The 288358-nt window shown below is 41.3% G+C and overlaps 6 protein-coding genes and 1 long non-coding RNA gene across 12 annotated transcripts; 4 read left to right on the top strand and 3 right to left on the bottom strand.

The window, feature by feature from the left end:
• Positions 1-23968: 23968 nt before the first annotated feature.
• LOC125322244 lies at positions 23969-28014 on the bottom strand. The gene is made up of 2 exons (XR_007201899.1): positions 27544-28014; positions 23969-26745 (listed from the first exon to the last, which is right to left on the bottom strand). It is a non-coding gene; the product is annotated as an uncharacterized LOC125322244 (long non-coding RNA).
• An 8685-nt stretch (positions 28015-36699) lies between these two features.
• On the top strand, positions 36700-81199 carry RNASEH2B (ribonuclease H2 subunit B). 3 transcript variants are annotated; one of them, XM_048295225.1, is made up of 11 exons: positions 36700-36803; positions 49001-49072; positions 51991-52098; positions 54378-54454; positions 57006-57123; positions 63550-63614; positions 64819-64924; positions 67963-68041; positions 68779-68821; positions 73834-73914; positions 75863-76612. In XM_048295225.1, exons 1-11 carry the CDS (start codon positions 36722-36724, stop codon positions 75968-75970), a joined length of 939 nt encoding a protein of 312 aa, XP_048151182.1. In that variant the 5' UTR covers positions 36700-36721; the 3' UTR covers positions 75971-76612. The 3 variants fall into 3 exon arrangements, with proteins under 3 accessions (XP_048151182.1, XP_048151181.1, XP_048151183.1); XM_048295224.1 differs by having other exon boundaries at positions 57003-57123; XM_048295226.1 differs by lacking the exons at positions 73834-73914; positions 75863-76612 and adding an exon at positions 79209-81199 and having other exon boundaries at positions 57003-57123.
• A 3221-nt stretch (positions 81200-84420) lies between these two features.
• LOC125321157 (inositol 1,4,5-trisphosphate receptor-interacting protein-like 1) lies at positions 84421-86510 on the top strand. The gene has a single exon (XM_048293551.1). It carries the CDS (start codon positions 84421-84423, stop codon positions 86419-86421), a length of 2001 nt encoding a protein of 666 aa, XP_048149508.1. The 3' UTR covers positions 86422-86510.
• Positions 86511-128677: 42167 nt separating this feature from the next.
• C2H13orf42 (chromosome 2 C13orf42 homolog) lies at positions 128678-133108 on the bottom strand. The gene is made up of 3 exons (XM_048328358.1): positions 132695-133108; positions 129827-129974; positions 128678-129043 (listed from the first exon to the last, which is right to left on the bottom strand). The coding sequence occupies exons 1-3, from the start codon at positions 133106-133108 to the stop codon at positions 128802-128804; spliced, it is 804 nt and encodes a 267-aa protein (XP_048184315.1). The 3' UTR covers positions 128678-128801.
• Positions 133109-160326: 27218 nt separating this feature from the next.
• On the top strand, positions 160327-199860 carry FAM124A (family with sequence similarity 124 member A). The gene is made up of 4 exons (XM_048295635.1): positions 160327-160475; positions 171206-171237; positions 186433-187172; positions 197176-199860. Exons 1-4 carry the CDS (start codon positions 160417-160419, stop codon positions 197971-197973), a joined length of 1629 nt encoding a protein of 542 aa, XP_048151592.1. The 5' UTR covers positions 160327-160416; the 3' UTR covers positions 197974-199860.
• A 7819-nt stretch (positions 199861-207679) lies between these two features.
• SERPINE3 (serpin family E member 3) lies at positions 207680-240632 on the top strand. Of its 3 annotated transcripts, XM_048295222.1 has the most exons (9): positions 221965-222120; positions 222953-223247; positions 227489-227716; positions 228117-228314; positions 232732-232930; positions 233976-234076; positions 236143-236229; positions 237834-237917; positions 239950-240632. In XM_048295222.1, exons 1-9 carry the CDS (start codon positions 221995-221997, stop codon positions 239988-239990), a joined length of 1359 nt encoding a protein of 452 aa, XP_048151179.1. In that variant the 5' UTR covers positions 221965-221994; the 3' UTR covers positions 239991-240632. The 3 variants fall into 3 exon arrangements, 2 of the variants coding, with proteins under 2 accessions (XP_048151179.1, XP_048151178.1); XM_048295221.1 differs by lacking the exon at positions 239950-240632 and having other exon boundaries at positions 237834-237997; XR_007201703.1 differs by lacking the exons at positions 221965-222120; positions 222953-223247; positions 227489-227716; ... (4 more) ...; positions 237834-237917; positions 239950-240632 and adding exons at positions 207680-207984; positions 212302-213838; positions 214399-215573.
• Positions 240633-241529: 897 nt separating this feature from the next.
• On the bottom strand, positions 241530-282397 carry INTS6 (integrator complex subunit 6). 2 transcript variants are annotated; one of them, XM_048295213.1, is made up of 19 exons: positions 282319-282397; positions 281837-281997; positions 281516-281593; positions 280647-280796; positions 265221-265310; positions 257286-257469; positions 256193-256318; positions 255209-255363; positions 252311-252463; positions 252039-252171; positions 251449-251543; positions 250946-251056; positions 249147-249362; positions 248911-249037; positions 247530-247672; positions 246649-246883; positions 245566-245937; positions 245025-245118; positions 241530-242113 (listed from the first exon to the last, which is right to left on the bottom strand). In XM_048295213.1, exons 2-19 carry the CDS (start codon positions 281945-281947, stop codon positions 242020-242022), a joined length of 2667 nt encoding a protein of 888 aa, XP_048151170.1. In that variant the 5' UTR covers positions 281948-281997; positions 282319-282397; the 3' UTR covers positions 241530-242019. The 2 variants fall into 2 exon arrangements, with proteins under 2 accessions (XP_048151170.1, XP_048151171.1); XM_048295214.1 differs by lacking the exons at positions 249147-249362; positions 282319-282397 and having other exon boundaries at positions 281837-282267.
• Positions 282398-288358: the final 5961 nt, after the last annotated feature.

The raw sequence follows: 288358 nt of genomic DNA, 5'->3' as shown, positions 1-288358 counted from the left end.
ACTACCACCCCCACTGACCTATTTTATATTATTCCAGTATGAATTCTCAGCATAGCTCAACTTCTGGAGGAATAAAATGTCCATTTTAGAAAGTGACTCCTGTGGCATAATTTGGGTACGTGAAACTCTAAGCTGAAACTTTTTCCCAAAGGCTCTGCATGGGGTCAGTGGGGAGCAATAGGAATGGTTTATCTGACCCAGCTTAGATGGCTGCTATAGGATGGACTGAATCTGGAGTGCCTCTTTCTCTCTGATGGTCTTAAAGGGAGACATGGTTTGAGCAGCTCAGTCTTTGGGAAACATCCATGGGACAGATAAGCCCCACTTCAAGCCTGTAGTTGTCTCTCACTGTCTGTTTTCTAAAAACATTGCATTTTGAAGATATCTCCTGAGACATATACCTCTGAGAATGGTGGAGTTTTTAATAATTTCTTGCAAAGTTTCTGTTCCTGTGGAAAAAATAAATCCCCCAAGCCCCTCATGTAGTTAGTTCTGCAGTTTGTAACTGCAAAGCCTTTTTCTAACACAGCAGGTACAGATTCATGCAGAGTGCAGCACTATTATATTAATAAAATGGAATCACCTAAGCGTATTTCCTCTGAGCTTCCAGAAAGATCTTGGAAGCATTTCCTCACTTGAAAAAGTTCAAACTGTGCATTTCTCAGTATTAAAAAAAAATAGCCACACAAACGAGTATTGATGCCTACAGCTTGCAAATAACTTTATGGAGGGTGAGGCAATTTTTTCCAGCATCACTCTTTATATTAATTACTTTAAAAAATGAACATTCAAAACTATTAGGTCCAGGAACAACTTCATAATATCAGTGGCTGCAAAATGAAAAACGTGCATGTTGGCACATTTGTTCAATCTGGTGGCAAACAGGGACTATGCTGCTGTTTTATGTGAATTTTAATGAAAGCAATTTATTTCATTTCCGCCGACCCGAAGCCATTATTTATGAATCAGTCATCAGATCTCCTGCATAAAGAAGAATGAGTTCGTTTGGTCTGAGAACCAATCTCTGATTTGTGGCAGGAAATCAGGAACCAGAAAACCAGCTTATTAACTACCATTAGAAATGTCATCTAGCAACTGCCATGCATTCCATATTCCTCACCCAAAATGGGCAAATCCCCTGGGTGAAAGCCCTGGGCTTATGCTGTGCTGAGCAGCTGGCAAAGCTGCCTGGCAGCACCAGCCCCCACTGATCCTCTCCGGAGGAGCAGGGCATCTCCAGATCTTCAGTTCACCTGTGGCCAAAGCCAGCAATTGATGACATGCTGTTGTTTGGCCTTCAGTGAACTTGTGGTTTCTGTTTTGTTCCCTAGGGATGGGTCTCTCTATAGCAGGAAAACAAAGCCTGTGTCTGGCACCACTGTGGGCAGACCTAGCAGAGGCAATGCACTGCCCCCCGTCTGCCTGCAAGGAGCCTGACAGAGCTGCCTCTGCCATCTCTTGAGCCTTGGTGGTGTGACTCACTTTCAGTACAAACTAAGGGCTGATTTCACAGCAACTGCACTGTTTCACCAGGATGGAAGATCCAGGGCACAGGAGCTACAGGTGGATATGTGAGCCTTCTGATGCTGCTCCTTTTGTCTAGGAGTGCCGAGCCTTCTGCCCTGACCTTCCTCTGCGCTTGGCAGAGCAGAGGCACCATAGCGTAGGGGCAGGAGAAACTTGCACAGTCAGAAGTTTTTTTATTATCCCTCCCTGCCAATCTGGCACCTTTTAAGGACACTGTTTTCTTTTCCCCCTTAAAGAAAACACCATGACTGTTTTGCAATTGGGATGGCTATTTTAACTTAGCATGATTTATATTCCATTCCCTTCTGGCTGCCGTTGAGATTGGACCAGTCCTATCCACTACACATTTCTGATTTAGTACCGCCCTCACAACCCCTTGGTAACTTCAGCACAAGAGACAGGATGTTATCAAAAAGCTGGAGTAATGCATAGCTGCACCTGAGCACAGCCAGGGCAAGCCGCACGCTGCTATTTTGGGAAGCTTTTATGCCTTGTATTTTTCCTTTTCAAAAGCACTCATATTGCTGCTTAAAATACAGAATCTATTTTTAAAAGAGTCTGTTCTGTTCACCTTGGCAGTGTGTAATTACAGGAGAGAGACAGCGTGGACATTAATACAGGGCGCCTTTGTGGAGGCAGAAGGCACGAGGAGTTTGATTGTGGGTGCACTGCCAGTAATCAGCTGGGTAGGCAGCGGGGTGAAGGGGTCACCTGGGTCCCAGGATGGGGGGAAGAGGCCCCTTGCCCTTCCCCATCTCCCATCTTCCCTTTGGCTAAGCCATCTCTACAGTCGTACTGCAAATTCGGTAACAACACGCTTGCTGTCGATAGCAAAGGGTTTGCTCCGAATTCTTGCGAGGGTGTCACTTTTCATCAGAAATGACCACCTGCCTTTTAAGGGTTGAGAACTAGCACTGTCTCATGTGCACCGGAGTGCAGCACACAGTGATGTTCCCAGGACCTACAGAGGATGAGCTATTTTCAGTGTGTTCTTCCCATTCCTTGATTCTATATTTTCTTCAAGCCTATGTCTGTCTGTTTTGGGACTATTTTATAGAGTGATTTTTTTGAACCAGTTCAGCTGATAAATCAAATAATTAAGGGAAAACAAGGAACAACCTCAAAGCAAAGGGCTTACAGGAAAATCAGGGTTCCCAAGAAGGAACTGAAAGAGATGGAACTGTAGCAATAAATGAGAAATATCAAATACTGACTACTATGAGTAGTACTACTATGAGTAGTACTATGAGCATGAGTGAGTGTCTCTGAGACAAAAACCTGGAGCTTTCCTTCAAAAACAATGAGTGGAGGAACATGTTATCGAGGGCTGCCATTTTGAAGGGACTTTGGCCAATTCATCAGCTTAGAGCTTACCTTTAAGGGCTTGTTCACTGGAATTTACAAACAGGTTTTAATATAAATGGATCCTTTGGAATCCAATTTACCTCAAATTCAAATCTGCAGCAGTGAAACTACTTGCAATTAAAGGTGTTAGTTACCTGTGACACAGCGTTTGAGGAAACCTGTTGTAGAATACCCTCACTGAAGAAGGATTGGGATGGAAAGTCTCAGAGCTCAACGGTTCATGATGATGGGTTTTCAGCAAAAATAGGACCTAACTTAGCTTCAAGTAGAATATGAAAATCAGAACCCAAAGTAAACTGTATTCCCAGTGGTATCTAAATACATGCTTTCATACAAGTAGGTATTAAAGCTTTTCTGGGAAAGAAGAGAAAGAAAATAAAACCTTCATTGAGATGGCTGTATTTCATCAAGCTAGCAAAACCCAAATGTCATTAGCCTTGTTTATTTTAAATTATGAGCACCAAAGAAGTTTTACTAGAAAATTGGTATTGCAGGATTCCAATCCGTTACTATTCTCTCATTTTTAAGAATAATGTCTAACTATTTAATTTGATTTTTTAACACACTCCTTTTAGTTTCCAGTATCATCCCTTCCACCTCAGCATGTATTTATTTCTAGTGGGATCTTGGGTGGCTCTTCCTGGAGACTGAAAATATTTAGATCTAAATGTTTAAAGGTTGCTTCTTATTCTTGGTGACTTGAGCTTATGAGTGAGTCGTATCTTGATTTGAGATAGCTTGGATTTAATTTTTAACAAATTATGAACAATCACAAAGCTGTACTCAGTACACATGAAAACAGCATCCTGCAATATGTCAAGTTCATCACCCAGATACTGAGAAAAAAAAAAAGCAAAACTTCATTCACAAGTATTTATCCACCAGATGAGACTTTAAAGTAGTAACGTCTTTGCTGCTTCAGTTTGCCCCAGTTTCCCACGTTGTACTGGTCTGTACTGGGAAGGCTGGCATAGAAGCAAAAGAGCAGATTTTAGTTTTAGCTCACCTGGCCCAGCAATTGTTGTCTTCTACTGATGGTGTTTCTGTGGCATGCACCTTTGGTACTAAAAATTGGATAAGAACTGCCATCTTGTTCTACATGGTATACCCAAGACATAATAAGGTAAAAACCTTTTGGAGTGCCAAAGTAAACTGACTGGGGAGAAGACATTGGAGAGATATTGGACTCTAACAACTAAACCTATGAATTGCAAGCCCATACCTAGGCTTTTTCTTAGACTGCTTCCTGGGCTAATATGCATAACAGTTGTATTTACTGGAAAATTGAGGATTTTTCCAAGTATATGTTCATTTGGCCTCTGACGCTGGATATATAGTGTGTCAGTTTTGAACAACTGTGAACTCTGGTCTGTGAGGTCAGTCATATTCTACTTGCAGGTTACATCTCTGCATCATGTGTTGCTTTTTGGCTCCTTGAGGACTGGAGCTCAGAAGAACATGAATAGACATCTTAAACTTCACAGTTTAAGACTTCATGTGTATTTCTAGAAATTCAGACATATGAAACTGGCTTCTGAGAAAGCTCTAAATAATCTTTCCAGGCTACTGAGCATGTCAGTAAGCCTTCATTCTGCCAAAAAACCTTTTTTATCCCCTGAACTCCTGTGATACAGCTGCACTAAACTGTCAAGTAGCTTTCTGTTTTGCAGGCTTTAGACTTGCATTACTTAACTGAAAATTACTGTAATTGAAACTCTTCCAGTTCACGTGGCAAGACCCAGTGTATGCAATTATGGGTGCAGTCCACTGCCATTTTGTCAGAAACCCGAGATCAGTGTACTTCTTGTGTCTCTCTTACTTAGGGTTGGGTGGAGAGGAAGAGGATGATGCTGTAGACAAGGCAACAGGAGATGTTCTACATGTGGAAGATGAGAAGTTGCTGCTACTAGTAGGGACATCTTGCTGCACAGAGCCCTCTCTTGAAGTGTCTCACATCTCTCCAGCCTTGGCTGGGCCAGCTCACCTGACCTGGGCTCACCAGGGTTGAGAGGTAGGTCTCTACTCTCTTCTCCTTCCTTGGGGCTTTTCCCCAGAGCTTTCCTCTCTCCTTCCAGCCCCTGAGCTCCACCATGCTTGGACACCTCCCCCTCCTCTTCTGGTCTGTGCCGAGCTGGGCCAGACCTGCTGCTGCTGGAGGTTTGGGTGCTGTGGGGGTGGTGGGGGAGTTGAAGGGCTGCAGCAGCCCACAGGATGAGGAGAGTGCCTGCCTGGTGCCTGATAGACAAAGCAGAGCACCTGAACCAGCCATCAGCATTCCCACCTCTCTTCCTACTCCAGAACTGGGTGAGGCTTTTTAAACCCAGTTTGGCCCTTTCTCTCCTTCTTCCCTCTTATCTCTGGCCCTGTGGTGGGTAGCCACCTGCCCCACCTGCTTCTCCAGCACCCCCTGGAAGGCTGAAAGCTGTGGGTCCCTGGGAGGAACAGGCAGGTGAGTCCAAAGCTTGGGGTTGCCAAGCCTCCTGCACAAGGTGGTGTAAATCCTCCCGTGGTCCCTGCTGGGAGTGGGCTTGCCATGGCTGGCCCAGTCAAGGCGGTGAGGTGCATGTGGAGTGAGCCCTCCAGAGCCTGCATTATAAAGCTCAGTGCAGAAGGATTTTACAGTGTATTTGAATGTGTAATTTAAAACAAGAGCAAGGACCAGGAGCAAACCCCTTCGTTCCAGACCCCTCCCAGTTTTGGGGATGGATCTTGTTGATACTGCTGCATCCCATGCCAGGTGCCTCCCAGTGACACCCACATGGAGAGGCAGAGATCCCTGGAAATGCCCAGATGGTCTGGCCATCAGGGTTTCCATCCAAAAGGCTGCTGATAAGTCAAAACTTCTCAGACTACCCTCACTTTTATTACTATTATTATTATTATTCACAACCCCATCAAATGCATCCAAGCCTGTCAAGCTGAGAGTACCCCGTTTGGAGCATGGAAAAAAAAAACCCCAAGTCTGAAGTAGGAAAACAGTGGGTTGGAAACGGGAAGGCTGAATGAGCCCCACCTGAAATAACTCAAAAAAACGTATTTTTGGCTTTAGCAAGTCAGCCAGAAGGATCCTATATGTTTTTGTATATAGTTCCCAGAGGACTTAAAACTGTAAGATTTGATGCTAAACCTATTTCTGTGCTGTGAAACCAGGGACAGCTGTACAAATATTTGCTGTTTTTAATTAAACCTAACATTGCTACTTCCTTCATTTAAGTTAGGTCAAAGGACTGGCAATTTTATGCTTTGATAGATGAAGAAAAACAGTTGTGGGTGTTGTGTTTTAGAAATATGTTATAAAATAAGAAGTCTGAGGGAAAAGGCCTCTGAGCTATAATAGCTCTACCCTTGTGCTTTCTTCTCAGACACGTTTTCCTTGTCAAATATTTTGCCTTATCCATATAGCAACTGTTTCTGCTGTAGTTCTGCCCATTATTTTTCCTCAAAAATACTTTTATTTAAGCTTTCCATACGCTTCCTACTTAAATTTTGGGTTACCTTCTCTCAGCTAAATTTTTTATAAATTTAGATAAATCTGCTTTGTTAGGGGGAAATGAAGAGGGGCTAGCCAGGTCCCAATCTCTTTAGACCCCTCCACTACATTGCTTCACTCGCTCAGCAGAATTGCTCACAATAATTCCCACTGGAGAAGTGCTGGTCTTTTTCCTGCTCATTAGAGAAGGGCTTTATTGTCACTGTTTCTTCCAAAATCAGGGCTAGATTACAAGCGATCAGTTCAGAGACCATTTTTTGGTTACACAGGTAAGACAAAAGAGCACTGAGCTGCAACTAGCAGGAGGAAGTTCTCATTTCAGCTCCATGGTCTGTTGCTTGTCCTGGGGCAAGTCCCTCAGTCTTCTGCTGTGGCAAATGAGAATAATGATGTTGATTCCCATGGTGGCCTGTTTTAGGACCTGCACAGTGAAAATTTCAGGTATTGGAGTTAATCAGGCTTTTGGAGGAGGGCAAAGCTGACTTAGAATTAAGCAGTTGTCTTGTTGTCAAAAATTCTGCATTCATGAACATGCACTATATGCTGGAGAACAGCCATTTTCTTTTTTTTTTTTTTGGTTTAAAAATCAGGAAAAATGCACAGAAAGTCAGAATAATGCATTTAAACACTTAAGCATATATTGGAAAGTTTTATTTTATTTCAGTGCTAGTTTTTTAGATTGCTTTTAAGTCAAGGTATAGACAAAAGACACCAAGAAGGAGTAAGATAAATGTTTTTCTTGTGTTGATCCATATTTTTTGTTTTGTATTGCTTTAGATTTTCATTTACAAAAATTTTTGATATTTCAACTTTTTATTCTAGTGAAAAATCTCAGATTTTTTTTGGGGGGGTGAATGAAAAAGCACCATTTCTTCCTCTCTGCTACACATAATGAAAGGAAATGAGAGATTTTCCTTTCTGCCTAGTTTTTTATTTCTGCTTTAAAATCATGTTTGATTGTACTAAATGAATTCAGTATGATAAGATTTAAGGGTCTTCAGTATGTTCTCAGTAAAGCTTGTTGTTATTATTATCAATGTTAGCATTTTATTACTACTGCCAGCAGTTTTACTGTTGCTGTTGTTGTGGTGCTGAGCATTAGTGTTGATGTTAGAAGAAAATAGTTGTTTTCCTAAAGAGGTAAACCTCATCTATCAGTTGATAAAGATCTGTCAGCAGATAGATATCTGTTCCTTCCTACTGAGGACTTTCAGTCCTTTCCCATGTCAGGCACTCAAACCAAACTGCAAATGTGCTAGATAGTAGAGAATGGGTACAGGAGTGGGGAGAAAAACATGCAGATTTGCAGTTCATCAGCTTGATCACTTTCTAAGTGCTAGAAGTATGGTCTTCCTAGGTGGTCTGAAGTTTTGGGCTGGATGAACATTTTTATAATACTTTTTTTAATACAGAAACTTAAAAATGTTCAAACCATCTAACAAACCCGTATCAGGAATTTTCTTAAAGAAATACTATACAAGGCCAATTGCAAAAATGAGAAGTGGAAGTGTGTCTTTATTTCCAGCATCTGCCTCCCTATTTGCTCTTTGTTTATCTATGTGCCATGTGGAGTCCTGCAGATACTCAGCCATTGGTCAAGTAGAGAGTAAACCATGACGAGATACATCATGACTTAATGCTAAAGAAATCATATGTTGTGACAACTACCTTTGTTGCCACTAGCACCTCTCACCTCACAACGAAAACCTTGGCAGAACAGGTTAGTTAACTGGTTTTAGCATGGTTCCAGTGGGTATCCACAAGCCCAGAGGTTCTCTTCCTGGCACTGCTGCTGTCCCATCTGCATTGCCAAGCATGCCTGAAGGGGCAGAAATGGATGTAGGAGCTTTTGCCTCCTACTCCAGGACATAAAGGGAAGAGCCAGGTTTGTCCCGTGTACTTGTGCTGTAACTGAAAGTATTTCTATACTCAATGAGTTTTTCTCAATGACTTAACCATCCTTTCAGAAAAATAAGATGAATAGCTGCTTATTTTAATCTGGCAGCACTTTGAGCAAATACAGCATTTTTTCTGTCTCATGTCGCTCAAGGCTGAAAACCCAAAGAGCAAGAAAAGTCCTCTTCCCCCCTCGCCCTTCCAAAATGAAAGTCAAGATTTTGTGGGATTCAGCACAATCCATGGGATTTATGTTGCACCTGTTGAATTCTCATAAGAAATATCAATTAAAATACTGTGACTTTGGAAGGAACATAGGAAATCTGCAGGGAGACTCAAACTCTGTGTCTTTCCTGCACCTGCAGCAGTCTGCCCTCCCTGCTCTGTGCCTCTTGGACAAGGAGGGGCTGCCGGGCTGGTGCTGTGTGCCACTCCTTTTCCATTGGCGCATGGGGAGGAGCACATTTCCCCCACCTGCACCGTGCTCACTGTTTCTTGTTTGAGTTGGCACACGCTGAAGGTATCGGGACTATGAGGCCTTGCAGACATAATGCTGGAGCGTTTGGTGGTATGGATTTGGGATGCTCTCCCTGCCCTTGAGTGTCTGGACTGCGAGGAGGGAAGGGGAGGCTGAGATTTTGTAGCAGTTGGCTCCAAAGCCCAGTCCAACCTGATACTAATTTCAAAGAAGCTCAAGTGGCTGTGAGTCAGTAAGCCTTTGTCCTCAGCTGGTGATAGTAGTATTTATCAGAAATTTGGGTTCTGCACTGCTCTTGGTTGCTGCTTTTGATCTTTGCACATTACAGTGCTGGTGGCATGGCCCCTGGGGAGCAGGACCTTAGGGAGTACTTATGCTCAGGACAGACTATGTTTCCAGGAAATGTGCTACATGTCTTCCCAGAATTCTGCTGTTCTAATTTGAACTTGATTAGGTTGTCCTAATTCTTTCCCTTTCCCTTTCCCTTTCCCTTTCCCTTTCCCTTTCCCTTTCCCTTTCCCTTTCCCTTTCCCTTTCCCTTTCCCTTTCCCTTTCCCTTTCCCTTTCCCTTTCCCTTTCCCTTTCCCTTCCCTGTTATTATACAAAAGAGGGTGGAAACTGCTGCCCAGCATGGAGGTGCTGGGGATTGCTTTGCTGCTGTGCAACTGCCCATGGAGATAAGCCTCTAGGTATTTGTCCAGAGAAGTACCTGCCCAGTGGATATTAACAGAGCTTAGGCATAAGCCAGGTGCTGAACAATTACAGATGTTCCAGAGAATTTCAGAGACCCAGTAAAATGCTTATGGAAAAACAAGTGGAGGTTTTCAGGAACATGGTTTTGAGCACAGACATAATTTCTGCCATTTACTTGTCCATTGCTTTGGCTGGATGTTGACAGCTGTGATGGTTTAGATCTGAGTAACTCAAGCCCACATTCCAACTCCCAGAGTAACAGGGGATACCCTCAGTGTTTTCCCTGAATGAGGCTCATCCCTAGCATTTTGGTAGCACTCATCTTGCGGCTGTCCCCAAAACAGGCAACTCATCTCCCAGAATTGTGGCAATGGGGGTCCACATTTGTGGTCTCTCCCAGGGAAAAAGAAAAACAGTGTCTGCATTGGGATGCTTGTTGATGAACGAGAAGAGGCAAGTAAGCTGTGAAGTGTTTCCACAGTCTCTGACCTTTCTCAACTAGAGGCATTTTTTTGTGCCTGTGACAATTTCTTCTGTTTAGTAACCCATAGTAGATCCCTTTCCAAGTGTTTGTCCACTGTCCCTTTCAACCTGTGCAGACACAATGTCTTTTGCCAACAAAGTCATGCCCACTGGCTACTTGAGGAATCACTTCCTTATGTTTGTTTTTAACCTGGCGCCCTTATAGCAGATCTGTCTTGTACTGAAAGGGACAAGTCAATAGTCAATCCTTCTCCTCGGCAGACAGCATTTTGCAGACCTCTTTTTCCTAATGTTCCTTTCCAGCTTCTTCCCATTCTCCTGCTACAGGTTAGTGTCCCCACAGAGGGCCAGCTGGGATTGTCCCTTCTCCTGAAAGCATGGAGTCAGCCCAGTACACTCACAAAACTATGAACAACTGAATTAGCATGGGTGGCTTAGCACTGGTGTGGTGCAGACAGCCCACATGGCTGGCTCTGCTGGCTCAGCTCTGGGGTCTGGACTCTGCAGCCAAGGGCCAGGCACAGCAGCTGGGTGCTGCAGCCTCTTCCACCACTGTGGCTCTTCCTGTGGGGAACACTTGACCAGACTTAGGTGTATGTTTCTAGGATACAAACACAAAAATATTTTCAGTCTCATATGTGTCATTCTGGGGAGACATTTTGCCCTCAGAGCTGACCTTTTTATATAACATCAACTAAATACACATTGCACCTAAGTGGAGATACTCTGTTAGAAACAAATGTGCTTATAAGCATTTGGAAGTGTAAAGGTGATATTTGTAAAGTGACCAGAACACCCACTATGTGCTGCATAAGCCAGTGAAAATAACAGCTGCTGAGTTTTATCAGCTTTAGAGCACCACAGGAGCAGCTCACAGAGTGGTTCATCTGTGATGTGTCAGTGCTGAGCACAGCTGACTAATGCACTGCTGTAGCTAAATACAGTGTAATCATACAGACACTATAAGTACATGATAAAATGAGTAGCAGTTTTATGGCTTTTCAGATGCTTTCTCCTAATATCCACATCTGTACTGTATTTGGGAGGGTAAAAGTAATGAAAATTCCTGCAAGTGAAAATAACTTTCGAGTATACCTAGGGGTGTTGTCTTCCCTCCAGCCCAGTGGTAAACATGTTGATGTTGGAGTAAAGAAAGGATTGTTATTGTTCCTGGATGAGTGAAGTACAACTTTATCATTCTGCATTAACTGTTTCATATGCTGCATACATTTTTTAAAATTACTAACTGAAGGTTCATAAGTCACAGAAACTTTTTTTTTTTTAAATTTTGAAACCATTAAGAGCTCCACATAAAATCTAGGGTGTAAAATCTGACAGGAATTGAAGAAAATGCAATTACCTGAAGTGACTGTTTTGTTCTCAGAACAGTTTCCACCATAGAAGGTTATTATTTTTTAAAATTTTCTGTGTCTCTGAAAGAGCTGTAATTTTCCTTATGTGCAACATCAGGTTTATTAATGGAAGCTGCAATTCAATGGTCACTGAAAGTCAGTATAAAGGAGCATTGATGCTGAAAGACACAGCCTTACCTTCTCCCAATCTGACCTCGCATTCCTGCTTGTGCATCACCTCCTCTGCCGTAGTTGTGCAAAGAACTGGAGTGAGAAGCTGATCTAGGTTTAAACCTACCCAGCAAAAACACTTCAGATGGATTCCCTCCCCAGAAAAGCTAATTTTGCAGATATGGAGGCTGCTGTGCTAGCATAGGGAGGAACGCTGTGAGGCATGAACAAGTGATGGAATATCAGAGATTTCTTTCCTTAGCAATACTTTTGCCAATTTACAGTGTTCATCAGACTGTCACCACAACTAACCTAAGAGTAGAAATACTAATATTAGCCAGTAATAGTGGGAGTAGGTATTTATTTCTTAAAAACCACACATAAATATAGTTCTGTGTCTTTAGAAGAGGGGCCATGAGAATGGTTCACATTTTTCTGGAAGTCTAAATACACATTATTTGGCATGGAAGGGAGTTGCTACAGGCTCAGTCTCACCTGTGTTAGCCACAGTTCACTTTGCAGATGTGCTGAAGGATGTTTCACATGTTAAGAGCAAGTGACTCATAATTGGACCTTCTGGGAAACATTATGGGTCACCTAAATTCAGCAAAGAGTCCAGAGGGAGGAAACTGAGCTTAAAAGACCTGAGAGACTTGAGCTTGTGCTGAACACAGGATATCAGATGGTGGAGGAGGAACTGACTCTGACCAGAGGGGCCTGGAAAGGAGACTGGCTTAGTAGGGACAGACCTGTAAGTCTCCTAGTGAGGATATGAGCTGGGTAAAAAGGCGGGAGGGAGTCTCTGAAAAATTTGGAATTTTGCAATAATGAAGCTGGCTTTCAAAGGGGAAATGTTCTTGGGAAAACAGGAAGAGAAAGAGGTTGAAGCAGAGCCAAAAATTAGGCTGGGTGAACAGCAGAAATCATAAATCTGTGCACAGTTTTTTCCTGCTCTCGAAAAATCCCAGTCATGAAAGAAAACTAAACTTCCATGCTTGACATCTGCACAACAACATGTGACCAGTTTCTATGGGTGAATGCTCAGCTGAGCAGCTGAACAAGAGGCTGCCTCTTGGTTAAGAGTTAGTGACTGCAAACAGAGAGCTGTTTATGTTCACAGGAAAAGAATGGCATACAAATATCCTACTGTTAAAGAAACAAGGTCAGGTCAGGTGAATAAAATGGATAAGACATTGTTTATATAACAAAAAGGGCTGAATCAGGACTTCAGAGTGGGGTGTGGATGAAGTTACATAAACAAAAACATTAATAAATCTACTGTCAGTATCGTACACTTGCCACTTATGCATATGGGCTGGGTAAGGGGCCAACTGAGTACACATTCATCAGTAGATTCCTGATTTTAGCTGGATAAAACTTTAGTGTACCACTCTAAATGGAGTCATGTATATTTTCCCTTTTTCAATGGAAAAAGAGGCAGTCTCACATGGGGACATATTGCGTTGTCAAACTGTCACAGAACTCCCTATAAAGGATGTTTATAGATGGGTGGCTCAGAGTAGGTACCTTTTTCCTTGGTGGCTGAGTTTAAGTAGATGAATCCCAACCACAGAAAGTACTTTTCCTCAGAGTCATTGTGGAGTTTTCAAATGTAAAACTAATGCCTGAGAAGCTGAATGTAGCTTGCAGTCACTAATGCAGTACATTTCCATCTCCCCAAAATTATTTATTTCTGTGTCTACCCATCTTCCACATTTATGATGGCAGCCCCCACTAGATTTGACCAAAGAGGTATTGTTTTGCCATTGATGCTTCCACGATACATGAGTTCATCCGAGTCTCCTGTTTGGAACAAGCATGCAAGGGGCCAATCCATTGAGCACAATTTATTCCAGATCTTTGCAGAAATATACAATGCTCTTGAGCCTGTACAGATGTGTAGCCAATAGGGAGCTGTTTGGCTACAGAAGTTTTTTATATATTTTTCAACTAAATCAGAAATCCGAATGCAAAAGTCAGCACTCGGATGTCTACATGGATTTGTGACTCTCCTGCCTGAGTTCTAAGGTTATAAACCAACTGAGGGATTAAATTCATATGCACATTTTTTTTTATCTGTCAGACCTAAGATGAATAATACTGCTCATTTACAGAATTAGAGAACATTTAAATGGGAAAGGTTTCTCTAAGCCATTGAGATTAAATCAAGGATCTTTTGACAGGGGTTTTAGGCTGGTTTTGATAGCACTCAGTGTCACTATTTTTCACAGGAAGACATCTCTTCTGCTAACTCTGATGGTTTCCCATGTGTATTTTTCAGAGCCTTGTCCACTCCAGCCTAAAAATACCCAGAAATGGGACTTATGCTGGCAATCCTGAGGTGTGTACTAACATAAACCAAAGTTATTTCATGAAACTGTAATACAGTTCATTTTATTCAATCCTTTCAGGAAGTCATATGTGAAAGAAATGGAAGACAGTAGAAAAGCGAAGCCATTGGCAGTGAGTGCACAAATGCTCAGTTGCTTCAACCCACAGAAATGGGTTCAAGGGTTATTATAGCTCAGGATGTACACATCAGGTTCCTGAATTCTGTCAAGCCCATCCCTCTGACTTTAGTGCTGTCCTCATCATCAACCCACCAACAGCTGGTCAGGTGAGTATGTGAGGATTGTGTCACACCTGCTGCCAAGCCCTCATGCCAGAAAGGGGGGTCTGGACTCACCACAGGCAGTCCAGAAGCAAGAAGGTGGATGCAAGCCTGAACTTCTGCCCTTGGGGAATATGGTCCAGTGGGACCCTGGTGGATAACTACCTGCCTCTATTTGCAATCACAGTTTCAGCTGAGTTAAATGCTGAATTGCTGTGTCCCTCCACCCCTGCTCCTGCTGCTGGAGAACCTCTATGAGCTGGGAGGGCAGCACAGGGCACTCAGTGGGTAGGATAAACTCTCTTCATGCCTGTGTACAAGCAGCACAACTTAAATCCAGCAGTGATGTGGAGCATCTGGCCCAGTGTAACTTACAGGCAGACTGTCCTTGCCTGCAGATATTAATTGCAGGCAGCAGACACAGCTATGCAATGCCACTTCCGAGTATTTGTGGGGTGCTAAGGAACAGAGAACCAGGAATGAGTTCCAGTACTGGATCCTTTATTTACCCACTCTATTAAATACTGGTTTATTTTCTCCCTGGCTTTATTTTGGACCCCAAATAGCTCTGTCCAAGATAGTGCCCAATCACAGGTTTTAGTCAAGCCTGTGCAAGCTTTGCTTCTCTCCATCTTATACCACTCCTTAATGCTATTCCAGCAGACTTTTCATTGTCAAACTCCCCCATATACTTTTATGTCACAGTCCAGGGCATGAAATGTCAGCCTCACAGTCTTGCTGTAAAAACATCACTGGTGGCCTTGCAGGCTTGGCCTACACTTTTTTGGCAAAGTTCAGCTGAAAAGGTTGCACAGAATAATGCTGACACCTGAGGGTAAGATCTACAACATGAAGCCTGCAGGAAATCCTGAGCCAAGGTGGCATGGCTTGGGAGAAGGCTTGCCCCATGCAGTGTAGACTAAAGCCAGTTGCTGCCTGCTAAATGGACACTCTTAATCTAGTTAGACCTTTTGACAGGGTCCAGATTAATAGAAACTGGAGATTATATCTGTTCCAACTTTCAGATTATGCCCTGACTTCCCTTTAGCTTAAGGTGCTTTTCAAATGAACCCTAGTTTTTCTTGGAGTAGTGGTGGATGTTGCTGCCAGGAACATATCACAGACCCTACAGCTGGGGCCATGCTGGTAACTACATATAGGGTATGGAGGTCAACCAGCCCATGCTGCTGAAGCTTCAGAAAAGACAGTCCCTAAACTCCCATGCCTCACCATTGCCTAATGAGGGAAGAAGGAAGGCTGTACCTTTTACAAACAGCTGGAAGAAGCCATTATGAAGTGGTGAGGCAAAAATAGGGTCAGTCTGGAAGAAAAATTTTATACGTGCAGTTAGCTTTTCAGTATAGGAAGAAGTGATGACAGCCCGTTCACTTCCATCCAAATCCCTCTATCATCTAGTCTTGGAGAGGACCAGGGTCTCTACATGGGGCACACTATATTTTTAATCCAATTATATTATGGCTCAGTCCCTTTCCTAAAGCTGAAGCACTAATACAATTAGACAGCAACTGAGTTTAACAGCCATAGCCATAAACTTGATGGTTTGCATAATTTAGTTGAGAGTTTCCTTAGAGATTTGCTTAAAATACTGAACTTTGGGTTTTGTTTTTGTTTTTCTTCCAAAGGTAAAAATGGAGGCTGTTACAAAGGCTATAAATACAAAACTGATTTCTCTAGAAAGAGGGCCCTGTGCAGTGCATGTTGTTATTTTGCAAACATTGTCATGAGCTGCTATTAAGTTCAGTATGGCTTTGCATCTCAGGTAAGAGCCTGCAATTTGCAGGATTGGGCTTAGATCCATGGAAGTGCATGCCAGCCCTTCCACAAATACAGCATTACCTGTTTTCACATTGTATTTTTCAATCAGATGTGTGACAATCAAATGTGCAATTTCTATAGACAAATTCAAGAAAGTGAATAGAAAAGAAAAAAGGAAAAAAAAAACCCCAAAACACAACTGTCAAACTGATGGCAGGAGTCAGAGATGGGCTTTACAAGGGAAGGTGAGGATGATACGGCTGTGCTGTTAACATTATCACCAGCCAGAGGAGCAGCATAACATGGGAGCCTTTGTGTAGCTCCACTGCAGGCCGCCTCTCAGATCAGAGCTATATCTGACCCTGAAAGTCCCTCATAAAATAGTCCTTGCAACAGGAAAAAACCCTCCTCAATTACTGACAACTTCTTGGTGTTTGCTGTAGATGATTTGCTTTTTAATGTAATTATAAATTAACATCCCACTACTATAATATGAAAATTAACCCAGATTTAATTTTATTTTTGCTGCTCTGTTAATTTAATGCAATATGGTTTGGACAGGTAAGCATTTAAAAATCGTAATTCAATTAAATTGCCACTGCTAAGGTATGTCCCTGACCAAAGAGCACTGAGTTCCTCAGAGTGGAAATTTAGACAAAACACAATGTCTCCTTTTTGTTCTATGATTCTACTAAGGCAATGTGCCTAAATGGAATCAGATTCTATTAGATGTAACAGGATTGTAAAACACATATGCATGTTTTGGTCCTGTTCATATAGGCAAGATGCTATAGTTTTTTTGAATAGTTGGAGGAAGTGGTTAATTTTCCTGTGTAGATCTTCATTCATGCACTTTTGAAATTGTAATACACTATTGGACATTTTACAATGAATCCTTTGTATCTTCACTCACCTGAATGCCCCATGGTCATGCTGAAAGTTAATTGGAAGATGTAAAAAGTCCAGGGGTATAATTTTCTATTTTCCATTACAGGCCAAAAAGGGGGGGCAGGGGGAGGGGAAAAAAAAAAAGGAAACTTTTGGTTCTGGCAGACTTCATTTGAACCATTTCTGATTTTACTTACCTATAGATGCATACCATATGGTGGGTTATTTAGAGTTTAGAGTTTATATTATGGATGGTTATAGTTACTTAATGTAAGAACATTTGTAAAAGAAACACATGCACTGGATACAATACATATTCTATCTCTTCACAAGTAGAAAAAACTTGCAGAAATCTTCTCCCTGACCCCTCCCAAAGATGTGGGACTCTGTCCAGGTATCTGTCTGCTTTTGCTCTGAATTTTCCACCCAGACTGTGTGAAATATATGTAAAGCTAATTCTGTAGGTCATACTCATGGCAGAGCTAGAACCAGTTAAACAGGGCTCCCAAACCAGACCTAGCAGTTTGCTCAGCAGGTGAGTGGGGACCAGACAGAGTGACCAGATGGATGTCAGATTTCTGCGACTTCATCTTTGGCTTCCACAGAACATGCATCAGTGAACGAGTTTCAGTTTTGGGCCTGAAAAAGGGTGGCAAGGAAGAAATGGTCTGGGTCAGCTGCAGCCTCTGAGGAGAGTGGGTGCTGTAAAGGGTCCGAAGACATCCCCAAAGGGTTGACAGATGAGGCACGGGGCTATGGCAGACCAGCCACCTGCACCTGTCTAGGGCAGCAGCTGGAAAGCAGGAGAGGTACAGCAACACATCTCAGTCACCGCTGTATGGTTACATTTAAGCAACAATGTGCACTCTTTAATGTTTTGTTACAGTGCCTTGTACTTATATTTTTTCAAGTGATTTTGAATAACTTTTAAGTGACTAAATAAATAACCTCAAATGAAATATTTAATTAGACTTTTCCAAACAAAACCTGTCTTTTTTTTTTTTTTTTTTTTTTTTTTAACAAAAGCTGTGCCTTCCAGTATAGGTTTTTGTAGAGTACTGTTTCTTGTCTGGAAGGTCAGCCCAAGTAAAAAATTCCCAACAAGCTCTATGTTGAAAAAGTGGTGGGGTTTTTTCAGCCTCTGAGATCCTGAAAAGTACAGTCTGGGGCAACTGTGACTTTTCACAGTATTTCATACTGGCTCATTTGTCTCACTGTTTATGTAGATAGGGGTTGCTAAGAAGCCTTTTCTGGACCTTCCCATCTCAGATGTCTGGGACACTTTTTACTCCTTCATTTTGAAATCAGAGTGAAAGGATCTTTTCTCCTCTCTTTTCACTTCTTTTCATCATGCCAAAAGCTATCTTGAATTATGCAGCTTTTGTAAAACTCCTTTAAATGTGTTTATATAAGAACAAACCGTAAAAATTGAAGTGAAAGGACCAAATCCTGTGCTGCACTTACTCTCCATTGATGAGGTACTCAGGGAAAGCCTGAATGGCAGCATGTGAATAAGGGCAGAAGAGAGATTAAATTATGCTCTAGAGGAGGGTGAGGCACCATAGAACCTACTTCCCTATGGATCCCATATGCAATGGTGGACGGTTTATTCAGGACACTGACACAAAATAAAGATTGAGCTTCTTACCCACTTTGCATGGCAAACTCATGAGGTAGCTGACAGCTGCTTCTGTAGCAACCATACTTAGGCAATTTGTACACTGCCAAAGAAAACACAGCTCGTCTTCTCATTATAACTGGTTTCCTCATGGCTGGTGCACTGGTACTGCCCAGTATGGCATGCATGCTGGGCCATGGCTCGGGAAGGCACTGTATGAGAGAATGGCCCCAATGCAGGAAGAACGTGGACCTGTTGGAAAGGGTGACAGGAGGGTGGCAAAGATGATCAGAGGGTTGGAGCACCTCTCTTACAAGGTCAGGCTGAGAAAGGTGGGAATATTCAGTCTGGAGAAATCTCTGGGGAGACCTTATACCTGCCTTCCAGTACTTAAAAGGGGGCTCAGGAGACCTGAAAAAGGACTTTTTACAAGGGCATGTAGTGCTAGGACAAGGGAGAATGGCCTTAAACTGAAACAGGGTAGGTTTAGATTAGATATTAGGAAGGAAGTCTTTACTATGAGGGTGGTGAGGCACTGGCACAGGTTGCCCAGAGAAGTTGTGGATGCTCCATCCCTGGAAGTGTTCAAGGTCAGGCTGGATTGAGCTTTGAGCAACCTGGTCTAGTGGAAGGTGTACTTGCCCATGGCAGGGGAGCTGGAACTAGGTGATCATTTCCAACTGAACCATCCTATGACTATATGATTCTTTATCCTCCTTGGAGAGAGGCTTGCAGGCTTGCAAATGCACTCCACAGCTATGTCTTGAAGGCTACCAGAGTCCTTTTCTTTAACACTCTTTGGCACTGTCATTGCCAACCAAATTTTAGTGGTTTTTTAAAACTAAAGAGCAATTACTAGAATTGACTTATTACAAACACTGCTTTCTGACCAGTCACTGAGCCCCCTCCTCTTTTACCAGTGTATGGGTAAAGAGTTTCTAGGTGTTGAAAACATGTAAACCCCAGCGACTTAGGCTCTCTCCAGAGAAGACAGATAGTCTAATTGTTCCAAAATTAAAACTTACACTTTAAATTGCCAGGGGCAGATCCACAATTTATGGAAGCAGATGTGCATACATAGGCATCTAGGGAAATTCATGCCAGAGGAGGAACTGGGTCTAGAATTTGATCCGTTTTAAAGAGACCCTTAACAAAACAGATCTCAGTTAATGCTTCTGGGCATGAAAAAACATATACATTTAATTTTAAAAATTCATTTAATTTATTATCATATCAGGTAACATTTTGTGGGGGTGGCTTTTAGTCACATTCATTCTGTTTATTCCAAAGAAACTGGGAGGTCATCTTTGTAAGAGACCTCTACTGGAAAGCATAAATATGCCACAGCAGAAGTCATGATGCCAAAATAGCCCATCCTCTGATTCTCCCCTATGAAATGACAGCTTAGTCATAGCATTTACAGGACTCCCAGAGTGTCCAGGTATTTTGAAGCAAGACGCATCTCTGTCTCTTATTCGAATTTACTGCACAAAAGTAAGTCGCAATAGCAAAATCTGCCCCTTCCCACTCCACGTGGCAGCTGTCCTGTTGGGGAGACCAAAGAACTAGCTGGCTCTAAGAGCCTCCCTCGTAGCAACCATGAAGTGTACCTGGAAGACACAGCACTCCCCAGCCACACCCGACTGGTCTTAATCACTGCCACCCCAAAGCCACAGTATGGGGACTGTAAGGGACTTCAGCCTTCTGCTGGGGAAGAGACTGGAACAGAAAAGGGTTTCATGACTTTCTTGCCCTCCCACGGATCTGTTCATCCCACCATGTCACCACAATACCTTACCAGCACAGGACTGATCCTCTCTGGAACCTCCCCCCTCCTGTGCAGTGATAAGAAGCTTCCCTGCTCTTTACTGTCTTATAAATAGAGGATAATGCTTGGCTTTATGAATGTGACTTTGCCTGATTTTTGAGATACTGACACAATGCATATTTGCAAAGACTGTTCCTTCCTCTGGCCATCTGAGTACAGTGTTAGAGAGAATATTTATGTTTGGATATGTGAGATCAAAGACTTAGGCAAACAAAGGCTTCAACAGAAAAATAACAAATAGAAGACACTTGTAAGACCTGAACACAGTTGAAAGCAGAATGAATATGAGGATAAATACAGGTTCCTGTGCAGCTGTATGCTCGAAGGAAGAGATCAGCCATAGACACAATACTCAGGCACAAAGGCAGAGTGCTACAAAGCATTTACAATATTGTGTTTGCCAGGGAGTGTCTGAAATAGGATCTGAACCAAGTACTGGGAAAATCTATGCATAGCTGATCTCAGCCAGCACCAGAAAAGGCAATGAACATTCCTACTGAGGTCTGGAAGGACCTAGAACAAGCCCCAGAGATTGTGTTTTCCCAACCTGTCAGAGCAGAGTTAGCAGCTATGTTTTGCCAGTCTGCTGGCCAGCACAGCCTTTCCCCTCTGGTACCAGGGGACTGTTACTTTTCAACCTGATTTTGGCTGACAGGCAAGAGATTTCAAAGGACCACTTTTCTGCAAGACAAAAGGGCACGTGGAGTTACTGAGAGATGATGTCAGTGGATTTGCAGCTAATATTTGCATGCTGTTTTTCCCCCATGGTAGCTTACTTCTGTCCCAGCACAGTCTAGTAGCAAAGCAAAGCTGCATTACAATTAAATCACTTAGGGGAGAAATCTCCCCCAGACCCCTGCACAGGTTACAGTGGCCCTCACCTACATCTCAACACAGACTCTATTGTTTCATTCTTTCTGAAAAAAATAACCTAGAAGTTTGATTCTTACATTTTGTTTCCTGCCAAACCTTCCCATTCATTTGCCCAGGAAAAAAAAAACCAACCAACTAACCAACCAACAACAACAAACCCCAAAAAAACTTCTTTCTTTTAGCTCTAAATAAATATTTTGGAAGTACAAGCACTCTAAATCTGTTCTCTGAAATCTCTACTGACATACCTGGTATGGTCTAGAGGACAGCATAATTTGAAGATTAATAAATTCTAATTCTAATAAATTAGAAAGACATGTAGATAAATGCCTGATTTCATGCACTTTTAAGCTCATAAAGAACAGAGATAGACAATACTACCAGAACTGATGTTGCAAATGGCGGTAACTGTGTCCACAGAGCAAAATGTGGAAATAAAGGGACAAGGCACACACACATGCTGAGAAATGATTGCCGAAACTAATGTTGAACACAGCAAATTAGTCATCTTGAAGTAAGACACACAGAAAAATTAAGACAAGCAGAAAACAGAGGAACTGACATATTTCAGGAATTGTGTATTTTTCCCATGCAGGTCACATACCTAGGAGCTGTGTGCTTTACAGGAATTTGTCCATTTAGTGCCTCGATGCTGATGGTTCTTACCTACACAGTGCCCGAATGTGTGGTGGTTCTGGTTTGCAGTTCATAAAAGCAGTTATTCTGACAGCAACATTTTATTTCTGACCCATTGTGTTTCCATTTTCCCACTGAAAACCCCTAAAAATACATCATGTCATTTTTTGAGGGTGAAACTGTAATAGCTCATTCTTTTTATGCATGTTCACTATCTTTTCTTATTGTTTCTCTCCGGGATCTTCTGTTAAATGAAAAATAATATAATACAATCGAACAGATACTATTAAATACTTATTACTAAATACTCAAATTTTAAAAATTACAATGATTATACAGTCAAGTGTTAGCTAGACAGCATAGAAACCCTGTAGAATATGTGAAAGAAGTGAGGCTGGTTTACTGCATACACTTATACAGCATGGCCTCCTCAATATTTCATTTGGAAATTTAGGGACATGGGATATGTACCTCCACAATAAAGATGGGTGATGAACATATTGTTCTTCAAAACAGGGCTCAAAACTTTTCTTCCAGAAGCCTCCTACTTCTCAACTGCAGGTAGGACCTGGATCCTACAGGTGTCTATATGCAGGTATTTATCTGGGAGCATGTTGTGTAAGCTCCTGTTGCAGTCAGCTGAAATCTATTTGCTACTGTCAATGGAGTTCCTAAATATAGGTGTCTAGTTGAGATTCCATAAAGAGGCATCTATACAGGCTGGCAGACGTGACAGAGAGTTCAGATCGGACTTAGAGCAAACCAGAACGCTGCAGCAGCAGCAGCAGGATGCTGCAAAGATATCCTTTACTATCTGACTCTTGACTGTGTTTCACCAACTCAGTGAAGCCCAGTGACTCCTGGTTTTGGCTTTATTGTGATCATAATAATTGCACTTTTCAACATATCGTGTCTTTATTGAGTGACCTGGGCCTGATCCTGACATGCGGGATAATTCTGAAGAAGCTGTACCTGACACTTTCAAAGGGCAATGATACCCTATGATGCACAGCAATGAAAAAAAAAAAACCCCACAGTTCTTTCAGACTAAGGGCTACTCTAGCACTGGTGGTAATCCCGCTTCCAGAGGGAGGTTACATTGGATAACCAGGAAATCTCTAGGCATCTCTTCCAACTGACATTTCTATGATGCTATGGGCCCGGCTTACTCAGTCCTACACAACAGAGCATCTTCATAATCTCTTCAAGAGATCTGTTCCATTCTTGATTGGAACCTGAAGTCAGTATTTACATTTTTCATAACTTTTTTTTGAGTCTGAATTGGTTCAACAACTACTACCCTGGCCATGGGCTCTGTCTCTACATTTGTAAAGGTCCAGCATACCCTCTGTGCCACACAAATAACAATGCTTCTAGAGACTGCAGCTGTCCTTCTTCAACTGCATCTAATTATATGGAGGCCTTACATTGAGAAATATATCACCAGCTTAAGGAAAAGCTAAATATTACCTTAAAGCTGATCATGTATTTAAGTGGTTTTCAGAACACAGGCAATCAAAAAAATAGCAGGTATTGATTTTAACCAGACCAAGACTATTGTTCCGTGAGCAGGAAATTCTTCCTGATTGTGACAATTCATTGTATTTATATAATCTTCTGACAAATTTAAGCTGTTAGGAAGTGTGAAGGTGTGCTGCTACAAATGGAAGGAGATAAGGCTGAGCTTGAGCACGAGGTGCAGTTGTCCCCACTTCTTCACTGTTAGCTCCTTTTCTGCCTTAGCTCAAAATAGTTCCCCCCAAAGACAACATGAGGGAGAGAGGAGTTGTAAGCAGGCTAAATGAGGGCACTGATGGTTTCTCTCTTTTATTTTGTAGTAGAAAAAGCACTGGTGAGACGAGCCTAGAGCAGCTTGGGCTAAGAGATTTCACAGATTCACACAGAAACTGCAGGCAGCAGTGGAAAGGGGGAAGGAAGGGTGGATAACACCGGTGCAGTAGGTGTGTTAGTCAGAAAGCATCTCAAGGCTGTCCAGCTTTGGGGGGCTCTGTTGCACAGTGTTTTGGTGAGTACTTGTACAATTGGAACAGCTGCATCAGCAGTAATGCAACAAAAAGGCCCAGAAGAGGACATTTATGTGTCATTTATCCTTTTCACCTAAGAAATTATTTCAGAACAGAATTAAATAACTGGATGTAATTGAACAGACATCCAGCTTAATACTTTTGTTTGTAACATTTGATAACTATATTTTTTTTTTTTTTTGGAGAACATGGTGTTGGATTCTCAGTTGACTCATTCATTGTGCAAGTATCCACTAGATTTCCAAACACTGAGATTTATTTCTTTTCATTAAAAGTCCACATTATTGTTTATATGGTCAAGAACATAAGTAATGTTGGAAAAAATAAGTATTAAAGTCTAAGAAAAAATATTCAAATCAATAATAACAGAAGAAAAGAAAAATATGTAGTACATATTAAAAATGAAAACAATTGTTATAAATATAATGGCCTTAAATGTTTGCTTTTATGTGACAGATGTTTTTAACAAAATGTCTATGTTGGCAGTTTCGAGCACACTTATGATTTTAATTTGTGTAATATTCCCTTTTAGTATTGATGTCTATTTACAACATCTGTGAAGGGTCTGTAACCTGAATGTGACAGGGAAAAACTAACAGACTGCTATTGGAATCTTTCCACTGGGTCCATGTAACAGACTATTAACAAAAACCTTAAATAGCTATTCTAATCATCAACAGCAATCTTACACAAATTATATCAGACCCAAAGGACCCGATTAACTTTAAAATGCCTTACAGACCTGAAGCATAAATTTTGCTCCTCCTACCTTCTTCTGTACAGTCAAAATCAGATCATATCACAGGCACTGGTTTTAGCTAGGCACACACAAAATCAGTATGCAAGGCAGGCTGCAGACATGCAGGCAGGGTTCCACTTTCATGACAAGGAAAGCACATTTCTGAGTATTAAAATTAAATGTAACCTTTTTTTTTTTTTTCCTGTTGCTGTTCTATAAATCTCCAACTGGAATTCCCATTCTGTAACAACTCTTTCAAACAGCTGGAACTTGGACAACATCCTGGCATTGGGAGGCATTAATATGTCATTGAAGTGATACCACTGATAGAGGCAGATACAGGATTTCTGCTGGAGAAAAGCCAAGTCTTACCAAGATGGTTTCACATAATAGGAAAGTGTAAATGAGAGAACATGGGTTGGGGTTTTTTGCTATTAATTTCTTAATATTTGCACCAAAATTTGAAACGCTAACTGTTATTGTTATGTCCCAGAGGTCTTTTCCACAGAGTTCTTGCTTGTTCACGCCTTCTGAGTCAGGAGCCAAGATTCCCCCACCTTTTGCCACTTAGGCCCTCTCTTTCCCTCCCCTCCCACACATACCCTTTGTTTGACCCCATCTATACTACAATAACTATTTAATTAACAACAGTTGTTAAATTTGTTTATGGCCTGACCTTGTAACACAGTTTGGCTGGCCAGTTAAGATGGAGCCAAACTGTTTTATACCTCAGTTACAAAAAAAACCTAGGTAGAGACCTAAGCTAAAGAGCTTTTTTAAAATAAAAACTGAAAACCAAAATGCAACAAAAGAAGGTCATTCCATTTGAATCCCCCGTTGGCCTCATCCACCGTGGCTGTCCAAGCTGCATTATAACCAAGACCTTGACAACAGAGCCCAACAGCCATTGATTGCTAAAGTTTTCTATTTTTCATGCAGTAGAGGAGAAGGGAGAACTCTGAAAGTTTTTATTTAAGGCAAAGCTTTTCATTTAAGGTAAAAAGCTTTCTTCATCTCTAACCCTGTTTTGCTTGGCATTTGAAAGTTGGGTTTAGTTTCTGTCAAGACAGCCCCAGGGTCTCAGACAAATCTGGGTCTCTGCTGAGTACAGCTGCTTCTGTCTGAGCCACTGACATGGTCCCATGGGTAGGAAATGTCTGGTGTTCCCTGCAGTTACTCCTTCTTTCTCTCTCACTAGACGTATTTCACTTCTCTGTTTCTTTCTCTTTTTATCCTCCTTTGCCAAAATCCTCCTTATTTCTTGTGGGTTTATTTACAATTGCTCTTTCCTTTTTCTGCTTTTTGTCCCTCAGAATTTCCACATTAAACCACTTAGGACTTGAGCATAGAAGTCTTAGTTTACAAAAAAAAAAAAAAAAAAAAAAAAAAAAAGTGTTAGCTTTGGTTTACCACTCTACTCCTAAGTTAAATGTGGAAGTCCTGTGAGGCAGAACTAAGATATCCTCCCCAAGGACTGATACTGTCCTAGATGTGTTTTATGTAATTCACAAATTATATATTGCACAAATAAAGCAAGTGGATTTTTACATATTTCTTAGGCTTCTTCTTTTTCAGAAATATTCAGATAATAGTTTAATACTTCAGTAGTTTTAATACCTCAGTGGAAATACCTCTCCTTGAGTCCAGGATGGTCCCCCAAGCATTCTGCTGCTTAAGCAAAACTGACTTGTAAAATTTTATTTCAACTCTGTGAAGAAAAATGTGACTGCAGTTGGGTCTAGAGCCAGACCATAGAAGGCTTAGAGAGTACTTGCATGGTGGAGAAGAGAAGAAGCAAAGCCTCGCTGCAAGTGAAGGAACTCACCCGCTTGCCTTCTGAAGACAGGTTGGTTTTTGGTGGCAAGGAGAACTGCTCTTCCTTGTGCCAATGTCACTGCTCACAGAAGAAGACTCAGCACTCCTGTGAGTGCTGTCTGTGAAACAAAGCCAGCCCAGGTGATCAGAGATTTATTAGCACTTTTCATGAATGCATACCTTGGCCAAACCAGCACTTAATTAAAAAAAAAATAAAGTGAGCATGGGCGGACAAATAGACAGGCATTCCATACTGTGAATGTCAAGGTCTTATAGCAGAGTCTTCAGACATTCACTGAAGAAAATTAGGTATTCTTACTCCTAAACAGCTCACTTCTTCTGTTGTGAAATTGAGCTCAAAACAGGCTTCCTGTGAGACCTCATCCACTTCCCAGTCACATTTGTGGTTGAGCTAGCACAGTGGAATGGCCATCAGAGTATCTCCTCGCTCTGGCTTCATCCTAAGAGGACAAGAAGGCAGAAACCTTCATTTTATAGTGTGTTCTTTGTTATCCCAATGTGCCAAAGATTTCAGCTTGAAATCAGTCAGATTTTTTGACTACAGGCTCAGCTGATTTCTTCTTTTATTCAAACTGACTTATTTCCAGCTCTGTTACTATCCCTTTGAACCAGCAGTTCTCCAGTTCTTTTGTGCATGTTCCAAAAGAGCTGAAGAGAATTAAATCATAAAATAGTAGAGCTCTGATCCACCTGAGTGTCAAGGAAAAATTAAAAATGTATTTTGGAGAAAGATTAAGGAATCACATCAGCCACTGGTCTGGGTACTTTCAGAAGACACGGGTATATTAGAAAAGCTGAGTTCAACTGGTGAATGGCTTTTCTACAGAAGTTTGCGTTCAAGAAGTTTTAGTCTTCTGTTCAACTCACTAACAATGTATGTAGCAGGATCAGTTCCCTTACCTGAAATGAAATCTTGGACTGAACTCTTCTACATTTTTGAATTAAATTGTTTCAGATAGACACAAGATTTGGACTTGTATTCAACTATTAAAAAAAAAAGTTCTAATGAAACTAAATGAAAATTTATTCTATTTTTGCAGTATTTTTCTACATTATCTAGAGCAATATTCAAGCAGATAAACCATTACAATTAAATACATGTGCTTCCTAATTGTTATTACTTTTAGCATAGTTTCCCATAATTCCCACAATGTGGCAATCTGTCTGTCCGCCTCTGCTGACCTCCAGGGACAGTTTCAATCAAAATAGAAAAAATAAGGCTCAAATTGGAGTCTTACCTTAGGTTTTTACCTTGACCAAACATTTCAGGAAACTGAAGAATAAGCTCTCCTAAAGGAAAGTTTCCCTCTACAGTCAGTGTAGACAGTTGAATACCTTTGGATCTCTCTGAAGGCAGACCTTGTCTGCAAAAATTAGATGCCTGGTCTCAGACAAGCAGTGATGATCTATTGTTGCTTTTGGTAGGGCAGAAACACTGAAACAAGGCTGGCTTTCTTGAATTTAAGCTCAAGTTAGGTCCCTCAGGCAGGCTTGAACCCCTCTCAAGCATCTACAAAACAATGAAGTTTCTCTGGAGGACAGAGGTCCTCAGAAAACTTGCCCTCAGTGAGACAGAGACACAGTGAGCTCAGTTATGGCAGGGCCAGGGGGCCAACAGCACACCCCAGCCCTGAGTAAGCTGCAGCATGTGATGAGTCTCAGCTGGCTCAAAAAGTGCAGAGGACCTGGGCAGGGGAGCTGGGGTTATGATGAGGGAGGCTGAAGAACAAAGACAGAATTCCATAAGGAACAATTTGTTCCTTTTAGAATTTGTTTGCATTCATTAGTTCTGCTGCTCACAAAACAACTTATTCAAGTATGTCAATTGCTTTTGTTTACTCTCGTAAATGCCAAATGCATTCCAAACTCAGCTGCTGGAGTAATGGGTAAGCCTGTCCTTACCATACCAATAGCTTTTCCAGGACATAAATGAAAATCCTCTGTTGTAGGAATATATCTTTTGTGGGCGGATTTGCTGATATTGCAATCCAAATGCCTAACTCTTACAGGAACAACCATTGCACTGACTCTTGCTTACATTTTTAATCTTTCTTTGGCCCCTGGCCATATCCTAAATAAATGAAACATGCCTGTATTGTTCCATCCAGCGGACAGATGATAAAAGGTCTGTTTCAGACTATGGGCAAGCCAGTCTTCAGCCAGTCACTTCTAAAGATATGGAACAAGTACAGCAGTCTTTAGGTTTAATACAACCCTTTCACATTTTAAATCAATTTACAATCTTTCTTTGTAATCAGTTTGGTTACTTCCCAAATCCAGTACAGGGGATGTTTTACTGCCAGTTCTTCATTTCTGGTATGATGTTCTTGATAAGGGTTATGTCAAAGACAACAATTCTTGATCTGTGCAGAATCTTTGAAAAAGCATCTCACACAGGTCCTTTGTTTCAATAACGCTATGGATGGTACATAAACCTTAACAACTTATTCTTCTAATTATCTGCCTTGAAGGTCACAAAATACTGTTAATGATGTTCCAAGTAACAAGGACCCTTTGCCTCCTGGAATTCCCCTTGAGAACATACTTGGCTGAAATCAAATTTTATGTATATTAACTATATAATCTTTTTGCAGAGCTCACAAAATAAGACTTACTTGCAGTAGTGAAGACACAACACTTCATAAGCCAATACATAATTCAACTGAGAATACTGATTTTCAGTCTGAATTAAAAGCAACATTAGAGTATAGCTAGTTTCAATATGATTAACACATGCAGCAAGCTAAGAATTCACCAAATACCTAATTACCAGTAAGATTCATTTTGCACATGAATTCAGGAGACTTTCAAAAGATAAATGAAAAACTGTTCTGAAGTGAAAAGTTTTGTATGGTATAGGAGCTGAAACCATTAATTCAGAAACAACTGAAAATCTTAAATTCTTAGATATATCTTCATATTTCCACAGAAAAGAGCCCTTTTTCTTCCTCGAAATTTCTACAGTCAGAAAAAGAAGAACATGGTCAAGGATTCCTGCATGCCTGGCTGTCCATTTGGAGCCATGGCAATCACTTTGCCTGGGCTGGCAGTTCTGGGCAAATGGACACAGTGCATGCATCAGTACCTGCACTCATCTGCAGCTGTTACACAGTCTATTTCACACATTACAGATGCAGATGTACAGTAAGTTTTCTTCATATGCAGTAAGTTGTGCACTTCCAGAAATGTCAAGCTGACAGTGCATTAACTGGCCATTTCTATGAAATCTTCACTCACAAGACCTAGAAATGGGTGAGCCTTGCAAGATCTATTTGACTACTGACCTGTCATGCCTGCTTGCAGTAGAGTCCTATTTGGCAAAAATTCTCACTAGGCACATTATGAGCCATACTGAAGCATGGCTGTGTTTAAACCAGTAAATAAATCAACCCAGAGTGCCTTCCACGGACCCAAGGGAAGAAGCATGATGCTGATGCTGTACTTTTTCCACAAAACAGGGTGGCCCTGTGTGGTGAGTTGACCCTGGCTGAGTGCCAGCTGTCCACCAAAGCCACTTTGTCACTCGCCTCCTCAGCTGGGCAGGGGAAAGAAAATATAAGGAAAGGCTTGTGGATAGAGATGAGGGCAGGGAAAGATCACTCTACAATTACTGTCATGGGCAAAACAGACTCAACTTGGGGAAATTAATTTATCACAAATCAAAACAGAGCAGGGTAATGAGAAATAAACGAGAAATAAACCCAATTCTTAAAACACCGTTCCCTCACCCTCCCTTCTTCCAGGCAGGGCTCAACTTCTCTCACAATTTCTCTACCTCTTCCCTGCCAGCAGCGAAGGGGGATGGTGAAGGGGGGGCTGCGGTCAGTTCATCACGCATTGTCATCACACATCCTCAGCAGGATGATTCACTCTTTCCCTGCTCCAGTGTAGTGTCCCTCCAACAGGAAACAGTCCTTCACAAACTTCTCCAACGTGAATCCTTCCCACAGGCTGCAGTTCTTCATGAGTTGCTCCTGTGTGGGTCCTTTTCATGAGGTGCAGTCCTTCAGGAACAGGCTGCTCCAGTGTGAGTCTCCATGGAGCCACAGGTCCTGCCAGGAGCCTGCTCCAGCACAGGCTTCCCGTGGGGTGACAGCCTCCTTTGGGCACATCCACCTGCTCTGGGTGGGGTCCTTCACAGGCTGCAGGTGGCTCTCTACTCCCCCATGGATCCCCATGGGCTGCAGGGACACAGCTGCCTCTCCATGGTCTGCACCAGGGGCTGCAGGGGAATCTGCTCTGGCGCCTGGAGCACCTCCTGCCCCTCCTTCTCCACTGGCCTTGGTGTCTGCAGGGCTGTTCCTCTCACACAGTCTCACTCCTCTTTCTGTCTGCAATGGTGCAGGTTTTTGCTCCTTCTTAACTCTGTTATTGCAGAAGCACTACCACTGTCACTGCAGGGCTCAGCCTTGGCCAGTGGAGGGTCTGTCTTGGAGCCGGCTGGCATTGGATCTCTCGGACATGGGGGAAGCTTCTGGCAGATTCTCACAAAAGCCACCCCTGTAGCCCCTCCTGGTACCAAAATCTTACCATGGAAACCCAAATCACACTGCTTATATTACTTACTGGGGCAAAGTCGTCTTGTCCCTGGCATTGTGCTAGTGCAGTGTCTGGGAAGTTTACTAGTTGGCACAGGACTAAGCCTGGAGTTGCTACCAATTAGACAATACAGATGGTTTCTGGATGGTGTTTGAGGGCATGCTCTAACCCTGTTTATTTTACTTCTCCTGATATCACTCACAGTTACAGTAAAGAAGTCACAACCAGGAATAATGGAAGAGGCAGGCAAAGCCATCTGTGTTCTGTGGGACTTGGCCATTCCAACAGTGGAAGAACCAACAATTTGTTTTTAATGTTTCTTCATCTGTGAGGGCAGTGTTTGTATTCTGCATTAAATTAGCTTCTTGGACTTAAAACTCAGGTGTCTCAAACTGCTATAGACCTTCCTGTTCTTTCTAAACTCACTCATGCCTGTGCCTTCTGCTTACAGCTCATCCTGCTTTCACCTGTAGGCAAAGTTCGGTTCTCACACAACCACTAAGCAGCCCACACTTCTGGCCCCATGGAGGGATTTCTATGCATAACCACAGACAGGCATAGGCAGATAACCCCTGCTATTATTTGGGTTTTAGAATAACAACAAAACAGTAGTTCCAAATTCACCAGTGAAGATAATTTTCTAATGAATTTGAGTTCTGTAGGTGATTGAAATTTCCTTTGAACTATGGCACAAGCTCAAGTTCTTGTTAGACATCACATAATCCATGCATATGTTAGCCATTTTACAAATGCTATTATTCAAAGCTGGGAAGCCTTCAGGAATATTCACACCTCCACGTGTTGTGGTTTAACCCCAGCTGGCAGCTGAGCACCATTGCAGCTGCTCACTCACTCCCACCCTCCCCGGTCAGGAGGAGGATCGGAAAATCTTCAGCCTCATGGGCTGAGGTAGGAACAGTTTAACAATTCAAACAAAAGAAAATATATTAATAATACTAATATTAATTATAATAAAATTATATAATATAATATATACATTCTATATTTATAAATTACATAAAATTATATAATAAAGTTATATAATTATAATAAAAACAATAATCGTAATGAAAAAGGAAAGGGAGAGAAATAAACCCCCAAAAAGCAAGCAGTGCTCAATACATTTGCTCACCACATGCTGACTGATGCCCAGTCAGTCCCCAAGCAGTGATCAGCCTCTTCTGGCCAGCTCTCCACAGTTTAAATCCTGGCCATGATGTTCTGCTGTATGGAATTTCCCTTTGGCCAGTTTGAGTCAGCTGTCCCGACCAGGTTTCCCCCCAGGTTCTTGTGCACCTGCTGGCTGGCAGAGCATGAGAAACTGAAAAGTCCCTGATTCAGAGTAAGCACTATTTAGCAACAACTAAAACATCAGTGTGTTGTCAACATTAACATATATTCTCATACCAACTTCAAAACACATCACTGTACCAGCTACTCAGAAGAAAATGAACCCTATTGCAGCTGAAGGCATGACAACAAGAAAGAATAATTACACGGGAGAAATCTTGGCTGTGATACTTATATTCCACTGCCTTATGGCATTTGAACATCAAAAAACCCATTACTAAGCCATGTAGAATTTGTATTTCTTTATCTCACAACCCTCTTCTTCCCTAGAAGGGCCGCTAATGTAATCTAAGGTACCCTAAAGTATGTGACACATGTACATGTAACTAGAGATTATGACAAAAGACCTATGAGAGGCAGTGCCCTAGTGGACCAGAATCGGGTGGCCAGGTGTTCCCACTCTGCAACCAAATTGAGCCTGCAGTCAACAAATGCCATGAATTTTAGGGAGCTGAAGGGCTGTCCAGAGATGGGTGTCTGTTTTAGGGGGAGATCAATGTCACCTGAAGGATGTTTCTTTCCTCAGCCTAGGTGTGTGCTCTGATAAAATATGGAGCTGCATCAAAGGTGTCTGAAGTCAGTGACCACTTACTGATGGAGGACTCAGACATGCATACAAATACACAATATGTTCCCCTAAGCCCTACTTCTTTAGGAGACTGGGCTATAACCTTGTTTACTGCAAAGGACAAAGTGATTTCTGCTCAGAGCTGGTTAGAATATTTTTCACCATTGCTTGAGTGCTTTTAAATGAATACTGTTATTTTCCTTAAAATGGACTATTTTCAATAAGAGAAGTACTTGCTTAGATGAATGCTGTTATGAACAACTATTTAAAATAACTATTTTTCAGCTTGACAGATTGAACTGAAATTTCAGTTAGAAATTCAAATGATGTTTTATTGGTTTGCAATGCCGGTATGTGTTCTTTCAGGTCAATGCCACCTCTGTGTTTGGCCTCCATATTTTCAATTTGTTTCAATGCCGCACATGCTTTGTTTTGAATAAAACCAAACAAAGCAATAATTTGGCCCGTGATGAACTTAGAGCAGTATTTTATACTAGATAACTTAAAATGAATCATAATTATCTTGGTACATCAGCTAAAGTTATATGTATCACTAGGCCTTTTACTGGGATTAAAGGTAACCCTTGCATCCATATATATAGGTGACCTTTAAATGTGCAGAGCAATGGATTTAAAGCTATGCATGTAAATGTTTGAACCACTGAAGCATAATATAGATAAACATGGCCCATATTTGTTGAAACAGTGTACAATGAAACATAATCATGTGGAAATATTTTTGTCTTTTAAATGTCAACCTTGACTTAAAAATGAATCACACTTCTTTCTATACATTCTTTTGTTTCTAGCTCCGAGCAAAGTTTAAAAGTGCCTTCACTTAAAACTAGTGTGGGGAGGAGGAAGAGGTAAATTCTGCAGCTGAAGGTGGACAGAAGTAGCATTTCTTTGGCAGCAAAAGTAAGTAATTTTTGTTTGGCAAAAAGGGATGCTTGTATTTGCACAGATATTTGGATTATAAGAAGGAGCCCTAGGAGAAATGAATGAACAGACAGCATGCAGGTGAAGTCTGAATGCAAATCAAATGGCTCTGAAATGTGGAAAACAATTGTCCTCAGATTGGATGCAGTCCCATATTGGATGCATTTAACTTTCTGGACTTAATGAGTCATATGGACCCAAATGAGAATACCCATGTGCATGAAATTAAGATCTGAGTATTTAAAATGATACCACCACATCAGATCAGTCTAGTGTTTTAAACTTCAGCATTTTCTTTCAGGGAGACACCACTACAGTTTAAAAATGTTGGCAAGCCTGAAGGTAAGGTATTTAATTCTTAAGCAAATAAGATTTTAGTATCATTAGCTCCTGACAGAAATCCCTAATTAGTTTATCTTTTGCTTATAATGATATAGTATATCCTCTGTTTATAAAGGGGAACAGTTTATATCAAGTGTGCAGGAGTAACAACAGAAAGTTTTAAATATTTAACATGTATAAATTACTGCATTATTTTTATTCCAAAACTGATGTCATTCTAGAGCCTTGTCCAGGCCTATTTGAGAATTTCTGTTTAGGCCATTTCAAAGTATCTGAGAAAAACATTTCTATCTGAAAGTTCCTGGAAAAAGACATTATAGATCCCAAGGCCAATATACATCTAGAGATTGTGGGAGATGCTCATAAATCAAAAGAAATGAACAGCTGAAATGTTCATTCAGCTCAATTAATGGTAGGAGTACTCAGCACCTCTGAAAATTAGCTTACTTACCAGATGCCTAAATAAGGATGGATTGGTACTTTGAAAAATGTGAGCTTAATAAGTCACTTTTGTAAACATTCAGCAATGTTTGCTACAGTATTTCCATCACCCACTACATTCAGGGAGGAAATAGGAGCTCTGGAACAACTGCAGTTTATGCTTCTAGACTTGATCCTGACACACACTGCATCTGGAGGCTTGCAGACTTGGATTCCTGTCTTTTCCAGAGCTTTGTTAAGCTCAGTGGTATACAACATGCTAAAATCGCTGTTGTTTTCAGGACTAGAAGCCAAATTTTATGGAGAACCCTTTTTCCGCATGGAAGTCTTTCCTTCTAGGAAGGTTTCAAACACAGCAATCAGCTCTGTTCTGCTCATCCTGTGGTATTGTACAGATTACAGTGGAACTGGCAAGCATCTTTCTCTCTTTGCTAACACAAGTAGTGAGGAGAGTTTTACAAGACCCATCAGTGAGTGTTGCAATCCAGGCATACGCCACAGCAAATTGCAATCACTCTAAGAGCAAGTGATTTCTCTGCGGACTTCAAAACACATGGTGCAATGCGGTCTTTGGCACTTAAACCTTGCCTTACTTCAATCAGTGGAAAAAAAGTCAGAAAAATTAAAATAAAACAAATTTAGATTAATGTAATCTCAGTGATGAAGGTATATGCTCAAACTTCAGGAAATTATTTTTTTCAGCCTTACATCAGCTCAGCTGTTTTGCATATGCTGGCCTTGGTTAATTCTGCTCTGTTTTGGGGAATAGATGTTAGTATGTTTTTAATATTTGTTTCATATCTCTGAGATTTACAATTGATATGTATACTTTAATACTTTTGATAACATAATATTTATTCCTAAATCTCTGGGAAGGTGGCCATCCCTCCAGTCTTATGTGGGTAAAGCCAAGTTTATGTACATATATATACACATGCATGAAATATGCATTTTGTGTTGCGGCTATGGCTCCTCAGTGCGATCTGGAGGCAAAGAACCTATTTAGCAGGATCATGTTGTACACTGGGTAGGATGACTGCTGTGAGAGAACTGTGGCTCTGCCCACAACCAGCCTTGTAGGACTGAGGTTCCATTGAATGGCTAAGGCTGGCAGGGACCTCTGGAGAGGGTCTAGTCCAGAGGGCTGGGCCAGCTACAGCAGCTGCTCAGAGGAACACCCAGTCTGGATTTTAATACCGCCACTGATAGAGATGGCATAGCTGTTCAGGACAACCTGCTCCACTAAAGACACTTCTTATATTTAAATGGAATTTATTTCAGTTTGTGCCCTTTGTGTCAAGCCCTGTCACACTGTGAGAAAGAACTACTACAGTACTGACAAGTCGTGAGAAAGAACAAGGTGTGGCTGGAGATGGGGGCCATGCGAAGGTAGGGCAGCACTTTTCCTGGACAAACACCCTTGTTCTAGTTCCTAAAGATGAGCGTAACAGAGTACAGTGCAAGCACGGGAATGATGGAGCCAGGGAGTGGGCATGGACTGCAGAGAGACGTCAAGACCACCCAAGGCCCCCAAAGCCCTCCAACCCATTTCCAGAAAGGTCTGAAAGATCGGACTGCGTTTGGTAACTAATTTACATGGGAAGTGAGAAACCTGTCTTCAGGGTGGAGAAAACCTATCCATAAAAAGGTACCCTTCCCAAGCCTGGGCAGCAGCCCACAGGACCATGAGCGGGATCAATGCCGGAATCAGGTCTGGCCATCTCTTCTCCCCTCTCTTTTCCTCTTTCTTTCTCTCTCCCCCTCTTTAACTCATCTTTTCCTTTCTCTCTTCCCTTTCACCCTACCCCTATATCCAAAACCCACTAAGCCGTGTGCTTACATAACAGGTCAGGGACTAACAAAACAATTTCCACGCCAAGCGAGCAATTCACTAATGAAACCTTCTGACTGTTCGCGGACCCTGTGACTTCTATCGCTCCTTTGGACCACGAGCGTTTACGAGCCCTGGGTGCTCCCTTCGCCTTTCGGGCGGGACATCACACGCACCCGAATCCCGCGGGCCGGCAGGAGAGCAGAAGCTTTGCCGCCGGCGGCCCCGCCCTCCACGGCCGTACCACCCACTCCCTGCGTGTGTCGGGAAGGGGAAGAGGCGGAGCGGTGGCGCAGCCGGAGCCGTCCCCTCGCCCCGCTGCCGCCCGGCCCCTTCCCGGCGCGGCCCGCCCCGCCCGCCATGTTGCGGCGGCGGCGGGAGCGGCGGGCTGCTGGGCGCACGGAGCATGCGGGGCGCACGGAGCGGGCAGGGCGCGGAGCGGCGTCCCGCGGGCGCGCACCCCGCGCAGTGGGTGCTCATTGCCCCAGGTAACCCGGCGGGTCCGCTCCGCGGAGGGGCGGCTCTGCCGCAGCGCCGAGCTCTCCCGCCCCGCTGGCCGGCTCGGGCCGGAGGCGGGCGCTCTTCCCCGGGAGCTGGGGCAGGTGCCGGGGCTGCTGCGTGCGGCCGGTCCCCGCCCGGGTGTAGTAAGGCCGATTTGAGACACGGCCTCTGCACGAGGCCCCGCAGGGTACCCGCCCTTCCCCTCCAGGGACCCGGTTTCCCTCGCTGGATCAGTGCGTTTGATTTGTACGTGTTGTTAGCGTTTTGCCACGTGCTCTTGCCACCGATGTCCCTGATGGGTCTCGCTGTCCCCTCCCTGGAGCTGGCGGCCTGTCTTGCCTCCATCCCCTCAGTCCATTCCTGCATTTTTTGAAGGAAACGGTTTAGTGCCCTAAGGCACAGCTGTCAAACTAGCTTCAGCCCTAAGCCAGAGTGAGATCTTGTCTTTATTCTGAAGCAGCAGAGCTCCACATGGCAGCTCTGCAGGTATCCACCTGCCGTATTCAGGTGCAATAACCACCAAGGCCTTAAGCTCTGTGTAGTGGAGGCTTGGTCTCTCCCACTCAGCCCTGAATCAATGGGAGGATGCCTTTGCTCCCTTACATGTATTTCTGCCATATATCAGGTTTAAACAAGGAGATCACAAAATGTTTTTCTGTTAAAGAGGATGAGTGAAACAGGATGTGCTCAAATGCCAAGACACTAAGAGGAAGGAGACATAATTGCCTTTTCTAGTTTGCTTTTTAAGGAAATGCGACTTCCATGATTATCTGTGGGCTGGCTTTGTACTGTGGCTATTTCTTAGCCCCACCCATAATTTAAAAGTGTTAATAACCAAACGTGATAAAAAGGAGGAGTTCTTTGGAGTAATTTTATGAGCTTTGCCTGTGATGATGTGAGAAATGCTGTAAATGGCATCACTGAAGGAAAGGTATAGCAAGAGCTTCGTTCAGCAAAGGTTGAAGGCAGGAGCTCAGTCTTGAGACATACACCCATAAGAAACCAGGCTTCTCTAGTTATATGAGAAACAGAACCAGTTGTCATGATTTCACTGATTCCTCTCTTCCTCTTGTTTTTGGTTCCACCCTTTGGTATGTGACATGCTTGGTGCCTAAGAAAGGAATTAATAAAGTGAGGAATTCCTTTTTTAATACTGACTCTATGCAGACTAGGATTTAAAGCTGAATCTTGTATCAGATGACTGGTTATGCCAACAGATGTCCATACTGTGCAAATATTTACAAATATGCTTAGCTTATGCATGAGTAGTCAGTTCTGTGCAGTAAGTTAAATTCTTCAGTAAGTGTTTGCAGGATTGGAGCCAGAGCTTGTAACTTTCATGAAGCCAGACAGTTTGTATTACCAATTATGCCAGCACAGCTCTGACAAAATTTATATAGTACTCCAGACCTGTAAGAAAGTTTATTAAGCCTTAGTTGAACTTCAAAGCACATGGTGATTTTAAAAAAAGTCTGTGGCTGATAAATTCAGAACTCCACAGCTGATGAGACTAGCCAGCCATATGAATGAGACTGCTGAAATGAAACATTTAATGATTTTAGTTTGGTTTTAGCATTTTCAGAAAAGAGTTTAGGTTAATGTTATCACTTTTCAGACTTTTGTATTTCTTAACTGCTTTGTTGCATGAATCTCAGAAATTTTTCATTCACTGTTTAGCAGAATGTGTAGTAGGAAGACCTGATTACTTTCAGGAATAAAGATGGCTGCAGTTGGATTTAGAACAAAAATGCCCTTTGATGGTAAAATTCTATTCATATGACAATCTGTATCTTCATCATACCTGTATGGCATTGTGCTACATACATACATAAAAACAACTGGTGCAAATAAGTACAGGATCTGTTTCTGGATGTGAGTTGAATGCCATTTGTTACTGAGTCTACCAGCACCTTCTGATTGTATGCAGCCTGTTTATGTTCTTGTATCTGTGGCCATTATCCTGTGCATAGCAGGAAGAAGAGGCAAGGTGTGGTTTCATTCTAAGCAAGAAGCTCCAAGACTTTTCTTGAAGTAAAGGCGTTTTCTAAGGTCTTGGTTTCAAGTGCTTAAGTTAGTTTGAACTAGTCACCTGGGTAGCCTGTCTCCCAGAACACCTTGAAAGGTTCATAACATACACCATCCTGCCCAACCTAATAGCATCTCCACTTGGATGTATGTCATTTATCTTGCTTTGATTGTGACTAGTTCTGCAAGAAGACTAGATATCTTAGTCTAAAAAAGAATGAGGTCTGTAAGGAGTATAGAAGTAAAACAATGGGAACTGAAGCTTGCCATCTTAAGTGTCAGGATTTGTCAGTCATTCAGACTTAGAAGTTCTACTGTAGCTTCCTAGAACAAGGCAAAGATACAGCTGGAGGTCTGAGTGATGGTGCATGTGTTGCTCTGATTCCTTAGTTACTGTGTGCTGAGAATCCGTTTGACTGTGGTTTTACTGCTGATGTGACATGTAGAAACACTTAGCTGTGAAAAATACTTGTAAAGCAAAGGTGAGATCCTTTCTTACTTGGCTTTCAGTGACTGACAACATCAGAGTGATACCAAACATGGCAGCTAGAAAGCACGCAGATTTCATTTCCTAATTGCCATAGAAAGTGAGCAGAGTATGCTGTCTGCTTTAGTATTGAAGGTTATGAAATTACTACTTTTTTTTTCAGTACACACCTATTTGCTGTTATATTGCATGGACAATAAATTGCTGCTCTGCCATTCAGAGCATGTGTGATGACTGAGGAGATAAATTTCAGTTCTATTTCTGATTTAGTAGTTTTTATATTGGTTTCAGTGTTCTGGAAACAGCTCAGAAACAAGGAATCTCTTCTGTCAGGTAGAGCTGCCCATGTTCTCTGCTGAAGTCATGATTCTGGCTAGAGGAATAATGCAGTCAGAGTGGGGTTTTTTTACCAATGCTGTGAACTGTTTTTAGAGGGACAGACTGTCACTTTCTGTAGCAAGTGATTAATTCTGTCATGTTTCCAGTACTGTAAAAATTTGATAATTAGTGACCCTCTCATGCCTACAAATCACAGACATAGGTACAAACCATATGCTCAGCAGTTAATTTGCATGGTTTGTAGAGGTGGGTGAAGGTGGGGAGGGGAAGCAGAGTTGACTGAGCTGAGAGACAGAGCTGATATTCCATCAGCAGGCCAGTCTTCCTGTGCTCCATTTCAGTCAGTATTTGCCTGCCTTCAATCTTTCCTATGGCATTCTTTCCTTGTCCACTGTTGTTATCAGCAGGCTGGTGACAGTCCTTGCCTTCGCCAACCCTTCTGCCGCACCAAGAGACTTGGGCTGTTTGGCATGGGAGAATCGCACAAAGGGAAGTCCAAGTAGGAAGGGAAAAGGAGAGTCTCAGACAGTCATATCTGAGCTGACTGCTAAGCAACTTCTAGGTGAGATAGCAAATTTTACCATTAGAAGTGGTAGCTTGCCCTTGGCCTGCTGAGATGTCTTGTGATAGCGTTTCTGCTGATACTTGCTTTTTTTCCATGAAGGCAGGACAATTCGACATGCAAATAAAATCATATTTTTGTTTTGTTTTTATACAAAGCATAATGGTTCCTTGGTTAGGGATTGAACCACCAAGGGAAGAACAAAGAGGAAAGCCAGAAGTGGTGTGAGAGGAGTTAGGAAGTGCTGGTCTGGTTGAGAAGGTTAGGTGAGAAGAGAGTGGTTAACCATGTTAATCACTCCAGAGAGGCTGGAAGCTGCTGATCTACGTTGTGCGGCCTTATTGGGAATGTGTAGTGAAAGACTGAGAAATGGATGTGAATGGCCAGGAGAGAAAACAATGAAGAAACAGGAAGAGGGTAGAGGGAGGGATTGGTCTTGTGGAGGAAGGTGAAAGGAAAGAAAACTTGGGCATGTTGGTAGTGGTAGAGCTGTGCATGCTGAGCTTGGAATAGAGTCAACTCTTCAGGCTATTTCTGCAGTTGCAGATTAACTGTGCAGTGGATATACAGGCACCACATTTAGCCTGGGGCAGGCTCGGCTCAGAACTAGCAGTTTATTAGTTCAAGTGCTGTGCCATGTTAACACATCTCTGCTGTTTCCAGAACCAGCTTTGCTGTGCAGCTGCTTTCAGGCAGTGTCTGAACTAATAAGTCCTGATGGACCAAGCTGGCTCTGCGTAGACCCACTTGGGTGTTTCTGTGCTGTGCTCCATGTTCCAGGAGATTTTATTAGCTTGGCTGGAAATCTGGATCCGAGCTTGCTTTGTGCAGAGTAGTTGACGTCGATGGTTAAGAAGACCTCCCGAATCTGGAGTTCTGGAGGAATCATGGTACAGAGACACCAAAGTGCTAACGAGTCCTGAAGGACCCAAACGGGCTTCATTGGTGGACGGCTGAGTTTCCAGACAGTGCTTTTCTGCATTTCTAGTGGTACTTGGGTAATCAAGGCTGTTACATTACCCATGTATCCAAATTCTGCTTTACCCTTGAGAATGTAGAAATTCCTGTACAGGCTTTCTGTTGTTGGTCTAGCTACTGAACAGGTACAAGAGAAAAGTAGTAGCTCCTGGTGATTAAACTGTGGCTCTCTCATGGCTACAAAGTTCCTAATGATGTGCTTTAGTAGAGCAGATTCTGCCTGTATTTACTGAGTATCCATGTACTTTAAAAAAAAAAAATCCTGCTACTTTTTTGTGTGAATATAGGAAATTTCTACTTGCCTTTTGAGCTGGGCCCATGGAGCTACCATTTTTTATGTGTTCTCTGAAAATCATAAGAGCTAGAAGTTATTTTCTAGACTGAGAAATACGGCTGAGACCCCATCTAATTTTAGGGCTATCTAAATCTAAGGTCAGGGCTTTGGAAAACTCTTGAATACTGTGGTAAAGTCACTGTGTATGACATAGATCTGATCTGGGCTCTGTATAACAAATAAACATTCTTACATAATGGCTTCGAACCAGTCTTAACCAGAATCACACTAGCTGCTTAACAGGATTGGTGTGAAGGACAGTCTCTTTTTCAGTATTCCTCAGGGATAGGTGTTACGTCAGAACTGGAACTATTTATATCCTTCACTGGTTTTAGCAAAGAGGTCAGGAACTGAAGGCAGTTTTCTAAGTGTGGTGTTCCACTCTACACCTAGAGTTAAGACTGATATATTTAATATATTCTGTCTTTGTCTGTATTAGGAAAATAAGTAGGGGTTAGCTGCATGCTGAAAATTATTTTCAACATTTATTTTTCTGAGCTAGACAAGTTTAACTGAGCACATTTTTTCAGTCTGCTGTTTTCTTCAACAGTAAATTGATTAGCTCTTTTATTGTTTTATGGGAACTGCCATATGAATAGAACTGAAAGGGTTGCAACAGGGGAGGGAAATTTAACAATCCTATTATTTTTAGGAATTACTTATTCAAAAATAAAAGGAGCAGTTTCACATTAGACTTGGCAAATTGTTTGAACAAATCTCATATATGCCGAAAGTCAAATGGAGACAGAAATAAATGGACTGTGATGCCAAACCATGGGGCATCAGCACATATTAAATTGATCCTCCATCCTTTCAATTGAGACTAAGAAACTTTTGTCTCCATGCAGTAACCGAGGAAGTATTTGACTTGAAAATTTTGGGTCGTAGTGAGAGAAAGCATCATAGCAAAAGAAGCTGTGGAATACTTAATTCATGAGAGTAGTTTGCTTTAAAAACAGAAGTAGGTAGGTTTTGCATTAATTTTTTTTTTCCATCCTTGCACTTTGATACATGCTTTCATTTAGTGTTTAAAAAACAATTCAGTTTATCTGCTACGAAGTAGATCACACTGCTGGGATGTTAGGGTACTTGGATCAAAAATTGTAATGATTGTCAAAATTGGGCAGAACACTTGAACATTAATACTTTCCAGAATAATTTAGGTAAAGAACTTGGAAATAATGTTTATGGTAAACAAATATGTATTGGTTTTAACAGCTGAGTCAAAATATCAGAAAGCCTATATAAAATATGTGCACATATTGATATACCTTTTTAATAAGCTGAATGTGGATATGCTTAGTTTAGAAGTTAGCATTCTGTGGGCATATTTTACTAAACCTCCCCCTAAACTGGCATTTGCATCTCCTGAACAAAGCCTTTTGCCTGCAGGTAATTTGCACTGTTTCTTACATGTCATCTCCTAAAAGGCATACTGAGCTCTGCTGTGAATAAAGCAGATAAAACTGGCAAGCTTAGGAGCCAGAAGGAAGCATAGCAAATAAAATAACTGAAAAGAGATGTTTTAATGTGTAACACCATCTCCCACTTCTGCTTTCTGCCATCTGGCTTGGAAGAGACCAGCTTATGCCAACTTAGGCCTCTCTGCACATGGGAATAGGGCTGATTCAGCCAGTAATACAGCTGCACCAGTGGTGACCCTATAAATATTGAGAAGGGAAGTCTGTAGTTTTTATCCTTTCGAGTGATAACCACTTCTTGAACTTCTCAAGACTGACCTCCCCTTTATTCAGCTGAAACTGTACACATTCTGCCAAGCATCTAGACTTCAGTAATGGATAAATTAGTACTGTCCATTGCTAGTGAGTCCATGAACATGTTTTTGTTTCTTTTTTTGACATAAGAAGTGAACTGTGCCAGCGTAAGGGGAAGCCAAAAGATGCTTTCAGGCATAAGTCTTAAAATTTAGCTGTATTGCATAGCTGTGTCCTGGAGCAAAAGACCATTCAAACTGTCTAGTAGCATTTCTTTGTGAAGCAGTGGTTAAGATAGAAAACAGTGCCATTTTTAGATACTATCTTTTACTGTAGAATGTTCTATATTATGTCACATTGAACATTATTTCCTTACGGCCCCAAATAATAAATGCCATGATAACCAAACTGATAATCATTCTATGTCTTACAATAGGCATGCAAAAAGTCCCCTTACTGAAGCGAGTGCTATGTACAGTCAAAGAAAGAGTAAGGTGGTGAGGTAACATCAGGTTTACATAACTGAATAACAATTAAGATATTTCCAAAAATCAAGTGTGGGCAAGTACAAGCCCCTACCCTCTATGTAAGCACCTGCAAAATACCGGCTATTTGCAGAGGTACTGTTCAATGCTTCCCTGAGTATTGTGAGCCAGGGAAGCAGCAATGTAGTCCTGTGGCTTATCTCCTGCTTTCTCAACTCTGTAAATTCACGTATGATTTGGTTCTCTAATTAGTTTACACTGGTCAAAGACACCTGTGTCACATACGGAGTAGGATATATTCTATACCATCTGCTCCTGCCGTGGGTTCTGTCTCTTGTTCCATTGAGCTTACTGATAGGATTGAAAACTACTTCTTCATTGTGGCTGGTTATTTCTCAGCTGGATCAGTGAACTGAGCTGATTTGCTGTGGGGACGTGAGCTTGCTAGTTTTGGTGGAAAAAAGCAGCAGAGATGCAAAACAAAAAGGGAGCAGAGTTGGGGACCCCAGGACTGCACTTTTCTATGGCCTGTTGTAGGAACCCAGATCTGTATCAGCCTGTGGTCTTTGATCCTTTGAAGCCATTTATGAAACTGTATCCTCAGTCTGTGCATACCTGAATTCATGTATTATGCTTACAGTTAATTACCTTGTAACATACAAAAATTATAAAAAATTTGGGTGATACAAAGTACTGGATTTATTAATTAATTTTCACTGGGCTTTTTTCAGGGCATACTGCACGACAAAGGACATGGGCACTGAATTGAAGCCATTTTCTTCAGGGTTGAGATTCTAAAAAGAACACAAACAAAATGTTTATTAGATCTAACCTATCTATATCCTTAGGCTACATAGTTTAAAGTCTTCCATAAAATGTCTATTTAATGGGCTCCATCATAATGTCTCCATCTGACACACCTTTTGTGCACAGTTAGAAGTTAAGAAGGGAATGGAAAAGACTTGTGTAGGTGACGTATGGTTTAATATCTGTTTTTAAATGAAATCTTAACTTTATATTTCCAGACTTAAATAGTCCTTTTTCTTTGCAGGGTGGTGGTGGTTGGGAAATTTGTGCTCTCAGAGGGTTTTTTCCTCTTACGCAATTGACAGATATTTACAGCCTTTTTGCTTGCTTGGCTGGCAGCTTTTTGCATGGGAATTCCATATAACTTGATATTAGTCTGTTATATATAGTATTCTATAAGCATTTTTTTTAAAAAAAGAAGGTGAACAGACTTTGCATCATCCATAACAGTTTCACAGATCTTAGTGGGAGTTTTACGTTGTTTTTCAATGTATTTATGTTCCTGTACCAGATAACACTTTTTCTTTCAGTGACCAAATTCATTAGTGCCTCATATCTATCCATTGTGGAAGAAATTATTGCCAGAAATCCTTTGACAGCTGGTTCATTTTCAATTTGTTCTGTTTATGTATCTTACAGAATTTGCCTGGTTGTATGTCTGACCTCCATGAAATACAATAATCTTTTCTCCTTTTCTGTAGTGGAAAGCTTCATTTAAGCTTCCATAGTCTCTTTTGCTCAGCTTCAGGATTCTGAGGATGTGTCTGTAGACTCCAAACTGCTGGATACATCGTGCACATTTTTAGGTGGACTTTGTGTGATCTGGTTAACAGTGCACAAACAGTAGACAGTAACTTGAGCAAAGGGGACATAGTTACTGGCCCAGTGTTGGAATTGTCCTGGACTGTGTTTAACTCGGGACTCCCTCCGCTGGTGTAGCTGTGGTGGTGCTGCATCCGGATAGCACTGCAGTGCCAGAGGTGTCTGTAAGCAAGGAGACAGAGCCATACACTTGCAGGGGATGATAATAGGTGGAATTAAGCTTTAGGTGGGTTCAGCTGCCTCCTGGAAGTGTCTGCCTTCTGTCTTCCCAGGCAGTTTAAAGAGTGGCTTCCTTGCTGGCCTCCTTGAGACAGGATTAATTTAGCCCCTCTGTACCCTTCTATCAGTTTTTTATATCATTGTAGTCTGTTGTCCTAGGAGAAAATCATGCTGTAATGACACGTTAGTAAGGTGACCTGACTGTGGGTCACTGTTGGTAGAGAGTGTACTCTTCAGGAAGGTCTTGCCTCTCTCCCTAAGTATTCTTGTAGATGAGCAAGTTTCTCAGGGCTGAGCTATGGGAACTGTTAAAATAACCATAGTGGCAGTCATCTGATGTTTTCCTTTAGAATTTAACAAAACAGCACTTCCTGTAATGTTACTTTTTTGTTTGTTTTCTGTAGGGTGATTTCTTATCTGGATGTGAATTTTAAAATTGAAAAAAAATTCCCAACCTAGTTTAACTCTCAGTTTTGCTAGAAAATGGCTACAGTACTGCTTTTAAAGAAGTCTGTGTTTACTTAGCTGTGAGAGATCCTTGCTGAAATACAAGGACTGATAAATGTAATGGCATTAAAGAAATCCAGTTACCTTTCCTGGATAAAGTCCAGAGCACAAATAAGTTAGGTTTGGACACCTAACATCAAAAATCCCTTGCTCAGCATTTTCCTAGCCATGAAGTATTTAAATTCAGATAAATAGGGCCTTCTTTGCCCTTAAGGCCATGTTAATATTGCATCCAGTTTTCCAAGCAGGCATTCTCCCAGCTGCCTCTTTTTTTTGTCTGCCAACTTGACATATAGTAAAGCCAATCTATAACAAAAATATTCTTCAGATGCCCCTGGAAATGGAGTGGAATATTGCCTACATTTTGAGGAAATTGAATGTTAAAGAAACTCAAAGCAACCATTTTTGCCTTTGCCCAGTCCTTCCCTTCTTCTTGTGTGTGTGCATGTCCCTTCAGGCAAACTGTTTTCCATGGCAGCTGTGTGGAGAGTGTGACATAAACTCTGATCCCATCGGCTTGAGATACTGGGACAGAAGCCTGCAACTCAGACTGTTTGTTAGGGTTTGATCCCTGCTGTCCTCATGCAGTGGTGACCCCCTTGGAGCCTGAGAAGCACCAAAGAACTCCATGGGCAGTGCTCTTCACGTGGGGAAGAGCTCCTGGCAGGGCCAGAGGGGCAGAGCAGAGGGTGCTGAGCCTGGGGGATAGCATGGGGCAGACCTGGATGATGGAGGGTGGTTATCTGGGTTGGGAAGGTAGAGGATTGATGAGGAATAGAAGGGACAATGTATCCTAGGGTTTGTTACACTGAGTGCTCCCCTACCTGTAGGAGTCTCCCAGGCTTAGCAGAGATGGATGAATTCAGTGTTCAGGAAGAGAACATCTCAACCTAGTAAAGATGCGAATGTCATTAAAAACAGCAAATTAGGAAGGATTGTCGACTTAATTGTTCACAAGATGCAACTTCAGGCTCAGCTGGACTCATTCCCAGTGTTCATCAATCTATGCATGAAGAAAGCAGAGCAAGTGAGCGCTGAAAGTTCCTTTGGGTTTTTTTTTTGTTTTGCTTTTTGTTTTAAATTTTGAAACTCACATTTACTGTGTATATTTTAACATGTTCATGTGAAACACATCAAAGTAAACACATGCAGCATGTTTCTTTCACTATCATTAATCACTTCACTGTTTTAAAAAGTAACAAAAAATACACTAATGTTAAACTGTGGTCAAGAATTGAAATATACACAGCTCTAGAAATTGGAAGGTCGCCTTTGCCAGGGCAAATGTAGCTTGACAACCATGTGTTTATGTATCAGCATATGAAGCAAGTCTGGTTAGCAAATACGGACTTTTTCCATTAAAAGCCCTCAACTTTTACTGAAACTTTTTGAAGCAGTTTTTCAGGCCACCTGAAGACTCATTTAAATTTTGAAGGGAAGAAAATTACTCTAAATCCTCTGAACCACTCTGAGAACTATTACTCTCCAGCACTTTTATCACTAAATACATTTGGTTTTTGTGTCCTGCTTATGTCTTTATCTGGGCAACTTCTGTTGGTGACACAACTGAATAACAAGGAGTGAATATGAAGGTTGAGAGTTATTTGGGTTTTTTTTTTTTGCCCCTGAGGTGTCAATGAGCAGCCAAGTGTGAGAAGTCCACTTGTCCTTTTCAGGTATGTTGGGGCTTTCAGCCAGGGTGGAGGACAGCTACTTTCGGTTGTTCCTACTTCCCTGTTTGCCAAAGAGCTCTGCCAGCTCCCTCTTCACAAACCTGCTGGATGCTACTGAAAGGGGAAGGACAGTGTGGCACTTCTGTTCCTTTGAATAGTCATGCGGTCTGCTGCTATTGCTCCTGTCTGCTTTCCTCGGCAGCACTATAACGCAAACATCAGCCTGATCCCTGTCAGTCCATTTTCTGGGGTCTGGATACTGGTTATATATGTGAAATGTTTTAGTAATTTTCCTTGCTCTGATGAATGCCTGTATGAAAGGAATTGGGACTGAACTGGCAGTGTGCAGGCTAAGAAGGATGATGCTGTCATGGTGCTCTTTACTGAGATGTGGGAAGTTGTTTTCATAAATATAAGTTAGACATTCCCTACAAAGAGGACTTGGATAGAATATAATTAACTACTTATAGATGTGTTTTTTTGTACTTGAGTCAGCGTCCTTGTGGTAGCTGTTTCCTTCTTTTTTCAGTTTCACAGAAAAAATTATACTTTTGTGGCTCTGCTTTTTGTCTTCTGTTTGTTCAAAGATACAGAAAAGAGAATAACTGTAAGGGGCTTAAGCCAGAGGTGCTGTATTCTCTCAGCATCTTTTACTTGTGGGGGGAATTAAATGCAGTCTTTATTTTTCAAGTTTGTACATAACAGATAAATAAGTGTGCATGTTTTTCACAGATGTAACAACTAGAATAAGCTAATTCCTGCATAATCTGACTTCCTGAAAGCTTTAAAGGATCACAGTTTCTTCCCAAGTTTATTTTACCGATTGCACTTTTTTAATGTCCAGATTGTGCTTGGCCTAACTAACCAAAACATTCTCATTGTCTTTGTGACTAATCAGGGCAGCATATCAGTTCATCTTACTTAACTGGGATGTCAAATTTAGGAGCTCTCTTGCCTGAAGGCTCTCTACGGGGAAGTGGTTTTCAAAATCTAAATCATCCCCAGGTGCATATCTTTCCTGTGACAGATAGAGAGTGCCAGGAAGTCTGGAATCATAATTTAAGTGCCTTGATCAGGTAGGATGAATTGGGTTGAGGCATATAACTTTTAGGCAGATGTGTGTGTGTGTTTTCAAAAAGTGTCAATCCGATTAATTCTGAATGTCTTGGAGAAGCAGATGTGAAATACTTCACAACTTAATAGTTCATAACTTTTTCCTCTCCCCTTACAGAGGCTGCTATTGACCCCCCTAAGACACCTGACAGCGAACCCTTGTTTACAAAACTGCGCAATCCAAGCACAGGCAAGTTCTGGAATTGTGACATGAGCCTGTTAAAATTCTGGTTGATACTCTCCACCACCAAAAGATTCATATTTCGCAAAGCTGAAATAATGATGATAGATACAAGTTTTAAGTGCCAAAGATACTGCTCTTTATGCCAGATAGTTAATGCTGTGCAAACATTTAGGATTTCTTTTATAATTTTAATTGGTCGAACTGTTTATTCATCAGGAATATTGGCAGCACAAAAAAAGGGGTGTAATTTGAGTTCTGTTTTTAAGTGCATTAGTTTTGGGGAGCTTACAGTGTTGGGTGTTGAGTCCAGGCTTTTTTTTTTTAATCCAAATTTAGTCTTCTTAGCATTCATTTTATGCTTTAAAATAAATAGAGTTAGAAGAAGTGATTCAGTTGTACTTACCAAGCTTTTTGGGTCTTCTCATTTTTAAGTCTTAATTTTCTTTTCCTGGCCCAGATCATGGTGTCTCTTTTCTCCTTAATAGAGGACGAGGCACTTTGAATTCAAAATACATTGGAAAGACCAGCAAATGCAGGCAATAAAATGACACCACCATCCCGTGGTTACTTTCTTCTAGTCAGATCGTTCTTTTTGCCAAGGATTTTTATTCTATGATCAATTAATAATTGGAGTATAAGATACTGCAACAGAAACTTGCAGTAAGCCTTTGTTAGGGTTAACATTCTGTTTGAAAAATGTTTGTGCTTGCAAGATGTTTCATGCTGGTTTTTTATCTTTGCTTAAGCTCGTTTATTTTCTGTAGATTTAAGTTTTATGGTGTTGGTCTGAAATTGACTGCTTGTATTTCTATGTATTTACATATATATGTGTAACTGAAGTCTTCAGATACATTTTAGTGTGACAATATAGGAACCGTACTTGTTCTTGAAAGAGGAAAATTGTCCAAAATAATAATACAGAAGGTAAAATCACTTCTTCATCCTGTTACCTATTTCTTGATTGCTCAGATTTACAGTGGGAATATAAAGCCACATCTATTTTCCACCTGTGTTATTATTTCTTGCTGTAGCATATTGACTTTGTAGTTTGTTATGTTTTTAAAAGCACAGATGTTAATTTGTTTTTCCTCTGTGTGAAAAGAGATCTGTTTACCTTGTAGAATCAGAGATCTTGGGAAAGTTTTCTGGGGAAAACCTAAAGTGCAATGATTGCTTGGGTGTGTTCCTTTAGCATTTACAGGACCTTATTTATAGGCCTGCATAAACTTTCAGTTATGTTGCCTGTTACAAATACAAAGTCTGAAAATGGAAGAACTGAGACCACACTATTAATGTATTTTCCTTACCTTTGGGTCTAACAGATGAATTGTTGATGCCAGATATTGTATAGATAGGCACTGAAGGGCTCAGAGCACTATAGAATTCATGCTAACCACGTTATTAAATAAAAACATGCTTCGTCCTTTATATAGACAGGTAAAAAGGACAAATTTCTATCCCTTACAAAGACTATAAAGTAGAATCAGACTGCAATTCAGAAGTACCACAAGAAACGTTGGAGAAGTTGTGAGCAAAGCTGCCCAGGTTCTCTCTCCATCCCCTGGAATTTCTGTCTAACAGTACTGTGGTGACTGTCCTTTTAGCATAATGACATAAATTGAGAAGCTGTACTTAGGTAATAAGAAGGGTCCCTTTCCTAAGATTTTGTAGCTCACCACTGGATTTGGCTAGCACACTCACTTGTAGGAGTCTTAAGTTGTTCAGTCAGCACTTCTGTGAGTATTTTGATGTGGTGCTGATCAAACTGTGGTGTAGACCCTTGTTGAGGGTGCACATGGTAATGATTGAAACCTCTGTTCCCCCTTACGACTACTCGTTGCTCCTTTCCTCCCCTACCCAAAAGAAAAATTATCAGAGAACTGAAATTATATCCTTAAGTGAGGTTAAACATCTGGCCAGCCTTTTGGATAAAGGCAGAAAAAATGCATTATCAGTGATTTTTGGGAATTCATGTGTCTGCCCATTTTAGCTGACCTCCCTCCACACCTGGGGGTGTCTGCAGACTGAGAAGAGCAGTGCTGATGTCAGCTTTCAGGGCTTACACTGAGACTTCTCTGAGCCAGCCCATGATCTGCAAGCCAGTGCAGCTTTGCAATTTATGTGTTGTGAGCAGGACAGCCGTGCTGTAGTTGCTCTTGTTTCTTGAAGATAGATTGATAACCAAGACAGAAGCAGACCAGCCAACAGACTCAGCAGACCACATTTCAGTGGCCCCTTCTGTAGATGTGGCAACTTCCCATTTTAGATATGGAAAATGCCAGTCCTGTTTGCAATGTGTTTGTCACCCTTTCATTGTAACCCAAAACTAATGTGAAATGGTAGAGCTGTGCTATGGGGTGACCTAAAATAAACCTTGTCTTTTCCAAACTTTTAAGGTTCAGATGGGCACTTCAAACCAACTTCTTCTAGCTTCCTTGTTTACTTTATGCATCTACCCATACTGAGTCATCACAATCCATTTTGGTGCACAAAGAAAAAGTATTTCAAATTGTCCATGAAAGGTTTGAAACTTTTGTTCCCCTAACCCAGAGTCTGATCTTCAAGACAAATGTGATGGAAGGAGAGGGAATTCTCTTGTTTTCCACCTTCCCCCTTCACTACAGAAAAAAAGCTGATTTCTTGAGTGATTTTGATTTGGGTTTGGATCAAAGGCTTTGTGTTGTAAGATGAACTATTCACACATCTTATTTATTGATTCAAATTCAGTTTCGTTTATAGAGCTGGTAAATGAACATCTGTATATAATAGTGTTTTTTGTCTGAGCTCTCTTTGTAGTGAGTTTATGTAGAAAGTGTGTATGTTTGTGTGTCTGTATGTATATAAGGCACATTCTTCAAACATATTGGGTATTCTTTTGATTTTTGTGAAAGCTTACAAACACAAACCAGATTTCTTTTCAACAGGGGAAGCAACCCTTTACTTATTCAGCAGTGGTGCACAGCAGCTGTTTGAAGTAAAAGCTTTTCATGAGGAACATCGGTCCTGGTTTATAGGTCAGACTGTTCAACAAGGTGAGTTGGATAATGAATCTTTCCCCCATCTTTAACTAATGTTTGTACACAGACCTTCCCTCTCTCTTCTAGTAAATTTACAGGTGTTTTTCCTTGTTGTTTGAGGCATGCTGCATCATATCCCCACCTTCTGATAGACTCATTTGCCATATGGATTTAACCAGGGCTTGGGGCTTTGTCAATTCTCTTTAAAAGGTTGCCTTTGGCAGCCTCAATTAGGCAGATGTTCATTTGTCATTTTTTGAAGGGGAAAGGAGGGGTAAGTAATTCAATTGTATTTAAACTGAAGTGCCATAAAATACTTAGCTTTCCTTGTCAATCACACCAGCAAGTCCTCTGTGTAAGTTAATAAGTATTATCCTATGGGAAAGAAAAAAAAGGGCTAGAACGCCTTAGCTAGCTGAGCAAAGTGGTGTGTTAGAGCTCCAAGCACTGGAATGTATGGTCTTGCATTCTTTTAATTATGTCTTTAGTCCCCAGCCTGAGTGCTGGGCTCTCAGGAGAGGCCTGCTGTCTGAAGCTGCCATTTCAGTGTTCTCTCTGAAGTGAGCTGGTCTGTACCATCTTGGACATTCTGTGATCCTACTCGCTGTTCTGAAAATGAGGAGGAAACTTGTGTAACTGCTTGTGACGGCTTTCACAATGCCTTTTCAGTAAGGATGTTATTGTAGCAGTGTTTCTCTGCCACCATGTCCACAGACCAGCATGTCCATAAGTATTAATTCGGGAGATTAAGGTATATTTATTTTATTCCTTTTCATTAGAGAAAAGTCCATTTATAGTAATAAATAAAAGCAGCCCTTCCAGACATATGCCTTCTTTAATGGTAATGTCCCAAAGTGTGTGCTAACTTTTAAACATCCTCTGCAGGCACATAAAGCAATGCAAGCAGTATGTCTCTGAGCTTTTCCTTGTTCCGTCTTGGGGATGAGCCAACAGACTGGGTCTGCTCCCTTCTCCCAGTCATGTCCACATTGTATTCTCTCTCTCCCTTTCTAACCTTTATTTTGGCCCTTGGAAAACAGGAACTTGGATTGCCTTAAGGAATCATGCCCTCAAGTTTTTTTTTTAAATACAGTGGAAAAATGTTTCCTGAATGTTATGGCTGCTGTATCTCTGAAACGGTCAGAAGAACAGCACAAAATGCTGTGTGTTTGCAGTTTAAACAAATTACCTGGTTATCTGCAGAGAAGGGCAGAGGTCTTTATACACCTCTAGTGAGTCTGAATCTTTAGAACAAAGAAAAGTAACTCTTCCTGGAGGTTCAGTGGAAAGCAGTTGAGTAGAAGCTTTGAGAAAGTGGCAGTGGGTGTTTTTTCCTTCCGGTTTCAATATCAAAGCTTTCATGTTTGTAAGTAGTTTTGATGCTTGCTTTGCCTCACATGGAGCATCATGTTAGTAATACACGTTAGGTTGGATATCAGCTTTGCCCAAACCACATTCTTCCAACATGATCTTTTGTTAGTTTTAGGGCCATCATAATAGCATTTCCTTTTCTCTAATGATCTTAGTCATGTGACTTGAAACAAAAAGATTACATTTATTTGCTTTTGGTTTGCTAATTACTGTCAAATTGTCATCAATTATTTGGTCTCATTAGTGAATTTCCTTGATGTTACATTGTTTCCAATTATTTGCAATTATACAAAAAGCCTGACTAAGCCATTGTCCTGCAATGAACTCCAGATGGGCAGAGGTGTCTGTTTCAATGGGAGACCACGTTCTTTTTTTGTGTGTAACCTTGAATGCAACACACTGAGCCATATTTTCTCATCTGGGTGTTCCATTAGGAGTCTGCATCAGATGCTGCCTTTACTGATGAGAGGCAGCTCTAAGGTAACTAGCTCTTGAAATTCTTTCTTGTCCTGCCTGTCTCTTCCACCAGCACAGTGTTGCCTTGCCCAGTGTTGGAGGTGGAGTATTGCTGAATCTCTCCGGTATCCCAAACCAAATCTCTGTTGCCCCCAAATCTGCCAATAGAGGGCAGCTCCAATTTTGCTGGTTTTAATACAGTCCAGAAAAAAGGGAAAACTCAGAGTACATGAAGCCAGAAGTCCTGAAGTGGAGCTTTTGCTTTGGTTTGGCAGGGTAGAGAATTGAGTTATCTCCGTATTTTTAATGTAAAATTACAGATACAATTCTCCTGTTTGTTTTATTAAAATATGGGATACTTCCTAAAAAAAAAAAATAATGGGCTCTTCACACTCCTAAAAAGCATCCTAAACCCTCAAAAAAGTCAGTATATTGTGTAAGCTTATTTTTGTATTTCTGTCACCTAGATGGGCGCCTGCTGTTTGTTACACCAATGGACCCCTTATTTCTGATACTTTACTACCTCATAAAGGCAGACAAGGAGGTAAGCCTGCTTTACTTTTTTTCTCTCTAATTCTCAGGAGAAAACATTATTTCTGACTTCAGTTCTGGAGAAGTTATGTTAATTTTACAAAGAGTGGCTTCCATAATAATGGAAATTTGATTTGCATTTAAAGCAGAGTTATCTTAATACCTAGAAGTATTTTTATTTGCATCAAGTTTTTCGTCGCTAAATTATGTTACAAGAGTCAGCTTTCAATCTCAACAAGCACTAATCACCTCCTTTTTCAAGAGAATAAGAGAATCTCTTTTGTCTTTTTGTGAGAGCCTGTCCCAGAACTATTGAATGTAAAATGCTGACATGTCATCAGATCAAAACAAACTAGTGCCCTTTCTGAGACATCAGTAGACTGGTTATTTTGAGAAAAAGGGAAAAAGAAAGAAAAATTTGGATGCTATGGAGCGGGAAAGAGGAACATTTCTGTGGCAGTTTGAACTTAAAAGGAAACATTGCCTTTTTAGAAACAGTATTTGTAGAGGTGCTGTATCATAGAAGAGCAATGGGATGATCGAGTATCCAAAAGCTGGGTAATTAATAAATGGCTTCATTGCTTTATGGTGGGTGTAGCAAAACCTCACTTAAATTTCTGAAATAAGTCAAAAGTCATAGGCAAATTTACTGATTTATTTTTATAAACAGCATGTGAAAAAAAGGGCACAAAATGAAATGGAGATGTTGATTTTTTTTTTTTTATTTGTTTTGTCTTGTGGAGACAATAGTTTCACTTTATGCAGCCTAAGGGTTTTTGCTCTAAAAGAATTTCTACAAGGTTGCTTGCTATTTTCTGCTTTAGATTGCAAGTGGAGAATGCAGGAGAACAATTTTTATGGTGAAGATATAAAGTCTTCCTACACCTTTGTAATAGTAACTTATTGTTCTGTAATCATTTTTAATTGTTTAAGATATAGGGTGTGATATAGATGTATTCTATGTTTCTGTGGTCAAGGTGGTCCACCAGAAGAGGTCATTCCACAAGGAGTAGTTCAGCTTGTTCCCTGGGTACTGTTTGAATTCATCATACCTTTGAAAGCTTTATATCAAACTTAAATTAGGGAAGCAGTAAATCTCCTCTCTTTATGTGGAGGGGTGCCTGAGTAAAGGACAACTCCTGCTGCTGTTTCTGTGCATAGGAAGAGTCCTGTGCTGCCCTTCACTTTTTCAGTACATTGTTTTCCGGTTTCTAGGTGAGGCATGATGCCAGAAAAATGCACAGTGGTGTTCTAGGTCCTAAAAAAGGGCAAATGCGTTCCTGCAGCACCTTGCTTAAGTTAGTGTATTCTAAGTAAAGGGAAGTCTTGTTGTAAGGTTCGCTTGAATGCAGCACAATCACTTCTAGCTTGAACTAATGGATATCACTGGATATCTTAGGATCATCCTTTGCACTGTCCTTTGATAGTGTGATGCAGGATTGCTTAGTATGTCTCTGAGCAGAGCCATCTCCTATACAGCACCTTGCTTGGCTTAGGCTCTGTGCCCATGCATGATGTAAATGCAGCTGCCTTGCTTTGGGACACAAGCAGGATAAGTTATCTATAAGAAAGAGCTTATTGCAGTTTTATTTTTGTGTCTCCTAACTTCTTTTTGCCACTGTTATTGTGCCTTTTCCTTTTTAAGGAGAAAAAACACTCTAAATACTTTCTGGTTTTGCTTTTTGTGTATTTGGGATTTTTTTCTTGCTTTTATTGTGATTTTTAACAATAGATGGTTGCTTTTATTAAGCCTCTGACTGTCTAGCAAGAGAATTAATTAATAATGAAAGCAGTATACCCCAAGTGGGCTTTTTCATGCAGATCAATATAATGAGTTCAGCCTTGGCTCCAGAGACCACGCACTCTCTTAAGCATGAGAAGCTCACAGAGTCTTTGTACTGATGCGCTAAGGGATCTTTCCAAAGGGAAGGTTGCCAGTTGTGCCAAACCATGCTGAATGATTATGCATTGTTTGGCAATGGCAAAATTTGTTAGATGGTTCTGTCATGTGTGGAGCTATTTAAGTTGTGCCAAAATCACTTTATATCCCTACTCTGGCGAAACTGGAATTGACTTTGCAGAGGTGAAAGGTTAGCACTGTGTTCCAGAAGCTGCCGTGCTCCTTTGAGATTTATCTTTGTCGAAGGAAAAGCAAAATGTGAATGGAAGCTATGACACTGGGTTTAATCCAACAGGTTTTGGTCTAAAACACTCTTGGCACACACTGACTACTGTGTCTTATGTCATCTTCCAAAAAATCCTGCTGTACTTCACATTAGTTTCTCCCCATGTTGTTCTAAATTTGGCCTTTTAAGTGCAGTGTTTGAAGAGTTCAGCATTTTGCAGGTATTTACTGGTCTGAAATAAATATTTATAGCTTGCTTTGTAATCAGTTTCGCAATGTGTCATGTGTTACCATTCAAAATACGATGTTCTTTAAATCCTTTTTTTTAAAACCATGGCCATTGCATGCATATATATTTATATATATATGTGTAGTGTGTATATATGTGTCTTAACATTTTAGTAATGCTTTTGTAATCCTTTTGATGTATTTTCAGCAGCAGGGAAAGTTCCAGCCACTTGATCAAGTTGTGCTAGACTCGGAATACCCTAACTGCCCATTGCTGCTGAAGTGTGCAGATGTTAAACAGTACATACAGCACGTAACAGAAGAAAAAGGTGAAAAAAAGGGGCGGGGGGGAGGGCAGAAAAAAAAAATACTCAATTTGTTAGTGTCACCTCATTACAAGAAAGATTTAAATATTGTTTTTTGTTTTACTAAACAACCAAAGTGCTGGACACAGCTGTACTTTAAAAACAGAAGCTTAGGTTTAAAGCTTGTCATCGCAGTCTTGTGAATAGAAATGTGTGGACCTCAGATTATCTGCTGCAACTCTGCAAAACTCATGCAGTCTTGTTGCTAGGTGTCATACAAATGATAAACTGATCAGAGCTGGCTTCTTGACATTACTGTATATGTTGTGAACTTTCTTTGACTTGGATCAGAATTTTACCTCTCTACATTCTTTATTTAGTGTAGGATAGTCTGGCATGGAAGAAGTGGTCCATTTTACTTTTTTTCACCCTTTTCTTCCAAAGCATTGAAACAATAAGTAGTAAAAAGCTGGAGAAGAGTGCATATGCTGCTGAGAAAGGAGAACACAAGTTTTCTGGTTTTGCATAATTTAGTGTGGGTTTAAGCTTAAAGACTTAATTGTTTTAAAATACAAAAGTTGATTGGGATGCATAAGGATATGAGAGAGAAAACTCAAATGGAAAAAGTTAGCAAGCTATCAATTCTATACATAGTTTCCTCAACCTTTGCTCAGAATTCCCTTTGGTGTGGGGGCTTGCATTTTATATGAGGACAAAATGTGCTTTCTAGGGAAGGGAAAAGGAGCATGACATAATTTTTGCAGGTTTGAAAGGGTGCAAGACCTCAGTTTTTATTTTTGGCCCTTTAAATAGCATTCTGCTTAGGCTTGCTAACTCCTTGATAGGGAATGGAGATTTCCCTGCATGCACATGGAGATCTACAGGAGAAGGTACAGGAATCTTTTGCACCATCAAGTGCAAAACCAGTAAGCTGTCTGATTCTTATGCACTAGAGCTCCTCCAAGGAGTTGAGGTTAAAGTTAAAGGATAGATTGAAAGCTACCTACATTAAGAATTTTCTTTCATGAAGCAAGCTGGCCCTTGTCATTTATATATATATATGAAGAAATATTTAAATGATCTACAGATAATTGGGAAGTGGCTAAGGAAAGGCGATGGAAGAATAAAAAGTCTGCTAAGTAAAAGACCAGACCTCCTCCTAGCTGTATAGAACATTAAGGTATTTGTGTGGGATGGAAGCTGTAAGTTGATTTAGGTGCACAAGTTTTTAACTATTTCGGACTTGATATGGTGCATATGCAATAAGGTAGGGAAGCTGCATTTGAACTTCAGAGCAGGACATGTTTCCATTGAAAATGCTCACTAACAAGAGAGAAGAAAATTTAGGTAGCAAGGCTGTTGTCAAATTCTGTTTGGGAGTGGGGTAGTTGGAATTATGTGCTTCCATAAGCACGTAATTGTGGAGTAATACTACTGTTCCTGCTGGATTTCTGAAAGAACCTATAGAAAACATTTAGTGACATTTGGTATCATTTGGACCAAACAACCTTTTTCTTTGTGTGAGTTCTGACCTTGGAGAAGGCTTCTTTAAAGACAGGTGCATCTGAAATGCAAAACCCCTTTTTCCTTCTCATGAAGTGATAAGTATTTCCATTAAAAAGTATTTTTAAGCTTTCAGGCAATTGCTGTGCCCTGCAACTTGTCTAACACTGGATAAGTAGCCAGGGTGAGAGAAGATATATTAAACTTCTGTGTACAGAATCACAGAATCATCAAGGTTAGAAGAAGCCTTCAAGATGATCTAGTCCAAGTGTCAACCTAGCACTGCCATAATCACTCCTAAACCATATTTCCAAGTGCCACATCCAGACTCCTCTTGAACGCTTCCAGAGACTGTGATTCCACCACTGACCTGGTCACTTTATTCCAAGGCCTGACCACCCTTTCAGTGGAACAAATTTTTCTAATATTTAATGTGAACAGCCCCTGGTGCAACTTCAGGCCGTTTCCTTTTGTCCTTTCACTTGAGACTTGGCAGAAGAGACCGACCCCCACTTCACTGCAACCTCCTTTCTGGTAGGTGTGGAGAGTAATATGGTCCCCCCCTGAGCCTCACTGAGAGTAAACACCCCCAGCTCCTTCACCTGCTCCTCATCAGACTTGTGCTCTAGACCCTTCACCAGCTCCACTGCCCTTCTCTGGACTTGCTCCAGCACCTCAATGTCCTTCTTGTGGTGAGGGGTCCAGAACTGGACACAGGATTCGAGGTGTGGCCTCACCAGTGCCAAGTACAGGGGCACAATCACTGCCCTGGTCCTGCTGGCCACACTATTGCTGGTACAGGCCAGGATGCCATTGGCCTTCTCGGCCACCTGGGCACACTCTGCCTCATCAACCAGCATCCCCAGGTCCTTTTCTACTGAGCAGCTTTCCAGCCATTCTGTCCCCAGCCTATAGTTCTGCAGAGGTTTGTTGACCCAAGTGCAGGACCTGGAATTTGGCCTTGTTGAACCTCATGCCGTTGGTCTCAGCCCATCAATCCAAGCTGTCCAGATCCCTCTGCAGAGCCTTCCTACCCTGCAGCAGATCAACACTCCTGCCCAATTTGCTGTCATCTGTGAACTGACCGAGGGTGCACTCAATCCCCCCCATACAGATCATTGGTAAAGATACTAGATAAAGAATTGGCCCTGGGGTCACCACTAGTGACCAGCTGCCAACTGAATGTAACTGCTTTCATCCCCCCTCTCTGGGCCTGGCCATTCAGACAGGTTTTTACCCAGTGAGGAGTGCACCTGTCCAAGCCATGAGCAGCCAGTTTCTGTAGGACACTGCTGTGGGAGACAGTGTCAGATGCTTTTCAGAAGTCCAGATAGACAACATCCACAGTCTTTCCCTCATACACTAAGTGGATCACATTGTCATAATGGAGGCCAGGTTGGTCACCCTTCTGAGAAGGTGAAAAATGGTGCCACATCCTTTTGGCTGTCAAACCTAAGTCTGCACAGGAACTTAGGTTTATTTTTTTGAAGGGGTACTTCCTCCAAACAACAGTTCAGCCTTTGGGCGGTATCTATGTTCCCGAAACAAAACTTTAGAAAAAAGTATTTGCTATGGACAATATCTTGTGTCTTTGTCTAACTTCTGTATCCATTCTGATACTGTGTTTGCAGTTGTTACCTGTTGGAGCATCCTCCCATAAACTGTATTCTGTTAGACAGTAGTGAAGATGCTTTACTGCTTGTTTTTTTTCACTTTCAGTAATGTATTAAGTACACCTCTAAGTTTGTGTCATTTTGCCAACAGATTATATTAGCTGTTAAGGAAGTTGTGTTCACTTGCTGGGTTTTGTTTTGAAATGTGAGGTGAACAATGCTTTTGTCATAAAAGCTGTACACACACACGCACATCAGCTTTATGTGATATTCTTGGATTTTCCCAGGCATGTACCTGCATGTACATGCTACTTTTTTCTTGTTCAGGTTTGGATTGGGCTCAAAGTAACAGTGAGGGTTGTTCTTAGGATTTCTTTCTTTTTTTAGAACACCAAGAGTAGTGTTATGCAACAAAACCATTGGCACTTGCTTGCCTGTCATGCACACATCACCTTTCTGTTTAATCCACTTCTATGTGTTTCATATTCTCATGTCTTTTATTGCCTGTAAAAAATACCAGCATTATGACTTAAGGTACTCACTCTTTTCTCGCTCTTAAGACCTGTTGTCCACTTTGTAGCCTTTTTCGTTTAAGGAGTAGAGCATTAGGGCAAGAAGTATCAGTTGTGTTAAAGCTTCTGCAGCTCTGTTCTGCTTGACAGAACCTAACAACATAATTATTTCACTCTTCATTCAGTCTTAAGACATTTAACATCTGTCCAACAAATTCTTACCCCAGAGCACTCACAGTTTACACTTACTGAATTAGCAGAAAATCCACCTTCCCTGGCCTCATTCTTGAAGGGCACTGAAAATTCATTTAGCTGAATTAAATTCTGAATTACTTGCTTTAGTAGTTGTGGAAAGGGTGCATTGCAGCTCACTAAGTCTGGGTGAGGCAGGTTGTTTGCTAATAAATTTTGACATTGGATTGAAAGTACAGTAGAGATGGTTTAAGAAAGGGTTATGCATTCCAGTTCTAGAGTGTTACTCTTTGTTTCATTTTGCAAGGCAAAAGCTGCACTGTGATCTTGTCTGATGTGATTAACATGAAGAGCCAAGAAAACTTACCTGATTAGAATAACTAAATAATATTGCCAAGCTTGTATTCCCAGAAGGAAGGAAAAAAAGGGGCCATATAAGTTTCAGAGTTATGGAAAACACTGAGGAAATAGATTTTAAAATGTGCTTTAGGCAGTTTGCTCAACAATACATCAGGGAAACTTCCAAGTCTACATAGCGATTACCCGATCACTGAACATATTATTTAATTGTAGAACCACTTATATTCCATCTGTATTTCTCAAACCCAATCTTTCCAGATGTCTCAGACCAGTTTTATAGGCACCAGACACATTAGGGAACAAAAGGCTTTCCAATATATACTCATATTATCAAACGTAGTCACTAACTCTCACCAATATCAAATGTGCATCACATGTTAAATCCACGTTCCAATACTGAATCCTTTTGTCAGCAGTTTGTGACTTTCTTAACTCAGTTTAATTCTTCAGAGGTCTCAAATATTGTCAGTTCCTAGAGTTTAATAGTCAAAACTGTCAAGCACACAAAATATTTTCAAACAAAGTGATCTCTGAAGAGTTCAGTGTAATTATTTTTCACGTGTTTTAATGAAAACGGCTTCACAGTTCTATGTTTCCTTTCCCTAACTGAGTCACTCTGAATCATGCTGTTGTGGGGGAGTCTGCCTGGGAATCCAGGCCAGAATTACTTTTCAGCATGGGTTGGGGAATGGTGCCCGGAGGATGTCTCTTCCTCGAACTTTCTTCGATAAGAGAGGAATCCATGAATTGTACTCACTGTACTTGAACCCAAACTCTGTTAGCCCATTGAGAAGCAGGTTCAAGTATCCAGACCATTTCTCCATTTTCTGCTTCTTTTCTTTCATTTTCAGAGCCATTTAAAGACTTCTAAGTCCTGAGGGCTGCAGCCAACAAAGCCACAGCTAATTACTTTACCTGCAACTCATCATAAAGCAAAATGTGTATTAGTGTATTTTTCATTTTTGCTCTGACGAATTTTTGTATTTTGCTGTTGTCCAACTGTTGAGACAGATTTAAACTTTTATCTTGCAGATAGCTTTCCTCAACCTCTCCATACCCCCTGCCATGCATACAGAAAGAGCACATAATAGTTCACTATTTGTGTGCAATTTGAAGGAGCCAAGATAAACTCCAAAGAAGGAAATGCTGAAGGAATCATAAATAATATGTTGTTGTTTGCCAGGGAGAAGGAAAATCCATGAAATGACTGTTGGAATATGACACTGTATCAGTAAATGACATGAAACAGATGTAGGTATTCATGGTAATGGTATAGAGGAGATTAAAACTTATTGAAATACCTGTTAAAGAAAAAGACTGAAGCAGCACGCTGCAAAATCTCCTGTGAAATCTTATTAGGCATCTCATTCCATCTCCCAAATGTAGCTTTCTGCGAGTTAATACTGAATTTTTATACTGAAATTTCCCCGAGCCTTTGTAATTTTCTCTCTTTTGCCTGAGTGTTTTGAACCCACGTATCTCCAGATAGCTGATCACCTGTGAATAGCAAGTGTTCATGATACCCTCGTTATCGCAGGGGAAGCACTCTCTGAAATTCTTACATCATTGAGTTAATTTGTGTTGCTCCATAAATCATGAGTGAATCATGTACTTCCTCCCACAAGGAGTGTGTTTTGCTATTTTGAATTCCATATTTTCTTTTAACATTACATTGAATTATGTAAAAGGTGGATAGAAGTAAAAATTCTGCTTTAGTCACTCTGACATGAGAGAGAAGAACTGATAGGGAAAGAGTTTATTGAAGAGGTGGATGGTTTAGCTTCAGTAACCAACTCCCTGTCTTGGCCCCTTACTAGGTGCTGGGATTCAGCACATAGAGATTTAAGATAATATGTTGTTAAAAGAAAAAAAAAAAAAGAAAATTGTGGAACCAACATTTTGTGTTGTGAACTATGTAGTTAAAATCACCAGTCTGGTGACACAGGACAGTGAAGGTGAAGTGAAAGTACAAGGGTTTCAGAAGAGTCTTAGTGAATTCAGGCAGCCCAAGATTACACATAAATAAAACACGTGCTTTGCTGGATTAGGTCCTCATTAAAGAACTGTCAAATTGTTCAGACCTGTTCATATCAGCTCAGTCTGTTTATTTTTTTGTTTCCAGTATTTTTGAGACTTACTGCCCTGATATCAAACATGTACAAAACGCAAATTAACTTTTATATTGTATCTACAAGTTAAAAGATTTTAAATATATTGAAAATGGAATCCAAACTAGACACGACTTTTTCCCCTTGCTTGTTTTTTCTCAGAGATTGGCAGTCAGAAATTCCACAAATACAGCCAAGAGAAGACACTGAAGTGGTTAAAGAAAAAGGTATTGTGTTTCTCTTTTGCTTTAAAAATTGCTATATGTTTAAAATGGAAATGCTTATTAGCTTGTCCATATTTGCATTTCAGCCATGTGCGAAGGTTCAAGGTACATGTCCTGTCCAAGAAGGACAGACATCACAGTAAAGTTGCTGCGCTTGGGAATGTGATAAGGTGTTAGAGATATTAAAAGCTTGTTGCATTTCTCTTTTTGATGGGACTGGCCATGAAAGGGATGTGGGTAGGAAGAGGAAGCTGTCAGCTTATTGCTGTAGGCTTTGCATAAGGTGAGGGGCTTGCCTTTTGCTTTGTCCCTTTCCTAGATGGGCTAGAGGAGAGTTTTGATTGTTAGAGCTTTTAAATTCTGCCATGCTTTGAAGCTGGACGGAACTGCCTTGGTTTTGTGCTACAAATGTGTTTCCTGAAGGTTTGGCAGAGTTCACTCAGAATGGTCCTAGTTTGGTTGCTATTATCCTGATCCAGTCGTGCTGTTCAAGAGGTCTGTACAGTATGCCAGAAGTAAACTAGTGTTAAAGCTAAGCTTGATGGGGTCTTTGTTTTGGTATAAAGAAGGTGAATTTCATTTTACTCATGCACATGTGCCCTTAATATGATGGCACTCTGTAGAAAAAGATGGTATGCATCACATGATGAGAAGGCCTTGTCATTTAAATTAATCAATACAAGCACAAAATCTGGTCCACTTTCCACAGTGATGAGGGAAGGGAAATACCTATTTTGCAATGATTACCTGAATATATACATGTGAACAGGTACCTGTTTGTGTTGTTGAAAATACCTGCTTCTGACAGTTCTCTCTCTGTTGGATCCAGCACAGCAGTGCCCTTTAAAGTCCTTAATCTTTGATTTCCACCAGGACTGCCTTTGCCATCTTCCTGAGCTCAGGCGTTCTCTGAGCAGGTGTATTTCTCACCTGTATAATCATGATTGTTGGATCTGAGTAGCTCAGCTCATCTTAGGGTGCTGCAAAAGTGGTTCTGTGTTTCCAAGGCAACATGTTCAAAGACATGCTGGTTTCTTTGAGTGTTTTGAGCTCATATGCTAGTCATTACAAATGTATATTAAATTTCACCACAGTCCATAACTTGAGTGTTTTATATGCTTGAAACAAAATTACAAGAGCTTTGTCACTGCATTAGCATGTGCATAACAATACTGATACAGACATTTCATTCTTTGGTTTTCTGTAGGTTAATCAAACAGTGAAAGCACTCAAAAGCAACAGTATATCAGTAGGTGAAAGGGTGCTTGCAAGTACATTTATCAACAGTAAACAGATCACAGACACTCAGGAAGGTAAGAAAACTAAACATGGTAATGAATTCCATTTTTGTGAAGTCACATAAGTTGAGATAAAACACATGATTAGAAACTAAACTATATTGAAATTGGCCTTTGCAGTAAATTTATTCCTTGTACAGAAAATTCCATGTAAGTTGTGACTGTGTGCTTTGGCTTTTCCATATTCTTTGGTATCTTCATCAGATGACATTGTAATTAACAGTAGGTCTCAGCTGGGGTTCTCTTAACTTCTCCACAGTTCAAGGAGAAAATGTTTTTCTCAGTGAAATATATGCTGAAGTGCTTTGCTGAACTGAGACTGTCTTAAATAATAGGACACATATTTATGAGTTCCCACCCAGTAAGTCTCTCTGTATTAGAATGTGCGTCTTGTTATTATTATTTTTACTGGGATGCATGGAATATTAGCATATTAGCATTCATAGAATTCTTCAAAATGGTGAAGGGATCTTAAGAAGTCATAATCACAGAGAAAAAGCTCCTGGTCCAAACATTACTTTAGGCAACAAATGCATAAAATACACAAATCTGTAATTATTAAGGGCAAAATTTTAGTAATATGTGTACTAAATTGTAACAATGCTGTTACCAAAAAGTCTGGTGTGATCCTGTTTGCTTCTGTTCACCATTTTGCTGAGGAGGGCAATGTCCTGAATGTTACTGGTACGAAATTTTGTAGAGAAACCTGAAAATGGACTCGGAATAAAATCTTCAAATGTTAATGAAAATTAAGAAAAGTTTAGAGCAAGATGAACCAAAGCAAATTGTTTCTTGTTCCAAAGACATTCAGAAGTCTTCATGCTGTTGAAAATTAAGGAGAAACAAAGCAGCTTGCTGACAAAGTGGAAAATGAGCTACCAAGTACTGATATCAAAGGAAACAACATAAATGAGATTTAAGAGGCAAATAGTTTTATAGAAAGAGATGTAATATACGGTTTTTAAAAAGAGACAAAGTTGCAAAACTTGTGACTTTAACTTCACAGTAGCTTTTAATCTTTTTCCCAACCCCTGTTTTTTTAAAAAAGGGGAAAGTGTCCTGGCAACAACCATCCTGACTGTGCTTAAATACTTTTTCTATGAAATTTGTAATTAAATGTTTCATCTGTAGTGGTTTTTCTCCATCTTTCTCTTTATTTATAGTGACATGGTAATAATAGTCTTTTTAAAAACCTTGGGTTTTCATATATAAGAGAGCAACATTGAAATTGGGAATACTGTGGTTGAAAGCAGGTGAGTTTTGGAGGTAGTCCCACTGTATGTGGCAGGGTGAATGACAGGAAGTCATATGGACATTACTCAACACTTACTTCTAATAAGGCTCATTTTCTTGTCTGATCCTTTCATTGCTGTGACAGTGTAATTTATTTCTGTAGAGAATTGCTTTCATAGGGGTTATTATGAAATTTCAGTACCTTAAAAATAGGTGGGTATATGTAGTTAGCATCTACAAATGTTGTAGGGCAAAATTAGGGGAGGATATAATGAGAGCAAATACGGAAGTTGGGGAGGTTTATCATATGAGACTTGAATATTTCATTCAGAAGACAAAGAAGGGAGGTGTGCAAGTATGCCTGATGTTTGACAAAAGGTTAATAACAAAGCTAGGCTAGGGTGAGAACACAGACTCCCTAGGAGGCAAATAGTGGTATTTTCAAATTCGTAAATGAAGACAGTGAAGATTGCTTCGAGTCAGAAATGCAAAAGGAATGGATTTTGTATTTAGTATGAAATAATAGCAGTTGACTTAGACTCACCATTCAGTGTCACAAAGAAAAGAGTGAAATTATGGGAATATTTTTCTTAAGCAATAAATTGGACATACTAAGTACTGAGGTGAAATTGTCTTGGGTTGGAATTATTTCTTGTTCTCTCCTGAGCCTAAAGTGGGCTTAGAGGGTGCAAATCCATGATGAATTTAGGCCATGAAAGAAGGAGAAGTGCAGATAGGTGATAGCAAGAATTTATTATCAATATAGTTGAAATGCATATGCTGCTGTCAGGTTTTTAATGCTTTCTTCTTCAATGCCAGTTCGCATTGGGCTTTTTAGGTTAAAAAAAGAAAACGGAGAAAAAAAGGGAGAAATTTATCTCTGGCACTAAAGAAATAGTTCTTTGCCAACTTAAGGTTGGTATACCATTTGCTTCTGAACTCTCTTAAGTGTTTGTAGGTATATGAGCAGATAAACTGGCCTATTGGAGTTGGAATTCAGAGGTGAGATTTTAACTTAATGTCTGTCTAGCAAATGCTTCCTGTGCATGGGTGCAGTTACTCCCTGGCAGCCTCAACAAGAGCAAGTTTAAAAAGTCCAGCCCACGATCAGTAAGTGCTTGTGTAGAACGTGACCGGAAAAGATCTGGTTTAGGACTTCATGTTATAAAAGGGTCACTTTTTTTCCTCAGTCTCTCAGAAAAACATTTATAGCAGGAGTGCCCTGTACTGAAAACAGCTTCTAGTAGTTCATATTTCCACAGATAATTATCCTGTCTTGCCAGTGATGTTTAGATAGGCCTTGGCATTTTCTATAAAGTACTGGAAATTAAGTACAAGACTTTGAAATAGACTCATTGTCTCATCTAATTGTTTTCAGTTGAAGCCAGAAAATGTTCTTTAGTACTGAATCCCTTGCCAAATAATTGTGAGATCCAGATGCCTTAAAATTAATGATTGCATGTTCTGTTGAGTCAGCTTTTTACTTTTGCAGGTTTTTAAAATTTAATTTCTTTGGAAAAATACATGATATCTAGTACTCTCAGAAAGTGAACAGCTTTTGTAAAGTACATGCAGCAGATATTAATAACATGTGCTGACAAAGTGAGTGTAGTAAGTCTTCACTTTTTAAATAAACCTACAAGTGTCATATAACATAAACTACTCAACACAGAGAAGCATCACAGTGTATCCATTAGAAGTCTGTTACTATTGATTCAACTTTATGCTTCATGGTAGCACATGCAACAGGGCTAAAGCAACATGACTATGTAACATGAACGTTCTTTTTCTTCTTCCTGCTCCCTGACCTCTTCCTGAAGACTATGTACGGTATGCCCATGGGTTAATATCAGAGTATATTCCTGAAGATCTGAGTAAGGAGTTGTTAAAATACTTGGGGTAAGTATTGTTCCAGCTAGCTTATAGCTATACATGTCATGCATTAATGTCCATTCAGTCATTTCTGTTGAATACTGAGATTTGTTCATCAAGGTTGCAGTGAATGACGCAATGAGATTATATTTGCGACACTTCAAATGTGATTTTTTCAAATGTAGATTATGTCTTTCTGGTTTTCCTATGGTGTTAAGGACTGTGAGCTGGGGGAGATGTAATATTAAAGTCAGATATGTCTGTTATCACTGTTGCATGATGAAACCCTGAGTGATATATCCTCTTTTAAAGCAAGTGGGAAGAAAATCCAAAAAACTAGTTTGTCCAGAATTGTCAAGCACAAACAGCAGAGCCAGGAGTAGAGTCCTCATCCCCAGTCCTCTTTCTTTTCCCCTACTCACTCAGTGCTGCTTGGGTTTGACTTTACTTATCTAACCTGTGTTAGTTTATATTTAAATCTGGAAGGTAAGCCAACATCCTCATCCTGGTGTTCCCTGCCAGCAGCAGACTTGGCTTGGAGCATCACTGGGACTCTGCACCTCCTTATCAGTTCAGTTCTGTTCAAAGGCTTCTGTTATAGTGGCCTTTGGAAAAGTTGAAGCCCCATAGCTGAACAGATTCATAAATCAGAAATACAGAGTCCATGAGCTGCTTTTTTTTGCGAGTGCTTGCCACATGTGAACAGCTGATAACCATGCAATTAATCTGTCTTAATTTATAATTGAAAATCTTTTGTTCTGCAGGCTCACAGAACTTAGAAGCCCAGCACCAGAGCCGCCACTGAAGGTAGGAGAACATTAAGATATTGATAGATACATTGTGTTGTAAGTTAATTTTTCTGAATTATTATTGAAATTGGACCAGACCAAGCACTGGGTACAATAAGTAAGGTGGCCTTGTGAAAAGCCAGTCTAAAACAACACAAGAAATTTAGCAGGTAACTCATATTTTTTAATAAGGAATATTTTGGTTGGTTTTCCTTTTCAAAAAAGGGGAGGGCAAGAGAGAGGCATATTTTATGGGTTTGGTCAACAGTCTTTTCATACATGTTTTGCTTATTTAGTTTTATTGAGGTTGATGGGACAATATGACCTCATAGGTTTTCTTTCATATATAATTTATGAGGACCCTGAAAGGGACCTCCTGGGTCATGGATTCCCAAACGACCATGTTGGATAATCTCTCATACACTGACCATTCTTCACTGTAAGTCTCATTAGGATTTTTTTATTTCCATTACTTCTCCTGGAAGAGTGTTTTATAACCTCATTCCTCTGATGCTCAGAAACCTTTCTGTAAATTCTACCTTGAATTTATTCATGGCCAATTTATTCCCCTGCCCTTTTGTGCTAACTTTATCATTGTTTTTTCAAATTGAAATGGCTCTTTTCTCCCTAACATTAGTTCTTTCAATGTGTAAAGGGAAAACATATATGCTTTGCGTTTTCATTTTGAGAAGCCAACTTGGTTGAGTAAGATGGGTTCTCCATTCCCTCATTCTAGAAACATTTCTTTACACCTATTCCAAGTTGAATTCAATTGTTTCAAAGCAGGTGACCAGAAAAGTGTGTAATTATTTCTGATAAAACCTTTACTCATACAATATGATGGCATTCTTCCCTTCTTGTCTTAACTGGAAATACTTTGTCCCATTACAGACTAGAATCCCAATTGCCTCTCTTGATGTGTGATATACCAGATAGCTCTCTGTCATGCTGTGAATAGTTAAGACACACAGTTGGGGTTTTTTTTTTTCCCACTGCAGTTTTTAGTTGATCAGCTCTCAGATTTACAAGAAATTCATGCAGTCAGTTGCTGTGTACATGACCTTTTACTTCTTCTTTACATTTAATCTGGTTTTAATATTTCTAGTCTTGAAGGTTCCCTGGCTTTTTTTCACAGTGTTAAAAAGTGTTTAGGTATTCATAATGCTACTCAGTGGTGTACATTCAGCAAATGTTAGCATTCTATTATTATCTTCAATTAGCAATTAACTAGTAAACTCCATCTGATCCAATCCCTTTCTACATTATTTGCCTTTGTTTCCCTTTTTCCCAGTTTCTCACCTACCTTAAAATACTTATGCAGTATTTGTTTTCTGTAATTTCAGCTGCTTAAGTGGCACCATGTCAAGTCCTCTGGCAGTCCTTCACATTCTGTCACCAGAAAATGTGTTATATTTGAGAAAATAAAGAGAAGTTAGTGGGCATTACCTGTGTTTAGTTTTCAGGCTGAGACAGGCTGAGAGAGTTGGGATTGTTCAGCCTGGAGAAGGCTCCAGGAAGACTGGTATCTAAAGGGGGCTACAGGAGAGCTGGCAAGAAGCTTTTTACGAGGGCATGTAGTGACAGGACAAGGGACAATGGCCTTAAGCTGAAAGAGAGGGTAGGTTTAAATTAGATGTGAGGGTGGTGAGGCACTGAACAAGTTGACTAGAGATGTTGTGAACTCCCCATCGCTGGGAGCATTCAAGGCCGGGTGAATGGATGGGGCTCTGAGCCACCTGGTCTAGTGGAAGATATTCCTGCCCATGGCAGGAGGGTTGGAACTACATGATCTTTAAGGTCCCTTTGAACCCGAATCACGCTATGATTCTGTGTTTCATTTACTCTTTAATTATTCTTCCTTCTTTCACTTTTTTTCCCACCCTGTTCTCCTGAGTCCTACTATGACTTTTTTTTCCTTCTTACATTAGAGATGGGTCCTTGGCTATTCTGCACTAATATGGTCCCTGCCTGATAGAACATATGCCAGGTTCTGCCTCTCATCTTGTGATTTCTGATGAGGTCTTCCAGCTGGGTCAGCATATTGAGTTTTACTTCTATCTTGAATAGAGTGATTTTTGTCCTCTCTTCTGCCCCTGTGCTTAACTTCTTCATTTTTATTGAAAATGATTTACGGAGGCAAAGGAGTTCATCCATTTTGGGTCCACACATAGGTTAACTTTAATATCTATCCAATCCTTACAGTATAGCAGCTTCACTTTCTCTTTTTTAAATTCCCTTTTTGCCTCTGTGGCTAAACAACCTTGTACTGTTTGTTTTAATTTCCTTTCCAAGGTCTTAACTCAGCTTGACTTTTTGGCAGCTCTTACTTAATCCCAGTATTACCTGACTCCTAAACTGATCTTTTTTTTTAATATCTATTTTTCCCCCAGTCTTTTTTTTTCCCCATCCATTGCAGAATTCTGCTTACACATAGTGTCAGTTGGATTTTTTGGGGGATGGGGGTGGGTGGTGGAATATGCGTGCATCTGTGTGAGCCAGGAGCCGCATTTATAGTGCTTAGTCTGAGAAGCTTTCCCTCCAAGATTTTTCACCCTGTTTGAAGTAAAGGATCCAAAATCACTTCTTCTGTCTTTTACCTTCCAAGCATCTTCCTCACACATCAAGTCCCTTTGCTTTGCCTTAGACAAGTAAGGCATGTGGTTTGCAAAGTTTGCCCCCCTAGAACCAATAACCCCTCTTTCGATTATCCTTTCCATTTAATTTAAACTGAGGCACCGTATGTCTACTGAAAGGAGATTACGTACCACACTGGCCTTTCCTGCAATGTCCCTGCTACTTACCGAAACAAAGTCTAAAATAACCTCCTTTCTGGCTGATTCACTGACTGTTCTGTTTAGCAGCATGTCAGCTAGCACATAGAGGAATAATTGAGCCCTACTGTTATTAATAGCATTTGTTCTCCAATGGATATCCACAGATATGTTATTTCCATGTGGCTGGACAGTTGTTCTGGCTGCAGAGTTACTTGGCCCTTTGATTCAGTTAAGAATTATCTTTATGCATTGTAAGAAATATTAAGCACACATCAGGAGCCAACTGATAGTCATTAGCTATATAGCCATGTTAAAACAACTGTATTAAACTGCATGTGATGTACATTCCATATTGTGTACGAATAGCTTTTATACAGTTGGGATAGTTCTGAGAATCTATTTTTAAAAACAGTTTTATTTCAGCAGTTTGGTTACAGAGGAAATGAGGCCTAGAACTGTTCAGTTGTTGGGCAGTGAGATCTTGCTGAGGATCTGATTAATTTCTAGAGCACTGACCAGGGTGTGTATGATGTTTCTGTATTTAAGTCTTTGCAACTTCAGAGATTAAAACATTCCTTTATTTCACAATCTCAGAGGAGCAAGGTAGGCTTATACACGGAAACTTCTAGTCTCCTTCAGGCCATTTTTAATCACTTGTGTTGACATTTCTCTTCATGAGGGCAAGGTGTATTAACAGACATAATATATGGTTATTGCAAATAAGAAGGTTCTGACATGTATTTCCTATTTCGGAAAAGTAATTGCATGTTTGGAAATTATGTTAAACTCTGAAGGGAGGAGAGATGTAGAAACTTCAGTGATTAGCAGAAAAACAACTACACATTCTTTTCTTGAACAAGAGCAAACTGGGTATGGCCTGGACTTTGTGACTGGATGATTAAATCAAAATTGCATGTTCTTTGTATTAATTTTAAGCCATTGATCTTGTGTTGTAATCATCGCACTGTCCGGTTTGTCAGCACAGGGAGTCCGGCCATTGGCAGATGATGAGAGACATTTACAAAGAGTATGTAGGCTTTGCTACAACTAAACAGCAAATGTTTTGCTGAAATGCAAACATTTTTGTTGTAAGTTTTAAAAACTTGTTTATCAGACTCCAAAAAGAGAAGAAAAGTAATTTTTCATTAGATTGTCATTTGAAAATGTAATCACAGCACAGTAAACAGCCTCCTAAAGAGGCTGATCCAGATTCCACTGAAATCAAAAGAAAAGGCTGCAGTTGGATGTGGTTCCAAGAGCTGAGAAATCTAAGCTGCAGACCTGGCTTGTGTGCCAAAGAGAGAGAGGGAGCGGGAGAGAGAGAGATATCACAAGCACCATAAACAAAATGAATAAAACAGGATCTTAAAATATGTGGTACCATCCAAGTTGCTTGCAAAATCACTCTCCTTGGCACAAAAGCTGGGAAGGCCACAGTCTAGATTTCACAGGATATTAAGGACAGGGTAGTAATATCAGATATATAATAATAATAAAAATACAGTGTTGTAAAATACTACATACTTTTTTTTTCACTTTTGGAAACATACCAGAAAGTTTTCACCTTTAAACTAAACACATGCTCACAGTTTATGGAAAGAAATATTCATTTTTACGGCCTGATCATATGAAGTGCCGAGAACTGTTCACTTGTATTATTTCTGAAGTTAGAAGGCACACAGCACATGCAGAATCAAACTTCTTAATATACTGTTGGATTCAAGTGATGAATCAAGTCAGTGGAGCTATGGCAGTGTTTCACTGTTGCCAGCTTGTAGAAGCTAATTAATTCTAAAGGCTGTGAACAAACAGACAACAGAGTGGATGATGATCCACTTGTGTTGGCAGATAGCTACAACACTGGAGTTGCTGCGCAGGTCCATGAGATCATGAGCACCACAGCTCCTTGACTGTTAGGCACTAACTTCCAACAGCTGCTCCAGAAAGTTCTCTAAATAGACTGATACCAAAGTCTCAATCATGGCTGATTTCTAACAGTCATTCTTCAGAAGGCTGGGAAGAAAATGCTTCCCATGACACTGAATGGTCTCTTCTGAATGCTGTAAAGATGGTAAATATTCACATGTAAAGAAGACGATTGCAGACAGAAATCTTCCACTCTTGCTGCTGATTCTTCAGTTGACTGCCAGTCCTGTTTTGGTGCTATGGTTACGTTTTAAAGCCAAAGCTTTGAACTTCCATGTGTGTACATCATAAAAGTGGTTGACAGAGCAACTTCCTCACTCTAACATTTCAGAAAAGGAAATGGTCAGATGTCCCTGTGGAACCAGAAGAAGACTATACTAAATTTAACAGTGACAATCTGAAAACCAAAAAGGTAAGCAAGTCTTGCATTCATACACGTTTTGCGAAAGCGTAGATTAATAGCAACTATTAGCACAGAGTGCTTAACTTTCCCCTTCAAAACACATCACAAAACTAAATACAAAATTGTCTGACGTCTGTAGTTATATCTCTTTGAACTTTTCATTCAGATTTAATATGACTTTGACAATTTTAATTTCCTATTCTTAACTGTTTTGTGCTATTTCTGCTGGGCTATATTTGACCAGTGAACATTCCAGTGAGCCTCGCAGACTCAGACACACGTGTTTAAGGTGCTCAGCTAATGTTTGTAAAGCTCTTTGAGATCTTTAAATGAGAAATCCTATGGCTTAGTGATAGCAACTGTTAAATTTCAGTTACTTGAAAAAGAAACGAGGATGGCAGCATTTACTTAAATTCCAAGGGATGCTAGGACATGCTTTATTTTTACCTAGAAATATTGCTTGTGCACTTACTTATGTCAACTTAATGAAGTTAAATCAACACAGAACTTACTGATTGCCAGCTCCAACGCATGTTTGGAGGCCAGTCCAAATCTGAGTCCAGCAGTGCCTGCCACTGTACTATTCCTGGGAGAGCAACAGAGATGTGAAAAGAAATAGATCCTCTCTGTGTGTGCCAAAGCTGTGAGGCTTGTACTGGCTTATTTCTCTGAACATTGAAAGAAAATGAATCTTCCTCCTATCCGTGGGGAACCGAAAAGGCCCGCTGTGCTGGTCTTGTGACCTTCAGTCTAATGCTGACTACTCGTTATCCCTTTGCAAAGAGAAGCAGCTGGTGACAGATGCATTCCTTCCTCCCCCCAAAACCCCAGATTTTTTTGTACTCAGTGCACATTCTAGTTTTGAAGTAAGAGGATTGCCCCCTAAGTGAAGGTGATAAATAGTTTAAAATATGCATGTTTCCCCCACTCCACATTATATACTATAGCTTTTGAACTTAGCATAAGGATAGAAATAAACTGAAGAGAGATAATTCATTTTAACATTAAATATGATTTACTTCTGAAATAATGAAGCACATTGATGAGAGAATATGGGAAAGAAAAGATAGCCCTTGGACTCTGTACAGTATACTACTCTTTTAAAAATCCTTTGGCAGTGGTTTTGTTTGTAGAGTAACACAGACAATCATACTGTTGTTGTCTATCTCCATCCTATCCATAACCATCTAGCTGATCCCAAGTACTGTTATTGTGAAGTCCTGCAGACTGAGGATTATCATAAAGAAAGGTCAATGCAAAGTCTTCTTAATAGGGAAACCAGCTAGAGATTTAAAATGTAACGCTTTAAAATACAAGAAAGAAAAGAGGTCGGCTCTATAAAATGTGGTTCATAAAATGTGTTTTAGGTGTAGGAGTCTGGGAAGTTGTCCCAGTGGCCTCAAAAGTGCTTTGCAAATGTTAGTTACCTTCTTCATTCCTTGTTCTTCCATCTCTTTTCCCTTGATTTCACTGTGCATAGAGTCTTTGATAGTAAATCAGTGTGAATTATTCATCATCTGTAATGCAAGTCTGTAATTCAGCCTGCTGACAGCATAATCATGAGATTGAGTCGGAGGGTACAGAATGCATCTGCTCTGTTGTATGCATTATTCCTCTTAATGTACACTCAGGGATTATCCCAAAGTAAACGTTTGATTTGGGATACCTCATTGTGCAGAAAGGAAAGATGTTTCACGTCCATGTCCTTGTAGTTGGTTTTCTGTCTTTGTCTAAGGTGAAGTAATTCACAACAAGTATTCTTCAGTTTGAATAATCTCAAATTTGTTCTTTAACGATTTTTTTACATTTCAAAGCCTGCATAGCATTATCTTTATGGCTGTATACTAAAAACTCAATTCAACTTAGTGCTTGACTTCTGTATTTAGGAGGTTGTAGCATCTGTTTCCCCCCTATGGAGATGCTGTTTAATTGTTTCTGTTTATCATTTCACTCACAGGCAAACACCAAGATGTCTGCAGCACAGAAGGCTCTGGCCAAAGTTGATAAGAGTGGAATGAAATCCATTTCTGCTTTCTTCAGCTCCAAACCTAAAACATCAAAATAAAAACTTGTTCTTGGAAGAATTTTATACAGTGGTTATTTTTATGTTAAGCTAAAGATGCCTCCTGGAGTTTTTTGTTAGTATAGTGTATGCAGGGCACGTCTGGGTACATGGTGGAGTGTGATGGAGAGGTCTGTGAGCTGGCAGGGCACAGAGCTGTTGAGCCTTAGTGGGACAAGGCAGCACCATGATATCAGATATTCCATCCTGGACTGGGAAGATGGCCCAGCTGCAATAACATGGTGTGGTGAGCTGAGAAGTAAGGCTTAGCGGGGTACCATACTGTGCTGCTGCTCCTTCTAGAGCAAGCCTAGTCAAGCTGACCAGAGTTTTCTCCATTACACTTTATTCTGGGCTGAAAATGTGCCCACCTTTGGTGATTTTTTTTTTTTTAATTGATAAGGAACATTATTTTTTAGACTTTCTGAAGTTTTTTACCCAGTATTACACCAGAGTAGGATGGCATCATTGCATTTTTATTTTGACCCAAGTATTAAGTGCTGATGTAAGCGTTGTCATTGGCGGCATTTTATCGAGGCAAAGATACAGTCTGTATTGGGATTTGTGTTGTTTTCAATATGCTGGAAACCAGTGGCAGTGAATGTCAATGTACATGTAATGCAATAAAGTGCTTTGTGTAACAAACTTGTGCTTGCTGTGTTTACTGTATGCTTCAAGAGTTAGGTTGGGTTTAAGCACATTTTTAAGCGGTTTTGGTATTTTCCTATTAATAAATTTTAATCCTTAAAGAGTTATGGCATCTCCTTGGCTTTTGTGATAAATCTCTTAGCACACAGCAGTAGAGGGGCATTTTTATGTTTAGTTCCAAGGTCAAGAGGTCCTTATGAAAATAATCGGGAAAATTTGATTTAAAGGCAAAAATGGGTGGGGGATTTTTTAAGAAGCCTGTTCGGAGTTGGCTTCAAAAGCTTGAGTGTCTTATCAGATAAGGTTTAGTTTTATAAAGTTTTGCACAAGGTAGGTCTATTACTTAAAATGCACTACCCACTCTTTCCTGTGTTCTTTCATCATTAGAGTATTCCTGTGTATTTAGAGGGATTGCTGATGTTGCAGCTTCCCTGAATCACAGAACTGAAAAAGAGATGGAGTCACTGGGATCATTTGTACATATCTAGCCAGTTCTGCACAATACTCGGTGTCATCCACCAGTTGTACTGAGTCATTACTATGGATCAACTACAATGTGTGTTTTTGGAACTTAAAACACGTCATTCTTTGCTACTTCAGCTCAGTAGAGAATCTGCTTGTATCCCTTGATAATGTGAGTTTCAGAGAAATTAGGAAATCCCCCTGTTTGAGTTGTTACTATGTCATTTTTGCACTTCAGACTTACTTGCTGCTATTTACAACCCTTGGATTACAATGATGTCTGTTAGGTTAAAAAGCTCTGTGGCACTCTCTTCCAACCAGAAATGAAAGAGAAGCCTTGCCATGTGTTCTGTGCATTTTTGTAGTTGTTGTTGGGCTTTGTATGCCTTTCAAACTGGTAGTTTTTACAAAGTGTCAGATGTAGTTTGTAAATCCAGAGAGTCAGCATGGTTGGGATTCCAGATAGAGTAAAATACTTGGAAATTGATAGAATTATTATCTCTGATAATAAGTAGTGTTTGGTGAGCCCAGAATGAGCAATTCTGGTTATGAACTGGAAGGGTTAAATATTGGAAAACATTCAACCTCCCAAACTCATGTGAATAGAAGGGATGTAGAAGTAATGGCAACTTTTGAAAAACACCTGTCAAAAATGCAGGATAATGCTACGGGAAAAAAAGGAAAAAGAACAGGCACATTCTGTCATGTTAATGGAGAAGCTCTGTGCAGTAAGCAACAAGTTAGGGAGTGTCTTGATAGAAAAAAGGAGTTCTGTATCTGTTAATGAAAAGCCAGCTCTGAGCACTAGAAGATGCTGAGAAAGCAGACAAGCATGGGATGGGTGTTTGTTGGAAAACCAAGAATGGGAGAGAATTATGTTAGAAATAGGAACTATGAAGCAGAACAGATACATGGTAGAAGCTCTTCTGGATATTTAAATATGCTAGTTTTAGGGGTTTGGGTTTTAACAGTTCAAAAGTTTAGTGAAATGCATTTTGCAAATGCACCTTTCCATTGACTGAACTGTTCAAGAACCTTCTACAAAAAAGTCCCAGTTACTCTGTTCAGAATTTGGGACAGACAGAACAAATCTGGTAGAGATGAGTCCTTTGTGCTGACTTCTGAGCTGGGGTACCAGGTTTTTTCTTGCTCTATACATGACTTTCACATCTGCTGCTGTGCTCAAGGACTAAGTCTAGAGTTCTTCCTCTGTGCAAGGATGCATTGTGCTTTAGTGCCACATCTCTACTTCAGCTGTCAGCTATGTCATAACTTACCACAATAGTAATTTTATTAGTGACTGTGTTTTTGGTTGAGCAGGAATTTGTGCGTGACAAAAAAAATAAGCCATTTCCAAAAACCATTAGAGCTTTCACGTGAAAACAAAAACTCTTCTCCCTTTAGGAAAGCATGAAATACATTTAGTAACTTTGAAACTTCCTCGACATGTAGCTGTGAGAAGTTATGAAGAGCATATGGTGCCAAGTGCATAAAACAATATTTCCTACCACAATAAGGATTTAAATATAGTTACTCTGCCTGGCCAGCAGTAGCAGTAGGTCGTTACGAAGTGCTGCTTTGCTATTTCTTCCTTGGTTAGCATAATATGGAGCAATATGCCAGCAGTATTATAGAAATGTGGTCTTACTTTATTTCTTTTTCTGGGTTAGCATGACTTCTCTACATGTTCATGTAAATATCTGATGAGATGTGATGCTTTCATAGTTGTTTATTTGGGATTAAACAACTCTTACATTTTCACTTTTTTAGATTTGCATAGCAAATGGATTGACATCAGTGTTCATGGAAAACATGAAAATACAAGCACTGACTTGGGGACATGTAAGGGTCAAACTGGAGCATAATTTTCAGTCTTAAGTAATAAAACCTAGTTCTAAAAACCTAGTTCTATTTGTAGAAGTGACAGTTGGTGATTTGAATATTTTCAGTGGAAAAGGTGGCATAGCTGGCAGAACTTGCATTCAGATCTGAAATCTGTAAGGATTCAGTGTGCTTGTTTTCAGGTGTTCAGTTGCATCTGACGTGATGTTTATTGGAGCAAAATTAAATGCATGGATGGTTATTTGAATAAAGAAATGTTTTTGACTAGGGTTTTCTCTTTCCTTTGTAGATGCCTGAGAAAAGACATGCAAAGAAGAAATGAAAGGAGCATAAGGAGACTCACTAATATTATTTTAACTTGCCATAATCACAAAGCTGCTTTTGAAGGCTTTTTTTACGCACTTTCTGAAAAATAAATGTTTGACATTGGACATGCCTTGTTCCAAGAAAAAGCAAATCTCAGCAGATCAGCATTGTTAAATACGCGGTGTGTTAAACATACACTGCTTCAAATTTTATAGCTTACACTCGATTGGTCTATCGGGCCCTTCCAGGAAAGCACTTACGAGCATGCCTAATGTTAAGCACATGAGCAGGGATCCTAAAGTCAGCCGTGTTGTTCGTGTGGGTAAGTGCTTTGCTGGATCGGCGCCTGAAGTCCTGTTAGGTGCTGAGCATCCTGATCCATATCCAGCAAAGCACTTACGTCCATGCTTATCTTGAAGTGGAAGAGCCAGTCTAATATTTGTGCATTAGTGTTCACCATAAAATCTCTCTTGGCACTATGACTCACATGCTTAAAATTAAGCACCTGCCTAAGTATTTTGCAAGGTCAGACCAACTACGTCCTTGAGCAAGTCTTAAATACTTGATTTTCTAGGAATTTTTTTTTTGGTACTCATTTTTTTAATAGAATATATGCTTTTAGTGACCGTAATTACGTTTTAGAATCTGTACAGCAAAATATGTTTGTATAGAAAATACGTTGTATGTAATTTTCTTCTTTCTTTTTCAAAATCTATCCAAATTCAGAAAAGTGGCCTTTTTGGACTAGGAGTCCAATGTTAAGACATAAAATCAGCCAAAATGAAAAAAACCCCTATGTTAACTCTTTTTAGGACATTTGCATTTTTTTAAATAATTTCACTGAGTTTCATTTACATGATTTTGTCCAATGCTGACCTGTTATACAGAAGGTGTCACCTAGCCTGGGTTGTGTGGACAGTCTGACTCTTAAGTACTAAAGCATTGGGTAGGTTGTGTGTGCAGAAGGGCAGATGGAGAAGCTGTATTTTTTATTTTACTTCTTTTATTCTAGGGAATTGAAACCTTAACAAACATGTATAAAATAACATGTACATTTTGTGTTAAGAACTAAACCAAAACCTATGTAATCCTTCAGGTTAAAAAAAAAAAAAGATTTAATTATCCTTTTTTTATTAATGTAAGTGACACTTTCTGTGGAGTGAACTTCAACCAAAATGTCAGCCTGAGTCTACATAAAACATGCAGTAAGTGGATGTTAATGAGATCCTGAAGTGATTTCTGTCAGATGCAGTCTGATGTTCTTAACTTAAATACCTGTATATCAAACTACTAATAATATCTAACTCTTTGCTAGAAAACTTTTTAAAATTAATAATTGATAGGATTTTGAACAGAATGAATGTTTACTTCTGTGAATTCCAACTGTCACCCCTGTTCACAGACGCCTACAGCAAATGACCAAAATGTTCGGTAAAGCTTGAATGTATTTGAAGCATCCTAGGTAAAAAGTAAACAAATATTTTACATCAACTCTGGCAAATTTTGCCTAACTTTGAGTAAAGAAAAGCTCAAAGAAGACTTTATCATGACCTTTCTGAAAACTAAATTCTAAGGCAAGAGGCAATAGCCTATTCAACTTTCTTTTCAACTGATTCTGTTCAACTGTTTCCAAATATGAAAAACCTGAACTGTTAACTATTTAGAAATCATATGTGAAAGAAAATGTAATCTGAATGCCTATTTTAGGAATTTGCACTGAATTATTTTTGTTAGTCTGGTTAGCAATGTGTACTTTCCCTTTTTAAGGAAAAAAGTATTTATTTTAACATAATTGTTAGGAATACTGCAAGAATATTATATGGGTCCAAAATGAAATTTCTATTTTTCTAGCTTACATTAAAAAATGCTTGATGTATGAATTAAGATGATATATTTCAGTATGTGGTTCCATATTTTTGTAAGATTTTATTTTTAATTCATGTACAAGAAAGAAATAAATTCCTTTGGAGTAATTTGTTGATTATTTCTTCACTAGCATCACAGAGAAATGCAAAGAAAAATGTGGTGCAGTCCAGCTACTGATGCTGTTACCCTCCACAGGGTAGTCAGTAATTCTTGGACTGAGCTGAAGGAAATAATGAATCCTGATATAAATATGAATCTAAAAGTTCATTAAGACAGATTCAGTGATGCAATTAGGCTAATCCCTGAGGACCTTACTGTACAGATGTTCTAAAGAGAACCCATCTCTGTGTACATTCAGTTGTTGGCCTACGTACTCTGGATATTTTCATTTTCGTGAATGTGGTGGTGAATCCCTGAGCAATGGTGGGATGAGGAGAGTGAGGGTGAAGAAAATGATGTGATACTTGTGTAACTTTTTACATATTTCACACTCTTTGCCATCACATATGTGATACATAGGTGCTCTGTAACAGACTTACAGAGAACTGATAAACAATTATTTTCCATGGTTTTTATGGCAGACAGTTAATCAAACACAGCGGGAAAGCTGTTCCTCTGCCAAAACATTATCCTGGTATCACCCTGATACTCTAAGTGCTGACACGAGGCTTCAAGGCTGTTAGGAGAGTTACAGCCATTTCATTTATAAAATCAAGACAACAAGGGGCAAAGCAAAGGTGGTGGGTATTTTATTTGGCTGTCAAGTTGGTTTATTGGTATTAATGAAAACCAAACAAGAAAAGAAGTAAGGTTTGTACCATTTCATATACCCATCACTCACCAGCGCTTACCCAAAGAAAGAGAAGTGCAAACGACAAAGCAATAGGGCAGTGTCTACTTAAATACGAAGTAGCATTTACACTTCTTAGTTCAATGAAGTCATCTTGCGCGGCATTGCAAAGACTAAGGAAAGGAGCACATTACTTTACTTTCTTAAAGATCTTCTATAGCCCAGGTGTCTCCAGCTGAGCTCTCTAGTACCCCTTCTCTGCACAACTGTCGTCTTTTAGGGTCTGTCTTTTTAGGCACTGCAAATTGCACTAATTTTTCCAAAGCTCCCTTTTAAAATGCATTGCATACCCTGAGATAGTTGCAAAGCAAGCAATACTGTGTCAGGTATAACACTGCCCCAGTGAGGCTCATCAGTTTTTAAAAGGGGAAAGTAATAGAAAGGTGAAAACTTCTGCTTTAAAATTTGGGTTCTGATTTAGGGTTATGGTCATTGTTTTGTTCACCCTGTCTCTCTTCTGTCTGAGAGCTTGATTCTTTTTCAGAAGGTGCTAATTTGTTATAGCCCCATATCCCCTTGACTTCAGGCTAACCGAGCAAACTGTATGAGAACAGGAATCCACATTCATGAAGACAACCAAAATCAAACCTCTCTGCAGCCCTGGTTGTGAATAGAATCATTACCACTTCCTCTTGAATTCCTGGTGCAAGCTGGCATTGCTACAGGTTCATCCAAAACTTGACTTGACTCAGTAGGGGTGAAACTGAAAAAAAAAACCCAGCCTGACATACTTTCTTATCTTGTAGTCAATCCTACGCTGGAGAAGCGCAGCAGAACGGTTAGAGACACAACAGTGAGGATGGGGATGAAGAAGGCGGCAGCAATGCTGGCTCACATAAAAAAGTTGATGTTAAAAATGAAGGAAAAGTAGGCAGTGAGGAGGAAAATAGTGGAAAAGGAACTGATGAGGTGAATGTGGAAGAAGACCACAATGGAGCTGGACACGAAGAAGGGGCAGCAATGCTGGTGCAAATGAAAAAGACTATGTGTAATTTCTGCTGAATTTCTCTATTGCATCAGTCACGCTACGGCCTGGCCAGGCATTGGCAGGCATCTGGTGCCAACTGAGTGGGCACGCTGGATACAGAGATCGGGCAGCTGTTATCTGCAGTGGGATTTGCTGCTGCACCTTTGCTCCAGATGCAGATGCAGCAGCACTGAGCTCAATCCTGCTGTTTCTTCCATATGAGGTAGATCCCCAAGTGCCGTGCCCTGTGCAGAGCTTACATCATCTCCAGGCAGCGGCAGATGACGCCGGGCGGCTTGCGTGGTGTCCGCAACTCCTTACATGTGTTTCGCCCTTCTCCTGGCTTCAATTCCCTCCCCCCAGCATCCTGTCCCATCACATCGTCTCTTGGTGGTGCAACCACTGGACCACGCCCTTTGTCCTATTTCAAAATATCTGGGTGCCACCAGTGCCTTTAGGGCTCCTAATTAGTGAGTACCACTTGCATCAAGTTAGTGGTGCTGTGGAGACAGCTTCCCAAAAGAGGTGGAAGAGATGTCTCTTTGCCTTTGTCTGTGTCCTCCCTGAGACTTGTATCAAACTTGGAGCCTTGTAGCAAAGGCCCCAAGAACACCCCCACAAGCACAGGGCTCAGCACTAAGGGAACCAATCCCATCTCCTTGCAGGGGATGTCCAGGAGCAAAGTAGCCCTGGATCTCATCATGCAGTTGTATATTTGACAAGGGTTTGTATATTTGACAAGTTGTATATTTGACAAGGGGGCTTTGTCCTGTTTGGTAAAGGAAAGCCCTGGGGGCCCATTCCAGAGCCGTGGGTCTGCATTTTGTGGGTGTCAGGGCTTTGGCTGCCCGGGGCCATTCTGAGGGGCTGAGCTGGGGTGGGAACAAAGGGCGGGGCTGGCCTGGCTGTGGTGTCTCTGGTGTCTGTGTCATCACAAAGCATGTCACAATGGGAGGTGCATAGAAACAACACCAGCAGGCAGCGCTGCCCCAGTCCAGCCTGGGCGAGCGTCGAGTGCTCACGCAAGCCAGAATCTGTGCTGGACGAGAGCCGGAGCACAAACTCGGGCATCCGAGAGAGTGCTTCCCGTCCTGCATTCAGGGCCCAGCCCCTTGCAGGAGCTCCTTGGACACAGCACAGCGCAGCTGCTGCTGCTGCTGTGGCTGTGGCTGCAGCTGGGCCTTGGTGCCTTAGTGCCTGCCAGCTGCCTGGCTCTCTCTCTTCCCGTCCCCACATCCCTGAGGCTCCCATCCCCACTTCCACGCCAGTAGCTCCCCTCCTCCTCTCTCTCTGCTCCCCCTGGAAGCCATGGCAGCCTTCATGTTCCTGGTGTTGCTTGTGCACAGCCTTCTCCAATACCCGCAGATGGTCGGGGATGGACTGGATGAGGACACACGCCTGCTCATGGAGTTGCGTGCCAAGTACGAGAAGCTGCAGAGGATTCGGCTGCTGCAGGAGCTGCAGGAGCTGGAGCAGGCAACCCTGGAGCAGAGTGGTGGCCCCTGAGGAGCCATGCTCTGGGCTGCCTTGCAGCAATGGCCATTCTGGGCCGTTGCTGCAGTCCTGGCCCTGCTCTTGGTGCTGTGCTTTGTTCCCCGGAAAAGGTGCTGTGAGCCAGAGAGCAGTGGCCAGGAGACGAAGTCCAGCAGCAATGTGGACAAGAGGGCAAATGATAAAGAAAACAATGCTCTGGCAAAGAAAGAAGGAGAAATCACCTTGGCAAATGTGGAGAAACACAACAATGCTGATGACAGCGGAGAAGGTGGCAGCAATGCTGGCACAACTGGAAAAGACAATGTTGGAAGCGAAGGAATAGAAGGTAGCGAGGATGCAAAAGCTGGAAAAGGAAACGATGATGTGAATGTAGAGGAAGATAAGAAGCATGACGGAAATGAGGAAGAAGACAGCAATGCTGTCACAAATGAGAGAGACAATGTTGAAAATGAAGCAGAAGAAGGCACTGAGGAGGCAAAAGCTGGAGAAGGAGGTGATGATGTCAACGTGGAGGAAGACACCAAGGAGGCCGGAAAGGAGGCAGAAAGCAGCAATGCTGTCTCAAATGAAAAAGACAATGCTGGAAATGAGGAAAAAGAAGGCAATGAGGATGGAGATACTGGAAAAGTAAAGGATGATGAGAATGTCGTCAAAGACAACACTGAGGCCAGAAATGAGGAAGAAGGCGGCAATGTTGACACAAATGAAGAAGACAAGGAGGCCAGACATGGTGGAAAAAAATGCAGTAAGGGCACAAATGAGGAAGAAGTGAATGCCAACACGGATGTGCAGAAGAACAATGCTGCTGGCAACGAAGGAGAGAAATCTGACACAAATGAAGACAAAGAGTGGGATTTTGCACGCAAGCTTGAAAGGCTTGTGCAGGAGCACATGCAATGGCCTCTCGTGGACCTGGACAGAGGTTGTGCCACGGTAACTCTCCTGATGGACAACTTCACACGTGCCTTTGGATATGGCTCGTCCAATCACTTCTACCCAGTTCTGCAACAAGCCATCGGGGTGGGCAATGCCTTTGAAGGCTGGAGGCCCTGCGCAGAGGGTGCGTTGTACCACGTGCTTGTACCCCTGAGTGCGCCCCCGGGGCACGCCTTCAACCTGGAACCGGACACGGGAGTAAAAATGCCAGGGAGGAACTTCCGTGTCCGCGTGGACCTGGAGTGCACCTGTGTGAGGGAGCAGCTGGGCGACAATGCCATGCTGTGCTTCCTCCACCACTCCAAGGAGGAGCTGAGCAGGAAGCAGGAGCCCAGCCTCCTAGACACCCTCTGCACTGGACCCTACCTGGATGTGGAGAAAACTGCCCGCTGGCTGTACCAATTGGTGAGAGCAGACTGGTTGCTTTTGCCTCAGTCCTCCCACAGGCTTAATTTAATGTTGCTGCCCTCCAGCCGCTCCTGCAAGATGCAGCTGAGCAAGGGCAAGGAAAGCTTGGTGGTAGAGGTGCTGTTTGGGGTGCGGCAAGGCGACTCGGACATCTATGTGAGCAGTCAGCCCACGGAAGTCCACTTCATGCCGAGCACAACCTGGCACGAGACCTACGCCGTGGCTGAGGCCAACTTCTTCAGGCACGTGGCCAGGCGGGCGCCGCAGGACAGCTGGCACTGCAAATGCCTGCAGTTCCTCACCGGCGTTGCAATGGGCAAAGGCTTTTCTGCCTACGCCTTGAAGACAGTCGTCATGCACCTCCTGAACACCAGACCCCTGTCACAGTGGAGCAGGAGGGATTTCATGAAGCGCTTGGTGGACATTGTGGACTCCCTGCGCTGCTCCCTGGACAAGAAATGCCTTGACCACTTTGTCATAGGCAACCAGAGGGTTCCCGGGGAGATCAGTTTGCCGCCAGAGCTGCAAAGGGTTGAACCGCCCAACCTGTTCCAGCACCTGGCGTGTGATCCAGACGCCTACAGAGAGGTGGTGCAGGAGTATATTAGGCTGCGACATCAGCTCAAACAACTGCTTCTTGCAGCCGTGAAGGCCAGTGCTAAGAGACAGAGATGAGCTGCTGGGGGCTCACGCCTGAAGACAGGCTCTGTATATAAAAGGAGTAGTCCATGTTTAAGTATTTAATAGGTAGATAGTGCACTTAACGCCCCCCAATAGATAGGTAGTTAACATGTAGTTAGTGGACTTATCCCCAGTAGGGATAGTTAGTGCATGTATTGCAGCCTTCCCGTTTCTTCAATAAAACGTATTATTCCAAAATCTGGGTTCTGCAGGTGGTTATGTAGTCTGCCAGACCTACAGTGCTGAATTGGTTCTAATCAGAAATTCAGCCTATTTGCACCCAGCCCATCTTATTGCACATGATGAGCTGGAACTCGGCGGGTGGGTTAGTTTCTGCTGGATTTCTCTATTGCATCAGTCACGCTACGGCCTCGCCAGGCATCTGGTGCCACCTGAGTGGGCACGCCGGATACAGAGATCGGTCTACTGTTAATTTGCTGCTGCACCTTTGCTCCAGATGCAGATGCAGCAGCACTGAGCTCAATCCTGCTGTTTCTTCCATATGAGGTAGATCCCCAAGTGCCGTGCCCTGTGCAGAGCTTACATCATCTCCAGGCAGCGGCAGATGACGCCGGGTGGCTAGCGTGGTGTCCGCAACTCCTTACATGTGTTTCACCCTTCTCCTGGCTTCAATTCCCTTCCCCCAGCATCCTGTCCCATCACATTGTCTCTTGGTGGTGCAACCACTGGACCACGCCCTTTGTCCTTGTCTTGGGGTGACAAAAATTTTTATTTTTTCCCGAACCTGGTGGGGGGAGGGATGGTTGTGCCTTCTCTCAGAGGATATATTTCTAAATTTGGCCAAACTGGAACAGTCCTATTTCAAAATATCTGGGTGCCACCAGTGCCTTTAGGGCTCCTAATTAGTGAGTACCACTTGCATCAAGTTAGTGGTGCTGCAGGGACACATTCCACCAAGAGAATCGTGGCTTTCTTCCTGAGGTGTTGCATGGATAAAACAAGGGGCAAAAAGTGTAAGTTCCACTGGGAGTGCTTGTCTTGACATAGAAAGAAATTGTTTATATTGGAACAATCATTTACCAGCACAACCTTTCATGGTTGTGGTAGAGACTCCATCACTGGAAGTTTTCAAGATGGCAGTTTGACAGGGTGCTAGACGATCCCACTTAGGCTCTTTTTCCATAAAAGTTTGGACTTGACAGTGTTTTGAAGTCCCTTCCATCATGGGCTGTTCTATAATTCAGTTAAATCTGTAATGGCTGTGCCACCAAAGAATTGCAGCAAGAGTGGTATGTACCTTTTTCCCAGCCCGTTGGTTAGAGAGTGCAGCTTTGGCAGAAAGGAGACCTTCAGGGAGGATTGTTATAAAAAACAACAACACTTGGTGTGTGGTAGTCCAAGAACAAGTAGTTTATTATGGAGAAGAAAAGGTTAAAATAAAAGGTAAAAAGTCCAGGCGCAGGTATTGAAAAGCCTTTAAGCTGAACAGGCTATATGCCTCAATTCAGTGAGCCAGCAACGCTGGGTCGGCCTCAGCTAGTCTGAGGCCAGAATTCTTTAATAAAGTCTCTAGATAGAGATTCAGGACCAAATGTTTGAGCACCAGCTTTCTCCAGCAGCTAGTCGGTGTCGGGGTTTTTATATCCTCTGTGCCCTCCCAGATATGCCCACAGTCCACCCACAGTCCCGCCTCCAAGGCTTCAGATGATTGGTGAGGGGATTTCTGATGTACTGTCTTTCCTCCAATGGCTCGCTGCTGCTAGGGGACAGCTGGAAGGGGCGGTGTCGTCTCCTTCTGTGGCGGGAAAGGCTTCCCCTTGCTATGCATGGCTGTCATGGAGTCAAGTTGCAGTCCCTCAGGGATAGCTCTGGGGGTTCTGCCTGTGGGGATGGTTTGAAGTCTCTGGGGGGGGAGACACTTACAAAGGACTATTAATTTTACTGTTAAACACTGTAATCAATAAATGATTTAATACAAGGAGTGACCCAACCAACACGACTTCATTACTAATTTTCAACATAACCACTAAACTTGGTAATCAAAAAGGATGTGAACAGTGATCACCATCAAACATGTAACTAGGGGACATAAACAATTTTAACAGGGAATAACAAGGATCAACAACAATTATCAACCCTGTTTAACCACTTAAATGATTATTTTTAATTCTCTTAATTAATTAAACCTACAAAATCTAAGCATTCAACCATGCAAAAACCAACTCCATACTTTCATGAATAACAGGATTATTTGCTGTGGTTGTTATTTCCAAAGCAAGTTGTCCCTGTGTGCATATGCCTGACTTGAACGTTTCCATTCCAGAATTATTGGTTAGTGAGAAGCAGCATGGGCCAAATGATCTACAGAGATCAGAGGTTTTTGTTGTTGGGGGTTTTTTTGCAGGAAGATATGCTTGAAAAAAAAAGGCTCAAAGGCTGCCCAGGAAAGTCATGGAGTCTCCCTCTCTGGAGATATTCAAAACCCACCTGGATGCATGCTGTGTAACCTTCTCCAGGTGACCCTGCCTGGGCAGGGAAGTTGGACTAGATGATCTCCAGAGGGCACTTCCAACCCCAACAATTCTGTCACTCTGGTAAGATTAGAAATAAAGGAGTAGAGGTAGGAAGGGCAGGGAGAAGAGAGAGCTTAGATAGCACAGGGAAGCAAAGAGGGCCAGCGCTTTTCCGTGCTCTCATTTTGTCTGGAAGTTGTGCTTTAAATGTTCTTCTTTACTTGTGCCAGTGGTATGTGCAAACCACTAGGTAGCAGACAACTACTAAAAAGCAGTAACTCATTAGAATGGACATGCTACTCCATGACAAGAAGAAAATGTTACTGGACCTTTTTAAGAGAAAACCACCATAGAAATGAGTTTGCCAGTAGCACTTACAAGGATCAGAAAGATTCTTGGTGCAGTTTGCCAAGGCTTTTTTCAGCAGTTCTTCATAGAAGAGTATTTATTTTTAGTGTACAAATGAGTCCTACTTGGCTTTGAAGCCACTGAGAGATGAGGTATCTGTCCCAGTGGACTTACACAATAACTACAAACTGTGACATTCTCAGATGTCCTCATACTTGTGTCCATGTGTTCTGTTCTATGTGTGTGTGAGTATTTTCAACTCTGCCAAAGTGTAACCACACAAATCCTATTGGGCAGAAAGGGAGTTGTGTATCTGACTTCTGCCCTGGGGTTTGGAAACATTGAGCTTAAACTAACAGTGTGTATAAACAGTTTGTTTTTAGGTTGGCAGAACCTAAGCCATTATGCTCACAATATCTGGTCTCCATGAGTGAAGGGAAGGGCTTGGGAAGGAACAGAGCTTCAATGGATAAACACCTGGCTGCACATCTGGTGCCAACAGGAATCAACCTGCCAACATTGACAGTTATGGCACCCACTCTGCAGACTGAGACCCAATAGGAATAGGTGGGACCCATCTGACAAAGGGGAGAGTTTGCCCAAGTGGAGAATTGTGACGGATTGATACAAGCTCAGGAACAAAGCAGGGAAGATGAAGAGAGTGATTGTTGTCTATGTGTAGCAGCCTTTTGGATGTATGGAGCTCTTCTGAGGAAGAGATGGGCTTGCTTTCTTCCTTATTCGTGAGGTGGAGAACATAACCACCCTCTGTATCCCAAGTTGTCACTTTTCAGCTTTTTGGGGCAAAGTTGAATAGATTGGAGATTTTCATTCAAAATCTGGATCCTACTCAGGATTTTGCAATTTGATATCCAAGAATCACATTCTCCCTGCTGGCCACAGTATTGTGGATGGTGAGGGTGGTCCATCAGTAGTATGCTGGGCCCACACCACACCTTTTTCTCACATTCATTGCTTCCTGGCATGGCCTGTGCTCTTTACACCTGGATTTGGCAGCGCTTCATGGACTGCTTGTGGCCCACTGTCCTGACACTGTCACTAACTTGTTTACCTCCTTCAGCACTCTATCAGATGCAAGTATTCCTAGGAAACATTTTGGACATTTTGCCAAGTTGTTGTAAAATACGTATTTGCAGAGGGCCAAAAAAGGTCCTGTGTCCCTCCATCCCAGCCTTGCTTGACAGAAGCCCAGCTGATGCTGATACTGATTCTCAATCTGCACCTACAGGGAGCACTATCATTTGTGTCTGTTGGTTCATTTTTCCCACCTGATCTGTGGGACACTGGTTTTCCCTCTTGTTGATGAAGCTATGTAGTATTAATCTACTGGTGTTAGAGCAGCACTTGTTTGTCCAGTGATCTTCAATCTCTCAAGGAGCACTTCCAGGTCTCATATGGTTTATCTTCTGCAGGCGACAGAGAAAGAAATAAATGAGACAGTGTAGCGGGTTGAGTTTGAAACCGGGCGGAAACACCAATTAAATGTAGTGGTTTTGATTCAAAATATTCATTACTTACTTATTTTCCTTCTGTGAGATAAGAATTAGGAGAAAAACAAAGCAGGCCACAAACCTTAAACAGTTGCAGTACAATGAAAGAGCTTTATTACTAACAGAATTAAAAGTAAAGAGAAAACAACAAAGCAAAATTAAAGTAAATTCCCCCCCCCCCCCCCCTCTTTCCAGCACTTCTCTCCTTCTATCCAGCTCACACAAGGGATAACAGAACATGGGATGTTAGTCAGTGTTGCAGTTCCTGAAAAGTCTCTCTCTTATGCTTAAGGAAAAAAGGGTTTTCCTTCAGTTGCACGTGGTTCCCAAACTGCCACCAATAGCAGACCCGCCCGGAAACAAACAGTCTGCTATGTGTAGACATCTCTCCCATGAAGAATTTCACAGTTCTTTCACACTACAGAACATGGGCCATCACATGGGGTTATTCATCTTTTTAAGGATAAGTTATTTTGGCCTGCACACAGAGGCTTTTCTTCGCCACAAGTCTCTAACAGCCTCTCACTGCTTCTATATAGCCTGGCATAGGCACTCTTCACAAACTTCATAGGCACACGTTGATTCTCCACCCCCCCCCCCCCCCATGTTCTTCAAATGGATTAAAGAGACAAACAGTTTGTGGTATTACAGTTTCTTACCACGGCATGCAAGGAGGTTTCTTTTAAGCTGCGCGCCAGAATCGCGGCACCGCCCTCTTTTCTCCCGTCGCCATGCTCAGCTCCGTCCCACATGACTCACTTCTCTTTCTCTCTGACTCTGAAGCCGCCATGTTGAAGAGTGTTCTTGTTCGGGCTTTACGGTGGGGAAAGCCTCGCTCCCTCTGTGCTGCTGGCTGCGTGGTGTCCTCTTCAGTTCAGCACGGAGTGTGCTGGCTGCAGACAGGAGGCTCTGCCGGCTCCCGCTGGCTCCGCCGGCTCCGCATGGAGAGGAGAGGGACCCGCCTGTCCCCAGAAGCCGCGCTGGATGGGTTTAGCTGGGAGCAGTCCATGGCTGGTTTGAGCTGCCTGCGGCTCTGGGACAGTCCCCCTCAGTGACCCAGGGTCCGTGCCGCAGCGATGGGAAAGGGGGAAAGGGGCAGTGGCCCCGGCCCGGCCCAGCGGGGCCGGGAGGCTCGGAGCCCCCCCACCTTCCAGCAGGCGAGCTCCGACCAAAAGGGGGGAAGTCCCGCCTTTCCGTGCAGTTTAAATATGTAAATTGTGAGAAGCGTAATTGGTCTTAAAGACTGTCCATCAACTCAGGGTCAACCCAACACATTCCACCCCTCGCTTCTTAAAATTTACATATCCAAAAGTTACTTAAAATAGCAAAACCAGAGCTAAAAGAAAACAAATTACATAAACCTCCACCCCTAGAATTTTTACCACTACTACAAAGCAAATTTCTTCTATTATTCTACTTAATTTTATAACTTTCTACTTGCTTTGCTTATTATTTTCTCCTAATTAATCTTCATCTCACAGCGCTCATTAATTGCTCCCCAGCATCTCCACCATAAATGTAGCGGGTTGAGTTTGAAACCGGGCGGAAACACCAATTAAATGTAGTGGTTTTGATTCAAAATATTCATTACTTACTTATTTTCCTTCTGTGAGATAAGAATTAGGAGAAAAACAAAGCAGGCCACAAACCTTAAACAGTTGCAGTACAATGAAAGAGCTTTATTACTAACAGAATTAAAAGTAAAGAGAAAACAACAAAGCAAAATTAAATTCCCCCCCCCCCCCCCCCCCTCTTTCCAGCACTTCTCTCCTTCTATCCAGCTCACACAAGGGATAACAGAACATGGGATGTTAGTCAGTGTTGTAGTTCTTGAAAAGTCTCTCTCTTATGCTTAAGGAAAAAAGGGTTTTCCTTCAGTTGCACGTGGTTCCCAAACTGCCACCAATAGCAGACCCGCCCGGAAACAAACAGTCTGCTATGTGTAGACATCTCTCCCATGAAGAATTTCACAGTTCTTTCACACTACAGAACATGGGCCATCACATGGGGTTATTCATCTTTTTAAGGATAAGTTATTTTGGCCTGCACACAGAGGCTTTTCTTCGCCACAAGTCTCTAACAGCCTCTCACTGCTTCTATATAGCCTGGCATAGGCACTCTTCACAAACTTCATAGGCACACGTTGATTCTCCACCCCCCCCCCCCCCCCATGTTCTTCAAATGGATTAAAGAGACAAACAGTTTGTGGTATTACAGTTTCTTACCACGGCATGCAAGGAGGTTTCTTTTAAGCTGCGCGCCAGAATCGCGGCACCGCCCTCTTTTCTCCTGTCGCCATGCTCAGCTCCGTCCCACATGACTCACTTCTCTTTCTCTCTGACTCTGAAGCCGCCATGTTGAAGAGTGTTCTTGTTCGGGCTTTACGGTGGGGAAAGCCTCGCTCCCTCTGTGCTGCTGGCTGCGTGGTGTCCTCTTCAGTTCAGCACGGAGTGTGCTGGCTGCAGACAGGAGGCTCTGCCGGCTCCCGCTGGCTCCGCCGGCTCCGCATGGAGAGGAGAGGGACCCGCCTGTCCCCAGAAGCCGCGCTGGATGGGTTTAGCTGTGAGCAGTCCATGGCTGGTTTGAGCTGCCTGCGGCTCTGGGACAGTCCCCCTCAGTGACCCAGGGTCCGTGCCGCAGCGATGGGAAAGGGGGAAAGGGGCAGTGGCCCCGGCCCGGCCCAGCGGGGCCGGGAGGCTCGGAGCCCCCCCACCTTCCAGCAGGCGAGCTCCGACCAAAAGGGGGGAAGTCCCGCCTTTCCGTGCAGTTTAAATATGTAAATTGTGAGAAGCGTAATTGGTCTTAAAGACTGTCCATCAACTCAGGGTCAACCCAACACAGACAGGAAGAAGAATGAGGAATGGTGTGTCTTAATGAACAAGAGCAGGAAAATAATTAAAACTAAAGCCTGTGACTGGGGTTGGTGAGTAGGCAGGAGGAGGCAGGAAAAGAAGGGTTCACATCTGAAAGCAGATGATATCAACACTGCTTCCCAGCTCGAGAGCTATGGGTGCAGTAGGCACAGTTGCCCACTGAGCCTCCTTGGGCTGCGGAGATGGGGCAGGGTCTCATGTTCAGCAGAAGTGTCCAGGTGCCCACAAGTGTTTCTGCCCTGCATCTCTAGGAGCAGCAGGCCCAGGATATCTGCAGCCAGCTGGACCCAAACAAACAGCTGTGGGCTTTATTCCCCTCTTGCATAGGTAAAGATGACCTGAATGGCCAGAGGAGGAGCCCAGACTGGCATCTGAAAACTGGGGGTTCAGTTCTTCTCTTGCTCCAAAACTCCACTGAGACCTGCGATGATATACATATCTTTTTTGTCTCATGGAGGGGAGGAAGAATAGAAATTTCTACTTTTCCCCCATCTCAGTGGTTTTGTGGTGCCTTGCATCTTAATATGAACTCCTTGAGGCAACAGCCATTTTCTCAGCCATCTTCATGCAGCTCTTGGCTTACAGAAGTCTTGATCTTTAGTTATTCCTCTCAATCTCAATTGTAATAATTTTGTTTTATTCAGGGCTACAGGATTTGCCCATCTAAAATATCCATGAAACAAATAAATTCTCCTTGAAGAGTCCTAAGTGCTTTTTTGATCTTTTCTAGAAATCCATTTAACTGAAGGCTTGGTTTTGGATGTACACTGCTGTGCTTCTTAACAGACCTTTTTCTAAAATGTGAGGATTTGATTGAAATATTTTTAAAATACTTCATTTTTTAAGATAGTCTCTTCCTTGGGCCCCAGATTTCTATTGCTTTTAACTGGGCACGAGTACAGCCCTTTGCCTGAGCTCACTGGCTTCTGGCTTTGGACTGCTGTTGGTCTATTAAACCCGAGGGAGTAGTATGAAGCTAATGACCAAGGGCAGAGGAGAGTTACACAAAAAGCTGCTGAATAAAGCCTGCAACAAACCGAAAATAGCTGGGGGAAGGTGGGAGGAGGAGGAGGGAAGGCGGGTGGTGCTGCACGAGGCTCCAGATGGGCCCTGTGTGCCGCATTACAATGATAGAGCCACGGAGGGAGAGGGGAAGGTTCCCATCCCTAGAGGATGTATGGCACCAACCTGCAGCATACGTTCCTCGCCAGGTGAAGGATTGCCCAGCTCCCTGTCCCAAGGACACCACCTGGTCAACTTGGCTAGGGGGCTGATATTCAATAAACTGGGAACCAGCATGGCTCTTTGCTCCTACAGTGCTTGTCTTGGTAGCTAATTAGACCAATTCCTAAATAAGCGGTACAAATAGTAAACATGCAGTAGCATCCTGTTTTATGCAGGAGTTGAAGATAGTGTTGAAAGCATTTATTTGTGTTTTAAATGGCTACTGGAAGACTCCTTTTCAAGGATGAGTTAAGTAGCCTCATTGTCAAGTCGCTTCTGCATTTTGAAGTTAAACAGCTCCGTGATCTATGAACTCAAATCACACACTTAATTACCCCACATTCCCCCTTCTTGCTCCCCTCCCTCTCCCACTGTGCTCTTGAAATACATTATATTTCTTTGACAGTCCACTGAGAACAATGTCTGCTTTTGTGACAGCAACATTGCCAGTGGTGTAAAAATCTACGCGTCTGTCAGGTTTCCCCATGTGAAACATAATTGCTTAATTTCCATTTGAAAGTACATCCCTGACATTAGAACAACGTAGACACACCAAGGATAACAATGATTTCCTGACACCTACAATGGGGCATAATGTGGTAATAAATATGTGTGCAAAATGAATGCTCTGCACACAGAGGGAGCAGGTCTGAATTTACAGCTGCAGATGAAGTGTTCCTCAGGAAAAAAAAAAAATAATAAAAAGAAAGAAACCAACAGATTAGCATCAGTGTGAGTCTATGTCAACCAGATGGCTTGCTATGGAAAAAGAGCTTCTCTGCTTTATTCCAGTAACCCTGGCTAGCAGGCTGAATGTCTGAGATGAGAAGAGAAAAATGATCTCATTCAGTTGGGGTTTTTTTCCTCCTTGCATGCGTACAGTTTGAGCTGGAGCAGAGTAAAAGCTCTGAAAAGAACACAGAAGTTGTCCACTAATGGTGGTGTGTGGTGGACCAGGAAAGCTCCCAGACACAGGTTCAAGCATGCCAAAAGCACAGTGGAAAGCACTGCCAGTTGAGAGGAGGGGAGCCCTCGGGGGACAGCCACTGGGTCTAGCCAGGCGTCTACTCTGCACCTTAAAATGATGATGTGCTCCTTCCTTGGACTTCTCCCTGCTTCAGATGGTCCCTAAAATATTTGGAGCAGAGGTCATCTCCCCAAGGCCCCAGTTCCTAGTGTCCTCAGATGCTAGTGTGATGCCAGTCATGGCCTGGTCCTAGCCTGCCAAGACTGGACTTGGCACTGGAGCACATTGGCAGTTCATGTGGAGACAGCTACACCAGGTTGCTGCCTGGTCCAGACCACCTCATCTCATTTTGGGCATTTAACTGAACACTTAGTTAGGAGCAGTTTCCTCCAGGGTCATTGGGGACAAAAACATCTCTTCATTTGAGTGTTGACAAGGAGTCCGGTGGTGCCTCTCTCTACAAACTGTGGGAAAAAGTCCTAGTGTAATAGGACTCTCAACTTGGCCTGAAGTGAAATGGGATGAGTCCAGGCTCAGATGTCTCCCCTCAGGGTGATGAGTGCTGTCCTTTGCCAGAGCAGGTCAGGACATCCTCACCATCAGACTATCTGAATCACACATGGCTTCTCCCCAGAGACACCACAGTTTGACAGTGAAGGAAGAGGCCTGTAGCTGACAGTTTGAAGAAGTCCAAGTGCACTTATCTTTACAGGCATTTGAGACCCAATACAAGATTTACAGTGTTGGCTTGCTGCTAAAGTATCATTTCACAAAAGCTCTGGTACAATGGTTCCTAGGAGAGACATCATCTTTGGACAATGTGCTTCACGCAGCAGGCAATTTTGCTTGGAGTTTCTGGATTCCAGTGAGAACTAAGTGCATTTTAGTGACACTGTGATGAGGGTTGTCCTACAGAGAGGTTGTAAAAATAATCGGGGTGATTTGACCTCTCTTATCTGCAACAAATGATGAGTTGTGACTGTGCACCAAAAAACAGGAGATGAGAATCTTCCTTCTCTTTGGAGAAGTTGTGACACCATTTGTTAAGACCTCCTTCAAGGCTAGGGCACCATTCACAGGGCAAGAGTTGAATAGCTAATTTTCATTTTTCTTTGTTTAAATTCTGTTCCCAATGGAAATTTCTCACAGTAAGAAGTGAGGAGGATGTTTCACTTTGATTTGGTCTATGGTAGAATTAATGTGCGTGAAATATCCAGTCCTCGACTCTTTACTTGTCCTTGGCAGTGAATGAATGTCTGTCATTGCGAATGTCTACAAAATTACTGTTTTAATGACCTGTTTGCTTCAATTAAGGCCTGGCTATTATCTTTCCAAGAGGCAGAGGGTTGGGGAGGGTGAGACAGAGCAGGAGAAAAAAGCTGATCACTAGGACGTGTGAGTAGAACATTTAAGGGGCCAGCTGAAACTGAGAGTGGATTTGGAAAGACTGTGTGATGAATCTGTGACATTGCAATATTTCAATCATCACATTTCAGATTCTGGTTCATGCATCATTTGCTATGAAAGTTTTAAGATTTTAATCAGTGTTTCAAGAGTAAATTGATACAGCCTAATCATTTAGAATCTCTGGCACAAGACCAAAGTGTATTATGTTAAGTGTATGTTATGTATTATAAAAGCTGCTTGCTGAAAATTAATTGAGTATTCCCGTGCTAGATAATGTTTCTCCATTCCCCAGAGCCCATCCCTTTGCGTGCGAGTATTTTCCCAAGTGCAATACAGATGCCAGAGAAAAGGTGAATATATAACATATGTAAAAGACTGGCTGAGTTAGACATAGCACAGTATCAAGCCTGCCAACCTCCCTGGCTGGATTGTGGGGTTGTTTATTTGTCTGCATGATGTGTAGGAGGAAAACTTCCGGGTACAAAATGACAGAAAAATGTATTTTCCATAGAAGCAAAATATAAGAAGGCCTGTAAAAAATTGGAAATATGTTCGCATTTCTACTGATGGCAGAACAAGCAGCCCAAGTAAATTACACAGTTAGCAGCCAGTGGGTCTAGGTAACAAATGTGCATCACACTGTATATTGAAAGTCTCACTAAATTCTCATGTTGTGCTTGTCCTGCATTTTGTACCTGTGACAATGCTGATAAAAGGAATGTGTTCTGAGATGAGGAGTTGGGCATGCCTTTGATTTGCCAAAAGACAGCAGAGAGTGGCCACCAGCATTATTTATCCTCTGTGCTGACATTTCTGGTACAAACTGTTTCCATCTGCTGAACTTGGTTTCTCAGGGGGATTTGGGCCCCTTTTGCAAAGAGGGGCTGTTTTTGGAACTTTCCCTGTCTACCTACTACAGAGGAGAGAGGTTCAAACACCCCTTCTGCCTCCTGCATGGTTCTGCGCAGGGACTCCCAAGATGAATCTTCCCACCATCAGGATGTTCTCCCCAGAATCCTGGTCAAAGTTGTCCTAACTCATTTATGGTTTTTAGTCATCCTCAATGTCAGGCAAAAGAAGATGGGTGTTTGCTGTCTGCAGTTGGATCTCACTTCCTTCAACTCCAGTCTCAAGTCCTCCTCATCACACATTTACCTTTTAGAAAGTGGAAAAATATCAACACCCAGAGCATGTGTCCATCCTCTCATCTTCTCATAAGATGTCAGTGTAAGTTCATTAGCCTGAACTGGGCAGATCAAAGATTTGAAGCCCATTTGTACACATCCCAGGCAAGACCCACCCCCCCCTCCATCACTGCTGAAGTCCTTAAGCCACAAAGTGAGGAGAATGACAGCATTTGTCTTGATAGCTTTGGATAGGATATCTAGCCTCCCTCTTTGGCTGTCTGTCTTTTCCTCTCTGACTTTTTTAAAGCCCAAGGCATTGGAAGTAAAGTATTTGTTCGGGGTCACTTCAAATTCTTCAGTCAGACAGAATTAATTGTTTCATTCTGCTGAATATTGGGAATTTTTTTTTTTTTTCTGTTTCAGTTTAATGGATAGTCTCCTACCCAAGTGGAAAATCAGTAATTCTCAGTGGCCTTAATTTAGGCACACTCATTACCAGTGTTGCTAAGATCAGATACAGTCCATAAGATGGAGGAGGGAGATAGGAAGGAGGTCATTCAGCTCTCCTGAGGAAAGAACATCTCAAAGGACTCAAGCAACTCCTTTCTGCTCAGAAGGTTTGTAGTCCCTTGCTTCCTCCCACGGCCTGGTTTGTATCACAGAAATGCCAAAAGTGTATGCGCTGGGTGCACACACAGCATCTCTCATTGACTGAGCAGGGAAGTCCCACATCTGGCTTCCCCCTCAGGGCTCCCTGTTGCCCTCCAGTCATACATCTGCAGTTCCACTCTGCTGTACTCTCTGGCCCCTCTTTCAAAGGACTGGCCTCCTTTGTCAGCAGCTTGCTCATCACCTGGTGGTCACAAAACAGCAGAGGGGTGCCTTGGCAGCAGACTCCTTGCTCCCAAATGAGTCCTCCTGCAGTTTAGGGCTGTGGCCTTTGCTCTGCTGCCTGGCTTTCTGGCATGCTGTCTTTGATAACTGGAGAAGGTACTTGGGTATCCTATGGGAGAGGCTTCATGCTCATGATCACAGGTGATCTAACATTGCAAGAAAATGCAGCTTAGCCACCAACTCTTGTAATTAGCGTAAATAATCCAAACGCTTTTTCACCTATTCTCTGTTTATAGTGGCACCCTCTGATAGGACAGTGAACAGGAAATAGAAATGGAGTATCCAAGAAGCTAAAATACTCCTAAAGTTCACAACTGATATCCCTCTTCAACTCTTGGGGTGAAAGTTCTTCCCTTTAGGAATAATTTAATGATTTAGTGACTACGACATCCTCATCTTTTCCCCTTGTGTCATAGAGACAACATTTCTCCAAGAATAGGAGGCCAAGCTCTTTTTTTCATATATAGTGGTAGAGCTTGAAAAACTTCTTTGGAATGTCCTTCAGAGGCATTGGAGTCAACTCCAGATGCCAGAAGACAAAAATGTTTCTGCTTCATTTAACACATATATAGAATGGCACAAGCTTGGGCTGCTAGAGGTGAACATCTCCTTCCTGAGAGTCCATTTCTTCCTTCCTGTTGCTGGCTGCTTATTCACCATATGGCTGTGGCCATCCAACCACACCTGGTCCCCTCCTTGCCTGTCCCACTGAGCTGGTCCATAACATGGGAATTTCTCTGATCCACTGTAATGCTATTGACAGGTCTCTTGTTTCTCCAACCCCATCAGAGCCCATAAGCTGTACCACAATTACCCCATTCCTCTCTAAACTCATCTCTGCATCCCCCAGAAGTGTGAAGAGATGAGATGGCATCAGGATTTTCCTTCTGTCACTTATCTGGAGCTCCTACAATGCAGGATCTAAATTGCTTCAAGGAGCAACCAAGCTACCATGAGCTGTTTATAGAGTCTGACCTTGGAAATTCCTGCAGCAGGAAAGGAAGAAGTCATTGGCAAAATATTCACATGGGTCAGTGCAGACATCAAGGAGTGATAGAACCCATCACCGTGAGATGCAGCTGTCAGGGCCCATAATCATAGTTGTACGCAATTCTGTAGATTCAAGACTTCCAGCTTTTCTCTTCCCTTTTTACAGATCCCTCATAGTTTTTCTGAGTGAAAGACATATTGCTTTATAGAGAATTTAAGTCTGCTGACAAGAGGCATTCCTGGTCTCAAAGAATTCAGGTAGAGGATCTGATATAGCTGTAAGTAATGACTCCTAGGTGCTTCTTGTTCCAGACTTTATAGGACGACACAATCTCAGTTTCTTAGCCAAGGTATTACATGGGTCACCTACTACCGGACCTCTGGCTCATCATGCTTAACTTTGTGCTCTGCTTCACTTGTGAATGAAGTTAAGGATGGCGAGCCAAAGTCCATGGTCATTGTTACTCTGAACTTCCTGTTTCACACAAAGGACTTGGATTATGGCTCCAGATCCAGCTTGAAGACACCTGCCCTCTTGCTGTATGTTTTTTATTAAAATAATCTCTCAGTGAATGTCATATTAGCAAACTGAAATTTGGGGGCCCTTTCCTCTTTTAAAGGGCAGTCACTATGTCATGACATTATAGTTCATGTTGAGCTTTATGTTAGCAGCCAAAGAGAAAGGCTGTAGACTATTTGATTTTTAAAATATAGGTAATAAAACTTCATCTTTTTTTCATTTTGGGGCATGAGAGCAAAAGCACTGAACACTTCTGTTTACCTTTATTGCACAGTATTGGCATTCCTAAAGTCTGGACTGAAAACTCATCATCTCTTTTCATTAAAGTGCCGAATATCAGGCTTTCTTCAATTTATTGTTCCTTATTTTCCATGTATTATGACAAAACACTAATCCTAGAATGTCTGTTGCCATTGCTAATTGGAAAGCCACTCTTCATTGTTCCTTTTTTTTTCATTCTCCATTAAGCCAACTGGCTTTAGTTGCTGGCAGATAAAAAGTGAGAACAAAAAGAAGTGTTAAAAAAGTGCCAGGAAAATCTCCAAGCAGTCCTCAGTGTGAACAGATCTAGCATGTCTGCCACCCCAGGAGAAAACTCTGGTAAGACTGATGAGACACTTTCTTGAGCTCTGCGCCCAGCTCTGGGACCCCCAACATAAGAAGGACGTGGACCTTCTGGAGCAAGTTCAGAGAAGGGCCACGAAGATGATCAGAGGGCTGGAGCACCTCTCCTATGAAGGCAGGTGGAGGGAGCTGGGGCTGTTCAGCCTGGAGAAGAGAAGACCTTCTGGCCTCCTTCCAGTACCTGAAGAGGGCTTACAAGGAAACTGGAGGATGATTTGTTACGAGGATATATAGTGATAGGAAAAGGGGGAATGGCTTTAAACTGAAAGGAGTTTTGTTTAGGTTAAATATTAGGAAGAAATTGTTTACTGTGAGGACGATGAGGTGCTGTCACGGGTTTCCCAGAGAAGCTGCGGGTGCCTCATCCCTGGAAGTGTTCAAGGCTAGGCTGGATGGGGCTCTGGGCAACCTGGTCTAGTGGAAGGTGTCCCTGCCTGTGGCAGGGCAATTGGAACTTAATGATCTTTAAGATTCCTTCCAACCATACCATTCATTGACTCTGTGATGATTCTATGCATGTGCTGTCCTGTGGGATTTGCTCATTCTCCATGGCAGGGCTGATGCATTGCACTCAACTCTGTCTGACAGAGCTGCTACTTTGCTTTTGATTTCGTCATCTGCAATATCACCAATACTACAGGTCACATAGCAAAAGCAGCAAACCCAAAAACCTCAAAGCAAAATTGTGCTAGAAACTTCCTTATGGAAGATGGAGGAAGACAGGTGGAGGTGGACCATAACCAGGCACAGCAAATGCATGTGAGGTGGTTTGAAGGACCATATCAGAATGAAGAAGTGGAGTGCAAAGCCCTAGAAATTTTTTTTTTTTGTGGCCATCACCCAGCAGACCGGAGCTGAGGGAGCAATGTTGTAGAAGCACAAGGTGTCCACATCCTTAGAGCCATTGTTTTTCTTTTGAGCTGTCTGACTATTCTACCTTCAATTCCCCATGTAGCCAGTAGCAATTTTACAATGTCTCCAGGAGACTCCAAAGTCTTCAATAACACTCTTGAAAACTCAGTGATGAAGGTGACTTGTGACTTTGACGTGAGGCTGCTGCGAGGCAAATGGCTAATGGAGAGGCAGATGATGCCTTGTTCTACGCAATGTAAATCGCCCTCATGGTCACCCATCATCAACCTGTAACGGTGTGAACTCTGCAGCGATCAGACCAGATTAGTACTGTATTTAATGTATTTTATGCACAGTGTTCAGCGTGAAAAAGGCCAAATCAGATTATAAAGCTGCTTCCACCTGTGGGTCCCACATGGTACAAAATTGGAAATCTGGTGTTTAGCATGGCTTTCTGTGATGGGAACTTAGTAGTGATGCCCTTTAACTATGGCTGGGTTCAACACTAACATAAATCCATCTGCCAAATCCCGCTGCTGCTGTGCAAGCTTGCCAGCCTGGAGCAGAGCTTTCCACTGGCATTGGTGATCAGGAATCTCTGCCCTAGAAACAGACAAGGCCCAGGTACAAACCCAGGTCGGCAAAAAACCCCACAGTTTCCATCTCTTCTCCAGTCTCTCAAGATGAGGTAAGTCGTTAAGGATGTGGGGACTCCAGTAGCAAAGCCAAAGGGACAGATTTTAAGGGGGCTTAGTTCCCTCTCTCCCAGGTTAATCAGGAGTGGAGCACATAAATGCTGTAGAAAAAGAATTTGGCCCTCAGGGAGCTATTTGCTGTAGCATCCAGATGAGGTATGACCTGGCTTTACTAGGCTCATCTCATCATCCTCAGCCCACCTCCCCTTGTGTGAAATAAAGTATCAGGACCATTTTAAAACAAGCCTCTGACAAACTCCCTGCTGGCAGTGCCGCCTGTGGTAAGCAGCTGCTCGTCATCAGAGTGCTCTGTAACAGTGACCACTTCCCTGTCAGGCTTCTGGCACCACCTGCCTCCTGAAGGGCTTAGGGGAGGAAGAAAGCAGGGGTGACAAAACACAGTGCCCTGAAGCCAGGAAGACACAGACTCCAAAGCAGGAGGGAAGAAAGGTTTTTAAGGGCCAAATTTTCTCACGTTTTCTTTTCATTTAATGAGTACAGGCTTGCTTGGATCCTCACATCCACACAAAGGCATGTGTAGTTGCCAAGTTGAGTTTGTGTGTGCAGCTATCACATAGCTATGGAGTAATGTATCCAAAAAGGGATTAGACTGATTCAGAGAGGGTAAGTCTGTGGTGGCTGTTAAACTTGGTGGTCTGGACACAACCCCAGGCCTAGAAAGCCTTTAAGTTGCTGATTGCTGGAAGCCAGGACAAGATGCCAACCAGAGCCTGAGTCTCTGCATTTCCCATTCTTAAAGATCTTCCCTAAGGATTTTCTACTGCCTTCTTCTAGAATGCTGACCTAGACAAACCTTTGTTCTGATCATGTTCTGCCAATTTCATGTTGTTATTCCCGTAGATAACATGGACACAAAAGGTGGGGAGTGAGTGCTGTCCTCCTCAACACCAGCAACATCCCCAGCATGCTCAATGCTTGTATAGGATATGCGTTCCTCACATGTGCTGGCTAAAGTCTGGTGGCTGCATGCATTGAGGAGGAATTCATAAATATGTTACTGTTTTCACAGTCCTGAGGTTCAAAACACTGTCTTTGCCAGAAACAATAGGTTTTCATCTCTCTAGATGTGAAGTGGGATCCTGCTGACTTGCTTTCTGCCATGAGTGCTCCTGCTCCATCAGAATTTCACTCTAAGGTGAGGTCCCATCCCTACATGCAGTGATGTATGAGCCAACAAACAGGCCAAGTGTTTGGATCTGGACCAAGGTTCACAGGACACTTCATGGTACATTGCTGACATTTGTTTCATTTACGGCAGGGGAGGAGTCAATGCCTCACCCATGGGTATTTCAAAGACAAATCACTAAGCACGTGATGTGGTGAAATCCCCTCCTCTCAGGGGCAGAGATGTGTTAGTCACAGACAGATTTTGTCTGGCTTCCACTGGCAGAAAGTAGGGTGTACATGGTCCAGTGAGACACACCTGTCTGTGTAAGCATAGGCTGCTGCCTGTGAAGGTGAGGGGCAGTCCATATTCCATGTCCTGGGGCTGGAAAAGGACTCAAAAGCAGCCATTTGAGTCATGTTTCTAAATCTTAATTATCCCTTAAACTTCCCTCTCCTATACCCTGCAGAAAATTTCTATTTGTGCTCCTGACCCACTGCCAAGCTCTTTGCCTGCTTCTTTGTCCTTCTACATGTCTTTCTACTGGTTTACCCAGATTGTTTCAAGACATATTCCCCTATTCCTGCCTCTGAGTGCTTTCTGGCTCTCCTCTCCCCTTCCACTGACACTCAAAAAATATTGAAGTAACTGCAGCAAAGAAACTTTAGCACTTATGTAATTTCATATCCTATTCACACAGGTTTTGTGTTGTGTCCTCCAATTCAAGGTGCTTGGTCACTATTGGTTTTGGGCCAGGGCAGTGTTTCCCCCATTTTTCTTGTATGGTTTCCACAGCATGGTGAGGCATAGATCTAATTCTATGTCTGCTGCATTAATTTTCCTCTATACCTACTTTCAAAAGACATCCTGCTATCTCATTTTCATATCATCCAGTGTGTTCACTGACAGCCAACAGGAAAGGGGAAAAGAAGGTATAACTGGGCACTGGAATATAAATTGAATTTCTGGAGAGATTTTCTTTGGGCCTTAAATGGAGAATGGCTGAATTGCTTGACACTTCAAAATAAATTGAGCTTGCTACCTTTTCACAGAATCCAGAGCAATATTGTTTTAGCTGCTTTATATTGGGCCAGCAGGCCTCCTGTATGAACCTTTCCGTTCAGCCTGGCTGCAGGGAGGCTTTGATTTCCTTCTCAGTTGCATGCAGATACTTCCCTGAAAAGCCCTGTTCCCTTTCACTTCCTCTTTAGTTTCTCTTCTTCTATCTATTTTAAAGTTTGCCATTTGGCAGATGTCTGTACAAGAGAAAATGTGGAAGTTAGGATAAGGAAATCTATACCAGCATGGGGACGAAAAATTCTTGAAAGGAAATTAACTGAAATGACAGAGCACCATCATTACTGCTGTGTACATTTTGATGGCCAGGGCAGTGGTACCCAAGGCAATAGTTTATTGTTCTAGGTCAGTTTGTGCTGTAGTTGGTTCTGGGTGCAAATATCTTCCTATGTACTATGATCTTTTATACAGCATGGCATAAAAGCACCTGGTAGTGTCAGCCCCAACCCTCAAAGGAGCCAATACACCACTGTTTGTTACTTCTGATAAGGATCTACCTGCACTGGAAGAGATACCAAAAAACTCATTTACTTTGAGAGAGGACACCAAAAAGCTGGATGGAAGACAGGATTTCAAGATACTAAAGAGCTGTACAAAAGAATTCAAGCAGAATTCAGTAAGTAGAATTCAATAACCCCTCAATAAGTAGTTTCTAATGCACAGCACATGGGTAGACAGCTAAACCACATGGAGTTCTTCTGCCTTCCTCCCTGTACATGTAGCACTCTGCCCAGGCATGTCATGTTGCAGGATTGGGGCTCAGCAAAGCCTTCTGTAATTCATATTTCGTGTAAGTATCCAAATTTCACACATAAACCAGGAAAAAATGAGCCGGTAAAAAAGAAAGTGTGAGGGTCCATATTTGTGGATTCTGGTCTGATTTTTTCAGTTTCTACCAGGAAATCTCTATCATGAATGCCAGCTCTGCAACCATTTGGCCTCTGCTCTTTTCTGGCTCATACATCATCACCAGAAAAAAAAAATCCTCCAACTGGAATTTAACAATTCCACTGTGAAGCATGAATCAGAAAGGAATCCAGAGTTCTCTCCTACAGCACCATTAGCTCTGCAGTGCTAGTAAAAATTATTTGTTGCTAGCAATTTTTTTGAGCAGAAGGGAGCTTTGCAAGGCTTCTCAGAAAGGGATCTGCTCTAGACATTTAAGTCTTCATTTGCACACTTATTTTCCTGTTTGTTATTGCACTTTACAGTAGTTATTGATGGTGTGAAATATGTGAAGGTATTATATGTCAAGCACAGCAAGCAGCATTTCATTACTTTATTTCATCAGTATTTCTGTCTATTCGTGCAAGAGCATGTGTCAGTAATGCCCAAAGCAAGTCAAAAAGACTTCATGATGCTCAATTCTGAAAGTGCATTACAAGAGCATTTTTTTCCTCCTTTCTACAACAACGAGTAAATGACTTTATCTCACAAACTGGGCATTGTCTCTCCTGCAGATAAACCCAGAATCGTTCTGGGTTGCATGATTTGAAGTGATGCCCAGTGTGACTGGGATTTAAGAGCCAGATGAGAACTTCCGGTTTACACAGGGAGCAGAGTGGAGCATCTTCAATTCAGTGTCACCACTATGACAACTGCAGACCAGACTTTAGGCTCCTGAGGGAAAAAGTCCCACTAACATCAACAGAAATTTTGCTTAGGTGTGGAATGTAGAGTAAGACTCTTTATTTGTTCACTAGGGGACGAAGTAATGCCACAGTAAGAAAACTGTTCTTGTAAGTTATTTATTGCTGAGTTTGGGGTTGGTTAGGATTTGTGCCAGGTACTAAATCAATGCAGGTCATGGAAATTTTATTTTTAAGCATTTCTCTTTTGGATGCCCCAAAAATTGCTTTAGCTGTGAATTATTCTGAAAGACCATGACCAATAAAAAATGTGCGAATCATAAATCAAAGACAACACGTTCCTGCTGGAGACCCTGAGAATATAAAATAGGAAACCAGAATAAGACTACTAGGAAATAGGTTCCTTTTTCTTCTGCAGGTATGGGTAAGTGTAAATCCAAAGCTGTTGTTTTCAAGGGAGTTGCCTCAATTATTCCACAAAATCTTTAGGTAACTGCTGAGAACTCATGTTTATGTGCCCAAAAAACTCCTCTGCATTCTGTATATATTTTGCCTTCTTTACCACTCTATTCTGTGCTTTCCCTTTGTTGGACATCCACAGAAAGTCTGGTTCCAACTCATTTGTCCTGCATTTAGCACTGCTGTATTGCACCAATCTTGCAGAACTCCTTCCAAGCAGCTCTAGAGAGGACAAGTCTAAGATACTCAAGGAATCTCTAGATCCGGTGTCGCTCAAATTTCTCCAGGTAGAAAGCTGAGCAGAAAGAGAGGAGCCTGCCAGCAAAAAAGTCCAAACACGGAAGCCAGTGGATGTTACCCCCTTTCCAAGTTATTACCTCACTCAGTACACCCTGTTATTCTGAGAGGCCTTGAGCCCAGGGAAACCTGTCCAGGCAGGGAAGCACGCTACTGCTGAGAGGTCTGGATCTGTCTGCCAACAATCTGTTCTTGTGTGAGTAAAGCAATTGCTAGGATTTTTACAAGGTGAGGGTTAGGAGAATCTTACTCCTCCATTTAAGCACCTGGATTTTAGGTGGTGGGTGGAAATATTAAGTAATGTGAAAATAATTCTCTTCACATGGTATGTGTGTGTGGGTGGCAGTGTTCACACCTCCACTTACAACTTCCCTTGATGTCTCTCTTAGACTTGCTGGATTATCCCCTGAATCACCTACCTTTTTCCACTGACTCATGTTGATTTGACTGACCTTAGGGACATCCCCAAAATGAAATCTCCAAAGTAGCCTGCTATAGATAATTCCAAAATTACCCTTGCTGTATGATTGCTCTAGCCAAAAGTGACAGGGAAGAAGATACTCAGGTAGGTTTGCTCCATCTGCACTTCTTTTTCTGTACCTAAAACCTGCTGAGCTGAGGTGGATGCTCCTGGAAGACTATGACTTTTTCTCCAGTAAGCTCTGTTGACAGTGTCTCCTAACAAGCAGTGCTGTGGCATTTTCTCATCACCAGCCCCAGCCAGAACTGGTCCAGAGCAGATCCCAACTCTGATCAGCTGTAAAGAATCAAAAAGGAAATATCCTATCAGCTTCTCATTGTCGCTACCTGGAATATTTAGTAGTCCTAAAGTAGACAGCCATGCCCTGCAGAAACTTGAACAGGCTGGTCCCCACTTGGCATTCTAGGGCCTAAGTAACAACTTACTCCTCTGTAGGAACCTGTGCACTTCCTTGGAGAAACAAAGCTATAGCCTTGGGCTAATGACAGAGAGGGCAGTGTTTGTAAGGAGAAGATGATTGAGACTGTAGCACCTTAGTTGTTTTCCTAGCATCTTGTGACTGTCACACTGGGGACAGCAATTCTGGCCATCTTGGTAGAAGGGAAGAAGGGATTACAGCCCCAGTGCACCCATGAAAAACATCACTTTGAACATGTCTCCACTGGACTATTCTCTCTCCCTCACAACCCAACATGCTAAAGTCAGCCTTCTGTGTTTATACAATTAATGTTTTGCTTTTGTAGCTGGCTAATGAAGAGTTGTAAAATTGCATATTTTCAATGAGCAATTGAATGTGTCCTTGTATAAGCAGCTCTTGCAAGCAAAAAGCACATGCAAAATAAATCATTACATCAATTATTTTGCATCTGTGCATGAGTTACTAAATGACTTTCTGGTTACCCCTGAGCACAAATAGCAATAAAGACAGAGTTTGTTTCTTAGTACTTGTTTCCCTAAATTGTCAGTGAACTGTCTACTTGGCTATGGTTAATAGCATGTTTTAGTGCATTATTGGATTCTGGACTGCGAAGGTGTTCCTGCTGCAAAATTAGAGTATCACAGCCTGAATTCAGCATGGCATTACACATGAATATCAACCTGAAGTACAAGTATGTTGACATTCACTGGAACTTGAAGTCCTGCTTGAATATCTGCTGGTATCTAGCATCTGTTTAGGAGCAAGAATCCAGTCATACCTCCCTGACTGGGCTCCTCTGCCATGGGGTTCATGATCTCTTGGAGGCAATTCCCATGCCAAATACAAGATTGGCTGCTCTTCGTGCATGGCTGATGTTGGGGACTGTGATGCCTCCAACCATCATCTCCTACTGTTTCATCTGAATAGCAGGAATCTACAGTCAAGCAATGCCCAATCCGTATGACCCATTGAATTTAATGGTAAAGCTCCCATAGGGGAGAGATGGACTCTGACAATGTCCCAGTCTTAGGATGTGCTAAATGCTTCCATTGTCGTTGAAGGCATGGGTATCAGCCATTGAAAGGATAAGTAGTTATCCTTAACATGGACACGCAATTTTTAAAATATAATTTCAAAACTTTCCCAAGGTTTTAGTTAGCTAGATTTGTTTGGGGTTTTTTTACATAGATGAGTGAAAGGGACATTCAAGAGATCTCTAAACTCATATCTCAAAGAACTGAAAGGAGCGAAAGAGTATTTACAAGAACTGATATTTGAAGTTCTGAAGGAACTCTGTACACCCCTCATTTTCAGCCGGTTTCACTTTCTGTGATGACATCAGGTTGTGTTGGGTTAGACAGAAGAAAGCTTGTCATAAACCCAACCCAAACAAACAAAATACACACAAAAAAGGGTCACCCACCAAAGAAAACAATAATGGAAACATTTACTTTGTAAATTCGATGGACGTTGCCAAATCAATCAAACTTGGAATACATTGAATTCATCATAGCCACTGTTTGTAAGGGCTCCCAGACAGAATAGATATTTGTGATTGTCATAAATCACTGAAGAGTACTGTGCAGGAATCAAATTCTCATGAGGAAGAAGTCAGCTCTTAGATGTACATTTCTCCATAAAGGCTTCTATTCTTATTTGACTAAGTCAGTAATAGACTCTGACAACAGATTTCTGTAACTTGCCAAAACTCTATTAATTGGTTGGATAGCTGAAGAAAAGCTTACTGTAAGGATAGGAAAAATTCCCATCTTTCCCTGTTTGGTAGCTGAATTATACTGATTGAAGTATGGACATCTCCCTTCAAAGTTTGACATCCCAGCCTGAGTATTCTAATACCCTCAGCCATGTTGGACAGAATTTGGGTCAAATCTATTTTGCATCTGTTTATAGACTGGAGCTGCCTGAAGAAGTGCAAGTGCCCAGAGCCACACAGGGGACCTTATTCTAGAGGCATAAATTTGCAGCATTAACTCCACATCCACCCTCCCCATTTTATGCAGACACACTGAAGCTCGGAATTCTAACACAAATAAACACATGCACAGTGGTGTCATAGGTTAGCAAGCATAGTCCCGGAAGGGTTGTCCTTGCTAAGGGGTGCTTACAGTTTCCTCTGGGACCTGATAGAACCTATCAGCTGGCCAGTTTGAATATGGACAATTCTCTAAGCCACTTAAAGTTGTGACCACCTCTGTGATCCACATTTAAGAATAGGCAAACTCCCCCCCAAGCTCTCTCTCGTTTCCGGCGCTGGGACAGGTGGCTGCAGGACCCGTGTGGGGGCCAGCGGGCCCGGCCAGGCCCTGCTTGGGCCAGGCCAGGCTGGGCCACGGCCATCCTGAAGCCATGGACCTGTTCCAGCCATGGAACCCCCCCCACTGCCTTGCCGTGGGCAGCCGGAGCGGCTCGGCTCTCCCCCCTCTCCACTGCGATAAGAAAAATTCAACATTCCAGCTGCAAAGCTGCAAGGCCGAGGTGAGATTAACCCTTTTATTGCTGTGAAGAGCTGAAAACCTGAGGGAAGAGAGAGAGTTTCAGCTTAAAGCTGAAATTCTGTTGTGAAGCTATGATATATCAGAGTATCCCGTTGTAATTTCATGAAGATATGGGGGGTGGAGTGTTCAACTTGTGAGCAAAAGCACCTGCGCTGAGATAGGCAGATGCTGACGCAGCTGTAATTTCATGAGAAGTTTGGACAGGGAGAGATGGACCAGATGAGGACTTTTGCTCCAAATGGGAAAAGAGAAAACCTCAGTCCCTAGAGATGGACCAGATGAGGACTTTTGCTCCAAATGGGAAAGGAGGAACCTCAGTTCCTAGAGATGCTCCCAGAGATAGTCCTAATGATGAAGATGATGAAGACCCTTTGCTCCCAGGGAAGGAGAAGGGCCTCTGTTTTTGTTTCTGAACAGCTCAACCTTAAAATTGTACCCCAAAAACCTTCAAGAGTGGACCCTCAAAAGCAGTTGCGGGAAAAGCTGCAAGTCAGGGGAAGGGATTCACATGCGAGCAGAGACTCCTCTTCCTAAATGGACTGAACAATATTTGGAAGTGGGCGGCTGTCTCGTTGTGATAATGTTTTCATAGCATGAGCAAGAAGAGACGTCTCTTTCTAAATGGACTGAACAAGGTTATTATGGCAGTGGTAAACAGACTGAACATCTCAAGGGTTGTCTTTTTACATTGTCACTGGGAGAAGGGAGGAAGGTGGGGGGAGGAGGAGAGTTCTTAAGGTGGTATAATTTTTTTTTTCCCTCTTTTAGGTCTGTTAATAAACTTTATATTCTTTCAAGTTTGGTGCCTGCTTTGCATTTCTCCTAATTCTTATCTCACAGAAGATAAACAGTAATGAGTATTTTAGACCAAACCACTACACTAAATTGGTGTTTCTGCCCAGTTACAAACCCAACCCGCAACAAGTGGGCACTAAATTACTATGCGCTAAGCAAGAAGCAGTCAGACACCTCTAGCTGGAGTGGCTAAAAAGGGCTTGCTTAGCAGGTCTTGTACGGGACTTTGCTGAGTTGGCATATTCCAGGTTGAAGATCAAGCAATTCCTATGCCGGAAATGCCCTCCCTTCCTGCTACGAACTATCTACTTCGACCTCTACTTCGTAACAGGGTTCTCTTTTAAAAAGCTTTGTATCAGTGGTATCAGGCGTGAATTTACAACGCAACTCTCCTAGCAGGAGTTCCCAGGCAAGGCCTGTTCTTCATGTGCAGCCATCTGTTCCCCATCATCACAGCTGCAAGTGTCCCTGATGATGCTTGTATGCTCTGGGTGTTGTAATTCATCGTGTGGAGAAAAAGAATACCTTGGAACTGCTCTGGTACATGCGCTGTTACAGAGGGAGCTGCAAAGTTTAAGACCAGATATATTAGGAGAACCATAAGGAGAGGACAAGGAAGGAACCTCCAATACCTGCATCCACCTTTTTCCCTTCCTTAAGCTGATTCCTTCAGCTTCCTTAACCTAATGTGTAATGGCGTACAGCATGTTCTCTGTCTTTTCGGCCTCCAAATTCTTGGACGTCTTCTATTTTTCCTCTCCAGATGGTTTGAAAGCTCTATCTCTGCCGGGTGCCACTGGTTCATCACAAGAAGATTTTTTTTTGCCGCATCATGAGGTGCAGTGTCAGGCAGTTTCACCTTCAGCTCCTCTAGTTACACCAAACTGCAAATCTTGAGGGAGCACAAGTGCATCATACATTGCATGGACTCCACCCAGATTATCCCAGGTTATCCTTTAAATAAAAGCATGGGTCAATGACATATTAGCGCACACTTTTTTTGCTCCTTTACACCTTTCCAACCCATGGATTAGTGTGTGATAGAAACAACACAGTCTAGCTATGCTTAATATTATTATTTTATACTTATCCCAAGATTCCTTGGAAGGAAAGTTGCAGTAACAAGCTAGTATAAATAACTGAGGAAAGCCTCCTGCACAGGCTGAGGCACAGCTGTGTCTTCAGCTCATCACACTCCTCCACAGAGAGAGCTATACCTCATTCATTGGAGACACTATACTCTCTCTTTTTTTCCATGTCCTAGAAGTAGACAATCAACTTCCTTATCAATCTGGCTGATGCACCTGGCCACAGAACAGAAGAAGACCATATCTACACATCCAGGAAGAGCTCTGTATACCCAAAAGGCTTTCTAGGAAACAAATCCTATCCTTGCTGCAACACTTTATCTTCAGTTCCTGCCCTATGACACAATAAATGCAGGACTTGTTTCATGGAGGACAATCAAAGACACCTGGAAGGTTTTCCAGGCATTTTAATCAACACCTGTCATTTTCATGGAGACATGGCCAGGATGTTCCAAAAGAAGAACAAAGGTGGAGCTAACCTCATTTGCAATGATGCATTAATGAAAAGATTTTTTAATGTGTTCATTGGCAACTTCTCTTTGTTCCCACTGATGTCAGAACTAAAGTTTTCACTGGGAGCTGCCATGACCATGTAATGAAACAACAAAAAACCCCATATCATGTCAGAAAATTACATTTAGGATCTCAGGTGCTTGGGAATGGATGGTGCTAACAAAAAGTCTCCAGAAAAGCTGATATTTTGCATAACATTTGAGTTTATATAAAACATATATTCACAAATTCTTCAGTTGCTCAATCTTTTTGTTTGTTAGATTTGGTTTTTTTTGTTTAGTCGTGGGATTTTTTTAATCTTCTCCTCTCTCTGATTTCTTCCACAACCACACAAGCAAAAAGATACTTCTGAGCTTCAGCATGGACAGTGTTTCTCCCTGTGTGAGACTAATTTTTTTCCCTTTGCTTTGAGAAAAAAAGTTGACAATACATTTTTCCTGCTGAAAATGGGGAAGGTAATTGGTAGATGGATGACAGCAAAATATGGAGGAGGGGAGGGGAGGGGAGGGGAGGGGAGGGGAGGGGAGGGAAGGGAAGGGAAGGGAAGGGAAGGGAAGGGAAGGGAAGGGAAGGGAAGGGAAGGGAAGGGAAGGGAAGGGAAGGGAAGGGAAGGGAAGGGAAGGGAAGGGAAGACTGAATGACCTGCAACCCTGTTTCTCATCCCCACTTTGGAAGGGCCTGCTGCTGCTGTTGTCCTGAGGAAAGGTCTCAGGAGACCAATGTTTATATCAGTACTGTTCATGCCACCTTAAGCCACTTAATGTAAGGACTTCATCACACAATAAAAGGAATGGTCCCTCTAAGTTCCCTCTGTAATCAAGGGATAAAGACAGGCAATTGAAAAGCTCTGAACGCTGAACCTCTGAGGAGGATGTTCTGGAAGATATTCCTCTCCCTACTGACTGTAGAGGGGTCCTTGGCCAGCCAAACCCTTAATTTCTGTGCTTCAATCTTTAACAGATTTGTGTCTCCACAGACACCAGACTTCTATCAGACTCAGCCCCTTCCCTTGGGAAACACTAATGATGAAGGTGACAGAGCCCCAGTCTCCCAGCCCTGAAACACATCTCATTTTAGGAATGCTGTCTAAGCTGATTTTCATTTCCCAGGTACATTAATGCAAGCAGCAAATTGACAATGTGGTGTTCTTTGATTTCCAACACCCAGTAAGAAAGAGTGCATTAATTTTACAGAAGGCTGGGGCAATTTGTGCAGGTAAGGAGCCAGCCCATAGACTTATGTCTCTGAAATAAAGGTTTAGTTCCATGTTAACCTATAAATATACTGGCCTGCTGCTCCATCAAACACAGACTGGGAAGCAAATGCACAGCAGAATCTCTAATCTTTAGCCCCAAGCTTCTCTGAATAATGGGATTAAAAATAAGTTAAAAGTTCTCTGTAAAAGAACATAATAAGACAAAATAGGGACACGAAGACCATGGAGAGGATTTCGAGAGGCATAAATGGAGCTAAAAAAAAAAAAAAGCCTTGCTGAAGGTGTTGAATGTCCTTCTGTTCTTTGTAGCTTCGGAAACCTTCTTTATCTGTAATAAACTTGTACCGGAGTCTCAGCTGATTAATAGAAACATATTTTTATTTTCCACGAAACAGAATATCTTAACAAAACTGTTTTGTAAAAACTTGTCAATTTTTTTCATGGGATGATTTTTATGGGAAACTAGAAAACAGTGATTTCTGGAGGTTGTAGTAAGTCCAGAAAACAAGTTTTGTGAAAATGGTGACAGAAAAAGATCCTGAACATAGTAACACAAATATGGGGTTTTTATTGCTATACAGAACTTCTTTGTATAACACTGGAGACTGCCTCCCTCCAGTGACTCGTGAGATGACTCTTTCTTCATGAACACAGAAAAGCAATAGTTGCAGTTCATGTGGTTTGGTAGAAAAGGCAGCATTTTGGCTGCCACAGCCTACTGAAGTTCTGTGGCTGACCAGTGGAAGAGTTCAAAAAGAAGAAAAAGAAGCCAAAGACAGTCCCCCAAAAACGCTGAACTGTAGCACGTCTGGGAATGTATACATATTGTACATAAATCCCAGCACGTTCTAGGTCAATGGTCCTTGAAACTGGGATCTTTCCTTTAGCCAGTGTACATGTATGTCCCTGTGCATATAAGCACTAGTGGTGGTAGTAGACAGCCATTGACAGTGCATATCTAAAATTTAAGGAATTACCATTCTGACAAAGAATAAACAGTTTCTTCATCCTCATTCCAGACATCAATTCCCCGTCTGACAACAGCTATCAAAGATGTGTTGCATTTTTTCACTTCAGACACTTCTCTGGAAAGCTAATGGGACCATTCTTGTCTCCTTCTGTAGTTGTATAAGCAATCACAGCAATTATATAACTGCTAAAAAACCAACTGCCTTTCAGGAGACATGTACACAAAATAATTGAAAGAAGCAAAGGGGGATCCAGAATACTTATTTTTCCTGAGAAGATAACCCAACACACCACAAACATAAGCTAAACAAAAAGTCTGCGACAACCAGAAGAAAATAAACTCACTGCATATCATGGTCTGGATGCATTTAGACAAAAAAACTTCTCCCACCAAATCCAAACTCTGCAATCCTTGCATAAATCAATGACATCACCTTTGGTGACTCACTGCTTGCAATATTTATATTCAGCAGGCTGTCTCCCTCATAGGAAAGTGTCTGTACTGCTGAGACCCATAACTCATTTTGATCCTTGTACAGGAGATAAAGAGGATGTTCTCTCACCTTGCCTTAATTTCACACACTCTGCATGATATCTCAGTAGGATTTCTTTTCTCAATTTCATGACAATGTTGAACAGACCTTTGTCTGCTGTGAAGCTTCAGCTTGTGCTGTCTTGGGAACAGCATAGAGAAGAGCATATGTGAGTGTGCACATGTTCCTGTGTATGACATGAATCATCTTAGTAGACTGTTTTAACATGATGCACTTAGATAACATGAAGGCTGAAAGATAAGCACTTACTAAACATGAGATGGCAGTGGTGTATGCAAGATCCATTTTGCTTCAGTCTGCAAAAGGGTGATGATGCATTCTTTCATTACATGCTCATACACTTATTCTCAAATACTCTCTTGCACATTTTTGTTATGTTTTCCCATTATCTGAGCTGGTCACCCCAGGCTCCCTTTATAGCCAATAAGAAGAAACAAGCATTTCAGCAGTGCAATTCATCTCATCTGAAAATAGACATCCAAAATATGACAGCTGAATCACACTTGATAAGTAGCCGTCAGTCGTTTACACCTGTATAAAATACAGTCACTTGACTTGATTTAGCTCACAATTGCCCTGTGTGAATGGCAAGATAAAAGACAATCCAATTCATTCATGCCCATCCCTCTTTAGGCTTCAAGGCTATAATGTGTGTTATCGCTGAAATATTTCTGGTAGATGAAAAAAATGCCAAACTGGAACAGAAAATTGTAAGCAATTTTCCTCATTTCTGTAAATCATTGAATCATTACCTTTATGAAAGCCTCCATTTGCTAAATTTGTGTCTATTCCTATTTTCCTCTTTGGGCTGTTAAGCTTCTGAAGCACAAGAAATACTACATGCTTCTCTCCCTCTTTGCACTCTTCTTGATTAAAAATTTGCACTGGCACTCGCTGTTGAAGAACTCTGGCAACAGACTCTTAGATGGCTTCATTTAAAAGCAGTCATAGCTTCATATTATGTCCTAATGATTAAAGTAAATTATTCTGTGTCAAATCCCACCCAAGTTTATTGATTAAACGTGTTTTCTCTTCTCCCTCTGGTTCAACCTACATTTTACCTCTTACCTAGCACATCAAGAGGAAAATTAAGTATAAAATATGCCACATAAGGTAACATCTATAGCAAGATTTAATAATGATTTATATTCCTATAGATTTGTAAAACTCAAAGAATATTAGTCAAGGCACAATGATTCCAGATTTACACCAGAAGAACCAAATTCAACATCTGGATCATAATTTCATCCAGAGTAAAAACTTCAAATTGTGAAGCTTCTGTGTGTGTGTGCTGGGGCAGGGTAGGGGGTGGGGGGGGGGGGGGAGGGGGGGGGGGGTGGGGATGTGTTCAAGATGATGTGTGTCTTTCTGAAATGGAAACACCAGGCAATTTTATGATTCTATTCATAAAATCTGGGAAAGCAAATTGTGTCTCACACACCTAACTAAAAATTATAAACGAAAAAATACTATGTTCATCTGACTCTTTAAATGTTACTGAAATTATTTTCTGCCTATGGTATTTACAGAGTGTCTGTCACTGCATATACCAGCTGAATAACCACCACTATTTGGATATAATCAAGTGAAAGTCTTAGGACTAAGAGAAGCAACCATTAAATTCTGGGGAGGAGTAGGAGGGGCCTGGAGCTGAAAAACTGAAGTATTTTCCGTTAGGGATTCCTGCATGTTACTACTCTTCCTAAGCAAGTGTCCTCTTCTCAGTTGTCCTCAAAGCAAGACTGTCAGGGCATCCCTGGCCAGGTGCAGTACAAGTGAGACCAGCACTTTCCTGGCATAACATCACAAAGGCCTCCCCTGGCAAAGGAACAGTGAAGAAGCATTTCTCTGTCTGTCCTGCTTTCCAAATGAAAAGGTAGTGCATTCATTTCAGAGAAGAACTTCCAAAGACCTATAGACACCAAGAATAGCTTGGACATACCAGCTTCTAGTGGAATCAGCATGCTACCTGTTTGACTTAGGAGGTAAGTCTTGAGCAAAGATCAGGAAAATAAACTAATGTACTGGAACGAGGTATCCCCTTTGTTCTGCTTGCTTCATGGAGAGTTCTATTTATATTTTGAGACATTGTTAATGAAAATCAAGGCTAGTTTGGGGCAAGCCCCACAGAAGTGCTACTTCTGTCTCATGAGCTTTGGTTGTCTACAGAGAGACACAGGGAAGCTGTTGGTCTTGTGCAAGTGTGAATTCAGGGAACAAGGATCACCTCCTCACACAGAGGTGCTGTGCTGTCCATGTCCTGAGTGGTTGTGTCCCTGTCTCCATCACTCTGTAGGGACAGCCTCTAGGACAAGCTTAAAGGCACCTGAAACTGAGCTCCTCCTGAATGAGTGGACAGGGTCTGTAGAGTTACTCCATTCCTGGAGGAGCTGTATACATCTGGTCAGCTGAATAACCACAGACTCCACTTGATTCATTGATGAGATCTCCACCATCCTGGAGCTTAGACTTCTAATTTAGGTGTGGGCACTGACATACAGAAGCGTGAACTTCCTAACAACTCAACATCTCAGTATGACAGCAGGGTCTGCCAGGAGACACTGGGATACATGTGCTCTCCAAGCCATAGAGAAGGAGCAAAATATCTTTACTTACTCAAATGTGTTACTTGAATCAGTAACATCATCATACAGAGCACAAGTCATGAAGATATTTTTGACTCCTTCCTGGGTTCTGAAGAATACAGGGCACAATGATTCAGGTAAGATACAGGCAAAATCATCCAATCTAGTTCCCCCTGAAAATGTTCCTGCCAGTGATAGGGCTGAATACAGGGGAGCCAGAAAGTAGGGCCCAGCACTCTCTAAACTTCTTGATTTTGTAAAAGCAATTTCCAAGGAAAATAAAGAAATTGAATCAATCCCTGTCAAGAGGTCTTTGGAGTGGTAGGCTGAGGGGAGCACAGTGGGCATGCAAGGGTTCCTCCATCCTTTGTCCAGAAGGTATGATTCTTCAAACAGAAACACAAGTGGAAAAAATAGCCATATGAAGAAAGAAAATGTAGTCCTTTAGCCTTGTCTCTTTAGAGAGTCTTATCTCTTTTATCCTGTGTATTTTCAACTCAGTGCAGAGCTCTCTTCTCCTCGCCTGTTGATAAAGATCAATCGATGCCATAGATAAAAAACTACACAGAATTTTCAATCATTCCTCAGAGCATGTGTGTAGCCTGTGTCCCTCTGCATCTTCTGCATCTGAGCAGCTTCCAGAGGGCACAGACAAGACCTTGGTCCTGGTGTGTCAGATGCTACAGAAACCTGAATAAGAAAGTCTCTGGCCCAGTGGGAGCAGGGAAAGGCTGAGAAGGAAAGAGAAGTAGCATGAGTTCAGAGGAGTGGTTAACACCAAGGTGCCAAAAGTAGGGTTTGGATTCCCAGCCTTAAATAAATAATTAAATAAATAATTAAATAAATAAAAATATATAAATAAATGTCACTCTATCTTCCTAGTAAAACTCCTGAGAGGGATAAGTCCTGTCATGATTGCTTTCTAGATCTTCAATACCAACAGCATAAAGCAGCCAGCAGTAAAGTCAAACACCTTCCCAGTGCATCTACTGACATTGATTTAATTTTCAATTCTTTCCTGATGGCCCTGTAAGCATCAACAAAGCAGCATGAAAGCTGCAGAGGGAGAGACAGAGGTATATTTAGGCTACCTACAGTGTGCTTAAATATATGACTCCTTTCCACCTACGATCAAGAGCTCTGGATTTGAGCAGCTCTGGGCAGCAGTCAGGCTGAACTGCTCTGAGATATCACACATGTTGCAAAGAAAAGATTTGCGATTCATTTCACCTACCTTTGGATTGCTAGAAGTCATGCATGTAGTCAGAGCTAATTGCCTAGAGCCCTTTATGGATTGTGAGGGAAAGGTATTTTGAGAAGGTGACTCATGCTACCCATCCCACCCCCGAGATTAATATCCTGCATGAATGACTATCAGCCTCTGGTGACTGCACAGGGAGCTGAGCCATGGCTTGTACTGGATGCCTAAGTCCTTAGCTGGTAAGAGCCATTCCAGACAGAGTTATACAGATTGAAGAGGAGCTCACGTGACCTGTCAAGGAGAGTTTGCAAGTCTGCATTTTTTATATGCAATAGAAAATTCTTATATCAGTCAGTCCATTTCTCTGCATGCTCTTGTATTTTGGTTACACCTGTCATTAAATTTTTCTTTCTGTTCTGATGTTGATGCAATAAGGCACTACCAGAGAAATGTAGTTATGGGGGTGTGGTGGGAGTAGGAGAAATAAAACACACTGAGTGCAAAACCATTTCAGAGGCTGAGAGCAAAAAATCAGAGCACAGGCAGAACAGCCTGAGTGTTTCTGGCGAGCTTGCAGGCACAACACAAGTAAACATCTGAAAGACAAAACTACTATCAGCTCAGCATAGAAAGCAAGCTGCCAGATCCAGAAAAAAATGAGTGTGAGGCCCAACTTAAGCATGTGTGTGCATGCTGAAAAGAGCCAGAAAATCTCTACAAATGTCACCATCCACTCTGGTTTGATATATGGGCCCCAGAGGCCAAGAACTTGACTCTCAGGTCTTTTTTGTACAAACTGTGACATCTCAGACTCACATCAAGAGCTTTCTATATATTTTGGCTCAATATCTGCACCCAGTTATGCTGGTGGAAGGAACTTCAGATTCACACCAACCTAACAGAGTTTATTTTGCCATCTGTCTGTGTTTAGTCTTCATATTAATAATTAAGTCAAGAAATGCAGATTGGGATGGAAATTCCTTCCTGAGGAACAGAGCTGTGTGCTGTGCCAACCACCTAGAAACTCTTGTTTCAAAAATTACTAGTGAGAAACCTAACTACTCATTTTTACCTAAGTATCATTGCTGTTAAGCTGTCCATTGCCATGGGCCTGTTATTTAGGATTTCTGCTGAATAACAACATGCCCCAAAAGTTATGAGCTCAGTTAATGACGTGCTATGAACTCGTTGAGTATTTTTTTGAGCTCAAAATGTACTTTCTGTGGTCTATTAATGAAATCATCCTTCCTGTCGATGAACCAGGGCTGTGGAGAGGAGAGTCACATGAGTTTCCCAGTAGAGTATTTCCCAGCCCATGCCACAGCACAGGGCGAGTCGCACAGAGTCCCCTTCCCTGGCTCAGGAAGTTCTTCCAGTCAAGGCCATCTCCCTCAAGGGATTGTTGACATTTGGTGTGGCATTGGCTCACAGCTTTCCTCCACCCAGGAGAGGGTGGAGGGTCAGCACCGAGCCAAGTGGGTCTCTGTCAGCTGTTTGCTGCCTCCTGACGCAGGCTGTCCAAAGGAACAAGTCTGTTTTATGACACTCGGCACACGAAATCCCAGAGAGGCAAGGTAAACCTGGCAATAGGTAAAGGCATTATTAATCTCATGGGCAAATGAATCTGTCACCACTGATGGGAGATGTCTTTGCCTCTTCCGAGTTCTTTCCTGATTTACACGGAGCACAAGTCACTCAACTTCTATGGGGATATGACTCAGCATGGAATTTTGGCACAAGCTGCTCAGAATTAATTATAATTGTGAATTTCAGAGCTGTTGGGGCACCAATTCTATTGATAATTCTTCTCACCAAGTAATCAGATTTTAACCCCCTTTGACCCCATTACAAAAATTCTCATTTGGACCAGTACTTCTCTTCTGGAGGATAAAACACATTAGTTTTTTGCAGTTCTCTTTGCCAAAGGTCTCTATAATGAGATTTCAGACATGAATTGTTAAATCCATACTAAAGGAAGGGAAAACACTAACATATTGTACCTCAAGGAATAAAAAGGGAGAAGCAGAGCTCATGAAATGCTAGTTAAAGTGCGATGGCTAGCCCCTAAAAAAACAACAGTGCCCTCATTTTTGTGCACACTTGTTTTTTTAATAGTTCTGCTCATTTTGACACCCAGTCCTAAATTCTTCACATCAAAAATTCAAGTTTCCATAAAGAGAAAAGTAAATTTTGAAGCAAGAGTGTGACTAAAGACATGTACAAGAAAATAATCTCTGGGCAATTTGATTCCTTTTAGAACCTATATAGCCAAACTCTTGACAAAATAAAAAGAGGAAATTAATGGGTATCATACCAAATTTGAGTGGAAGGCAACTGGTTTTTTTTGGAAAACCATACAACAATTGGCATTTTTATCTGACATTCAAAGCTTGCTGTTAGATTTTTATTCTCTCACTGCATATTTTCATGTTAAACAGTGATTCTAGAAGAAGCTCACCAGGGTTACACTTTCTGCTTGCAGCTTCTGCTCTCTCCTCTTTGCAGCAACCAAGTTGCTCCTGTTTGTTGCTGTTCTGGCACAGAAGATGTGAGTTTCCTTTCTTCTTCATCTCTTTTTTTTTTCAATAGTACGTCAGTTTTGAATGCCTCTTGTAAGACCCCTTGGACATACCTGTGTGAATATAAGAGCAACAGCATTTCTCAAATTCACACAGCATTCACAGAAATTCTGATTTTGTGAGTAACTGAACTTTGAGGAACATTGTCAATGAATTCTTGGGGTGCAAATTAAGTGGGAAGATCAGTAACAACCACAGCCCTGCAGGAAGAGAACAGCAAGGGCTGCAGAAATCTGACGGAGGTGTGGGACACACCTCTTTCTCTCAGAATTACGCAACTTGAGGGCTTAAAGTTAGTAGGCTTAGAGGCAGACAGACTGGGCTAATTCTGGACTTCTCGTGAGTCTAATTTAATTCCTAGAAGTGGAGCTGTGTTTGCTCAAGCTTGGCTCCAGACCAGCTTTTCCAGAAGCAGTCAGGCACCAGTGCATTTGTCAGAGTCACTTTACTCCCACTGATGCTAGTTACGTGCCTTTTGAAAATCCCACTAAGGGTGACTGCAAATCTTGCCCCAAGTGTACTCACTTGGGTTTATTCAACTGTAATTACAGGTCAGCTCTGCTTGCACCAGAGTCCTTCCACCAAACTCCTTGCTTTCCTGGCGCAGCAATGATCTGTATCCCTGATGTGAGGGTGGTAAAATTAATTCTGCATATTGGAAACTGAAAAGTGAAGCTATTGAAGGGTAAGAATGCTATGAATCAGTTCTCTCAGTGAAGTAATACTAAAGCTAGCTCTAACTTAGGAACAGCATGTTTGCTCTTGATCAAGCCCCTTTTCCCGTTGCTGTTCCACACGCAAATACCTGAAGATGATGGGACAGTGTTTGTCAGTTAAAAAGGACACAGTATCACATCAAGCCACAACCAAGCACAGACTGAGAGCCTGCATGTGAGCAGGGCTGGAGCTGATGGGCCTTTCTAATGCAGGGAAACTTATCAGCAAGAACATTTTGAGACCACAGAGCCATCTAAATCCGCCATTGCTGACTTGTAGTCATAAGCAGTGCAAAGACATCTTCCTTTTTTTTCCCTGTAAATTAGTATTTTGGCATAAAACAGAGGAAAAAAATTCTAGAAGTTTAGCTTGCATGCCCTAAATATAAACATACACCTGGAAGACACAGCAGCAGCTGATGCAGGAGCAGGAGCAGGTTCGTTTTTGACTAACCAAACTGCCTGGATTAGCAAATTCTGGAATAACATCATTACAGGCCCCAAGAAGCTGAAAACCTCATATATTGATTCTCCTGGGCCTTGGAAGAAACTCCAGAATCAGGCCAGAATCCTTAGCTCAGACCTATCTCAAGACTGAACTTCTGAATCTTAAATTCCTCTGCTTATTATTTTCAATTCATCTTTGTATTTTCTGTACCTTAGAGTGTATTATTCCTGGTGATGACGTTACTTTGTCCATTTGTTTCCAGACACAGTCAAAGGCAAGTGGTCACCATCTCAGACATGATTTACTGAGGTCTCTGTGTCCCCTATGATGTCATGGCTATTTATATCCTAAGGAAATCATCTCCCTGGAAAAGTAAACTAATTTAAAGAACTAATGTTGATTGGAAACTGCCAAACAACTGCCTGGGAAACAAGGAGCCCAGAAGTGAATAACAGATACACACTGACTGTTTCTTGATGAAGTAGGAAAAAACTTCCCTTTTACTTTCATTCTCAGTTCTCTTGCTCACAGAAATAGGAGCGCTGCAGAATAGCTGGGAATGAACTGCCACCGTGTGGCCAAGACACAGTTTGAGCTACCTTTCCAGAAATCTTCAAGAGCTGATGCTGTAAGTGACAGTCTCCAGCACTTAATAGTGGAAGTTTTTTGCTCAGTCACACATTTTACTTTGGTGTCACAAGCAGTCTCCCTGTAAGTGCTCATAAGCTTCTTGGTAAAGTCTTGCTCTCTTCTCAATCTCACTTTAATAAAAGGGTGGAATACATCACTTTTAATTCCATCAATTCTTTTTATATTTTCACTAATAAGTTACCTCATCTTCTGTGAGGAGTCAGGGTATCGTAATCACTGAGTCATTCGGGTGGTGATGCCTGGTCTTGCCTTATAAAAGATGGACAATATTTTAATATGGAAAGTCTGTTAGCAGAAAACTTGTCACCATGCACTAAATTGATGCTAATCAAATAACAGGCTTTAGCTTCTGCTTCTCAGTCTGGTCTGAAGCAGCTGGGCTTGTTTGTTATGATTTGCCCTCAAAATTCTTCCAGAACATGTTTTTCTACCTGTTAAACTCACAATATGTAAAGAGTCATTCCGCTGACTTTATGCAGCTTGGTTTCTCTTTACCATGGGCATAATTCAGAGCTACAGGCCAAAAAGGTGGCAAAAGCTTCCTAAACACAGCCTGCTGTGACAGGTCAGCTTCGTGCCGCTTTCATCTCCTTGTGGACCTGCTCCACCATGAAATCACAGCAGGCACTCTCTCAAATTTACCCAAGCAGAACAACAAACTGACCCTACAGCCGTGAAAATTTCCAAGACACCCACTAGGTGTGAATCTAATATTTTTAATACACCCCCTCAAAGCTGGAGCAGCAGATAACCATGTATTTTTCTATGCATTACCTTGGAGGACTTCCTGTTTTACTCAAGGCGATGCTGACACCTTCTGCCTTCATTGTAACTTTATGGCACTGCAAGATTCAAACCAGAGCATACATCTTGTCCAGCTGCCAACTTTCCATTAGCTGCCTGTATTTCTTCTGTTTCTGCTGAAGACCCTGATAACTTCACCTCGCTTACATGCATTGCGATTACACTGAGTTGCTCAACACAAAAGGACAAAATGATTTTGAATCATCCAGGACATGATTCCTTCAACAGTCTTCACCTCTCTTCTGTTGCTGAATTCTTGTACACTGTGTCTTCAGTTTCTCAAAGACAGCTGGGTCTGTGGTGTCACAGAAATTTGTAGCCAGGAGCCCTTCAGAGCTAGCACTCAGCAATGACACAAGCTAGAGAGACTTGACATACCCTAATACTTCAGCTGAGCTTGATTTGAAACAACAAAATAAGGGATCCTTTTCTAAAGCTCCTGGCTATTATTTCAATGCACTCTGGGAAAGAGCTTTTGGGGATCAGTGCTGCAGGGAACACTCACACACATCGGCTTTGATGGATACAGCTCCTGGTTGATGCACTTCATTACCATGGCCTGGGGGCATGGCTGAAAGAGCTCACTAACAATCTCTGCAAAAGATCTAGGTCATACCCAGCTCTGCCGGTCATGAACAACTCTTCAGTATGATTGGATTTGTCAGAACACCTCTAGTAGGTGCTTAATTTCTAGGTTGCAATGCCTGAAAATAACTACATGTTGCAGCAAGGTCGTTTAGAGGACGTTCCCATGGCAGAGAGAATCCCTTCAGTGTCCATGCAGAGATCTCTGCTTACAAAGCCACGAGGGAATGATTCAGAGCAGATGGGGAGCACATTTGTAGGGCAACCAGCTTCTCCTGGAAACTGTGTGGAAAGCTGCCTATGGTGAGCCAGTGTTAGGCAGGGGCAGGGTTCTGTCTTGGGCTAATACAGAGGGTGCTGCCATCCACACTAAATCCTTCTCTGAGGAGGCAGCTGACACTGGGGATGGAGATACTCCCCTTTTCTCTCTCCTGCTCCCTTTCTGCTTAACTGCCTGCTCTAGCACAGGTAGCACAAGACCCTTGAACCCTCAGCTCCCACCTCCCCAGCGTACCCTAAGATGCAGGGACTGTTCTCCATAGCTCTGTTGGAGCTGAGCCATGTTCTGTGGAGAGCATACATGGGCTAATACGTTAGAAAGAAGGTGCCTGCATTTATGGGACAGATGACAGAACATGTTCTCAGAGAAAAACTGGTTTATTTTACTTGCTTAATTAGAATTTCCTAAGATGATGACTGGCTTGAAGTGACCTTTAAGAAAAGGGGAAAAAATTAATCACAGACTCCAAATCGAAATTATGAATCTGATTTTCCCCCCTTTGTCCCTTATTCATAAAAGCAAACCCAATTTCACACTGAAGCTTGTATACTGGACAGCAGGGGGACCCCCACCCTCTGTCACAGCCAGATGAGCAGAGATGTCTCTGTTGTACAAGGACAGAGAAGAGGTCACAGGGAAGGTCACACATGCTGAAGCAGTCTGGTTCTGCACATCAAAATGCATTCTTAAAACAATAGCAAAGAGATCGGTTACTCCAATGCATAAAACCTTGGCACTATGAACATGAAACACAGCCCAGGGCAGAAAAACATTGGAATCCTTTTCTTCTTTCTTTTCATCAGTATTTTAATTATGCACATGCCTAATTCTGCTCTAGTACCTCAAACAAGATGGTGAGATTTTCTGTCAGCACCCATCCATGTTGCAGGTTCTAGTAGCAAAAAGATGCCCACACACCCAGTAAAAATGTTCCTAGGCAAGTTCAGTATGAAATTCTGTTTGGAGAGGAGTTTCTGGGTGACACAGTTGCCAAAAATGTACTGTTTTGAGCACTGCCCCCCTTCTCTCACACATACGCAGAACTGCAGCCTTGAGGCATGCCAGAACCTAGGGGTGTGTTTGGAACATGCTGTGCTCTGGTTATCCCACCTGGCGTTGTGGCATTCAATGATCACATTCAGAGGCAGAACAATTTTAAAGGCATTCAGCCCAGGGCAGTCAGTACAGGACTGGGAAGGTACAAAGGGAGCAACACAATATAAAGACTACAGACTATTGTGAGAAGAACCAACAGCAGGGAGACAAAACCTAGACCTTATTTAAACTCTTCTTGAATACGTATCAATTATGTTGTTTAAACCAGTCATTTTCAAGAGGATGCAACGTAGGCCAAGAGCAGCAAAAGCACCTCTAGAATTAAAGTGCTACAGAAACAATTCTTCCCTCCTCATCACAAACATCACTAGAAAAGAATCAAAATGCTTTAACCAAACAGGAGATGCCAGCTCTAAATGGAGGAACATATGTTTTTTTGGCACTTTCCTATCTTATGACAGAAAGTGGCCCAGATCATTAAGTTCAGAGAAATACTTGCAACCCATGGCAGAAGTGCTGTTTGAATAACTCAGTCTCAAAGACTGGGAACACAAACCAGCAAGAATTGCCACGTGCCAAATGTTCTGGGTGGGGGCGCAAGTTTATGGACGTTTTGGTATATCAGATGGGCTATATTGATCCAGTGCCTTAGGAAATTCATACAAGCCTGTGGACACAAAACCTACTGATCATAGAAACAAGAAAACACTAGCAAATGACCAGCTGGTCATACCAGTGCTGCCATGGTCCATCTGTCATAGTCCAGTGCCAAGTGAACAATGCCAGATGAAAAAAAAATCAGAGAAAGCAAAAGCTTGATCCCAAACATTTTAGCAAATACTTAAGACAAAGTATGAGCTGAGTAAAACAGGAAGAGCATGGGTCTTATTAATTCCAAGTATCACATGGAATACATATCACCTCTAAGATGAAGAGGAACACTTCCAGACTGCATTTGTCCTAATATATTGTCTTTAATGATGAAGTAGCAGAATTCCAAATATTGGGTATTATCCAAAGGTGGTGTGGTGGCTTTGTCTGCAAGTTGTCTTCTGCCCCTGAGAATAACCTTTGCTCCAATTTATTCATAAAATGTTCTCCATGACATTAAGCTTTTCTAGTGTACACTGGGATGTCTAGATTCATCAGCTGGGTGTTAAAATAGATGAAAATTAGCACATGGTGTAACCATATGAAAAAAGTTGCATACATTTTTGCATGCAGTGAATCCTTTGATGTATCCAACAAGAGAGCCATTTCCAAGCAGAGTACAAAACATACTGGAGCACACTATTCCTCCAAACATGAGTTTCTAATGCTGATTCCTTCACTGTAGCTCTTTTCTGCTTGTACCACACACTGAGTGTATCTCAGTGCTGCTGTATACTCTCAGAACATAGAGTCAATGATGGCACGTACAAATTTGCACAAGCAACAGAACGAGAAATTTTTGCTTCACTGCTCTGACATTGGAAACACTGCTGCAAAAGCTCCAACATATTCACTGAATTCCTTGAACTGCTTTGCAGTACTGGAGTCAGAAGAAAAATTACTGCACCAGGCAATCTCTGAATCATTGCTTTCCATAACAGCACTGAAAAAAAAGGCTTGTCAAGCTGGAGTTCCCCCCAAGCTGAATGACGAAGCAGTATTGTTAGGCACAGAAAATCTGATGAGTTAAACCCTCGTACGAGTCTAACATTGGAATAGTCATGGCTTAAAATACGTCCCCCATGAAGAACCTTCGGTGACTGCACAGGTCACTTCTAGAGTGTAAGTGATGGATCAGTGTTAAAAAAAAAATAAAAGTGCAGGTCTTACATGCCCTATTTCGTATGTTCTAGTGAAGAGCAAATATTCTTCTTTCAACATTCTTTCTTGTGTGTTTTAGGCTTAAATTTTAAAGTGCTGTATGCCCCTTCCACAGCTTTGGGCAAGTACATGGGATGCCTTTCCAACCTCTTCCTAGAGCCAGTGGTTCTCCTCTGGCTGTTTCTTTGAGATTGGTTTGCAGCCTTAGCTGCTTGGGCAGTATCGTGTGAGTATCTCCGAGGAGCACGAAGGATCCAGTTTGAATGCAAACTGTGTTCACTTGTACTGGTAGCAACTGAAAGACAGAAGATAATCTGGGATTAACAGTTCATCAGAGACATTTTTATCTGCACAGAGTGTTTGCTGGGTCCTTCCTGGAGGTAAGGTCAAGAAACAAACCTGGTTTCTCTGCAGGATATCACTGAGGATGGGATTCATCTTATCTAGAATTTTAACACCTGCAGCACAAATATGTAGTTGAGAGCTAGTCCCTTCAGACATGCTCCTTGGGAACAGCTAAAACAACCTGCTTCAGATATACACCTTAGCTTGAAGCAAAGGTGAGAAATATCTGTATCCCTCCACTGGTTATACAGGAGAGATGATGACCTTAGATAGGCACATCTTCATTTCTTTGGGCAATCTCATCCTTTCTGATGGAAACCTCCAGTTATTTAGCCAATCACTAAATGATTTCTCTTTTGATAGTTGGAATGGAATCATCCAGACATTTCTCAAAAAAAAAAAAGAAGAAAAAATACATTTATACTTTTTATACTTCTCCAAAGACAGCCTGAAGTAGAGATGCAAGGGTGGAGTTCAGCCCTGAGCAGAAGGCAAGCACTATTTCAATAGTACACATGCTACCTCTGCCATGTAATGGCCACACATAAAATAGTTGCACCCAGTCAACGGGGAACAAGTGGTGTATTACTGTAATTTCACAGTCCTAGATTTGGGAGGCAAAACTAGAGGACAATTGTGTCCATTAATTAAACAAGCATGATCTCACAATGCCGTTCCTCCCTCTACCCTCTGCACACCAAAAAACATCGTATGTAGCTGGTTTATACCGCACCATCAAAATCAACATCCACATTTGGCAGATCCATGTCAGGAACTCTCCGCCACCTCTCTGAGTCCAGGTCTGCAATGACTGAGTCAAAGAAAGCTATTGCTTCTCTTACATCTGAACTGGACTGTGGGCCTTTTCTTTCCATGGATGCCTGTTGATCAGACAAAAGAGAAAAAAGTTATCCAAGGGTTGGGCACAATGATTTCTTAATGAGCAAACTCTATAAGAAAGATGTATTTGATGCTGTACTTCAGGCTGTCAGAAAAGAAACACAGGTCCAGGCTACTCCACAGTGTAGAAATCAAAGAAAGCAGGACAGCAGTCTAACAGATATCCATCCTGTTACATGTTCAACACCAAGTATCTTCCACTCAGGCACTACTAGCCAGGTGTTACAAAATCCCTCAGAATCCATGTACCAGGCCACTCAATTGGGTCACTAAGTGACAGCTGGGTTTTGCAGCCAAATTTATTCTGCCTAGCACTAGGCTCCTAATGAGGCACACAAGAGCAATGTAGTCATGCAGGTTTCCCGCTGTAATTAATGCTGGGCTCCAGTACCTTCAGGGGATGAGTCAGGCCTTAAGTAGGCTGAACCCTCCTCTGCAGACAGCTCTTTCTCTCAGCTGAAAAGGAATTGTGGGGTAACTTCGTTACTAATTTAAGCATCTTATTAAAATGCCGAGGTTAGGTGAAATTAATCCAGATCTAAATTGCTGAAGCTTTTTTGAAATGAAAAAGGATGGTGTGCACTAAAATATGAGTCATTCAACACTGTGATAATTCCCACAGGAAAGCCACACAGTTTAAAATTAGAAGCCTGTCTTGATAAAAAAGCAATGCCTATCTATAACTGCTGAAGCAGTCATAATACCTTGGTTAGTGATCCTGAAGGTACATATGGGATGAATAATTCCTGCCAGGCTCTACCTAATGAAGGGACATATATTTTCCTTGCCAGTCCAAGTCAGGTGTTTTGTCAGGCTGCAATACCAAGTAAGAAAATTGCTACCCTGGGTTTCAAACATGAGAGCAAAGGATATGTCACACCTCTGAAGGACCAGCCCGTTCCCTGTTCTGTGGAGGCAGAGAGATGAACTAGCTGATTCCCCTCCTGACCTTATGGGTTGATTGACATCCTCAGAAGTGCTAAAAGATAGCTGCTACCACACATCTACTGGAAATAGTGACTGCTATTATGACTAAGCCCTTATTGGTTAAAAGGCATTTTAAAGAAATGCCTATGTGCTCTCAGCATCTTACCCACCTCTCTATTCTTTTCTTCCACTAGACACAAGTGGTACATTTTGAATCCATGGTCAGTCTGTAGTCCAGGACCCAGGGATCTTTGGATTAAACCTCCCATGAGGACAGGTTTGTCTGGACAAATTACCTTCCCATGAATCATGCAGCAGGTTAGAGAAAGAAGTGAATTTCCACTGACAGGTAATTTAACAAGAGCAGGTAGCTTGGGACAAAACCATTCAAGCCTGGTGATAACACAAACCTTGCAATCTGTGAACATAAAATGTATCGTAAGAAGAAAAGTCTGAATCTTGTAAAAGTCTTCTTGACCTCTCCCTAATTTTTACAAAGCCAGAGGTTTGCAGCTGTGACTGCCATTTGTGTTGGCGAGAATGATTCATATGGATGACATATCCTGCTCATGTTCCTGTCTGTTTCCAAAGGGATGGCTCACGGAGTGAACATGGCAGTCAGTACCAGGACTGTTCATACATAGGAGCTAGCTGGCCATAGTCAGATGACAGCACTCTTAGCCTCAGCCTGTGGGAAATCCAATTGTTTGCCAAAAAACAAGTTAAGCTTTTGGTATTTTTCTTAAGCAGTGTTTTCAGCAGCAAATCTCAGAAGTTCACAAACCGTTCTGATATTCTGCTGTGACAGAACATCTAAATATGGCAGCAACATTTTTTAAAGTCAACCTGACCTAATCAGTAAGTTCAGCCGTACATCCCTTCTTCCCACCATCACATTATTACCCAGTTTAAGGACTGCACTGGATAACCTGTGAGTCTGCTGTCGAAGTCTTCTTTGCGGTCATGTTACTTAAACAGATCATCCCACTTGCTGCAGTCCTTTGCTTTGCCCTCACCGAATCAAGTCTAGAGTCAAAGTAACCACTGAACTGTCTAGTGACGTACAAACCTAAAAAGCTTTTATTTCTAGGATACATGTAAATAATCTGCACCAAAGATGATATTCCAGTTTTATTTTTGTAGTATCATTACAGCAAAGGGTGAAGAATTACAGTGTCTAGAAATGACCCACCAACTTATTAATGAACAGAGAAAGGAACCCTTAAGATTTCCTCATGCCTCACAGCCTACCTACCAGTAGAGCTTGCACTGATGCTAAATGTAGCATTGGCAAGATAACTGCCTACTTGGAAAAAAAATCCTATTTGTTTCAGTGAATTTATAATTATTTTGAGTAAGTGATTTTGTCAATAAAAACACTGCCAGGAAATCCAGGGATTACTGCACTTGTCAGTCATTAAAAGCTATAAATAATCATAGTGAAGGACTCCAAGGTACTTAAGTAATCTGTCAGGGCTTGCTCTTTCATAACATGTTTTCCATACTCTCATAATTTTTCTTTTTCCTATTTTCTCTCTCACAACCTGAACACCACCAAGCATAGGCATATACATTTCTTTCCATGACCAGTCATTCATTCTTAATTTTACACTGCTTAGAAAGAATCATAAGGTATTTAACAACATTTCAAAGGATGCAACAGTAAAATGACAGCTGGCTGAAACCAGTAAAGCAGAAAATCAGTATAGGTCATACAGCTTCAATGATTTTGTTGCTTAAGACTAAGCACATGGCAAAAATTCTTGGAAATTACCTTAGAAGACTCTTTGGAAGGAAGTGGAAGAAATGACTTTTTTCCAGTTTTGGATGATTTTGTGGACGCTGGAGAATCTGCAGCCATATGCATGGATTTCAAGCTATTGATGTTGTCAAGATATTTTTTCCTCAAGGCTAGCAGATCCTGTAGGTACTTCAAGCAGTCTTGAGTCTTAGAGTACATCCAGTCTCTGTCTTCCTCTTTTGGCTGAAAGCAAGAGTCAATGCTGCTTGCACTTCTGCATTTTTTTAGTGGTTCGCTAACTTTTTCCTGCTCACCTGCAAGGACGTACATAGAAGTGCTGCGGATCAGTCTCACTGCAGAACCTGAGCCATCACAGTAAGGGATGTCATCTGTCACGTTTCTTCGCTGGGAGTTGGGGTGAAAGATAGAATGGATCTTTTTGAACATAATGTGTCACTTCCTCCCCTTTATAATTTTTCTCTTTCAGCTCCTTAATTTAACACTAGATCTGGTAATCAGCAGCTGTTACCTTTGCCCTTAGCAGACAAAAATTCTGCCACTGCTGTAATGAGGAGAAAAAAGAAGCCTATGGCTGCACTAATTGTTTTCAGCCTAGCACACTGTGAGGAGCATGATGGCAATGCAGAAATGTCTTTTCTATTCCATTAGTGTCAGTGAAAGAGCTTTGTCCTTTCCTCGGTTTAAAATACAGTTAAGGAGGTCAAATATCATGCTTTGATCTTTTGTTTGGCGTCTGCTCCCCATAAAAAGCATCAACATGGAGGCAGGAATTCCCTCTCCCACGATTCCTGCGTGCTCGTGGGTTCCCCTGGGCGCCGAGTGCGGGCGGCCGTGGGGCGCGGGGCGCTGGCCGTGGTGCTGATCCGCTCCCGCCGCGGGATGCTGCTCGGGAAGAGCTTGCTGGGATCAGCCTCCACAGGGACGAAAGTCTGGGTGGGCAAGAATAGTTTCTGTCGAGAGGAGTTCAGCAGCTGAAAGAAGTCGCTCTGGGTTTCACCCGGCAGTAACCAGGAGATCGCTACAGCTACCTGACACCACAGCGCTGCCAGGAACACAGCGGATTCAGGTGTCAGGCTCTGTTACACTCAATACAAAGATGCCCTGTGTAAGGGATGCTGTAAAATAAAACACTCTTCCAAAGTACTCCTCTGGTAAAATATTGCAGACAGAAACCTAAGAATTTGTATCTTTACACATTAGTTCTTCTCTTAGATGGATGCAAGAACATTTAAGGCAGCATGTTTGATGACTGATTTTTGGCTGAAAGTACTGAGAACCTTGACTATTACTGGCATATTCAAGCATGGCTAGTATTTGTGACTATGTGACAATATGATGTATGCTTCAGAGACAAGCACATAGTGACCTGAGGCAATCAACAACTATCTAAAAGCAAGCAGAGATGCCCAGATTTGCCATGTTCAAAAGAGTTTTCGTAAGTGACCCTGCCCAAGCATTGACTGCTTGAGAAAAATAATTATTTTGAAGTCAAATTGATATCACCCTGCAAACACCACTGAGAAAATTTCTTCTGAAGCCTCTGGAAGTGCTAATTGAAGGCTTAAGCATCCTAAGATCTGTAGGATCTCAACAGGAAAGTTAGGTCATAATGTAAAATTGTGCCTATTGCTTTAGGAGCTCTGATAAACTGGATGCTAAACATACACCACAACTATCTTAAAATGTGCACTTTGTTCTTTTTATTTATAGCTAAAGTTGAAATGTCCTTATAACAACTAAGAATTGAGGCAAACTAGTTTTTGCCACTTTTTCTGCCTTCTAATATTAGCAATTCCCATGGCAGCTGAAAGCAGCCTAGAAATTGTTCTGAAATGCATTCAGCTGCTTGGTATCTAGTACTTGTATGGAGGTATTCCATTATCGATTCTCTCCAAAGGTCTACTCAATCCCCCAGCTAGGTAATAGATAAAGCTGACTTTATGCTAGCATAGATCACTAGAACTATGAAAAAAATACGAGCTTTCGCCCCAGAATTACCGGTCTGAGATGGATAAAGTTTTGGGTCATCAATACTAACACAGAATAATAATGATAATAATAATTCCATCTACATATTGATTTCATTTTCAGAGCAAAAGGCTGTAGGGGGGTTTTAATGTACTGTGCTGAGTGGGTGAGGTAAATATCTGTCATAGCCATTCCAGGCAACTTGTTTACTAAGTCAAGAAAATGAGATCTTTCCAGAATAACCCTAATGAAAATTTCCTTAGATTTGTTGTGTGGGATACTGGTCTTTGTTTATAGACATGATCCAATACCAGTGAGCCTCAGAGACGCACTCTAAGTGACCTCTGAGTCAGAAAACCTGTAAATCAAGAAAATCAGTGGAAAATCAAGAAAATATTGATGAAGGCTTGAATCAATAAGGTCATTGGGAACTCCACTGAGAAACTGCTTGCAGTATCAGACATTGCCTTTCAATAGCAGATTGATTTATAAGCTCACTTGGGCTTATAAATAGCTACAGGGTAAAGAAAAACCAGAACCAACCAATCAACCAAAATCACAACCCCAAGGTTCTGTTGATGAAACCACAGGAAAAGGTACATCTGTGAAGAGTAAATCTGATGATATGCACTGGGATTTGGAAAACATTTCATATGGGCCATAGCTTTTCCTGCCCTGCTTCAACTAAATACTGAAAACATATGCTAACGTCTCGCTAATTTAAAAGCTTTCAGGCTCTAAAGCAAGTTCTCAATTTCAAACATATTCATTCCCAATTTTTTTAAAAGCTTGCTGGGTCACATTCATTCTGTGCCAACATATGTGTCATTCCCATTGTTCATGGTGTTGTTAAAATAAGGAAGTATTAATAAATGCATGAAACAATACAGTAACTGCATTATATAATAGAATTTCATTTGAAATCATAAAGGGTCATTTACAATTATTTCAGACATGAATATTTTATTCCATGCTTTGGTTATGGGCAGTGAGACAATCTTTCTCTCCTATTGTAAAAATTAATATTAATTTGTTTTCTTCAGAGAATCTACCGTAATTTAAATAGCTCCATGGATTTAAAATTTAAAGGATGAAATAATGGATATACTCTACTTTGTTTTTTAAGAAGAGAAATGCCCTTAGAAATGTCTTTTTAAGATGTTTTCCTAGAAGGCATTTGCATTGAAACATGTTTCTGGAGTAGTTCATCATTTATTTAAAGTCAAACTCTGTTCCCCACGTACCTGTAAGTGTCCCTTTTTAAGTAAATAACAGGACAATTATAATTCAGCCACCACCACAGATCACAAGTCTCTTCCCCAAAGTTACTGCTGTGGACTGAATATGCTACTGTTATCTAAGACAGCTGGTAATTAAAAGTGAGGGTCTTATTCAAGAATTATTTCCTTCGGCACAGACACTCATCAAATGCCAAATATGGCTGAAGAAGAAAATTTAATTCTCTTAATTCAAAGTTCCAAATTCATGGACAGCTATTAAATCATAAATAAAGACCTCTCAAAGAAAGGTCTTGTGAGAAGCAGATCAAATAGACCACACTAAATATTTAATGGCATCTAAGATTACTGACTTTGACAAGGCAATGCTCACGCCTTGCTTGTTCATTTGGCTACTTGAATCTGGCTTCATTTACTCAGTGTTTTTTGTTTAAAGTCACTTTTTTTCCTATTACTGCTCTCAATAAGTCTGTTTTCTTTGTAGCTACATGAGTGTGATCTAAATTCCATTTAACAACACCCAAGAACTCCCAAAACTGATTTTTTTATCTAGCCCTGGCATTCTGTCAGTTCCTGATCCATCATAACTGGATAGGAAAATCAAGTTAGAAAATCCAATATATGTGCTTTGTTTGACTCAATTAACTACACAGTTGAACAAAACCCCATAAAATCAAATTTATAGATAAATATACTTAAGTATTTTTATCAATAAGTTATTTGTCAAAATTCATTTTTATCTCTCAAATAACATGACAACATGCATACAAATCTATCCACTTGATAGTTACATTTCATCATGACTGATACAAAGGAATGTCAAATCATCCTTGAAACAAAGTTCTGACTTCAAACAAGAAAACCTTTGGCAACCCGTAGATGACAACATATTCTTTTTCTATCATAAAGTTTTCTCAACCTGTTGTATCAGATCAGTTAGGATAATACATTTTATTTTATTTTAAAAATAAAAACGAAAACACTTCCTTTGTTTTTAAAGAAAAAAAATCCATGCATAAAATATGTGAGTTATTAGTTATTATTTGCAAAGTTATTGAGACTTGAGTTATTTCAGAGAGTTCAAAAATTAGAGCACAGTTGTCAGTCTCTGTTGAACTCTGCCATGTCTATATAGCCACATAAAAAGTAGATTGTTTGGACAGAGCTAATTGAGAGAGTCCAACAGAGAGGAAAACAGAGCAAACAATTTATCACAGCAAGTACCAACACTTTGCTCCCTAGTCCCTGACTATTTAATACATTCCCTTGAAATCCTGCAAAGACACACACACACACACACATGCACAAAATCTCTTAAATATTTAAGAGAAAGAAAACAAATGAACGAATGCTGAGACCACAGCTCAGTTCTAAAAATATTAGCATCCCTACCTGCATATGGTGGTTGTTATGACCCTTAGTGTTTCAAAGATCACACATACTTGAAAACATGAGTCAGTGGTGCATTCCCAAATCCAAAATTAGGTGCTGATTGTCAGTGTTTTTGGAGGGTGGCAAGAAACATCCACTCTTAGAGGTGCAATACTACAGGTTCCCACCTTTCACTGCCTAAGAGGGAAGATGGAAGAAGAACTGACCTTGTTATAAAGCAAAGAAGAATCCTCAAGAATGGTTATTTTTTCTCTTTCAGCCCACAGAGGTAACAGTCTGTTGTGCCTTCCAAAAACTGCAATCAGGAACTGCTTGATATTCTTCCTCTTTTGGGAAGTTCTCAAAGTATGGGAAAAGAGATCAATTCTGATACCATGCATTTCAAACATCTGTGACTGCTTCTTTGAGGCATTAAATGGGAGAAATCAGTGCCTCAAGAATGAAGATACAGATTTTCATTTGAGCTGATTCAGATGAAAATGCAGTGAAATCTCTCTACGTTGCCCATGTGTCTGTCTTGATTGTTAAGTGTACATGCTTGAGCCGTGTCAGACAACATTGACCTGACAAACCAGCCGAGTCAGAACATTGACTCTCCTATCAGAAGACAAATATATTTTTTTGTAAAGCTGGAACATCATCTTTCCATGTAACCTAAATTTTAATCCACATATTACTATTTGACTTAGAACACGTATGCTCTCCATAAATTTTCACCACATGAAAAATTTCATCCATTGAACAGGTTTTGTTTCAGCACAAGCACAGCCTGTGACCAACAAAAGCAGTGACTGCACTGCTACCAAGCATGAGGAAATAAAGAAATGCCAATTCATGCGCAGTGACATGCATGGGAAATGATTACACCAATGAGATGTCAATACTTAAAAAAAATTATTATCATCATCATCGTCATCATCACTGCTGGGAAAAGTTTTGTGTGCATTGTCTGACAAAGCAATAAGATGAACACTAGTGAAACACATGCTGCTTCAGACCTATGTCTACAGCTGTTGTTTGGCAGTCTTGTCAGAGGGTGAGAGGTTACCACACTTATCCCCTGCTGGATCTAGCCTCCATCTTCCTTTTGTTTCCTCAAACAACCCTGCTATCATTAAAAACTCCATCTCTGTGACAAGCTTGACAAGGGAACTTTGTCTTGTCTTCTGTCACACAGGGTCAAGGGAACAACCAGTTGGCCTTGTTTGTTTCCTTGGAATAATTCATGTCCTTTTAGTGGAAACTCTGTTAGGACCTTTCAGAGCTTTGTTAGTCTTTGTTGAATTAGATATTGTCTCGCCTCTTGAGTCCTTTGTTCCCAAGATGGCTGAAGAATTATAGTGATGTCCAGCTTGTTGCCTGTCACATCCATCACACATTGATAAAGTCTTTGGCAGGCGAATGCGATAAATAACCAAGATTCCTTCATGATAGCACAATGAGGAACGGAGGTTGTAAGCAGCAGTTCTTCAAACTGGCTTATAGAAAGCACACATTTAAATGACCTATCTGTCTTGATCTTTAACTGGATCATCGCTTTCTCATTCCAGTTAAATTCTAATACACTATTATCCTTCCCACAAAGGATGTCCATAGGAGGATTTATGAAAGGGGACAGTGTATCTTTTGGTAAGTCACGGGGCTGCCAGACTCTATCAGTCACTCCCAGGGAAGGCATACTCACAACACCTACAGACTTTTTCATAGGCCCTCTTTGATCTCTACTTTCCATTCTTATCTCCTTCCTGCTCTGCTAACCTAGTGAAACAGGGCAAAGCTAATTTAAGTGGAGAAGCAACGAAGGAGCAGTTTGGCTGGTATATCTGACAAAGAGAGGCTCAGTACAAGTGAGTATCATTTGAGCACTAGGGAGGATGAAAAGACAGGACAACAGAAGAAATACATCTTGAGCACTTACCAATAGTGGGGTTTTTGCATGTTAACTTTTTTTCTGCTGACATCACAATGTCTCTGCAGAAAAATATATCTGTATATAGCCTGGAGCACAGGGGTCCTGCCCTGTCCCTGCCCCTGCTGCCACAACATAATTAATAAAATGGGGCTATTATCTTTGCTATAAGTTTCTTCAATACATCTCCTAGTGCATCTCCTTCAGCACCTGCAGAAGCACTTCCCAAGTGAAGCAACTTTGGTCATGCTAAGGAATACAAGGAGCCAGCCAGGGCCCTTTCACCAGGTAGCAGCTACACCTGCAATGACACCCTACAAGAACTGAATCCTACAGCACCATCACTCCCGTGAGTGTACATCACCAGCCATCTGCTCCAACAACTGCTGACATCACTCCATGCACTGTGAGAATGGAAAAGGTTTTACTGATAATATGTAGCTCCCTGAAGAGAAGCAACCCAAAATAGGCAGGATAATTATTAAGCAGGTTTGGTAGGAGCAGTTTTTGTCGCCTCTCTCTGAGTGGTCAGTAAAGAACCAGGAGAAATCAGATTCCATGTTGTTCTTTCTCATTTGCCAGCTTTAACATAAAATGTGGTTGCTGGTAAACATCAATTCTTTCTCCTTGGATCATTGATCTTCTGCCTCTACTCACTTCCCACCTACCCAACCTTCCACTGCTCTTGTAACACAGCCCTGCCAGTCTACATTGAGTAAGACACATTCAAAGGATTGGGGAAAGACAAGAAGAGGTGGCTACACAGCCTTGCCTACCACTTTCAAGCTAAACTTCAAAAAGCATTTCCCCTATCCTCACTGTGAACAGTCAAATCATGCACACAGGTGTGACTATTGGCAGGGGCAAAGAGAGTTAATTTAGATCCCCTGAGGAATTTTCAATCAATTAACACCATCTTCCATAGTAGCTGACCTACAATGTGGGATCTAAATATGACCAGAAAAATATCATACTAAAGCAGTGGCTGCACAGAAGCTGCAGAGAGGCCCACTGCCAGCTTGTTGGGCACAGAGTAACTGCTTCTTGGGTATCTAGATTCAAAAAGCCCTTTGGCAACTTGCAGAAGTGGACACTTGATGTGTCCCTGGTATAGACTTTGTTTGCAGTGGGTTCACATTTGAGATGGCTCATCAATAATACTGAGGAAAGTAAGACAAAAATAATTAAACTGTTATCTACTCATATTCTTAAAACAACCTGGAAAGTCTTAGCAAAGGTACGTGGGTGAGGTTTCAGACAGGCCAGAAAAAACACTGAGATATAGGCACAGGGGGGCATGTATGGTGAAATGAGTTTGCAGCTTGACAAGGTGTTTGCAGTAATCTGCAAAGCCAAATGAGAATTTCCAGGCTAAGCTACACATTAAATTCACAAAGCTTGCAAGTCAGCTTAGTCTGTGTTCAAAAGAACATGGAGATTTTTTATGCCTGTGCCCTGAAATGTGGCAGAACACGTGCCTTTGACCCAAGGTGGCCAAAACACAGAGGTGCTAACTACATTTCTCTGAGACCTCCAGGTCAGGCAGGAGGGAATGAAACTAGGTTAACTGAAACAGAAGGAAATATTTATGTGAACTCTGGTGAACTGGAACAGCTGAGTCTTACAGGCCTGTAATCTGAGCATCAGCGCAAAATGAAAGGGACAGTCAGAATGGCAAGGACTGAGGCAGCCAGCATTCCTCTTGTGATTTTTTTCTGAAACCATTATTCAGAAAAAGCATCTCCAGGAAACTGTGGTAGTTACAGAAATGCACAGGCCAAAGTTACAGATCAAATAGGGGCCAGAGCTGGCAGCAACCAAAGGTCACTGCATGTTACAACTGCATCTCAGAGTCAAAACACACTCAGCAAGGACTTCACAGAGGATCTTCAACACATTCACTGGGGCTAAGGAGATACAACAGGAACATCCAGAAGAATTTGCTGCAGTGGAAATGAACTGCAATCTACCATCTATAATTCTCCCTGCATAAAAAGAAATCCAGTTGTCTGAAAACATGAGGCAGCAGAAACTGAGCTGATATTTCAATTTAATTCACTTCAGTTCACCTTATTGTCTTCAGCAGTATGCAGAACACTATCTTTTATCACTCAAGTGTCACTGTTCTTCATTTTTTGCATAGTGAATATGGTTATGGCTATTGATGTGCTTATGAAATATGCACTTAGAGTTCTTCACAGCTTGCTAGGATGTGTGCCTGTGGATATCAAAAATTGTTCTGTCGTGGCTGGGTGGGTTTTTGGGGGGAAATTGGAGTGGTTTCGGGGGGAAATAGGTAGGTTAATCTCACAAAACCAATCTTCACAAGGTCACAGACCTCTTTCTTTGCAAAGTTCACTGCTGTTGTGGAGCCTTTAATGTCATTATATTTTCCAAGAAGTGCTCTATTTGTTCCATTTCACTGGCATAGCCTTGCAGAAGTGATTATGTTGTTCTCTCCACTCTACATGACAGACACTTTTTTTTTCTGAAAAAGGAAATCTGAAAATCCAGGTCACTGTGCAGAGACCAGGCTTTGCTTTCTGCCATGCCTGAGCCTGTGGGTTGGCTCACAGCTCATGCAGTACCTCTACTACTGCCAGAACAGAATGTCCTGCCTGGCTTTCAGTAAAAGACAGCAGAGAACCGTGTTCCCTTCTTGCGTGAATTAAACTGTTCGTCCCAAACTTCAAAGATGCTGGGGTTGCCTGGCTTTTTTATTGTCATTCTCTTCTCCTCAGTCAGCCATGGTTTGGAACAAGAAGGAGGATACTCACAAGGACCTCAGCCATGCTCATTCCCGTGATCTGCTCCTTTTGCACCTTTTAGTTTCACCACTAGATGGAAGCCTTGACCTCCAGAGTTACCGCGTTAGGCTCCGGACCATACAATTGCACGCACGAGCTTCTTAGTAACCTGGTTTTTTACCTGCACTAAGTCGCAATTGAAATAACGATATTCGCTGGGCTCAGACATTTCTGTAGCTCATTTGCTGGTACACGGAATATATAAAACTGTATAGACCTCCCAGGTGTGGTGGTATTCTTAGACAAAACTGTCGAGATTACTACAGTTGTATCTATACAGGTGATACAAAGCCAGATAGGATTGGCCGTGGGTAAACAAAGGGAAGAGAACGAAATCACTGCTTCCCTCCAGTCTCAGCACAGGAGGTGATCCTTGGTGGTTTATAGCTGGGCTTACACTGAGGTCTCCAAGGCAGCCCTGAGGTCCCAGGACATAACATAAACAGGAGCTATATATTCCAATTTTCCCACAACATCTCTGGCTGCAAGCACCGCATAAATGAAGAGTGAGTTTTCAATTGTTGCTATAAGAAATTACTCACCAAGTATTTCTTATGAATGAATATTTTTTTTAATCTTATTTCGGAGCAGTGAAATGTGAATTTTTATGTTAGGGATTCAAGGTGCTTTGGACACATGGCTCTCATGGGAACATTCTCTGGCTGAGGAAGTAGCTGAATAATCACAACATGAACTGCTGAATAATCACAATTATGAACTCAGAATTTGCTTTTGCAGAAAACTCATGTTGGCTCTTAGCCAGCATCAATGACATCAATGGGAGATATTCCTGCTCACTAATGCCAAGTCAGAAGCTGAGAACTCCACTGCTTTAGGAGACAGCAAATTCATTTCAATACTTAGACAAAGCAACACAAAACACAGTTTATAGAAATTTGCTTAGAGAGTCGGAAGACTGTGGGAAGACTTTCCCATGCTCATGCATCGTTAGTCCTTACTTTCATAAGCCATTAGAAAGATCCGTGTTTCTTGCTCTTCAATTATTTTTCTAATAAAAGTGCAGGTATCTGATGTAATCTTGCTGTATATCTCTGACAGTTCCCACGCACAGTATCGCAGCTGTGGTTTCTGAAGCGGTGCTAAACTCGGAACAGTTTAGGTCAGATGTTATGCGTGGCCACCCGTGGCGTGTGAGGCTACATCTGTGCAGGAACATCACATGGGGAAAGGTCAGGCCCCCAGCTCTGAGGGCAACAGACAGAGCATGCATTACATCTACCTAAATAAATTATCTTTTTTCCCCCAGAATATCTAGATTTGCCTTTTATGCCAGCTGGAAAGACTGTGCTCTTGCCCAAATTGCAAAGTGTGCTGTTTAGTGGAGCTCTAGATGATACAAGCCAAAACTGCCAAAAAGCACATAGCCAGTGTGGACAATCACAAGCTGGGCATGATTGCATGGGGACATGGGCCTGTTCCATCCAACTGCCCAGGCACAGCTCTTCAAGGCTAGGCCCTGAGCTGGTATAGATAAGCTAACTCAAGGGATTTGCTCCCATTCACTGGAGTCAAGTATTTGGTACGCAGTAGCAGAGATCACTACAGGTTAGGGAGAAAAAACCTACGGATTTATTTTCATTATAAAATACCCAGGAATTTCATATTTCCATTTGTAAATGAATTGTGTGTAACACAGAGAGCAGAACCAACACTCTCATGGGCCTCACAAGCAGCTCTTTTCTCTTGGGTGGCAGCTCTTTTCTCTAGAGCTCTGCTTGGGATTAGAATTGTGCTGTCATTACTCTAGATGTCATTAATCCATTCTGTTCATTTAAGTCAATCTTTTTTATAGTCCTGCTTGGTTTTATTGGTTATCTTTTTTGTGGATTGGGGCAGAAGGGGGGAGAAGTACCATCTCTGTGAAGCAATTGCATTTTAATACGCAATACTGTTGCTTATTACAAGAATACCTTACGTGTATGAGCTAGTCCACGCCATATAGTTGTTCTCTCAGTGGGATAAACTACTTAAAGTTTACAGGTAGTATATCTAAGACACTCCAAAAACATTGCTTTTCCTGGGAAATTGTTCATTTCGTGTAACCACAGATAACATTGGAGATTATTGTAACTGAAATGGATGAAAAATCTTGGTCTTTGGCATGGTGTCTTTGCATATGTGTTCCCATTCATTCATATGTGGAGCATATAACATGGGTTACAGCATGGTTCTGCACCAACTGAAGCTTCTGGTTAAACTTGCCTCAACTTGAGCACTACAGGACAACGGTCTGAACTAATGATATCCAGCTTGTATACATATTTTATATGGTAACAAGAAAAGAAAGAAGTTATAGCTGAATGGAAAAAAAAAAAAAGAAATCACAAAGCACCAACTGAGAGGAATCATGAGTAGGTGCACTGTCAGAAAACACTCTGAATTAATTTCTGAAACTAAATGCCCTTCAGATTGCCAGCATCTCTATAGGAAGTGTCATTTACTGTGAAAGCCATTTGCAGGAAAAAGCAAAAGGCTCATTTGCAACAGTATCAGTACTGATTGATGGATGATGTCACTATTTCATCACTGCCTTTTGTGGCAGGAATTGTGTTTATTGAATGGAAAACTGTAAATAATAAATATGTAGTGAGCTTCTACAAACAGCACCTTTTTGTCGTACTAATGATTTTCATCTTTCTGTGATTTCCAGATGCCTGAGATTTTGCAAGTGGAAAATCCACACAGACAGAGTGGAAGCTGTTATATGTGAAGAGGTGGGAATGCCAGTCTGATGACTATAACTTTAATTCATAATTTATTTCAGTTTTATTTTAATCTGTAGTTATAACACAGTCATGTGAACATTCATTTAATGGGCTGAATTGCTTAATTTTTTTCATCTATTTATAAGCCAACTGCTGCCTAGACATGCACTAAATTCAGTAGATTCACAATCTGCTCCTTAATCTAATTACTAATGAAAATGTCTGCAGAAAACTTTTTTGGATTGCTGAGTTTTACAAAGTTTAATGTCGTTTTACCAGCCAGGGATATAAGCTAAAGGCTTCACTGGTTCCAATGTCTGATACAATTAGGTTAATGGCATGAAGCCACTGGAGTGTGGGGATGCAGGCAGACTGCTCTGTGCCCAGGAGTCAGAGCCATGGTCGTATTTGCCCTTGCTGTCAAAGAGAGGAGAACAGCAATGACAACAGTAGCTAGAAGGATCTTTCTAGAAATAAAAACTGGCAGGCTCTCCTTGTATTCTCCTGCCCGTAGGCAGCTGTCCTACAAAGTGCTCACACTTCCTAGAAATTTCAGCCGGTTTTTCTGGGCATGGACAGTGAACTTTTCAGAAAAAAAAAAACAAAAACCAAATAAACAATTTGGTCTAATGAAAGACAGGAAATGCTGTGCTCCTCACGTCTGAGTCTTTCCTTAGTAGGCAATAACATGAGAACATTAGGAGGGATCACACTGAGGCCTCTATGTGAGTGAGAACTCATCTCAAACGATTTTCACACCCCTAGAAAAGTCTCTACCTTGTTAAACTTCTAGCAGCAGCTTCCCAAGTATGGGAGTTTTCTCCCCCATTTTCTTCTAGCTCCTCACCTCCATTTTTGTGAAGTTTTTTCCTTAGTTTCTATCCACCTGCTTCCAAGTTGTGTTTTAATTCAGCTGTAACAAACTCAGTATTGGACTGACTGGCTAATTGTCATCCTCAACCACTGTTCTGGCTATATTATGGCTTATCTCATTCATCATGCAAGTTTGGGACCAAGATCAAAGACGTTAAGTTTAATGTCACAGATACCTGTGCACTCCTCCCATAAAGGTTTCTCTTCTACAGAGGTGTAGATACAGGCAATTTCCACCTTGAACAATACCCTCTGTCATGAGGACTTGCCTGTGGATTATATGGGAATTATCACTAAGTGTTACTGAGAAAGAGCCTGAGGTGTGTGTGTATAATTTACACACGAAGCCTATTTTCATGAGTGCAGTCAGATTTCAGGTATTTATAGACTGGTTCTAGATTTTTCTCTTTTCCACAAGGAAAAAAAAAATTACTCTCAGTCATGATAGTGTGCTTGTGTAATGTAGAAAAGGAGGTGACTAGGAGGGACTGGAAAACACAGAGCAGATTAGGGGGGACGTTCTCATTCTCAGTAGTGAGGTGAATGATCACCGTGTGACCACTCATGCAAGGGTCAGACTCTGCTTTTTCGCTGGCACTGAAGGCCAGATTATCCAGTCTGTTAGGGATGTTCCCTGCTATTTAAGCATGAAAAAATTTCAAACAGAGCCTTAAAGGAGCTAGAGATGACTAGAGATAACCCCTTAATGTTAACCTGTCCTGGTTTCAGCTGGAAGAGAGTTAATTTTCTTCACAGAAGTGCTGTGAAGGTGGAAGGAAGGTAAGTGGATATTATATGGCTCAGGTCTCAAAGCAGTCTGTGTTCACATGGCACTGCATCCTGTTTCACAAACCTTGTTTCAGATGCACTGTTGCATGACTTCAGTCAGCATGATTTGGGACCTGAACTGCTAAGTCCACATGGCTTGGGAGTGTCCCCACCAGCTGTGGAATCTCAGAACTGTGCTCCATTCCCTCAGACAGACATACCTTCAAACATCTTCCTTCCACGGACATGGATTGAAAGGTGTTAGACAAGGACTTCTGTCAGTACCACAGGAGTGAAGGTCACATCAAGGACATCTAATAGTAAAGTGGGAAAGGAAGCACTAGATAGCTTTTTAGTACACAGGCTTAGGATCTCACTGACAAAAGCTAGAGTGGATTTCTAATTCTCCACAAGTAGCCCTCTTCTTCTCTTGCCCAAATGTAACTTCAAAGCAGCAGAAAAAGAGGTCTCTCACTTAAAGAGATATATTCTTACAGAATACTCTTGAGCTGCTGGAACTTGAATGCCTCCAGGAGATCTGAGGCATGTGTCTTCTACAGATTTTGTTGTAAACCAAAATTCAGATAAACACGCCGTGTCAAAGAAGCACCCCGTCACACAACATCTGCCTTCTTTGCAGCTGCTTTCCATGTCCCCAGCCACCCTGCCTGAACTGGTCAGTTGACCCCTGAAGATCAATAAAAGCTCATGTAATTGCATGATGTACATGTACACATACAATGCAGCATTCCAGCAAACTGCGTGTTTGGTCATTGTCACCTAGACTTGAATTATCTGGATTTTCTGATTCAGGGCACAAAATCCAGCTTGGAGGCACATTCATGGGATATTGGTTTCACTAACTCTAAGGAGTGAGTATTAGTAGTTTAAGATACCACCTACTTGCCAGAAGCATGCTGCCTAGTACTTGGAAGAGAACAAATTCCTTTGCAGATGACTCAGAAGACCTATTTCTCCCCCCTGACTTTGAAGGAAGTCCAGAGGGATACATGACACATCCTGGGTGTCTAAACTTCATCAGATGGGCCACTTGCTCATGAATCTTCTCCAAGAACCTCTGCTACACGGGAGAGAGGGAGATCTCCCGACACACAGCCAGTCCTCCAGCACCACATCTCCAGTGCTGTTCAGCACAGCAGACAGGCAGCCCATAGCCAAGGGTCCAGCTGCAACAGCCACAGTGATACCCCATTCCTTGTTCCCTGGGCAAGGCACTCAGAATCAGGGGAGCTCCTTTCTGTGCAAGGGATTTTTGCCAATCTGCGATGCAGAGGAGTGAGGGCTGGACTTCAGACATTTCTTAATTGAATGGAAAAAGAAAAGAAAGCCAAGTTGTAACTGAGGAGCAGTTCTAAAATTAGTTCAAATAACAGTACGATGGATATCATGGAAAGGTTTCCTCTTATAACCAGATCTGTACAAATAGTGAGAAAAGCAAATAGCAGTGTCTCTTGTTATAGACTAAATAAATATTCTACTACTGAGGATGTTGTTGAAAGCTGAGCTTTATTTCCAAATAAAGGTTTAAGATTAGCAGCAGGATTCATAGTGGTTTAGATTTCACTAGCATACGCAAAACAACAAACACAACATTCTTACAGCTTTTCATATCTTAGTACCGCATAAATTTTACCTACCCCTTCAACAAAGCCATCAACCCTCTTAGTGCCCCAGCAAGATCAAACTTTAACCAGGCACTTGCTCTGTGGGAAGGTTGGCTTCCCTATGTCCAGCCTTTTGCCTCCCCTACAAGGTGGATTGATACGGTTCTTTGGTCACTCACAGTAGAAGAGAAACTACATCAGATAAACCACTCTAGAGTTATTGGACAGCAAACCACTGCTATTTTTTGTTGGTTGGTGAAATATTCCAGAGCCCATGCTTGGTTCCCTGAGCCATCTACTACACTTTCCACAACCATTGCAAAATTAGTCACAAGCTACACTATAAGCTTCCACTATTATCACCCCTTAAAATTCTTCCTAACTTGCAGAATGTTTAAACAAGTGTTATTATATCATGGCTGATATAATCATGGTTGACAATGTGGGTGGGGAGGTGAATAAGACTTTTTTGGTCCATTTACTTCTTCCACTGCCCAAAAGCTTTGCCAAAAACACGGGAAAGGAAGCAATCACTCAAACAATCCAATAAACATTTTCTTCATGTGGGTGATCTCATGATACTGCAACCACAGTAACTATAATAGTTACTAAATGAAACTTTTCTTCCTCAGATAAATGATCTTATCCCACAAGAAATGTTTATCTAGCAGAAGTAGGCAGTGTGCTGAGGCAGTTCCACTCACTGGAGTTTATAGATAGTATTATAAGGGTCCTTCAAGAATATGGAATTCTGAAGTATCTGTGGAGAATACTATCACAAGCCTGGACACAGTTTCCCTACCACCCACATGTAGGCTTCTTTCTTAATTATGAAGAGAGACACCGTGCAATGTGAATCACCTTGAAGGTGCCTGTCTTTCTCCATTAACTGAGGCAGGCAGATGTCCAGGTCAGCTTAGCTCCTTCAATTAGTGCTCAGAAGAGTGTCTAATATTAAGCAAAAATCATTCTGTCCAATACCTGTTCAGTAAGGTCACTGTTTACCGTGAATACAAAATAGAGCTGCACGCACATCTTCACTCAGAGGACACCTCCCTGCTTTCACAGATAGACAACTTTTCTTCTCTTTCAAATCTTCTTTCAGACAAGTAATTTCCTTTAAATATTTGCCAAATGGAGACTACTCTTTTGTCTTGTGCTTTCCTCTGGGCTGGTGACTCATGCATCTGACATTTTTACCTAGAAGTTAGCATTACTAAGTTCTTTGGACAAAACCCCCATCTCTCTCGTGCTCAGCACAGACTTGTGTAGAGGGAGAATGGAAGAAGAAGGTGACATAGCCTTTGTTTATAGAAGTACAGATTGTCCTCTGCTCCAGCACTACCTTACACTAAATATTCTCCAAACTTCGGCTGACTTTATGAGGACAATATGCAGATGCTGGAACTCATAGTAAGATCTATTTCTGCTGTGCCTTCCTGAGAGCACCAAGAAAAGCAGTGGAGTTTTGAGGAAGATGAACAAATAGGGTAGAGACACTGAAGATGAGATAAAGGAGGTCGAGGTGTGGCAGTCCAAAAAAAAAGATACTTGTAAAAAAAGTAATCTCCTTAGGGCCATGAGTCAAAATAAAGGACAGAAGATGGCAATTTATATGAAAACTGGAGGAAGATAGAGGAATGGTGTAACCTTGGATGGTATAAGAGCATTCTCTGCTTTTTTATCAACCACTCTAACCCTTTCTCACATGCTCAAGAGCTTCCTTATCCTCTGCAACCAACATTTGAACTAATGGCTCTAATGGAACTAATATAAAGAGCAATAAAAGAGTTGCAGATTTTGAAGACTACTGAGCATCTGCATTGTCTGTGGACAGTAAGCACTGAAAATCCAGTCAGTTTTATGTGGGAACCTAAGCACAGATGTAGACACCTAACTTTAAATGGATGAGACTGAAAGTGATTGTCTAAATGTAGGATGAGATTTTATTTGATAAATCCCAGATGAGTAAACTTGGCATCTTTGTCACTACTCCATGAACAGAGTTTCTGAAGAGTATTTATGGGAGCAACTTCTGGACAAGCTGAGATAACTTGTAAAACTTATTTTCACATCCTTTAAGCAAAGGCAAGTGCTTAAAATTATCTATTTAACTTTTTCCTTTGGCAGACTTGGAATAAAATATTTATAAGTTTTTAGACCTTTTTATTCTTATAAAAAACTTAAGACTTGTTGTGGTCTTTACATCTATGGCATTATCATGGAAAATATCTGGAAAAGAACTATTTATGAGATCAGTCCTGCAAACACAGAATGCTGTTCACAGTGCATGGCAGTACCGTGCTCTGAAGAGATAAAAGTAATGAATAGTGTTGCCTTAGAGTTAAGATGAATGATGCATTTTCACACAATGAATATAACTGCTCCACTGGTTTAATGAAACTCTGTTTTGTCCAGAATCCATATCTAGACCATTTCATGTAAGTCACACACCATTTCTTTGAGCATAAACAACATTCCTCAGACAGGTACCTGCTGATCAGCTTCCTTGAATATCAAGTTAAAGAGAGATGATGAATTTATTCCCTATTCTCCGTGGAGTGGCATTTTTTTACATGCTGACATGCTGTGATGAGCACTTTATGATGCATAGCAGACTGGCTCTAATACCACTTGATCCTTCATAAATTAAGAGGCAAGAGGCAGCAGCCTATCGTGTAACTCCATTACTGGGATTTGGATTAAGAGTAGCTTGCACATGTTATTGTCCTTCTTTTAGCTGCTACATATTAGGTGCCTTGAGAACAGCTTTTGGAAACCTTTTCTCAAGTCATCCCTTTACTGCCCATCTGGGCTCTCTGAAAGGATCTATTTGCCAGTGAGCTTCATGGGCCCCAGTCTCGGGGAAAATCCAGCAATCAGCAGAGAAAAGGAGTGAGTTTAGAAAGAAACTTTTCTATTTCACATCCATCTGCATTGCAAAACCTGATACTGGCTAGTAAAGTAAATGCTTTTATTTGCATCATTATTTCTAAGTTCACCTGTAAAGATTTTACCTGTAATACTCTGGCAGTGACTGCTTTCACAGGACATCTGTTATAGTAGGTATAGCAGCGGGCACAATTACAGTCAGACCTTTCCCTTTCATGTTTGAGAGTTGGTGTGTTTTAAAAGCTTGAAAGCAGCTTGCATACTCCTGGGCTATGGAGGCTTCCTATGGGTTATGGGGCTTTCCGTGTCAGCACACCCCTCCCAGCCTGGGTCACACTGCCCCTGGACACCCGGCAGACCGGCCATGTGAAATTTTATAGCAACCAGTAAAATAACGGGTGAGCAGAGAAATGAGAGTTTAGCCCTCCTCCTCCCTCTCCCACAACAGAGGAGCCAGAATGATACTGTTATTGCAGCTGTGGCCCAAGGGAAACAAGGCAGAGGGCCAGTGGGACTAGTAGGGCTGTGCAGAGCCAGGCCAAATCCTGTAGCATGATGGAGAGAGGATGCATTTCAATCTTCCTGTCATGAACAGGACTTTCTTCTTCCTGAAAGACAGAATGTTTAAATACAGATGGGTTTCTTTTCACTTTGATTCGTGCATCAAACAGCTTGGAGCTGAGAGGTGCAATTGGCAGCTTTGATAGTTAGATGTTGCCTCTGATGTGTCTTCTACAGTGATCTGTGTACAGGATGATGCCTAAAAATCACTGGGGGACAGCTCCTGGCAGCTAGTGTGGAAGTCCTGGCAGATTCACCAACAAACTTTGTTACATCAAAACCCCTGACTGAGGCATATCGTAGCTGAGGACAACAGCCATTAGATGCTTCACCACCTACACAGTGCAGAATTCCACAGGGAGTGAAATCAGGGTGGAACTGCTACCAAGACAGCTTTCTTGTTCCGTTAAGATTTTTTTTCCTCACTACTAGCTATGTGATTCTCCTAGAATGCTGCTAGAATGTGTAGTAATCACAAAATCAGCCATATTTCTCATAGCCAAACTGTTGGCACAATAAGAAGTGGGATAAGTTCTGATCCACTTTGTACACTTGTATGATCCCTGGCCTTCTGACATATCAAAGTTGCATCCTGAGACTAATCAGGGAAATATCATTAGAATTTTGTCCTGTCCTTATGCTTTTCTTAAACGTCTGCTTCTGGCTACTGAATGTAATAGATGCTGGGCTAGATGGATCTTGGGTATGACCTAGTACAACTATTCTAATAGTCTCTAATAAAAGAAGATTGCAGAGCAGTTTGAAGGAAAGGCACTCATGTGCTTCAGTGATGGGCAGCCACCCAAAACACTAAGGTAGATGGAAGGCAATAAACTGTGGAGATAAGCAGATGGCTTTCAGGCTACAGAATGAGTTTACAACCAATACTAATGGTCTTAAGCTTTTTTATGAACTTCTTGCAAAATGCCAGAGCCAGCTATTACATGTCTGAGCTTCTTAAACATCAAAGATATTTTTAAAAGTTGATTTATGCAAGCCAAAAAAACTTATGTAATTTTCAGTTAAAACTTGCAGACCACAGAAATAGCATCCAAATTTCTTTCCTAATAATCCTTTCTGGCTAATGGATTTTTGGGCCAAGTTTCTGCCCTTTATACTTTTATTTGGCCCCGTCACAATTTTGCAAATCTTTCAGTGCAGTTTGAGAACAGCAGCTGAAGTGAAATTGAATCTGGGCTGCTGGGGTCCTGTCCTCTGCCTTGGAGGAGCCATCCACTGCCAACCATGCTATTCTGTCCCTCTCTGTTATCTTGCTGCTGGACTCGGTGCAAGCAGAAGTTGAGTCTGTCCAGGAAAGTAATTTGTCTGAGGATGAACCATTTCTTTCTTTTGCTAGGTTGGTTTTCAGTCAGATCCTCCTCAGCTCCCTGAAATTCTCCAAGCAGTGTGGAGACGAGGAGGTGCACATGCACACTCAGGGACAGGAGAGAAAAGCAGATGTGCATCCTCCCTTTAGCTGAGTGTTAGCTGCTGAGTAGCTCTGCTGCTAGCAAAAGAATGAGACCTCCTGGCCCTGTGGGTCACTGGATGATGCAGCTTGCATGTTTAGTTGAGACCTTTGATACAATCCATAAACTCTCAGAAAAGACCACCCAAATGGATGGTACAAATGGATGAACCAGAAAACTGGGAAATTTTACATTCTTTCAATGATTTACCGGCTCTGATAAGATATTAAAAAACTGCCTGGCCCACATTTTGGGGCAGAGTGTTTCTATTAAGTCCCAGTGATTTTATTCCTGTGGTTCCTGTACAAGACTCTGCTTTCATTCCTTGCCAGGTTTTGGTAGAATCATAGAATCAGCATCACAAAAACATTGAATCCTTTGGGTTGGAAAGGACCTTAAAGATAATTTAGTTCCAACCCCTCTACTATGGGCAGGGACAACTTCCACTGCACCAGGCTGCTCGAAGCCCCATCCAACCCAGCCCTGAATATTTCAGGGATGGGACATCCACAAGCACAGGTTTATATCAAGCACGATTTCTCTCTCACACTTGCCTCTCCCCATGCTGATCATCAGCAGTGATGCTCCTGAAACAAAACACTCATGACTCACAATTCATTAGCAATCATTGCCTTCTAATATTCTCAGCACAGGTACAGAGATCACATATTCAAGGCTGCTCTCGACATGAGAGAAGGGATACAGCAGTCATAGCCTCAGTCTAATAAGGGAGGGGAAAGGAAGGCTGGGGAAAGCCGCTGGACACAGGAGCTCCTACACCAGCCAGAGCAAGTGGGACTTTAACATCTCCCTCTACACCAGTAAAGCTACTCCTGCTTACAGATCTCGGAAGCGGAAACAGAATCAAATATCTTCTAGCAAAAATTGCTTACATTTTATTTCTCTGATCTACTTCACTGTGTTTACCACTCTTTAGATTATGCATAAAACAGGCATTCCTGATGTTGCTTTGATAAGTCAGTTGCTAAAATTCACAGCTACTGGATGAAAAGTTTTAGTAAAAACATTTAAACCTAATAGAACCATCTGACTGCCAATCTTATGATAAAAAAATTGTATCACAGGTAATTCAAAACTTATTTTTTAAAAATGTGGTAGAACAATTAAGAAATAAAATCTCACTTGGAGATCCAACAGTGTTTTAAATGTAGCTGCTTTCCAGAGTAAAATTTTTTACTGTCATGACCAGCTGCAAAGGATAAAAAACCTGAAGATCATTTTCGCTTTCAGAAGAGTCTACATGTAAAAGCTGCTGTAATATTTACTGCTGCTACCATAGGGGCTTAATCTTTCCTCTTTGAACACCAATGGGTACAGGACAGGTCCTTGAAAATAAATGTTTTCTCTGCCTTGTAAAGTACATTATTTCATGAAAAAAACTTCATTTAATAGGAGTTGCCATGGTTACCAATATAGGAGTGCTTTTCTGAATATAATAATCATTCACTGAGTATATGTGAAGGGTTCAGGATGCTCACCAGAAGCCAGAACTGTCTCACTGACCTCATAAAAGTGACAGCAAGTCCATTGTCTGCTTTCCTGGTATACTTTTCACACATGTGGCACCCCATGATGCTGGCTAGCACTTCTTTAAATGTGTCAACTGAAACATTTCCACTGTGCTTTAGTGGATGTGTGCCAGTACACTCTTAACACTTCCACCAACAGAGAAACAAGGCAAACACTTGAGCATCACCAGACTTCATACTCTAGCTCAAGCACTGCCTCCCTACCTCAGCAAGTCCACAGAAGACAACTCCATACTCTGTCAGCCAGCACAGATCAGAGTAGTCTCTGGCCAGGTGGGCTAAGAGTGCCTGGAAATGTGCAAGTTTGTAGGTGCCTACCCACCCATTGATATCTTGAAAGCACCTCTCTAATCCCAGAGAAGGTGGAGATGGCCTTGCTTGGATTGTGCTGGTGTACTCTCTTCTTGCAGAGCACCAAAGAAGAGGTGCAGTGTAACACTACCAGCTGAAAGGGGAACTCAACTGCATGATCTCCACATGCCTTCACACAGCTGTGGCACACAGCCCTTGTACACCAGGCTTTCCACCTCCAGGGCTACCCAAACTGGTGCTAAGCCCTTCTAGGTTCCTCCACACCAGTAAGGGCTGGGTCAAAGTTTGGAGCAAAGGCTCACCTCTCACGCTTTATCTACGATGTCAGTAGGGGCGATTGATTCAGCACTGCCTGGCACAAAGCCACTGCCCTAACATCCAAAGCTGAGTGTTGATCCTGGCACCTACATGCAGCAAACCACTGACTACATCCGCTGGAAGGATCTGTCTGAACGGGATCGTTGCAATATGAGAGCAAGATTAATTCCTAATGTCCATAACACAAAGTCACTTTGACTTTACTTCCCCTGGCAAGGGCTTTCCGTCATGCAGCTTGGTCAAGCCTCCAACCAGAAGCCTGCACACTGATGGGGTGCAGCTCTGCTTCCCCTTGTACTCCCATAGAGTTCTGGGCTTCAGGATGATACTGAAAAAGACTCCAAATAGTCAAGTTTTTATAGCAGTTGTTACTGAGTGCTAGAATTTTCCATAAAAACATGAATGTACTAGAATTCGAGTAAAAAAGAGCAATTTGCTTATAAAATGAATATTTGTTGTACTGTACCATGAGCTTGGGTAGGAGTGTGTGTGCTACAGTTTCATTTGAAAACTTAAAAGAGTGGGACCTGGGAACCAAGCTCCCCTACACTTCACTGAAACCCTCGCCTCGGTGCTTTGAAGAAACAGCTTTTTATTGCATAGTTGTATTTTACCTCAAAATTGTAGAATTTTAGGAGGTTGGGTGTCTGGCTTGAGACCCACCACAAATGAAACTGACCTTATCATAACCTTTAAAATCCAAACAACCCAACAGTCTATGTGAGAAACTGCCACAAGTATTTTGGCAACATTTACCAGTCTAAAAGTCAGCCTTTTAGGGCTGACCTAGCATGAAGAGTGAACCACATGCCAAGCCATAATTCTCCTCCTCCTTCCAAAACTGCAATTGTCTCATTTTTTTCTAAACCACAACCCAGTGCTTTAAGTCCAGCAGTGAATGTTAGAAAGCCTTGACCTGCAGAGGGCTAATTTCCACAGGGACCTTAAAGGAGAAAAACTTTTCTATAAATGCCAGATTCTGTAAACTGAGAAGTTCATCACTGCAATACCTAGAGTAGTGTGTAAAGTGCCAGGAATGGAATCCAGAACCCCTTATTAGAGGGTGAGATTCTGCCTCCAGAGTCAGGTAGCAGAGGGTGGACAGAGCACAATTTGAAAAGTTTTATTTGGGAATGAAAAATCCCATCCTTTAGCATCTTTGTTATTTCTTTGTCTATGGTACTGATTCCTCTGCTAAGCCAGGTTCTTGGTCAGTCTCTCAAAAGCTAAGAGGACTCTCTATAGCGTAATGCCAGAAGGAACTGCAGTGGCATCTGTCCCCTTTTGTTTTGGAATTACACAGAAAGGGGAGAGATCCCAAATGCTGCATGAAAAGAATTGAGTGCTTTTCCCCCCAACAGAACACCCCCATCACCAGAATTTCAGTCACGTGAAAAGGGACGCATTTCTCTCCTCTCTCCCTACCCTACTACACTCTTTTGCTCATATTCCATCCTCACGGCTGGTTCAGGAAAGATGATACTCCAGCAGACAGAACTCAGGGAGCAGAAAAGATATTGAAATTTGAATCCAAGTGTGGATTCATCATGGAAATGGATGCTTTTGCCTCCCCTTCTGTTTTAGTCCAGGTATGATCCTTTGTGGTTCATCTTTCAGCGTTCCAATCTGCCTTTCCTCAGCTGGAGGCGGCAGCTATCGCTCTCCTGCACCGTGCTCTCAGTTACTAAGACCACTGTGTGATGAAGGAGGAGGAGGTTCTGCTGCCTGCATTTGCTTCTGTGAGGACAGAAATTATAGCAGATGGAGGTTGCAGTTAGGAGATGCTTAACTTTGCTGATACAAGCTAAAATATTTAACCTTGGGCAATTTGCACACACAGCACCAGAAACATTGGAATTTTCCTTTGAAAGGTAGACACCTAATTAGCCACTGCATAGGAACTTATGATAACAGATTTGAACACAGTCATAAAAATTGGCTTTTCATCCTCTTTAGGTACCTTAGGTCCTATTTTAGATCTGGATCTAGGCAAGTTGGAGCAAGGCATCTTCCTGCAGAACTGACATTCATTTCACATCCTCAGCGTTTGGTTTTGACAACAGACTGCTTTACTTTTTTGGCATCTTTGAAGATCCAAAGTCTCCTGACACTTTTGTGTCTGAGTTCTTGCAATCACTGCTATTAAATCAAGGGCTTGAAATTTGAGGGAATTTAACTTAGAAATATTTTCACTATTATCTTTGTCTTTAAACTGATATCACAGTCTCATAAGTATAATAAAGTAATTAAAACTTCTTTTTTTCAAGAAATAGAGAGGACCTAATGTGAAGTACAGGTAACAGAGAAAACCGAAGTAAGGGCCAGGAGTTAACACCTCATTCATTAAAATCTTTTAAATGCTTGGAATTTAATGCAGAGAAGTCTCCTTTTCACCATAATTACGTGAAAGACCAGAATAAAACAGAGTTAAATGGGGCAAATATATAAATAAGAGAACCTACAGTTTGCGGTAGCTTTACTTGCTATCTTAATTATATATTTCCTTTGAATGTTTCTTTTTTCCTTCCCTGAGACAGATGGAATAAATTAATCTTAAATGCAGCATAAAATCTATTCCAGATCCCCTCATATGCCAGTGTTTAAACAAAACTAACTAGAATAATAAAAGTCAGAAATGGAAAAGATCTATTAGCTGACCACCTAAAATTTTATATACAGAAATGTATCAATTTTACTAAACCTATTTATAAATATTTAAGGAGGTTTGGTTACATCTTAAATCAGTTCAACAGTGGCTAGAGTCAGTTTATTTCACTTTGAAACCACTCTTAAAAGCAAATAAAAGTGACCTGCTTTTAAGCACAGTTGCACTAGCTAAATAAATGCATGTGTGTAGACTAAGAATCAGAGACACAAGCAGGTCTGTCCAATCCTGGCAACAGAGACTACCGATACCACTTTTGCAGGGCTCAGGGTCGTCCGTGGCCATTGCAGTGATGGAGATGTTGTTTACCCAAAACAGAGGCCCAAGTTCAGAATCAAGAATTGTTGTCTCAACTTTGCCTCTCTCTAGCCTTGAGGGAATCTCTTAAAGACATGCTGTATCTGAAAATATTCACACCTCCTACCTGAATGTGGGGATTCAAATTTTAGCAAGCTGGGAACCAGACAAGCACAGCATTTTAGTCCCAGTCCTAAAAGAAACGGTATGAATTTAATTTTGTGAGTAAATTGTTTTGGATGGCAGTTTACCAGTCACAAAGAATAGACAAGGTTGTTTCCATATGTTCTGAATTACTATGTAGGTGCCTGTACAGGACTGTTCTATATGAGCCCCATTTACAGCATTTTGTCCAAACTAGCTTTTAACAACTTGCTGGGGGGAGGATGGAAGAGAGGTTATTAAGGGGGCTTATTCCATACCTAAATCCTTATATTTATGGGAATGTTAATGTGAAATCCTCCACATAAAATGAGAAATCATTTATCTGCTTTCAAAATGACATGTATGCAAACCTTACCAGATAATCAAAATAGATCAAATACCATCTTTCCTATACTATGATTTTTTTTTTCCTTAATTCTTGATGAATAGTAGAAGCTGAAAGTTTCCTCCAGAGATCTCTGAAGACACACAGTGGGTTGACCTTCTGTGATGCTGAAAGGCCACAGGACAGCAAATGAATTCAGTGTCTTCTCTCCAAGGTGGAGCAACAGGAATTCACCAGTTACGTAATAAGAATTTTGGGGTTTGGCACCGACTGCTTGTTCCTACAACATGGCAACACCACCTTCACAGCTCTTCCCAAGATGTTCTCCTTTCCTTTGATTTCACAGAGGTCCTACCCAATCCAGATTAATTTAGAGAACTGGGACCATGCACTATTGGATGCAACAGTAGCATGAACTATACCCAGCCTGTCAAACAATGCTAGGTGTCACTATTAATTTGTGCTACCATATACAACTTCAGAGACCACTGGAAGGCTTGAAATGAGGGACAGCAGTGCCATGCAATGTAGAGATGGATATAAAAGTACTGGTGGCAATCTAAACCAGTTTAGCATTTCTTACACCAACAGAAGGTTGTTTTGTGTGGTATGTTTTTATATTCTGGTCAATTTTATGTCTTAAATGTCAACATTTTCACTATTGTTCTTCTTTCTTGTAAGACATACATAATAAAAGGTATAAGAAAATATTTTTTTTATTAAAAAACCTCTTTTTTTACTTCTGATCACTTTCTGCAAGTGGCCATTTCCTGCAGCTGATAGAAATTTGGTGGTTGTTAGAGATTTTTGAAGAGAAAATTCCAACTCCAAGCATTTTCCACAAAATATTAAAGGAATTAAATCTACTCCAGTTATAGAGTAGATTTAATTGTCCCACAATATCTACATTTTGGGGAACACAGAGCACCCCATCCCAATTTTGTGAAGAGACAAAAAGCTGGTCTCCCAGGCTGGAGAGCCAAGATTACAACTCAGTTCTGCCCTCTCCTCCTGTAAAATCTGCCCCAGATTGAATGACTGAGTAGATTAAGGGAAGACTTTTTTTCTTTTTTTTTTTTTTCCTTTTTCTTCGGTTGAGCGAGATCTTGGGTCACACCTACATGGGTGGATATTTGTATTTCTGTAGATGATGGAGAACGAGAGAGGTGTTCACGTCCAAATATAAAGTAAGTAAACATGCATGACATGACACAGGAGCGCACTCACAACTTTTCCCTTCACTCTCTCGGTATAGACACTGCCACTCAGCTTTCCTACATCAGGATTTCCTCACAGGCAGCATTCAAAAAGCCTCTAATGCTCCCTTTACATCATTACAGAAATTCTCATCGCGTTGGAAAACCACCCCTTGCCCGTTTCTGTGTGTAATTTTAAAATTATTGTATTCGATGTAACGAACAAGTGCCAGGCAGCACTGCGGGAGCCTAGAGAAAGCTCAGCACAGTGAAAGACTTCAAATAAAAAGCTTTAACAGCGGATGCTCCAAGACCAGATGGATAGTGAGGACGTCCATACATCCAACAGTCTCTCTTAACTTCCACTGGACACGGGGCGCTGCACCTTTAGCCCTGGAAACACCGAAGTGTCACGGTGAAGGCGCTGAAGCCGTTCCCGAGGCAGCAGCCCTGGCACACGGTGTCCCGGCGCGGCTGGCAGGTTTTCCCGGCGGGCCGGGCGGGAGCGGGCGAGGCGGGCGGTGCCTCCCCCGGCGCGGGGCGGGGGCCGGGCCGGGCCGGCGGAGCGGGCGCTGCTCCCGCTCTCGCTGCCTTCGCTGTCGCACACGGCGGGCGGCAGAGGCGGCAGCGCCGCTCCCAGCGGGGGCAGGGCGGGCGCGGAGCGTCCCCGCCGCCGCCATGGAGAAGCAGCCCGGCGGCGAGGACGAGTGCGTGGACTCGGGAGCGGAGACGGGCGGGTGAGTGGCGGGCGGCTCCCGGGCTGGGGCGCGGCGCAGCTCCCGCCGGGCTGCACTTGTTGCCGGCGGCCGCCGCCGAGCGCGTCCGGGCTGCGCTGGGGCTGGGGCTGCGCTGGGGCGGCGGGTTCGTGTCCCGGGCAGAGCCTCTCCTCTACAGAGGGGGCCGGCGTCCCGGCAAGCGTCCCGCTCAGCGCCGGGTCTCCTTGCCTTGCCTTCCCTCCTGCCGTCCTGGGGCTCGGTCCGGGGTGACCCCCGCGGAGGCGGGAGGCACCACCCTGCTCCGGCTGTCCCGTGGAGTTCGCGCTCCCCTTCTGTGAAGCAGCGGAAAGGTCCCCACCGTCCTGTGCTACACACGGGAGGAAGACGCGGAGAGATCGTGGCTGTGGGCTTTAAGTTTGAGCTCCAAAGCACGTTGTGATGGCTCGGCGGTGCGGGCCGCGCTCAGCTCCGCGGGCTGTAGGTGCGCTGGTCAGGGCTTGGTGCCGCGCCAGCCCCGTATCTCAGGGATAGTACGGCCGAGGATAGTCCGGAAGCATGTCCAGCAGGACTGTCCTCGCCTTCTGGCAGTGACACTCAGGCAGCATCAGGCAGAGAGAGTTGACTCCTCAGAAGGACCATTAAGAGCCATCTACAAAAGCAAGTTAGATTTGTAGGCACCCTGAAACTGGGTTGCTGTTGTCATGATATTCATTGTGCTAGCCTGTGAACTGCAATAAACTTTGCTGATAGTGTTATATCAGAGTCAAGGAGAAAAACTTTTTTTTTCCCCTGACTTCATGACCCTACTGCCAGAGGTGTGCTGTGTTTGTTAGCTGTATGATTGGTTTCTCCTAAGCTAATGAAGCTGCAAGGATGATCCATGGGATTTCCCATTCAGCTCACACCTTCAGCCCATCTCTGCGGGAGAAAAAGGGAAGTGCTTTCCAGCCCGTCCTACATGCTGCTGCCATGGCATCTTGTCAGGAATGGCAGTGAGCCTTTGCTCCTTCTCTGGCGCTGGAAGGGCAAAAGGAGGTTACATGCTCCTGTTAAGGCTGTTCTTTCCTGAGACTTCCTTCTCCTCCCTCCTTGCTCCTCCAGCTGTTTCTCTCCAAGCTCCTTGCCTGGTGAATCTCCTTTGGCCTCTAGTCTGACACTTGCAAAATTGTAAAGCTAATTCTTTGCACAGTGGTGTCAGGTGCACAACACCACAACTCAAGTAGCAGTATTACAAAATAAAAACCTAAAAGGTGAAAATGGCATGTGGTAATCTCTTTCATACATCCAGCTAGTAATTCATACAATTTTTTGTCTTTTCTGTAGTCTGAGAAGTTAAGGACTTTTCCTATCCCCCCAACAGTGAAAGCTTTAAAATATTTTATATGACATAAGTTCAAAGGAAAAAATCCAGGCTTCTTTTCTAGATATAGGTTAGTCCCCATTAGGGAATGTGAGTAACGGGAAGACAAAGTAATCAGTGAACTCATGACTGGTTCAAAGCTCAAAAACCCCTTGATTGGTCAAGTCACTCTTAATTTGCTGTGTTTATCTGGAATGGAAAGACCTGGGTTTCCTTGGGACAGGCACTTGGAAAGATTTTACCCAGCTGGTGACATTAGCCTTTAGACCTCAGTGACCAGCGTGACAGCTGCTTGTGTCTGGTGTTGATGAGGTGCTAAAGCTGATGATTTTATGAAGCATGTCTGTCCCATGAGTGGCAATGGAAAGTATAGGTTGGTGGAAGAGTCCATCTGAGGAATTTGAACAATGACACATGGCAATTAATAACTGCAGTGCTTTGCACTGAAGTTTATTTTGAAAAGCAATGGGTCTCTGCATTTCAATTATTATTTAAAGTTTTGTTTAGCAGCTATTTAATTCTGATAAACATGTTGCGTATGTCTCTTTCACAATGTTTACATTTCAGCTTTCTCACCAAACCACCTGTTCCCAGCACTTGCTTTTCCCTGTTACCAGAAGATCCACTATTTGCTTTGTCTCAGTCCCATCACAGCTATTGCTAAATTGAACTGTATTCCTTCTCCTCCAATTACTCAATGGAAAAAAAAAAAAAAAAGAAAAAATTAATTAACTATTTTGAGCTTCAGCCATCATCCTCTGAAAGAATAAGGAGGAACAACTGTCAGAGTAATTCAGTAACAGTTTTGCATGGAGTGGTCCCTTTCTGTCACTCAGGGAACAATAGTGGATAGTGACTGTAGTAAATCCAGGCGCTGCACGCCCTTGTCATCTCAATGATTGTACGTAATGATGTGTGAGCTCTTACACAGAGCCTGAGCTGCTGAAGCTGCTTAGAGCAGCTAACAAATTGAACACATCAAGTACTCCACAGGGCATATGTTCCTTAAGGTTTTGTTGTGGCTGCCAGCTACAAAAGCAGGCAAAACTCTGTGCTAAAGGCAAGATCAATTACAATTCAAAGCCTTCATTTTCCTAATCCTTTGGAAAATATGTTCCTCTTACTGCATTTGCCTTGGTAAATAGGGTTGGCAAAGAGTTTGCTGAAGAAAAATAGCATATTTGGAGTTCCTGAATCCAATAAGAATGGATTGAGCTGGTGTTGTCAAGAACCTAAATAAAGGGTGTAGAACATATAAGCCAATTAGTTTATATTGGCTGTTTATTAATGAGATTTGAAATAGTTTGACCATCCTTGATCTGAGAGACTTTGCCTATACAAGTTGTATCTTCTCAGGAAACATATTTTGGGAGTTGTTAGTATAAAAACCTGATTTCATGTGCTACTGAAAATTTTTAGCCCAGAAGTATGAGACACAGCGCTTTCCCTGGTAATAGTTTTAGTAGTTGATTTGTACTTTAAAACCTGTCATTTTAGGAAGAATAAAATAGTCTTTCTTTGGCCTTTCATTAGAAAGCAAACAGAGAGGAAAAACAAGTGGAAGAAAGATATTGAAGGGAGGAGAAATGTAGAAGTTTACAGAACTGCAGTTAAATGGTAAAGAAAAAAAAGCAGGAAAACCAGTATTAAGTTACTTAAAATTAATTAGGAATATAAATTTTAAAGTTTTCTTCATTTTACAAGCCATGCAAATGCTGTTATTTTACTGTCTTTGAATAGCAGAGCAAAAATGACAAACTAAGACAATTTTGGAAGTTGTTAGGCATGACTAATTTTGAGGCAATGAGACAGATTGGCTACCACTGGTATCAAGGACAAAGCATCAGATTAATTCACTGCATCCAGGACCGATATCCCAAGTGAATGTGGAAAAACAGGTAGTTTCTCAGTTGTTAAGTCCTTAATTTTTTATTCCTGAACTTTTATTCGGTCATGTTATTAGAGTCATTCTCAAGGAATGCTCTCTCTTGTTTATCAAGCATGCAGGCATTAACTGAGCATAACACTTCAATGAGATAGCTGGCATTAATGAAGATTTCAAATACATGACAGTTCCTAGCAGAAGTTTACTTTTTCACTTCAACAGCTGTAAGAGCCCACGTCTTAAAAGGTGCACACTTTAATCATTAGCTTACTGATTGTCTCAAAGTTTGCCTAAACACGTAGGTTTTTTCCTCACTTTAAAGTCATTTGAAGTTTTGAGAAGTTATGACTTTTAATTTACTTGAATTTGCAATTTATCCACTTGTATTTCAAATAAATTTTTAATCTTTTTAGAGAAAGTGGGCAGACATTGCTGAAGTACCGGGTGGGGAGGTTTTTTGTATAGTAAGTTTAGAATGTAAATATTGATGATGCAAACTGAATTAAACAGCAGTTAATTCTTGAGTATTTGATGAATTTTAGGAAGGAAGGTTTTACTGTTTTTACTGTCTCACTGCAAAAGAGAGAAATGAGATGTTTGAAGTTTATGACACTGTACCATGCAGCAGCTATTTGTTACATATATTTAGCAAAGTCCATTGCTGTTTGGTTACAGTTAATTTTCACAGTGCTTGTTCCCTCCTTTACATTTTCTCCTGTCTCTCATTCCTCACATTAATTTTGCAGAGATTATGTTATTTTTTGACTGTGCTATGCTTGTTTGTTGGTTTTCCTTATGGCTCTCCCTAGCTGCATGTGTGATCCTGGCCAAATCACAAATTATTTGAGCTTCTGTTAACTTCTCCCTTAAACAGACCAAAAAAGCCTTTCTGTGAAAGGTGTGAAGTTCTAAGTAGAAAATATACTTGTTAATAGAAGACAAGGCAGCCTATAAATATAAATATATATATATATATATAAAGTTGTACCCCACTTAGAGGTAAAATATAAGGAATACTGTAATCTATGTGTGTCCTCAGTCAGAATGGGTCACTTAAAATATCAAATGGATAGTTGAATGGTTTATTGGGGTGAGGTTGCTTTCGTATCTCATGTTTCTGGCTTTAAAGGATTCAACACTTACAACTTTGTATGGTGGTCCTTCAAAATGATGTGTCAGTCTCTGTCAAACTCTCACATGTTTCATCCATCTATGAGAAACTCTCGGGAACATGAACCACTGATGTTGAAAGCTATCATAAGGCTTATTTTTACCTTGGGGCTTCTTTTGTTTCGGTTTGGGGTTTTGGAGGTTGTTTTGTTGTGGGTTTTTTGCTGATGCTTTCACTTCATATATAGACCCATCAGTCCAGATATGTCACGGTATTCAAGTCGTCTCTGATTTGACATTCGAATAATGTAAAGTTGAGCTATTTGTCACAAATTGGGGTTGAGGTACCATTTCTAACCAGATTTACCCAGTGAAGTGAAGCTGTTTGGTTGAATCTCGGGGCAGGTAGACCTGCGAGTGCCAGGCGCTGGAGCGAGGCACAGAAGGCAAGGTTGAAACAGACTTTAGATCACATTCTGGAGGCCATGAGCTCTGTGCTGATACCCGTAATGTTTAGGTCCCAGCACACAACGAGGTTCACCTCATCTAAGTGTGGCTGTGTGAAGGTTTGATGTTTGGTATGACTTAGGCTTCTTGTGTTGTTAATTAAGAGAACTGGGATCTCGGGGGATAAGTTAGGCCCTGGCCTTGGATGGGTAGATACATGCCACCTGATATGTCCCTCTGGGAGTGCTCTGTGAGGGAGTGGTGAGCAGGCTGTGCAGCCAGGTGTGCTCACTAAAGCACAGGGCGGTCCTGCCTCATCAGGTGCTTTCTAGAAGATGACAAACGACTTTCATCTTTATACAAGGATGGTGTCTCTCATGTGGGGTCTCAAACACTGCTGTAGGTAATAAGCTCCTGAGGGTAGTGGTTAGAGCTGCATAATGGAAATCCCTCATCTGACTTTGTCACTCTACTAGAAATCCAGAGCAAGGAGTTTAGATACAAGTTGCTCTGAGTAATTCCATTTCAGTCATCTTGATTGCACTAGTAGAACTACAATGAGGGTAACAGATTTGGGCTGGTATTAGGGAAGGAGACTGTAATCTGACCTGCAGGAATTTGGTGAGAAGAAACCCAAGGCAGAGCTATAAATCCAAATCTTCTCATTCATGCATGGGGCTTTAACTGCTATAAAATATTCCCGTGTGCCCTGTGGAGCATTTTCTGAGGGAGGGAAGGCAAAGAAGCTGTCGAATACAGTTCTTAATATGAAACAGTAAAATGGGCCACAACTCTAGATAGAGAAGGCGTGGGCAACGTGAATCCAGCAGGTGGCATTCCATCTGTCCTAGGCAAGCCAAGGATGCAGAGAGCAGAAGAGATTGTAAACTTTCCCCTACTTCATTTTGAGGGGTGGGGTTAAGGAGCCCTGTCAATGGAGTCCATGAGCATATTGGGGTGTAGTATTATGTTAGAATTACTTGAGATGTGTTTGTTTTACGCAGCAGGCTGCCTCTGGAGATGCTGCACAGCTCAGAGACCTTGGTTCCAGCAATGCCAGTGCATTAAACAGCACATAGGGGTGCCCCTGAGCACAGGACAGAGTTGCCCATATTGTTGAATACTTAAAATGGTTGATGGCATCAGTTTGAATGGGGCCATCTAGCTCTCTCCCATGTCTTTCCTGGGTATGTTTTACCATGGGCCAGAGACTTGTTTTGGCACGTTGCCATGGTTCAGGGATCATTCCCAGCAGACCACTTGCCAGTATGGGTTGGAAGGTGAGAAGTTTTACTGGTACAGGTGCAGACTGTTTCATAGCACTTGGCCTCAGTCCCAGGCAGTTCCCTTGGGAGTGTTTGTTTATGGCTGTAGCTGTTGGTGCTGTAGCTATGTTAACGTGGTGCTGTGCCACAGCTGATCAGTGTGCCCAAGGAACCCAAGCACACTGTGGTGCTGGAGTAGCTGCATTGCTTGTGTGAGCCAGAGCTGGGAAATAGCCGTGTTCTTACCTAAAGAAACAGGCTTAGAGAGTTTTTATGTACCACACTCAGCAAGGGCAAGTTGCACTAGCAGTTGCTTACTGGTGTTCAGTGGAATACTTCCATCTCGGATATATTGAGGCTCCATATCACTAATCAGCAGTGGGTGGTGCACACAGATCTCAGAGGATTGTTCAGTATCTTTTGTGCTCCTGATGCTCTTACCATCTCTGATAATGCACAAGTCTGGTCCTTCAGTGGGAACTGAGGTCCCATCTTTATCACAAGCTTCTACATTCCTATTTTAATGTCTCTTGACATCTTCACAGCTCCTCTTTGCTTTTATGCTGCCCATTGAGCACACATTCTTTGCAGACTGATGTGTCTTTTGACTGAGCTATAAGCCTTCCTTTTCAGTACCTCACACTGTTTCAATACACTTTTTGATAATTTTTTTTCTCATTATGTGCCTATAAAGGGAACAGTCTTCTATTTGTTCACTTTCTCTAGTGGATGTTTTATTCCTTTTATCTACAATCTAACATCTGTCAGAGGAAATGGCTTGCTGCAAGACCATGTAATAGGCCTGGAACCTCTGAGCCACAGTGTGGTCCCAGGTGTCACCATTAAAGCACATGAGTGTTTTACTCTTGAGTTATCCTACTGGGAAAATCCTCTTCCAAGGGAAATGATAGAAGCCAATACTCAGAATGTTTAAAATAGGAATCAAAAGAACAGAAAGGACCACAGTTACTTGATGTCCAGAGAGCCTATATGCCCCAAGAGATGTTTATTTCAGTTCTTGGTTCTTCTAATGCATGATTTTGTCAAAGGGTATGTTGTGTGTGCTAGTCTAAAAAGCTTAAGAGTTATACTAACTTCAGAATTTAGTGTCCTAAATAGCTGACAGTAAGAAAAAGAAAATTAATTTATAAGCCACTTACCAATGCTTGCTTGGAATCTGAATGGTTTCTTCTAATATTTTGAGAATATGAACGATTTTACTAGCACTGGGTTTTTTGTTCTCAAGGATGAGATTCAAGACAAAGAAAGGAGCTGGAGGGAGGACAAAAGGTGATTCAGGTTGTCCCTGAGAGCACACAGAGAGACTTGTATTCATCCTATTTGGTTTTATACACGTGGTCTAGGGTTCCACATTAGAAGTGTGGTTTCTGTAGGCTTCTTGTCTACACAACAGCTAGGGAGAGATACTTCAGACCTCTCTTTTTATTGACAATAGAGGGAGCTTAGGGAGGGTACAGCCCTCATTTCGGTATCTGAGGTTGACATAAGCCTTTGAGCTTAATTACCCTTTTTTTTTAATTATGTGGATGTCAGTTATGCAACAAACATGAACTAAATATTAGCTTGAAGCATATTACAACTACAAAAGATCTCCTGCGATACAATTTTAAAGCCTATTAAAATGTGTCTGTGCAATTAGTCTCCAAGCACACTTTTGTCTCCTCCTTTCTCATTCCCCATCTTTTTATTTTTCCTCTTGTTTCATTTTTCAAGTCCTGCATGTACATAGACTGCTACTCCCTCAGTTCAGGACTCATTAATTCTCCATGTCCTATAATGTGCCTGTGGCACTTTGGGATAATAAAATAACAGTGTGAAGTAATAGAATGCTGTTCCAACTTGCAGTAAGCAAAAGGCAAAATGTTGTCTCGCTTCCATCCGAAATACAAGCAGTGCAGATTCATTTTGAATTAGCTGCCAACTGCTGAACACAGATACATTGAAGGACAGCCCCAGGCTGTTTTCAAACAGAAGTGCAGACTAAATGAATCCTTGCTTGGGGTGCTTGGAGGCAGCTGGATGTATATTGCTTGCCTCTAGCCTTATGAAGAGTGACATGTTACACCGTTTTCACACCCTTTCAAATATACATGGTGCCAAGTGACACTGATGTGACTTGCTGCTGAAAATACTATGTGGTTTTATGGCCTGCATAGCACCTTAGCCAGCTGCTGGCATCACTTCCCCTTGGTCCCTGCCCAGAGCCAGACCGGTGATGTGTACAGCAGTAGGAACAAGAAGGTCTCCTTCTCTGCTGGTGATGATGTCAAGGTGTTAGAAAGATAAATTAGAATTTATCAGTCAGTAGAATTGCCTGGTTAAATTTTAGGGCTTGACATGCTTCAGTGGTCTCAGACCTAGGGGGAGGTTAGCAAAGCTTGGGGAGAGGGATGTGCTGCTGATAGTGGGCGCAAAGAACGAAGAATTCACAGGCCACAAGGACATTTGGCAGAACTGACAAGATAAGGAAGAAACTAACAAAGCCAGCTAATTTCATCAACTGTGCTGAAGTTGGCTCTAACTGGGTAGAAAGCAATTTCGTCGGGGGAGATCATGACCATCAGCTCACAGCCCACTGACTAAAGAAACCCACTGACTCAAGAGACAGACTGATCATTGGCATGGGAAGTGAGAGAATCATGTAGCCAGTCAAAGGCAGAATATTGATCAATAAAAGAGCTGTATGACTGGTAGCCAATGAACCCTGACTTCTTTGCTTGCTAAAATATATGAGTGGTGTCAAGATTGGGGAGCCAGCCTGTTGTGGGCCACACCAGCTCCCTGCTTTGCACAAACTAGATGAAAGAAATGGGAATACCTCGTCTTGGTGTGTAAATTGGTGCTGCACACGGGGCAGTGAGCCCACATTCGGGAGAACAGTGTCATTGCTGCCGCTGCCCTTCCCAGCTACCTAAGGGTCCTGGGGGAGTTTGGTTGAGGGGTAGCACTTGATTCATGGAGGAAGTGCTGTGGAGCAGCTCTGTATCGGGTGACTGAGAGCAGCTGCTAATGACCTAATCCTGTGGTCTCTGCCAGTGGGATAAAGATGTTTCCTTGCTCCTTGGCCTTATTAAAATGGCTGGAGGTACAGGGTTAGCAAAGGAGAGCAAGCAAGGGAGAGCTGCAAGCCCCCATCAGCAACTCTTCCCCGAGCATTGCCCAGATCTTTTCCAAAAACAAAGAAAACCTCATGGCACTTGATGGCATTGTTGGATCTTTTTTCATGAGTTTTGTGAAAAATTCAGGTTGTGTTATCTTTCACTGGTCCAGTGGGATTGGCAAGAAGAGTTTGGGGTAGTTCCTCATGGTCTTCTCACCTAAACCAGTAGTTTTAGCATCTGATCTGCAGAGTAGTGAGTGCAAAGCACAGGGCTGTGAAATGTGGGGACAACTGTAATTGCTTTGTTTCTTCTGCAGAGATATGTCCATATTAAAATCAAAAGCAGGTACTATAGATAAGTGGGGTTGATGTCCTTTGTTCCCTGGGATGCTTGAGAGCCTGGAGTATGAGGGTATCCTGAGAACATGCTTAGATGGTATCTACTTCCACACACATCTCTCAGGAGTCAAGGCTCATGTGGTTCCTTTAATTTAAAGCAATGTTGCAAACTTGCTGCAGCTATTATATAAAACAAGCATTTAGGTTTGAATCCAAGAGCTGTGTCAGGGCTCCCTGAACACTTTGAACTGTTGTGTTCAGGGCACTGCAGGGCACACGTGCCATATGTTTATGGTGGCAGGGTGCTCTGGTGCATGAGGTCTGTTTTGGGGACCCAGCAAGTGTGAGGGTAGAGGAGGCTGTGTGACTATGAACTCCAAACCCAAACATTCAAACATCATAGGTAGGGCCTCAGCAGTGGAAATGATTTTTTTTTTCCTTAAATATTATGCGATGGCATATTTTTTTTACCTTATTATTTCTGAGTCTTCAGGACATAAATGGGCTATGTTTTAATCAGCTCAGAATGGGGTTTTCAGGAGTTTGGGGTTGTATGCAGCTGAAAAATTAATTACACTGTTGCTCAAAATACTTAACTGCTCTGACTTTCTCACAGATAATCCAGTATGCACTGAACTAGAACCAATGTCTGTACAGTTTTACTGAGATGTCTTCAAGAGGAAAATGGTCTACTAAAGCAAAAAGCTTTGTCATCTAAATGTTTACATCTTGGCATTCTTTTTTCTTTTCCTTCACTGCCAGTTTTGACCATAGAACTATAAAAATTCTGATCTTCAAATAGAGTTCTCTTAAAAAGAACTCCAAAAAAATCTGCAGAGCTGCATTTAGAGGACATAAAGCGAGGAAGGAGAGGAGCTGAGTCGAAGTCTAGTAGACTTCTAACCTGTGTCTGAAGCAGATTGTTTCTTCCTTATGGAGAGCCTTCTGAGCTTTAGTTTTCACACCTAGAGTTAGGCAGCATGAATAACTCCTAGATAAAACCATAGTTGCTTTACTCATTATACTTACATATTTTCAAAATTCATGTGAGATGCCAGTGTTTCTGAAGCAGTGTTCAAAACCTGTTCCAGTTATTCTCGTAGCACAAAAATAGTGCTAAATGGGCATTAAACTATTTCAATAAACAGTGTGTGTCAGTTTTGGTAATTTTTTCATTATCTCTTTTAGATTTAATACATTCTAATTAAAATCTTTGTCTTACAGGTCTGAGTACAGCCGCATGTCCTCTACCAGCAGTGAGTATAACTTTGAGATTTTTTTTTTTTTTAATGGATTCTTATATTTTCTTTTTTTCAGCTTGCTAATATTTATTAACATCAACCTGGTGTTATTGACAGCGTTCGCTTTGACACAGTAAAGCCCCCATTCCTTCTCTTCTTGGATCTATGTCTAGAAACAGTATAGAAAATTTAACTGTTTGAATATATATGACCAAAATACCAACCATGTGTAAAGTCCTAAATATTGGCGCTCACAAGGATGCAAGGCAAAATTAGAACAAAATCTGTAGACACTATGTGGGCCAGTGTGAATAGACCCTCAGGCCAAAGGAGTTTGCAGTGATGAATGTCATTAGAGCTGGGGAGTACAGGAATAATTGAATGTTTATTGTAAGCTGATGCCAACAAAGCCCTTCAGAGCAACTCTGGTGAAGTTTTTTTTATCTCAGAGATGGTAGATTCTCTAGTAAGTGCCACAGTCATTCTAGATATTTACAATGCCAGTTGATTTTTAGGTTATCCAACTGACGACAGACAGATTCCTATGTTTAGATTATTTTTTTCTTTATTTTTCAGCAATGCAAAATGATGATTTTTTTAAGCAACATGGAACACTTCGTCACTCTAACCACTTGCTTATTTGTAGAACACACTGCATCTGCAGCACTTTGAAATGCAATAATGCTTATTCATGCATGATTGCTAGTATCTCTCCTTGTCCAAGTGCAAAGTGATGTCTGTCTCCCTCATTCACACATTGACATGAGCTTTATTTATGCCAAGCAAGCACATCAAAAATTCCTAGATGACAAGTTGTGTTTTATAATCTGGATCTTTAAGCACCATGAAAATCAGAGGGGAAGAAAGCTGTCAGTTTTTCTCATTCACACATTCTGGCTGAAGTGTGGAGAGGGTTATTTTCCATCTCCCATGGTCTTCACTGAAGGGCTTTTATTGATTTCAACAGGAGCTGGATGAGACAGCATTCGTAATGTCTGACTCGTGAGCTGATGTGACTAGCAAGGAACTTGCTGTCTTTCCTCCATCTGCTCAGTGTGTGTGTGTGTGTGTGTCTGAGAAAGAGAGACTTTAGTGCAGGTTTTTCCTAAATTCCGTTGTTTAAATAGATTTCTGGATTCTCACTGTCAGGCATAATTTTTGAGATGATTGGGAGGCAAAACCCAGGCAATCAGCTTCTCTGTGATAGTGAAAGCATATTGGATTTGCCTGGTTACACCAGCTGTGTGGCACACCGCCTTCTCAGCTCACAATTTTGGATGATGGCTTGGGGAATATGCTGCCAACTTCCTCCACTTTTTGGATGGTGACTCATACTTACTTGCTTAAAGGAGGCAGAATAGTTCAAAAGACAGGGTGCAAGTAGAGTATTTCTCCTTTTAAAATTTGGTTTCAATCCCTTAAAAACTTTGCATGACTGCTGCACATGTTACAAATAAAGGTAACAAATTACATTTGTAAGTCTTGGTTTTTATTACATGAGGGTTTCTACGGGGAATGAATCTTTTGTTACGTGGCAGCTACAGTGTGTCATGTTAACTGTGGTCTCCTCAGTGTCTTGCTGGCCACTGCTGTCCCGTGTATGTGGCAACTGCAGTTGGGTTTCAACACCAATAATTTGTCAGTACAAGGAGGTATTATCATTCCAGCAAAGACACACAAGTTCAGGAGACAGAACAGTCTCCTTCTTTCTCTTTTCTGCTTCCAAGGCAAATTATAGTGATACAGCTTCACAAGTAGCAGTATTTAACTTTGCCTTTTGAGAGGTTTGTGTGGCTGGTTTGGTCAGACAGTGCAATAGTAACAGAAACAGTTACATAAAAGAATTTTGATAAAATAGAAATACTTTTGTGTCAGAGGCTGGTAGTCAGTGGGTACATAATGCATTTGAAAAAAAAGGTTATTGGAAAAGACAGATTTATCTGGACCTTTTAATTTCTTTGGGGAAAAGATTCAATAAGTGGTATCTTTCACGGTACAGAAAGCAGTGTAGGTAATGATGCTGTTAGGCCCTAGTGTAACACAAAATAAGCTGTTGTAAATTAAGAAGGAAAGAATCTCCATTACCTGCAGCTGCTTCACCTGAAGCTCCTGTTCTAATGGAGTTTATCTAAATCAGAAGGATTACAGGCTAATTTGTTTTACAGGGGTCCTATTTGGTGGTACCAGTGAGGCTCCGATTTCAGTGTTTAACAAATGAATAATCTTTTCACTTTCTGGATGAACTCCACTGGCCAACGGTTTTGCACAGACACGCCAAGAAAAGGTTAAAAAAGACTTAGCAGGTGAATCAGCTACAGCTTCTTCTCTTGCAGCAACCGAGCAAACTGCAGGACTTTGCCCCAACGCAAAGTTGTACAGGAATTCCAGAGCCCTCAAATCGGGAGTAAAACCTCACTGGCTGTTAAATGGCAGTGGCAGGCTCATTCTGTGCATGTGTTTATTTCTAGTACTTTTTTTCCCAGAGCACATGGCAGCAGCTGTTGTGGTCAGTGTACTGCTTCAGCAGTTCAAAGCCCTGCCTGCTGGATTGGTTGGACCTTGGGTTTTGGGCAGCCTCTCTCTTCTTTTACTCTTTGCCCTTGTGTCCCAGGTTCAGATAACCAGAAATGCTTTTTACTGGCACCATTCATCTAATGTTTCTGGTTTTGTACAGCAAGTAATGTGGGAAAGAGTACCAAAGTTTGCAGAGTGTGTGTGTTTCTGCAAGAAAATGCAGCAGGTGTCTGCCGTGCGGGCTCTGGCTGTTGTCAGGGTGACTGTGTGCCACTTTGTCTTGTCTTACTGAATTGAGTAAAAGGGTCATGCAAACCTGTCTGCTGGATGATGCATTTGGAGGTATTACAGCTTTCAAAGGTTCAGCAGTGTGATTTCAGTGAAGAGAAATGTTTTGTTTTGTTTTGTTTTTTAACCTGAATGCTGGTGTGTGTAGTTACTTTTTCCTTTGTTCTTTAGGAGGAAGAGTGCTTTGTCTTGTTGGGATGTTTTGCCTGTTGGTGTACTCTTCATTAATTTAGGAAGTATATTAACCTTCTTTTTCCTCATATTTTCAATTACCTTTTCAATTATGGTTTTTAATTACCATTAGGGATCCCTAATTCTATATGAGAGAGAATTGTGCTAGGCACTTAATGCCGACAGAGGAGACCTTTACCCAAGGTACATAATGCCAAAATATAAAGACCATAAGTGGCATATGGATCCAGACAGTTGGAATCACAAAGAAGTAATTAATTAGTGTTGGTTGGCAGAATAAGCAACAGTCTCTGTACATCATAATTTTAATTATCTTCAGATTGCTTTGAGCTATGTGTTTCAGGGATGATTTTCAACCAGGGAGGAGGAGTTCTGATGGGGGCTGCTTATTGCCTCCTCTGCTTAATCTTTGCATTGATGATAATGGCTCTTCAGAAAGACCCAAACCAGAAATGGATGTTTTGAAACAAGACTTTTGTCATTTGTAAAATTCACAAAGGATGAGAGGAACTGGCCTTAAATTGCACCAGGGGAAGTTTATATTAGATATTAGGAAAAATTTCTTCACTGAAAGTGTGGTCAGGTATTGGAACAGGCTGCCCAGTGGAGTGGTGGGGAGTGGTGGGGTCATCATCCCTGGAACTGTGTGGATGTGGTACTTGAGGGTGTGGTTTAGTGGTGAACAGGGCAGTGCTGGGTTAACAGTTGGATTAGATGATCTTAGGGGTATTTTCCAACCTTAGTGATTCTGTGATTTGAAATGTTCCATACATAGTTTGCCCCGGAGCCAGTATAACTAGGTTGTCTTAGAAATAACTGTGGAAGTGAATGATTTTTTTTTTCCCCTTAACCATTTTTAGCTTGGTAAAATGGTAACTGCTTGGATACACATTTGTACTGGTCCAGCTAAGTTGGTAAATGAAACATAAAAATGGTCCTATGGGATAAGATGCAAGTTCGCGGAAGAGTTTAGAGCATTTGAAATTGTAGGACCCTGTAGCATGCAGTAGTTCATGTTGTGCTTCTCAGTGAGGTAAAGGGCTTGTCACTCACCTGCTTTGCAGTTGGAAAGCTGGTAATTCACCTTCCCCTGCTCCTCTGCGTTTCCTTTAGCAGCTAGGAAACAATCGAGTCCTTGTAGGGTGTTCGTATTCTTTTGTGGTAAACCTGAGAGCTGGGATATTAAAGTTTTATTTCCATGTTGCACATACCCATGTTCCTAGCCCATGGAATTTCACCCACTTTCTGGTTCTAGAAATTGAACACAAGAAAGTTTGTTTTGGCAGATACAAAATATGTGGGTTACTGCAGATGTTTCTTTTTAATAAATTTTCTGTTTGATATTCTGTTCCTATGCTGGTATAAATTCAGATCTTTGTTTGGGGATTTAGTCAATGTTTGGTCAACGTTTAGTCAGCATCATCTGCATCAGCTCCCCAGGCTTGTGACCTTGTGGGAAGTCCACACTGGAGCAGGCTCCTGCCAGAACCTGCAGACCCTTGAAGAGAGGAGCCCACTCTGGAGCAGGTTTGCTGGCAGGACTTGTGACCCCATGGGAGGCTCACGCTGGAGCCCATTCCTGAAAGCCTGCACCCCAGAAAAGGAACCCACACTGGAGCAGTTTGTGAAGAACTGCAGCCTGTGGGAAGGACTCCTGTTGGAGAAGTTCGTGGAGGACTCTCTCCCATGGGAGGGACCCCCCCCTGGAGCCGGGGAAGGACTCCTCTCCCTGAGGAGGAAGCAGCAGAAACAATGTGATGAACTGATTGCAACCCCCATTTCCCATCCCTATGCCACTGCAGGGAAGGAGTTGGAGTATTGGGAGTAAACATAAGCCCAGAAAGGAGGGACAGGTGGGGGGAAGGTGTTTTTAAGATTTGTTTTACTTCTCATTATCCTACTTTGATTCTAACTGATAATAAATTCAACTAATTTCCCAAAATCAAGTCTGTTTTCCTCATGACAGTAATTGGTGACTGATCTCTCCCTGTCTTTAACTCATGAACCTTTCATTAAATTTTCTCTCCCCTGCCCAGCTGAGGAGGGGAGCAACAGAGTGGCTTTGGTGGGCACCTGGTGTCCAGCCAGGGCCAACCCATCACAAGATGCCTTGTAACAAAAGCACATGGGGAAATGACTTCCTGTTACTTGTGTCATTTCAAAATCTGTCTTCAATGAACTGTTAAAGGCAATGAAAACTAACCAGCTGCAGGAAGGGGAGTGGGTCTGATTTTGGCTTTGAAACATCTGTCACAAAAAGCTTGAATTTCATAATATAGTTGCCTACTTTAGGTTAGTTCTGACTGATTCTGACCCAGGCACTGCTGGACTGGGTGTCTTCGGTTTCTCCAAACAACATAATTTAATGAGTGTGAGGATATAATTATATTCTTTTATTGCTATACGAAGATACACTGTAGTATATTGTTTCTTATTTCCATAGAGAACAGAGATGCTTTTACAATGGCTGGCAATGAGCTGTATTAAATACAATTATAAAAACAATCTACAGCAGGCTTGCTAGCATCATACTGCATTTCCAGAAGGTGTTATTATAAAAAGCAGACTAATTAAAGTATGAGGAAAAATGCAAGAGGAAATTGGACCCAAATCATGTAGAGTCTTAGCCTGCAGCATCTGTTAGTGTTGCAAATTCAGGTGTTTTATAGAGTAATGAAATCTGAAGTGTCAGCTCCTGTGGAAAATAAAGCTGTGGAAAATATAATACATCTTCTACATATCTTGCCTGGCTCATGTTAGGATGCCAGGGATAAAATGCAATGCTACTTCCTACTGTGGCAGAGTGAAGAAGGAAAATGTCACTGTTGTGTGCCACCTAGAAGCCTTTGGCTGTGCAAAAGGTTTCTGTAGCTGCTTGTTGTCAGATTCCACCGTGATGAAGGACCAAATGCTTGCATACAGAATAGAAAAGTACAGTACTGATCCACAGGGAGTTGAGGTTGGAAAGCAGCTCTAGAGATGAGGCACAGTCATGTGTAAGGACATGCACAAAAGGATGTGTAACTTGAAATCAAACCTAGATTTGATTTTTGCTTTCCAAGTGGCATTGACCTTGTAAAGACTGAAGTTCCTGTTCAAATTTGTCTGGCTTGGAGTAGCATGTGTATCTCTGTTTTTTGTAAGATTCAGTGTTTCACTCTTTGGGATCATTTAGCATGCACCAAGCTGTGTGTCCCATGGCTAAATTACTTTCTACTGGCTTAGTACTAGCTTGGGATCTCTGTATTGAGGGTGAGCAGGTGTACCCTAAACAGTTTCTGGACCAGAGTTACCAAACCTTGTTTGTAGTTGTTTTCTATACTCTTTTCTGACCATATCCAGGGTTTTTTTTCTTGTCATACAGATACAGCGGATGAAAACTGGACTAGTTATTAAGAAAGAGTAATGTGTATGGATGACAATGTAAATGTTTTTCTAGCTCCTTTTTTTTAAGCCCACATAGTCATAACCAAAACCATGTAACAAAATACATCCTCATTTTTAATAATCCAAGCATATTTCAGAAGCATAGGAAATCTTTGCTAGACACTGAGCTATCGAGTGCCATATAGTTCTAGTAAAAACTTACAGGAAATATGTCAGAGAAAGTTAAATTGGATTATTTGGTGATGTGGGTTAAATCTCCCCCTGTGGAAGTGTTACTACTGCTGTCCCAGAAAACCACAAGGAGCTAGGCAGCCATTTAGTGGGTGTTTTAACCCTGAGAAATGGGTTGCAGGAAAGATCTTGGCCCTGTAAGTTCAGCTGGTACAGTGATGAGAATGATTTGTAAATTGTTGCTATGTCTGTCTGAATTGTTAAAGCCCAAAGAGGGAAGCTAAAAAAATAAATCTGTCCCATGGCAACTCTTGACTCAGAGGCACTAGTTGGGGTAGAACAGGAAAAGCCATCTGAGTCACCGAGTCAAATAACAAAACACTTGTGAAGGCTGAAGCTATTAAGGCAGTTTCTACTAAATGTTGCCAGTGCCAACAGTTAGTTTCCTCATGGCCATGGTACATTATCGTGGGGTACTTTCTTTAATCGGAACTTTTAAAAATAAATAAATACCATTTTTTTATGCACGCTCAGTGGAAACTGGGGCATTTGGTAATAGTGCGTGCCACATTCTAGAGCAGCAGATGTCCTCTGCCTGCCTTGTTTTTGTTGGTACAACATTTGTTGGTTAGTAGTTTAGGAAAAAAAATTGTATCTATAGTTTATAAAACCTTCATGAAGTTTTTACTAGGTGACTCCTGGCTGCCATCGTAGGGGACCAGGATGGAGCACGGACAGCAAAGCATGCTTTCTATTCCTGCTTCCCCTTTCCATCAGCTGGTAGGGGTAGATCTTTTGAGCCACAGGCTGCTGTCAGCTGAAAGGATTATGAGATTCAAACTAATTTTCCACTACTGCCAAGTCCAAATGGGTCCTTTGCTGTAATGCTGATATTGTTCATTGTCTACAGAGACACAAACATGGCAATGCTCGGTCATGCCTCAGGGTTTGATCCCATAATGTCTTTGGTTGTGTCTTGAGTGTAGATATTTTGGTGTGACTTCTGCCTCCTCTCTGGCTGGCTTTCCCTGCCACATCTTTGTGATACCAGGAGGATTTGTGCAACAGCACAGACTGATTAAAAGAGGCCTGTCTGAAAAATAACATTTTTAGCCAAACTAGTTTTCTGACTGCCACCAGAAGACACAGTCCTTATTATTCCTGAAGTCTGAGAGCTTCTTTTCAGTATGTTCAGCAAGCTCTTTCAACTTGCATCTAGACCTGACACATGGGAAGCACTGGAAACACTTAGCTGAGAATAGTAGAGGGAAGAGTGCCAGCAGTAAAGACTTAAATTGTCTTAAGCCCATCATAAAATCACACTTTCAGTTAACTAGAGTACATTGTGTGCGGCATTCAGCTTATTGTTGGACTGAATTTGTTAGCTGCTCAAGTGTGCAGCATTTCTTGGTTGGTTTTTTTTCCTTAAGGCAATGTTCTTTCTGCCCTTTTATAAAAACCATGTTTTTGAGAATCTCAGCTTTTCACAGGAGTTGAATTTTAAGAAAACACAATGCCTATAATCAGAGGACTTCAGAAAGTATGGTGTTGGATGCAGTTTTTACAGCTTTTGATTTACTAGTGGTTGCTGATGGGAGTTTTATTGTGTAGTAATTTATTTACCTAGTAATTGAATTATACACACAACTTGTAACTGAATTACACATTGCAACTCTACAGAATCTGGTATTTATACCAAATATCAGTGTCTGGGTTCTTGCCAAGAACTATGATCCTTATCTTTCTGTAGGAAGATTTTATGATTGGGAAGGATGTATATCTTCGCAGAACTTAACTCTTCTGAAGAGCAAATCTGCAGCCATTCTGAATACTGCTTTCTCTGTTTGCATGTCAGGTCCTCTTCCTTCCCCTCCCCCTCCTAAAAAGCAAGGCAACCTTTTTTTTTTTAAATCCTACGTACAATATAAAATAGCAATAAAACAAATCAGTGTAATACTTGGGCATTTATAATTAACGCACCTTCCCTGTATTTCTCCACTGGGCTGAATTTAGCATCAATATGGGCTGTTACATGAGGTCCCACATCTTGCCCTGGTGGCCCATGGGTGCCAACACCACCAAACTCACTGTGGCACTCTCTGCGAGCAGCAGCTCATTGTCGTGCTCCAGTTCCCCACTCAGGGATTGCTGTTTCTTCTTGTGAAAGGCACAGAATGGCAATCGCCAGCTGTTTGCCCCAGCTCAGGAATGCTTCTGAGGATATCAAAATAAAATTACCTTGCTGTTTCTCTGCTTGGTTTTGGGTCTCCTGTGGGAGTTAATATCTGTGTGATGAAGCCACCTAGGCCCCACATGGGCAAAAGGAAGTAGATTGTAGCTTTTGAGAGGAGACAGCTGTAACAGTAAAGGCAGCCTGGAGATGCCAAATCATGTGAATCTGTTTTGCAGCATGTATACATGTGCAGATTTAAACACCAAGACAGCTCTCAAATTGTGGTGATCTGTGTGGGAGGGAAGAGGGGAAGTTATAGCAGTTTACATCCAGAAGAATATCCATAAAGGTGCATGAGTACACCAGCATTCCGGGGTTCTTGCTTTTCAGCAAATTAGTGGCTTTATCTGTGGTTGAGGAGAGTATTGAAGACTTCAGTGCTCTCCAGAGGTTAAGTAGATGATAAGGTCATTGGGTTTTTTAATTGAAATTTGGATTATTTTTAGCCGTGTAATGTAATGTTCGAGCAGCGTATTTTGAGGGAGGAGAACACCAGGCAGCCAAAATAAAGAGCTCATGGAGAAGACCAGAGCATTTGCAGAAGCAAAGGTACCACGTTTAGATCTGCCATTGCCTTTGCTTGATCATGCAGGGCCTCTGTGGGCATTAAGTGTCAGTTGTTGACAAGATTGGTTCCCTCAGGATTGGCTGCAGTGCTGTACACTAAGAGCAATGACTCCTCCTAAGACTGTTCATATTAATGTACCAGAGGAGGCTTTTTATCTCCATCAGACAGATAATGGGCTTAATTTTGAGCTTTATTTTTGCTCAGGTTTTTTTTGTTGTTGTTATTCTACAGCGACTGGAGGAGCAGATTGACCATTTTGCTGTGTTTGTCTGTTTGCTGGTCTTCTGTGCATTGTCTGTACTTTCTTAGCATGGATAGAGGAGTGAGCATTGTAGAACATTCAACTGCAGCTCCTCAAGAAAATGCTGCTCTGAGGGGAGCATGAAAGAGGTTTCTCCTCTTGGCACTGTGCTGTGCAGAATATCCCCTTTCTTCTTGTTTCTGAGCATCGTTTCTGAGTTCAAGGTGGTGTGCAAAGCAGGGCAGGCTGAGAAGCACATTATCCAGCAGCCCTGCATTTGTCAGATGCTATTAAACAGCAGGGAAAGAGAATGGAGGAGCTGGTGAATCTGTCACATCCTGCTTGTTCAAAAGATTATTGGTGCTGCATAATTCATCAAAGCATGACCGACCCGGTGGGTTCTGCTGCCAGAGGTCTCCAGTTACTGCTTCTGTTGCAGCTGCCCATAAAGTGATGCTCCTTGTTTATGAAAATAGCCTCTGATTTTAAGTCGGCCCATGAGCCTTTCAATTAGTACACCTGAAAGGATCACTCTGGCCTTGGACTCAGATAAAATCTGAAGGTCTCATTCACTGAGCAATGCTATCGTTTTGACATTTCATTGTGTTTTGCAGTGTGATTGAAGTAGGGAAATACTCATACTTTCTGTGCAACAGAAATCCTGGGAAATTTTGGTTGGAAATATTATAGTGCCTTTTTTTTTTTACATTATTTATACAGTGTTTGGAATTATTTTACATTCCCACAGTTGAAATATTTTGATTGATTAACAGTGAAAAAATATGCTGCTTTGTAGCATTTGGTTTTGAATTATTTCATTACTTCCTAATAGCAGTTATTTCTTGATAATGAAGTACTGCTTGATGGGAGTTGCAGTTCAGAGGCTTGGCAAATTCACTCTGAACCTCTCCCATTGCCCAATTTACATCTCTGGTACTGCATCATGCAATTTGGTCAAATGAAATTTGAAGTCTTACTGCCTAATGTAGCAATAGAGGAATCTGGTCTGTATGGCATAAGACAGGTTCAGGTGTTGGTTCCCATGAAGCAGCATGCTGCAGCGGTAAAAATGGAAATTGGTGTTCCAGTGTTCAGATTCTTAATGAAATATTGCTGGTCAGAAAAAAAAAAAAAAACTATTGTCAAGTATTTTTTGGTTTGATATTTCCTCTGAGTTTCCTGGATAGAAGATTGCAAATGTATGTGGCTAGAAAATTGAAAATATCTGCCACAGTTTGGAAATGCTCTTTCACATGCACAAACTGGGACCAGAAACCAGTCTGCCTAAAATCTCACTTTGTTACAAATTCAATCCTATCTTACAATACTTACCAGGTTTACTTAACTCTGTAGGTAACTCTTCATTAAATATCTCCTGGTAAGTCTGAGAGGTCTTTAGGTTTGTTTCACCAACACAGGCTTAGGAGAGACATTTCAGGGAGACAGGTACCTATATCCTTCCTAAGCTTTATTATGGGATGAGTTTAGTCCACTGGAGAAGCCTGAAAAATCAGATCTCATCAAGACTGCTGAAGGTGGTGACCTCCTGAAATAAAAAAGTGGTTGGAACACTGCCATGAGAAGGAATAGGTCTTTGCTCAAGGCACCTCCAGAGAGAATGCAGCCTGGGTATGTCACGGTGTAAAAGAGAAAGCTGCCTTGGGCCAGAGCCCTGCCTTCCCAGGCAGCAAGAATGGTGTTACCAGATACCTGAGTCCTTTTGGCACCTCTCAGGGGTGGTGGCTGCCCCCCCAGCCACTTAACCCGTTGCTTCTCACTTCACCCATGGATATTTGTGTCACTAGATCAGAGAATCATGAAGTCATTTAGGTTGGAAAAGCCCTCTTAAGATCATCGAGTCCAGCCATTAACCCAGCACTGTCAAGTCCACCACTAAACCTTGTCCCCGTGTGCCGCATCTACATGTCCTTTAATTACCTCCAGGGATGGGAACTCCACCACTTCCATGGGCAGCCTATTACAAAGCTTGACAACCCTTTTGGTGAAAGGATTGTTCCTACTATCCAGTCTAAGCCTCCACTGGATCAACTTGAGGCCGTTTTGGAGGGACTGACCCCCACCTGGCTACACCCTCATTCAGGCAGCTGTAGAGAGTAATAAGGTTTCCCATGAGCCTCCTTTTCTCTAGGCTGAACAACACCAGCTCCATCAGCTGCTCCTCATCAGATCTCCTCTACACGTTTCACCAGCTCATAGCCATCCAGCCAGGCAGCTCTGGATGCCAAGAGGGTTGTCCTGTGCAGGTGCTGCTGTTCCCTACAGAGTGAGAGTGGAGGAAAAGAATGAGGAAGGCAAGATCATCCTCCACAGGTTTTTCAGAGGTGGCTGCATCTCTCCATGCACACAGCAGGGGATGTGGACAACTGGGATAGACAGGTAGGTACCTGTCCTGTCTGTCCCCAGGCCCAGGCAGCTTCAGTTTCAGAGAAGTCATACCAAAATGAGGTAGCTGGCACAGGCAGACTTGACAGGACCCACTGCTTTCTTTCATATTGTTTTGCTGATGAAAATGTCCTGGTTTCTGGGCAGGGAAAGGAGGGCAGGAAGAACTACAGGGCTGGACTGCCGTTCTGCTTTGCAGGAATTTCTTTTATCTCTGCTCAGCAATACTGCATCAGCAACAAAATAAAAATAGTATGTAGAGAAGGACCCATACAATCCTAAAACATCAGGGCCACCTTCCACTCCCAGCTTTAAGAGGTCAAGTGTAGCAGCTCCACAGCATTTGGGCTGGCTGCTTTAACCTCTCATGGGTGGTTAATACTACCTAGCAGAGGAGTAAAAAGTTTAGAATTGTAAAATACTCTTTCAGTCCTGGTAGTAATTACCTCTTAGCAAAGTTAGTGCTTTGCCAACTCAAAGAGACCTAATCCTCTTCTGTCATAGGAAGAGAAAAAATGTAATAGCTGTGAGAACTGTGAAGCTTATTTTCAAATAGATGCCTCAGCATTTTGATATTTTCTGTGGGATTAACTAGTAACACAGGAAGGCTAATACATATGCAGAGCTTTCATTTGCTTCTGTAACAATTTCCCCTGGGGCAAATTGTTCTGTGTCATGAGAAATGGTGTTGTTTCCCCTCCTTCTTTGTCAGATGAAGGAAAAAGACTTGTTACCAACATAGAAACAATTTGCAACTTATTGTCATTTCAGGGAAAGTTTCTCCTTGCCTCATACTTCTGCTTAAGTTTCTCTTTTTCTTCCCCAGACAGGAAGGGCTGCCATTTTAGAAGCACAGAAGCCACGTAACAAAATATGTAAAAGTGGTGCAGTAAAAGCATCTTTGCTAACATAAAATAGAACTGAAGCTCTTTCTGTACTGATCTGTTACACTCAGTTGCTGCTAGCTCAAAAAGAAGAGATAATTTGCTCTGCTCTGTATAACTCTGGCTCCTAGGATGGCTTTGTGCTCTGCCTCTGAGGCTGGTTCTGCGAGCATCTGGTGCTGATGGGCACAGGCAGCGATGGCTGCAGAATACTAATGCTGCCACTGGCTCCCACAAGGCTCCACTTCTGAAAAATGCTTTAGCTGTTGAGTGTCCATGCACCATGCTGAGCAACAAGAGGGTAAAAAAGCCGTGCTCGGGGATTTTTCTTTTTTTAATGCAGAGCAAGAAGCCGACAGCAACGATGGCTCTCTGCTTCACATTGTTGTGCCCAGGCTTCTTTCAGAGCTGCAGTCATTTATATGCATAAATATCAAGCCTGTCACTTGTTGCAGGCTTTGATAGTATTTGTGTAACAAAGGAATCAGAGAGAGAAAAAAGCTGAACATCTTCTATTCCAGTCTTAGAAAAAGAATGACTGTGTAGTTATGGTGATTACTTTCTTTCAGGTTTTATTAGGTCACTGTCCTCTGCAATTTGTTTTCTTTCCTGTTCTGCTGTCCAATGTAGAGGACCATGAGAGGACCTCCCCCCACACCCCTTTTTCTTTCTCCCACACTGTGACTACCCGCAGGGGGTATCTCAAAGAATTACCTGCCAGTAATGATTGCCACAGCAATGCCTCTTGCCACGAGGCACTGTTTTTCTTTTTGCTTCAATTTTTTTTCCTTCCATTAGCCATCTGACAAAGTCACTCCACATCACCCATTTCATGCAGAGATACAAGAACTCTGCTGTAATTGTATTTTTGATTACTTACTTGATTTTTCTTTATCTCCCCTAGGCAAGATGCACTCTTGCTATTTGCTCTGCATACCGTGTCTTTCTGCAGCTTCTAAATTGAGGCCAATGTTATGTTTACCAGTCATCTCTGTCTGCAGAGCTATGCAGCTGCATCTAAATTTTCTCTGGGTCTTGCAGTTATTCTATATTGAAAGACAACTAAAACACACTACTCGTATAAAGCTGCTTTTCCATTAAAGCAATTGGTGAAGTATCACAAGAATGTTGTTCCAATGCCAGGAGGGAGAAGGGAGAGGTTTGTACTGATTGCTAATAGGAGGGGAAATAGCCTTTGAGACAATCCCCTTATTAAATGTGATCTGCACAATGAAAAGCTTGGGAAGCCTTTCTAAGGCTTCTCACATTTAGGCTTTGTGCCCAAGTTCAGGGTCTCAGACATGGAGGTGGTTTCAGAATACCACACAAGGGGAACCATTTCAGCAAAAATATCAAGGTTACATGATTAATTTATTAAACTGTCTGGGATCACCGTGCCTCTTTATTGGCATGTAACTCCAGCAGAACAGAAGTAACAATTTCTCCCCAGACCTCCAACCAGCCATTGCTCTGCTGGGCTATCAGAGAAGTTTCAGGGACACAGATAGAGCCCCTGTGAACATTGCCAAGGCTAAGTAAAGGTTTCTTTTTTCCCCCTGAGTAAGTGTAATTTTTTTGCGCCTCCTCCCTTTAAAAGTCTTCCTTAATATTAAGAAAACCTTGAAGCAGTAGTATTACAGTCTTGATAGTCTGAAGATACAACCAGTGCAGGATTTGTAGGGACAAGTAATATATTTTCCTAAAGAAGGACCTGTGTGCCTGGAGGCTTGTCTGCTTTTTTTTTTACCTGCTGTATCAGTTGGTCTAATAAAAGATATTTCCTTTCCCTACAAACATTGCCTTACTTATTAGAACAGTTGCCTCCAGGATACAAAACACTTAACTGTGTGTAAAACTCCAGTGTCAGGGTGATAGAGTGGAGTTCAGTGGTGTGATTTCCATGCCCTGAGCCAACTGGCAAAAATGGAAACAAGGTGGGATGAAGACTCTCCACCCTTATCATTCTGCACATCATTAATGTCCCTTATAACCCCACTGTTGGTCAGTATTTTTGTTTTTCCTACCTCTCAACTGTATGGAACAGCTCTTTCTTACACAGAAATGCACGTCAAGTAGCATCTTTTGGATGCTATCTCAGAGAAACAGCAGCTCTTACAGCATGCTTGATGAAACTTTTCTCTGGCTTCTGATTATTTTCCTGGATGCGATATCGCTGTACTTTCTTTTTGTTTGTTTACTACAAGGGAGCTTCAGAGAGATGGAAAACAAAAAAGCCTACTGTGGCTGAGTAGACTGTTTCTCCTTTAAGGATCATCTAAGTGTTGTCAACTTGGTTGCAAATCTTAAAGGACTTTTTTTAATATTTCAGGTGAACTTTCTGTGGAAGGCATACAAGACCCATTCCTTGTTAGTGTACATATTATCACAGACCCAGGTGAATCCAAGACACTTCAGCAGGCCATCGATAAGCTTCTAGCCTGGATCCATCCAGACCTGCAGCTGTTTCGGGTCTCAGAAAGACGAGCGCCCAGGAAGCGCAGGAAGCCGGTGAAGGCTGGTGTTTCTCAGCCAGCCCTTGCTGTCATTCTGTTCCTGCAGGAGGAGTATGGAGAAGAACCGATCTTGCAGCTCCATGAAACTTTTCAGCGGCCACCATGGCATTACCACCACACAGAGCTAATGCATGGGAAATTCCTCCCTTACATGCCATGCAGCCAAGACTTCTACACTTTGGCTCCAGAGACTCCTCTCTGGGCCATTCGCCCAGTGCACTACGGGAAGGAAATGATCCGCTTCACCATATACTGTAGGAATGAAAATTTTGTGGACATCTTGAAATTGTATGAGTTAATATTGAAAAGACCAATGTGTCAGAAAAAAGCAGACTTCTGTGTTTTTCCTGTCTATTCTAACATGGAAATAGACATTCAGTTTTCTTTAAAAAAACTCCCAAAGGGCCAGGTGCCAGTGAGGACAGAGTCAGCCGTGCTGGAGTTCAGAGTAAAAGATGTGGGGCAGCTTGTGCCTCTCTTGCCCAACCCTTGCAGCCCCATCAGTGAAGGCAGGTGGCAGACAGAAGACCACGATGGAAATAGGATCCTTTTGCAGGTAAGCTCAGTACACAGGGAAATGGAAGCACATTTCTTGGTTTTGTTCAGGAAAGCTTAACCTGCATTGACAGTTGCCTTTTTTTTTTGTTGGTTGGTTGGTTGGTTTTTTTGTTCTATCCTTGGAGAAAGGGACAGGACAATACAGCTGAAGAAAGAACTTGAAACCCCTTGCTGTGTTATGTAACTGATCACAAAAGCAGTGTTACACAGATATCAGTTCAACCTCAGTTTATGCTAAGAGTGATGTGAGATGAGATGAGATAGCTGTTTAAAAAAATGAGGACAGAAGGAATTACGAGCCCAAGTGGAGAAATCATGGCTGGTGAGTGTAGTTTTATAAGAAGTATGGGCACAGAACTGACAGGGAGTTTTAAAATAGCCCTCAGTTATGAGGCTTTCATGGAAGACAAGCAAAACTCCTGATGGTACTCATTATTTTCTAGCATCACTGGGTGACAAACTGCATCTCTCTTTTGCACAGTGATTATCAGGATGAAGAGAGAGGTGATGAAGGAAAAGTAATGTGCCCTGAAGAGCAGACTGAGAGACATTCCCACAGACTCTCTTTTTGAACTAATCTCAAGTGCTCATATCCGAATGCTGAGAGTTTGTTTGTTAGGATATCTGTAGGCACCATATCTGGGCAATATATCAGCATGCTCTGCTCCACCACACCACATCCAAGGGAGATTAAAGGATAAGCAGCAAGCTCTTAATAGCTGCCTGCCCTGCATAGGGGTATCTGTGGCAATCCAGAGCCAGGTTAATGTGCATTTTTGCACTGCAGAGTTGTTTATTGCTGCTTACATTCAAATCAAGGAACACAGTCCCTCATCTTTACGAGGCTGTTGTTCAGAATTCAAAGGGTTTTCTTTTGGAGTGGATTTCATTCATGTGGCTTGTCCAGTTGTCTGACCTTGTTGCTGTGGAAGAAGCATTGTGGGTGCCATCCTTCCACTGTACAGACTTCCCAGCATGCAGAGGGGTGTGTACAACCCTCTGTAGCACAGTGCCCCTGGGTTTGTAGTTCCTCAGACTGAAAATCCAGGTACACAGGACATCTGTGCTCTGGTGAGTCACATCCAGGAGGTAATGGAACCTTTTGATGCTGCTTTGCAGATGCCACCCTCAGAGAAATCACATGCCAGAGCTAAATAACACATGTAAAGAGCTGAGAAGGGCAGCTTCCTTGCCCATCTGGCAAGACACCAATTTGTCAGGGTTACAGATTGCGCTTCAATAATTTCTGTGTTAGCCTGAGATAAGTTACAAAATGAAGCTGACGGGAGTCACCACCAAACTTATACACAGCAACCACTGTCACTTATGTCCTCTTTTCTCTGTTCTTTCTCAGAAGGTTTCTGCTATGTGGTATAACTTTGGTTTATAGGACCTTACACCGTTTTCAAGTAAATTGAAAGGAAGGGTAAAAACAAAAAATAGGGCTTTTAAATAGGGCTTCTGGTTTAAACCCAGCAAATTTTCAGAAGTAACAAGTGCTAGGCAGTACAGAGGTAAAGTGAGACTTGCTGAGCAAAGGAAATCAGAATAAGATTTTAGCCATATGTACAAAAAGAGAAGAGCAGAAACTGCCTAAGTATGGCCTGCAAGTACAATTGATCTTCATTTCTGTTTTCTGTGAGGACGATGATTCTGAACAGGAGGACAAAATGGCAAATGAGAATGAAGTTACAGAAACGGAATTCATCACTTTGGAAATGTGGTGAAGCAAAAGAAGTTTGGTATGTGCAAAGTGGAGGGAAAGAGAAACTTTGGATCTAACTTATGCCATTGTAAAGTCATAAAACTAGGTCCTGGTATATAGGTTTTAAGCAAGTCTGTACAATCAGAAGTGGAGCTGTACAGCTAAATCACAGGGAAGATACCTTGTTACTCAGATACCTACAGCCACCAGTGCAACATGACGATGAAAAGAAAATTGCCATCTCTGGTGTGTCAGAGTTACTATTCTGTAGGAAGCATGGGAAGTGTTTGTGCCATTGCACAGGGTCCCAAGGGCCTCACCTGTCTTCAGCTCTGGACTCCAGAAGGGTGACCTCAGAAAGGTGCAAGGACAGGGGAGGGCTCTCACCCTGTGCAGAGGAATGAAGAGACTGTCTTACAATGGGAAGCTGGTAGAGTAGGGTCACCTGAGCCCAACCAAAGTAAGTCTGAAGGGAGCTCTGACTGGAAGACAGACCACAAGGTAAACAGCAGGAACAGGAGAAGGCTGTTTCACTAAATGACTGTTCTGACACAGGAACAAGAACTTACCAATAAATAGATTTTAGTACATATTGATAGCTAATTACAGAACAGCCACCCAGCAGGTGCAAGCAGGTTAATACCTTAATTAAAGGCAGGATGGTCACTTAGGGAAAGGAGATGATAGAGCATGGGTTATAGGAAACACCAGATTTGGTGATCCACAGACTCCTCGTATTCTTTTCATTCATTCTAATTTCAAAACAATTATAGTATCTAACCCCTGAAAGTAACAGGACTACATTTTGACTTCTCACAGAGAATTGCTATTAGCAGTATTATCCATGCCACAGCATTGACAGTAACTTTCATGTCTTTCCAGTTATATAAGCTTAAACAATGACCTCTCAGTATTTTTCAGCCTGCATATCATATCAGTTGGTACTTACTAATCATCAGAATGTTTTTGTTTACTTTATACAGATATTGCACCTTTTAAAAATTATACTTGTACCAAAAATGGTAGATTGATATCCCTATTAAATTGCAGGCAGAGCTTGAGGTTTGAGTATTCTTCCATGTTTAGGCTAACGAGATGTGACCTCTTGCTTGTCTTGACAGGGACTTGGATACTTGCCAGACAGATTGATCCATGTTCTTAATCCATTTTGCAAATGCAATTATCAAGGGGCTTAGATAAAGTCAGTTCAAGAGAAAACAAAGTTATTCATGGGTAAGATAAATCTGTTTAATGCCAAGAAACTATTCCTTCATTTGCAGGCAAGCCCTTCAGAATTATTTTGTCACAGTAGCTTTTACACGTTGGCAAATTGGTCCGAGGGTGCAGCTATGTAACAGCTGAGGCAAAGGGTTCACTGGAGCAGGAGCAAGGCTTAGGAACATGATTGCATCCTGTGGGAAGACACCCACAGTGCTTCACCAGAGCTAAGCCCGGAAGCAGGAGCTCTGGGGAGCGCTTACCAGAGCAGTGGGAAGAATATGTAAATAATGTAGCTAAGAATTTACCATGTACTGGTATACTGAATATACCGCCGAATTTGTAGGTCTTGTCCAGATTCTTGGCTGCCTCTGGGCGTAATCCACACAGAGACCGATGAAGTGCTAATGAACTTGCACTCCTGGCAGTGCAATGTGGGAAGCAGGAAAGGTTAATTACTGATTGGACTGGCTTGGCCATGCACGTTTTTGAAGCAAGGATAGTGAGCAGAGAGTACAAAGGGCACAGATGGCTTCTTTAAATTATGAGAACATCTCTGGATTGGGTAGGAAAAGTAAAATAATATTTTGGCAGGATTTCCTAGCCACTCTGCCTGAGATGGAACATGCAGACATACCCAGGAGGAAGATGGACAGCAGCAAAATTAGTATCTTGCCTAGGTAGAGACTCAGCACTTAAGCATAGGACCTGCTGCTGTTTTACATGCCAGAGAGGTTCTGTGCAGTTTATGAGGTGGCTGTTTTCTGCCTAGTGTTGCTTTATAAGGCATCCTTGAAATAACACTGTAAATGTTAGCAGATCACAGCTTATGAGGAGGTAGAGGGATTCTTTTTTTAGCTGATTTGCTGAATTAATCGGCCAATGTTCTTATCTGTACAGGGCAACTGTAATCTTGGGTTGAGAAGTGGTATCGTGTTTTAGGAGCAGAGGTAGTGGCACAGCTGAAGCAAGGAGCTGCCACAAGAGGACTTAGACAATGCAGAAAATACCTTGTCTTAGATATATGGGCATGGGTGGATGTTACTGAGCTGATGAGGTCAAAATAAATACAAGATATGAGGATTGGAGAAAGCTTTTCTTCCCCAGCCCCAGCTGAGACTAAAAGAAACATTTTACTCTCCTGTGCAGCATGAAGAATGGTTTGCCCTCAAATTTATCTTGGCCAAAGAGAGGCAAATCTTGGAGTCTCAGGGTCTAGTTGTTTTTCCATTGAGAGCTTTAGGACATGGATCGGCGTGGTCATGGTTGCACGTACTTCAGCTGACCCACCAAACCATTCCAGACTTCACCTGGCTCTGCCTTTCCTGTCCACCACAAGGCAGTGTTGCTTCTCCTTCCCCTGTTTTCCAGTTGGCCATCAATGCTTGATGGCTGTCTAGCATTCATATGACCTTGATCAAGTGTGTAAATATTCTAGAAGCCTTAGTCAATCTGCCATCATTTTAGGTATGGGGCCTGGACTTTGTGGCACCTCTGTCATGCCCCTGATGGAAGCATAGAGTTATTTAGTATCCTGAAAACGGAAATGCTTTAGTCTGCCCAAAGTGTCAACATGCTCTGTTAAAGAAATGGCTTAAATGATTTGTAAAATGTTTAACAAAGGTCAGACTGGGTGATACAATGTACACCTGTAGTCTTAAATGCAGTGAAATCATCTCACCTCTGTTACTGAAAGCATCACAAAGAACAGACTCTGGGAGATAAAGGAAAGAAAATGCAGTCCCACTCCCACAGACTGGAGTACCTACAGTTAGATACAAGTGGAAAAGAGAAAGAAAGGCAACTGAAGCAGAGTCAGAGAAGGCAAAAGGACAAAAACAGGCAAAGAAAGGGTACTTTTGTGGAGAACTCTTTCGTCTGCAGGAAGGAAAATGGAGGTAAGAAAAACCTTTAAGCTTGCTGAATTAATAGTGCAGATAGAGCAGAATTGAGTACAAAGAGGAAGAAAGGAAATAAAAGCATCCACTGGCTCAGGTTGCCCAGAGAAATTGTGAATGTCCCATCCCTGGAAGTGTGCAAGGCCAGGCTGGATTGGGCTTTGAGCAACCTGGTCTAGTAGAAGGTGTCCCAGCCCATGGCAGGGGTTTGGAGCTATACAGTCTTTAAAGCCTCTTCCAATCTAAACCATTCTATATCTTACAACAAGCAAGGATGCGTACAGGGCACCTTTACAAAAATTATATTAATTTCCTATGAAATTGGTGGAAAGGACACACTTTTGGAGCAAAAATCAGCTCAGTCAAGGGAGGTACCTTAAGCTGATATAATTAATCTGTATATCTAATACTAGTCTCCTTTTTTTCAAAGTATTTTAGTCTATTCTTCCTTTCCTTTTTGTGACATAGGTGTTTGGTTGTTCTTAATGCTAATGGCTGGGTTTTGGGGGAGCACAGAGAATCAGTCACTAACTCATATGAGAGATTTTTAACTTGTTTTTCTTCAACCTAAGGTACTTTATCTTTTCTGTTAGTCCAGTTAAGTTCCATGGCATTCTAGGATCTCCTGTGACTCTTTACACCCAGCAAAAATTCTTGAGAATAAATAGGTTTTGTGCTACAAAGCACTCAAATTTTCTAGTTTTGTAAACACACTACAAGCCACTTTTTTCAAAGAGATTCCATTTTAAATCAAATGTGTGCATTTTGCCTTTTTGGTATGCTGTGCTTCTGACTACATTTTGCCTTTCAAGTAAGAGTTATTATGGTGCTACTGAGGACTAATCACTGCGACTTTTTCTTGTGTTGATTTTTTTTTTTCCTGGATCAATTCCTCTGGTTTTAATACAATTAAACAAACACCATCGCACTCCTGTTGAGCAAGGCAGGCAAAATCTGGGCTCGAGATGGTGATGTCATTGCTGTGCTGGCTGGGTCCTGACCTCAGCAAAGCCTTGCTGGCAGTTCTTAATGCAGATAATGCTTAAGGAGATCTCTATCTGCTTTCTTAAAAAGCATATAACTTAAAATAGACTGCAGCAGCACTCATGGATTTTTTCTGTTTGGTCTCAACAGCCCAAATAGAAAGTGCACTTCTGAAAGGTTTGCCCCAAGTTGTTTATGGCATTCCCGGATATTCATCATGAAATTCTTCTGCAGCCCATTGTAAAACACAAAGACTCTAAATCCCTCCAGGCTTCACAAAGATTTGTGCAGAGATTATAAATGAGCAGCAGATTAGCGCCAGATGAAAAAATGTGTTCTGTGAGAGAGCTAATCTGTTCAGTCAGTGGCCGGGTTTGCTGCGCATCTTTGTGGCAAGGTCTGACAAATCTACCTCCCTGCGTTTGGAGTTTGGATCAAAATCAACGTGTCACTTTGGATCGTGTTTTTGTCCTCTCAGATGACTGACGCCCTCTCTGGCATCTCTCCGGTGCTTGTGCCTGTTACAGGCAGCATGGCTGTACCAGGCAGGGCTCTGCCAGGCAGCAGGGAGGCAACAGGCAATGCCGAGAGCGTTAGCAAGCTCTGAGAAGGCTGATGATGAGGACTTGGAGAAAAGAATTCAGAAAAGATGCAACTGTTTTTAAAGGCAATGGCAGGATTAAGGAGGCAGAGAAGCCTCCTCAGAAAAGTGAAGAGGAGTGGTCACATGAGCGCACAGGCTGCGTGCAGCACTTGGTGTGCTGTGCCAGGGTGGCACAGGAGAGCACAGTCAATGGCCTTGGCTGGAACTAGGAGCTAGTTTTGCCTGACTTTTAATCCTGGCTAAATAATTGAATCCTCTCTGTGATCTCTGGCAAGTTAGAGAATGCAGATATAGAAAAGTCTTATTAGTCCACATAATCCAGTTCTCTACAATGCAGGATTAGCCTGTAATCTTTATTCACTAGTATTTCATGGGATGGAGCTTCTGACATGGTCCCTGTAGTACAGTGTTCTACCTGTAGTACACTACTGCTGCTTGTACTGTCTGGTGTTCTCACAGCCAGGAAAGTCGTCGGTTACATTGCTTTAAGATGAAAGTATTAAAATAATATCTCCCCATTATTCCCCATTTCTGCCCATATAATGAAGAGCAGCATTGGAAAATAGGTCTTCTAAATCTTAGCTCATCTAAAAAAAAATTATCAAAGTGAGCAGTTCCTCCTATAAACAGAGCTGTTCAGAAATAAGCTGTATTAGAGATGTCACTTGACCTGCCCTGCAGGCAGGCATTCTGGGGGCAGGCTGTGCTTGCTCCCTTCTCCTCACCATCCACCGTTACCTCCTGCCAGGCCAACTGGACTTGATCAGGAGCTTTGACCCAGGAGCAAGATTAACAGCAAATACCTTGTATAAAATGAAATGCCTCTGTCTGTCTGCAGGAACATTAAAAGAACTAGGAAAAAAAAGTTTAAAATAGCAAAACCCTAAAAGTAATGTCATACCTAAAGTAGATTGTCAGCTACAGTCTGTGTTCTGACTGTAGTTGATGGGTGTCTACTCAGTACAGCCCAAGGACATAGAAAGCTATTCAGCTAACCAACCAGACACAAGAATTTTTTCAGGGAAAGTTGAATTGTTCTCCAGACCCCCCTGGCTGTATTAACTGGACAGCTAAATCCTATTCACGATGTCTTTGGGCTCTGCCTGACAAAGGTGTGGTAGACAGGTGGTACGGCCTGCACGAGGTAAAGGCAAGGCTTTTGTACTGGCCCCAGACCTCTCTGCAGTGCAAGGACAGATCTATTCCCAAAAGCCTTATGTTTTCAGCTGCAGTTTTGTCCAAGTTGCTACCAGTGGTCCCATCCTTTTCACAAACAGGGAGACTGCACTTGCTTGGATCCTTGGTTTCTGTGGATGCTTGATCTGCCAGATTGTCAACTTAAATCTCCAAAAACACAAGTATAGCATAAAAATAAGATATGGTGAGGCAATCCTTTGTTTTCTTTCTGAGAAGTAGAAATGTTCTGAAGGTGCTTTGGTTGATTCACTGAGCATGGTGGTTGAGTTCATGTAGTGTATCTCAGAGCTACTGCTGAGAAAAAATATTGTACCTTTGGTTAATGCTGACAAAATATAATGAGGAGTGTTTTCTTGGTCAAAAACATCAAAAGAGTGCAGTGACCTGTTTGTGGACTTTCAGCATGTCAAATTCTTTTATCTGCATTATCCAGAAAAGTCTTTTGTTAAGGAACAGCTGGTATTTTCTTCATGGACAAGCCTTTTATCTTGCAGAGTAATTTTTAAACAAACTGGCTCACATATTGCACTAATAAAATAAAGTTATGTGTAGAGGTCCAACATGATTTCTGGCAATATTGATTTGTTGACAGCTGACTCATTACATTTGACTCTTTTGTCCTCAGTTTCTTCATTCATATAATTCTTTATGACATTAAGGGAAACAGCTTACTATATTACACAGAAATAGGTTATGAATTAACACACCTCATTATATATATATAGTATACATATGTATATTTACTCATCTACAGCATCTAAATGAACTTCTATGGTTTGGCTGTCCTATAATCTCTAGTAAGAGATCATGAATGAGCAAAGCATTTTTTACAGATGTGAAAATCCTTTTTTTGCCCATAAAATCACTTCAATAAAAACCAGAAGATGGCTATGACAGATCTGGGTCACTAAGACAATGTGATGTGCACTAGCAAGATGTTAGAAGCATCAATGTATGGCGCTCTTCTAGAGACTGGATACAAAGAACCTCCTTGGTTGCCAAGTCTCAGCTCTTTCTGTCATGTCATATAATCTCTTTGGTAAAATGAACAAGCTCTGTCTTTATCCATTACTTGCCCCAGAAGACTCTTCTTCTGTTGTTATTAGAAACCTTTTATTAGTTTGTGGTTGAGTTTTTTTAATAGATAGTTCATCTTATTTTTTTTTTTCCTGTGGCTCCATCTTTTTCACTTCACAATTATTCTTTTTCACATAGGTGTGATTGGAATCATGTGCAGCATTCTGGATGAGGCTGTAGCAGAGTTGTCCACAGTGCTTTTATAACTCACTTTAGACTGCCCAGTACCATGTTGTCACAGCCTTGTTGCTTTAATAGCAGAAAGAGATCAGGATATCCAGTTCTTTCTCCTCTCTTGTTTCTAACTGACAAGTCCCATAGCTGAGATAATTGTTTATTCTCAAGACTATGATCTTGCACTTTTCCCCATTAGTTCCTGTCCCTTTTGGGCCAGAGATCAAGTGCTTTGTATTATGTGAGAAACTCCTGTAAGAAGACTTTTAATTAAACTTTTTGAAAGGGGAATTTCTAAAAGCCTCACTGAAATAAGTGGGAAGGTGAAAAACTTTATGATTTCTCAAGCACAGTTTTGGTTACCCAGCCATCAGTGTCTAATTCCATAGGAAAGCCACCTGGCTCCAGCTCCTTCTTGAGAAGGATGTTGGCTCACCATTTGTCACAGCTGCTTTCCCTGTTCAAATACTTGAGTATCTGATGGGTAGGCAACTGAATCCTGCCCTAGGACTGAGATTCAGGTCCAGATTTGGATCATACTCATCAGTTTAGGTCTTCAGTCTAGGTGTCTACAAGCAAATTGAATGTGCGTCTGTAGTGTCACTGTGAGATAGTTAATAGAGCTAACTAGGTAAGAAAGAAAGTGTGAAAGAGTTGAAAGAAGTAGTAAATTCCCATTGAGAAGACAGAATGAGCTTGCTTGCTGAAGGCTTTCTGATGTTTCAAAAGAGGACAAAACAAAAACAAGTAAGGAAGAAATGAGAAATTATAATTATATATTTCTTCTATTTCTTTATTTTTGTTCTTAAGCTATCCACTAAGGTAGTAATGTTGGAAGACAGAATATGAATGAATCTCAACAAGTCAATAGGAAGTGAGAAATTCAAGCTAGTGTAATTCAGCCCACAAGGCAAGGCTTCTCTACCATTTATTCTTGTTGTCTTCAAGGCTCCTTATGTAAATATTTGGGATTTTGGCAGAGTGGTTTGTCTTTGTTATTGCAGTGAAACATTTGCTGCAGGCATACTGACTGAAGTCTGCTTCGTAATTATTTGCAGTAACAACTCAGCAATGGAGACTTAGGGTTGTAAAACTGCCAATTCTGTATTAATGTGATCTTCTTTTCTCCCTCTCCCCGCTGCAGCAAGCACACAGTTGGTGTAGGAAGTCTGCAAAGCAGAAGAAGCAACCGTATCCATCTGTGTCAACAGATTCCCACTTCACCACTCTGCCAGCCTTTCTTCCTCAGAGCCACCGATCTGTCTCTGAACAGCCACAAGAAATGGGTGAAAAAAAGGTACATCACACAAATGGCCTTGGTCATTATCTTGGTTTCTCCCAGCAGGACTTGAGACACAGTGATCAAGGAGACTTCACACGCAGATCCAGGAGTGCCTCCAGCATTTCTTGGTCATTTCAACGAAGCAAGTCTCTGTTCTGCTTGCCCACAGTGAACTCCTCTTCAGGATCAGAGACATTTCATTTCAGTGAACCATTTCAGTTTTTAAATACTGGGTCACCTGCAACCAGGTTAAAAACATGGAAATGCAGCCCCAAGCTGAACATTGATGACTTGGAGGGTGCCCAAGAGACTGATGTGGACACAGGGATGAAGCTGTCCTTCTCAGACCTGTCTGTGGTGTCTGCATACTCTGCTCTTAATGGATTTTGCAGTGAGTTGGAAGACTCTCTTCCATCACAGAAACAAACTGTCAGTAGGGCTAAACAGGCAGCCACCAGTGGAAGGCCTGTATCAGCCATGTGCAATACCTTTGAGTCGGTTGATGGTTCACTGCCTTCTCTTTCAGAATGGTCTTCCAGCTCTTTCATCTCAGCATCTCCCTCTAAGCAGCACAAACAGGCGCTGAGAGCAGCTTCATATTCTCTGGATGATAGTGTTTGCCCAGCTTCACCAGTTAATGAAGAAGAATTTTACATCTGAGGTTTCTCTATCTTAGACCTTCCGGAGCAAACATGTTCTACTTGTGAATGACAGCAGTGGGTCCACCTTGAGCTTACAGAAGGTTCCTTTTTGAGGAGAAGGTGATGCAGAAGAGTGTGTTAAGTATTTGAAGAAAATACTCAGCACCCTCTGAGACTGGCATTCTCAAATGGGGGACAGTAAAGCAGTCTGAGATTGCACCCTGTACCTTTGTACTGGAGGATATGATCAGCACAGAGGCTTTTGCACAGCAGTGCAGAAGTTGGTTTTCTGACCAGCCCTTGGACTGGTGGTGAAGGAAATGCTGGAAGAGGCGCATAATATTCCATTTTAATTTGGCAGAAAATGAAGAATTTGTGACACCAAACTGCTTTAACTTCTCTGAGAAATTCCTTTAAGAAAGATGGGAGAAGAAAAGGGTCTTACTTCCTTTTCACAGGTTCTAAAGGCAGCTCTAAGCACAGCAGGGCCCAGCAGCACAGCTCCAGTAGGGTCTGGCAAGAAGTTTCTTGTGAGGAAACACTTTCCTTCCAACCTTTGAGAGCTGGCAGTGGTGAGGTGGGGCAGAATCACACAATCGTCAAGGTTGGAAGAGGTCTGATCATCTGAGTCCAGGTGTCAACCTAGCACTACCATAATCACCCCTAAACCATATCCCCAAGTGCCACATCCAGACACCTCTTGAACACTTCCAGAGACTGACCCCACCACCTCACTGGACAATTTATTCTAAGGTCTGACCACCCTTTCAGTGAGTAATTTTTTTCTAATATCTAATCTGACCCTCCCCTGGTGCAAGTTAAGGCTGTTTCCTCTCGTCCTATCACTCAAGACATGTCAGAAGAGACCGACCCCCCTCTTCACTGCAGCCTCCTTTCTGGTAGTTGTAGAGATCAGTGAGGTAACCCTTGAGCCTCCTTTGCTCCAAACTAAACAATCCCAGTTCCCTCAGCTGTTCCTTATCAGACATTTGCTCCAAACCCTTCACCAGCTCTGTTGCCCTTCTCTGGACATGCTCCAGCACCTCATTGTCCTTCCTGAATTGTGGGGCCTGGAACCAGACACAGGACTCAAGGTGCAGCTATCACCAGTGCCAAGTACAGGGGTCAATCACTGCCCTGGTCCTGCTGGCCACACTGCTGCTGATACAAACCAGGATGCCATTGGCCTTCTTGGCCACCTGGGCACATTGCTGGATCGTGTTCAGCTGGCTGTGGAACAGCCCCTCCAGATCCTTTTCCAGCCACTCTTCCCCCAGCCTGTAGCAATGCATGGGATTGTTTTGACCCAAGTGAAGGACCCAGCACTTGGTTCACCTTACTTGACCCCACAAGACTGTTCTCAGCCTATCAATCCAGTCTGTCACAGTCCCTCTACAGGGCCTTCCTGCCTTCCAGCAGATCAACACTCCCGCCTAGCTTGGTGTCATCTGTGAGCTTACTGAGGATGCACTCAATCTGCTCATCCAAATCATCAATGAAGATGTGAAACAGAACTGGCACCAGTACTGAGCCCTGGGGAACACCAGTAGTCACCAGCAACCAGCTGGATTTATTTCTATTTACCAACACTCTCTGGGCCTGGCCATCCAGCCAGTTTTATTCAGTGAAGAGTCCACCCATCCAAGCCATGAGCAGCCAGTTTCTCCAGGACAGTGATGCAGGAGACAGTTTCAAATGCTCTCCTGAAGTCTGGATAGACAACATCCCCAGATTTTCCCTCATCTACTAAGTGGATCACATTGTCATAAAAGGAGATCAGGTTGGTCAAGCAGGACCTGCTTTTCATAAACCCATGCTGGTGATGCCTTATCCTGGTCTTAAAATCAAGAGTCAAACACGGTTAGAAGGGGAAAAGGGATTTTACCTTGATATTTATTTTAAGGATCCTTAGGTGCACACGTCCAGGTCAAATGCACCAAAATGCACCCCGCAATTCCCCCAAAAGATCTGGTATAACATTATAGGTTTTACTGATTAGCATATCTATCAAAAATTCCCCAATGAGAGGCTTGAATGAGCCCCCCTCCCCAAGGAGCCTTCCCCTGCATGGTTCTATCTTGGTTTACAGAATGTGTTCTGGAGAGGACCTTGGGGTCTGGGACACACTGATCCCTACCTACAGAGCTTCTACAATGTTTAGTCTCTCAGCTTGACAAACAAGTCCAAGAATGTAGGCAAAAAGCACTAGGAATACAGAAGTTGTAAAAAAGGTATAACAGGGATATAAAAGAAAAGGCAAAAAATCTTCATGGCATCACTGGCTGGGCCTGAGTCCTTGGTTGTCCTGCACATGCCACATGATGACACTCAGGATGATCTGCTCCATTACTTTCCCCAGTACCGAGGTCAGGCTGAGAGGCCTTGTAGTTCCCTGGATTGTCCTTCCAACCCTTCTTGTAGATGGGCATTACATTTGCTAATTTACAGTCAACCAGGACTTCTCCGGTAAACGAGAACTGCTGGAAAAGAGTTGAAACCAGTTTGGCAAGATCTTTTGCCAGCTCCCTCAATACTCTCAGGTGCATCACATCAGGGCACATAGGCTGTGTCTAATTGGGACCGAAGGTCATTAACCCTTTCCTCATGGATTATAGTGATTTCACTCAGCTCCCCATCTCTAGCTTCCAGCTGTCATTGCTGGGTATCCTGGGGGCAACTGGTTTTGGTGTTAAAAACTGAGGCAAAAAAGGCATTAAGTACCTCAGCCTTTTCCTCACCCCTTGACACTGTGCTGCCCTCTGCATCCAGCAGAGAATGGAGACTCTTTAGCCCTCTTTTTGCTGCCAATGTATTTATAGAAACTTCTTTGGAAGAAGTTTTACTCCTTCCCCAGGGAAGAGGAAGTTCCTCTGTATCTTTTACTTTGACAGACCAGGATGCAGAAAGTGCCAAAAGGGAAACCTTAGAGAACATTTTCAGCCCCCCCCACCCAGAAAGCCCATCCCTTCCAGCTAGAGGGAGCCATCTGGACTGTTGTCTGAACCACTTGTTCAGACAGTGATAACCCAAGTAAACCACGTTTGCTGTTTCTAACTCAGGCAATACAGCTTACCTTTTTGGAATACAAACCAAGAAAGATAACCCAGCATTTTTATGTATCGCTACACCATAAGATTCAAATAAAAGACAGCTCCCTGTTTTTTAAAGGGTTGTTATTTTTCTGTTAGAAATAATTAATGCAGAAATTTTTCTTCATATTTCCAGTGCAAACATACTTCTTTCTGGGTAAAACATATTTCTTCTTGAATACCTCTATCCAAAGGGAAAACAAGTCAAATGTTACTGGCTTTCAGAAGGTGTTTTTAAAATATGCATTCTTGGTAACCTGTTTTGCTCTAATTCATTTGGTGTTAAAAAAAAAGTAAGTGAAAAGCTGCTAATATGACAGCTAAGTACCTTCACCAGGAGTCATATAAACAGATTTTATAATGCATGTTCTAAAATTTTTGGCTAACAAGTGTCACTGATTACAACTCTGGTCAAGCCACTGGGGAAATGACCATGTTAAAAGGTGTATGTATAATGCTGGATGTAAGCTATATACAGGTGTAGATGCTGAAGACCTACCATGATGGCATTGTGGTGTATGGAATAAAAACTCATTTTTGGAGAAAAATATTTGCTGTATTACCAGGTAATTTTAATCAAAAGAACTGCTGCTTTGGAGGGGAAAAAAAAAGGTGAAAAAGCACACACATACTGTAAATAATAGTTACAAAAAGTGGAACAGCTCCCCTGGCCCATTTAGGTAAGTGCATGGTTTTTACAAACTATTCTGGAAGAAAGTCCAGGGGAAAATGAGTACAGGTTTATAGGGGAGGAGCCTTCAGCCCAAGTCCAGAAGAGGCCAGAGGGATAGTCAAGGCTTTTTCCTTTTGCTGTTGTTTTCTCCACACAGGAAAAAAGGCATCAAACTGAAGTCCAAGTCTCCTCTCTGTGAGATGCTGTCATAGTATTTATCAGGGGTAGACTTCGTCTTTTGTGCTAAACACAATGAATAAATTGGAAAATCTATTCAAGGTAAAGAGCACAGAAGATTCTCAGCCTTTTCCTGCCCTCTAAAACTGTTTAGGCTTACTGCAGTTTTGGGTAAACTGTTCTCTTTCTGGGACCAAAAATAGCACTAATGAAGGATTTGTCATGGTGGGCATGTGTTTACCTGCTCTATGCTCCTTCAGACCCCATGCAGTCTTTCCTCTGACTGTCATGACCTTTAGATCAAATCCCCCCCCTGGAACACGTGAACCTGATTTATCTAAAGTTGTCCTCCCATGTTACTGTTTATACCCTGCCAAAGTATATATAAAGCACTGTGAAGTCAGACTACCCCTTTTTCCATCTGTTTTTTGCATTTCATCACACAACAGTGATGCCTAGGACAGTCAGCATCCACAGGTTTAAATTTGTGCTTCCTTATTTTCTGTCCATAATCACGGTATTTTCACAATATTTTAGTGATACAGATAACATTTGATCTGAACATGAAATAAAAAACTTGTTTGAGCTGATGTAGCTGTCTCATCCTGGCATCATGCCAACAGTGAAACTCCTGACTAAAGCTGATTGGGGTTTTTAATGAAGAGGAGGCTCTGAACCATCTTTCCACCTAAGGCATGCTTCTAGAAGGAGTCCATCACATCTGGGGGCTGTCACCTGATGCTGCAGGAAGCACTGGTAATGGAGATCCACAGGGAGGCACAGGACAGCTCAAGCATCAATCATGAGGTTCAGGTGTGTTATTAACCAGCAGCTCCACAAACAGCTCCAGATTTTGCCACATTAATCCTAATGGGAAGAGAACCAAATGAGTGTCCACAGACTCTGAATTTGTACTGTCCCCACTGATTCTGTCTCCCAAGTATTTCTGTTCTGTTTACTGATACGTAACTAGAGATTGAAGTTTTGATTGTTTACATTGATGGTGCTTGTAACCAAATCTTGTAAAATACTGAGTATGCTACTGTCAGGAAAAACAGAGGTGATGGTGTACAGAAAACTTCTTGTCTGTAAAAAGAAAGCCAGATTATGAAGTGTGTTTCACTAAGGTAGGCTTCATTAATTCTCTTCCCATTATTTAAGAAGGGGCTTATCTTTTCAGAGAGTTGAATATGCACAAGTTCCATGGCATTTACTTATTGTTTTGGTTAAATTATGAACAATGTATTTTGAGAACTGCAGGTTTTTCCTGAACTCTCTCTCCTTCTCACCCCAGAATGCACTGCTTCCGTGAAATAAAATAGAGATGAAAAGTCAGTTGTACTTAACCCTCTGCGTATTCATTTATGAAGTATTGCAGACTTACAGAGTACTTTAACTAGGCTTCCAAAATGACTGCAGTTCCACAAACTCTACAGCTTTTTCCAGTGTGTGTTGGTGGGATAATTGCAAAATAATCACAGCAAAAATATTTTTATGTTGGGCTCAGTTTTGCCTCTGCAGGCTGGGTCTTTAGATTCTCACTGTGGTGTTGTAAATAATTTTCTCTAGTAAAGCGGAATGAGAAAATATGTGACACATACTGGTAATCTTGCATGCATAAATCCCATCTTGGTTTGTTTGATGTACATTGGTTTTCATAATCATCCTCTCCTCTTATTTTCATCAGTGGGTGGTGGTACCTGTTATGCATTTCTTTATGCCCCCATGGGACACGTCTGCATGTCAGCATTACATTGTATATGCAAAGCTGTGTAGGTTTGGCTTTGTTTGATTTTTATGGTTTTATGGTTTAACACTGTGGGGTTAATATATATATTTTATGGCACTTTTAGAGCTGTAGAAACATCAGGAGTTGGAAGAGGCCTCTGGAGGTTGTTTAGTCCAAAGCATCTGCTGAAAGCAGGCACAAAGCTGCTCAAGCTTCAAGCTTTGGAGTTAAATCAAGTTGTTCAGGACCTTGTCTGGTCAGATTTGAAAGTATCTAAAGGTAGCAATTTCACAGTGTCTCTGGGCAATGTTTGCCAGTGCTTACCCACTGTAATGGTGAAGAATTGCTTCCTAATCTGCAGTCAGAATTTCCCATGTCCAGAACTGTGATCTTTCCCTCTTGTTTCACTGAGCACCTGTGAGAAATCCCAGCTCTGTCTTCTCTGTAATCCCACTTTAGGTGCTGGAACACTGCAGTTGCTCCTACAGCCAGGGCCTTCCACATCATACACTCTCATTCCCTGATCATCTGATCCCTCTCAGGCTTGTCAATATCGCTCTTGTACTGACAATCCCAAAACTGCACAGATTTGTGGATGTGGATGACGAGTGCTCAGTAGGCAGGAAAAATAATTTCTGTCAACCTGATGGCAGCTCCCTTGTTTATACCACTTGGCCTTATCACTGCAAGGATGCTAAATCATGTTCAGCTTGCTGTTCTTGGGACCCCAAGGTCTCTTTCTTCAGAGCTGCTCCCTAGCCAGGAGGTGCATTCCCCTGTGCTGTCATACCAGGTTAGTCTGTGCCACGTGCAAGACTCACATTTGCTTGTATTGAACTTCGTGGGATTCTCCCTGGCACCTTTCTCCAGCCAGTGGAGGTCTCTGAGTGGCAGCCCTGGCCTTCAGTGTATCAGTCATGGCCATCACATTGGCCAGTTTCTGTTGCACTGTCAGTGGTAGCCCATCCAGCCCCATGGACTTGGTGTGTCCAGCTTTCTGCATCCCTGACTCAGTCTTCTAGTGTGATTAGTAATTTTCCCCTCAAAACTTTGCTGCTGCATACAGACACATGGCAGGCCTGACATCTTGTGAGTGACTGTCTTGTGACTGAAGACAGAGAGTTTTCCAATTGGCAGATTTTTCCAGTTGTGGAAGACGGGAGTTTTTCTAGTCTGTCCTGAATAACTCCCGAGTTGTTTAAAGAAGGTTCTATCTGTCTTCCCTTCTTGATTGATTGGGTTGTAGGAGATGCCCACAACAATATCCCTTTTGTTAGCTTCTCCTGACCCATGAGCTCTTGAGTTTCTCACCCTCTGTTCCCTCACAAACATGCATGAATTCGTGCCACTCAGTTGCTTAGAGCACAAACTTCATCACCATGTTCCACCCTTCACTAAAGAGCCTGTATCCAGCCATGACAGCTCTGGACCCAACTGCCCCATCAGATCTCTAAATCATCTGGGTTTACATCCTGAGAGTGCTGAGGTCTTCCAAGAGTGATTTTCAGGTTCAACAGCCTGAGCTTTGGCACTGGCCATCCCATCTGCCCACCAGAATGGAGCTACCCAGGTGTTGGGAAGACAGTACCACCTCACAAAGGGCTTAGGAAGCAGTTTCAAACTGTGCATGTGTTAACTACTGCAGAAATCAGAATATTGTTTGTCCTATCAAGCTGAGAAGTCTTAATCCAGTTACTCATTCTTCATAGGAAAACCATTCCATGCTTTTGTTCGTTCTTGTTACCTTTCTTTTGTGTGCTTTTTGAGCTAGAGGGTCCATAAATATGCATAGTTTTAGAGATTTAGATGCACTGTATGAATGTACAGAACAGCCTGAAGGTGTTTTGCATTTTATTCTCTGTTTCTCTCCTAGTAATGGAAGTTGCTGCTTTGGCTGAAGCCGAGCACTGAGCTACCCTTTTCATAGATATCTACATAGCCCTAAGGTCCAATTCCTAAGCAGAAAAGCTCAACTGAGACCCTACTATCATGTATGTAAAATTAGATATTTTTCATATGTAATTAATTTTAAAATTAGCCACATTGAATTTTATCTGCCTTTTTATTGCCCAGTTGCTGTCTATTGGGAGACTTTTCTTCAGCTTCCCCAGTTATTCATCATTTTTACTATCTTGGATGCTTAATAACCTCAACAAACTCCCATCTCACGAAGCCCCCCTTTTTCCAGATTTAAGTCATGCTGAGCAATATAAGCTTGAGTACAAATCCCTGCATGACTCCACTGCCAACCTCCTTCCAGTGTCAGAACTGGCTATTTATTTCTACCTTCTGTTTACCACCTTTTAATCAGCCCTTTATTCACATAACCTTACCTCTTAAACCATTACAGTAGGGTTTCCTGTAAAGGCTTTGATGAAGGGCTTTGGAAAACTGTTCTTAGCTGTACACTTATTTGTTGATGCCTTCTGAAGCCCCAAACAGGTTTATGAGGTGTGATTTCCTCACCTCATAACCATGTTGAGTCTCCCCAAAAAAATCCTCAAACTTACCTCTGTTTGGATAATGACTTGTCTCTCATCTGAGCCCAAGTGTCATTTGAGTACAGAGCAATCCTCCCTGTGGCATTCTTTCCCAGCTTCCAGGATTCAGCATAGTGCAAATTGCTAAATTTACACAGAGTCCAGACAGCCTGAGCCAAAAACTGCTCAGATCACTGTGTGACCAACTGCTACATTGTGCTACCAATGGATTTATCCTCCGTCAATTTGTCAGATTTCTTGTTGAATCTCTCTTTATTCCTCGGGTTTCCACAGCAGCTCAGGGCAATAAGCAGCACTGAATTCATTCCCTGCATGAGAAGATAGACGCATTTATTTGCAGCCTTCACCCAGATAGTTTCACTGAGCACTTTCTGTTCCAGAAGTCAATGCAGACTTCTGGGCAATGTTGCCTCAGTAGCTGGGAAGGATTGTGTCCTCCTGAGCTCAGGAACCAACGGGTTGTGAGATAACTGGGGAGGAATACAAGTGCTTGTTTTGGAAAGTCTTGCAGCCTTCCAAGGCATAAATCCTGTGGCAGAATGTATCTTCAGTGGTAAATGGAAGTAGGACAGGGAGCAGGTTCAGACACTGGATTGTTTGATTGCTTGTTGTCTCTGTTTTGGACCACTTCAAGCGGCTTTCACCAAGACACTTCCTGGTGGTGCCCTTCACCCCTAGGACTGTTACCATTACGGAAGAGGCTACATCAAGCTTCGGCCCCTCTGTCTCCAACACTCTCCCACCAGACTTTGCATCTTCCTGTCCTCCCATGTTTCCTTGGACGTCCCACAGCATGAAACCCAGCCTCTCAGGGTCATGCTGTAAAAAACACCTCTCAGTTGGGCTGCAGTGCAGTCCTCACTTGAGTTCAGATAACAAGCCCCGGGCACCGCGGGCTGGTTGTGTTCAAGACCCGTACAGATCCTGCAGCAGCGCAGGAGGGAAGCCAGGCCAGCTGCTCTGTGGTGTGTCTAGTGACCTGTGGGGCATCTCTGAAGGGTGTGGGTACAACCCAAACAGTGTTGGGCTGGCCTTGGAGATCGAGAACAGTATTCAAACTGCTGCTCATTTTTTAGCAATTTACAGATAGGCAGTGTTGCTTCAACTTGGCTGCAGGAAGGGAGTCTTAGAGGGCTTCACAGCTGTGCAGGTGCATCCTGCCCCTGCTGTGGCTCAGCCTCCTGCGTTAAAGCATGGCTGACGTCTGAATCAGTTGTCCCTTTTAATCACTTCCCTCCTGAATATATGGGGCATAAAATGGAAAATAGCTTGGTAGGCGGAGGCCATTAATCCAATCTGCCTGTCATAAGTGAAAACTGCCGACTTAATGGCACATACTGAAATGGCGATGGAAAATGGATTTAGCCAAAGCTGACCGGTCGGTAGGAGAGCTACCCCGTTCCCAGCTGCGTGACTGCGGAGTGCCTGTGCCGTGTGAGGGGATCACAGCGATGCAGCGTGCTGGCTTTTTGTGCCACGTCGGGAAGCCACCAGCCTGCACAAGTTGCTAGTGCCATCTCGTGGTCCCCGCGCACACGAATGGCAGCGCACGGGGCACGGGGGGGACCCTCAGGCTCTGGCTCAGTGCCCTGCTGCCCTCGCAGCCTCCGTGCCCTGTATTTCAGCCTAAGCTGCTGGCAGCGTCCGTGCTGCTCTCCCGCCCCCCTGCTCTGCTTCTCCTCCCTCCCTTCCACCGCGAAGCTGGGGAACAGGATAACCCAGTGGCTCCGTGACTCGAAGGGCTCTGCCGTGTCCTTTCCCTGCGCTGGAGCCAAGGGCGAGGAAGCAGCCGCAGCCCACGGGGCTGCTCTTGGGATGGAGCCGAGCATCCGCTGAGAACGAGCCCCCCGAGCACGGCACGGTAAGCCGGCTGCCTGTCACGAATTCCTCTGTTTACGTTGATGAAAATTTTAGCCCTCCTGGTACGAAGATAATCTGCTAAGTATGACCCAACTCCTGCCAAGACAATGCTTCTTGTGAGGTTAGCAGTGCTACTGGAGAGCTCCTGCTCCTTAGGTGTAATGAACTTGGGGACAGGGCTGTCCATTGCTCTTTAAGAATGCAACACATAAGACCAATTTTATAATTCTTCCTGCTTCTATGAATTAACAGCCATTTTTTGCAGCTCACGTGTACTGTTGCATGGACATATTTTTATTTAAGCTGGGCTGTGATTAGGAGTAAGGGGTTTTTTTTCACATAGCTTACCATGATATGGTTGTGTCCCACTTTTTCCTACTTTTGGAGGGGTTTTTTTTTGTCACAAGAAAGCAAAGCTTCAGCTAATTACTCTGTGCCTCTGCTTATGGAATTTGGCTAGATGCCAGTGTTCCCCTATTGTTCCATGTAAAGCCACAGAAATGCAGCCTCTGCTCTTCAAGTTTCTCTCCCTGACACTTTGCTGCCTTGCTTTCTTTCAAGAGCTGATGGCCCTGTGGTTTTCCCACAGGATGGGTGAGGATGCTCTTTGCCATCCTGCCACTTGTGTAAAGACTCTGCAGAAGTTTTGAAGAAAGGACTTTCGGGGCTGTCTGAGGCAGCAACAGAAACAACCACTGCCAGGTCTGCCACTGCCACCTACCTGGGTAGGAGAGCTGGCCGTGAGGTCAGGGTAGTGCTGGGAGAAGCCAGAGGGCAGGAGAGGAGCAGAAAGATGGGAACCATCTGTGACCCTCCTCCTGTTTTCTAGCCCCAGATGGTGTACCAGCTTCAGGCATGTGGGGCTGTGCAATAGCCCGCTCTTGAGGAATTAGGATGAGATAGGGAATGTGGAGGGAAGCCATCAGCCCTGGGGGATAAGATCCTGAAGCTCTCAGGTTGCCAGCAGGGCCCAAGTGCAATGTTTTCCAGGTTTCCAGGATAATCTTTGCTCTGAGCTGATGGGCTGGTTTGCTTTTCCAACCGCTTTCATTGCAGATGAGTTCTTTTAGATTCATGCTGCCTGTCCCCACAGATGCTCGCTCCTTCCTTCCTTCCTTCCTTCCTTCCTTCCTTCCTTCCTTCCTTCCTTCCTTCCCTTTATCTTCCCCTTTCTTTTATTTCTCTTCCCCTTCAGCTCATCCCACTCCATCACAAAACTCCAGGCCCATAAAAATCCCACTCAGTACGGCACTATCTCCTTGTTTGACATGAGGCTGGAGATGCTCCCACTCTGCCAGCCCCACCAGCTTCCTATACAGGCCTCGTCTCACTGCTTTGGACAGGTCTCAAGCCTGAGACTGCAGTTGCAGCTCCATGTCCAGAAATGAAGCAGGACAGGACCCAGGGCTCTTCTCTTTTCCTGCCCTCTCCTCTCTTTAGCATCTCCTTACTAAATCCATTGGATTTGGTACTTACCTTGTCTCTAGCAGACTGTAGGGGACAAAACTCTGCTTTCAGCATCACTCAGTGACACCACAGGGATGCAACTACTGGTGTGCTCTGTTCTCTGCAATGGAGGCTTGTTGTCTCTTAGACATACCAGGTCACCAGGACATTTTCTGATGATGCCATTTTTGGTAGATGGCCCAAAGAAAAACTGGCTGCTCTCTGGAATGACAGCTAGCTTGCAGCCTGACATGAATGAAGAGCATAGCAAGATGGAACAGATTTTTGCTCCAAGCCTTCTCCACTGATGTGTTAACTTTGGCAGCATCATTTGGAGAAAAAGTGAATTAATCTTATTGGAGTTGTGTACAAAAGAGAATGGGGGAAGGAACGGGGGGAAAAAACCCAGGACGTGTGAATCTATGTTGATTATTTTGAAGCCATAAACAAGTGGCATCAGAAAAGATTTTGACAACCATATGGACTTTCAGAAGTGTGAAATCTTCTGAAAATGATGTGCAATCATGTGAGGACTGGCATAAAAAAAAAGAAAAGAGGACAAGATATGGATGGATGAGAAGTACAGACAGGGGACTGCAATCTGTGATACAGGAATTAAGATTCTGGGTACATGAAAAAAATTTACCTAGAAAAAATTAATATAAATTATATCAAATTAAATTAAATTACTTAAGAGAATTCTCCCAAAGGTAATAGGAGTAACACTCAATCCTATTTCTTATTGCTGGTTTTCGGAACTAGGCTCTGGGGAACAGCAGTCTCAGGGATTGAGCAACAGCTTTCCACTGAAATAGTCATTGTTTTTCTGGGAAGCTTCACTGGAGATGCCACATGCAATCTGGATTTTACACAGGACAAAAACCACAGGTAGTGCAGGTCCTGCTGAAGGGCATCAGCTGCTCTGGCTGAGGTTGGGAATTGCTGTGGTAGTGCAAAGTGTCTCCCCTGATGTTCACCAAGGGGACACTTTTATCCCAGATCTTGGGAAGTGCTGCCTGAGAGGTGAGTAGGATGACAAGAAAGCAAATTGGCAAATTTTTTAGCTTTGGTGTAGCACATCTCCACACAAGCTATACATGCATGTGGCAGGGACATCCCTGTGGCCCACATGGAAGTGCATGATGTGACACACACCAGAGGAGTTAGTGCTGCCCTGCTGTCTCGGGGAACCAGGGCTATTGGCAGGGGCAACTCATCAGATCTGGGCAAGGGCCACCATGCTGCCTGAGGTCTTAACCCGCTACGAGGAGAGAAACTTGAGAGGTCTGGGCTCTCTCTGGGGACTAAGTTTAAATGCCAGCAGTCTGAGCCTTTTTACAGCCTGGGTGTTTGATGCCTTTCCCCTTTAAGTTATCACAGTGCACAAAACACAAATTGCAGCAAAATACTTTTCAGGTTTGATCTATAAATGGCTCTGATTTGCTTCTGATTTCAGCTTCCTCTGTGGCAGTATTCAAGGTCCAGATACTGGTTTGTATTGCTTGTCACATCATGAGAGAATGGGAAAAGCAGATGAAAGGTGAAAAACTGAAAATGGAAAACTAACCAGCTATGCCATCTTAAAGAAGCAGGAGCTAAAGGAGGCTGAATTCTCAGAGGAGAAATGATCTACCATGGGAAAACACAGATCAGGGCAAGAGCCAACTTTCATGTATCCATGGGGACATATGATGGGATCAAGTAGATGATGCCTATGAAATGCATCTGTTTGCATAGTTTGGGCATTGAAAAATTACAGTGTCTGTGCACTATATATACTGCACACTCTCCCATAGCCTGATATTTTGAGTCCTCTTTCCATTCTGCAATATTTCCATTAGACTTCAATATCTTTAAGAAGTCAGTATGCACCCAAAAAAGTTCACACACATCTTAAATCTTTCCATGTATGTCTTCTAAGTGTATCCTTCCTTTTCTTCCCTTTGCCTTTCACCAAGCAATCCTTTGTTGTTTGGTGACATTAGCATGGTCACCAGTAAATTTAGTGTCTCAGGGTCTCTTTCTACCACTGAAGGTGATACTTAAAGTTAGCCCTAAGAGGTTCCAGCAAGAAAGTGTCACTGATGAGAATGTGATGAACTGTACAGAGAAACATTTTTTTGCTATTTGAAAACTCCTGAGAATACTTTAAGATGCCATGATCTGTATTTTCAGACTGTGCAGTGACAGGCCTAAAGAAAAGCATATCAAGACCCCCCCTTATTTCTTTATTTAATGAGGTATGGGGTTTAACTGAGGAATTTAAATGATTGACTGAGAAGTATTTGAAATTCTTGAGGGTCATAAAGATCAAGGCAAATGGATCAATCCAAAATAATTAATTTTGACACTGTGACAACTGCTAGCGGTTTCTTTTTTCCCTCAAACAATCTATGAATATTTTTTCTCTTCTTGAAATGCTGAAGAGTATTATTTTCCAAGGAACTGCAACATTAAATGTCCCCATATTTGACAAGAGCACTTAAAGAAAGCTGTAGCTGTTCTATTTCTAAAAGAAAGGAAACATTGAAAAAGAAAAACTTCATAATTCAGGATTCATTCATTCATTATCTGGTCCCTTGACACTTTTTCCTAATTAATAGAGTTGTTATGAGACCAAGCAGCAACAAATAGACATTAAGCATGGGAAAATAAAAGCATTGAGAAATAAATGTTTTACATTTAATTACAACAGTCATGCAGAGATCATATGTGCTGTGCCACATCTCAGGCAGAATCAGTGCGTTGTCATGCCCTTGAAGAAGCGACCTTCACCAGAGCATTTAGCTTTTTAACACTTTTTCTTTTCTGTTACTAGTAATGTGTCTGATGAAACAAGATAGTTTAACAGTTTAATTTTGTTTTATTCCAGAAAACAGATTTACTGTTTCCAAACACACTGCCTCAGGGGCTGGGAATACAACAGTGCCGAGGGGTCCCAGCTTTGGAAGGCATCTCAGGACAAACGTGCACAGAGAACAGCTCCAGATGAAAGATCAGCAGCCATCCTGTAGTAAATGGCACGTGCCTTCTGTGTGGCTTCACACAAGACCCTCAACCATGTGGTGTCCCAGTCTTCCCAAGGAAAAATTGAGAATAACCTTGTGTCACCAAGCATAGCTCTAATATAGTCCCACTTACTACAGAGAAATGTAAACAAAACTATGTTATTTTATTAGATGCCTATTCCAGCACACTTCTGATTAAAGGAGGAGAAGGCAGTGCTTTTTTCTGTAGGAACTGGCTCTGCATTACAGCCCTGAAAGCTCATCTTGGAGTCAGCTCTCTTTTCCTGCCAGTCTCCAGCTGTGTCAGAAAGAGCTAATGGCTGGATATCAGGCAACCTGCACACTGATACAAGAGAGGGCAGCTTCCCAAAATTACTGCCTCTCTGGGGATTATTTCAACTCTCTTGATCTCCAAGAACTGCAATGGCTCAGAGAGGAGTGCTTCAGAGTTGAGGGGAAAAAGAGAAGAATGAACTTGGAAAGCAAACAAACTACACTGGAAACCAGCACTTGCTCATGTGAGTACATGCTTGCCTACTCCCATGGCCTGAGCAGGCTTTCAGCTCCACTCTTTGGAGCAGTCTGAACAAAGGTAAACCCCAAACAGTGAATCCCAATGTGCTCAGAGGACTCCAGGTGCCCTGGTCACCACTTTATCTAAAGAAATTCTATGTAGTTACTTTGTGAATTTGTCTTGTGTTAGTTACTTCAAAATCAGCAAGTTAACTTCAGGATCCCATTTTTGGGACATTCTTCTCCCCTGATTTTTGTTCTGCTGTTTCCTCCTTTTTTCCATCTGTATGGGTATTTGTAACAATACAGAATAAAAAATTCAATTTTAAAGTTGTTTCCTGAACCATCGGGGTGATCCTATCAGCCTGCCTTGATCTGATGCTTAAGGCCCGGATGACCATCACAAATAATTTGTGACATTTCAAAAGCCATGGTCTCGTAGAGCTGAGGGTCTGTGAAGAGCCTGCAGACAGCAAGTCCTGTTTTGTCCTTCCAGAAAAAATTTATTTTAGTGTCTTGGATCCGTGTTCAAGTGCTGGACTGGCCATGCCACTGTTAGAGAGATCGAGAGCCAGAGCTGTTAGCCCCCAGCACTAACACTGGGTAGGAATTCTTTTGGCTCTGCAGCAAGGTTTCCCTGCCACCTCATATCCCCAGTTTTCTCTGTTGCCTTAGGAGAGTATGGATCAACCCTGGCAGAGTGGAGCATCATCACCTCCCAACACCAGCGACTCAGAGGGTGCAACTGTTCCCGTGGGACCGAAATCCCACTTTTTAATGGCAGGCACTTCTAATATGCCCCTTCTAGGAGTCCCTTGTCTGGGGACTCCCCTCAAGGTTAATCTTCAAGGCTGAGCAGAAGAGATTTGCCCACAGTTGTTGATATGGGTGAGTAACATCAATCTCTGCTTAATGATTGTTTTGCTAGCTTTAATATTGCTGTTTCAATATTGCTTCCATAAATAGTGCACTACACTAGTAGTTATAACTATCTGTACTGTGTAGAAAATCATTCTGATTAAGGTCTTTTAGTCTAATCATTATAATTATCACCATCAATAAAATAAATAATTTGTTTTATTCATATAAATATATTTCATTTTCCTTTCTTAATCCTGTGGTCCAAAGTCACACAAAGATTCAATTTCACATATATAATCCTTTAAACATAAAGTCTGGGGCAAAAATTGGATACATCTGCACCCAGATTCCTCTCTGAGGAGGAGTTTAGAAAGCAAGGGGGTCCTTTATGCACCTCATGGCTCAAGGAGAGCTCTTCTCTAATAAACTTTGTCTGGAGCTTCTGACACCTGCATCAGGAGAGGGCGGAGAGCAGGGATCTGGTCTGGGGGGTGCCACACCAAGAAAAGGCTTCTCTGAGAATGGAATCTTGATAGAAAGCCATTGAGAAGAGGCCTTCTAATTAGTGCTTTCCCCTTTTCTTGCAGCTGCAGCTTTGCACAGAAGTCTCTCCACTGCATGTTTGAAGCTGTATCTGCCTGCAGCTCACCAGCAACAGGGAGCACAGACCTCCCTCTGTGAAGCACATACACCGGCAGATAATCCAGATCAGTTTACCTCTGTGTACCTGGCAGCACGCTACTGTGCACTGACCAAATATCAGAAGAGTTTGTGGTTAATTAGGATCAGATTAATCCCTGCTGACTGCCTGTCTCTGTGTAAAAAGGGCACTAGAGGTTAGAAAGTATTAAGTACCTTAAATGTCTACTTGCATAATGTAAAAACCTACTGAAGATCCAGACTTTGTGTTTGAAAGTGTTGATGTGAAATAATTTACCCCTAGAGCCATTTAAACGTGCTTCTTATCCTATCAAAGCAAAAGAATCCATTAAAAATTTTCCAGGAGAAAATCTAATAAACACTTGACCATGGAAAATAATAAACCTGTACAACAGTGGAGACAAGACATCTACAAAAAAGTGCCCTAGAGATTCTGAATATTATTTCCAACTTCAAAGAATTTAGTTCAGCATATAAAGTATCATTTTTATAGCTGCAATAAAGTTTTCTGTTATACAGTTGTACGTAGTTTTCAATTTTATTAGTTCCTATTTATCATAAGAATACAGCAAGTAATAATTAGATAGTTTCATATATACACCCATTCTATGGTATGGCTCCCATGGAGCCCAGAGGGCTTCACAGGAAAGACACATTTCCATGTTCTTATATGATCAATTTACTTAACACATTAGTGACACTAAAATGTAGATTTGTACTTGGTTGAGATGCTTTGCTATGCCTAGGTGTGTGTGTGGTTATAGGACATGTCAAAATATGGAGAACATTTGTGCTTTTCTCTTTTAATAAGGAAGGATCCTGAGGTTGATTTAAAAAACTGATCTGATAGTAGAAAGAGTTTTAAAGGCAAGACATAGTAATAAAGGATCTCCAGGTCTGTGAGAAATGTCAAATTTACACACACCTTCACATGTCCTGACAGACCATTGGGCCTTTTTTCTTCCGTATTTTTTGTTATTGGCACATTCATATAATTATTAGGGACACTTACGTAATAACAGGATATGAGCTTATTTTGAGGTCGTCTGTTCTTGTGACTTACTCCCCATTTACAGTCATAAGCTTCTCATTGTGACATCACCTTGGCGGCCTCAGCAGTACCTGTGATGTCACCAAAAGGGATTATAACCTGAAGTGGGGAGTAAGCTGTGAGAGCAGATCAGCTCCCAAAGAATAAAGGTTTTTTGTTTTGCCCTGCTAGCAGAGGGACATGGAAACACCCACCCACCCTTTCTCCCCCACCTGTCATGGTGGAGCAGGGCCATTTCACCACACAGGCTGGTAATGCAAGACTGGGGCTGCCTGGGCAGGAGGGTGTGCTTAGTTTGGGTGAACTTGCGTGCAGTGAAGTGCATGCAGAAGAAAATATGTGCAACATGTACAAACACAGCCGTGCTTCTCTGCCCAGTTCAGGGGCACGTCACAAGCTGGGGTGGCCTAAGTAAAACCATGTTCTTCCGTGTTATTCACTCTGTAAGTTCCCATTTGATCTCAACTGTCTTGCCTAGTCAACCAAACCCCTCTTTTAGAAAACTGGACTTCTTATAGGAAGTCAGCATTGCAGCTTCATAAACATCTTTATGTTTTCATCTTTTGTTTGGTTCCCTGTCATTTCAGTCAGATCAGCAGCAGAAACTTCAGCTGGCAATGTGCTCATATGAGGACCTCTTCCTATGTCATTTACTTGGCATCATTCACTTGGCACTGTAAGAGACTGTGATAGACAGTTAGACAAGCATTTGGGGGTATCAGCTTTTAACTTACTTTGTATTCCATGTCAACAGCAAATGCATTTAATTTGTCAGTACATGGAGTTGTCTGGGAAGAAAATACGCTTCCGCAGCGCTACTCCCCACTCCTGCTTTGGCTCAGTGGCGTGTCTGGTCTGAGCCTGAGTCTCCACCAGGCCCCATGCAGGGCACTGACTCTGTCTCAGAAGCATTTTAAATCCACAGATACCAAAAGGGTGACATTTGGGGGCAGGGGTGATTTCACAGACTGGCAAGTCAACTCTGAGTGTGCTGATGCAGCACCTCTGAGCCACGGCAATCAGCTAAGCAGCTGATCTGTGACAGCAGCCCTCATAGGTCAGCTCTTATCATACATTCAGAGTCCACAGGGAAGAGGCTTTACTGCTAAGATCTTCATGTAACACTGCAGAAAATATGTACACAGTGAGATTACCTCTTTGAGCCTCATGCATCATTTTCCTGATGTTCCTTAAGCTGTCTTCCCTATGAGACATGCATAGGACAACTGTTGCATTACAACAAGGATGTGCAAAATCTTTAGTCTTTCCTCAATCAGCTTTTCTTCCTTTTTTCTTTCTTTTGTTTTTTTTTAATTGAAATAAATTTCATCAACCTGGAAAAAAAAAGAAATTATCTTATTCTTGTAGTTTCTCAGCCCTTTTGAATTTTGTCCATTAAAAACATGTGAGAACAGTCACTGTCACTTAGAAAACTACTTGATTTGGGCTCTTATTCAGCCTACACTCCTGCATGTGGAAACACCTGTCACTTCATCAGTGTTATGACATTGAGCTCATCCAGTGGAAGTGGAACTCCTGTTTGCTTTGCTTTGCTTCACACCAGAGGAAAGCACCATTCTTCCCACTGCAGAAGACATTGCATAACATGTGGGAAACACCTACCCTGCAAACTTGAACTTAACCCCCAGCACCAATTTCTCACACCACTTATTAACTTACTGCCTGGCTCAGTTTTTGGTTGCCATCACTAGCTGTCTTCAAAACTGCCCCTGGGAAAAGTCCAGGTCTCGTTTATTCCCGGACACAACTCAAAAGCCCCCATGGCAGAGCCTGGCCCAAGCCTGGATCCCACACAGTCCTCCATTGCCAACCCATCCTCCAAGGGTGCCCTTGGGGCATCTCTCAGGGCGGGAAACACTGATTCCCAGTGGCACTGTAGAACCACTGCTCTGTTATTCCACTTGGAGTATTAGAGATAGAGGAAAACGAACCCACCGAAATGTTATATTAATGTTTTAGATCCACAGGACTGAAGAGGACTGGGAACCAAGTGCTGCACCGTTTGGTCACAGCCAGCCTGTGCCACTGCTCCTCTGCTACCCAGCCTGCAGCCATGGGCAGGGAGACTACTTCCTGCTGCTGAGCTGCCAAAAAGCCTTCATTGCTGCTAGCAGCACTTCTTTCCACCTGGAGCTGGCCAGGAAGGTGTGAGGGAAGCGGTCTGGGGGCTCCAGCAGAATGGAGCTCCATTGTAGGATTCTGCATGGGCCAGCAGGTCCAGGTTGGCACCAAGCTCATCTGCTCAAACCACGACACTGTGCTGAGCATATGCATTTCTTCTTTGGGAGCAAGCCTCTAAAGTGGTCACCCTTTGAAGAGTCAGATTTTGTCCTCACACCCCGGTGGAAGGCAGAGGCAGTGTTGGTTTTTACATGGCATGTGGATACCAGTAAAAAAATTCACTTGAATTTGCTCAGCTGGGTGTTTTGTGGCTCCACAGCCATCTGCCTCCCCGCAGAATAAGCTCTGTATGAAATGATGATGCCAATTTTTCTTATCCTGAGATTCAGCAGAACCACCTTCCTGACTGAGCAAATGTGCTGGAGTCTTGTAGCACAGGCTCATTCCTGGAGGAGAGATGTAAGCAGGAAGGAAGCTGGTTTGGATCCAATTTAATTTCCCCAGGGTTATTCTATGTGTTAAAGAGAGCTAGCACACAAAAGTCAGATGCAGATAGAAGGTTAAATTCTGTTCTCTTTTGTGAAGGGGTAAATGTACAGTAGCCCTGCTGATAACAGGGTTGTGCTAGAGTGGAAGGAAGACTGCAGGAGACTGACCTGACATAGAAAAGCAAACAGGAGGATTCTGAAGAGGAAAACCTGCTTCCTACTGGTTCTCTCATCTTTTTCTCTTCCAGCCTTTCCCTGGGCCAAATTCTGCTCCAGATCACTGTGTAAAGTGCATGCAGCAGAAGTACCAACTGGCCAGAACCAAAGCAGAGAAGCTCTCCCTTTCCTCTCAGCAGCACACCAAACTAGAGCTCCGTTTTCTTAGAACACTGAAAAATCAGAGAAAACTCCAGTCTCCTGTGAGAAAAAAATGGTTGTGGGGTAAGATTTCCAAAGAGATCTTTCTTTGCACATAGTACCTGTGCAGGCTGTGCCTTTCCCTCTGGTTTCTCACTTCAGCCCTGTGACTTCTGGCTGCTTCCAGGGCTAAAAGTTCCTGACCTTCCTCACTATTGCCACCACCACGGAGGCTCGACCCTGAGTCTGCTTTCCACAGTCGTGGAGCACCCTGTCCCCCAGAGAAGTTTTCCAGTCCATAGTCCCCCAGCAGCTCTTCATTTGCTCAAGGACCAAAGTTTGTGTCGATGGTTTTGATGCCTTGAGAGCATGCACTTACACTCCTATACCTCAGAGCAGAATCTGGCCCATGAAGACCTTGAAGATGAAATTCTGGAGGACAGCTGTCTCTGTTTATTTTCCCCTCATTTTTCTTTTCCACTTCTGCACATTTTTCACACCAGACGTTGCAGAGCCACCTGTGATGGCACCTGTCAGTGCTGAGCAGCGGGGGATGCTTCAGCACTCTGTCCCCTTGCCCACCACCATGGTCACACAGGGGGGCACTGAGGGGCTGTGCAGTAACAGCACTGGCACACAGCAGGCACAGACATGATCTAATCCATCATGGAAAGCAGTCACCACTTATGGCTTCTTTCCAGTGCTTTCCACCAGCTTGGCTCCCTGTTTGGGGAGGTGTTCACACATCAGGAAGCTCTTTGCTGCCTTCCTTCTCAAAGAGTGGTGATTTTCTGTGCTCAGTGATGGAACAGAGAGGTTGGGCTCCCTGTGAAGCTCTCAGAGCTGCTCCTGTAGAAGCTCAGAGGAGCTCCACAGAGACGCAGCACTCCAGAATGCTACCCACGCACTCCTGTGCTGTGTTTTCTCCAGACATCCTCGGTTTGTGTCTTTCCTCACTTCCCTCACAGCCAGTCTAAGTTATCTCAATGTGAAGAAGCACTTCTCAAAATACAGATGCTACCTCTGCCCCTTCCTGACTTTGAAGTGTTATCTTGGGGACCAGTCAATTGCAAGCCTTTTAAAATGCATTTTCAGCATCTTAAAAACAAAATGATTGCCAGGAAGTTTATCAGTACTTTCCTCAGTACCTTGTGATGCAGAGCCAGATTAAGACTCAAAGAAGGCTGTGATGCCTAAACTAGGACACAGGCAGGTATGAAGGCTCTAAAAAAAATCTCCTTAAAGGAGACGGAAACTCCTTTTTTCCACAGCAGCCCAACTCTAACACTTCAGTAGGTCCAACACCCCTCTATTTCTGACATGGAATTTCTGTAATTGGCCTATTTGATTTGCAGTCCCCCCAACTACCCTCACTTGGACAGCTCAGGTTCTGGCTTCCTGGACTCACTTAGCAACCTCAGTTTTCAGACTCACCCTGATGGTGGCACTGGCTTCTTGGGCACCCAGTTCTCAATTGTGGATCCCAGTCTGACATGTAAAAACTTTAAACTTAGGCTGCTAAACTGAATAGGCATGAGAATTTTGGTTCTGACCTTGACTGTGATAAATGTTCATAACCTTCCCCCAGGATTCTACACTTATTTTTTAGCCACAGCTAGTTTCACTGATTCTTACTTCTTTCTTACTTCACTGCCTCCTATCTTTATCATCATTCACCAGTGGATTTATTTTCTATTCATTATATGTGAAGCGCATTTCTTATTTCCCATGCTTTGAACAGTGTTGATCCAGTTTTAGTTTTCGTAAGTCCTTTCTGCTTGTCTGCAAACATTGTTTTGGCTGCTAAGATTCCTCCACAGCTTTCCTTTCCTAAAACATTTGCAGAGAGAGAAGATTTGAAACAAACACTCTAATTTCTAAGTCTCCTTTGCTATGAGACAACACCCAGAACACTTTTTTCCCTTTCCCACTGAAACTATACTGTCTTCCACAACATTTTTACTAGGTCTAATTTTCAATTATGTCTTCCGTAAATACATATCCCAAATCTGAATAACAACATTTTTGCAAAGTGGGAATTGAATGTTATTTTTTGGCAGGAATGCCTAAAACCTTCAGGGACTTCCCATCTTTCTTTTAAATCTTAATAAATCCACAGGAGAGTATCAAGCAGGACACAGGGGAACTGTCTGTTCAGGTCCAGAGCCTCCGGGAACACCACATTAAATCCAGCTGTACAGTCCTCACCAGTGACCAGAGTTAATTTATCTGTTGACAGCTCTGAGCCCTTCGAGAAATCACTTGGTGGGCTCTGTTCCATTCCCTCTGAATACATCTCCACTCCAGTGGAAACTTTTAGTGATAACTTCAGCAGAGAGGTCCTCATTCAGCCAAACCCCTAAGCCCAAATGCCATTTTCAGCATGAAAACACTGCCATTGAAATCTGTGTCAAAACTACGTCTCTGCCTGTTGTACCACACTGTGACTGACCAAGCTCTTGCGCTTCGTCAGTCCTGGCAGGAATGAGGTCTAAATCCCAAGATGCTGAAACAGACCCCAATATCTGCATCTATTCTGGCATATTCTCCAAACAGCAGGAAGAGACAAACAGCACAGGAAGAGGCCCATGGCTTCATTCTCACTTGGGCCCTAATTCCATTGTGTGGCTGTTCCTTCCCTGCTAAGAGTAAAACAGTAGCACCTAAACTATTGCTTGATTGTAATGACCTTTTCCCCAATGTCTTCTTTCCCACTTGAAACAAGAATGTATGTTGTGAAATAGCCAAGTGTATACATAACATCAAACTCTGGGAAAATCAATAAGCTGCAGTTTTACACCAATTTTTAAGCCCAATCCTCCTTGCGTTAGGTGGCATTGTGAAGCTGTGAGGCTGAACCTGTGAATATGATGGGCAGAATTTGATCCCATCACATGAAGAAAGCCATGAACAGCTGCAGCTGCTTTTAAAGCAGTCACAACCACAGCTCTTCTGCTTCTGGTCCATTCAAAGCAGCTCCTTCCTCATTCACTCTCCTTCAAGCACAGCACTTGGTTTCTTTCCTTCTGGAAACTAAAGAGTGAGAGAAAACCTTGCTATTTTGGATGGCATTAATTAAAAAAAAAGGAAATAAAGACATTTTAATTGCATGGGATTTCTGAATAAGGTTTCAAAGTGGGGGTAAAAAGTAGCTGTGTGCCTGGTACACAGAGAGCCCTTTCTCTTCCCCTTTGTGGCAGAGGAATCAATGGAATTCATATAAAAGGAGGAGGGGGGTGGGAAGAGAGATAGGAGATGCCTTGCTCGGTACCAGCAGGTCACAAGTCTCATGAGGCTCGAGCAGGGCTTGCAAGGAAGTTGCTGACCCTATCTCCATGTGTACCTTTTTGTTCCTTGCCTTGGATTTGCTGGTCAGTGGCATGCTGCTTTGCCTGGCTCTCCATAGAGCTTGTAGCCTACAGGAATTTGGACAGAGTGGTACAGACATCGCCGACAGAGACTCTGATCACTGACTATCCCTTTAAATGCAGTCTCATGACTTAGTCTTTGCTCCACTACCTATTAAAGAAGGAGACAAGACGCTCATAGGCAGCTTCCATTCAGGCACCCAGAAGGACACAGAAAGGCAAGACAATTTAACAGAGCTAACTGTGAGTAAATACAAAGCATTAGAGGTGCTCTCTAGAGCAAAGGGCATGGAGAAAGATTTGTAGGAAATCCTGAGGTGAAAGAAGGTGCAGTAATTTTTAAAATACACTTGCATACAATCTTCAAAAGGTGAAATTCTGTAAGGAAAACTATTCTGTCATTTTAGCATTATTCCTTTAAATATGAATCTAAGTGTCTCTTAATATAACGTTGACCAATGCTTGATTTCCCATAAAAATCCGATGCCGTGATTTTGTGCTGCAAGCACTGGAGCCTTTTGCAAATACAACCTTTTCTTTCGCTGGGGTAAATTTCATGGAAGGAATATCGGTGGGGGGCAGAGGGGGGAATTTGAAGCCAGCCTTTTGTAAACTTGGATCTAAAGCCCAGCTTGGAGACTCCAATTAGATTTCTGTACCTCACAAGGGGTGGCCTTCCTTCTCGGAGTGCTGAGTGTGACCCCCTTTCTGCTAGGGACAGAAAGCTGTGGGTGCTCAGCAGCATGGAGACTGCACTGAGGTGTCCCATCATGTGTGCAGGTAGCTAGTTTTTAACCAAGGGGCTGTGTGTCTCCATGCTCTGTAATGGCAAACCATCTTATAAACCACAGCATTCTGGAAAATCCAATTCTTTTCAGTCAACGAGTCATCAGCATGACCATACATATTTATTTTCTTTCTTTTTTTTTTTAATGACAATAGATACTGAGTAGACCTGGACAAGTACTTTGACAGTGATCATTACTATTGCAAGTGATATCTCAACACTGATGGAGAGTTCCTCTCCCAGCTCAGACTATTGCTTTTCTAAATACATCTGTGTCATTAATTGCAGGTATTAACTGGTGGAGACTGTTCCCAGCTCATCTTCATGTTGCCGATTTTATTCTCTGCATTTATTCTGTCTGCTTGCTGCTTAACCAAAGGGAACTGCATCTCCTATGATGAGCTGAAAGAGCTGAAGACTGAATTTGCCATCAGTCTCTACCAGCACGTGTCTGAAGCAGAGAACAGAACCAATCTGGTAGTCTCCCCAGCAAGCGTGGCTGTTTCTTTGGAGCTGCTGCAGTTTGGAGCTCAAGGAAATACCTTTATGGAGCTGCAAGATGCCCTAGGATACAGCATTCATGGTAATGTACTTAAAAAAATACTTATTGTTTTGCATTTTGCAACAAATTCACAGCTTTACTAAGGTGACAGGAATTGTACACATCATACTAAACTTCTACTTTCTGTCTCACTGCAAGATGTAGTTTTCTCCATCTTTGATAGCCAGGTATCAGATGGACAAAGGAAACTCAAGGGGGTAGTTGATACACAGGTTATTATTCCTCTTTTTTTCTGAATCAGTACTTACTCTCTTATGACACAAAATACAGCTACATCTAGAAAAGCTACTTCCATGAATAGCAGAATTGCTCCAGGTTTCCCAGAAGTCCATCGTGTCCACTGTGTCCTGGTCTCCTTTGTGTGTTCTGAAAAGAGGTGCCAGGCAAAGAACAGTCGTTTTCTCTCCTATCCCACTAATGAATTTTATGAAACCTGTAGAAGCTGAATTATCTTTAAGACTTTTCTAATGTTATTACAACTGGCCAAAAAGATGAAAAGTTATCAGAAGGAGACTGGTAGACAGATATTTACATTGACAGATGGATAGTGCAATTGCATCTTTCTCTGAAAGCAGGCTAAAATATAAAACTCACTGGGAATTTGGAAGGGATATGGGAAAGACAGATGTCTTTAAAGCCAGCATTAAGTCAGTTGAATTTAAGGATGCTGTTTTCATTTTAACTCTGGATTATCCTACCATCTCGAATCACATGTCAAAAACTATTTTACATTATGGGCAGAATGTTTATGAAAAGCAGATGACTGCCTCATCCTCAGAATTTGCAGCTTACATTCAATACTTACGTATAGAGATAACACTGCTGTTTCTCAGCACAAAATTTACGTTCAGGGTATGAAGACTGAAACCCACAGTAATTTCATCGTCCTGTGGTGTAACCTGCCTCAGCCACCACACAGTTCTGTACAGCATTGATATTCAACACCACCACAGCAGTAAGAGCTAACTCTGGCTGATCCATACAGATACAGCTGCATGTACTGACACAAGGACAGTGCATCTAAATTGTGAGCAGCTGATAAAATGGAGTCTTGCCTATTGGACTCCTATTTCTACAAATTCAGTTTGTAAACAACATTAATTCATGCAAGGATTATACCTTGCTTGACACTTCTGGTCATTAGGGGTTCAGTTGTTATGAAAGGACCTTACAGAGTAACATTTCATAGTGAAATTCAAGCACAGATCTCCACAGAAAATATAACAAAGAGAAGTGCAGGGCTTGTTAATGACCTGCTAGCACTTTTATGCTCTCTTCTTCTCATGTGGCACATCATGGCAAGCAGACAATTTTCTCCATTTTAGCTGTCTGTGGCACAAACCACATGAGCTTTGGCTTTCAGTAATATTAATGCATGAATGTGATAATAAAGTAGTATGGGATCTATTGTTATTGGTTATAACAGTGTATTTCCAGTAATGGGGAAGGAAACCACTTCCTTCCTCAAATAGTCTAAATCAAATAAATACATTAAATACTTAGATGAAATTTCCTATAAGATGAATAAACCCAAATTGTATACGTAGGCATATGTCATAAGTTTTCTTTCTTCCAATAGATGTTTGCATTAATGTTTCTGTTGGTCTGCCCTAAAAAGGATATGGTTAAAACCTTAGCAGGCTGAAAACAATGAAAAGATTGATGGCTCATTCACTGTTCACAGAGAATCTGCTCTTACTTGCACTTGTAATCTTCTTTCAATGTTTGGAAAATTTGTTCACCTTTATTCTAGTACTAACAAAAACAGTATAACAATGTATAATGGGATGTATCTGTAGACAGCCCAGGCAAAATTACATGCTTTATAATTCTTTCTTCTTGCTGTTTTATTTAATTAACAACAGAGTATTTTAGAGCAATTTTGAGCTGTTGTCCAGGTAAGAATTTGGGACTTTGGTGAGCTAAGCACTTTGGTGAATTTACAAGCTTGGGATACCACTCCTCACATTCACATCTGCTTCAAATTTGCCATCTTTGACTTCTCACATCTTCCAGAGAGCTCGCCAAGTGCTCCCATACTAGTGCAAAACACACAAGAATAATACTTTACACCTCAGACCACGCCACTTTTCTAGACAACCATTCAAAGAGTTCCATATTTTATCCCTTGAAGAGGAACAAAACTAAATTTTAATATCAAACTTCCAAAAGGTGATGAGTCTTCCTGCAGCTTATTAAAGCAGCACTATTAGGTCAGAAAACACACACTGGATTCTCAGGTGGTGGAAATTGATAAACTGAAACTCTCATTTACCCCATGAAGAATATGAACCAATGCAGTGAAAGTCTCCTGATGACCTGTCTGGCAGCTGGGAGCTCATGGCAATCCTGCCCTTGACTTGAGCCTCTTGACTTGATCAACCTGGGACAGGTTGGTCCAGGTGGCATTGACTTCCCTGATTTTCAGCCCCAAAACCCCCCTGTCCCAGGTGACAGTCCTGTCTGACCACCCTCCATCTCTGCCTACACCCACAGGTGACAAGAGAAACTGAATGGTCACTCCCATTGCCACTCTTAAAACAGAGATTGCCAACCAGCCCATAATGGTGAGCTCAGCTGTGAGCATGGGGCAACAGACACCTGTGAGCTGCCCAGGGCACTCCAGGGCTTCCAGCTGAGGCAGAGGAGCACCTGAGCCAAGTAGAGAAGCAAGGGACACCATACTGACCCTCCCTTTGAGATGGAGGCCAGCAATTCATATATAGCAGTGAGCTTCTGAGGTTTCACACAGAAACCGGGGCACCAGGTGGGGAAATCAGAAAGGTCCTGGTGGTCCCACAGACATGTCTTGCTGAAGAAAAGCAGTGCTCCAGACATTCCCCAGTCCTCATGAAAACTTAGCTATAGAAGGAGGAACCTGTTAAAAATGCTTTAAAGGCAAGTAGCAATCTCAACAAGACTTTTATTACGCAGATGTAAGAAGGACTCCTCCAAAACACAACAAGAGAGACGTGAAAGGGGCTGAACCACAAACACAGGAATTTTGAGAATATTTGACACAGAGTCCATAAACATTGTTCCGACAGGGTGAGAGGCCCAGGTCTCAGGAAGTCACTTTGGCATGAGCCATTCCATCAGAAATCACTGCAATGAGCAGAATAATGGCTGCTAAATTACCCTTCAAGAGAGTCCATGGGAAATTTTTTTATTTTAAAAACGTGAGATTCTCTAAGTTTGCAGGACTTGGGTTCCTTCTGGGCCCACACCTCAACCCTACATCCATCACAGAAGCCACCACTGCTGAACTACAATGAGCTTTCCAGAAACAGGAGACCAGGGCACCATTCAATTCTTTTCATTAGTAGACAGCAAACTAGAGAATAGATTATTGAATTTTGGAATGACATCAAGCTTGTAACTGCTACAAGAATTTTGGAAGACCAGAATGGTATTTAATAGGATCCTGGAAAATCAGGTTAATGTGTGAACTGAATAGGATAAAATTCAGTAAGGACAAGTGCAAAATTCTACATTTAGAAGGAATAACCAGTCATTTGAGTTGGGGAACCGTGAATCAAAGAGTAGAGGTTTTAGGAAAGGATCTGAGGAATCTTAAGAATTAAAAAAAATAATAATATTGAATGGAAAATATAATTGTACTCAAAAAACAAAAGCCCACTCTTGTGGGCTGTATAAATAAAAGAGTCACTTGTAAGACATGAAGCAACCTCTCAGCTCGGTTCAGGATTGCCAGGGCTCGTCAGCAATCCTGGGCCAGTTTGGGTCACCATTCTTCAAGAAATCAAACAACATCTAAGGGCCAAGGGTGGCAGAGGAGCCATCAGGGAAATGCCTTTCCTGGGATAGGTGGATAACATCAGGAGAAGGAGATAGAGGTGTTGTGGCATTGGCAGCTCAGCCAGCCATGGACAGAGGCACTAGACCTCACTGATGGGAATTTAGAGTGCTCAAGAAAGAATAAATACCTATGCACTGTTAAGAACTGTGTCTGCACAGAGCTGTGAGCCTGGTGTGAGATCAGCCACTTGACACATCTGCACTGCAGTGATTTCTACAGACACCTGAAGAGAGGCTGCCAAGGCCCAGTGCATCACCACCTTTGGCAGCAGCGCTTGACAGTAATACCCCATAAAGTCAAGGGTGCTCCAGTTGTTACAGGGCTTGAACAATCAGAGGACACCAGTGTCAGCACTGGAACTGAGAGCTGCAGAGCCGTGGGGCGATCTCTGCTATCCTTAGCCTCAGCACAACTATTGCAGTTTCTCTCTCTTGCCTGGCAGATCGAAGCGTGCAGGACTTCCTGCACACGGTGGATGAAGCAGTGGCTGACTCCGTCCAAGGCACAGTGGTCCAGCTGGGATGCTCCCTCTTCGTGGACATGGGTGTGCAGCTCTTGCCCGACTTCGCTGAGCGCGCTGCACGCTGGGCCAACAGCAGCCTGCTGCAAACCAACCTCACTGACCCCAACACAACCCACATACAGGAATGGATCACCACTGACCCTGCAGGTAACATAGGGACCCACAAAAATGGTTGCACATGAATGAAATGTAAAATAAGAGTAATGGGAGAAATTCCATTTAACCAAGCATACAGTTTTTTGCCACAATCCGTGTTGTCCAAACTAAGGCTGAAAGCCAGGAAACCTAATTCTTAACACTCATTTGTAATGTGAAGAAAGAGCTGGAATAGGTCTGAATCCATGAGCAGTGTCAAGCTGGAAAACCACTTGGCCTTGTTCTGATTATTTTAAAAAGGCAATCCTTTGCAGTGTTCTCAGTTTTAATGAGGAACAGTCAAATTCCCCTTGGACCATATTTATTGCTTTACTTAGTCACATGGGCCTGGCCTTTAGGCCTGGGCACGTAGGACTGCCTGTGTCCCCCTCCCTTTCTCTTTTCCATGCAGATGGGAATGTGCGTGGGATGACACTAGAGAGCGCTGGGTCGTCACTCAGCCAGGTCACCCTGGTGAGCACCCTATACTTCAGAAGCATATGGCAAAAGAAGTTTTCCTTTATGGATACCCAGATGTTGCCTTTTACCACAGCAGAAGGCTTGACCCTGAAAGTGCCTACCATGCACCACACAGCTGAAGTTAACTATGGTAACTGTCCTTGATCCATATTTGATCGACTGTACAACATGGAACAGATTTATTTAGTTTCCACAGATACCACACTAAGATGCGTTATTTTCCCAACTTGAAGAAGTCACAGAAGAAGTCCCATCAAATGAAGAGACCATCCAGGTGACCAAATTGACTCCTCAAAATCCCAGGCAATCATGAAACAGATCCTGGGTTCAAAATGGTTCCTAAAATAGCTACTGTCCTTGTCCCATCCCTCACAGACCAACACCTCCCAGTACTCCATAACAAACTTGCAAGCTGTAGGAAAATATCAAAAGGCACCAATGTAATGTGCCAGGAGAAAGAGAGATGAGAGACTGAGAGTACTGCACTATACAAAGTCGTTTACAATAGCATGGAGCTGGTTAAATGAAGCTGGCTAGGAAGGGGGTACTGCAGGAAGCACATTTGACCCCATGACAGAGGGGCAATTAAGACTAGAACGATATTAAGCCCCTACCAATTTGATTTGTTGGATGAATAAGAAATTTCCTGGCCCCTCAGCCTAATCACTGTCCCTTGAATGTGTGAGCACCAGAGGGAGCAGAGTATAACCAGGAGCACCAGCACGGCAGACCTGTAGCACTGGTCACAGCCTGTCTCCAAGGCTTTAGGGAAAAACTGCAGATCTTCAGGGACAAATTCTGCAAGAAAAAGGGGAGAAATTCTTATGTCACTTGTACTAAATCAGTGGATGATCTTAGCACGGGCTTAAAACAGTATAAATATAGGTAAAACTTTTATTTGTATAATATATGAATACAGTGTAGGCTACATTGAAAAGGCTTGGTGTATGTGGGTTGCTGACAGAAGGACTCATGTTGCAGGCTTAATTTTCTGCCACCAGGAGTTATGCCAGTTAGCTATACAATCTCTTCCAAAACATAAAAAGCTCCTTTCCCTCCTGCTCTAAATTTCAGAACTGCACTTGGGTGCAGTGCAAATCCTTCCATTTCCAAATCTAAATTTTTTCAAGACAAATTTGTATCTTAACATCATGCCTGCTTTATCCTTTAAGTTAAATAATTTCTCTTCAGTTTTGATATTTACTCCCAAATTAATTGCAAGTCACCAAGCTTTCTCTCAATTTCCTGTTAGCTAAGATGAAGATGCCAGGCTCTTCTAAACTATTCAAAAACCAAATGCTCCAAATTCTCTACTAGTTCTTTTTTGCACTTTTCCAATTTAAATTAGTCTTTCTAGAAAATAAATGACCAGAAATGTACACAAAACTTCTAATGAGGGCATACACATGCTTGATAAAATGTTTTCACCATTTCTATGCCTTGCTAAAAATACCTTGCATAGTGTATTGCAGAACCAGCTCGGGGCAGTTACTCAAGGTTGGCCCCACCTGGACCTTTTTCCTTTTGGCACTTTTTTCCTAGGTAAATCAAGGAGAGGGAAATCTCCAGAGGTATATAACTTTTTTTGTGTGTTTTTGAATCACCAGTTGACGTCCACCACTCCAATCTTCATGGCAGTCTCACTGTTTGTCTTTTATAGAAGTCTTGAGTGTTGACAACACTTAGGAAAGCTACTAGTGACCCTTTTCAACCTGGGAGCCCCTCTTTTACCTTTGCTCATTGTGGTTCTCCCTTCAAGTGGCTGCTTGCTGCCTTGCTTTTCTTGTTCTAAGTGCCACCACTTCTACCTGTAAATAGTGGCACAGTGAAACCCTGTTTAATGTTTTAGTTAAAACTAGATGGCTGGATCTATGCCTTTCTATCAAAGTAGTTATTAAGCCAAAAAAGTTTATAGTTTTTTTTGCTAGTCTATGTGATATTTCAATTGATCCCACTTTCTATTTCCCTCTGCAACCTGATCATTCTTTTCTCCAGAGTAAGCCCTAAAACTTCTCAAAGACAGACCTAAAGTTTCCCAGATTGCCTTCTTTCTCTTACAAATGTACTCCTGTTTTCTAGTCACGGGAAACAACTGAGACCTCAGGCTATTAAAAACCTTTGCTGACTCATTTGCAATTCCACATCCAAGTTCTTCTCATATTCTTGGGGTGGTGATCATTCAGGCCCCAGATTATTAAATGAGAGAAGGCAGGGGGCTACCAGTGCTTATGCAAGTAGAGAGCTCAGGTAAAGCCAGTGACCAGGAATTCCACAGCTGAGCTGCATTGTCTGACCATATATTTGCCCCAGAGTCCTTGCAAACTTGATGTGAAATCATTTGTTGTGCTCTTCTGACCACTTGCCTAAACATAGACTCCATCCTATCATCCTTAAGTAGGTAGCTAAAGCACTAAATTTTTGCACAGAAGAGGAAAATTAGAAAAATATTTGGATCACCTTTCCTCCTGCCTGAAATGTGTGAGCTCTCTGCAGCTGGAGAGACTTTTGAGGAAAGCCGAAATAGAGGGATTATTTAAAATTTGCTGATTGTCAGATTTGATTGGGCCAATTCAATCTCTGTCTCTAAAAAATCCAGAAACATTTCTAACAAATCACTTTAAAATTAATGCAAAAGACTGGTTCAGTACAACTTAAACAGAGGACTGAGATAACTTTCCTTCATTATTAAATGCTAGCAGCTGTCTCCCACCAGGATCCAAAACACAGAGTGAGAAAGATAAGATGTGGCCTGTTATCAATTGCACCATTTACAACATTGTTTATCCTTTTAACATTGCCATGCAGAACAAACCAGCCTGGGGACAAGTAAGACTGCTCTAAGAAAATGTCAACATTACTGTTCACACACATTTCTTAAACACCACAACTATTTTACATGTTCATTTTTCCAAGCAATTTGTTAAGAACGTCTGAATTCTAATTTAGCATATATGTAATCCTTATGGGATGCTCAAAATCAGTTCAAGCAAGGAACACTAAATGTTCTGACTCAATAATTATCTAAAGTCTTTGGCTTTCTTTCTAATTGATAAAGAAGGACTGTATAACCTTTGTGCAGAATGTGCTGACTTCAAAATATCAGCATGCCTACAAATTAAACCACTCATGTCCAGTGCACTGCAAATATAAATCTTCCTTGCTTGTCCATTAGAAACCAGAACATCTTTTTCCAGCAAATGATCCACATGCTGGGAGTTGGTTTTAACAGAGCAATTCTCTCTCCATGTTGCAAGGCAGGAGGGCTCATCTAAGAGTCCAAAATTTAATCTAGCAGAACAATCAACACATAATGAATCCTATCTAGTCCATATCTACAAAACTAACAAACACTGTACACTAAATATTTGAGACAACCTGGAGCTACGCATTTACTGCCAAATATTCAGATATTATGAACACAAGCTGTCTATATACAGTTATTTACAACCCCCGACTCAGAGAGTGTGAGCATCTACCCTTGAAGATACAATTGCTACACCTGAGTGAAGGAGAAGTAGATTTAATATTTTGGATGGCCTGCAGTAAAGGCAGTAAGGCTTTCATCTGCGCCTTGTAGTTAAGTTGCATTTAACTCCTGGCCCACTAGCTATTGCTGAGTGTTCCTGAAATGCTACCTATTGGATTCTCAGATGGAAAAATAAGGAAGCAAAATTGTGACAGCTGAATCTGTTCTACTGTATAACAGAGACCATTAGAAATGCCTGGATTAACTGCTCTTTGGAATGTGGGATGAAAATGGTACTTTTAAATGGCTGTTACAAATTGCTGTAAAACTAAATGCAAGTTTGGAAGCTCTCCAACTTTTACTTTTGAGACTACTTTTTGCAACCTTCATCTGATTGTGAGAGGTCTCTGCACCTGGATTTTCAAAAGTTATAAGTTTGGTGCTTAAATAAAAAAGAAATAAATAGTTCATGTTTAAATAAGCATATGCTAGCTCTTGTGTAATAGAACTATTTGTTTCTTGAAACAAGGTTAAAATTGATTTTTAAAGGTAGTAAAGATGGAAACATGAGCCAAAGTAGGTTTCAATTAATTAAGTAGGACACTCTGCTTTCTATTTTTGTAATTCCTGTCTACTGTAGTAAAATTTTACTGAAAAATATTATAAAATTGTAAGTTTATTCAAAGAACATACATTGTGGGAAGAGTCATCACAGTTGCTGTCATTGCCTTGGTAGTTTTGGGGTTTTTGTCCCCAAACTCTGAGCAAGGTTGACAGCTGTTATATGAAAAAGTAATAAAATATCCATGCTCTGTTGAGGTGGTGCTTCAGGTACCATGAGTGGCATTAGAACTGCTCTGCCAAGATATCTGTCTCTGACACACTCAGCTCTGTTCAGATGAGACTGCTGTGAGTTAACAGCAACCTGAGCTGGCTACAGGAGCCCTGGCACTGGAGACCACTCCTTCCACCCCACCACAGCTGTTCTGAACTGTCTGCTGACCACAGCAAGGACTGTGGGTTCAGGGGGTTTTTTTCCCACTTGAATGATGAAATAAAATCTCTCTTTGCCCACCCAAAGGTCAGTTCCAGACTGCAGCTCTGGAGGCTTTCAGCGTGGTCGAGTTACCCTACCTGGGGGAGAAACTCAGCATGTTCCTAGTGCTTCCCAGCCACAAAAGAACACCTTTGTCCCAGATTGAGTCTCACCTTTCTGCCAAAACCATAACCCTCTGGGCCAACAGCTTGAAGAGAACAAAGATGGACATTTTTCTGCCTAGGTAAGCAAGGTTAGCAGAACGGATTCACTACTTCAGCTGTCAGAATTCCGTGCAACAGTGCTGACATGAGCAGCGTGTGAGCAAAATCAAATTACATGCTTTTGGTTTCATTATTCATCACATGATCAGAGATGCTCTAACCCTTTCTTAAACCACAAAGAGGTGAGCCAGGAATGACAAGACTTTCTAGTTATACCCTGTACTGTTTTAAAAAAACCTAAGTATTTCTGTTGATCCTACAGCTTTTACTTACAATTTGTTTGGGGTATAAATCCTTTAAGGATCTAAAACAGAGAAATGCTGGTGGGCCTTTCCCACACTCATTTTTCTCTTAGCTTAAGGAAGAATAAATATATAACCTTGTAAATACATGCTATTTCTATCTTTTTAAACTTTTCAGAATACTAAAAAAGCACTGGACAAAGAGCTTGGCCTCCCTCCAGCAGCCATAACCACCTTTCCATGCACAAAGCAGGTTTCAGTCATCCATTTTCCACTTTAGTCAGTTGTTTTAGCAAACACCTATGCTGGAGATATTTTCCATCTACTCCTATGACATTGCATAGTAGGAGGAATGAGGTGCAGAAGGCCTTGTGTGGCTGTATCTACTATACAGATCAGCAAGGAAGGGCTTCATTACACCTCTCCTACAATGCATTCATCACATTAACAAAGGACTGAAAAACAGTTTGTACATTAGTATTTGTTTTCTTTAAGCTAATTTTAGGGAAATGTTTCCAAGGGCCATTTGCTACAGCAAAAAAAAACATTAGAAAGAGAACACTTTGGGAAAACGCAGAATTCACACTTCAAGAAGACTTAATAGCAATCTGATTGCAACAGAGGGATTCCTTCTGTTAATGTCTTCAGGGGTAGGTGAGCTGCTTTTCTGCAAGTACACTTAATCAGACAATGCACTGGGCTCAAACAGGAAGAGATGGATGAAATGCAAAAGCTTGAAATAAATTGTGTCTGTTAACACCTTTTAATTCTACAAAACTCTACAAATCCTGCATTTAAATAAAGTCTATCATATTAATTTCAGGTTCAGTATCCGAAGCCTTTTTGACCTAAAGACAGCTTTTTCTGCCTTGGGAATTAGAGATGCATTTGATCCCATCACTGCTAATTTTAAAGGCATTTCAGGTAAGAGGCTTGACTGAATACAAAATGATCCTTGACACAATAGTTGTAAACTCTTACATTTGAATGATTTGTTAGACCTGGGTCTTCTGAAGTGATTGTACTTCGTTATCTGTGAAACTCTAAAGCACAATTCACGCTCAACTGCAATTGTATTTTGAGCTGTTCTGTAGGAAAGTGGAACCTGAAAAAGGTTTGATTTTGGTCTTGAACTTACTTTTTTCTTCTCTTTAAGATTAAAACTGTCAACACAGCATAGGCCTGGAAAAATGCCTATTTATTCAGAAATTTAGGATGCTTTAGTAAAACTTGCATTCCTATTTGTGTTTTTAAATAGTTATTTAACAGCGAGGGATGCTGGTCCAACAAGTCTATATTCCAACTCCTGCCACTGCAAAGAATACTGGTTTATGCCCAGGCTATATTGTCTTGCTAATCCAGTAATCAGTATACAAAGTTATGCTTTCCCTTTGCTAAAATACTGCTCTTATGATTAAATTCTTGGGTTTGGTACACTGAAATTCTTCTGCTCCTTGGAAAATTTGTCCCCATTTAATATTAAACACAAAAAAAAGAACCCAAATTATCTATTCTTTTTCTTTTGACTCCTTCCAGCAACAAAATATATCAACTTAGTAATTTCTGCTCACAGTAAAGACTTGGAGTGGTAGCTGCCCAGCAAGCAGCTCACATTCTTGCGCATGTGAGTGAATAAATGAAATCGCTCCAATTCAGACAAACCTGCTTTTAAAGAAAAGTTGCTTTCCTGGGATGAACCTCAGAAAGCACATTATTCATGGAGTTTTTTATGCTGCTTTTAAAAGTGAACATAGCAACGTTCTGTTGCAATATAGATCTCAGACTGCACATAGATGCACATTAAAATAATTTGTTACTGGCCACTGTTGCTTTGCTTATTGCAAACAAATGTTAATATACTGATAAACTACACAAGGATGTATTTTATAAAGTTAATATCTATTTAAATAAGATAAATACTTCTGGGAAATTAATTCCATAAACAATAACATTTAGCAGCTTCCTTCCTATGTTCACAACTCCGTGGCTTTTGGCATACAGGATAAAGCTTGTAGAAGTATTTGATCCTGCCCTGGCAGGGTTATGGAACAAAGGATATGCTGAGACCCTTCTCAGTTCTATTCTTCTGTGTCATAGGAGTAGAGTTCTAGGTAGCCTAAGAGTTCTGTAAGGCAGAGTTTACAAGGAAAATGTATCTTAACCAATAGATACAGTTGAAAAAAAAAAAATAGGTAAGTTTTCATTTCCTCTTCTGTATGAAGCAGAAGCATAATCTTCAGAATATTTACTCTCAGATCACGTTTAGCAAACAAATGTGTTACTTCATTTCAGACCTGGAATAGCTTTTTTATACCTGAAAGCATCTATTTTTTTTTTTTTCTCAAAAATGTGTAAGATTTATCTACTTTTTTAAATTCTGCCTCTCTGTAGTTTTGTCCTGCTTGCTTCCATCCCAGTTTTTCTGACGGGACAAAATTAAGGCAAGTAGATAAAATGCTCTTTTAGCATTCCTTTGATTTCACTTACACGTTGGACTTGAACCTTGAGTTCAGACAAGAAAGAAAAAACTCTCAACCTTCCCATTTTCTGCCCTCTGCACTCAGCTGGAGAGAAGCAGACTTGCAACACTCTCCTCACTATCTTTCTGAAATGAATTCTTTTCCAAGATTCATTTTATGTCACAGTCCCATGGTTTCTTCCTGAAGAGCAGTTTTTCTACAATTTCCTTTCCAAGGGTTCTTTGGTTCTCTGATTGTCCTCACACTGTTAATCAAAGTTTCTATTCTCAGCATGTAACCTTGCCTTCCACCACAACCTGGAGACCTCTCAAACTAGTAACTCCCATTCAGCATCTAATCCACTGTTATGCACATAGTAGGAAAATGGTCAAAGATGGCTGAAATACCTAATAGTTATATGATCCTTAGATTCTGCAGGGGACAAAAAGGTAAAAGCATTCTGATTATTTTTAAAAAATATGCTCACAATGAAATGCAGAAAATAACTTATTAATTTTTGGCATTTTGCAGAGCAAGATAGCCTTTATATTTCAGAAGCTATTCACAAAGCAGAGATTGAAGTAACAGAAGATGGTACAAAGGCATCGGGAGCTACAGGTAAAACAAATATTCAAACTTCTCACTTCTGGAGTTTATCACTACAAAACCAACTACTAGTCTTTTATTTAAAACAAAAGAACCAACCACTGTAGCATTTATATGCATGCCTAACAAACTTTTGTATTTAACATACTTCCATTTTACCTTTCTAATTATTCATAAGAACTTTTAATTTTTTATGTCCAACTAAGGTGTAATGGCTCAAATGAAAAACCAACTTTGCCAGTCCAGAGAAAATCTGGCACTGCACCAATGATAGATGTACTTCACATCACAAATGCTGGTGGTCCTTGGCTGGGGACCAGGACACTCTACCACTTCTCCTTGCTCCCAGGAAGGAATTCAAGAGGCATGTAGGGAGCACAGCAGTGCATCTCACTGTGGTGCCCAACCTGTTGCACATCCCCTCACTCCAACATCCCACAGTTGCAATGCACACCTGAACTGATGTATTCAGTATTCCTCTAGAAACAACTCCGAATAAGACACACATGTACGTATGTAGGTGTACAGAGAACATCTAACATAACTAAGTCAACCTTTCTGCAGAGCTGTACAGTTTTAACTTTTGTAACAATTTTAATATTTTTAATTACTTTGTGGAAAGCCTCATACAAAATAAAAGCTTTTAGGTGACTTCAATTATGTACCAAAGACTAAGGGGAATAGATCTTTAGCCCCTTGAAACCAATGCCAAAGCATCCCTTAACTGCAGTTGGACCAAATTAACAAGCAGATTTTTAAAAGCATAATTACATTTATTGCTTACTTTAAAAGTTCTGGATCTAGTCCAGATGACATGACGACTTGAAACTAGGCACATTTTTTTTTTTTACAAGCACTAAAATAGTGCCTCTCAAACTAGTTTTACTGTCTCACTTGAATATTCAAGCTAATTTGTTTTAACTGTTCAAAAAATAATCCAGATCTGGTGGATTTCGTTTTGGGGGGGGGGGGGGGGGGGGGTTTGACAATGTATTGTATTGTTAACACTATATAGCTACAAAGAAGAATTCATTTAAACAAGATGTACTTTAATAATAGCTGAACCATCATAATTCTTAAAAACTCTTTATTTAGTCTAATAATTAACCCACAACCAGAGAGAGGAAAGACAGTCATAAACTGAGTTGAGGATACTTAGGGTTTTTTGAGAGCTCTGACAAGAGAAATTCCAGGATGACATAGGTATTTCTCTGCTGCTTGTCTCCCATTTGGATAAGGAACTACCTTTGTGCCTTGCTTATCTTTTCCACCAGAACAGCATAGCTAGGAATTGGCTAACAGGTGAGGCAATAGCATGGTATGACTTCAGCAGTTAGGGATGTAATGACAACAAAAATTACTTTTGATATCCAACTCCGGGCAGACTCCATTCAGCATTGAAATATGCACAAATCACTGGCATGTAGTCTCACAACTCTTGACTTGTTAATTCTGCCAGACTAACTTCACAGTTGGATAAAGTTGTTGTTGTCAGTCTTAAAGCAGAGGAGCAACTCAATAGTCAAGGTACTAACCATCAGACCTTGAGGGCACTGTACAGAAGACAGAAAGAAAACAGATGCATTTGAATGAGTTTTTTCTTTGTTGCATTACAGCAATGGTCTTACTAAAAAGATCTCGAACACCTATTTTCAAAGCAGACCGACCTTTCATGTTTTTCCTGAGACAAGCTAATACAGGTATGCATGCTCTTCCTTTCAGGAAGATAATCCCTCACAAGTAGCACTGAAATCAATACAAACAGCATGCTGTTCTTTAGTCCAGGAAACTTCAACAGCCATGGAAACAGTGGGGTTTGGGGTTTTAAAGCATAATTTCCTTAAAAAGAACGTGTAACAGTCATAGAAGTCAAGGAAGCCAGATTAGCCTCTTCTTTGGACGAGCAGTATGTGCTCAAAAAATTTCTATCAAAATTATAGGCAATAGAAAGATCTCAGAGATGCTGAACATTCCAGCATCAGGAACTGATCTCCACAGGCAATTCAAATTACAAATGGGCTGGATCAGCTGGATTAACATCTGAAGTAGTTAAAATAGAAATTTCCCTATAAAGGAAACTTATTTGTGCCTATACTGATAGCAAACAGACTTCTGCCAAAATATGCATGTTTCTTTGCAACTGTTAACTCTTTTCTTCCAAATGGCCTTCCCTAGCCCCCAAACAAAAGCCACACAAAAATCCCCAACAGAACTGCAGAGCATGTCTTAGAGTGAAGCATCACAGTGCTCCTTTAGCTTCAGTAGCAGATCATATGTCTCATTTCAGATGTCCACTCACATTAAGTTACTGCAGAATCTCTGCCAGAAGAAAACACCCCACAGCTTGTTGGCAGTAATAAAGAACTGCATTATGCACCATTTAGCAGGTACTTGCTACTCTGAAGCATCAGGCTCTCCAAGAACTCTTACCATCCTTAACAATGCAGTAATTTTGCATCTGAAGTATTTTCCTAAAAATCGTTCAAACCACCAAATTTCTCTCATAACTGGGGTCACAGCCATTTAGATTTTCAGGGAACATATAGACATTTATTGGCTTCAGTAAAACACTGGGGCCTAGCACAAAGACAGGAATCATTTTCCTTATCGGCTTCCAAGCAACACACACTGTTCTCTTAGTCAGTGAATACCTGTATACGTAACATTTTGCTCTAAAAACCTGTATCTTAGATTTTTACCACAGTGCAAGCACCTAAAGAGAAAATTACTAGCTTGGTGGGGCCTTTGTTTTAAATATGCTTTGGCAATCATTACCAGTCAGTGAATAAAAGTATTTTACTTGGCAAATGCAGAATTTTAAAATAAAAAGGCATTAATAATCTCACCTATGAAACCTGAGCCACAGACTCTTCAGGATTAAGAACAAACTTATTTTGGTGAATAAAATGGTCAGTTTACTATATATATACATATAATTTATATAAAGAGGAAGGAAATCAGATTGTAAAATGGGATTTTTATGTGAAGCATAAAATATGTACCTTCAAATCAACCCAAAATCAACTATATTTCTGTAATTCAAGCTTTTTAATGGAAAAAGTGAAAACATTCAATCATTTTGTTTGCTCAGACTTAGTGACTCAAGTTATTGAGATATGGAAAACTTGAAAGGGTGAACAAGATCTATTTTTCATCCACCTGTCTAAAAGTGCTTAAAACTTCTATGCCTGTAAAGTTCATAATGAATCTTTATGCAGACCAAAAGCGTTCATTGCATGAATTTTCTAGTAATAGCAGAAATATCTTTTCTAAGACTTAAAATAGCATAGTCCTGCTCAAAATAATTGAAAAAGTTTAGAGTTTTTTAATCTGAAATTCAGGTTTGAGCACATTCCCTTTGGAGGGCAGGCAAGGTAACAGCAACACAAACAACCAAACACACATCCAATGAATCTGAGGCAGTCATTTCATTCTCTTCTGTAACTAAAATATAAACACAAAGCAATGAACTGAGGTTCTGTTTTGCTCAGTGTTAAGTTTCAGATTGTGTCAGGTTTCTGGTTTGGGCTACCAATTATTAGCAAAGGTGTTTTTTAACACAGAAATGTTTAAGTTATTTTAAGACAAGCATGCAATTGCAGTCAGTTTTTCCATATAAGCAACGATTCTATGATCTGCTAATTCCATGCCTAACTTATGTATTTAAACCATACTACACTTTGAAAATGTGGCCCCAAAATGAAATAATGTTAATGTTGTTTTCATTTACAGGTTCAGTACTCTTTATAGGAAGAGTTACAAATCCTTCATAATAAGCATTAAACATATACTCTGACTTCTGTTCCTCTTATAATGAGCTTTCCTCCAATGAAATTAAAGGCTACATTGTATGTATTTATTAAAACACAGTTTTAAGCATCTCACTTTTCTAAGAAAAAGAAAGCGCTAAGCCCTCCACTACCTTATTCCATTGTAGACACTGTGGAAAGTTACAGCTGTCTAGGAATCATCAGCACCACAACTACAGCAAAGACAGTATCCAAATAAACATTTGCAAAAAAATGGAACGGGTTTAGCCTCCTAAATGTTCAACAATATGAGCCAACAGCTTCTCTTCAATTTCATCATGGCTAAAGTTAGCTTGACTGTTGCTGAGTATGTAGGTCATCTGAATGAAAGCAACCCACAAGAAAGCCTTGTAATATGTTATTTTTCAAACATGATTTTATTTCCCTGTCCTGAAGTCAAAAGCTTAAGAACAAAACTGAAATTCAATCTGACTTCAGACAGTTATAATCCAGCTGATAAAGCAAGGTAACAAGCAAGCAGCAAAATGCTGTGAAAAGAAAATGAAGTTGAAAGGCTCTTTCAAAACTGACACAGAATCATAGTCATTAAGGCTGGAAAATACCTCTCAGATAATCAAGTCCAACCATTAGTCCAGCACTGCCAAGTCCACCACTAAACCAAGTCTCTAAACACTGCATCCACACATTTTTTGAACACTTCCAGGGATGGCAATTCCACCAGTTCCCAGGGCAGCCTGTTCCAGACAAAGTAAGAAGCAGGAATGCCCACTCAACAACCAAACTAATATTATTGCCAAAAAGGGTAGCAGTACTAGCTTTACTACCTTTGAATTGTACATAACATAGCACGGACATTCCTGAAGAACACTGAATGCAACTAATGGCATCAAGAAAAATGGGGGAGTTTGTTCAGCATCCTGACAAAAGTTGGGAAATGGCAAGTGTTCAGCAACTCATGACACAAGCATCAGAAACCCAGGCCCACAAAGATTTTGGGTGACAACTGCAAACCACTGACTCCTATGAAAAGCATCAAATAGGACTGTTTTATTCAACTCCCACTGAATCAAACAAATCCTTCCAGATAGTCAGAGCATCCAACACAGCTGAAAGACATGGCCAGTAAAGCAGTCAGTGATATTTTGTGTCCAGGCAGCAGCACCCTCTGGCTGTTCCTGCACTTGTAAACATGTAAAATCTTCTGACACAGAAAACCTCTGTGCAGCTTTCCTCAAAGGCTGCTGACCCCTGCTTTACTGCGCTGAATCCCTCAATAAAACTGCAGGTTTTGTCATGGCTGCAGATGAGCATACAGAACATCACTTTGTTATGCTGGTCACCAAAAGTGCAAAGTACACAAGATACCCTACTACAGCTGCAATTCAGCATTAGCTTTCTTTCACTCATTCTCTGATTAAGAGCAGAATATCCAGTGATACAAAACCACTCTTCATTCTCTAACATTGATACCAGAACACAGAAGCACTGGAAAGGGAAGGCAAAACAAATCATTCCAATAAAAACTGTACTCAAACCTACACAAAGATTAAAATAGAGATTTTATTGATGGAATAACAAAAGTGCTTTTCTTAAATATTTTTCAAAATACATTTATACAACTTACAATAATATATCCAAAATAACTGTATATACAAAACATTACCTTGTTTAATGTATGTGCTTTTTTTTTTTTGAAAATTACAAAGCAACTTTTTGGCAAAGTTCAACCTTAAGAGGTGATAGTTTTGAAGGTTAGATTAAGAAAAATAGAACCTGAGGGAAAGTGACACTTATGTCCATGACAAGCAAGAAGTTCTCAATTTAGTTAAATAAAAATGTTCTCGTAGTATTTTTCACATTACAAAAATAACAGAAGTGAAGAAAAAAAAAAGATGATGGATACTTCTCATCATTTTATTGAGCAGCTTCTCATTCTTTCAGGTACAGGAACTTGAGATAAGAGTGCATGTCAAAAATGAATGCAAGTAAGAACAGCAGTGCCCTGCTGTAGCTCTCTCTTGTGTACAGTCTCTTAGCTGCTGTTGATATGGTTGACCTGATTGGATCTGCGATGGATTTCTTCCAGAAAACTCTCGAGCTGTTCTATCAGCATTCGTTTTTTAAACCTGGGTTTAAAACAAAGCATTATAATGGATGCACAGAGTAATACATGAAACATCATTGACAAAACTTTTACTGAACTCTGGAAACTTCAGTTATTACTACAGGAACAGTGCATGATGAGGCTACACATACATCATATGTATATATACACTGTCTCCTAGCATTCTGGTAAACCACTAACTTGCCTTTCCACCTACTGAATACAAAACTATGTTTACTACAGTTTATTATAGCACATTGCAGAACTTCACTCAGCCCTCAGAAATCCAGGAAAAAGAGAATTAAGAGTTTGTTGCTTCCAGAACTAAAGTTCTGAAGTACAGAAATAAAATATACATCAAAAGAACTACAATCCTGAAGCTGGAAAACAGCTTTTAGGGATTATTTGCATGCCTTCGTGATGCATTCACCAAAGTTAACAAAATTCGTACTGGTGAAGGAACAGCCATTACACAGTGCAAAGCAGATTTCCTGACAAACAATACAAACTGAAACTTCAAGAAAGAAATTAAAGGAAAATACATACTCCATACCTCTGGAGTCTCAGCAGTTCTATTCTGTATCAATTGTATAGATTTGATCAGTAGGCCATTATGTCACCTCTGCTTACACCCCTACTTTAGGAAGTACAACTCCCTGCTATTTCCAGCTAACCCCTCCCCCTTGCAACATTTCTGCACCTTCTGACCTATGCTTTGGTAGCCATACATGTGCTCAAAGATAGGCAGCAATGAAAATATTTTGAACTACATATCAAGTTCAGTCCTATGATTTCACTAAACCCCAGCAGAAGCCTCTAGTTCCAGTCAGGCATCCTGGTCCATGTCTTTGACTTAAAGACATAGTACCTGCCCTAACTTCCAGATCACAAGCCTCCCCACAACCCCTTGTCAATAGCTTGACTATTGGGAAAACAAGGTCCCATTCCCAACCACTCTGTCATTGAATACCCATGCTCTGGCCCCTTACACACCCATATCCCGGTTCACAGTATCCCACAGACACACCACACTTCAAAGTACTGCTTCCCCTCCATTTTTCCTCATTGTCTCTCAAAAATGATAGCTTTTCTGCTATTGAAAGAGAAACTACAGGCCAGGCAGCTTCCAAAGGAAGCTGAAAGCTGTGGATCTTTCAGAAATCTTCCTCTCCTCTTACAACTATAGTGGATTAACCCCCAGATTTAAATGGGAACTCTTTATAAACATTAACTTCGTTGCTGAAATGATCAAGAGCTTTCCTAAGCCCATGTTCAGAGATGGCACTCCTTGCAGCAGGGAAAGAAAGCGTTCCAAGTTTGAATTGCAATCCATGGCACTGCAAAGTCAGCTACCAGTTACCAAAACAAAACTATGTTGACAACTCTGGAGGGCCTAGAGATGTTTCCTGCAGGGAGCAGGGAGCCTGGATTAAATGTGATAGCTTGCCTGGATAAGGAAAGAGGCAGAGAACTACATAGTGTTTGTAGGCAGTGTTACCCAGGTGGATAAAATATTAACACTATAAAAATCTAACAAAGGAGAGAATAAAAGGATAAAGATTAAGCTGTTCCTATACTCAAACCAATAAAAACTGAAGTTTAGCAACAGTCAACAAATAGAGTTGCCAGCTTTTTCCACCAGTAGGTACAGAAAACTATTAGTTATGGTAGGAGATGGGATTTAATTCTGATGCATCCAAGACCAACACTCAACCACTGCCAAATTTTGTAGAAATGTCAACTAAAGATAGCTGGAATAAAGAGATTATGCAAGAGAAATGAGAGTTACAGGTGCCCTTAAAAGCCTAATTTTACAGGCACAAAAACTCCAGCCCCACTAAGGGCTGCCACAAACTCCAAGAGCAACAGTATGGTTTTGTATGTGAATGAGGAAGTATATAATCCACAGGCTATAGAACAATTCTTACAGGCAATGTAACAAGCAAAAGCACAATAAAGCAATTGTGGCTATAGGAAGAGCATGATCTATATAAATTTACATGCCCCACCAAGCTGGCAATAGAAAGCTAGAGGATCTGTATGAATGTCCAACATCCAGCATACCTTAAACTCTCAGCATGGTTTTCTCCTAAAATTACTTTGTTTTTTAATAATGAAATTTGCCTAATGCCACAGGAAAAGAGCTGACTACTACAAAACAGATTAGAGAATAAGAAGCAACTATTCTTTGAGGTTTCTGAAGTAAGCCTCAAAGTTCTGGCTATATTTACAACCCATGCAAGATCCTGGAATTACTAGTTCCCTGCAACTCAAACACTACTGGTTCTAATACATTTCTGCTTTTTTACCTCTCAGTAAGCATGTAGAAAGCTAAGTATGGACAGTCTACAGATACTGTAAAGAACAATTTCTACCAGGATCAAAACCACAGGGTTTAAATCCTTATCAACTCACTCTTCTCCAGTGAAAAGCTACCTCCATTTCCAAACTCTCAGACAGGACTACACTATCTCTGAATGAAGTATGCTGAAGAGTAGAGACATATCTTTATGAGCATACCTGAATTTAAAAACTATTTTTAAGACAAGATTTTGAGCAGATGCTGTTTCTGAAAGCCTAATTCCCAGTAATCAGCAGCTCCAATACATTTTCAAATTAACAGTACACTCACACATGGACTTTTTAATTGGAATGATTTTTTTAAAATAACCCTCTCTTTCTATACCATTGTCCATCACATTTACAGGGACTTGGCAGTTACAGTTACTAACATCTTTAAGCCAAAATCTGAGGGAAAAAGGTAAGCTTTTACAAACAACACCTCAAGAAGCTTATGCATTTCTGCTCTTTCATAGGGAATTATTTACTTGTAGTGCAAAGCATTGTTTTCAAACAACTGCGTGATTGTCCAGCAGTTATACGTGGCACTACATGGTGCAGTTTTGTAAGAATAATACAATTCTGTTACCTACCTTGAAGCTTCTTTAATAACATTCTGTAAAAATATCAGTCGGGTTTGTAAGCTTCCTTGTACATGCTTCAGTAAAAAGAAGATTCTTTCATATTCTTAAAGGTCAAGAGAAAAAAACCATCAGTTATTTAAAAGATGCCTATACAGATATCTGTTGTAATAGCTTTGAGTAAAATGCAACTGACTTCATTCAGTTTTTGTAAACTTGTACCTCCTATCAACTGTAGCAATAACATCTTATTTAATGAGAAGAAACATTAAAAAAACACAGGATATTGCAGCTTAGGATATTACTAGCACCCAGCAAGTTAATTCTAGTACAGATATAAAAAACATTACTTTCATGAACACTGATAGGTATAGAAATGTTTTAATCACTCCTATAGTGATGTTCTTAGCAGATGTTTCAAAACAAATCTTTTCAGCTTTAAATTAATTTTGCTTCAGTCTTATGGTCCAGTACATTTCTAAAATAGTGATCTAACATGAATTCTTTGTTTAATTCTAATGCCAGTTTTCTGAAACAAATTTGGCATACTTACTCCTTCCTGGTTTTCGGATCTCTTTCATAATTTGTGCTCTTAGCTCTATATTAATCTCTCTGGAACTTCTGCAATGCACTGTTTTTTTCCCTTTGCTAGGTGAAGACATTGTCACGTTCTCTTCAGTACTTTGCTCTTTACTACCTGATTCCTCGTGATTCTCCAAAAACCCATCAACATTCAAATTATTCCCTAAATGTTCGTGGCCTACATCCTCTGTATGAGTTGTCGGTCGATCCAATGAATTGAATGGTGAAGAGGACAGTGAAAACTCTGAATCCACAGTATTTGGAAAAACATCTGATGAAAGGGGGTCTGTAACATGATTCTCAATGACATCATCAACTCCAGCTTCGTTATTTGTTTCTGATGCTGAAAAAATAGAGATTACACTTGCCAGGTTCAAATTCTTTATCATCTGATACAAGTCAGTGAGTCAGATCAGTATTAGACTCTTAAAACAGTCTACTGTACATGGCAGGCAAAAGAAAACCTGTTTGTGGATTGTAACACTGAGCCCATCACTATCTCCTGGCAGTTAATGACTTTTAAAAAAAAATCACAGGTATATTCTATGAAAAATGAAGTTACTATATGGACTACCAACAAAAGAAAAAATACCTCTAAAGTGCGATTTTGTGACATGGTGTCTTTCCCCCTTTAAATCAAACTGACCAAGTTTACTTTAGTACTAAACAGTGAGCAAGAGTTATACAGCCCCTCAGCTTCACACCCAGAGAAGTGATTTCACTGCACTAGAGCAAAATTCAAATTAACTTCATGCTGTGATACTTCTAGAGCATGTGGATTTCCAGGCAAAGGAAGAACACCCTTCTCACTGTCTACGCTGTCTGCTCAGGAGAGAGGAAATACATCGTTTATACTTGGAATTTATATGGAAGATTTCCATCTGAAGGACTATGAACTCTGTAAATAACCCCAGATGCACACAAATACTTCATTTTCAAGGGGGAGGGAAAAAATTGCCATATTTGACAAATAAGCCAGCAGTATTTTTTACACAAAAAAGTTTTTTCACATAAACTAAAAAATAAACTTTAAAGATTTTGAAGATTCACTTACTTTTGTGAATAGCAATGGGTTTAACAAGGTCAGGCTGTGCTTGTGCAATTGGTGTGGGTGGCCCTTTTCCTCCAATGTGGTTATTCACAACCAGAGGAGTTTGTGGTCGCCCTCTGAGCAGGGGGGACATACAACGCCGCCTTTTCGGAATCCCTTGCATATTTGGTTCTCCAGGTCTTTTATGTTTATTTTGAGGTCCCGATACAAATTCGTCTGCTTCATCTATCATCATTCCCTGTAATTAATTTAACAGGAAGAATTCTTAAGCTTCACACCATGTAATGTAAGTTACAATTAATGCTCTGCATTATGATAATGTTTAGCATGTATAAGAGTTACATATAACATGCCATTATGTTTGGAATTCTAAATTATAACCAAGACCAGATAAATGTGCTTAAGGCCCTCATCCAACAGTCTGCCAAGTAAGTTAACTGAATGGGGCCATCAAACTTCCTTTTCAGTAATTGCAAAGGGACTCATATTTAATACAAGAGCTCTAAATGATATTGACAGTTTGGTCAATTCTAAGACAGATTTGGATAAAAGGGACAGTCAAGATTCTCAAAGTTATGGGAAGCTTTTTATGATGGAAGATTGGTAAAGGATTTTTAGGTATTAGCTAAAGGTAAAGGCAATTAGGTATTAGCTATACTAGAGACAAGTATTTAATTTATAATACAATTTAGAGACATAACACTGCTTTTCCAATAAAGACTGCCCTCCATAGGATACTACTGATAGAAGAACAGCTGAGACACTTTCTAATAACCATTATTTTTACAAGTGTTTGAAAGGGTTTCTCCAATAGACTACCCAAAGAACAATGTAGGCAGTAGTGCACACACAACACATTTTTAGAAAAGCTTTACAGAAGTCACCTTTTTGTCCAATTTGAATGGATTGCCAAATGTATGAAGCCTTCGTGGTTGATCAGGATCAAGTTCTCGGAGTGGAGAAGGTATTTGTTTTAGATACTCCTGGTAGTTTCCCATTTGTGCTATAGGTACACTGTGAACTTGATCTATCGTAACAGAGGAGTTAATTAATAACCAGGACTGCTCACATTATGAGAATTTAGTCTATATCCATTTCATATCTGCAGTGTTCAGACTTTTATCATATGCGTTAACAAAACAGCTGTGCAAAGCTCACCATTTTTCTTGCCTAAATTGGTATTCATAACACTTTTGACTTCAGGAGACTTGCTTAAATGAATCAGTACATGTCTTGTGGATTTACCATTATGACAGGAAATAAGCAATAGCTGTCATGCATGAATGTTAGTTTTCCAATGTGTCCCAAATTTACAACAGAGCAATGGATGAAAAAACACACTAGGAACAAATCAGAACTAAAACATTACTACAAAAAAAAAAAGTAGTAATGCCATGCTGCACACAACTTTGACATAACTTTGCCTAATTTTAGCCACCCAAAACTTAATTGTCAGGACTAATATTTTCCCAGAGCAAGGGTAACTTTTGACCACTGTAAATTAACAAATTCTTAAAAACCCATAGGAGCTGATTTTAAACTTATTCTAGTTTCAGAGTTGCCAAGCCTTTGATCCAGAAAAATATACACTAGAAGAAACTGCAGAAAAAAAACCCCTAACATGAGTTAGTCCTTCTCCCTGAAGAACAACTACTCTGACAAAGCAATAATGTAATGTGAAATGTACAGATGCTAATCTGACCTAAGTATTCACAGCACTAATGTAACACAAGCTTTCACTTGCATTGCCCTTCTCACTCTTATTTCAACATCTTCAATTAGATGCCACAAAGCAGTGCCAGAAGACATGGGAAAAAACGTAAAGGAATAAATTAGCAGACTACTGAACCATTTGCTGTTGGCTCAACAGGCAAAACAATCACAGTGGCAGCACCCAGGGAGCTAGCTTACTTTTCTACTGCTCACAGTCCACTTCTACTGAGAGAGATCATAATGTTCAGAACTGCCCTGTGATTGTTCTTTTGTCAGATACATCCATGAAAGTTAGGAAAAACAGTGAACAAGGAATCTTGTGTAAAAGCCCAAGTCTCCTCATGTGGAGTTAAGGAGAGAGCAGTGAATTAGCAATCTTCTCTATCCTCACCATTTTTTCCTCCAATAAGATAAGGAAAAAGCATCTAAAAAAAAAATCATTCAGTTGAATGGCAGTATCAGGCATCCACCAAATTTTAAAGAACTACATTATTTGTTTTATTTTAGCAATGATCATATCACAGGCAGACAAAATATAAACTGTTATCTAACCTTCATCTTGTCCTTTGAGGAACTTGCGAGTACTCTTCAGTAAATTAGATCTCATTCGTGTTAACTGATCCAAAAGATTTCTTCTGGGTATGTCATAAGCATTTCTAAATGTCTGAGGTTTCAAATCCTATGGTTCCAGTAAAATGAAATTCCAATTAATGCCAAGTAAGAAACAATATCTAGCATTTCAATGGAAGTATATTGAAAATAACAACATTACACACAGTGGTGCTTACCTTATTCAGCAAAGCTATTTGGAACCCAGCATACTCCTTCATATTGAGGTCTAGAGGTCTATGAGGAATTTCCCCAGTAATCCCCTGTAGCAGATGTTGAAAATCGTTCCTATGTGCCATAGACAGGTTGTGTGATCTGCTTCTGACCTTAATTCCAGTCTCTTGCGCTACCTTTTTGCCTACAGAGCCAATGACTCTATCGGACTCTATTTTGGCCTTAATTTGAAATAAATAAATAAATAAAATTGACAATATGCTCTTAAAAGGATTAGTCAGACTTATTCATTTTAAATTCCTACCTACAAGATTCAACAATGTCCTAACACACTATGATGACCATAACCAGGCTGAGCGCTTAAGGAGTGCTTAATACATAACTACTTAATGCCTACTACAGTTTTAAATATAGTGAACAGTTTTCTGCCTAGGTCTTCTGCATATTTCTCCTCTGCTGCCCGTTACAGTATCTAAGCACCAATATGCATGCAATGCTTTTATTTTCATAAAATGCCATAATTTGACTAGTAACTCTCTGCAGATCTATTTGTACTTGTATAATGTTCAGCTGTTACTGTAGAGAACAGTCAAACTCTCACAAGACTGATTCTCCCACAACTGTAGTTGTGACCAGTCACCCAATGGTGTCAACTTTTTTAAAGCTCAATACAAATAGTCATAACATTAATAAATGTGAAATATATGATAATAGCCAACTGGCTGACCAGACAGACCTAACCCCCAATATTATGCTAGATTTGTACCCAAATTAACCATGTTCATAAATGCCAGCTTTTTGGTAGAATACAGTGAAAAGAGCCAAAAGGAATTTAGTAACACAACTGCCAGTTTCGGTTTTGCAATTTCATATAAATTTATAGACTACTCAAAAATTTGAATATGTATTGACAATGCTGACTCTTTACTGGCAGAGCCTTTCAGAAGTTAGAAAACCTGTAAGTACAATTTGCAGTGCATGTCACTACATCTTAGAGGAGTCCAAGATGTCTAGGTTGAGACATCAGCTCACAGAATACTGAGCAATAAGATTATGATTTAACAGGATATGCTCTAGACAAAGATATTTGCTTCCTCAAATAATAATTTATATTAATGTTTTAAGAAAAAGCTGGTCCATAAAAACTCATTTGCTAAGTTACAAGTCCTTGGCACTACTGGTTTTTGAAGTTTCAAGCCTACATTTTTTTAATCTTGAACAGAAAGCTTAACATGCACAGTTCAAAACTGGAGGTAGCAGGGCAGAAATGCTTGAGCCTAGTCAAAGATTCAGGCGCTATTCTGAACACAGTCAACAAGTTCAAATGGTCACTTGTCACGTCTATATCTATAGCCTTATCTGAGATTCTCAATTATGTCAGTTATCTCATTTACTAAACACTTTCCACTTCATGTCACAAGCCAAAGAAAGAACACTTTGATTCTGATGCATCAAGCACAAATCCCTATTTTCTGAAAAAATGCTAAAACATCTTTAAAGACAACATGGGTTTTTTTGGATAAAAGTATGTTACTCTCTGCACAAGTGAATATGCTCCTTAAATAGAAAAAACCCTCAATTTATACTTCTGTATCTGTCTCTATAGTTCAGCTTATACAGTCTGTATTTAAATGTTATATTTTCCTTCAATTCAAAAAACAAAATTATTTTTTGCTAATTGATTATGGGAAAGTATAAACTTGATCTTTCTGCTCTTTTTTCCTTCAAAGCCACTGAACTTGAGTATTTAAAGATTATCCTTCTATCAGAGTAAGTTTTTACTGCTCTTTTGCTTCAACATTACCTGCTGACTCAACTTTTTGAGATATGAAATGACACTGTAACTAAGTCCATATTCCACATTGTCAGCTATAAGGTTTGGTGCTCCCATCATTCTCACAGCTTTCTTCAAAGGCTGAAACATGGAATATATTGCATGGTCATATTTAACTTTATACATACTTCAACTAACTGTACCCATTTCAAATAGAACCTGAGGTTCTGAAAGTTTGAAAAGAAAAAAAAATACTCTCAGGGCAGCATTTTCTGTTGGTTTAAAATAGTTCCATTCATACAGAACCAGTTAACAAAAATAGCATTTATAAACAAGTCCCAGTGTATCACGAAATTAAGAAAATTTCATAACATTCAGGTCTCAAGCCTTCCACAGGACTCCAGTGAAAACACTATCATTATGTATGAAGTTGAACTATTCTCTCAAATTAATATATATTCTACTTGAAATAGAGACTACATCCCCAGTGGAAAGACAACTAGAAACCAGAAATTTTAACACAGTCATCTTACCCCAAGATAATAAGGAGGCATTGTCTTCAAATAGCTTTCAAACGACTGACGCCATTTCAATGTAGGCTTTGCTTTGTGCACTTTAAACAAGTCATCTAAAGGTTATAAAAAAGCAAAGTGACAAAATGAAAGGCATGTCTAGACAGCATTACATCTTTTTTTCTAAAAAAGAAGATTCTATAAAATAAACTCTTGAAGAAACATGAGTTTCTCAATGATTAAATTAGCATCTACAATTCAACATATATACAACTAAACCAAACATACACACACAAGATTAACTCTGCAGCCAAAAATGGAACCTGATAAATCATCTAATTGAATTGGTATTGAGGTAACAGATTAGGAAAAATGGCTCTTAAAACAATTAAAGTGAGACCAAAATGTATCTGAAAATGATGATCGAGTAAATCATCTCACACACTGAGTCTGAGTCATGAAGGCCAGACAACTGGAGACAAGTGGAACAAATCACTGATTCTACCATTCTCCAGGTATTAATATTGGTATTAATTGCAGTAATCTATTTAGATGACATCAATGTTTCAATTATGTACCACAGAAGAAAATTTGTATGAAGTGTTATTTACCTAGCAGTGGAAGCAGGACCGGGTAATTGTAAGGCATCACAAATAAATTCACACAATTCAGCGCTGTACTAGCTTTCAAGTAACCAAAAGGATGACCAAGTTCACTGTATTTTGCACTATTGCTCACATACACCTGCAATAAAAGACATTACAGTGGATTCACATGCCAAGTATTGTGTTCTGAAGTTGTACATCCTATTTTGATTATAGAATAAGATATATGAAAAACAGCATTCCATAAAAAACTTCAATTCAGCATGCACTCTACTTGCCTGCCAGCAGGTCTGAGGGGATTTTCTTTCCAGGATAAACTGGGTCAGTGGTGAAGGTTCTAATTCATATTTATCAAAAGGCAGTTTGTCAATGACCATCGGTTCACAATCAGTACAGGAAAATTTCACCACAGGATGAGATGTGCGAGGTGGCTAAACAAAGCATTCCACTGTTAATACGGCCGCACAACAATTCAAAGGCATTTGTGCTATGACAACTAAAGTAATACAGCTTCTTGGAAAATACATGTATTTAAGGAAACTATTCAATACAGGATTCATTTATTGTTAATGAGTCCTAAGCAATGTATGATGTTAGCACTTGTTTTATTCTGAAGGAATCTTGTTTTCTAAATAAATGCCTATTACTTTACATAGTAAGTCTAGAGCAATATGCAACTAAGACTTCTTGCATTTACACAAAAGCTGTGCAAATGGAAGTAAGTTCTAGTGGGGACAAAAAACACCTTCAATGCTTCTCTGGGACATGTCCATTTTCATTCCCGACAGAAAGAGGTGCTGTACTTTTGCATTTGCTGACTTCCCCAGGCACTTTTCCTTCTTGGCAAATTCAACAGTTACAAATTCAGCAATTATAAAGATCAAGAGCAGCATGAATTCAGAAAAACCCCAAACTTTAAAAACTCACATTTTAACTAGGCCTGAGAAAAAAGTTATTTCAATTCAAGGAATTTCAGTGTTTGGATTTTTTAATCTTTTCATTAATCATAGGAAAAAGGCCTTTGTGTCTCAAGTTTCAACTGAAAGTTAACAACTTGAAATTTCTTTTGCCAGAAGGGAAAGCCAATTATTAGTGTGATGAAAATTGGAGCTGTACACTTTCCACCGAAGGGAGGAATGCAAGCTCTTATACTTACCCTGAGCCTCCCCTCAAGGCCACTAGGATCTGAGGGAGAGCTTAATTGGGAAGCCTTCTTCCATTTGCTCTCCTTACAAAAAGGTAACTAACAAATACACAAGATGAAGTAGAGAAACACAAGGTTCCTTGGACTGTCTTACCACTTCACCTTGAAAGCAATTCTTTTATGTGTAAGCTCTAAGCTCTTCACTTTAGGACAAGCCACCCAAACAAGTTATCTGTCAAGAGCACTGATCTTGCCTTGAGTGTCTCCACCCTGAGGAAGGTGTGCTGTCCAACTGCACACCGAATAGGAGGCCCAACCAAGTGGAGGAAGAGCAATTCTCTTCAAAGAATATGACTAATAAATAGCTGTGGTGGAGTTTTTGACCAAGCCAGCAAAGTTATACCAGGAATAAAAAGGCTGCAAAAGAAATTGACTACTCAGACTTGAGAAGTCCAATAATCCTTTGCTGGATAAAAGAACTATTTTTACCTCTGAGCAGTTGAAGCAGCCATTTACATGTTGATCTGCAAACAGACTTTCATACATTTAAGAAAGCCTTGATGGTGTCATTAGCCACAGCAGACTTAAGTTCTTAGGACAGAACTGTTTAAGACAACTCCACTGTGGATCAGGTAACAGGGAGGAAAAGTCAAGTATTTAACTATGAACTCTTAAGCAGACAAGATATGCTACATACATACACACACACTGATTACAACATATGCTATGTTTTAACAGTACTGAAATACAGGTCCTGAAACACCATCAGCAAACTTAGCTCCCCAACACTGCATGAGGAAGGTTCAATGCAAAATTTCAATTGCTATCAACAAGAATTTAGCTGTACATGATAGTGCTTTATAGTTATGAGAGCTATACACACTACAAGAGAAAAAAAAATCTCTTCTTTTTGCCATTTGAGTAAGTCAACTTCAGGCTTTTAGAAGATTTAATTCAACAACTCTTCACTTAGTAAGATCTATTTTACCAATCTTGATTAAGATCTGGAGTAGCAAACTGTACTGACTCTACATGACCAGCTTTTCTACGAAAAAACCTTTAAATATCCAGTACACAATGACATCTCTTTTTAATGACTACAGAAAATTCACTTTTATTCATATATGCTAGCTTGCTTGTAGTTCAGAAGGACATCCACATCCTTTAATGAATGTGGCCACAGATGCCAAAAAATATCAAACCTGTAAATATGACTAAAATTTCATACTTGCATCACTCCTCAACAACCTGTATTTCAAAGGACTTCATCTGTTTTTAACCAAGAGATAAAATTTACTAGAAGTTCAGTGAGTTAGTCAGCACATCTGTTTCATATGAAAAAAGCCACAAAAATTCAATAAAAATCATAATGAAATCTAGATAACCATTACACTACTGCAGGATTTCTACTTTAATTATTTAAAATATTAGCAGAAACAAAAATGCATTATACTATACTAATGATTAGATGTCAGACCAAACAGCAGTGGCATACATTCTTTTGTGAAAAAGAACAAATAAATTAATTCTGTGGGCAGTAATTAGAAAGCTGAGGTTTTCTCAGTTTGGATAAATTGAAGGCGTAGCTACACTGCACAACAGCAGATGAAATTATATTCACTTGCTCGAATGAAAGCAGAACTACCACAAGGATTCAAATTGTCAAGATCATACTATCTTTTATTAATACCCTCTATGAGGCAATAGAATCTGATAGACTTTTACCAAGTGCCACCATTTGATATTTAACAGGGTTCAAACAAACACTCAATCACATGTACTGGGTCAAAAATCTGTTACAGGCAGTTTCTTAATGCTTCGAAGTTACTGAAAAGCAAACCCCATATTATTTGCTCATCAGTAATTTATAGGGATAACTGCAACACAGGTTTGCATGTGTGACTCCTTGGATCACACTGCTCCCACAGTTGCTACAAAGCAATACATATTTCAAGACTAAAAAAATCTGTGAATAGGAAATCCTGGAATATTCCTTCATGCAGAAACCCTTTACTTTATCTTCAGTACATACCAGTGTTGGAGAATTTTGATCTGGCCAAAAGGATTCAGGAACAGGCCAATGACCTATAGGAACCCCAGTTTTAGGGTTTGGTCTGACATAGATAAGTTTGTGACAGCTGTGCCAGGGTTGGGGTCCAAAGGGTCTGGATATCTCCACCTGCCCATCTACAGAAGAAAAAGGCCTTGAGTCAAAATAATGTTAAAACTCAAGAAGAGGATTAAATAACTTCCGTGAAGACTTAAGGAACTATAATCCCAGGGAAGCCCTTCCTGCAGTTAATATTATTTCTAAGAATAGCAGATAGTTGACAGTAAGCATTTCTGCAAAAACACAGACTGAGAAACCAAATAAGCATTAAATGTTTGCAGGATGAGAGCCCAGAAAGCCAGTTTTCTGGAGCCCTTCATAATAATCAGTTTCTTTTTCCTCCATTGTCATTAACAGATAACCTTCAAATCCAAGCATTAAAAAAGTGATATGCACGACTAATACTGCTGGACTTTTTATTGCAGTGAAGTAAAATTTTTTAAAAATCCCACAAATTTCTCAGTAACATCCTAGAGAGGGACCTAGCTAAGCTATTTAGAATGAGAAATTAATGCCACACATGTATTTGCTATTTTGACTCTTAACACAGCCACTCTACTACATTGAAGAAAAAAGGGTAAGACCAAGTCTTTCCAGATCATGTTATTTTCATTTCTAGCTGGTTGAAAACTGCTTAAAACTTATAAACCCCTTTAACTATGCCTGACATGAACAAATGCATTTAAGGCCACCTGAGTGGTATGACCAAATGCAGAGGTGTCTAGCAGCTACAGCCAGTATTTTGAAATACTACAAAGTTTCAGAATTAGCAGGTCCTTTTGGTAGTAAAGTCTTTCAAATTGCAATAGTTACCCTTTTGACTTGACAACTACTACATTAAGTTCACTGAGTTATATTGACAGTCATCCCTATTATTTGATATATAGTGTAAAAAATTTCAAGTACCATCAATTGGTGAGGGATCTGGTCCAGCTTTTTCAAAATTTATTACCACTCCACTTTGTACTTTTTGCACCAATGACTCAAGACATTGATTCAGCATTCTTGGAGAGCACACACAATATGATCGACCTGGAACAAAACAGTCAGGGTTAAAGCTCTTCAGTGCTTCTGCCCTTACGTTAACTTGGATCATTTAAAACTGTTCAACCACCATACACATTGATTTATGTATGGATCACTGATTTAATGCTTCTCCTGAACACTCCCTCTTTAAGCAGCAAGGCAGCCTAGTAAAGCACTGACAAACGCCTCATTGGAAATGTTTGTATTTTCGACCCTTAATGACTAACTCAAATTCTTGGTTGCATTCATGGATAATGGGCTCCCCCTTGTGACAGACATCAACACTTAAACTGCCCACAAATTTCAGTCAAAGAACTTGCCAGAACAGCCTACATACAGCCAGAAAGCAGTGGAATCAAATCCTTTTGGAATACTTTTCAAAGCCCTTTGTTTCCTTTCTATCAGGTCCCCTCTGATGCACCAGAAGAATAAGTACATTTTTAAAACGTAATAAACTCAGTGCCTGAGTTTGATCTGGAATATGTTCTAAGATATTAACAATATGATCTATAACTGAGACAAGTATCAATTCTGCAGAATTATTATGCATTCTGAAAGGCATTCTGCATGCTCTGGAGGGAAAAAACCTGAAACAACCCATTTCCTTCACTTCTGGCTTCTTTAGACCAGAGTGTGACAGGAATTTACCAAAACTGTACTGCAGAACAGACTCTATTACAATTTCTAATTGCAACGCCAAGGTGTAGTAAAAAAAAAAAGTAAGTTCTCTCACAAAAAACTTCTGAAGAAAGTAGATTCACTCTTCCAAGACAGGCTACATTTAAATTGTCTGTAGCTTTAATGCTGTAAGTGTCTTTAGCTGCATTATATCAGTCTCAAGATTTTTTACAAGTACTGGAAGAACTTAGAAATCCTTATCCCATGACATGGAATCACACAATTAATTGAACTAAACTGAATTAATTTGCATTTTGGAAAGTAATGACTTGTCAAAGGAAACAAGGGCACTCACCTCCTGTGACTTCACACATAGGCGTGATTGCAGAGTCATCCACAGGTACGCCTGTCATCTGCTCTGATTCTGGGGCTGTAATACCAGGCAAACGAAGAACCAAAGCAAATAACCTCTGATCCCATCGAAAGGGCTCCTTAGTCAACTCACTTCCAGGTAAAGGGGAATTGAGAGGTAAATGGAGCTGGAAAGGAATTTAAATCAGTGAATACACAGCTTTTAAAAGAAACAAAAATTCAGGTTACATAGCAGTGGCAATTCACTCTATATAAGCACACTTCTCTCTCCACGCACATTTAATAATTTCATTCAGGTACTGTACATTACCACCAAGACATCCATCATTTAATCAAGACTTGGCCATTTCAGAGCAACATAATGCATGTTGAGAACCTCAAATCAAGTGATAACCACTTTTAAAAACTGATCCAAACTCAGAATCAGTATTTTCTTTAGAATTTCAGCAATAAAAACAGCTTCACTGTTGTGTTCTTTTGTTCAGTTTTCTGCAGAACAGGCCCACTCTTAGCTTAGTACTTTTCCTCAATTCTTCAAGATAAGCACCACTGAACAAAAAAGCAATGTTAATCCAAGACTCTCATGGAAGAAATATAGCTTGGGTATAGCTGCTAAAAAAATTAAGTGTATATCAGGCAGGATTACCTACTCCAAATAACAGCTTCAAGTGAACTAATGCAGTAGTTATGTTACAGAATCAGAAAGATTTTAGATAATTTGGGTATATCCCAGAATTAACTCATGCCTGTGCTTTAAGTGAAAAGAAGGTGTTAACAGTAGCCACAGCTACACATACAAGGAAGAATTGCTTGCCATGTGCTGTTGTATTGCCTCTGGGAAGAACTACTCAAAAGTTTTAATTCAGAATATTGAAGATACCAAACACATGGAAGCATCTCTTTTTACTTTAATTCACAGAAAAGACAGTAAAGAGATTCAAGTGTCAGGCTTCAAACATGCCACAGTAGAGATACAGCAATGGTCAGGACATTTATTAACCACTAACAGCAATAGCCCGACACACTAACAGAACACCTAGAAGTCCTGGGATAGCAGCAGTTTTACACCTAGTTAACCCCAATGAGAAAAGCTTCTAAAGGACAGCAGAAGGCATTCACAAGATCCTAGATGCTTTTTGCATGCAGATACTTCACACAGACTAGTGGTAAAAAGAAAGCTTATCCAGACATTCAGCTACAGAAGCCCTGAGCAGACAGCTTTGCAACAAGTAATTGCAAGTTTCAGAAAATTTTATACATCCCTGGCTGATGATACCATTGTCAGCACAAGCAAAATTCTCATTTCACCTGGAGCACTGCAGCAACAAAAGGGGGGGAAAAAAAATCCCCAAAGCAATGACTCAAGTGGTGCAAACAGTTCCATTACCACACCAAATACAAGGGGGTTAAGCCCACATGCTGAAGCAAACTCAACACATCTTCAAACATTTTGTCTCATGCAGCATTCAAATTCTCAAGCCCAGCTCAATCCTAGCAAGAAAGTACTAGTCTGTTCCAAAACTTGATGCAAATCCACATAAGTGCTCATTACATATTGCCTTCATTTCTAGTTCATAGTGTTAGAGAATTTACAGAAAGCTGTTAAAAAAGGTCTTTTGTTTGCTTATTTCGAAGAGATAAAGTATTAAAAGTATCGAAAGTATTAAAACCTGATTTCCAAAACCAGATACCTCAGCTATTTCTATTTACATAATTACAGCATCTCATACTGGGAAAAATACATGCCTTAATGTTTGAAAAGCAATCAATTTATTGATACAATCTCAAAGCTATGAACAAGCACAACAAGCCTACTCATAACATGTGGCCAAGTATCAGAATATTTTGGACTTTTCAGCACACCCGATGATTCCTCCTGAATTCCTTTTTGCTTATGCAAGCACAGAGTAGTACAAGTAAGAACTGAACTATTTCCCCAGATGTTTCATGTTTTACACGAAATTGGTCAAAGGGAACTCAGCTAGTTTAGTACTGATTGACATGCATGTCTTTCTCCTCTACACAAAGAGCCACAAAGACTGCCTGACAATGGAAACTCAGTTAAAAGAAGTTAAAAGAATAGCCACATTCTTAGTAAACAGCCCGGAATCCTGACTATAAGGAGACTGAATTGCAAGCACTCCACCATCTTCACTTGGGGCTATTAAGGAATGCCATTCAAGCTTGCCTACTTAGATCTAACTGAAGATATACTATCTCCAAAGAGTATATTTGATCTGCAAAACACACCTATGTAACAGCATTATTTTTCTTCGGGCAGCACATATACTTGGTTTTTACTATATATATTTTTATATATAAAGTATCCCACTGGATCCTGCACCAAGACTATCCCGAGTTCAGTTTACCTCAAGCTCCAAAACATTTCTTTGGCTCAGCTGGATTTATGGAGAGAACTGCAAAACCAAAGAGTAATCAGAAGCTGGCCGTTGCATTACGTACATATTGCTATCAGAAATGTTTTCAAACTGTATGGACAAAATGCAAAGCAATCATCATCAAATCAAATGTCCTCACCTTCCCACAATTTAATTCCAGTTAAGTTTAATATCCTTTTACACTTATACTGGCAAAGTTATAGATTCAAACCACCTCATTCACCAATATTAGCAATGTGGTCTTGTCACCTCCAGTTACTTTTTCTTAACTGGTATTGTATTACCATAGCAACTGCATACCTAGCAGAAACTAAGATGAGCCTAGAATTTTACATCTTGCATTTCATTTCTTTCCCCACGCATATTTTAATATGAAGGCATGCACACATTTTCCTCTTTCTCAACAACCAGTATGAAAGATAAAGGTAGACTGAACTAATTAAGGGAAGGTTATTTATCAGCTATGGTCTTCAACATATGACTGTAGAAAGACAAGTGTCCTCCCAGCTTAGTACTAGAAACCAGCTGTTTTGTCTCATCACTTGTTTGTAGGAGCACACAGAAGCCCTACCATTCCCAAATGCCACAATGAGATATCAGTGTGTGCCTTATGCCACTCTTCCTGCCTTTAAGACAACTAAAATATTCCAGAACTAAGAGGGGGTGGAAGATAAGAATGTTCTAGAAGATCTCTTCAGTACAAGGCTATTGGTGAGCAGGTTTGTTTATTCTCAGTCCTTGTTTCTACCTACATTAATGCAATCATAAGAAGCAGCACAGTCTAAAATCCTGAAGAGAAAAAAAAAAGGGGATCCTAGAGACCATAGGATGAAAAAAGTTAGATAAGCATTAGAGCACTCTGCACCAGCAGGGCAGTGTGAGAAAGACAGTAATGATCTTCTGGCAATGGCTGCACATATGGGCTCATCCATTAGAAGGGGCAGCAATAGCATTGCTTAAGCTTTAGTACCCAAGTAATAGCAGGCAGCTCCATCTCAGGAAATGTCATAAAAGGTTGTTAGAAGACTAGGCACTAAAAAATATGCCTACAGTCAACTTCTCTTTTTGTACCATAAAAAAGAAAAATCTTAGAAAAAAGAAATCTATCTGCAAGTAACCTTCCTTGCATGCTCTTCTGGTACCCAGAAAAAGGACAAACATCCCACATTCCAAGCAAATGCAGACTTTCGTCCTTACAGGACTAAGGACAGGTAACTATTCAAGCCCAGCTGAGAACATCAGCTCTTGACAGAGTGATAAACTCTACTTAGTTATCAAAAACATTGTTTTCACATCTTTTTCCATCCAATCCTATGCAGTTATAACACAAGCACAAATTGTTCTTCCATGGGAGATAACTCAAGGAGATCCCAAAGACATCAAGGTCAACTGACACACCATGTCAATGTCATGATGTACTTGGCCATTCCAAAGCCAGCATTAACCATGACCAAGTACTCACTGAGCTGATATAGTTACACATCAAGAGCTCTGGAGCTCAGTGTCAAGTGCTGTGAACCCAAAAACTCCTGCTACCAGGAATAATAAGGATGAGAAAGAATGGGAACATACATTTAATGATATTTGCATATTTCTTAATAATATGCAATAATATAATAATATAATGCTATTTACACATCTCTTGCAGAATTTGTTTAGAAATCAAAATTTTTAACTGGAGGAACTATAATAAAAAACATAATGGAGCATTTAGAGCTCCTGATTATTCTTCAAAATAAGCAGAACCTTGACACTTGTCACAGTTGTTACAACTGCAATACAAGGTGATCAGCTCTGGGAAGGATCAATGTGCCAATGCCAAACAGCTGCGGGATGAAGTCTCATGAAAATCACAGATTCCTCCTGTTAGAGTCTCTCATAACTGGAAGATCCGAAGAACAGCAACAAACAGAAACCAAGCAGCATTGCTTATGCTTTTTGCTTGTATAATTATCAGAATGTATCAATACGCTAATAACCCCATTTCAGTCTTGCAGACAAGTTAAATGCTACTTAGAGGGTATGTAGAGGGAGGACAAGGGAACATAGCTCAGCAGTTGTAAAACTGGAAAAGTATGTTATTTCATAATATAAAGAGGAATAAGAAATCCCTTCAAGCATTTAAACATTTGCTTAACAAAAGATGAAGAAAGGGCTAAGACTGAATTTGGAGGATCAGGCCAGAAGCAAAAGCCACTCCGTAAGGAATCCATAACATGAGACCTACTAATTAATGATGGTTTGCCAATAGTATGAGCCCATCCCCTCCTCAAGTTCTGACTGGAACTAGTGAATCCAGGGAAGGGTCTGGTCAACAGGCCACGCAGAACACATAGAACTGATGCAGGTAATTTTCTATTCATTGGCACTGGTGCATTAAAAAGCAGTGCCAGAAGGGACAGAACCAAAAATGTTACTGACTTGTGCAGGTGGAGAAAATTGCATAGACAATATAATTTCTGTCTTCAGTCTGAGTAACCACACCCGTGAGAGACAAGGAAGCACTCACTGAAGGGTAAGGCTCTATGTGCAACAAACATTTTAAAATCCACAAAGGAACAGGACATCTGAAGAATTCAGCAAGAGCTCTGGAACAGGGTTTAAGCTTGACTGCTTCACACTAGGGCAAATGACAGTGTTCGCATAGTGATAAACTGATTGCATTTGTAAGAATGCAAATGTTCATCTGAATGACAAAGCTTTGAGAAAACTTGCCTCCAGGTTCCATGCTGGCTTCACAGGCTTTCCAAAAAAACCCCAACAAAACACCAAAGCCCAACATTGTTGGTTCTCTTGTACATATGTCTTAAAAGAACTAAAAATATACTGCCTCAGTCGATGCTAGGACGTAAAAACGTTGTGATAGCCAGTGGGATATGATCACTTCCAACACCAACTCTGAAAAGCCTCCCCAAAGTCAAACCCAAAGAACAGGACATTTGAAAGTGACTGAAAAAGCTTTGTTAGTAACCAAAGAGGAGCAATGAACCTCTGTATCTCCAGGGTGGTGTTCCTGTACTAATTCTAGTTCATTTCTGCACGTCCAACTTGAGAGGTAACTGCAAAGGACACTCAATGGAGACAAAGAAAATTTCTGATCAATAGGACACACACTGACAACAGCAAAAGATCATCCCTGAAAGACATTAGCGCCCTTCAAATGCTTTGTTCCTCTTTGATAGTGTTAAGAATGCTCCTACCAATACACCTACGGCAAAAAAAAGGGGGGGGGAAAAAAATCGCATTCTTTGCTGGGTGTGAAACATACCCAGTACATACATATGAAAAAGCATACAAACAAATTTGCATTTTGTCTTGCAGGAAGAAAAGTGGTTACTCCGCCTTCTGGAGGAATGGAACACCTTTACATTGGCTTATTTATAACAAAAAACCCCCACATTAATTCACTATTATTAGAGCAAATTCTGCATTTCTAGAATGTAATTTAATAATCACAAAATTGTAACATTGGGCTCAATTTGACATGATCACAACACAAACTCTGGGTGTAGCGCACACTTATCAGTCAGGACTGCTCATGAGCCAAGTCTAAATTTAGTAGATTAATGCAGTCACCAGAAAGCTCTTTTTCTCAACCTAAGTTACAACAGTTTAAAGATGTGAATATATGACCAAATGGTTGCCTGACTCTAGGAAAATGTCTTCTTGCAAAGACTAACATGAAAAAGTTGTACCCACATTAAAAGGAAAAGGAACAAAAAAACCCTGGCTGGCTATAAAAAAGACCTGACTCTTGTTAGAGAAAGAGCTTAACTTACCTAAATCATTTTGAATAATGAAGATGAAAGGAAATGTAACACAGAATCATAGCACTGCGTACACTAGAAGGGACACATGACATAAGTTATACAGTCCAGATGCTTTTGACTGCTCAGGACCTTGTCCAATGCAGCTTTTCCCATCTCCACAACCACCGGACAACATGCCCAGTGTTGATCACCCATACAGTTAAAGATTTTCTTGATATCCAATCAGAATTTCCCATTGGAGAACTTGCAGCTGTTGCCTCTCATCTCAGCCCTGGGTACCTCCAGGAAAAGACAGGCTCCCTGCCCCATTAAGCTGTTGCAAAGGGTGGTAAAGGACTCCCCAGTCCTCTCTTCTGAAGACTGAACAAACCCAGTTCTCAGCCTCTACCCAGAAGTTATTTGCTTCACCCTCTGAGCACCTTGGTGTCCTTCACTCCAGTATGTCAGTGTCAGATTTTACTCGTCATCTGACAACAGAGATTATTCTCCTCAAGGAAGGACTTACACAGCTAAAATAGTATTCTGCTGCTAACAGATGTTGCATGTATGTTGCAAAAGACTCAAAAAGCGTCACACTAGTCTACTCAGTATTTTGTACTGCACCCATTCAATCACCAGATTAATCTGAAAATAGCTTATTGGGTAAAAAAAAGTATGATGGAAGTGAGGTTTCATACAGATAACCTACTTGTTACTGTGATCCAGGAATTCCCTTTCAGTTACTAGCTATGCTTGTTGGGAGTCCACACAGAATTATGCAATTCTCTTCCTTTAAGTCAGATATATTACAAAAACTATTCAAATACCACTTTTCATACAGAGAAATTCTGTAAGTGCTGTAAGAATGCAATATAATACATTATTAGGAGAAATCTGAGTCACTAATGAACAGCAAAGTACAAGTTAACCTGTACAGTCAAATGTGGTGCAGCACAGGCACAAGTCTACATTCTCCCCTTAAGTTTTAAAATGGAGTTTTGGATATTAACCTTTTCCCTGAAAAGGGAATGAGCTTAGGCATTTGCTGTAGTTTGTTTTGGTTGGTTTGTTTTTTTTTTTTTTACTATGGACACTGAGCTGGCCAGACCAATCCTATCCCTTGTGACCACTTTCATCTTTTTAAGGAAAGAATTCAAAACGGCCAGTGAGTTAAAGTAGTTCAGTGCCTCAGCATTTGCTATACCTCTAAGTTAGCCAGATGTCTGAGTGGGTACTCCAGTATATTCAGATCTCAATTTTAAACTGCTCTACAGATTCAATTTGGAATATATTTCTTCAGTTCTTATCTTGAATTATAAGGACTACTGATTTGATTATAATCTTTTTAAGAACTCAGTGTGAGAGTAGTACATGTTTCACATACTCCCTAGTGGCCACATCCTTTGGGAAATCACTACTTTAACTTGAGTCTGTACATAAAGAACTTATATCAAAACCAATTAAAGACATACATACTTTACAGAAATCAATTCCTTCTGCTAACATTTGAAAAACCATTAATTCCCTAGACAGAAATAACAAACTCATTCTACTAAACAGATCAACAGTTGTACCACAGGTTTCTGTTGCATGAGGTAAGGAAAAAGTTATTTGTTTTTCTGTAATGCTATTGCATAAAATTACTTCAAAACACAAGCAAGTTTAAGCTATTGATGAGCATTATTCTGAGGAATACACTCGTACTGTAAACAATATCAATGTTTAAATAATGTTTAGTACACATCACTGTAACCAGAGGTTAGATCTTACCTCTTCCTGTATCCCACTGGTAGTAGTTAATTTACTTCCATCAGTAACTGTTATAATTATTGCTGGCTCCAGAAAAAAAGGGTTTCGTCCCTAAGGGAAAAAAAGTAGTTTTACTTAAAATGATGTAACAAACTCTGTTCAGTCATTAAATAGCCACTGATATCCACCAACAAAACAACAAAGCTTGAGGTATTTGTTCTCGTGTACTACATAGTACAGCACAATGGGTTTCTGAGCCTTTTTACAGTCAGAACATGGAAAGCTAGACATTTAGCATGTCTGTATTCAATGAATGCATACAGAAACACAGCAACAATGGTTAACAGGACTTCAAGAATAATGCTTGCTGAAGTAGTCTGACTAACTAGCAGCTGTTTAGAGAAACAACCATCTCCTCAAAAGATACTTCCAACTCCCCCTATTCCAAGGTTTTGTGTGATTTAATTACTGTGTCTCCAAGTAAAGTATTTGCATAGTATCTTGTGATCATGACCCCTGGGTTAAAAATTAACACTCTGTGTATTAAGACTGATATAAATAGCAGCAGTTCCATTCTGATCAAAGTGCTTCAACATGCATGCAAAATCTACTTCAGAAACAAATACCTGAAAAATAAGCTTGCCACATGTATCATTTAAGACAAAAACATATACAAGGTAAGATATTCTAGGATCCCACCAAGACATGCACCTAGCCTAGCTGTAGCAAAAACTTGAGGTCAGTTATTGGTATTTCCTTTATCTACTGCCAGTATTCTAGGAGCTTTCTCTGCCTCCTGAAACAGAATTCCAAAGAATTCCATGGACATGTCAACTCCAAGCTCAGGTACCACATTTAACTCTACCTAGGGTTAATAAAGGACTGAATAAAAGTCACCAAAATAAAGATTTTTTTTTTTTTTAGTAGGTCCTATTTTCCTTCTCTTGCTGATCTCAAGGCCTTTTTTTCTTCTTCAGGAAACTAAGAAAAATGTAACTAAACCCAGAGTCTAATTCTGCTTATAAAGATAAACTATCTCATGAATGCTTATGATTCACTCTAAAAATATGGGGAGAGAATTAATAGGTTTTAGAAGATCTTTTAAACCCATTTTTAGAACCCATTCAATATAAAAGATCATCTACTGGTTTTGTGCTTCAAACAGAACTATTACTTAATCTGAAATATATTTGGTGAAGGGTATCCAGTTTGATTACTGTGGCAACACCACATTTATAGTGGTCAATATATTCTCAAACCTTAGTGAAAAAAATGTTTAAAATTCTTTTCAAATAGCAATCTATTACATACTATTACTACAAAAAATAAGCAAAACTCATTAAAACAAAGATCAATCTCTCCCATAAAAGCCAAGCTACTTTGTATTTTAATTTAAACAATTACTCAAAAGATTTAAGGACTCTCAAAACACTCAATTTTAATTAAACTAATTTCCTAAGAATATTTAGCCTTATTTCATTCTTAACAGCTACAGTATGTTTTTCTGCCAACTAATAGTTTACCATAACTGCAAAACATCAGCTGAAAGCTAATTACATTGCACTGAAATAATACAGAAAGCAGGGTTTGTAAATAGATATTCTCATGAATACTGACCATAAAAATACTTGAACCCTATTGCTAAGAAATTATTGTAGAAAGGAATTGACAGCTGATAAAAATAAAATTTTAGTTTTAGAATGTCATAAGCAATGCTCTTTAAGTTAATATTCTGATGCAATTTGAGTATTAAAATTTTCATCTCTGGCAACACCTTTTACCTGGATATACTCATTATCTTGAAAAACTTTTTTTTATTCCTTAACTATACTTTGTCTCAATTTTACCCATCTGAAGTTTAAGCCTTAAACAGTTTGGTCTCAGAATGATTATGAAATTATAAGGAAGGAAACAAGAGTTGCTGAGCTTGAGCTCCCTACAAAACATGTCTGAGGGAGAAATGTCTTCATCCTCAGTCTACTTTTTATAATATCACAAGCATTTTACCTATACAAAGGACAGTCACTGACGTACTAAGAATCAACTTGTGTTCAGAAACATAATTAAAATGTATCAAGGAAGAATTCCAGTAAAAATGCCTATTACTGAGATTTACTGGTTTTGACTAAAAATTTCCATGTCATTAATTTTTAATGACCACCACTGACTCTTCTGACCCTGCTCCTCACCTGAGTTATACAAAGGCATTCAAAACCAGTATTAAGTCAAGTATTCCTCTAAGAAAACCCCCGCTTATTTATGTAAGCTCTGAACAGTGAGATGTGACAAAATTAAATTCCAGAAGACTTACCAATTCTTTTAACTAAACTGCAGCAGTTTTGTCAACATCAGTTGAGAATTTTATTTCAATCTAAATAACCTAAATCCACAGTAATCAAATTACTTTCTATTTATCTTCCCCTAGAAATACACTTTAAAAAAATCCACTTCATATTTACACATCTTAGAAATACGATATTCTCCTAAATACATAGCAACACCATTGACTGTAAATGCATAGGTAATTAATTCAGTCCAGCCCAATTATTTTGGATATGCAGAGAAACAATGAGTGACAGAGCACACTACCAGCTCTTTGGCAACTTACAGGTACACTGCAATGCACTGGAAAGCATCTCAGGATAACAAGGTATAAATAATAATAAGCCTGCTTACAACTTACTCCAATAACTAGCTAACCAGCATGAGGTTTTATTTATTTCAGAAGCAAAATCTTTTCAACACACTTCTTTTCCTTCTGAAAGTTTGTAGCAGAGGCAAAAAAAGGAAGAAGCACCTAAGGTTTTAATGGCTGACCACCCTGTAACAAGGTCCAAGGAGGATTTTTTCATTCACCTACAATCTGCCTTTTCAAGGACAGATATGCACCAAGGGGAAAAAAAAAAAAACCCACAGACTTCTTTTGGAAACAAAGTTACTTAAAACTCAGCATCAATACCAGGGAAAGCCTGCTTGGCTAAAAAGGAACAAGCAAGAGATTCAAAGCCTTAAACTAACTTGTTACACAACACTTCCATTGGAACAATTTGACAGCTTCATGACTGTTCCAAAACACAAAGCAACTCAGTTGTGCTGGTTGCCTTTTCCTTAGTCTCCAGCTGAAGCAGCTCTGTGCTCAAATAACACATAAATACAGAGCACCACTAAGCTACACACCACTCACAACAGGTCACAGTAAGAGGCATCCCATGCCATCCCAGCTTGTGTGCTCAGCTTGTGCTCTCCGAGGGAGCCTCACATCAAGTCAGGAGTGTATCAAATTATCAAGACACATTATTGCCTGGTTAAGGCTCTCACAACTAAGAGCTCATTTCCACTAGCAAGCAAGCTTAGCATCAAGTTTCAGCATAGCTAATTAATACACGCATGACTTTTTTCCTTCTTCCAAGTGTACAGGTACAGCAGTTCAAGAGCTATTGTGATCTTTACATATGCAAGTATACAATATTACACATGCAGGAAGAAAAGATTAATTTAATACTACTGTTATCTCAAAGAACACATTTAAATATTAATTTCAGAGTCAGAAGTGTTGAAAAACTGAAGAAATAGATGAGGTAGAAATGTGACCAAAACACATCAAATCAGAGACTATAAATGACACAACAAGCAACTACTACAAAAGTATTTAGTAGTACAGAAACTTCATGCCCAAGAAAGGCTGGAAGCTGAAAACAGACATGAACTGAAGTGCATATTTTTTAACAGAACATATCACGAGGAACTGGAAAAAAAGCATTTTGAGATCACGACAAATGTCTAAAAGGTACACTTTCATTTCAGTAAATCATAAAACTTGGCAAGCTGTATTGCACATCTATCTCCCATTATCACAGCAGAGCCTTTTCATTTTCAGAAGTATCAGCCCTAACTGTCAGTAAATTTAGACATCTGACCAGGAAACACAAAACTGCAATATCAATTTTTGAATTCAATCTTTGTTTTTTATAATTTAGGTCAAGAGTCTCACAAATGCTCGTGAGAATCTGTGAGCAACCATTGTCCAAAAACAACAGCTTAAAATGAAATCTAAAAGAATGACAAAAATTATTAGCTTTAAAGCTATTTTTAAACTGATAAACAGCTTTTAAAAAATACTGAAATATTGAGCTTGAATTTCAAACTAAAACAGACGGTCCAAATCCATCATGGTTTTCACTTTCTGTTTCTTAGAAACTTCAGTTACGCTTTAGTAAAATCAGGAAATGTCTGAGACATTAACATTTATTAGAGACTTTCCCCTTCATTGCTCAAGGCAGAACACAATCAGTCAAGTACACAGAGGTATTTAACAACTGTTCTGATCATCAGTTACATAAGAACTACAGCATGCTGTTCAACTTACTTCTCCCACTCACATTTTCAGCAGCTTTGACTATTTTCTATTACCCCCACAGAACTAATCAATATAGTTGGCAAGTGCTACAAAACCAACTGTATCATGCTTTCACACAATTGTTTCCCAAGTCACAAACACAGCTGAATACACTGGCATCACAACAGTATTTTAGTCAATTTATACCTAGTAATTAAACTTTACAAAAATTACTTTGCCTTTAAGGATTTTCAAATGAATGTAGACACACACCATGATCCTGCACATACATGTAATGCACTATAGGACTAGGGAATTAACATGCTTTCAACTTTGGTAGATTAGTAAATTCTTTCCTATTACTTGATAAGCAAACTGTCTTTAAATGGAAGTTTTCCCAGATGAAGCTACTCTGCATATCATCTAATTTTTAGCACAAACACACCATGAAACTTTGATCTATCAGAACACAATGAAGAATATGCTGAGGGTGGGGGAGAGCAAGAAGGGTAGCCCAATTCTACTACAACATGTGCTTTGATAAATCTGACTTCTCACAGGATATGCCACAAGAGCACCATAATTCCGTGGCCAGACTGAAAAATACAGCACCTCTAAACTCCATCACAGTGTTATCTAAGTGACTGAACCTGCATGATAAAAATAACTTTGAAATTGTATTTATTTACTATAGCTGTTTTAGAAGTGAAATTGATTCCTTGAAGTGGAAGCACCTCAGTGTCAGAGAAACTTCTGGTTTTGGCCTGAATAAGCAAGAGCTGAAGAACATACTGGAATTCTGTACAGGCTTAAGATTTCACAAGATGGACTTCACAGACAAGGAAAGTTGCTAACTCGTCTGTCTTGCTGTTCATAAAGATTTCAATATGTTCCCTTGATGCTGTTGGTTATCCAATATGTAATACAGTTTTGCAGTGGTAGCAATTCTGTCTTAATAGGAGAAGATCAGATATTTGTACAGCAGATGTATTTCAAGATCACTTTCAGAAGTCACAGAAGAAAGTCCAGTGAGAACTACACCAACCAGTTTGAGTTTCAGACAGGATGTGTTCTGAAATATGTTAATAAGATTTCAAGCCATAAAAGAAATTTTAATAAAAACCAGAAATCTCCTTTGATGCCTGATTAATGACAAAGATAACATCAGTCACAAAAAGAAATCTTATGAAACAACCTAATGAAAGCCCCATTCCAGAAATGACACTAATCTCCAAGAAAAATGCCCTGTGTTTTTCTGAAAGGGCTGCAGGACAGCAGGATGATTCTTACTATTAGAGCTAGTTCACACACACCTGCAGTATGGACAAGCATCCTGTGTCATAATACTATAATCTTTTAGCTCTCCCTCCAGTACCCAGGAGGACTTGTGCTCTGTCTTTCCTTCACACTAGGCAGTTGGGAATACTACCTCACCCACAGACAGGTTTCAGAAAGAACACAGGTAAATTAATCACCTGCTAAAGATAATTTGAGAGATCCCCTTACTACAACCAAAAGAAGAGAACCCTATGTCTTAAGGGGAAAACAACTGCTATCAGAAATGCAGGTGATAATAGCACATTTTAGAAGCCCAAAGTGTGGCCCCAAGAACTATAAAGATCTAGTTCCTCTGTATATATAACAGAGTGAGTAAAACCATCACATCTCTTCAACCAAGGGATGAGGGAAAGAAACAAGTTTAACAAATGCTTAATGAGTCTTGACTGAGCCCATGACAGTAACTGTACTATGAAAACACCAACTCTCAACACCACCAGTGATCCTCCCAAATTACAACTCCCATGGATTTTGCTGTAGTTTCAGCTGCATAAAAGCAACATTTATAAACCGGTATTTGGCCAAACTAGCCTATCAGAGAGTACCTCACCTAAGTAAACTTGTACTTTACTTTGCAATTGGAACACCAGCCAGCAGAGGGGGCAAAAGTTAATAAAATCTATCCTCATATGAGGTGATTTGAGTGACAAGATAAACCTGAGGCATGTTCTGTTGCATACTACCCGAAAACACACAGGAACAGGTTAATACCTCCTTTTTAAAACTATATATCTAAATACTCTAGATGTACTTGTATAAGTACAAATAAGAAGCAATCCATCAGTGAACTCTAATCTCTTAAAGCATGTTTAATCCAACAGTTGATTCATGGTTTCTAGACACCATGGAAGCACATACTATCATTCCACTACTCCCTTTTTTTGCTGGAGACTGCCCATCTTTGGGAGGCTCAGCCACAAACATTAAACTGTATTACAGACACATTCCCTTTGCTTTTGAAGTTAACTTCTCTCTCTCCCCCCTCCAGTATTCTATCTCAAATTATGTTGTCTTTTGGAGAAGACCTTAAAAACAGAGTTTTAAGAAGGCCCACTAGAATTTATCAAGGTCAGAATCCATGCTTCCATTAACTCACCATCTTTCCCCCTCCCCATAAAATGGAAAATGCTGTTCAAGCAGTAATGATTTCTCCTGCACTCATTCACACTCTGAAAGTCAACATAATGGCAATGATTTTACAGTAAGGATGGCTACCAAAAAATATCTTTCCTCCATGAGGCAGGATTACAAAACCTAAATTCAGCTGTCCTCCTCTATAGACTACAGCAAGGTTATTGTAGGCAAATTAATTTCCCATATTCTAGACAATTCTTTAGTTAGCTACATAAATACCTAAGAGTTACTACAATGCCTAAGACACGGGCTAGGCACAACTTCTTATTTGGAACACCTGTGTAGGATTACAAGGCAGTTACATGGTTTTTGCTTCATTCCTTACTGGCACTACAGATTAGCAATAGATGAAATAATTTTTGCACACACAGTATTTGTACACACATTGGTTTGGTGGTATGAAGCTTTCTGGAACAAATTAAGTTGTAGACTTAAATAAAAAAAGAAATTAAATAAAATACATTTAGCATAAGGCTTTCAAAGCAGAACACAATTGTAACAGCAGACTTTTCCTAAAGCTGAGCCAGAGATCAAACTCCTCAGCGCATCAGTTACAGAACTAAGGGAGAATTCTTGAAACAACCATTATGTCCATAACACGAGCTACCTAAGTTCCATTTAAGAAAAGGAAATTTAAGGTATTGAGGAAAATAAATAGGATGGAAGCAAGTAATTTGTTCCTTGGTATTTTGGACCTAAGTATTATCCCCAAAAATCTTTTTTAAAAGAGCCATTTACAACTTCAATTAACTACTGAACCTCCAAACATATAAACTAGCTGTGTCCAGTCAAACCTGTACAGCAAAAATCAAAGATCCAGTTAGATATCACTTCTATAATTAGAAATGCTAGAGACAAAACAGCTATCTGAATTGCACAAGAGACATCAAACCCATTTTCAAAAACAAAGTCACAGATATATCTAAGCATATCAGCTGCTTGCTTTGCTAAAGCTTGCAAGTTTGTGTTCTATAGGCAGTGATTTCATTGCACATCCATCCTGAAACATACCACAAGAAAATTCACTGTGCTTAGTATCATTTTTATAGATGCTCATAACTTTACACATTCTGGGTTTCCAAGTCTGGCACTGAATGTACTGCTTAAAGACTATTTAATTGCGCAACTTCAGTCATTTTGGAATTCTCTCAAAAAGTTTGTGCCAAGAACAAAACCAAAACTAACAGCAAGAAAACAAAAAAGGCAACTCAAAGCAGCCTGAAAATGAGTTTCAATGCAAGAATGGTTCATTTTGGAATACAAAATCTCCATATTGAGTAGTACACATGTGACAACAGAAGGCATGTGTCAAGGAAGCAGTTTAAAGGAATGATGAATACATAGCAGATTTACTAAGACATCAAACTTAAAACCTCAAGATACTTTCATGTCTTCATATGCCTAAATCAGAGAGGTCCCAACATTAGTAAGTCACAGTTACAAAAACCACAGGTTCGTATATAGGCTTGTCCTGTTTCTTTCACTTAAGAACAAATTTAATTGAGTTTTAAATATCATATTATATAAGTGATAACTTCTTGATTAACTTGTAAGTGCTCCAGTTTAGGTGAGGTCCTTGGTAAGTTTCAAAAACAATTCAGTCCTTCAATCTTTCACAATTATGTGACAGTTTAAAAAAAAAAAAGCAAAACATGCACAGAACAGAGATTTTATATATAATAAAACTCAGCAAGTAACTAAACAGTGACAATCTGCATCGAAATGAATAGCAAAACGCCACTAACATTTGAAACATTTAAGTACTGATGTGAGAGATATATTATAATCCCAGAAAGGGAAGAATCTTTTTCTTAAATTAAATTAACTACCTAAGCAGCAAAACCAACTGTGATTGCAACTTGTATCTTGTTTTTAAGCTAATGGAAATTTTAAGTTATAGAAAAAGACGCACCTTATTAGTTACTTGCAGATTAATAAATGAATCACTATTGGAATAATCTGAAATTGTATAATCAGCCAATAAGTTACAGGAGTTGTCCAAGTTATTTGCATGAACAATAGTACATGCAAGCTGCTAAAAACAGGTTGTATTTGAGCCTTTATAAACTTTTTCTAAGAAAAATAAAGTAACAATCCATACCAAACATAACTTTAAAGTCAGGTCCAAAGACTGAGTTTAAGATTATTTTGGCTATATTTCCTCAAATTTCTGAATTCTTTATTCCAAAAATAACTGACCTTGCCAAGCCCTGGATCAAGTCCCTAATTACAGCAGCCTTTCTGCTTCACAGCAATGACTTTACATAGCTGATTCTGGCTCAGTCAGTGCAATTCACAGTTCTAAGCCAGGCCTCTGTTCTCCACATGCTGGAGAAGGGTAACGTCCTACAGTTTCCAGCACACTAAGTAGAGGAAAAAAACCCAACCAAAAAACACAACATCAAGAAGAAAAGACAGGCTTGTATACAAAAATCTCCTCACATTTTAGGGGGTTAATAATCCAGAGTACTGACAAGCTGACTAAAATCAGCTGATTGACCTATGAACACAGAGCAATTCCTCAGAATAATTTCCCCAAGACTCCCCCACAGTTCCCTCCTGGAGTTTATCACAACAGCAGGATAAAACAGTTAGCTGTTTTAAACCAATTTTGAACCACTACAGGTCACAGGCCAGTTTATTAATCTCACTGACCAATCACTGATTTATTTTACTATATGGAGTCACACAACCTGAAGCAAGGTTGGCACAACTATGAACACACAAGAGGCCACAAGCTCCAGAGCAGGGATCTAGGCTGAGTACACCTTACATACAGATGCATACAATCAGGTTGGGATTCAAAGCTGGGAGGGCAGAATCATTGCAAGTGATGGCCACTTTTCACTCATTCTATATACTGAGCATCAGAAAACAATATCAGTGCCCTATGAGTCCAATGACATTCTGTATTTCTTCAGTGTAGCTTGACAAAATGCAGTGTATTCAGACAATTTATGAATGAACATGTTATGGCACTGCCCCTTCCAAATCAGATTTGTTTAAATACTGAGCACTTCAAGATTCAAAGTGGTCAAAGCAAGTTCAGAACATGATGAAGTATCTTTTCTCTGCTACTGGAACAGACTACTGAGATTGTTTTCATTGGAAAAAATAAAGTGCTTCATGTAAGGGTGTTTCAAATTCTTTAAAAATACACTGGAATGGAACTAGACAAGTGATTTTTAAAACATTTAAGACTTTTGCTGAACTTTGTTGTGCTGGGAGGGCTGAAGGGCAAGCAGTTCCACCTCATAATGTAAAAAACCACTTCAACAGTGCCTGCTGTAGCTCTCACTAGAGGGTATTCTAAAACAAAATTAACTAAAAGTTTCAAAAGATGGCACATTTAAAGGTTATGGCCTAAAAGGTATAAATTCAAACCAGTATGCTTAATTTCATCACACAGCAGATGGGAATGATTCATTTTTACCAGCACTTCACATACAGATCTTTGACATTAGCAGCCATATAGGTTTATGTTAAATCCATTGCTATTTCACAGAAAACAGGAAACTGTGAGAAAGCCTCTCATATTTCTGCCTTTATTATGCTTACAATTGTAATGTTGTTTACTGCTGTCTGAAGTTCTCCCATTTGGTTTTCTTGGGGAAGGGGGGCAAAAGAAAAAAAAAAAAAAAAAAAAAAAAAGAGACCAGGAGTGCTACTCTAGAAGTACAAACCTCTGCCTCTACCAACATGAGAAGCAAACTGCATGTGCAGCTGTGCCAGCATGACAAAGCAGGAAATGCTAACCTAAACTTTGGTCCAAATTTGGAGGCACATGCAGCACAGGCCATTTCAGTGCAGTGTGTTATGATCTCACAATGCCAAGACAAAAGCCATACTCAAAGGATTTTGACTTTTGAGAGCAAAAAAATCCAGTAACAATCCTCAAAAGCCTCTTGGGAAAATAAAACTGCTCAACGATTTAAAGAAAACAGAACGTATCACTGCAAAAGCATACTGTAGTCCGTGTCAGGGAACAGTACTTCACATCTGTGATCGTTGTGGTTTTCATAAGCTCAGGAAAACCTAGACAAGCATATAAGCAAGTAGTCAGCCTAGAATGTGTGACTTAAAGCTGTCTTGTGCCTATCAAGTATGATTAGACATTATCTCCTAGGTATGCTATTTACTTGTATTTGGAATACCAGAGTATTTATGCCATTATGGCAAAGCACATTGAACTCTACAGACCAATGCCAAGTTTTACTGTGGGAACACATCAGCAATTCTGCTACTGTAGCTATAAATGGGTCTAAACATATATTCAGAGAGAACTATAAATTGGCAGTTAACCTAAAATTGTATTGTTTGATGGTCACACACAGCATGAAAAATCACTCAGAAAAAAGTTATTTAAAAACAATGCCATCATATGCAGGATACCCTCCAACTTCCAGGTCAGAAATCGGTCATTCCAGCTCTGAGCGTATTTTTAAGTTCCCAACATATTCTTTATCAGTTGAATTCAATTTGAATTTTAGTTTTCCTCGAAATTTCTTAGTTATGCTTCTGTTCATATGTGAAACAATACAGAATAAAAGGCTTTCGGCAAGACTGCACACAGCCTGGTAAGTCACCCAAACAATGTTTCTTGTACTAATCTAAATCCAGGCAGCACCTTATTCATCATTGTGAATGAAAAATACCTATTCTAAGTGCGCTCGTATTAGACAAATTATAGTTGACTTTTCTGTTTCAAAACAACAAAGTTAGCGTGCTTTTGTTACATCAGATTTGTTTAAAAGTCAAACAAACCATAGCAGTAATAATTATGGTGCAGAAAAATATGTGCAAGATATTCCAGCAAGTTTAAAAAAACTCATAAAAAGCTTATAATATTGAAAAGTGCTGTTTCTATATGCAGGATTAAAGCAATTTCACCCTGAAAAAATTTGTAAAAATACTTTATCAACTCAACCACTTTGAAATCCACTCAGTTAAGTGTATTTTATCCTCTCAAACGTTATTCTATGCAATAGTGCTGAAAAAACAGTAAGAGACCATCATTACACAAATAACAAGCAACGTGAAACACATGGGGTATCAATAAATCCGAGTTTTAGCAATTTCAAGCATGCATCAGATTCCAGTTTTGGTGGTGCTACGTTGGTCCTTTGTATGCGACTATCAAAACACCACTGATAGTTATTTTACCTATCTCAGATTCAGTGCTTAATCTTAGAAACCTCACTACAAACTTCAAATAACTGAGGTTGACGGTTCATTTCAACCATTTGTTTACATTTTTACTCTGTTGTAACAGCAGCTACATTTTCAATGTTTTCTGTTTCCACAGAAACAGATCTATCAGTTTTTAACCCCTGTATCAACTACAACAAGCTGCACACTTGCTACACTCTAAACTATTTGGTTAAATTGTGACTACTCACATCCTGCTGAACAAGCCACAGTTACAAGACCTAAGAGTGTATTTCAAGAAGACAAAACACCTGCCAGTAAAAGGCTTGGTATTTCTGACTACCTCAAACAATGGAGAAGCTGAACTGGAGAAAATAAAAAGTCAATTATCTAAGTGTAAACTGGGCTAATGAAGTACACCATTTTGTGTGATGTGACAGTAAGCCCTTACTGAACTTGGTGCATTTAAACTGCTTTGTTCCTGGAGACATCCAAATCCTGTATTTTTCCTAAGCTCTCCATAAAAATGCAGAAGGTGAAAAGGATCACTATTTTTAGTGAATGCTAAAAGCTGACACCTTATTTGAAGGTTTATTCTTCTGCTATCATAATCATCACAAAAAGCATACTAAGGGGGGAAAAAAACTATTATTGGATTCAAGCAGCATACTACTGAATTTATCAATCTAAAAGTGCTGCTTAAAATGCCACCTTAAAACGTGTACTTTCCAAAAACATTTTTTCTTGGCAAAAGCCTTCAAAACAATTGGATCTAGCAACCTCTCAGTAAGACACAGCATTTACAAAGCCGTACCATAGCATTTACATCAGAAATAGCTTATGAAGAAATCTTCCAGGCCCTTGACAATCTAAGTATGTTGACAGTGTCGTTTATGATCTAAATGTGAGATCCTGGGACCAGCTGATCTCACGGTAACTCAATCTTTATGAGTAACTAAGTCAGTACTTATTTGCTTAAAGAGTAATATGATAAACACTCATAAGAAAAATCCAAACATTAAAGTTGCAATAAAATACGAGATTTTGTTGGAGATTTTCCCCAACTCCAGAATGACCATTCAGCCATCATTCTTGTTCAGAAGGTCAGCTGATGGAGAACTCTGGTTAACTTTGAAAGAAATCAAGTATAGTGAGTTACTCTGCCATTTAACCAAACAGCTCATACTCAGCAGGGGCACAGGATATCACGCTGGTGGAGACACAACCAGACAATCCCATCAGGCTTGTATCATGTCTTGTCATTTGCATGTGTGAGAAAAATCTGTTTTACAAGTCATTTTTGTGTAACAAGTGGATCTTAGCAAGTATCTTAGAAGCTTGTCAATACATCAAAATACAAGCACAACAGTCAAAAGATTTTTAGCCAGAGAAATTTCCCACAAAAGAAGATTAATAACAGTTTGGATTTTATTACATAATACCACACCTAAGATGGTTGCTTTTTTGTAAAATTATCTTCTCTTACTCTGACATACTCAGTCTTCAAGTATCTGCCCCTTAAATTTCAGTTAACTACTATTTTATGGTCTTAATATTCGCAGTTGCTTTAGAAAAAAGTTAATCAGCAATTTATGTTCTGAGTGAAAACTATTTCAAATGCAACTGAGCATTCTGACCACTTTCATTTTCCTGATTTTTTAAGTTTCTCATGCCATGTACAGTTAAATATCTGTTTGTCTGGAGTATATTTTAGGTGGTAGACAAGAACAACAGGAAGATGAGGATAACAAGACATGGTTTTAAAGACCAGTGTGAAGTTGAGGACAATTAGGTGCCCCAGATCTCATCCTGCAAATGCTGAAGGGTCAGTTAAGTGTTGTGGAATTTATTTTTAAAATTTATTTTTAAAAATTAATTTAAAAATTAAAAATTATTTTTAAAAATAGACAAAATGGGAATCTTTGACTTCAGCAGCAGATGACCTACCACTTGCAATACATCCATGTATTTTTGCAGATGCTAAAAAGGGCTAGAATTTCTGTTTAGTCACCTGACTGCCCATGCAAATACCTCTTCAACAGCCAGCTCCACATGTGGGATGGAGCAAAAACTGCATAAATGAGGATGGGTTCAAGCCCAGAGACTTACAACCAAAACGGATCAGACAAAGAAAAAGTCATTGCTTCACAGACAAAAGAGCAGCTATTGCAGTAATGAACACTACTAGTGAGTCAAAATAGTCATGACAACTCAACTGCCCACTTGAGTAGTTGAGCACAGCTGGTTCACCTAGAGCAAATTATTTGACATGGGTTTAATTAGAATAATTATCAGTAGCAATGGGAAAGAGCAAATAGTTTGTGTACGTGCCTACAGGGTTTAAGTGTTCAAGAAAGATTCATACAGCTCCTGTAAAACACCAGAAAAATGGGAGACTTATACACAGATGTATGAGGACAGCAGACGGTAATAGAAAAAAAACCCCCATGTGTGAACTAGCACTTTTTTTAAGTTTCATCACTAAACCGGCATTTTAGAAATGTTTAGGCTCACTTGATCATCTCATGGCAAAGCCATACAATGCAGCATGAAACTTCCTTCACAAACAAATAGGGCATGTTATCACAAACTCAGACTGGAAAGAGCTGGGGGGAGGAACAGGGACTTATGTTCACAACCATATTCCCATGTTAAATACCAGAGTGGTACTAAGTACTAATCCTCAGATAGTGGACAAAGCATTACATGAGAATAACAAACAAAAAGGGGAGATTCAAGTTAGTATGTCCCACATGAAAAGTACATTATATACTTTGACCAACACTAGTACCATCCTTCAAGTAAAACAAATCCAGGCTTTGATCCAGCACCAGAAAGAACTGAGTCCTAATGCACACATTTAACCTACAACTTCTGTATTTTAGCAGCTCATACTAAGGAGCATGAGAAGGCTGGCCCACACCAAAAAAGTCCTGTTTTAAAGGGATAGTTGCAATAGAGATTAAAAAAAGCACAGTTTCTCAAGGTTCTGATATAAGAGGCAGGTTTATAAAAATACACTTATGCAGAGAAATGTTGCAGTAAACTCACTGGAAAGAAAGTGTTTTGAAAAAGTTGTGCTCCTTCCAGTACTTTTGGATATGCAGTGTTGTTAGAAAAATGGCTCATCTCCCAAATTGTTCAGCACTGTATAGAGAAAGCAAAGTTTTCATAACCCTATCAGGCTTGCCAGCTAAGGTACTGAACATAGACTTGACAAAAATAAAAAAATTGAACTGAGAAGGTCAACTTGGAGGCTACATCACAGCTTAAAAACTGAGGAATGACTGAAATGAAAACAAAAAAAGTAAGTTGGGTACAAAACTATAGTCACTGACTGTATTTCTTCAAGCTAGCTGAGCTCTGCTTACTTTTGAAGAAGGCCCCATATTGAATATTCCGTGAAGATGCCACTTTTGGACAACTAGCTAATTGCTGTCTCTGGGAAGTTTGTGTCTTAAGATTTTTCCACCTAGTAATAGTCAACCTACCTGCCCATAGTTGTCTATGCCAGTTACTAATCTATTTAAGTTTAATAAATCAAAAGCTGTCCTTAGGGACTGGCCAAGAGTCGTAAGTCCTTCAGCTTGAAGGTTTTTCAGTTCATTCATAAACGTTGCATGATTTTCCTTCCAGCCAGCCTGCAAAGAGAAACATGAGAAGATTTATTCTGCAGATACGAGTTTTGCTTTCCTGTTAGGCTACAAAGAGCCTTCCCTGCTGCATGCAGCTCACTAGAAATGCTAACAAAACACCTCAGAAGTTAGTAGTATTTGATGTTGCTCCAAAGAGCCTGAAATGATGCACTTCTCTTAAACCATAGAACTCCCCATTTATCAAACGAGCATTTTTGCTTTGTCCCCCAGGACAAATTTCTTTGAGGACACCGGTGCCCAACCTCAGAACTATTTACATCACCCTCCCAGATGGAAGCCAACTGCGCTTGTGAAGCGACCTCCAACAGGTTCACCGTCCTGTGTCATGTGGACCCACCGCCCCCTTCCCCCGCGCGGTGCGTCCCGCCCCCGCCACGACGGGGCCAGGGAAGTGCCGTCCCCTTCCGAGTCCGGGGCTCTCCGGGTTGAAGTCGGTCCTTCCCCTGGCTCGCCTCTGCCAAGCCGAACTCTCCTTGGAGTTGCTGTCACTTCTCCCAACTTGAATAAATATCCCCCACAGTTCATTGCTGCTCGCACACACCGCACAGGGGAAAAGCGTCGGCCATGTTGATGTCAGCGCCGCCGCCGCCGGAGCCCGAGTGTGCCGCGCTCCCCCGGACCGCCGGCAGCCGGGGCGAGGCGGGCGGGGGGCGGACGGGCCGGAAGGAGGCCGGGGAGGAGGGGGGGGGGTGAGCGGGGGTTACCTTGATAGCGTAGGGAGGCTCCTCGAAGGTGACCAGCATGTACCTGTCTCCCCTGCTGGCCGGGTCCCGGGCTCGGAGCTGCGGCGCGGGGGACAAAGCAAAGGGTGAGCCGAGAGGCGGCGCCGCCGCCGGAGCCCCCCGGCTCGGCCCGGCCCTCCCCTCCCTCCCTCCCCGCACATACACGCACTCTCTCGCTCTCTCCCGCCCGCCCTCGCCCCGCGCCCCCGGCCCAGGCAGCCCCCCGCTCCCTGCCGCCCCCTCCCCGCGCAGTCACTCTCGCTCGCTCTCTCTCGCCTCCTCTCGCAAGGCAGAGCCCGGTACCTTCATGAAAGTCTCTACAGCGCCTTTGGCTATGTCCAGATAGGTGGTGCCCAGATGGGTGCGCTGGTTCATGGAGGCGGACGTGTCTATCAGGAAGAGTAAGATGGGCATAGTGCGGAGGGGCCGGCGGCCGGGCGGCTACATGGACAGCGGGCGGGGGGCTGAAGGGAGAACCGTGGGGGGGAGGTGAGGGGAAGGAGGGGAGAGAGAGAAGACGGGGGACGGGAGAGGAGTAAGTGGCTGTGAGTGCTGTGCACGGGGAAGGGCGCCTCCCCGCTGCCCCTCTGCCGAGGCGGGGGGGAAGGGGGGGCAGCCCTGCCTGCCCTGCCCTCCTTTGTGTGAGGGGCCTGCTCAGCCCAACACAGGCTGGTTTATGAGGGAGAGGCGGATAGGGCTGCGCTGCTGGCTAACCTTCCCCCCACCACCACCTTCCTCCTCCTCCTCCACCGCCGCCCGCCCTCCCCTCCCCCTGTTGATGTTACTCAGAAGTTTCAGGCGGAGCAGCCGCGGCCCCGCCGCCCCGGCACTTTCTCGCTCTGACTGAGGCGCTTCCTCGCTCGCCGCCCGCTTTTAAGGCAGCCTGGGTAGGTCGGGCCCACCCCTCAAGGACACGTCCCCATCCCACGTGATGGTCTCCCGGCTCCGCCATAGGGCCCCGGAACCCCTCATTAGCATATTCAAATCGGCGGGGCGGGGCGGCGGGGGGCGGCGGGGGCGGGGGCGCGCCGGCGCAGCCGCGGGCGGGGGGGGCGGCCGGCCGGCCGGGGGACACGGGGCAGGGCGGGGAGCGCCGGCCCTCGCAGGGATGCGCTCCGTGGACGCGCTCCAGGAGCCAGGGATGTGGACGGACAGCGCGGGCGGGACGGGAGGGACGGACGGGGAGAGGGATCTGTCGCCGCCGCCCCTCTCGCTGAGCTATTTCGAGAGCTGCGGGGTGACACGTCCCTCGGGGGCAGCGCCCTGCCCGACCCGCCCGCGCGGGGAGGGCGGCAGGGTGGCCCCTGGGGAGCGCCGGGCGGGCCGGGCCGGGCCGGGTCGGGTCGGGCCGGGGCGGTGACTCCGGCGCTGGCGGTTTGTCGCCGCCGGGAGCGGCGGGTGAGTCACGGGGGTGGGAAGGGAGGAGGGAGGAAGGAGGGAGGGAAGAGGGCGGGCGCTACCCCCCGCCCCGTCTCCGGGTGCTGCCGCTCTCCTTGAGGCTGCGGGAAGGTCCCACCTGCCCCCGCAGCGGGTCCTGCCCCCTCGCCGGGAGGAAGGGAGTGAGTGCTTATGGGGCTCTGGGTGGCCTGTGCTGCGGCCAGATGCCAGCGTAGCCGCTCAGGCCCGGGGGGCGTCCAGGGAGCCCCGCCGGCCCCGGTGCCGAGGGAGCGGGGGGATCGCTCTTCAAGGGAACTTCGGCTCCTGGCAGGCAGCACAGGGGTCGCCTGTCGTATCCACTGGGTTTAGGATGGAGAAAACAGTCCGGTACCATTTTGATGATGAATTCCTACAGACATGGTCTGGCCTTTCACTCGATCCTTAGGAAAAAAAATACTGGCTAGCCTTAGCTGTGACCTTTTTCCCTCCATACGGGCAGTGATTAACACTAAGGTTTCTTTCATCCACGCTAAGGCACTCCAGATTTACTTCTTATAAATCATGTAATTATGGAGTGTTCCCAACCAATTAACGACGAAGATCTCTGTTGTCAGTTTTTTGGCGATTTGTTAAGGTTTGGGGTAATTTTTTCCCAGCAATTCAGTCTGCTGTTTCTGCTCATAGCCTTGGAGCAGTAACTCCAGAGCCATTTCTTAGCATAATCTGTTCAGGAGAATGCTCTGCTTCCTATCTGACTGTTTTTTGGGTTTTTTTCCCGATCCAGCTGATGTGCTCCCACAGCTACTGCTCTAGAAGGTTTGAAGCCACTGTGCTCCTTCCTTCTCCCAAGATAAAATTAGCAGTGTTCTGGCTTGATTCATCTTGGTGTTCCAGGCAAGATTTCTGCTTGTTAGGCAAGAGCTTGTTTGGGCTTTTTTATTATAATTTTTTTTTCAGACTAATGGAAAATTAGCATTTCTAGGAAGAGGGAGGGATAGAATCGCATCTCCATTGCAAATTGGTATGCATTCTTATGCCTTCGAGGAGCTTATTTTGGTTTTCCTGTTGGTGCTGCACCTGTGACCTGTGCCATCCTTTCTCAGGCTTTGGGGTGAAATCAAGGGCACTTCCTTTCAGCCCAGTTTACCATTCAAGGCCATTAAAGTATCTCCAATCATAAGGACCCTGTGAGAGCTGGGAAGGAATCTTTGGAGTTGGTGCAGACTAAAGTACAGCAACTTTGGAAATAACATCTTTTACTGTGATTATTTCTCACTGTGGATCGTGCTGCTGGTGGTGTGAGTGGCCAAACTCATGTGCACTCAGTGGCTCTTCAGCTACTTGTATCTTTCCAGCAGTTCAGTATTAGAGCTCTAACAATGGTGCTGGGTCTCATGACCTGCAGCAAGGCTGTTCTGGTACAGGTTCTACTGTATAATCTGAATCCCTCCTGTCAGAGGGAGAAAACCAGCAGGGGCCACAGAGGCCACATTGCTGGGTTACCCTGGAATCCAGCTGCATGCCAGTCCCTGTTACACAGTAAATCATTTGGACTGTCTGAGGGGCTTGATTCACAGTCATTTTCTCTCCACTGAGGTATTTTGGGACACCTTCCTTCCCCTCAGGTCCCCGCAGAAAGTTACAGGTATCTTCTGCAGCTCCTAAGGTCAGCAAGACTGGCTGCTGGAAGAGCAGTAATTGTCTCCCTAAAGTGAGATTCAAGTTGTAGGCTGCAGTGCTGCTGTAGCAAATCACACCTTGGGATTAGTAACGTCATTTGGGAGTAATGTTGACTGAGTGTATGATGATGGCCTTTAATTGGCTTCCTTTTAAATTTCTGAGATAGGCACATTCTTCAGACATGCCATATTCTCTCCTATTTGTATGTTGCTGATATTCCATTGACCATTCTAATAAAACCAGAATCACTTTTGTGTGTAAAACATCATGCATCTTCTTGGGGAACATCTGAAAAATGGGAAACTTCTGGAATGGTTCCTTCTCCAAAGTGCTGGAAAAGAGGCATTTTAGAGTCCTTGCTATACCAAGAAAATGTCATGATGAAAGGCAGCCTGGGCCATGAAGACTTTGTATAAATCCTGGAAGGTCATTTGGAATGTTTATGTTTTGTTGCCAGTAAATGAAGAGAGATCAGGGAAAAAATTATGTAAATTCATGGCGATAGAATCAGTTATAAACCAGCATGAATTCTGAATCAACTTTGAAAATTGCAAGCTGTATGCATGCTGTAACTTTCTTGCAAATGCAGGAGGAAGGTGAGACTGAAGCAGCTGGCCCCACCCTACCCCTAGTTCCCTCAGCCCTGGTAACACTGATGGAAGCATCCCACAGACAAAACTTGTACACAGTTCCAATGGGATTTATGCAATGAAACTAATTTACTGTACTTTTCTGTATGCACTTGCTATTTGCTGTTATCTTGGAGGCCATTTGGAGCATTCAGTCCTTCCTGCTCCTGTGCATCTTCTATTAGATCTGTATTAGATCTGCTATAGGGCAGAATCGTGGCTGGGTGTGTGTTGTCTGTGGTGGGCATTGGTACTTTACTGCTGGGAGCAGGCCAATTTGATTAATATTGAGAAAGATTCTTTCAAAGACAGGTAATCAACCCAAGCCTTAAGTGTGCATCAGCCTCTTGATGTGAGAGTCATAATGGCTGGTACTGCCATCAGAGTCACATTTATAAATCTGTGTGGGAGATTGGCTGCAAAAGAACAAACCCCAGTGATATTAGTGGTTATGCTCATTACTGGCAGAGCTGACACGGCTGAGCAGGGAGAGAGAGTGAGGCTGTCACTGAAAACAGACGCATCTTTCTTTTGCTTTTTTTTGTATGGTGGGCAAAGTGACACCCCATGCACAGTCCAAATGAGCCAGTTGTACCTTTTCTCCTGAGTCAAGACGAATTATTTCAGCAAGCTTCTGGCTGGAGGAATACTCTTGCTGTCCAAAGATTCCACCTACTTCCATACAGGCTTGTATTTCTTGTACATCCATGAGGAAGCATGAATATATATGTATGTCTAAGAATATTTGTTTTCTCATCTTCATAGAATAGGTGTTGTCCATTTGGGGACAAATAAGGTAGTATTGAAAATGCAGATTTACTTTACATTTGAATGCTAAGTCAGTAAACCAAAAATCAAACAAAAGTATGAAAATATACCTAAGAAAACCCCATCATATGAAAAAAGCTGAAGAGCATTTTTCTATCATTTGCTGTTACTGTGTTTTCCTTAAAAAGCTGCTTCTCCAAGTTGATGTTTGTGAAATTTCTGTTGTTGGCCTTATTTTGTCCTAAACTGCAGGCTTAAATGGAAGATGCTGTGTTAATGACCTTCAAGCAGGTCTGAGAACTAAAATTGACAGAATAACTTTTTTTCGTAATTGTCTTTCTCCTCAATATGGAATTGTTTTCACAAAGAAAATTTCCAGGTCTTAGTCAGTCCAGGTCCTAATGACACAGGGAAATTTTTCAGAGCTTCCTTTAAAGTACAATTCTGTAGCCTTTTAGATTATCATTATTGTTTCCCCGCCTATTTAACAGCTATGTTTTCCATTTCCTAATTTTATTCTTATATCATTAAAATATATTTCTTTATACAGCATTCTGGGTTTCAATTTATCTTTTAATACTTGTGTCCTCTTTCTTTTAGTCTTCCTTTAGCCAAGTTCTGTGTATTCAACTCACTTGCTTTTTTCTATAAATAATTTTTTTAACTTGTCTTGCATACATGGCAGCTTATATTGTTGGGGGGTTTTGTTCTTGTCCTGATGGGTTTTTTAACTAGTTTCAATGCAGTGGGGTTGGAGCCTATTTTTTTTTCCTCTTCCCAAAATTCTTGCCAAAGAGAAACTGATTAAATCTTATAATTCAGGTAGCCTAGGTAAACAGAAAACTTTTTTAATGTGTATTCTAGGACGCGAATGAGGGTGCCTATTTTTCCAAGATTTGCAGAGGCAGCTGCCTTCCTTTGAAACTAGCATCTTTTAGAAGCGTGTACTTTGGGTTCCCTAGCACCAGAACACAGCAAAACTACATCCCTCTGCAGAACAATGACCTCTAAAAGAAGTGGCATTCTGGCTTCTCTTCTCTTGGCCCATCTTCAAAGACACCCTCTTTTTCATTGTCCATCCATTGGGAAACCCAGAGGATAGCCTTTGAAGTTTCCTAGGGATTTTTGTATTCCCCACCACCCCTCCAGTCATCCAAATCCCTTGCTGTTTCCTGGCTTGGGAGTTGGAACCGCAGTGAACAGCAGTGTACCATCCAGGGAAAGAACAGTTAATGTAGAAATGCAAGGAAATGGGTACAACAGGAGTTTGATATAGCTTGTTTTCTAACTGTGCAGCCTGAATGTGGGTACTGGGAGACTGAATTCATGAGTATTTGTGAAGTACTTAGGTACTTCCAAATCAAGTTATGATGGAAGTGCACAGTGAGATTATTTTCAGAGGAAAAAACCTGATCTCTTCAAGGTCCTCTGGCTGTGACAGCAGAGTTCAGTCACTTAATGATGGGGAGGTTGCAAGGCACCTGAATAGAAGATAAGGAGGATTTTGTCATTAAGTAAACTGTGATACATGCTTTTCCTTTACTCTTACTGGTCATAGATTGAAAGGTCTTCTAAACTATGCCCTGTCTTCATGTGTATTTAACATTGTTTAATAGAGCAAGACCTCTCCTATTTGGTACTGTGGGGGAATATTAAATATAACATGGAAAAAGCTACTTAAACTTTTCAAAATTGCAGTTGTGATAAGGTAGTACACATAAGAATTCAAATAGATTTACATACAGTTCTTATTTATCCTTTCTGATGTGTTATATTGCTCCTTTCACTTAAGTTAGGGTTCTGGTCAAGAACAAAAACCTGTCTCATCTCTGGGCCTTTAAATTTATTCCATGTCCTGAGTGTCTAAGCTGGTGCATCAAGATCCAAAGGGAACAGAAAACACCCTCTAGCACACAATAAGGCCGGCCTTCCTTCCTTCCTTCCTTCCTTCCTCCCTCCCTCCCTCCCTCCCTCCCTCCCTCCCTCATTTTCCATCCTTGAGATGCTGGTGGCAGCAGCAGCCCATTTGATTACTGATACCACCAGAATGCCCAAGAAAATATCAGAACAGACTTCTCAGTTTACCAGCAGTCCCCCAGGTCATGAACACAGGAGGAGTCTTCTGCATTCACTAAAACAACAGGTTTGAGGAGACTTTTTCTTGTTATTTCAGGGGAGGAAAAAATCATCTCTTGCCAGAATGGCCAGAGGTAATAGTTAGGGCCATTGAAAGTTTGAAAAAGATCATTTGTAGCAATCTGCCTGGTTTTCGGGGTTAATGCATCCTCCACACAAATACCTGTAAAAATGTTGCCATGCAGGCTTTCCTATGACAGGAACAGAACTATGATACTCTTCCTCCACAACACCA

This window comes from Corvus hawaiiensis, chromosome 2 (assembly GCF_020740725.1).
Source record: "Corvus hawaiiensis isolate bCorHaw1 chromosome 2, bCorHaw1.pri.cur, whole genome shotgun sequence".
NCBI lineage: Eukaryota > Metazoa > Chordata > Aves > Passeriformes > Corvidae > Corvus > Corvus hawaiiensis.
The sequence above is the reverse complement of the archived record's forward strand: the minus strand, read 5'-3'. Positions and strand labels throughout refer to the sequence as shown.

Coding starts and splice junctions, on each gene's coding strand:
- RNASEH2B (XM_048295224.1), top strand. CDS start 36,722: ATGCGGGGCGCACGGAGCGGGCAGGGCGCGGAGCGGCGTCCCGCGGGC. Junction 36,804..49,000: donor GTGGGTGCTCATTGCCCCAG/GTAACCCGGCGG, acceptor CTCCCCTTACAG/AGGCTGCTATTGACCCCCCT. Junction 68,042..68,778: donor GAGTTGTTAAAATACTTGGG/GTAAGTATTGTT, acceptor TTTGTTCTGCAG/GCTCACAGAACTTAGAAGCC.
- LOC125321157 (XM_048293551.1), top strand. CDS start 84,421: ATGCTCTGGGCTGCCTTGCAGCAATGGCCATTCTGGGCCGTTGCTGCA.
- C2H13orf42 (XM_048328358.1), bottom strand. CDS start 133,108: ATGTTCAAAAAGATCCATTCTATCTTTCACCCCAACTCCCAGCGAAGA. Junction 129,975..132,694: donor CTTCCAAAGAGTCTTCTAAG/GTAATTTCCAAG, acceptor TCTGATCAACAG/GCATCCATGGAAAGAAAAGG. Junction 129,044..129,826: donor TGTGGATGTTGATTTTGATG/GTGCGGTATAAA, acceptor TCTGTCTTTCAG/TTGCTACCAGTACAAGTGAA.
- FAM124A (XM_048295635.1), top strand. CDS start 160,417: ATGGAGAAGCAGCCCGGCGGCGAGGACGAGTGCGTGGACTCGGGAGCG. Junction 171,238..186,432: donor CCGCATGTCCTCTACCAGCA/GTGAGTATAACT, acceptor TTAATATTTCAG/GTGAACTTTCTGTGGAAGGC. Junction 187,173..197,175: donor GAAATAGGATCCTTTTGCAG/GTAAGCTCAGTA, acceptor TCCCCGCTGCAG/CAAGCACACAGTTGGTGTAG.
- SERPINE3 (XM_048295221.1), top strand. CDS start 221,995: ATGCAGTCTCATGACTTAGTCTTTGCTCCACTACCTATTAAAGAAGGA. Junction 227,717..228,116: donor GATCACCACTGACCCTGCAG/GTAACATAGGGA, acceptor TTTTCCATGCAG/ATGGGAATGTGCGTGGGATG. Junction 228,315..232,731: donor CACAGCTGAAGTTAACTATG/GTAACTGTCCTT, acceptor GCCCACCCAAAG/GTCAGTTCCAGACTGCAGCT.
- INTS6 (XM_048295213.1), bottom strand. CDS start 281,947: ATGCCCATCTTACTCTTCCTGATAGACACGTCCGCCTCCATGAACCAG. Junction 280,797..281,515: donor AGCCTCCCTACGCTATCAAG/GTAACCCCCGCT, acceptor TTCTCTTTGCAG/GCTGGCTGGAAGGAAAATCA. Junction 247,673..248,910: donor CCTCAAAGGACAAGATGAAG/GTTAGATAACAG, acceptor CTGTTACGATAG/ATCAAGTTCACAGTGTACCT.